This window comes from Gavia stellata, unplaced genomic scaffold (genome assembly GCF_030936135.1).
Source record: "Gavia stellata isolate bGavSte3 unplaced genomic scaffold, bGavSte3.hap2 HAP2_SCAFFOLD_64, whole genome shotgun sequence".
NCBI classification, from domain to species: Eukaryota; Metazoa; Chordata; class Aves; order Gaviiformes; family Gaviidae; genus Gavia; species Gavia stellata.
Window position 1 is genome coordinate 196,959 of NW_026776712.1, and position 288,358 is coordinate 485,316.

At 44.6% G+C, this 288,358-nt stretch overlaps 2 pseudogenes; one reads left to right on the forward strand and one right to left on the reverse strand.

Moving 5' to 3' along the window:
* Window positions 1–63,644: 63,644 nt before the first annotated feature.
* LOC132321273 (ATPase family AAA domain-containing protein 2-like) lies at window positions 63,645–232,649 on the forward strand (annotated as a pseudogene).
* Window positions 232,650–267,482: 34,833 nt separating this feature from the next.
* The window catches only part of LOC132321274 (ATPase family AAA domain-containing protein 2-like), a 25,899-nt pseudogene continuing 5,023 nt past the window's right edge, over window positions 267,483–288,358 (reverse strand).

Consider the following 288,358-nt stretch of genomic DNA (forward strand, 5'->3'; position numbering starts at 1 on the left):
AAATTGTATAAACCTTAGAAGAAAAGCTAAACGTTCAACCCTCTGAGACATATACCATCTCCCAAATCCCCTCCCGGCTTAAGAGAAACAGATTACCCATTTTCAGTTAGGAATGAGTCCTGTGTCTGCCAACATAAGAGGCAAACAAGAAGAGGAGCATGGGGAAAGAAAGTAAATAAAAATGCTGACTTTCTTCTTAACCCTTTTTTCTTCAAAAAGGAGCAAAATACAGAAGGGAGAAAAATAATAAAAAATAAAGAAGCGCTGGGTGCATGGGGGATTTCTCCTCAAAACTTGCACACCGGGTTAAAATCATGACAGGTATTTAAAACAGTTAACAAAGTTAGTTACGCCTACTGGTGCTACCCCTTAATTAACTATTGGTTAATAGTTTTCTTCATCTTAAAGTTACAGTTCTCTTTTAATTCAGCACGCATGCTCAGAGAGTAGGGGCCTTAACTGGGTTGGGGCTTTTCTAGCTAGGAGGTGTGTTCCTTAGCATTAGAACGAGATTATAATGAGACAGGTTAACTCTAGGGCACTATTTTGGCAGTCCATTCTATTTTTCTAAGATACATCCTTGTGCTAATCGTTATTGCTAGTTAGCAGAGAGTCAGTGAAGACAGTCTTTATCTCTAATAGGTCTAAGTGCCAGGTGGAGTTGTTATGAAGTATCTTCTTTACATTCTTCTAATTCTTCTTACTTGCTTTTAACACTTATTTTTCAAGAAGTCCTGTAACATTCTCCCCTTTTCTGTCCCCTAAGCAAATTCTTTGGCTTTTAAAAGTGGTCTGTTATGTTTCATCATTATTTTTAGTGTCCACATTTGTCCAATAAGTTCCTTGAGTTTACACCAAAGGATAAGATTTACTATTGTTAATGTTGTCGTAGCTATCAGTAACACCAATATCGGGTGGGTCATTATGTTTAAGATTTTGGTAGCTGACGGGGAATAACCCCTAAACACATCCCATCTGCATCATGATGGACAGTAATTAAAGTCTTTCTTCCACTTTCTTCAACTTGTTTTAACAACCTTTTTAAATTTTCATGATGTAATAGTTTTCTCATTAGAGTGAGATTCATTCCAATAGGGGTGGGCTGTATATCCTGAATCAACGTATAATTAAACTGTAGCAACTGATAAGTAGTAACAGGAGCCGTGTAGGTAAAATCACATCCTGTAAGACTAACAAAGTTGCAAATGCAAATATTTGAATGGCTGCTCGTGTCCACCATTTGATCATCTACTTCTACAAAATCACACTGACTTCTCAGACAAACACATCCCATACCCCTGTAAATTATAAAGGTTCTTAGGGTCTCGTTGGGATGCACCTCAAAGTGACAAACATTATGTTCAGTGTCAAGACAAATATCTTGCCCTTTGATGGTGTTTCCTTCACAAATAAATCCTTGCTGGTCTCGTACGACACAGGCCTCGACATCAGTAGTTTGCCACTTATTCCTGGTTTTCATAGCCCATACCCTATATTCTGGGCGATAAAGTACAGTTCCATGGTAATTTAATCCTAGCGCAACAATCGGGTATATGTTATACACTAAAGCTTTATATATTGTTAGTACAAAAGCTGTAGCTGTGTTGTTAGTAGGGTCAAAGGTAAAATTAACCAAATGCCACCACGATGGGAATCTCCTTTCAAATTCCGTTGCGTTATTCCAAATCACCTTTCGGATTTCTTTTGGTGGGATTCCGTCGTCACCTTCCCTAATGATTGCAGCTGCTATTGTCTGTAACCATAACTGAGCTTGGATACAACTGAGTGCTGTAGAAACATTAGTCTGAGCCACGTCTAATGCATTTATAATCAGTTCATTGTCCTTTTCATTAAGCTTTTCCCACTGTGGTAACACATTTGCTGTAAGCCATTGGCCGGTTCCTAAAGATAGGAGGGAAGATCTTAAAGGGTTCTGTATTTTGTTCAGATCACTGGTCACCATTGCGAGTTTGTTCCTTATTATCGCAGTATCTATACTATTTAAAACTCCCAGTCCTGTTCCTACTGCACCAATCGCATGTCTCCTTTTCCTCATTCGGGAAGGAAGGGTCCTCTTATGTAACCATGACGTCCACCCCGTATGTAAGGATCTTATAAATGACGAACAAGCTGGTTGAACAGTGGAAATATCGTTCTGTGTTAATAATTCCACTCGTTTAAGAGACCATATTGGATTAGACATTACCTGTTGCTGACCGACATATTGAATTGCGTATGGTCCTGTCGGATACACTTATGGTCCCATTTGCTCAGGCTCTGTGGGACTTGATTTAGTAGCCTGAGTCAGGGTGGTGTAGGCAGGGGGAGTGGTGGTTTCCTGTGGTGTCTGCAACCAAAATCTAAAAGTTAGAGCTTGGGCCCCCTCTTGATTTGCCCCCAGACATACTATGGTCACCGTTTGAGTTATACTGAAGGGATACCAACAAACCTCCTTGCTTTCACATATCGTGCTGCCTGTTCTATTGGCAGAGTCCCAGACAGCACCGTTCTTGGCAGTAATTTGGGTCTGGAGAGGAGGCGGGTTACTTACATTAAGGAGTCTACAACCTACCTGGACCTCCTTTCCTTTCTCAAACATCCAGGTACAGACCGAATCTATTCTTTCCCATTCAGTTGGTCGCAGTGTCATGTTATTATTATATATTACCACAGTTGCCAAATTCAACCCGTTTAAATCCTTTCCTGAGCTTCCCATATACCCAAAATATGTATCTGTCCGACACCACTCCCAACAGTGGTTACAGTTCAGCAGAGTCATAAGAATCCATATCATCGCTTTAAAATGCGAAGCTTCAATGGTCCCATAGGTGTTGATTCCCATCGTGGCTTAGGGCCTTTCTTCACTCTGGTGTGATGCACCCACGAGGTCTGCTCTTTAGTCTTGATCGCTGTATGGGATGTCAGCAGCACCTGGAAGGGGCCTTCCCATTTCAGTTTCAGAGGTGAATCTGTAAAGGACTTCACATACACATAATCACCAGGCTTAACATTATGCACCAGCCCATCAAGACCTCGGGCTCTGGTTCCTAAGACAAGTTTCTCTATCTCCCACTTACCGTTCTCTATTTCTCAACCTACGTCTACAACTAGTTTCTGATCTTCTTTGGAATACCTGGGTTCACAATCAATTTGTATTTTACCGTCTGGGACCAATGACTGCACCTCTAATTCACCTTTCTCAGCTGCTCTTTTGGCTTCTCGGTCTGCCATAGCATTGCCCAATTCTTGAGAGGTATATCCTTTCTGATGAGCCTTGCAATGCATGATAGCCGCTTTTTCAGGTTGCTGTACTGCTTCCAGGAGCCTAAGAATTTCTTCAGTGTGTTTTATATGTTTCCCCTGGGTGGATAGGAGTCCCCTTTCTTTCCATATGTCTCCATAGGCATGGACTACCCCAAAAGTGTATTTGGAGTCTGTCCAGATATTAATCTTTTCGTCTTTGGTTAGTTCCAATGCTCGGGTTAAAGCGGTTATTTCTGCTTTTTGTGCCGAAGTATTTGGGGCAAGGGCTGCGGATTCTATTACCTGATTCACGGTGGTTATTGCATGCCCTGCTCTGCGGATGCCTTGTCGAAGAAAGCTACTTCCATCTGTGTACCAGGAATCCTCAGCGTCTTCCAGTGGCTCCTCCTTTAGATCTGGTCAGCTGGAATAGACCGCTTCAATCGTTTCCAGGCAGTCATGTGATACCGGTTCTCCCATGGTTCCACCGAGGAAAGTTGCTGGATTGACAATGTTAGTAACAATTATTTCCACATCATCCTGTTCCACCACAACAGAATCTCTGTGGTGAGAGCCAATGCCTCCCTTTTACCTCTAATACTGTGGATACAGTATGAGATGTCAGCACTGTAATCTTTTGGCCTAATGTAAATTTACGTGCTTCCTGAATATTTAGCACCAATGCTGCTACCGCCCTGAAGCAGCTAGGCCAACCTTTCCTTACTTCATCAAGTTGTCTGGAGAAATACGCCACTGCTCTTCTATATGGTCCCAAGTTTTGGGCTAGGATTCCCATGGCTATTCCCTGTTTCTCATGGGAGAACAACCAGAATGTCTTAGTAATATCTGGTAACCCCAAAGCAGGGGCTTCCATTAATTTCCTTTTCAGTTGCTGGAATGCTCTTACTGCTTCCCCATTCCAGGTGAGGTCTTTTGGATTACATTTCAACAGTTTATAGAGTGGCCTTACTAAGAGTCCGTAGTTATAGATCCATGGATGACACCATTCCATCATCCCTAAAAACGTACGGAGTTCTTTAGCCGTCTGTGGTCGAGGAGTTTGGCAGGTGGCCTCCATTCTTGCTGTTCCTAGGGTCCTTCGGCCTTCAGCCACTAACAACTCACATGGTCTTTTTATTTAGGGCTTAGCCGCAATTTTACTCCCTTGAAGCATGACTGACTTCACTGAAGTCAGACGTACCCTGGGGAAAAACAGATTCAAAGCAAGAGAATTATAGAAACCAACTCCACACCAGGAAGACTCACCAACCTTGACAGAGGGGTTTGTACCTGCATCCCGATTCACTGGGTTGTCCACAATCCCAGTGGATCATGGAGCAGCAGAGAGGCAGATGTTGTTCAAAGGGAACACTCATAAGCCTTCCACAGCTAAACCACAGATATTCTGCATGCAAGCAACTGCAAGCCCAATGCAGGTGACTTTACAGAACCATTTCCCAGAGCCTGCCTCTTCGCTAAGGGGTTTTCAAGGTGCTATGCACCTCCTGACCGCGCTACTCATGCATTTCTAGCTGAGCTACAGCGCTCGGGTACTTCGCTGACTCACGCTCCACCAAGGACGAGACAAAACGTTCCATTTGTACAAAATTCTGATTCGGCTGTATAAACCCCCACGTGCTCCTCACCGAGCCGCATGCACCCCTCTCCCAATGCCCTGCACAACCCCTGCAAGGGGCACAAAACCCAGTTCAGCAGAAACCTGCCAGAGTGTTGCTGAAGCTGTGCGGAGGACCTCTCGCTGGCAGAGCTCCCTACTCCAGATGCTCGCCAGTTCAAGGGCAAGACAAGGGACAAAGTATTGGACATCAGTGCTCTTGGGGGTTATCTCACCCTACTTCTACTTGTGGTGATGTTCATGTGTTGCTCTGCTGCCTCTTGAAACTTGAAGAGCAGCACTTTGCCGCCCTTCATGGGTGCCCGTTTACCTCTTCCACCCCAAAAATGAACACTAATTTATACTAATAAATCACATTTTAAGGCACCAGTGTACTTTGCAAAGCCTACCTCAGTGACATTAAGCTCTTGTGTCACTTGGGTAGCATAGAAATCTGCCCTAGGCCAACCTAATTTTTACCCTAAATAAGGTTCATGTGAAGTAATTTCTCAGTCCCTCCAAAGGAACAGATTATTTCACAAGCATGGGGAGCCAGGCACCACAGGGCATTTCCTCTTTAGTTTTCTATATCCATACTGTTTGAGGACAGGACAAAGTGTTAAACTAAATCTAAGCTGCAAACGGAACATGAGAAAACAGCTATGCCCAAAGAGATCTTGCACCTCTGGCCTGGTGCAGAAACACCAGCTGGCTCAGAGCTATGCCCTAACCTGGCCTTTCCAACCAAGTAATGCGAAAAACAGTGCTCAGAGGTGGCAGAATGCTGATGGAAGGAGTCAGCCTGCCTGCCTTTGTCTGCCTGCTATGCTTCCTCCCTTCCGTGCCATGGACTAAATCCTCTGTATTAACAAGCCTCCCAGTAACAGCACTGACCCTTCACATCACTGCACTGAGAATCAGACTTGCCAGGGCCACGGCACTGATGTTCAAACCGCCAAGCAAATGCATGTGTGGCACGGAATAGGTGCCAGTGGACAGAGCAACCACAGTAACATGCATGAAGACACAGCCACACCAGTATTACTGCCCAGTACCACTGCCAGTACTACAGGCTCTGGAGTAAGGTGTCTGCCTGCAGACTGTATCTGCCCCTTTATTCCTAGACATGCTCTGTCAGGCAGATGTCTCACTGTCATCTGCAGCACACCACCCTCCCGCTCAGTTAAGGACATCTAGAGGTCAGTGGCTCTGCACCAGCCTGGCTCTCTGCCATGGGCACAGCACTCCCTCTCCCCTAGACTCGCAGCTGGATCGCAGGCAGGCAAGTATCCTCAGGGACAGCACGGCTGCAAGGCTTGGAAACACAGGGGATGAAAAAGCATCATCTTTGCTCCAGTCCAGAGCCAGGCAGGGAAGTGGCTGCCAGGTGGGAAAGAGAAAAGCTCTCTGGATCTACTCATGCCTCTAGGATTTTCCATAAGAATTAAACTCCTACCACTGAGATGGCTAAACATCTTATCAACACCCCTCCCTGACGCTCTCCTACTCTTCCACCTGCACCTTCCCTCAGGAACACTCAAGAAAGCGCAGGGAGGGAAAGCACAGCCTGTGAGTCCCTGCTGCAGTGCCTAGCAGCACCATGCAATGCCAAGATGTGACCAGCTGCAGACTGCCTGACCATAGCCTGGAGCAGACCTCACAGCAGGGGGTGGACTAGAACCAACGTGCAAAAATAGTGATTACTTTAGACACAACGTTCAGCTGTGTCACTACTGTGTCCAACATGATATACATTAAGGTGACAGCAGTTTTCAAAGGTGGTGGTCCTCACTCTGATCAGGCTCACTTCGGGTCCTCCAAATAACAGGTCACTTTTAAACAGACCTTTGTATCTATAATTAGTGGAGCAAACCCATAATTATGCAGCAACGGACAGATACTAGAAACCGACACCTTGAGAGGCTGCCCCACCACAGACAGTAGACTCTCTTATCCCTGAAGCCAATAGACATTACGTCAAATATGCCAGCGCTGAAGGATAAAAACAGCCTGAAACACACAAGAGCCTCCAGCCTATGAGAGCATAATCTTCACCATGGGGAAAGAGTTTCCCCCAGTTCCAGATCCAGTGCAACCCCACCAAAACCAGGATGGGTCCTCAAAACCCACACCACATGCCCTGGTCTGAATCCAGCCCTGCAGGTGCAGCTTCCCCTGAAGGCACCAACCTCTTGGCACCTCCAGTCTCACCTTGTTCTCCTCAGGGGGTGAAAAGGATGCGGAAAGTGCTACCTTATGGCACAAATCCTTGGGGCTGATCAACTTGAAATAAGGTGAGCTCTCCAAGACGACCTTCACCAGCTGAGGAACCTGCAGGAAAGACATGAAACTATGACTTTGCCAGTTGTGGAAACACGAGGAGAAGAGACCTAGCCATGCCCTGGTGACATCCTTCCTCAACCACCTTTCCAAAGCACTTTTACCTCTCGAGGTACATACACATAATACACAAGGGTGGACCTGAATCCCTTCGGCCGGGGAAATTAGCTCCAGGCCAGAGGCAGTAGGGCAATGCCCTGCTGTGAAGGAAGTGCCAAGCAGATAAGACACCAGCAGCATGGCGATATGATACCCGAATCAAGTCATCCGCATATTCAACAAGCCCATAGAACCTGCTTGCTTCTGCCTGTGCACATCCATGCTGTCACGCCTCTAGAGGGGGAATGTATTATCTGAAGGCAAAACAGGATGTGTTATACTGGGGCAAGGAAGAAATTCACTTCTAACATACCGGGTTTGAGCGGAGCAGTCAAGCTGCAGTGCTACAGAGTTGTGCAGGCAGACCAACAAGAGAAGGAGACCACAGACATTGTGGCCTTACTGGGAATAAAAGCAAGCTGAGGAGCAAAAGGAGGAACATAGGAAAACAAAGGGACAACCCCACAAACAAGGAGATGGCTAAGAGAATTTAAAGGGGGCTGTAGAGAAGCAAGGAACAAGCACAATACTCTACAAGGAAAGGTTGATGCAGAAGATCAGAGCAGTCAACTTACCCAATTAATGGCAAGCCAGACGACCCCCCAGCCTATGCCTATCAATTATGGGCTTCAAAGGCATTTTCTGCCCTGAGATACATGACCAGCACTGACTCACACTGTGGTTTCATTACTAAAAGCCAATCTCAGCTCTCCGGAGGCTCTCACTGCCTGCTGATTGTAGCCAGGCAGCTCCCAGTGCAGGCAAGGCAGATCTCTGGGCATTCCTCCCCACACCCGGGAGTCCCTGCAGGCACCCTGCTGCAAGTTTCTGCCCTCTGGGATGCCACAAGCACAGAGACAGCACACAGGCATTTTCTAGCACACGGGTATCAACCCCTGAGCACCAAATGTCATCTCAGAAAGTCTAAAACAGGTGATTTTGACTGACAGGCAGCTTCACTGAGAAACAACGAACCCACACGAGGCTTGGCAAAAGTGGATATTCATTCTGCACCACCCACCCGAGCCTGATAACCCACGGCCGAGGCAGTCCTGAACTCTCCAAACGCCCTTTGCTCCCAGCAATCCCCTGGGGCAGTGAGTTCCCAGAGATAATTTCACACTGCAGACAAACATTTTGGTCACCAAGTCCCTTGGGAGAGGAGTGCACATGGCCAAGACCTTCAGCAAAAGCCACCCAGAAGATGTGAGGGTGGCGAGGAGCAGCCTGAAGACAGAAAAGCAATTTTACAAAACACAAGTAAGAGCAGTAAGTGTATGGCGAAGCGCTTCTGTATTTGAATGATTACAGAGCCTCTCTTTGGAATATACTTTGCTGTCAGCTGGATTTTGATGGAGCAGACAACCTCAGGCTACCATGCAGTATAAGTCAGTGTGATTCAGAGGAATCTGGGAAACTGGTGAGACACAGCACAATGTTGCTTTTCTCTAGGACATTCCCAAAAGCCAACAACATATGGATATGATTTAACCTCTCTTGGCGTTATCATCTCTCTCTGTGTGTACTTGAAGTCTTACTAGTAAGCATTTGACGGAGGCTACACCAAAGCGAGATGTGGCTATTTCAGCAGGAGGATGGAAAATGGCAAGCTCGCACCCTGGTGTCCTGCCCCAGCCTTCCCCCAGTATCGGGCTTTAGCACTGGTAGCTAAATTCCAGCAAAACCCACCAAGTTCACCAGAGGTTATTTGTGTTGGCTACTAAGCATATCAGGACTTCAATGTCTCACCGGGGAAAAATGTTTTACCTTTCCCCCAGCAGAAGGCAGAAGGAACTCCACCACCACCAGCAGTTTGAAAGGACAACAGGACCTAGTCACTGAGGCATTCAGATAAGCTGGAGGCGAGCCTGTCACAAGCACGCACCCTCTTCAAATGCCACATCAAACAGCAAGGAAAAGGCTACCTTTCGATGGGAGCTTTCACTCCTCTCTAGAAGCTGGATAATCCAGGCCAGCCTCTGCTCCGTGGTGAGAGACATCTCCTTCAGGAAGGCCGAGGGAGTCAGCTGAAATGCAAAACACCAGCAAGAGCTACACAAATGCCTTTCTTCTGAAAGGCTTTTCTTGGTCAAGTGCCACGGATGAATAATTTGTGATCACAGCCACCTGGATAGTCCTGGAAGTCCCCAAGTTTCTGCTGAAATATTTAACACCAGGAAATTAATGATATAGAGCGGAATACACACGCTCTAACCAAGTGGCTCTGCCCCATTAGCTTCTCCTTCATGATTCGATGTGACATGTTTTGGGGATTACTTCTCTTTGGGCATTTGTTTTCTCTTTAGTTTTGCTGGATTGAGCCAGATTGAGCCTTTGAAGAGAGTGGGGAGGAGTTATCAGAAATCCCCGAACTCCATCCTTGCACAACGCTCACAACCAACACGTGTGTGGAGATGTCACACAGTCATGCCAGGACCTGGAAAATTCAGAAGGCTCAGCAGCACAAATACAGGCACAGCGGGGCCCTTCAGGGCCCGTGAGCTTGGCAAAAGCTGCGCTCAGGAAAAAGTTAAGGTGAGCACTTTGCTATGGCCCTTAAGCATCCAGATCCTTTTGTGCATGTGTCCAACAGCTTCCCTCATCACAATAAAACTAAACTGCTCTCTGATGACGCTGTGCTGAAAAAGACAGGAAATTAAGAATAAACAGCCAATTTCTTGATGGATGTTAAGAAAAAAACCAGGAAGTTTCACCTAAAGGCACAGCTTCATGTCTATACAGATCCTGTGGCTGGCACTATGCCACGTGCCAGTGCTCTTACTTCAAGGGACCCCACATCACTTGTGCTGACGCAGCAGCACCAACCTCTGAGCTGGTCCGACACCAACCCATCGCCCTCCAAACTTAAAGGCTGGGGATACTCTGCAGATACTCTGCACTACAACACGCCATACCCAGCTTTTCTTGTAGCAGCAGAGACTAGTGGCTCAGTCTTGCTTCCGTATACACAATAAATCCTCTTTCTTCTTCCTTCTGCAAAGATAAACCAACTCTCTCTGGACTAATTGGTTAGTTTGCCTTCCTATTACACTTTGCTGGAAGAGTCAGACAGGAGATCTGTTCAAAGTGAGAATCAGGATGCTATTGAACAATTTTGTTCAGCTAAATCTTCTTGCCCTGTTCAGGCTTAAGTAGCAAGATCACATTTCGGGACTAGAAATCACCTGCTTAGCTATCATTACCATAGAAACAGCATCTCAAGGAAGCCAGGAAAGGAGAAGCACAATTTCCAGGACTAAGCTCTTGTCCCTCCAGCCCACTGCTAAGTGGCTGAGTGCTTTCTAAATCCAGTCTTGCTACCCAGGAAGCCTCACCCATCACCTTTATAGTCCACTCCCTGTGTATTTTATCACTTCGGTACTGTCATCCTGCAATTTATTACAAAAGTTCTACCACAGCTGAGATAGTTAATAGGAGCCTAGTGTTATACCTTCCTGTTCTTTCTTTTAATAAACTTTCAACCCTCAGCTGTCAGTGAGGTGGACCAAGCTCCCTTCCAAGGGTCTGCTGGAGATTCCACAGCTCCACATGCTATAATTCACAACTGTGGCTCCTGCCTTAAGTATTTACAGTACTGTTTTCCCTTTCCCAACTGCCTCTCCCAGCACCTGATCTCTGCTATCCTGGCTTTGCTACTTGCATCAGCTCTCCCTTTTTATTTACTCTTTTCCTGGCAGCTCGACCACATTTCATTCTGGTTCGCAATGCATCGCAGCTTCCATGCAGGCAGCAACTTTGGAGTGGAAAAGCAGAAACCAAAGGACTACGAATCGGTCTGCAGGTCAGGAGCAAGCGGCCATAGGCAGGGTCAGAGCTGATGATGTTCACATCCTGACCAGCTGCCTTCACCAGCCAGGACCCTGAGAGGTCAGGCATCAGCCGAGTTCTCTGACAAGCTCCTGTGAACCTCAAGCCAAGCCAAGCTCTTTTAATCTCAATTTTCAAAACCTTCCGAGTGAAATATTTATGCGTATTCATGCCCAGATCTCAAAGGAGTTTCAAGCTCTGGAAAAACATCAACATTAATTGAATTCAAAGGTGCTAAACAGCAGACAGGTAAGCAGAGGCAGGACTACCGCCCCACGGCCTCACTTTGGCAGGCTCCAGCCTCGTACCCAATGGTCCAGCACACATACATTACTGGCCACCAGAATAGCAAATATCCCAAATATTGACTGGATTACTCCTGTAACACTACAGCACTGGCTGTAACCCCGAGGTGCTACAGAGCAGACTTTGGCTTCACCGAGTTATTTCCCACCCTTCGGTCAGGGGGCAAGGCTGGACAACCTGTCAGGAGCAAGCTGCACCCTCCTGGAGTAGTCTAGCTTTTCGGTATTCTCTTGACGTAGGCAGGAATTGCTTCTCAGGAAATCACCTATGGATTTAGAAGGCAAGGAAAGGATAGTTAGGGTGAGTTGCCTGTGCAGTCGCGACAAGCTAGGACATTTGTTGCATTTTGCATCACAAGCCTTCACGGCATTTTATAGACAGAGCGAGAATAAATCGTCTCGTCCCTCATTTACAGACTGGGCCACACAAAGATTTAAGGCCAAAACATCCGAAAGCCCACGTGCGAGACGAGGGGGGCAAGACCAGCAGCGGCGAGGCAGGCAGCCTCCATCCCCCTCCACATTTAACCCACAGCCCTGGTGCAGTCACATCTGCATCCCACGGGGAAGAAAGGAAGACGTTTGGGAAGTTTCTCCTTCAGGAAGCAAAGCTCGCTCCCCGTCCAGCTCTGGGGGGAAGAAGGGGCCCCAACTCCCCGTCCCCACACAGAGAAAGTGCTGCAGCCTCCGGGGGCACCTCACCCAGCACCAGAGCCCCACTCTGCTCCACAGGCAACCTCACCCCTAAAAGCCTCCCCAAAAAAGCACCCTGGGCGCGCCGGCACCGCCCTCCCGCTTTCCTCCGGGGAGGGGACACAGCCACCACCACCCCAGCACGGGGGGGTCACCAGCGTCCCCCCACCTCTCCCACCCCGCGGGGGACACGGGGGCACACTCACACCCCCGATCCCCGCTGCCAGACGGGCTGTTGCCCTCCTGCCGAAGGCAACCGGGACTCCGCCCGGCCCCAACACCGCCATGGCAACGGCCAAGGGCCGGGCGCCGGCAGGGGAGGGAGGCGCCGCCTTCGGGACAGGAGGGCGGACACGGAGGCGGAGGCGGAGGGGCCCGGGGCGCTCAGCGCCCGGACGGCCCCGCTGAGGAGCCGTGGCCGCCTGCGGTCCCCCTGCGTCTGCCGGCTGGCTGGAGGGGACAGCCAGAGAGCACGGAGAGAGCCCAGGCCTGCCAAAGGCTTCACGAGCTCACACGGCTTCGGCAGGGAGCCTCTGCCCCAGCACCACAGAGACCAGCTGCGCTTCCCTCATCTCTGGGGGCACGGACACTGCAGAGGCCCGGCTAGCAGGGCCTTATCCCAGAGCAGGAACAGCCGCGCAGGGACAGCCTGCAATGGCCACGGCAAGCACGCGCGGGAATTGCCTCCAACGCACCCTCCTCCCAGCTCCAGCACGGCCACATCCCTGCGGGGGTCACCCTGAAACAGAGCAGCCATTGGAGACACTCATGGCAGAGTCCAAAGGGTTTCTCCCAGGGCTATCCCCTCTGCCAGCTCTAACATCAAGCAAGCGAGCACGCAGCACTGATCACGAAAAGAGCCACACGCCACCTGGACACAGCCCGTGTGCCAACAGAGCCTAAAAATCAACTCACACACGCCCCACGGAGGTACCAGCTCTGCCCTCAAAAGGGACTATCTGCTCTTCTCCTGCTCTCTGGGTGATAACTCGCACCCCAGTCCAACCGGCTCACCTGCTCGGCTGCCACCTCGCACCTCCCAGTCTGCCTGTGGCGGGGCGCTCGGCACAGCCTGACACCGATGCACAAACCGGCACAGCCAACCTTGTCATTTCTCAGGGAAGCGCTGTAATAGGTACACCCCGACAAGCACAGCCCAACAGACACAGCTCTACACTCTTCCCTGCAGCCAGGCTCCCCCTCACTCCCTCACTGAGGAGCTCCAGATGGGCTCTGAGCTCCATCACGGGGCACACTGCTGGTCCACTCAAACGGATGCATTTCACCCCAGTGCCTCTGCCCAGCACTCTTGTGCAGGGTCTGACACAGGGCTAAAGGGAGCTCAGGGCTTGCAGAGTTCTCCTCAAATCCCTCATGCCCATTTCAAGGCCAGAGATGCTTCTGCGACTAGGAAAACAGAACCGGCTGTTTCCATCATGGTGGAAAACTCAAGTTGCCTACGATGCCAAACAAGAGCACTTCCAAAGCAGATATCTGGAGGTTAATTCCTGCTTCACAGTCAGCATCACTGGTATTTCATTAAGAAGCCATCCAGGATACTTCAAACTCTGAGCCTTGGGCAAATGCCACAGGACTGCAAAGTGTGAAATCATTATCTAAAAGAACAGGTCCCCTGTTCCTCTTCCCCACACTGCCTCTCCAACAAAAAGGCTCCTGCCTAAGTAACTAGACCTGAGAAGACCCACAGCCATTAACGCACTTCACCTGGGGGCACGTGCATCATGCTCCTGGGGAACAGCAAGCCTTCAGGCAGGGCTCACCCAGTGCCACAGGACAGGCACGTAGCAGAACGTCTGCTTCTCAGCGTACAGTCTCTTCCAAGGACTGAGCGACAAAATACAAATGCACGCAATAAAGTGTCACCCCTGGTATGCAGCACATCACCCTCCGGTGCCTTCAGCATGAGCACAACCTGGGCTCATCCTCCTCCCACCATGCGTCAACTCATTTTTGCCTTATGTTCCCTACACTGCCACAGAGACGAGCCGGTCATTAACTGACAGAGGGAAACGCAGGGCTCCGAGGTCAGGTAACCGGGGCAAGATGTGACCTGCAGTTCTTCCCAGCCACTGCTTTCCTTCCATCCGCCTCAGGGCAGCAGAGGCCAGCTCATTCACCCCCACTCTACCAGGTGGACATTGGGATATGGATCCCATAGCCTGGCTATTTCATTGTACTTTCTCATCTAGATGAAGACCATCGAGATCTTACAGATGTTGCACAAAGTTTAGGCGGGTTTTTTTTCTAGACAGGTTCAATCCAAAGTAAAGCAGAACTCACAGTACAAGAGAAGCCTGGGACAGGGGAGCTCAAACATGCCGGACAGGGAGAAACATATGCTGACATTTTTTTATGCGCATGCCTTGACTCCAAAGCCTTTTTCTCCTTGGCTCCTCTTCCCACATCCCAACTCTCATACATTAACTCCCTTATTTCAACTCCCAGCAAATCTCCATCCGCTCTTGCCAGACCCTGGGCTGGACAGACCCAAGCCCATCACCTGGAGGGCAACTACACCAGCACGCACAGCAACACGGTTTATCACTGTGGAAATTCCAAATGACAGCCCTGAAGAGGTCACCACTTGGGAAGACCACACCAAGACACTCTGCAGGAGCTAATTTCAGCCACCCAGGCTACAGAAGCGCAGCACCCAGAGGGCCCCAGCTCTATCCCTGCGCTCAGCCAGGCTCTTCAGCCTCCCTGCAGCACCCATCACTAGAGGGAGAGCCTGGGTAACCCTTGCAAAACCTGCTCCCAGCCCCGAGGGAGGTCAACTCCCTTTGCCGGGGCCTTAAACACCCAGACAAAATCCTGGCAGGCAGCACAGAATAGCTGATGCAGCCCCATGAAAGGGGAGCCACGGAGACCCTGGTGAGCAAGCTGAAGGGGACCGCTGCTCTCTGCAAAAAGCAGCTTTCTTGGATTCTCTCGACTTTTGCACACAAAGCCCTCAGTGGACTCCGGCGTTTTGCAAAACACACATGGTCTGCCAAAGCTGCTTCATTTCTGATGGCATAGAAGGTGAACACTGCAGATTATTACTTTTTTGAGCTAACGGGGACTTTGAGGGGTAGGAATACACTGCATTCCCAGAGAGCACAGTGGGGAGGTGTCGCTGCAGGTGTACGCTACCAGCCAGAGTGCTGGCAGCTGAGCAGGGGGAGGCCACAGCCAGCTTGTCCAGTAGCTTCTTCACCATAACCATGGCTCTTGATGGATACAGACACCAGGCAGCCCTGCCCAGCTGCCATTTTTGAACAGCAACAGACCTGAAATTAAAATCAACATGGGTGTACGTACTTTGCAAACCTACACACATGGTTCAGGATGCCCTGCAGGATGTAGAAGACTGCAGCCACCGCTTTCTGACCCAGTCCTGGGCTTCACCATGCTTGCAGGTGGAAAGTCATAAGACAGACCATCCCTCTCACAGAGCTTGCTGCCAGATGCACAGGTGTAGCTGAGACAGGGAAGACCACGTCTCTTCCAGGCTTCTTCCTCAGGACAGGGCTTATCAGTTCCAAGAACACTTGCAAGCTAGCCACAAAATGAAGCATCAGCCATCTTCCCCAGGGGAGACCCACACTTTCAAAAAGAGAGCCCAGAAGCTGAAATTCACACCACCACGGTAGCTCAGGACCATGAACTCAGAGGAGCTACAGGGTTTACATCGCTGCTCCTTCTCCATTCCTGGGGCTGTACATACAACCCCACAGGGACCAACAAGGCCCTCTTCCCTTGCCAACACCCTCTCTGCCCCATGAGCTCGCCTCTGTTTTCCTTCACAATATCCAACTCTCACCATTAGGTTCACCTTGGAGCCACCATTCCCGATTCACACGTGGCTCTCAGTTGGCTGCCTGTGTTTCTGGCTCAAAGGACACGTTTCAAGCAGCACAGACTGCAGCTAGTCCCAAGGAAACAGAGAGGGGAGGATCACACTTGCACACAGCCCAGCGCAGAAGCAAGCCACCCACCTCAGCACTTCAGACAAGCCACCCTTCTCCACCCTAGCAGGGTCTGACCAAAGCAGGCTCTTGGCCCTGGTCTCCTTAGAGGCACAGGTAACAGTTAATCCATGCAGGGAGCTGCTCTACAGGGCTCCAAATCCTTCCCCCCATCCCCTGAGAAGTGGTGTTTACATAGCTCTTACCCTCCTGCAGAAACAAATGAGCATACAGCCAAGGGCAACAGGCAGCCATGTTGCATTAGTAACCTCTCCTTTGCTGCAGTGCTAGAGGGACACAGAGCACTATCAGCCAGCATCCCCAAAAGCCCTGCTGCAGGCTCTGAGATGAGACCTGACAGCACAGGCACTGTCTAGCTTCCGAACACCAACAACAGAGCCCCTGGGCGGGGGGTTGAAACAGGCACATCAGAAACATAGCTTTCCTGTCACCAGTGCTGCGCTCACCAGACCAAACCCACAGAATAACTGGACACGTCTGGCGTCTTGCAGAGGACAGAGCCACAGCAAAGGCAACGACCAGAGCTGCAATGAGGATCCAGGGAGAGCAGGAAAGTGCTGGTGCAGACAGCTTACACCATCACAGGGATGCAGATGGGAGCATCCACTACCCCCACTTCAACCCATAAAGGAAAAACTCCAGTACTCCGTTAAAGAAAGGAATATGACTGCAACACTCATTCATTTTAGATGCTATCAAAACTTTTCCTCCTGAATAACTGCAGTGAGATCACTTACCTAACTGCAACCTCATGAAGTGCCAATCATGAAGTCCCAAACAGGCAGCCCATAATCCTCTTTGTCCAAGCAGCGTTCATACTTGTCTTCTTCTGAAAAAAGAAGGACAATAAAGTTGGCCCCTTTCAGCCATGTTTCCCCCTGACTTCCTCTGAGCAATGCAATCCCCCATTGCAGGGGAGAACATTGATCCTTCTGCTAGCACAGACCTCAAGGCACAGCCCTGGGTTTCCTTTCTCCCTTTTTATTCCCATGCTGGGAATCTGTTTTGTTTCCTCACTTTTTGCTTAGTTTACATCTCACTTCCAAACCCTGAACTGTTTCTCTACTCCTGCTCTGAATCAAGACAAGATTTCAAATGCCTACATTTTGGAGACCCTGACATTAGCTGTACAGCCATGATACCTGAAAAGAGTAAATGGTTTTTTCCCCACTGCTTTTTAAAACAAAGTCCTTGGCCCCAACAAGTGTAATGCTTCCTAGGTTTTCCTTTTCCTTAATACTATGAAACCATTTAATCCAGGCAGCTCTCTTTCTGTAAATGCAGAAGAAAATTTACAAGCCTCAAGAAGGTAATCCCATTTCAAGGGGAATGTCTGACATAGAGGTTAGCAGGGCAGTAACTGAGGCTGGGATTGCCTGGAGACAATGCACAAGAAGATGGGCAGGCTCTGGATGAAGTTCAGGCAGCAAGGTACTGCCACAGTGTTACAGAACATCTCAAAACACAAGGTCACAAACAAGTGAAAAAGAATGGAAAGAATGGAAAGAATGGAAAGAAGATACTTCATAACAAATGCACCTGGCACTTAGACATATTAAAGATAAAAACTGTCTCCACTAACTCTCCACTAACTAGCAATAACGATTAATGCAAGGACGAATCTTAGAAAAATAGAATGGACTGCCAAAATAGTGCCCTACAGTTAACCTGCCTCATTATAATCTCATTGTAATGTGAAAACCACACCTCCTAGCTAGAAAACACCCCCAACCCAAATAAGCCCCCTACTCTCAGCATGCATATTGAATTAAAAGAGAACTGTATCTTTAAGATGAAGTAAGAAAGGTACTAACCAATAGTTAATTTAGGGGTAGCACCAGTAGGCGTAACTAACTTTGTTAACTGTTTTAAATACCTGCCATGGTTTTAAGTCGGTGTGCATGTTAGGCACTGCAATAAACCAAGGTCGGCTTTCTAAACTATCATTTGGTTTGGAGAGTTTTCTTCGCTACGATTTTCCAGCACGCACCGGAGTATTTTCGGGGAGGTCCTCCGATTCCCTGGTCGGGTGAGTTTCTGCGACAGCTCTCTGGGAGACTAACGACATCATTGGTATTGGCATTAGTATTGGGATTGGTATTGATATTGGATTGGTATTGATATTGGCGCCTGCAAGGAAGTCATATCTGAATTAAGTACGCGTTGTTGAGCTATTGGTATTGGCAGTGCATGACTGTGTAATCCATACACTACTACGGGGACGCCTGGAGTCTGGATTTTGGTTTGGCTTGGGCACACGTACGTGGTAATTTTATACAGTGGGAGATGGACAGTCTACTGAAGGGGGAATTCTTAAGCGCTCTCCTCTAGGGTGTATACTAAACCACTGGAGCAAGTTGGGGGGTGATCCCTTGCTCGGAAAAAGCTGGTAGAATATTGCAGTCATTGGTGGCCCTTGTATACTCTGGATGATCAGGAGAAATGGCCTAAGAATGGAAGTATAAGCTACAATACTGTGTTGCCATTAATGCTGTTCTGTAGATGCGAAGGAAAATGGCATGAGATACCATATGTGAATTTGTTCTTTGCGTTGCGGGATAATTATGATATACGTAGGGAGCGTGGCTTGATGGAAGGTGAAAGTGCTGTATTGGCGCTAGAGGCAGAAAATAAGAAAACACCTAAGCGTTGTTGTTCAGCATGTAGTATCGGCAGGCGATGCAAGAAGTATAAAGAGAAATGGGAAGAAGAGCAACAGGAGGAGGAATTTGAGATAAGGATAGTAATTGGGAGAGGTAATGGGCAAAGCATGGACTGGACAATGTTAGAGAGTGGGATGAATGCGGATTTCTGTTGTTGTAATTGTGGGTTTGATTTTGGTGTGGGGAATTGCTTTTTGTTGCTGTGAGTGAAGTTTGTAAAGATTGTGTGATGAATGTGGATTTCAATAATAATTCTTAAATACGTGATAACAGATTTAAGAAGGGGAGAAGATTTCCCTGTAAAGCACAAAGGGCCGGAATATCCTTGGAGAAAGATCAGTGTGCTTTCTGTAAGCAGAAAGGACACTGGAAAAGGGAGCGTCCACAGTTAAGAGGACAAGGCCTGGAGGAAATGCCAAGTCAGGCTGTTAACATGATGACATTAGAGTCAGACTGAGGGAGACCGGGGGAAGATTCAGAAACCCTCCCCAACAGAACCCCTGGTTATAGTAAAGTTGAGGAATGAAGAAGTACAATTTTTAGTAGATATGGGGGCCACTTACTCAGTATTGAATACAGGCAAGGCTAATTTGAGTAATCAAAGCACATCAATTATTGGTGCCACAGGGCGGAAAGAAAATAGGCCGTTTTTCCAGCCTTTGAAGTTTGGAATTGGCAAAAGGGTGTTAACCCATCAATTTCTTTATATTCCTAATTGCCCTGTGCCGCTATTAGGACGAGACATATGAAGTAAATTGAATGCACAAATTACTTTTTCAAAAGGAAAAATCCAAATCCGTATTCCTGAAAATAAAGCTTTGGACCCTCAACTTTTTATGTTACAGAACGAAGCCGAGTTACACGAAATACCAGAAGAAGTTGAAAATGCTGTAACCCCTCTAGTATGGCCTTCAGGAACACCAGGACGATCCCGAGCGGCAGAACCAGTAATCGTTCAGTTGAAACCAGGCGCCAGACCGGTAAGACAAAAACAGTATCCAGTTAAATTAGAAGCAAGAAAAGGCTTAGAACCATTAATAGAACAATTTGTAAATTTTGGATTACTAACAGAATGTCAGTCAGAATACAACACCCCTTCCGTTAGCATCTGAGAGTCAGGAACCGTTCGCTTTTGAGTAGGAAAGCCCTAAGACTGGTAGAAAAACTCACTTGTGCTGGACAGTATTACCACAAGGATTTAAGAATAGTCCTATGATCCTTGGAAATCAATTAGCCAAAGAATTAGAAGACTGGCAAAAGATGCATAAAAAGATCACCTTACTGCAATATGGAGATGACACACTGCTAGCAGCAAGTAACAAGGAAGATTCCATACAAATTACCATAGGTCTCCTAAACTTTTTACGGTTGGCAGGGTACAAAGTATCCCGGAAAAAGGCACAGAACGCCCAACAGCAGGTAATATATTTGGGGTACACAATTTCCCAGGGCCAGCGTAGTCTTGGAATTGAAAGAAAAGAGGCCGTTTGCCAGATTCCCGAACCCACATCGAAACAAGAGCTCAGAGCATTTCCCGGAATGGACGCATGGTGTCGCCTGTGGATAATAAATTTTGGACTCACTCCCAAACCCCTATAGGAAGCTGTACTAGGGGAGGAAATCTCCTTGTCTGGACTCAGGAGTGCAGAGAAGCATTCACAAAATTGAAACAGGCCTTAATGAATGCTCCAGCCCTAGGCCCTCCGAATTTGGAAAAACCATTTGAATTATCTGTGCATGAAAGACTGCATATTGCCTCAGGGGTATTGGCCCAGAAGCTGGGATCCTGGAAAAGACCCGTGGGAGATTTTTCAAAACAACTAGACAATGTTAGCAAAGGATGGCCAGCATGTCTCCGAGCAGTGGCGGCTACAGTATTACTGATCCAAGAGGCCTGAAAATTGACGCTCGGGCAAAAATTAACTGTATTTGTACCCCACGCAGTTACAGCAGTGCTGGAACAAAAAGGAGGACACTGGTTGTCACCAAGCTGGATGCTGAAATATCAAGCCGTTCTTCTGGAACAAGACGATGTGGAGCTGAAAGTAACCACGATCCTGAATCCAGCGACCTTCCTAACTACTGATCCTGCTGGAGAAGAATTAGCACACGACTGTCTGCAAACAGTAGAACAGACGTACTCCAGCAGACCAGACCTGAAAGACCTACCAAATAGAAAATGCGGACTGGGACCCGTTCGTAGATGGTAGCAGCTTTATGCGGAATGGAACACGAAAATCAGGTTATGCAGTAATAAGTGGTAAGGAAGTCATTGAGGCCAAAGCTCTGCCATCTAACACTTCAGCCCAGAAAGCAGAACTCATAGCCTTACTGAGAGCATTAGAACTGTCAAAAGGTAAAACTGTTAATATATGGACAGATTCAAAATTTGCCTTCGGAGCGGTCCACGCTCACGGAGCCATTTGGAAAGAAAGGGGACTTCTAACATCGCAGGGATCCCCAGTCAAATACAGGCCAAGGATCCAACAACTATTACAAGCAATTCATCTACCCCGATTAGTGGCAATTATGCATTGCAAGGCACATCAAACTGGAAATAGCCCAACGCATGTAGGGGACCGCAAGGCAGACAGAGCTGCGAGAGAAGCAGCTGAAGGTCAAATATTGCTAGTTTGGCCAGAAAAGGTTCAGAGGTTGGGACCTAAGAGTCCGCAATATACACCAGAAGACAATCAATTGGCTAACCTACTGAAAGCAAACAAAAATCAAGAAGGATGGTGGGTGAACCCTTCGCACCAAGTAATAGTTACACAAGAAATCGTGCGTGAAATAGCCAATAGACAACACCAAGAAACTCACTGGGGAATAGAAACCATGGTGGAAGCACTAAAACCACAAGTGCTAAGTGTTCGAATGACTGCAATAATTAAGAGCATAGTGAAGAAATGTGAGTTATGCCTGAAGAATAATCCTCACCTACCCTGAAGACCTTTACCAAGGGTGACAAAGCAAGGAAACAGTCCAGGAGACTATTGGCAAACAGATTTTTCCGAATTACCGCGGCAAAATGGGCACCAGTATCTTTTAGTAATGTTAGACACTTTCTCAGGTTGGCCAGAAGCTTTCCCTTGTTGCACCAACAAGGCAAAAGAAGTAGCAAAAGTGCTACTGAAGGAAATAATACCAAGATTTCGGGTACCCATTGGACTATCTTCAGATAGGGGCCCACACTTCATAGCAGAAGCTGTTCAAAGTTTGACTAAAGCATTAGTGGTAAAATGGGCTCTCCATACCCCATGGAGACCTGAAGCAAGTGGAAAAGTAGAAAGAATGAATCAAAGCCTAAAAAGACAGAGAAGTAATATTTGCCAGGAGGCGCAGATGAAATGGCTGGATGCTTTCCCCTTAGCTTTGCTACGGATACACATCCAGCCTAGAACCAAAGAAAAGGTTAGTCCTTTTGAGATCACATACGGTAAACCTTATCAGATGACTGAAACAGGAGTTAATCCTGAAATTGCAGGAAGACATTACCTAAAAGAATATGTTATCTCTCTGGGAAAGGTTCTGTCCTCTCTCCACAGGTGCATCACTGTGAGCGCGCCACTATCTTTGGACGTGCCTGTGCATCACTACCAACCAGGGGACGGGGTGCATCTGAGGACATGGTCAGACGAGCCGTTGAAAGAGAAGTGGAAAGGACCTCTTCAAGTTTTACTCACCACCCATACTGCTGTCAAGCTTGAGGGAGTTGCTCCGTGGACACAGCACAGCAGGATTAAGCCAGTCGTGTCACCATAGTAGTCTGTCAAACAAGAGAGACCTTTACGTTTACAATTAATGCAGGAATCATGAAGTTCTGGATTATAGCTCTTGCAGCCATGTCAGGAAGTGCGGAAGTCAATACAGATGGAGAGGTCAATACAGATTTGGATGAAAACCTAATTCTAACTTTGATACAAGGGTTTGGCAAAATGCATAATCTTACCAGTGTTACAGCATGCATCCCAATCCCTCACTTGGCCAGTCAGCCCATCCCATGGGGCACTATACAGGTAAATTTATCTTTACTAGAGGAACACGACAACATCACAGGAGCCTTTAAGCAGGCCAGTGTCTCTTATTATTTAGACAAAGACAAGAAATGTAGACAGAGAGGAAGCGATGTATTACAAGATGCTACTTTTTGGAGATGAGGGGACAACAGAACAGTATTTGGGAGAGGCTCGGAAAAACAACGTCCCAAGGGATCACACCCCTTAGATGGCCATTTTCTGCAAATAGCATTGGCAGCCTCCGGCGGACAGGCCGCAGGATTACTGAAACTCTGTGTCACTAATAATACAGTACCTAACGTAACCACCGCTCCAGAATGTACTAACCTTAGAACAGAACTCAAGATTTGGACTAGACCTGTGGAAGGACATTGGAAACATAAAGGGAATGTGGACTGGGGCTTTAATTGGGGAACGAAGGCTACTTATGTTAGCCCAACCAATTGGATGTGCCCCGATGTTCTAAATTATAGTGAAATATCAATCCTAAATTCTACCTTGACAATGATAGAACGTTGTAAAAAACAAAATTTTTCAACTAATGATTGTAAACAAGACGTTCCAACCCCAGGCTACACGACCTGGGTCACATCAGATGGATATTGGACTACCTGACTACGACTTAGTACAATAACTAGACAAGTAATTTTAGGATTACTGACCTTATGTCCTATACTGAAAAAGAATCCAATCAAAGCTCAATATTGGGGACGAATTAAAAGAGATACCGAGACAGAAAAGGACCCTGATACTTGGACGGAGCCTTCTGCAGCAGTACAATTTGAGTGGGCACTCCAAAGTTTCCCATTACCAGGGCTTTAGAAAATCGAATGTTAATAGAAAATCTGACTTGGCAGGTGGAAGCCTTAGCAAGAACCACTCAGAAAGGATTCCAAATGATCAACAAACAAATCCAAGCTAACACTAAAATGACATTACAAAATAGGCTGGCCTTAGACTCGCTATTAGTCAAAGAACAAGGAGTGTGTGGCTATCCTAAGTTAGACAAAGAGCACTGCTGTATCCACATCCCAAATATCACTGAAAACCTGCAAGAACAATTAGACAAAATGAGAAAAGTAGGAAAAGACAATAGAGTGATAAAAGAGGCAGCGGAAAATAATTGGTTTATCAAAAATCTCCAAGAATTAGGTGGGCGGTCTCTAAAAGGATGGTTAGCTACATTGTTGGAGGCAGTAATTCATGTGGTTGTGATTGTGATTATTCTAGGAATCTGCATAGGCTGTACTAAAAGAACCACTGAAAGAAACATATGGAAGTAGTAAAAATCTAAATACTTCAAAAGGGGGAACTGATACCAAAGAATTAAGAAAAAAACCAAAGTTGCCAAGCCTAAACCGTGATCACATACGAGCAATTAATGACCCTAACTGCATCGCTGAACTGATATAATGATAATACCAGAACTTCAGACTGAACTACTATCTAAACCACTGAGAAGATTTGGTATCGACTATGCATAAGATAACTGATTTTTCCACACAATTGCTTCAGTAAGGCTCTTAGAAATTATTATTAATAATATTGATAGTATTATGATATTAATAGTATTATTGCGTGCATAATCAGGTTAGAGTTGAAATATTTTATATTCTATTTCTTTTTCCAGGTTGTAAGAGGACGGGATAGATTTGAGAATGTGTGACAAGGTTAATCACCTTCTGTTTAGTTGCTGAAATCCAAGTAAGAAGGATTCAGACTTCTGGACATTATAAAGTATATCCGTACGTTTCAAAGGGGGGAAATGTTACAGAACATCTTGAAAAACAAGGTCAAAAACAAGTGTTAAGAACAAGTAAGAAGAGTTAGAAGAACGTAAAGAAGATACTTCATAACAAATGCACCTGGCTCTTAGACATATTAAAGAATGTCTTCACTAACTCTCTACTAACTAGCAATAATGATTAACGCAAGGACGAATCTTAGAAAAATAGAATGGAATGCCAAAATAGTGCCCTAGAGTTAACCTGTCTCGCTATAACCTCATGATAATGCTAAAGAACACACCTCCTGGCTAGAAAAGCCCCCAACCCAGTTAAGACCCCTACTCTCTGAGCATGCGTGGTGAATTAAAAGAGAACTATAAGATGAAGTAAGAAAGGTATTAACCAAGAGTTAATTAAGGGGTAGAGCCAGTAAGCATAACTAACTTTGTCAACTGTTTTAAATACCTGTCATGATTTTAATCCGGTGTGGGAGAAATCCCCCATGCACCCGGCGCTGCAATAAACCAGTGTCGGCTTTCTAAACTATCATTTGGTTTGGAGAGTTTTCTTGGTTACGAATTTCAGTAACAGCCAGGGTGCAATTTCTCCTTAAAAATGTCATAATCCCGATTGTTTGCAGTAAAACACATTATCATTAAATTGCCATGACGGCTCTGCTCCGCTCTCAATTGTTTATTGCATTGGGATTTCAAGCGGAAAAAGTCTCCAACTCCAATCATCAAGAAAAAGCACCAAAAAAGGCAAAGTGTCCATTGGAAATGCTGAGAAACACTTCAGTAACTCCTGAATATATTCCCTGTTTTCACCGTGAGACTCCAGCTCTGAAGGGGGGGAAGCAGAATACAGAGATCCGGTAATACCACACTATACCATCTTTAATTCGCGAGAGCGCAGCGTAATACGCAGCAAGCTGCAAATACAGTGCTCTTCACTTACAGTAGCTGAAAGCATTTCATTCCCTTTTTTTTCGATCCATTGCTGGGTTGGGGTTGGTTTCCCCTCCCCCTCCCCCCCCCGAGCTGTGTTAAACAACTTGGCTTACCTGGAGGTGCACGGCGCTTGTGTTCTAGCTTGTGCTGCGGGTTCTTCCTGCAAAGAAGAAAACACTAAAAGCTCAGCTCGCCACCGTGCTCCACACTTCACAAGCTCTGAACTCCTCGGTGTTCTATGGATGATTTCCGTTTCTTTTTAAAATAAATTTCTCTGACCGGTGCCTGACCACAGCCTCTCAGATCAGGGTGGAATGGAGGGTGGGAAAAAAACACCAGATTAAAGAAGAGTTCCTAAAGAAGAGAATAAGAGTTCCTGCACACGAGTGCCTGGATAACAAGGGATCTAGTCGCTGGGATCAACCTCTGGTAAAGCTCCGGCGGAGCTGGGTACGGGGAAGGGAGCTAAAGCTGTGCATTAAAGACAGCGGAGGAGGGGTGACCCAGCGCGCCCCTTCACGCCCCACTCCCCTCCCGGCCAAGGGACCGGATTCGCCCCTCGCCAAGCTCTGCCGCCGCGGCAGGGCTGGGTCTGGCCCCAGGGACGGTGCTTTCCCTCCCGCTGTACGGGCGGCTGCTCCTTCGCCTCTCGAGCCGCCGGTCGTCCCCGGGGAAACCCCGGCAGGGCCCCGCGGGAGGCGGCAGCGCGGGCGCCCGCTCGCCCCGTCTGCGCTCCGCGCTCGGCCCCCGGCGCTGCAGACCCGGGGGGGCGGCGGGGGGGAGCTGCCGGCTGCCGGCTGCCCTCCCGGCGCTTCCCCCCGGGCCGCGGAACCCCTCGCGGGGGGGTCCGCAGACTGCCCTCCCGCAGGCCGGGCGCTCCCGAGCGACTCCCGCCGGCCCCGACGAGGCGGCGGCGGGGGCCGGCGCCCTGCCCCGCCGGCCCGCTCCCGGGGCGGGCTCGCCGCGGGAGAGCCGCCCCCGAGGAGGGGCCCCGCCGCGGAGGGCCGGTCCCGCCGGGCCCCCCGGCCCGCGCTGAGGGCGGCGGGGCGCTGCCGGAGCCCTCCCTGGCGCGGGAGGGGCGGGCGCGGCTCGGCGCCGCGGAGGTGAGGGGGGGGCCGGCGCCTTCCCGCCGGGGTTCGGCTCCACTTCTTCCCCGGGTGGACGGCGTCTGGGGAGCGGAGCGGCGGGGAACGCGGCCTCGTTCGCTTCGCTCCCCGGCGCGGCCGCGGCGTGGGCTGTGCCGCCGCCCGCGCGGGGCCCCACGGGCCTGGCCCGGGCCCGGGCCTGGGTCGGAAGGGACCCCTCAGGGCCGTCCGGGCCGCCCCTGCCGCGGGCAGGGACATCTGCCGCTCGGCCGGGCCGCGTCCCCTCGCCCCCCGCGGGGAGCTGAGCCGAGGGCTGCGCTGCCCTCCGCCCTGCCCGGGGCGAGCGGGCCTGAGGGGCTGCGGGGCTGCGGGCAGCGCTCGCCCGGAACGCCTTCCCGCGGGGGTTCGGCTCCGCTTCTTCCCCGGGTGGACGGCGCCTGGGAAAGGTCTTCTCCGGCACGGAGCGGGGCGGGCGGGCGGGCGGAGCAGACGCGGGGCTGGGGAGCGGCTGCGGAAGAAGCCCCGGCTGGAGGTGCTGGAGAGAAGGGGGGCCCTGCCTCCTTCCCTCGGGCCACCCCTCGGGTTTGCTCGCGGGGTGGGTGCGGCGAGGAGCCCCAGTTCACGTCCCAGGTATGAAATTCATGTCTGATTTACTTCATTTAGTTGCTGACGGCTGTGGATCCTTCACCGACGTGTGTTTGCAATGCTTGTTTAGTGCTGAAAACGGCTTCAAAAACGTTTGAAACAGATCTCCACAGCTTGTGTTCTGCTGTCCATGGACATGTACGTCTTTGTGTAACACCACCACCCCCCAAAAAACCCCACTCCCCCCTGAAACTGAAGTCCAGTTCTGGACCTCCTGTGTGTCTTTTAGCGGCGAGTCATTTTCTTTCAGGCGACGTGGATCCAGACATATATCCTGTGTCACTTCACTGTTGAGCGCACAGACTTCTTGTAAACCTCAGCTGCTCAGGTCACATCCTCTGTCGGTGTCGGAATAAGAATTTCAGGTAAGACAGATTGACATCTGTGTGCTGCTGGGATTGTATTTGGGAGATCACAGACGGCCTTCAGCTTTGAGGATCAAATTTAACCATGATTCTAAACGAGAAGTAGAAATACCTTGCCCCCCCCCCCCCCCCGCCTTGACCAGCTTCAAGGTTTTTCAGTGAATTGGCCTCTGTATTTCTCATCCCTCTCATGCTGTCGCTGGGTCAAGAGGACTACCCACGGCTGTAAGTTCAGGCGTGTGTCGGAGACTTTGCAGGATTGAGGGCAGGTTGATGAATAGCAAGGAGATGTTTCCTTTGTAAACTTGTGGCTTTTATTCTGAGCTGAATTAAAGTGAGTCATGTTCATGTCTGTCTTTCAAGCCTGGCAGGTGTCCCACAGCTCCAATTCTGGACCAAGTGCTTTCTGGGGAGGATGGCATGGTGGGCTGGTCCTCCGTCCCTGGGAATGACTCTCGGGGGTGGTCCGGTTTTCTAGAGCTGCTGCATTCTTGTGCAGAATTCAGCCCCTGCACGATTCAATCTTGGTTCTGCAGAGCTGGTAATGAGAGGGGTGCCTGGGTCTCTGCTGGTGGGGTGGGTGGGTGCGTGGGTGCTGAGAGCTTGGCTGTGCCTGTGATGTCTCCTTTGCTCTGCCCCTTGCTCACTCGCTGTGCCCTGTTGTACCTCTTCTAGTCTTTGTAAGAATGGTTCTCCTCGGGATAAAGAGAGACTCTTTCTCTCCCCAGGTATTTATAAGGACTGTGCAGTCAAGGCTGTGATCTGTAGTTTTGTTAATTCTGCTCTTTTTACTGCCTGTGACTGTTCTTCCCCCGTGCAGGCGATGGGAAGAGCCGTTGGCATAGCGCTCATGAAGCGGTTTGGGTGGCGGGCTGATCTGCGGGACCCCGATGCAGAGGTCGCAGTGTTTGTCTGCCAGACGGCTGTCGCTGCTCCCAGGATTGCCCCCGATAGCTTTTGGTTTGTTCTCTGCTCCCTTTGCACTCAGGACCGTGGCCTCTCCCCTGTTTGTCTTTCTGCTGCTGAGTTTAACCAGAAACCATCTGGTAACTCTGAGCAAAGCTTTTCGGTAGCTACCGTGTGCGTAGTGCCTTCCAGAGCACTGAAATAAATAGCAGAAGGGCCAGCATGGAAAAGCTGTAGTGGTCATATTGGCCGTTGAAAACATGTGACAATGCCTAGTGAATCGTTTTCTGTAGGTATTCCTAATTACGTGTCAGTTATGTCTGTTAATTTTTGCCACCTGAGGATGTGAAGGTACTTTGTTAAATTAAATGAGGTCTTCTGCCATGACAGTGAGGCAGACTTTACGAACAAGGAGTGCTCTGTGCGGAGGTGACAATGAGTCTGCAGGTCTCGTGCCTTCAGGATACAAGATAGCTGACATTTTGTGACTTCTTTTGTGGTTAGAATTGTTCTCTTCAAAGTCAGTTGATCACTTTCCGGGGCAGTGTGTGAATTTGGATATTATTTGGGTTTTACTGTAGCTGAATAATTACCCCTTAGGCTCTTTGGTTGTGGAGGGGTAGTTTGTTGTGTGCCTGCAGAACAGCCTGAGGCAGATTGGTTTCATCCACTTCCTGCTAAATAGCTGTTTTGGAAGCTGCCTGTTAGTTACTAGAAGGTGATTGAGGAGAACTTCATGTGTACATTACGTAACTTTTTACACGTGCGCGCACACGTGCACGCATGTGTATATATCCACCTGTGTAAGTGTATATGCTGTGAGCTTACAGGTTGAGAGGTTTAGGAAAAAGAGTAGTAAACTGCTGCGTACAGAAGAATGTTTGATTTGTGGCGAGAATTTTATCTAAAAATGTCTTTCACCCTTTAGGATGGCGCCAGAAGTTACTGCAGTAGGAAGAAAAGGTGGCTATAAGCACCTCTGTGATCTGTGGGCAGCTGGAATAACTGCTATAGAGCTTCCTGAGCTTCAGCCTCCATCCAATGTTTGACCTACATCCAGTGAGGATAGCAAGGGGTTAAAGCGCGGTGTGTAAGTACAGCTCCCCAAATCATCCATCTGGAGTAGTGGCTACATGTGTGCTTGTGGTGTTTGGGGGTACTGCAAGGGTATTGGGTTGTAAGTGTTCTGGATGTCCGTGATAGAAATTGTGACAACTCCTTTTGGTGCATAAATGCACCATGTTGTCCTGGTAGCATCTCTTAAACGGATGGACTTCTTCCTGCCAACTAAACAATGTATTCAAAATTCATGTCAGGTATGTACTGCCATGTAAACCACAGAAATACTGTTGGTTTTTTTAGAGCGCTTTTGCTAATGATGAAAAGGAACTGCCAGCCTCCTGAATTAAAGGACAAAATGAAATGGCAAGTACTTTTCTGTTTCAGTAGATAATGATCATGTATTTTACTGGGCAATTGATTCTCATGTTTACCACTTCCTTTTGCAGGTCCAATAGTTTCCATCATTCTGTGAAAACGGTACTTAGGAAAAAATGCTAAAAAAAGACCGACAGCTGAAAAGTTACTACAGGTATAAATTTATGCATGGGATTTTTTTAAAGTTCTAAAATTAAAATGTGCTTAATATGAGTGGTTGGAATTTTAATCTGTGTTTTTCCTTCTGTCTTTCAGCATCCTTTTTGTTACCCAGCCATTAAATCCAAGTCTTGCTATTGAACTTTTGGATAAAATGAATAATCCTGAGCATTCCACTTACCGTGATTTTGATGACGATGATCCTGAGGTAGGAATGAATCAGATTAAGTTTTCATTTGCCGACAAAACTAAATGCTTATGATTTCTTGAGCCACAGAACGTTTTGTGGCCTGGGAACAGGCTCAAGGGTTGCTTTTACTTTTGGTTGTGCTGCTCTGTCACACGTACAGGCCCTTAGCAAAACTCATTATATTTGGGAGAGAGACGCTCAAAGAGAGAGAGAGATGACAACACTTTAAAATTTTGTTTGTGGTTGTCCTTCAACAATTTTGCAGCAGTATGTGTGGACTGCTTCTCCAGTCCCGAGTTCAGTCGTGCATTCTGCTTTCGGTTTCTTTGTGGAATTATGTTTCCATTCATCTGCAAAACAAGCATTCATAAAAATCGTGTTCTACCTCTGTAGAACTTGTTCTTTTGTTCCTCATTTGCTTTCTTATGAGAAGGAGAGAACGAACCTGTAGTTGTTTTTGTCAAGCGGTTTGGTATGTGTTTCTTGCAGATTCTATTTTCTCTCTTGGAAGAGTCTGAAACTCCATTTCACCTACGGTTTTGTCAAAGACAAAGTTTCTGACTTTCTGCTTTAACAGCTGGGAAGAAACAGCACGCTTATGTAAGATGATAAGCGGTGCAGGACTGAAGTGTTTCATAAACAAGAGAAAACAGATATTCTGTTACTGCATCCTGTCTTCATACTTAACTGTATGTTAGTGAAGACTTTCCAACTATCAATACCGTTAAATGGAAAGGGCAAAAAGGAAATGTTATCTTGATACCAAAGACTTAAACAAATTAGTTAGCATACAAAAAACCCAGATCCCTTTGTGCAAACTTTGTACAGATGAGTTAAGATGATACTGCGTTGCACAAACTGAAATATGCATTAGTTTTCCCGGAAACAGGCTGGCTGTGGCGATTAGCTCTATTGGGTTATGTTAATGTTGTCTACCTGGAGACAAAAGTAGACCTAGCACCTGATATAGCCTCTGGGTCTCCTGATAATGGCCGATATGCAAACTTGAGACTTGGCCAAACAACCAAGTCAGTGAAATGCCCCAAATGGGTGCCCTAAGGCTGACCTACCTCATTATACTGTTAAAAACCACACCTTCTAGCTAGAAAAGCCCCCAACCCAAATAAGCCCCCTACTCTCTGGGCATGCGTAGTGAATTAAAAGAGAACTGTATCTTTAAGATGCAGTAAGAAAGATCCTAACCAATAGTTAGCTACGGGGTGGGACCAGAAGGCGTAACTAACTTTGTTAACTGTTTAAATACCTTTCATGATTTCAAGCCGGTGTGCATGCTAGGAGGAAGGATCCCCCATGCACCCAGCGCTGCAATAAACCAATGTCGGCTTTCTAAACTATCATTTGGTTTGGAGAGTTTTCTTGGTTACGATTTTCGGTAACAATCTTAGCAAAGATAAATGCTGGCCAGCATTGTCTTTACTTGCTCAAATCCAGTGTTTTAAAAACCCTTGTCTTGAAGTTAAAGACACTCTACAGATAAAACGTCTCCAAATAATTCTAACTTTCATGTACAAAAACGTACATGCAGTCTTTATTTTTAGCTTCCGCTTGATTTCTGTCTGTCTTTGTTGCTATTATGCTAAAGAAACCTGCTAAAAACCAGGTACACAATACTGGCTTTAAAGTGAATATATTTTGGTATTGAAGTATTTTATTGTTCACTTCTAGCCTCTGGTAGTGCCTCATAGGATTCATTTGAGAAGTAGAAATGGGAGAGAAGAAAAGACATGCTCTGAAATAAACTGTAAGCATATGACAACATTAAATATTCTTAAAATAATCATTGATATTCACTTATTTCAACTCGTATTCTGCATAGCTGACGTATATAGAAACAGTTTTAGTGATATTCAGGAAAAGAAAAACTACGCTGTTTCACTTACGGATATAGTTTCTAGATGACTATGCAAAAGAAACATTAGTGTAAAACATTTGAATACCCCTTTTGTCAGCACTTCAGCAAATCTCACTATTGCTTCACCTTAACTGAACAGGACACAACCTGAGCTCTTCTGAGAGCTGGTTGGTATCGCTTCATACGCCACTGCAGCAGGGATATTCGGAGTGATGCCAGATTGTGCTAGGTAGCAGAATGGCAGAGGAAGATTTTTCTGCCTTAATTTAGTCTCTTGTTGTGGTTTTTGCTTTTGAACTGAAACAGTCCTGTAGAAATCAGGAAAGGAGGTGGCTGATCCCTGGCCATTAAAAGCAGACTCCATCCCCCAAACTGAGGTCATTCTTTTGCTTGAATTAAATCAGAGCAATCCTTGGAGCTTTAGTTGTCTTTTCTGAAGCTAAAATTGTGGGAAGGAGTGTTAAAGAGCGTCTGCCAAAGAGCTTTCCTAGAAGATGCGATAAGCTCTCTCCAAACTTCATTCACGGCTCTTTAGTGCTATTGAATCACCCCAAAGAACGTGTTTTCTCTAAATTACATCTGTATTGTTGCTCTAAAGAGGGCACTTCACGGCCTTGTTTGCTGAATGGTTTTCCTCATCCTTCTAATGAGTAAGTAGGTGGGGCAAGTGGCGATTGTGCTGCCTTTGTGACAGAAGAGTACTTTCTGTGCCCCATAGTTTCCAGCAGGCACAAGTTGGGGGTGTGCCTGTGTCAGAAGTTTCCATCAGTGGGGCTGTGATGCACTCATTAAACTGGATTTGCCTTTTTGGTTAGCCTTTGAAGCTGAATTTGGTCTAATTACAGTCCAACTTAGATTCTTGTTTTCATTTCTCCTCTGTAGTTGGTCAAGTAAAATTTGGTCTACCGTTGAGGGAAGAGACGGAGCCACATCGTGAGTTTGTGAGTTACAAGCAGCGTGGACTATGCTCTGCACATTATTCCCTGAAAATGTCTGTGGAGGAGGAGAAATCCAAGATGTGTAGCATACCTCCTTAGCGCTACTGAAGTTGGTAGTGAATTTTTCTGACAAGTAGCATACTGGTCCTGGATCTTTTGGTGCCATTGCACTATATGCAGCAAGACCCCTTCTTTGTGGGCTGTGCCAGGTGTGATGTACGTGCTAAGCAACAGCCCTTGGTCTTGTGGGTTTCCCCTATGCTTTATACCTCATTGCCAAGTATATAATTCCCTTTATTTATAGAGTTATTTTTTTAATTGTAGAATTACAGTGCATATTCAAATGTTTCTCTCCCTTGTGCTTGTATTGACACTTGAGCCACGCCGAGTCTGGCAGTTGATGTATTCTGTGAAGGTGTGTTGCCAATGTTTTCATCCTACGGACCTGTCAGTGCAAGGGGTGTGAGAACTCAAGCAGTGAGGGAAAAGGTGTCTGTGCTGCCTCACGCACACGATTGCAGCAGCTTCCTCTCTTCTGTGGAGACTGTTGCTTTCCACACTTGTGCACTTGGGCAGTTTCTTCACATTCCTGGATAAAAAAGACACTCCTTTGCTTCCTTACTGCAGACTTCTGTGTTCTCTTTGTTTTTCTAAGGCAGGTGTTGAGGTGAAAAAGTTGGCTTAGTGCATAGGTGGGAGGGACATTGGCTTTGCTCTGAGTTGGTTTTGGGAAGGGTGTGTAGCTGGGAATGTAATTCCTCTTCTGAAGGCTACAAACTACACGTGAGTGGGATTTCTGGCGTAGGTTTCCTTGTACTGCTCTGTCGTTGTACTAGAATCTCCTTCCCGGTGCCTTGTCCTTTGGTAGTGGGTCAGCTGGCTCTGGGTGTATGAGTTTGTACGTGATCTTGCTCTTCCTCAGCAATGGCTGGACAGGTAGTCTGCAGGTTCTAGTGCCCGTTGGAGACAGAGGAGAATAGCTTACCACATCTCACGTAGGACTTAGGCAGTTGTTTCAGATATGTTATTTAGACCTTGACATGACTGCATGACAACATCATTTCGGAGCCCTGGTTATACAAGTGTTTGTTAAACATGGTAATAAAGTCAGTGTTTCACTGTAAACTCATCACCGTAAACTCCAAAAGATTTTTGAACTGATTCCAAGTTATCCTGGCTTTGCTCCCCTGTTGCATTGTCTGGATTATAAAGAAAATACAATTGGTAGCATCGTATAGTTCAAATTATAATGCTTGGCTCCTTAAGAATTTCATTTATTTCTACAGACACAGAATCATAATTGCAAAGAGATGTTAAGGGAGAAGCTGAAGTTTTAAAAATACTTTTTCCATTTCTTTCTTACTTTATCAGTTACTGACCAAACCAAACCAGTTAGCGGACAACTTCATGGGGCAGAGACGTGTTTTCCTTGCACCTGAGGAACCTGAGTTGCTAAACCGGGGAGAGGGATTTTCTGCAGGGACTAAAGCACAACTTTGGAGAGCACTTCTTTGGCAGGTGTTGTTGGGAGGGAGGAACAGAGCCTTTTCCTACCTTGTGGGTTAGCAATCAGGGCCTTTGCACTTTGGAATGGCAGAAGCCCTTGCTGCTTCAAGAAGGGACTTGAATGATGCAGATTAATTCTGCTGATAAGGAAATCTCTTAGTATTGTCTGCTCCTGTTGGAGTTTGGGTATTTGAAACCTGTCCAAAGAACTTGCCTCATCTCCCTGCCTGTAGGGAAGATCCCTGATTGCTTGTTTGGATCTTTCTGAAGAGGGCAATTAACTGGTCCACTGCTCCTATCAGAATGAAGCATGCAGTCCTGATCTGTCCTTTCCAGATAAAACAGAGCTATGATTTTGAAAATGATGATGTTGGGTCTGGAGACCAAAGAAAATCTGTATTTTGTCGTTAGATATAGAACCGATGGACAATTTAAAGTGGCATGTCAAATGCAAACTAGAGCTCTGTTCACAGAATGGCTGTTCCAGCAAAGAGCCTTAGCACAAAGCAGGCTGAGGGAGAAGTTTGTAACAACCTACATGCTCTTTTAAATGCAAGCGGGAGCAAGAGGTGCCTGTCTGTTCCTCCAGCACTAACAGTGTGGATCCCTTTTCCTTACAGCAGTTCTTCTGACCCTTTTGCTTCTGTCTCACTAAAGCATGCTTAAATTTGATGTTTATAAGGCAAAGGACTGGACCGCTGCAGCATGAGGAGTTACTGGTGGTGGTGCACGGAGATGTGGAACTGGCACATACTTGCCTCTAACTGAGGCAGTTTGTCGCTCATTGTCACAGCTCAGGTGGTGAACAATAATCCATTCTTTTGGTGTGACTCGGTAGTGTCTGGTAATGTGACCGTACCCTTCGCTGTGTTTTACCTCCATCCCCAGAACTGGCTTAACATGGTTTGAGTTTCAACTAACAACTTTTTTTTTAGCAAGAAACTTTCCCTTTGTGTATACCTGGCTTTCAGTCACAATGTAAATAATTTGAGTGTCTTGATCTCTGTCTAACAAACAGCCTGGCAGTAGTGATTTTTGGACGATTCAGAAGAAAAATACTACACTGCAAGATCTAACCTGGTATTTTTCATCTTATACCTTTCTTTGTCAGTGTTGGTTTTGTCTTTGTTTTCCTTTTTCAAAGCTCATGTTGTGCCCTGTTGTTGTACTGGTGTTTTCATCTGTGTAAAAGCCATTCAGTCAGTATAAGGATGAGTCTAGATGTGTGTTTCTGTAATGTGGGAAGGAATTCTTAGTATGTGCAGTACTGAAAGTATTTCACCCGTATTCATGTTTAGTTGAAACATTTGTATAGAAGGGGCTCAGTATTAGGCACTCATTCTAATTTCTTTATTTAACTGCCTTGCAAAGCATAACTTGTTAGTTTTTTGGAGGGTGGTTAAAAATAGAAGAGATAGTCTCTTTGTATTTTTGTCTGGTAGTTCCTTTAAATAGTCCCATGAAAGACTATAAAATTACATAAATGTAAGTGTCTGAATTCTCCAGATGGTAATTATGTGACAGAATGAATATACACTGAATAACAATAACAGAAAGTGGGGTCATAAGTGTTTTCAATGGCATTTGGCATCGTTTACAGTCTCATACGTTTTTGGTATTTTCTTTTACTGCAGTGCAGTACTAGTTACTAGCATTGCAGTGTAGAAATTACTCATTGCAGTGTAGAAATTACTCTAGAAAGAGAGTTTTCTTATTTCTGTGCTCTTTAGGCACTGTGTAGTTCAAAAAGTAATGCTTTGAAATCTTGGACATCTTCATATACTGTTAAAAAAGTTAAAGAAACGTTCTGTACTAGATGAAGAGCATTATTCTGCTAACTTTCTTTGATTCGTGAGATGTTTCATAGAAGTGCAGTGAGGGGAACATGGAAGACTGGGCTGCTTGGGAATGTCTTGGTTTGTTTTTCATGTGGTGTTTTTCATGTGGTGTTTTTTGTTTTGGATTTGTTACAAATCTGTAATATAAAAACTCATCTACACGATGTACATAGGTGAGCAGGCACTTCTTTATTGCAGCGCTGGGCGCACAGGGGATCACTCCACCTAGTGTGCATGCCTAGTTTCTCTGCTACAAAAGTTATATTCAACTAAAGTATACATATACATCATATTTCATTTCATGAGGTTCAGAGAGGACCCCCTTGCTTTCTAAACTTCTTCTGAGAGAGGAGGCTAGGTGCGGCTGGATCCAGACCTGGGCAACATCCTGCGGCTCTCCAGAGCTAAACAGAGGGTAGGAGCATGGGGCACACAGGGCAGGAATGCCTGGGTGTCCCAGCTTCATCCCCTTGGGGCTGGGGTGCACCGAGGTGGACGGTCTCTTTCTAAAGACCTCCCAAGGAAGGGTTTGTCCTCAACGTCCAGATTCAGCCCCCCATGGGTTTCCCCTGCCCATGCTCCTCTTCCACCTCTCAGCCCTTCAAAGAGTTGAAGGGGTGCTTTTCTCTCTTTGGCCTCAGGACATGCAGCTCAAGCTCGCCCTGGTGCAGAGCATCACCGAGGTCAGCTGCGCCATCCAGGCTGTGGGCGACTGTGGCAGCTTTGAGCTCTCCTTAAAGCGGAAGGCGATGTGGACCTTGCTGGTGAGTACCCGTAGGTGGGGCAGTCGCACGGGGGAGTTTTGGGCTGCACCATCAGACTGGTTTCCCCAGAGGCACGATGGTCTCTGGGCTTCGTGCGAGCTCTGGAGCTGTGTCCGGAGCTGGTGGGGCCCTTGAGTGCTGGTGCTGGGTGGCTGTGGCTGGGGAGCAGGGTCCCTCCTGCGGTGCCTTTGGGGATGCGTGGGGGTGATGGGGCAGTGTCTGCCCAGACCTGGCAGCAGAGCCTGTCCCCAGGGGAGGCGGGAGGGCTGTCCCATGCCCCGGCCAACTCTGTGCTTCTCTCTCTGGGACTTGCAGGACTGGATCAAGGGGGAGCCCTGGGACTCCCTGGTGTATGGAGTGTTCCAGGCCCTGGAGGAGTTGAGGTGAGGTCTGTTCCCCAGGCTCTGGGGACTTCTAGTGTGCCCCATCCCAGCTGTCTGGGGCAGCCCCAGTGGCCTTGAGCATGGAGCCGGGAGCTGCTGGGGCTGTGGAGTGGGAGGGTGTCCCCCATGTCGGGTGTCTCCCCCAGGAAGGGAGCCCCCAGGGTTCCTTAACCTGGGGGCGGGGGTTTGCCTGCTGCCTGGGAGGAGGCAGGAATTGCTGGTGCTGAAGGCAGTGCTCGCTGGCATGGGCTGGGGGTGTTGGATTTGGGGCCCTCGATTAGGAGGAACCCAGCTGTGGTCTAAGCCACTCTGGAGAGGGCTAGTAAATCCTCTTTCTGTTTTCTTTTTTCCTCTGGCCAGCAAGCTGAGGCCACTTCTGAGCAGGGAGGAAAATCGCAAGCTGCTGTCAGTGTGCTGCCAGACTGTCTTGTCCTGTCCTTCCGAGGACTGGATGAACAAGGTCAGGAAGACAGTGAGGGCAGCTGTGAACACGCAGGTACCCACCAGCCAGTGCCTGCCCACCCCTGGGTCAGGGTCCCACCTCAGTGCGCCCCGGCAGCCCCCCAGCTCTGCTTTCCTGCTTTCAGCTTCTGCACATGAGATGCATGGAAGATCTGGGCCATCTCCTAGAAACTCTTCTGGAGGCAGAGGAGACCTCTGCCTGCTTTGATGACGTGGTCCATGTGAGTGGCCATGGTGCAACAGGGAAAGTGTCGTGGGGACAGAGAGTGGAGGCATTAGAGGGTGTTAGGAGGTGGATACCTTTCCTACGGGAAAGTGGGGCTTTGGCTCCTCGCTCTGAGGCTGTGCGTCTGGCTGGAGCAAGGGGCTGAGCTGGGGGACGGGAGCGCAGGCCAGGCAGGGAAGTGGGCCCTGATTTAGGCAAAGCCAAGAGCCAGCCCTGAGCTGGGTGAGAGCAGCCTGGGGGAAGGCTGGAGTGGGGAGGTGCCGGCAGGGAAGCAACAGTGGGCTCAGGGCAGAGGTGGCTGGAGAGAGCGAGGTGGTGGAGGCTGCAGTGCCAGTGCTTAGTGGGGCTGGGGGCCGTGCTGGGAAGGGGCCAGAGAAGGAGGGAGTTGGAGAGGGACCTCAGGGAGAGAAAGATGCCTGTTGCGAGAGAGATGCACCCTGCCTCAGGTCCTGAAGGGCTGGCTCACCTCAGCCAAAGAATGGGAGCGGGAGAGAGCCCTGCAGGTTTGCGTCCATGTGCTGGGAGCTTGCAAGGAGCAACGTGAGCTTATGGTGAGTAAAGCCCCCCTGCATGCCCTGGTGCCCCCTTCCCACCATCTGTGTCCCCCAGAAGGGAGCCCTGCCCAACTGGGTGCTGGGTTTGGGGGCTCCTGGGGGATGGAGCTGCTAGGAGCAGAGGCTGCTGAAACCCTGAAGCCCCAGCAAATGGTTCCAGGAGGAGGAGGGCTCTTTCCAGCCCAGGATTTCTCAGCAGGGAATTCCTGCTGCACCGAGTTCAGGAGGGCCCTGGGTTTCCCTGTGGCCTTCACTGCCATCCCTTGGGTTCTCCTTTGCAGTATCTGGGGTCAGCGGTTGGGTTTCTGTAGACGTGACTCGTCTTTTTTCCTGGTGTTTGCTCCAGCCAGGACCATGGAGGTGGTGCCTCAGGCAGATGAGATCAGGTGCTTTGGTGAGGAGCTGAACAGCCCAGACACGGAGACTGTGGTGGAGACCTGTACCAAAATAGCAAAGGTAACTGGCCCCAAAAGACTGGGGTGGGGGCCCAGCTCCTGGGCTCCTGCACGTCTCCCTGCTCCCCTCCAGAGTCTCTCGCTGTCTCCAGAGCAAGCTGTCCAGGATGACTGTTGTTAGCAAGTAGCAGGAGGCTTTGAGACAAGACTGTCCTTTAGACACACTGGAGCAGATACCGTGATGTGTGTATGTGCGTTCGCACATGTGTGAGTGCTCTTGTCAGAATACAAATTTGGTATATGAGCCAACGACGTTGGGGGAGACACTTCCAAATCGGTTAGCTGTGTCAGATGTAAACAGCACTGTATGCACAGCAGGAGGAAAAAGTGATTGCCCCCTCTACGACTGCCTGACTAACAGTCCCGTCAAGTTTCCTTTCCTTGCCGAATTGCTGGAGCAGAGCTGTGACGCGGTCTCTCCTGTTCCTGACTTCTCTCCAGGCTGTTTGCAAATGCATCCTTCCAGCACAGGCTACAGACTTTCTGAGTGCTGTCCTGGACAGCTTGCTGCATGTCAGATCTGCGTGTGTGAAGGCAGTATGGAAGTGGGTGTTCCATCTTCCTGGTGGAATGCAGGAAGGAAATAGTCCAGGAGGCAAAGGAGACCTTTTTCCCATTTGACTTTGTCTTTTCTCCTGTTGGCTGTTGCACGACACCCTGTGCAGTTGGCATGGGCTCAAGAAACACTGCCTGTGTGCCGAGCCAAGGGGCTGCCGATGCTCTGAGTCGTGCATTGGCAACTGCTGCTGGGGTCTGCTCCAGCTGGTGACAGGGATGTGGGCCCGTCTTGTCCAAAGTCTTCCATTGTCCAGGTCCTTCCCACGAGTGACGCACTGGGAGGCACCGACCTTGCCGTTCCTCCCCTTCCTCCGGGGTCACTGTCAGTCCTCCCTGCCCTGGGACCTGCTTCACTTTGCTCTTTCCTCACTTCTCCCCAATTCCCCCTATCCTGAGCTTTGCTGGGCACACCAGGTTTTCCATAGGTTGCATACTTGTTCATTGCTCTCATTGCTTTCCCCGACTGTGGTGTTTCCCAGCCTGCGAGGTGCCCTTCCTTTAGCCACCAGTTGCTGCCTGTTTGTAGCCTGGGAGCCTCTGGCCTCGTGCTGTGCCTGCCCTTTCAAGGCTCCTGTTCTCCTCCTCCGTTCCTGCTCTCCTGCGCTCCATTTGGGCTCCAGGGCCAGCAGCAGCTCGCTCAGCCCAGACTAACTCCGTGGCTGTCCACCGCTGACAAAGGCCGGTCGCAGTGACAGCAGCCACGGGTAGCAGCCCACAGGATCGCGCCCAGCTGAGCTAAAGCTCACCCAGCCGTTAAGCCACTGCCATTACAGCCAGGGCAGGGTGTCCCTGTGCCGTCCCTGCGCCGTCCCTGCAGAGCCCGCGGCCGCTCTGGGCAGCGGGAGTGCCGCATCCGTGGGCTGTGGGGTCACCCCTTGCTGCTTCCCCAGGCGCAGAGCAGGTTCTGTCTGCACCACGGGCCAGAGGTAGGCAGCTGTGGGAGAAGCTGGGATCTTCCACGGATGAGGGACCTGGCTGCCTATTTGTCCTTATCATGGCCACGGCTTCTAGCTGTGAAAGGCTCAAGCAAACACTCCTTCCTTCAGGGGAAGGTCCTCTGTGTGGGGAAGGGGTTGGCGCTTTGGGAAAGGAGGGTAGAGGCAAGGAGAAGTGTCCCCGGAGAACTGGGTTCCTCTGGAAGGAGTCACGAGCCCTTGCAGAGGCCCTGCAAGGCATCTTCAGGGTCTCAAAGAGCGTGTTTGGTTTTGCTCTTGCATCGCTACAGACACGTGGGGAGAGTTAGTCAAGCGTTGGGTGTGAAATGTGTCCGTGTTCTCTGTGTGCACAATGGCACGCAGCTGCTCATACGGTGCCCAGGGACATGCCATGACTGAGTCTGCCCGTGTGAGTGCACGCATGTCTGTGTGTGCGTGTGCGCGCACAATTGCTAAGAGCACGCTCGGCTCCAGACGTGAGCCAGGATCAGGCAGGGTGGAAGGGGTGAGGTTTCGAGCTAGGTCTGGACTCTGTGTCACGGGAGCAGGCACTGCTCATATGCTGAATGACTGTGTCTGGGCCCCGCAGGAGGGGGTAAAGGATGCACCGAGCCCTTCTTTCTCCTCTTCTTCCATTCAGGTGCCAAAAATCCTGAACACCCTTTACACCTGCATGCAGCAGAGCACCCACAGGCCCTTACCCAATAATGACCAAAAATGGCTCTTCACATCAGTTTTCTGTATGTTCAGGTTAGTTCTTTCAGTCAGACACAGAAATCAGAAGTGATTTCTTCTTCTTTCCCTGAAGTAATCAGTCTTTTAAGTAGTTACTGCTAAACAATGCGGAAGCTACCAAAAGAAGTTGAAGCAGGTACTTTCCTCCTCACAAGCAGCATATCATTGAAGTGCTTCCCCTGTTAAATTCTCTTCTCTACTCTAAAGGGTCCCTGTTTTCTCTGCCCCCAAGGTAAACTCCAGAGCTATTCATGGGGTTTCAAAGAAAGGCACAGGTAGTTTACCTGCCTTTAAAAAAAAAAAAGGGCACTCAGAGCTGTGAATGGAGACTGTTTACTAAACACTGCACAGACAAATTCACCAAAGAGCAAACGTTAATGGGAAAAGCTGGGAGCAGAATGAGAAGCATCACACAACTAAAGCTATCCCAAGCACTTAGGCCTCCATCAAGGACCACAAGCCCTGAGGCTGATGATGGCTGTTGGATGAGCTTCCCTCCCCCAGGTGGAAACACCTCTCACTGCGCTGTGCTCAGACCAAAGAAGGAAAAAGCGATACACCCCCCCACATCTAAAGGCATGCCACTCCTTTCAAAGGTAAATTTTGATTTATTTAGATAAACTGCCTGGCCAGTTTTAGCACCTGCCTCTAGAGTATATTGATTTCATCCACCCCTACCCACAAAAACTTCTGACTGAGTGCTGAGTAATGTGGAGTCAGGTGGACTTAGACAAGCACGTTGCTACCAGGGAACTGTATTTTTAACCTATTTACAAGTATTTGTTGCTTTGAAGCTGCCCGAGGGTCAGCATGCCCTCGCTACTGGAGGTTCTTGCTCTGTGCAGGCACTAAGGAAGACATTTCTGGCCACAGGTTATTTTAAAGCACAGCAGAACATACCGTTTATGACCTCCTGAGAATTATCTCCCAGACAGATCCGGAACAAGGGCAAAACTTGTATATTTAACATGCATTTGGGTTACCTGACTGTTAAACATGTTACAAATCTGTACTATAAAAACTCACCTACACAATGTACGTAGGTGAGCAGACACTTCTTTATTGCAGCGCTGGACGCACAGGGGATCGCTCCACCTGTGTGGGTGCTTAGTTTCACCGCTAGAAGTTATATACAATCAAAGTATACATATTCATCATATTTCCAAGAAACAATTAACATATTCATACAATTTCTGAGAACTCATTAATATATGTAAATGCTCGTGACGCATGCGCCTTCAGGTACAGAGGTGGTCGTCTGACGTCCTCTGGTGGTCGTCCATAGTCTTCCTCATGGTGTCCTTTAGTTGAACCCCATCTTTGCGCATGCTCAGGTTGGTTGCAAAATTCCATTCTTGGAATCATCTTAAGTTTTCCTCGGTTTACTGACCAGGCCTATAACTTACCATTCTCTTGACAAGCAAACCCTATCGATTCACAATGCTACATTGTTCAACAGTTAGTTTATGACTAAATCACAGATAAATCATGCCTAGTTACCTTCATACAGAATATATATAATTTATTTTTTATTAATCGCTCTCTGGATTATACTATTCTATCAATATCCATCCTTAAAATAATCAATGGTTATTTCTATTAATATCTATTGATTGGCATTCTTGATATTCAAATCAAGATGGGAAAGGTAAGGAATTTTCCAAGCAGCATCACTGGTGCCTATCAGGTCACATTGTCACAGGACTCAAACGAAACTTTTCTATTCAATTCTTCATCGTTCCATCTCGTTACTGTTAGTTCCTCAGTATGGAACGGCAACTCCCTGGTGAGGTTCCTATGGTTAATGCTTCTAACTGAAAAATCCTAACATGCATTTGTATTTTATTATTTTATTTATTAATCATATTTAACCTTTCTGTATGATTATATTGGATTATTTTAAAAAATCAGAGTATTTACAACAGATTTGTTTGTTTGTTTTGGCATGAGTTGGCTTGGTGTGACGTGAATCTGCCAATACCATAGTTACTGAGAGCTTAGACTGTCTTACCCGTTCGTGGAAGGATTTTCCTGTATTGCTTGATTATGAAAATGTTTCATAAATTGCGTTGAGATCAGTAGCTTAGATTTCTCTGTACGCGGTTGGAGCACCTCCATCGTGTGCAATTGCTCTGGTTTGGGGAGTGTGGTTTTGGTTTTTCGGTTTGGTTTTCTTTTGTTTTCATCTTTTCAGTTTAATGCTTTTTAAAATCTGCCTTTTTCAGGTTACTTTCAGTGTTTGTCGCATGTCTTGCTAGCCTCGTATCTGGGGGTCTGAGAGACAGCTGAGAACATGTCTCCTAACTGGACTGTCCTTTCCCATCCTTCTTTTGCCCCATGCCGTTCAGTACCCTCTTCAAAAATTATTACTATGATAAAGCTTGTAAAGTACTGTTGTTGTCCCATTCGTGGGAGGGTTTTTAAAGTCAATCGACAGCACTTTCTGTGTTTCACTGCTTTCTTCACAACCTCCTGTGCTCATTGTGAATCAAAGAGGAGAATTCTGGTTTGGTGGCAATGCTTCACCCATTTGTGAGGTTTTTTCCAGTAAGACCTAATCCTTCTGGAAATTAGGAGATCTATTTAGTAGTTGGTTCCTTCTTCTGTTGTGGACCAGCACACACTGATCAGACTTTCTGTCTCTGTCCTTCCCCCACTCCCCGCTCCTGCACTGACAGTATTGGCTTCAGCTATGTTCAGTGAGAAAAGTGATATGTGGATTTTTCAAACGTCATCAAGAGGAAAAGAAGCATAATATATCACCTACTATTGTTGGGGTCTTTCCCATGCTGTTTTACTGGCTTTATAAAATGCCTTATGAGCAACAACTCTTTTGCAGAGCTCCATGTCTCTAAGATCCTGCGCCAAAAAAATCATCAGAAATTGAGACATATTTGGGGCATCATGAGTCATAAAAGGTATACAGTCGAGGCTGGGAGCAAATCTGGGGAGTGAGTGAGGGTATTTTTTCCTATCACCTTGCATTTGGCACAGCTTATGCAGTCACCATGCACATTACCTTTTAAAAACTTGACAGCTACGATGTGGTTACCCTTAAAAAGCATTCTTCTCCTTTTCCTCTTCCCCCTCCCTCTGCAGCTGTGTTCCTGAAACAGCTACCTGGATCTGCCAGAAGGATGGAGAAATTCAGTAAAGGTCTTGTTTGCAGGGAAAATTCCGTGTCCAAACCCCAGTAGCCGTTCATGCAAATGGCAAACAGACAAGAACAAGATAGTACTCCTCTTTGATCTTCTACAAATATACCCCTTTGATTCGTATCTAAAGACAGAATAACAGAATATTGTGCTGTACGTACAGGGCTCTTCTCTTTTTCAGGATAGATCTTTTTTACTTTTTCTGCACCTAGACAACGAGTTTCTGAGGAACTTACTAACTTGAGTACCTTCCGCCGTTTGAGATTGTCTTGCACATTCTGCTTCCTGTCATTTCGAGTTCCTCCTGTTCCCATTCCGGTCATTGCGCTGTGTTTTGGCAGCTGTTTTCTGACAATCATCTCCTTTGCCTCAGGAGCAGCAGAGGTATGCTGGTCTTTAAAAAAAAAAAAAAAAAAGTCTTACCTTCTGTGTATGTAGGTGAGCAGGCACTTCTTTATTGCAGTGCTGGACGCACAGGGGATCGCTCCACCTAGTGTGCGTGCTTAGTTTCTCTGCTACAAAAGTTATATACAATCAAAGTATACATATTCATCATATTTCCAAGAAACAATTAACATATTCATACGATTTCCGAGAAATCGTTAATATAAGTAAATGCTCGTGAGGCATGCACCTTCAGGTACAGAGGTGGTCATCTGACGTCCTCTGGTGGTCGTCCATAGTCTTCCTCATGGTGTCCTTTAGTTGAACCCCATCTTTGCGCATGCTCAGGTTGGTTGCACAATTCCATTCTTGGAATCTTCTTAAGTTTTCCTCGGTTTACTGACCAGGCCTACAACTTATCATTCTCTTGACAAGCAAATCCTACCTATTCACAGTGCTACATTGTTCATAGCTAGTTTATGATTAAATCGGGGTAGCTCATACCTAGTTACCCTTATACAGAATATATATATATATATATATAACTTTAGATCTTTTAATAATCACTTTCTAGCTTATAATTTTCTGTCAATTTCCATGCCTATGAATAATCAATGTTTATTTCTATTAATATCTATCGATTGGCATTCTTGATATTCATATAAAGATGGGAGGGTAAGGGGATTTTCAAGCAGCATCACTGGTGCCTATCAGGTCACACTGTCACAGGACTCAAACAACACTTTTCTGTTCAATGCTTCATCGTTCCATCTCGTTACTGTTAGTTCCTTAGTATGGAACGGCAACTCCCTGGTGAGGTTCCTATGGTTATTGTTTCTAACATAACAATCCTAACTTATTTATTTATTAATTAAATTTAACCTTTTCTATATATCATATTTTGATTAAAACCCAGAATATTTACAACAACTCTGTCCTGGGAGGGGGCCAGGGAATCCAGTTTGGACTGGGAATGATCCCAATCTGTCCTGGGAGGGGGCCAGGGGATCCAGTTTGGACTGGGAATGATTCCAGCGTGTCCAGGGAGGGGGCCAGGGGATCCAGTTTGGACTGGGAATGATTCCAGCGTGTCCAGGGAGGGGGCCAGGGGATCCAGTTTTGGACTGGGAATGATCCCAGACTGTCCTGTGAGGGGGCCAGGGCATCCAGTTTGGACTGGGAATGATCCCACTCTGTTGTGGGAAGTGGCCAGCAGATCCAGTTTGACTGGGAATGATCCCAGTCTGTCCTGGGAGGGGGCCATGGGATCCAGTTTGGACTGGGAATGATCCCAGCCTGTCCTGGGAGGGGGCCAGGGGATCCAGTTTGGAGTGGGACAGGGCCCAGTCTGTCCTGGGAGGGGGGCAGGGGATCCAGTTTGGACTGGGAATGATCCTGGCCTGTCCTGGGAGGAGGCCAGGGGATCCAGTTTAGACTGGGAATGATCCCAGTCTGTCCTGGGAGGGGGCCAGGGAATCCAGTTTGGACTGGGATTGATCCCAGTCTGTCCTGGGAGGGGGCCAGGGGATCCATTTTGGACTGGGAATGATCCCAGTCTGTTCTGGGAGGGGGCCAGTGTATCCAGTTCGGACTGGGAGTGATTCCAGTCTGTACGGGGGGGGGGGCAGTGTAACCAGTTTGGACTGGGAATGATCCCAGTCTGTCCTGGGAGGGGGCCATGGGATCCAGTTTGGACTGGGAATGATCCCAGTCTGTCCTGGGAGAGGGCCAGCGGATCCAGTTTGGACTGGGACAGAGCCCACTCTGTACTGGGAGGGGCCAGGGCATCCATTTTGGACTGGGAATGATCCCAGTCTATCCTGGGAGGGGGCCAGGGGATACAACTTGGTCTGGGAATGATCCCAGTCTGTCCTGGGAGGGGGCCAGGGGATCCAATTTCGACTGGGACAGGGCCCACTCTGTCCAGGGAGAGGCCCAGGGCATCCAGTTTGGACTGGGAATGATCCCAGTCTGTCCTGGGAGGGGGCCAGGGGATTAAGTTTGGACTGGGACAGGGCCCAGTCTGTACTGGGAGGGGGCCAGGGGATCCATTTTGCACTGGGAATGATTCTAGTCCATACTGGGAGGAAGCCAGGGTATGCACTTTGGACTGGGAATGATCCCGGTCTGGATTGGGAGGGGGCTATTGGATCCAGTCTGGACTGGGAATGATCCCAGTCTGTACTGGCAGGGTGCCTTGGTATCCAGTTTGGACTGGGACAGGGCCCAGTCTGTCCTGGGAGGGGGCGAGGGGATTCAGTTTGAAGTGGGAATGATCCCAGTCGGTCTTTGGAGGCGGCCATGGGATACAGTTTGGAGTGGGATAGAGCCCAGTGTGTCCTAAGAGGGGGCCAGGGCATCCAGTTTGGACTGGGAATGATCCCTGTCTGTCCTGGGATGGGGCCAGGTGATCTAGTTTGGACTGGGACAGGGCCCACTCTGTACTGGCAGGGGCCAGGGGATCCAGTTTGGACTGGGACAGGGCCCAGTCTGTCCTGGGAGGGGGCCAAGGGATCCAGTTTGCACTGGGACAGGGCCCAGTCTGTCCTGGGAGGGGGCCAGGGGATCCAGTTTGGACTGGGACAGGGCCCACTCTGTCCAGGGAGGGGGCCAGTGTATCCAGTTGGGACTGGGAATGATCCCAGTCTGTCCTAGGAGAGGGCCAGGACATCCAGTTTGGACTGGGACAGGTCCCAGTCTGTCCTGGGACTGTGCCAGGGGATCCAGTTTGGACTGGGACAGGGCCAAGACTGTACGGGGAGGGGGCCAGGGGATCCAGTTTGGACTGGGAATGATCCCAGTCTGGAATGGGAGAGGGGCCAGGGGATCCAGTTTAGACTGGGAATAATCCCACTCTGTCCTGGGAGTGGGCCAGGAGATCCAGTTTGGACTGGGAATGATCCCAGTCTGTCCTGGGAGGGGGGCAGGGGATCCAGTTTGGACTGGGAATGATCCCACTCTGTCCTGGGAGGGGGCCAGGGGATCCAGCTTGGACTGGGACAGGGCCCATTCTGTACTGGGAGTGGCCAGGGGCTCCAGTTGGAACTGGGAATGATTGCAGTCTGTAATGGGAAGTGGCCAGGGGATCCAGTTTGGACTGGGAATGATCCCAGCCTGTACTGGGAGGGGTCCAGGGGATCCAATTTGGACTGGGACAGTGCCCAGTGTGTCCTGGGAGGGCGCCAGGGAATCATGTTTGGACTGGGAATGGTCGCAGTGTGTCCTGGGAGGGGGCCAGGGGATCCAGTTTGGACTGGGAATTATCCCAGTCTGTCCTGGGAGGGGGCCAGGGGATCCAGTTTGTACTGGGACAGGGCCCAGTCTGTCCTGGGAGTGGGCCAGGGGATCCAGTTGGAACTGGGAATGATTGCAGTCTGTACTGGGAGGGGACCAGGGGCACCAGTTTGGACTGGGACAGGGCCCAGTCTGTCCTGGGAGTGGGCCAGGGGCTCCAGTTGGAAGTGGGGATGATTGCAGTCTGTACTGGGAGGGGACCAGGGGCACCAGTTTGGACTGGGAGAGGGCCCAGTCTGTCGTGGGAGGCGGCAAGGGGGTCCAGTTTGGACAGCGAAGGATCCCGGTCTGTCCTGGGAGGGGGCTAGAGGATCTAGTTTGGACTGGGAATGATTCCAGTCCATACTGGGAGGAGGCCACCGGATCCAGTTTGGAATGGGAATGATCCCAGTCTGGACTGAGAGGTGGCCATTGGATCGAGTTTGGATTGGGAATGATCCCAGTCTGTCCTGGGAGGTTGCCAGGGGATCCAGTTTGGACTGGGTCAGGGCCCAGTCTGTCCTGGGAGGGGGCCAGGGGTTTAAGTTTGGACTGGGACAGGGCCCAGTCTGTCCTGTGAGGGGGCCAGGGGATCCATTTTGGACTGGGAATGATTCTAGTCCATACTGGGAGGAAGCCAGGGTATGCACTTTGGACTGGGAATGATCCCGGTCTGGATTGTGAGGGGGCTATTGGATCCAGTTTGGACTGGGAATGATCCCAGTCTGTCCTGGGAGGGTGCCACGGGATCCAATTTGGACTGGGACAGGGCCCAGTCTGTCCTGGGAGTGGGCCAGGAGATCCAGTTTGGACCGGGAATTATCCCAGTCTGTTCTGGGAGGGGGCCAGGGGATCCAGTTTGGACTGGGACAGGGCCCAGTCTGTCCTGGGAGGGGGCGAGGGGATTCAGTTTGAAGTGGGAATGATCCCAGTCGGTCTTTGGAGGCGGCCATGGGATACAGTTTGGAGTGGGATAGAGCCCAGTCTGTCCTAGGAGGGGGCCAGGGCATCCAGTTTGGACTGGGAATGATCCCTGTCTGTCCTGGGATGGGGCCAGGGGATCCAATTTGGACTGGGACAGGGCCCACTCTGTACTGGCAGGGGCCAAGGGATCCAGTTTGGACTGGGACAGGGCCCAGTCTGTCCTGGGAGAGGGCCAGGGGATCCAGTTTGGACTGGGACCGGGACCAGTCTGTCCTGGGAGGGGGCCAGGGGATCCAGTTTGGAACGGGAAATGATCCCGTTCTAGACTGGGAAGGGGCCAGGTGATCCATTTTGGACTGGGAATGATCCCAGTCTGCAATGGGAGAGGGGCCAGGGGATCCAGTTTAGACTGGGAATAATCCCACTCTGTACTGGGAGGGGGCCAGGGGATCCAGCTTGGACTGGGACAGGGCCCATTCTGTACTGGGAGCGGCCAGGGGCTCCAGTTGGAACTGGGAATGATTGCAGTCTGTAATGGGAAGTGTCCAGGGGATCCAGTTTGGACTGGGAATGATCCCAGCCTGTACTGGGAGGGGTCCAGGGGATCCAATTTGGACTGGGAATGATCCCAGTCTGTCCTGGAAGGGGCCATAGGATCCAGTTTGGTCTGGGACAGGGTGCATTCTGTACTGGGAGGGGCCAGGGGATCCAGTTTGGACTGGGACAGGGCCCACTCTGTACTGGGAGGGGCCAGGGGATCCAGTTTGGATTATGACACGGCCCAGTCTGTCGTGGGAGGGGGCCACGGGGTCCAGTTGGAAATGGGAATGATTGCAGTCTGTACTGGGAGATTGCCAGGGGCTCCAGTTTGGACTGGGACAGGTCCCAGTCTGTACTGGGAGGGGGCCAGAGGATCCAGTTTGGACTGGGACAGGGCCAAGTCTGTACGGGGAGGGGGCCAGGGGATGCAGTTTGGACTGGGAATGATCCCGGTCTGGACTGGGAGGGGGCCAGGGGATCCAATTTGGACTGGGACAGGGCCCAGTCTGTCCTGGGAGGTGGCCAGGGGATCCAATTTGGACTGGGAGAGGGCCCAGTCTGTCCTTGGAGCGGGTCAGGGGATCCAATTTGGACTGGGAATAATCCCAGTCTGTCCTGGGAGGGGGCCAGGGGATCCAGTTTGGACTGGGAACGATCCCAGTGTGTACTGGGATGGGGCCAGGGCATCCAGTTTGGACTGGGAATGATCTCAGTCTGTCCTGGGAGTGGGCAGGGGATCCAGTTCGGACTGGGAATGATTGCAGTCTGTCCTGGGAGGGGGCCAGCGGATCCTGTTTGGACTGGGACAGGGCCCAGTCTGTTCTGGGAGGGGCCAGGGTATCCAGTTTGGACTGGGAATGATCGCAGTCTGTCCTGGGAGGGGGCCAGGGGATCCAGTTTTGACTTGGACAGGTCCCAGTCTGTCCTGGGAGGGGGCCAGGGGATCCATTTTGGACTGGGACAGGGCCCAGTCTGGAATGGGTGAGGGGCCAGGGGATCCAGTTTGGACTGGCAATTATCCCAGTCTGGACTGGGATGGGGCCAGTGGATCCAGTTTGGACTGGGAATGATCTCAGACTGTCCTGGGAGGGGGCCAGGGGATCCAGTTCGGACTGGGAATGATCCCACTCTGTCCTGGGAGGGGCCATAGGATCCAGTTTGGTCTGGGACAGGGTGCATTCTGTACTGGGAGGGGCCAGGGGATCCAGTTTGGATTGGGACAGGGCCCAGTCTGTCCTGGGACGAAGCCAGGCTATGCACTTTGTTCTGGGAATGATCCCGGTCTGGTCTGGGAGGGGGCCATTGGATCCAGTTTGGACTGGGAATAATCCCACTCTGTACTGGGAGGGGGCCAGGGGATTCAGTTTGGACTGGGAGAGGGCCCACTCTGTACTGGGAGGGGCCAGGGGATCCAGTTTGGACTGGGTATTATCGCAGTCTGTGCTGGGAGGGGGCCAGGGGCTCCAGTTTCGACTGGGAATGATCCCAGTCTGTCCCGGGGGAGTGGCCAGGGCATCCCGTTCTGACTGGGACAGGGCCCAGTCTGTCCTGGTAGGTGACACGCGGAAACAAACTTCACAACTCACACAGAGTTATAAAGCTGACATTGGTTTATTGCGGCGCCGGGTGCAAGGGGATTTCTCCTCCTAACATGCACACCGGGTTAAAACCATGACAGGTATTTAAAACAGTTAACGAAGTTAGTTACGCCTCCTGGTAATTAACTATTGGTTAATAATACAACTCCTTAATTAACTATTGGTTAATCCTTTTCTTACTTCATCTGAAAGTTGCAGTTCTCTTTTATTTCACCACGCACGCTCAGGGAGTAGGGGGCTAAATTGGGTTGGGGCTTCTCTAGCTGGGAGGTGTGTTTTTTACTATGAAAATGAGATTATAATGAGACAAGTTAACTGTAGGGCACTATTTTGGCAGTCTTTTCTATATTTCTACGATTCGTCCTTGCGCTAATCATTATTGCTAGTTAGCAGAGAGTCAGTGAAGACACTCTTTATCAGCAGAGAGTCAGTGCAGACAGTCTTTATCTCTAATATGTCTAAGTACGGGGTGCAGTTGTTACAAAGTATCTTCTCTGCACTTTTCTTTCTTACTTTTAGCCCTTGTTTCTCACGATGCCCTGTAACATTGTAAAGTTCCCCCAGGATCTAGTAAAAATCCTCCAGGATACTATCTTTTTGAATGTGAGGTATTGTGGTTGGAGTTCTTATTTTTAATTAGCTTAAGCAGGAATGTGTTCATTACTTGTAAAACATGCTCTGGAAGCTAGGCAGTATGCAGAGCTGAAAAGTAAACCCTCATCAGAGAATGTTCTGAGGGCCCCACAAGCTGTACCACGCACTTTTCAGAGTACTAGAAGTTGGGAAACTATTTGTCAAAATCGATGAAATACTGCCCTCTTTGGATTAAATTTGGTCTAGAGGTAGCTGCACTTGCAAGGAAAGAAAAGAGATCTGAAGAAAGAATAAAGGGACAAAAGATGCGGCTTGGCAACTGGGTGAACCTTCTACAGCGGTTGTTCATTGGGGAACCTTCATAATTTCTGAGTGGCAAATACAGTGACCCCCATCAAAGCGAGAGATATGGGTAGCCTGAATAAGAGCAACACGCCATGTACCGGTGTATTTTAGGATAATAGCGTAATGAAAAGAAAGGTGCCATGAAATGCAAGCAGCAGATGGATGCCTGACAGTAAGCAGGCGGTGGTTCTTGGTGTAATTAAGCAATGGAACTTCTTGCTGCTCAGTTTTGTGCATACTAACCTTTTGAAACGTTCAAAACCAAGGAATCCAAGCCCCCAAAAGAAAAGCCCATTGGAGAGCTTTCACACACAAAGACACATTCAGGAAGTATGACACAGGTGCAGTTTCTGCTACTAAGGAAATGGACTGAAATCTAGGACTGCTAGGAAAGACCCGTAACCATATTACGCGCTAGGATAAATGTTTTCTCTCTCTTCTGCCGATCCTGTTGTTTTTATTTCAGCTGAGACTGTTCAGTCTTCTTGACCTCACTTTGTGCATACTTCCCAGTGTTGTCCTCGCCTTCAAGGACAGAAAAACCCACCTTTAAAATACATTCTTCACAAGGGAACAGCAACAGCAAAATCACACATCTCTACTTCCGTTATTAGAAATAAACCAAACCGTTCCTCTGCCTGACCCTCCCTCCTAGCCATTAGCTTCCTGTTTTTCTTGCTCTCTGACAGGCCATTCATGGTTTCAGACAACCTACTCCATAGTCATGTGGTCTCCTTTACAGCTTCTTTAATCTTTTCCTCCAGTCAGGGTGAGAGTCCAGTCCTTCCATTATGTGCCAATGTACCATACGACCGGCCCAGAATTATGTCCTCCAAACACAGCAAATGAAATGAAATATTTAGTATGTGAACGGAACAAAGTCTCTAAGCTTAATTAATATATTCTAATCAGGTGACATAATGTAATCTGTTAATTATTCAGTAAAATGAATTGTAGGGAAAAAAGTAATGGCCTACAGATTTTCTAAAATCCAAACACCATCATTATGCCTCAGAGAACATTCATACAGTGATAGAAGATACTTCTTATGAAAAATTAAATAGTACACAAACAGGAATGCAGCACAGCCATGTGTATTTAGCAACCTTTTTCAAAAGCTGTTCAGCTTGTGATTTTGACTTTTAGAAATGAAAGGCTTAGTCCGTGTGATTTAAGTTGTTAGCCAACAGTGTATATGCCTTCCTGTATTCATGTAGTATTGCCTACTTCTTCAACCCATTAGGCAGCCAGTGGCATATAGTATAGTGTCCTTTTTCAGCATTGACAGTCTGTAACAAGACTGTCCTCCGAGGTTTGTATGACTAAGCTTAAAAAATGTGTTTGTCAGAAAATACTCTTCCACCTAATGAGGCCTTTGTACCTACTGCAGAGAACATACGACAATGTGAGAGAAATGCTATGGAAACATTTGCTGTATACTGAATGTATTGTAGTTAGGAGTACACAGCAACATCACTACACTTCTTCCATTACACTGAAACAGTCGTTTCAACAGAGTAGTCCTTTCCTTTGGTACAACGCCCTGCCTTGCTGCTTATGGTCCTCTTAAGCATATAAACTAACAGAGCGTAATTGACTGCTTTCGCTTTTAACAATTCACTCTCCATACAGCCAGCAAACACACTGCGTTCTAAGGTGCAACGTCCGATTCCCTTTCAGTCAGATGCTTGAAGATAGCTGCAAAGCTGAGGAACTACAGAACAGGAGACCTGGGACATCCAGGAGACAGAAAGGAGGCTTCAGCTGTATGTGTGGGCATGCAGTCACCAGTGAAACACTACGGGTGTGGAGCTTCAGGAGAGCATCTGCTTGGATAAAATGAGTATGTTCAGAGTACCCACGCAACCTTCCTATGAGTGATGCACAGGGGCAGAAAGGATCTAACCGAATACAGGACACTAATCAAAATACAAAATCAAAAAGTTGGTAAGAAAATATCTGTTTACTTATCATTCAGATGCTGGAAAAAGCACTGGTTATACACTTAGCTAAATTATAATGTTCTCATGTCTTTTATAGGTAATTTCTCAGTACTTACACAGAACAACGTCCACTGTATGTAGCTGAAGTCAGATTAGATTCATTCCTTTCTTTGCTTGCCTTACACTTCTCTGAAGCTGTCTTCTGTGCCTCTCTGCCTCAATCAGATAAACTTCTTAACCTATTCCTATTAACGAAACAGTAGGGTGAGCTCCAAAATGGAACTTTTGCTGCCTGCTGATTAGATTGCTTTTAGCAAGGGTAGCATGTTGTGTAACTGAAAAAGCTGGCAGATGACTTGGAAAACAGAATCTTCACTTGAATTCTTAGTGAATGTTTGGACTCACTGTGTTTGGAAAGCCTTCCTGTTTGTCATTAGTCCTGTGGTTGCCTAAATACTGGAAGATAGTTAATTGTGCATTTCGATGCCGCTGACTACTGTCTTAGCCTTTTGTGTTTTACTTCAAACTCAGGCTCTGAACACCCAGAGATGCTTAAGAATCTCAGTTTTCATTACGAGGAAATGTTTTTGATCCTTGTGACTGCAGAGGAAAAGCTGAAAAGAAACAAAGAGGAGCAAAGCAGAGAGAGTAAGTAAACAAAACTCCGGGTTTCCCCACTTTCTGACTGTATAGCACCAAGAAACCCCGACAAACCAAAGCCAGGGAGTTTGGTGACCAATTTTCTTGAATTCAATTGCAATTTTGCAAATTTTGCAACTTGCAATTTGCAAATTTTCCAAATTTCAGAGCAGAGGTTATGTAGCACCTGTTCAAAACACTAAGGCTATTAAAAGGCTATTAAAAGGCTAGCTCTGCCCTGAAAATATTTTTTTCCCACAGTGGACATTTGGGCAGCCTGATGGATCACTATTCAAAGTCTGCATGAGAGATCCTTGGTCTTGTACGCACTTCTAGGCTCGTTGTAATACTAACTACATGGGCAATTACCTAAAGGCTATGTACCTCAGGTATCTCAGGGACATCTCAGGTACCTCAGAGAAGTAGGACATGAACTTGACGTCGGGGCCAACACACACAGGGCTGTTTACATTTCCCTGGGACTGCAGAACATTTCTGGAGAGTCTTACCTGCTCTTTAACTGACTGAATGCTTCATGTGTTCTTTCTCTCTCCAGGACTTCCCCTGCCTCCCTGCCTTCAGGGAAAGTACACCAGAGTCTACCGACTCATTGGAACAAGTAAGTTTATTTCTGACCACGCAGAGATACAAATCTGGATACACGTGCAGCAAAATGCCCCTTTGTGAAACCTGGTGAAAAGAACGCAAAGGAGAAGTAACACAGTCACATTGCAAGCAGTTACCTCTTACTTTGACAGAGGGCCTTGGCAAAAAAAACCCAAACCAAACCATGCCAAAACTGGACCGTTAGTCGATACTGTAAGAAGAATACAAAGGCTTTGCTGAGACTGCCAATTAAGCATGCACTGGGTAAGATGGGGAACAACTGAGTTGTATGCATTTACAGCTAAATCCCAAGTTATTCATCAGTATATGAATAATTATTTTCTCCAGCGTGCCTTGAGTTTGTCTAGATTTAAGAAAATGCTTCGCTGTCCTGAGCAGCTCCTTCTTATGGAGTGTGTTATAAATTCCTGGGCACGTAGCCTTTGTGAATGTTTTGGAGAATCCTGAAGTCCAGTAATCAGAAGCAAGCGAGGTGGTACCGCCAGGATACTGCAGCCAAAAGCAGGTATCAAGCTTGTCATTCCAGGCATAGGGGAGGTCATGGCAGTATGGCTTCTGGACTGCAGCTGACTGTATGCCTGTAGTCTCACTCAGAGAGACGCATACTCTTTCTTAGGAGTCACTCTTTCCTAATATTCCCTCCTTTTCTTCTCCATCTATATATTCTACGTTTTTCCTTTCATCTCCTCTCTTTGGCTTGTATTTAATGTTTCTGCCCCATAGACAGTACCTCGCTCAAACAATTCTGAAACAAGGAATTGGTGGGCCTTCCTGTGCACATTCAAGTGTGAAAAGGGCCAACCTAAATTAATCCTGAAACAACTCTGAAGACCAAAACTCTTTCATGTAGCCTGCTTTAGTCTTTTGTCTGTTTTAGAACAGGGAGTTTTACTTACTACAATTAAATCCACAAGATAAATAGAGGGAGATTAAACCATGATTTTTTTTTCCCACTGTCGAATAGATGGGTTAGTTCTGCTGTACGCAGGTTCACTGTACGCAGCAGTAGTGTCTATCATTCCAATGCAGCTTATCGGGTCTGTAGTTGTTCTTATTTTAATAATAAGCATATAAATTCTTTAACTTGGCAGATTGTTTGGGATCAACAGAGAAAGACTTTCTTTTTCATCTCTTGGAAAATAATGTTGCTGTCTGGCTGATGAGCACTAGCTCTCCTTTCCAGCATCTTCACACTACGCCAGACAAATTAGGCAAGGTGCCACATCACCCCGTTCCATCTCACCGTAAAGTTTTCAGTAACACAAGAAACACTGCTTCGTGTATCTTCACATCGGGAAGTACAGGTGCGGATGTGTGCTAACAAAGTACAACTGCAGCTCTCTGAAAATTTAGCTGGTATAAATTTAGCAACAAAACAGGCGCACAAAAAGACAGAACTTGAATTTTTAAGCCAAGATAGGGAGAAATTCATTTAGTTAAAAGCATAGTACACTTTAAACCATTTTTGTCTTGGCATAACAAGGGCGTAATTCCAGTTAGTGACCTTTCACATAGCTATTCCATGGCTGAACTTTATTTCTTAAACATAAGGCCAATAAAGTCAGTCTCTAACAGCTGCTCAGATTCCATAGTGACAGAATTTCACAGGTCTATACTAAAAAGAAATATGGGCAGTACAAGTGCTTGGGCCTTGGGAGAAAAGTGTTCCCCTGAGACTGACCTGAATAATGAAGCTTCACCTTACTTCCCTGGGAAGCAAAGGGGAATCCTTCCTCTTGTCAAGCCAATCAACTTTGTAAAAGTTTTTCCTATTGCAAATAGCAGCCGAGCAGCACAGCGGCTCTTCAGAAGCTTTCCCATTCTCGCTTTGTGGCGAGGGAACACTGTGTGCGCGGTCGGTCTGCACTCGCCTGTGAAGGGTATGGACTTTCTCCCACAGACACAGCAGATGAGAGGATTTAATAGCCTTACAGGCAGAAAGACTAAAGAAGCTGAGAGACTAAGGAGATGTACTCATGAGGTAAAGACTAAAGGAGGGGACAGACAAAGACTCAGAAGAAAAGACAATTCTCCCTCTACCTTCCAAACATAATTCTGTTTGCAGCAAAATTATTAATGCAAGCAGTACATTTATAATTATTTGCTTTTCTCCCATTGACAGGTTTCCCAAAAGCCGCTATCATCACTAATCTAAGAGCTCTATCTGCCTGCTTAGCATTTACTCAGTGTGGTGCAGTTTCTCAGCATATTCTGAAGCTCACTCTTCCCTTGTACCACATGAGTGCTTCTCGGCATCAGTGGATGCACTGAATTAGGCAATCTTTGCCTTCTAGTGAATTTTCATTAACTTGAGAATGCTGTAACATTCTGTTGTTTGGCAAGTATCTCCGTTTGGTGAGTAACTCAAATATTATGTCTACCAATAGACTTGTGTCATTTTCTCATTTTTATCACCTTCTACGGTCTGCAAACAATATCTAAGATACATGCCTAGTTTTTGAAGCTTAGAACAGATGCCAATCGTTACACAGATCCACCATAACATGACTTGAGGTCTGCGTATTGCTCATACCACTGCGTATGTTCTGCAGGTTTAACTTAGAATCATATTTGTATCCTGTACCAAAAGTCTAAAAGGGCATTCACATAGGCATCTCGGCAGTCAGGCTTGATTTTTAGTGTCAGAAGGTACAAATGCATTGCGGAAGCTTTAACTAACCTTCAGAAGAAGGTCAACTAAATCTGTGTTGGAGCTTTTTGAGTCACATATTTGAGTAACACCTACAGAATTGGATTCTTTATATTAAAGGGAAGGAAAGGAAGAACTACGGAGCCTCCCCTTTTGATTCTGATAAGGGGGGTTATTTGTAGAGAGCTAGCAACCAGGTGTTTTTTCAGGTATGTCCTCCTGTCCTGTCCTTAGAGTCTTGCCCAGATGCTGGTTTTTGGTATGCTAAGTATACACCTGGACTGTTTTAAAAGCCATTTCAGTGCTTTGTTTCTTAGGGAACAGCATGGGCAGGCATGCTGGGCTACAGCAACTGATCCCAAGACTGCTGCTGCCGAACCAAAACACAAAAGGGATGGGAAAAGGCACCTTAAAAGTGCAAGGAATACACCCCTCGTGTACTCCCCACAGGACGACCTTCTGCAACAGGACAGGAGAGCATCATCTGCAAAGAGCAGGAAAGGGCCCCACATTACATCTTCTGAAAGTTTGAGCAGACCGTTTTGTGCTGTTAGGGGATGCCGAGAGGCATTCGGCAGTTTTGCCTCTCCCTAAATACTGACAAATTGCCTGAAAGGCACAAATTTGACTGCGAACAAGATGGGAACCTAACGGAGAAAGCACACAGAGAGAGTATACATTTAGAGAGAAGTGTAATTTTTAGATAGTTTAAAGAATTGAGGAAAGCTATTTTTTCACTAATAGGTTACTGTACTAAGTAAATGTATCTTCAAATGCAGTTAGCATAGGTTATCTACGGTGCCTCAGGACAGCAGTGCCCTCTTCTCGGAAAAACCTTTGGAACAGACTTGTCTTTATGGTTCCATTAGATGGAGAAAATCTATATGGAGCTCTAGGGTCTATATATCTGGAACTGATTAAACCTGTTTGCATTTATGTGTTCTCTGACTAAAGCTTTTTTTAGCTAGCTTACTACCAAAGATACTATCAGTACTAACTGATGAACATCTACACATGTGTAAATTCTTATTAAAGCAGATAAAAACAATCTTAGAAAAAACCCTCAAAATTACAAAAAACATATCGTTACTTTAAAAAACATCTTAGGGGAGGATAATAGGATGAATGCTGAACTCACAATTTTCTGAGTGGACAGATAATTCAGTCCCTTCTGAAAAAAACAGATGTGTCTTGAGAAAGAGTTCATCCTAATCAAGAGTGACAAACAAAAATATGAAATTCTCCTGCAAAATTGGATTTAAGATCAAATCAATCTTGAAAATTTTTCAGCAGTCCATATGTAGGCTCTTTCCAATATAACTTGCAACCATGGTTGACTGATTTTGTGAAAACCAGACAGGCTGAGAGTTGTTCTTCTCAACCTCCCTGACTTGACTCTAGAAGAAGAGCAGGGGCCCAGGGACAATGATGCATAGAACCAGTGTACTCCGAGGCTCTGAGATAGTAGGTTTTCACTTGACTTTTGCTAGCTTTATTTCTTGTTTGCAGAAGGATATTAGGAAGAGGTTTCTAAGAGCATGCAGGGAGTGATTTCAGTTTTGCATTATTTGTGCTCTGGTTTGGTTTGAGGTTTTTAGGGTTTTTTTGGTTTTGGGTTTTTTTTTTTTCCAAAACTCGTCTTTCCATGTAGAAAAATCTGACTTTATTAAAATACCATCAAGGGATCATTTAAACAGAAAATCTCAGCAATCTGTATTCATAATACACATTTAAAATATTTAGTACCTGTGTTTATTGAACTTTTAATCTTATCATTACAACTTTTTAAATAATTACCAAGACAAATTCATGCTAGCTATTCAGTTTGGAGCAATCCCACCTGGTAATGACTGAACATTATTACCATCTGGCAGCTATTCGGTGCCTGTGTGAAATGACTTGGTGGTCTAAGCGTGGATCCTGTCCTAAGTGTTGCCAAAAGAGAGAAGGAGCTGGCAAACTTATTAGCAGTCTCAGCTCAGAAGCCAAAGACTAAATGATCTGGGAGCTGTGGAAATGGAGTAGCAGTGTGAAGAGGAAATCAGGCATGTTACAGATCATGTTACAGATCAAGACGGAAAAACAAGAACTGAAAAGTGGCCTGTTTCAGCAAGAGAAGTGAAAGAAAATGTTGGCTACATTGAAAACACCGTACAAGTAATAACAGTGCTTGAAAACAGTGTGTTTTGAGCTTTTCCCTTAATGTAAGCCACCTTTTTAATGAGATTATTTTATATACCACTTCTGCTCTCGTACACTGACTATCGTGTGTAGACCAACTTGTTCATGAATTGGCATTTGAGTCACTGCTGTACAGCAAATGCTTACACAGAAAAATAACACAGGAAGGCGTTTAGCGTATTTGTATTTAATGTCTTAAATGAAGTTTAACAGCTGGTAATGAGAGGAGAGCCAGTACCATAAAATCAGCCAGCTCTCTGCAGAGCATTGCCAAGTGTCCCATGAACTAGAGATTTTGTGATCAGCTGCACCAATGAAAGTTAAAGAAAATTCCTATTTTGAAACAGAAACTTCCAAGCTCGCATGTGGCTTTGATAGAGAAATGAGTAAGAAATAAATGCTGCATTTAGACTGAGATTTCACTGTACCTGTGAATCAGATCATTCTGTCTAACTGAAGACATTCCATAGTAAAATGGTATGATTCATTTTAGTCAGTAATTGCATCCAATTTTCACTGACACAGGCTGAAATGGAACATTGCATTTTACTTGAATTACTTCTTTGTTAGGATGTTATGCAAATCACTGCAACTTCCAAGCATCAGAAAATGCATCTGGTGAATGAAGGATTTAATCCAGAAATTATAGCTGAACCTCTGTACTTCATGCATCAGCCTGCACATTCCGATATTCCTTGGACAAGAGAGCTATACAAGAATGGGGTTTCCGGTGAAATACGTTTATAAAGCATACAAATAAAACTACAATACAGAAAGTAAATGTCAAGTATACTCCTGCAATCATTTCAACAAAAGCCAGGATGTACTATTTGTTCTAAAAACACAAGATAATTTGTTCTAAAAACACAAGATAATCAAATTAGTCTTAATGTGATAGAATTTACCTCTTCATAAGACAGAGCCACAATAGTTACGTGCATTGTGTAAGCTGCGCTGCATCTGCTCATATTACTTCCAGTGCTCACACATGCAAATTTTTATTTTACACTTCTCACCGATTCAAATTATTTTTGCCTAAGCCACCAGTATCTTACCTTAGCTGAATATTTCACTCCTTTAGATCATCATACTGATTCTGCTTTTAGAACGCATAAATGAGTAGATGAATAATGTCATAGGCAATAATAAAATATAAAATGGGCAGTCAGAAACAGAAGCAAAATACTGCGCAAGCACTGCATGTAGACTTCAGTTCAATGTCTGTTAATTATATTATGTAATATTTAATTGCAATATTTTATATGATGCTCAATTTCAGATTTTTATGGAAAATAAACATTCTATGTCAAAATACAGTTGTAGTATTTAGTGGTCGTGATTTTTCACAACTTACACCACAACTAACACAGATTAAAGTCTCCGCAAAAATTCATCCCCACTGACACATGACCTCTTCCTTTACTTGTCAATTGTCATATTCCTGAAATAGAGTTCTCATGAAAACAGGGCAGAAATGACTATAACTTCCAGCTTTTGCTGGAAGTGAACACCCAGAACCTGTTACAAGGTGAGGTGACCCCTGAGGCCTCTCCTGCCCACGCCCCTGGGGGGTCCCTCACCCTGGAGCCAGGCCTTGGGCTGACCGATGGCCTTGTGAGGAGTGGGGCCCGGCTGTTCCCCCCGCGCTGAGTTACCGGGGTGCCTCTGCCCGCCAGTGCTTCGCTGCTTTTTGTTTGTGCAGATTAGCCTTTAATCACGTCACCTAACATTCTAGGTAGTTCCCAGGCGTGCCTATAGATTTTATAGGATGATAGAAAAGCCATAGTCATACCAGCTGTAGGAATACTATTGAGTGTGTTTGCAGGTAAGAGAACATCATTATTTCTTGGTCTAGGTTTTTTTTTCTAGTTGTGTCAGTGATGAACGCTGAACGTATTGGTTTAAGTCTTTATATGCTCCTGTGTGTGAGTGTGCACAAAGCCCTGCCTTCTTCAAATAAACCTAGGGCTCTGACAAATTGAAAAATAGTTGAAAGGCTTTCTGTTATGATTTCTTTCTTAAACCTTTGAGAGGAAAAATGTTAAGGGTGACTCTGACATATCCGACTGCCTCTTGTTAAGCTTTAGGTCTTGTTACATCCATCTGTGCTGGATCTGAGAAGCAGAAAATGTCTTCAGGGGTTTCATCTCAGATGCCCCAATTCAAAAGCCAGTTACGGGAGGCGTCTCATGAGGCCTTGCTCCACCAGCCCAGAGGACTGCTGGAAGGGAGGTGCTCCTTAAAACGAGCCATGAAGGAAAGGTGGTGGAAATCCTCCTCGTGCAAAAGGTCTGTCTTATCATGAGAAGTTGTCAGGTGAACGGTGGGGATGACTTGTTCAAGGTTGACTGAGGAGAAGACCGTCAGACAGTTACAGGATTGCCCAGCTCTGTGGCTCAGGGCTGACCCCTCAGCAGCAGGTGGCCACAGCTCTCATTGCATGGCCCTGCATGGGCCTTACGCATGCATCACTGCCCTCCTGTAGTGACATTCTTCACGCCTCTGTCACCGTCTCCATCAACTACTAATGGAAGTACCTCTTGGTAAAGTTAGTGTCAAGAAGTAGAAGAATCTGGTCGTTTTTCTGCCTTTTTCAGCGTGAGATGTAGTTTGGGGTATTCCTAATGAAACCTTGGGTTGTAAATTGAACAAGCCACCTCTCATGGTCATCACAGCTTTCCTCACATAGTAGAAGCGATCCTCCTTGCAGAAATACCAATGTGAACAAGATCAACGGTAATAAAAGAAGTGTATCTTGAGTTCCCTTTGGCTTCCTGTGGATAAATGCCATCCTCCTGAAGGAAATCTTTTAATATCCCTCCAAATGCAGTCACAAATGGAACGGAGAGAGGAGAAAAACTCTCCTAACTAGATTTTAATCCCAGGACATGCAAGGTCAAGCTTGGCTGCTTCTCTGAACCAATGTTGAAATAAAAGGTGGGGTTTTTTTCATGAAACACTAAGTTTATCTGAAAGGTTTTGCCGCAATAATTTTTTCAAAGGCTATTAAGCTCAAGTTGTCCATAAGAAAAGTGTGGCGGAGAGGAGCTTTAGCTTTGAAAGCTGGTTGGTTGGGTTTTTTTTCTGAGGGCTACTTCTTGGTGCCGAAGTGGTTCAAGGCTTACCTGCCATGAGTTGCACCACTATCAAGTCATAAGACTTACAGAATAAACTTGCCTAAAGGAGGGAGAATTCCCTTCTTAGCTCAACATACATGGTTCAGATTAATATGTTCTTATTTCCTTCTTCCCCTAGGAATTTTCCTCTGGCAAAATTGAATGCTTCAGTGGACACTGTTTGAAATCAATGAGAAAAAACATGCCGCCCTGTTCAGACTCTAGCTTTGACAAAAGCAAGGAAATATTAAGTGAAAATGTCAATCGAAGACGCTTTACGAGGTATTGTATTTCTAGATGTCCAATCTCTGTTCAATTCATAGAATTAAAAGGAAAAGTGAAAGCATGCACAATGAGTCACATCATGATAAATCTACAGCTAAAAATCTGCGGGGGAGTATGATTATGTTAATGTCAGTGTCAGTGTCTTAGAACCAGAATCACTCTTCTTAGTAAAAGTCTTCTGCTTGTATAAAAAACGTGCATCTTTTCCCAACTCCTTTGAGATCTCTCCTCCGCTTTGGTTACTGAGATGTTATTTGCACTATTGAGACTTCAAGATTAGCCGGTTAGGAAAGTTGCGTCCTTACCGAACTGTCTGCATATGGTACGCAGCAGACTTGGGATCTGAATCCTCAGTGTGGTCCACAGGCTTTTCTTTGCATGATGTGGAGCACTGGATTACAAACTTGGTCAGGTTCCCTAGTCTTGATGGGGAACAGTACAATACAAGACTTCTATACAATATTCTAATACAATCATTCTTTTCTTCTTTCTCTCCTCTGTTCTCTTTCTTAATGTAGGCGGTTGGCAAAGCCAAAGTCAGACCAAAAAAAAGGAAGAATATAAAGAAGGTAAGTAGTGGTAACTCCCTAGGATTCCTTTTTACTCTGGTTTCTGAGAAGGATTGCGTTTGGTCACACCATCTATTTAACTTGGCCACAAAAACTGCTGAACGCATCAACCCAAAGCAGCTGAAGTTGTGAAAATAGATAGTGAAAAGATAGTGAATTTCCTATGAGTTTTACGAAAAGAGGTAGGTGAGAATAGGAGGATATGCTATTAATTCCTGTCAGGCTTGGGGAGAACACAGCGTGAATTCCAGCCTGCTCTTAGGCACTAGTGCCTGAGAATCTGTTCCTTAGCTCAGGTTTCTTTGTGACACGGATTTTCTGGAGTCTGCAGGACACAAATTAATTGAAAATCGTTCTTGCAAATAGGAGGTAATATTTGAGTTAAAAAGTAATTCAGTCATGAGGCGCACAAACCCGCTGATGTGGGGAAGGTGTCACTGAAGTTCAGTGATTCACCTTGGAACTGAATCACTGTGCTGAGTACACAAGCAGGCTTGGTGCTGTGAGGCTGCTTGCTGGCAGCTGGGAAAATGCGTTATTTCCAGGCAGCGTCCTGCCAGCCATGGATGGGCTGAACGCAGGAAGGGGCCTGAAATGCGCTTTGTGTGTAGTAATTCAAGTTCTAATTGTGCACTACTTCCTCACTGACCTCTCTTAACTGTTTTAATGATAGTGCAAGTAACAGACCCGTGGCAAAGGATGCTGTGTGGTAAATACTGGGCAGATAGTTTTTAAAGCAGGCAAGCCTTTGAGTTCTTTGCTATTTGGGAGTTTATCTTGAGACGTTTCTTATCTTCTAGAGCTTTTGTGTCAGGATGCAGAAAATGAGTGATGCATGCTTAAACAATGGACTAAAACCACGCATCTTAAGAAGAGACTTCCCACATAAATAATTTTTTAAAAAAACTATTCGATACAATTTGACATGGATGGAGTAAAAACACCTTAGAGAGAGGTATTTGTTGTTTTCACTTTTCCAGAAAGAAGTAACTGGAATGAACTTGCTTCCTGCATGGAACAAAAGTTGCGTGTTTGTTTTCATCAGATTGGCTTCCCAGTCTATTAAAAAATTGCTATACAAGTCATGCTTTAGGTAGGTAAACATAATTAATTTAAGTTGAATGCTGTGGTGATGACAATAACTTCCAATTCAGTATTTAAAGAAAAAATCAAGCCACTGCAGATTTTTTTACATTTTACTAGAGCAACGGTGAAATAAAGGGACTAACGTATTTTCTGTCTCAAAATATTTTATACATTAATGCATTGTAGTCACCAGAACACTGAAGACCAGAGCTGATGCAAAAGCTGCACAACAAGTCCATGAAGAAAACGGGGATTTGGAGGTCCGCTGAAGCTGCAGACGTCAACAAAGTCGTTACACCATTACAAATCAATCTGTTTTGTTCGACAAACTTATAACAAAGTAAGTGGGTTTTTTTCATGATCTTACAAAGCTACTAAAATGAGCCTTACTAGCAAGCCTTTCTGCTATGGCATCATATTGGCTAGGGACTTTCTCCTTCTTTTGACAACAGAAAAAGGTATTGTTATTCCTGGCAGCAAGAGCTAAATGTATTCAGTGCTCAGGCTGAGACTTCCCTACGTGCCCTTACGTATACGGTACATCCGTGTGACAACTGCTGGGCTGCAGGTGCCTTCCATAGTAGAGTTCCACCAGGGTGGTGCAGCTTGGAACTTCTGGGTTGTTACTGGCAACCTCCGCTAACATTCCGTGGTCGTTGATCAGGTAGGGTCTCGTCCTCTTCCTCTGCCTGCACTGGTATGTCCTGTAATTATTGTTAATACATTGATTTGTGCAAGGTGTGGGCCTTTGTACTTGGCAGCAAAACTGCTTAACCTGTTTTTTGGAAATAGGTGCTTGTGGCTGCTTAAGACTTCCAGGTCTGAGAGCATGTGCGGGAGGATGTATTTGGAAGGTGTTTCATGTGTAAAGAATTTGGGCACAGCCAATGTTGAAATTTGCCACTGGTGTCTCTGTTTTGGGATTGCCAGTTGCAGAGAGGTCTTCATACGAGAGCATCTTTTATGTATGGGCTCGGTGGGTTTATGTGTTGTCTTGTGAACCAAGAAGATCACTTTACGTTGTGACTTTCAGTAGATTTAACTTGCCCTCTAAATGAATTTTCTTAGCATCAGAACTGCCTTCATTTTTAATTAACTTTTCTTCCATGCTTATGAATGTTCTTATAATGCTTGGTTGAGTTAAGATACTGAGGAAAGTTGGATAAAGCCAAAGTGAAGTAGTCCCAGTGTTTCTGCCTGTCTGTCCATGGCTTAATTCTCTTTGTGAAGCCCAAATGGACATTGTTTTCGGAAAGGTTTGCCAAGTGTAACAGCAGTGGGATGTTTTTTCCAGCATGTCTAGTCATGGAAAACCAGCACAAAACTTAGATTACAGTTAAGAGAAGAACAAGCAGCCTGTTGTCTGAGGAAGGCTGTGAGCTGAAAATTACTTAATGCTATCATGCAGAACAACTTAAGTGCTATTAAAAACTGCCATAATTTCTTTCTGTTGTCTTACTATGATCTTTAGAATTCTTATTTTTCTCTTGCTTAAATGGATTTTTTTTACTGTGCTCACCGAGAGGGAAAACAAACCTGAAAACAGTGTATTTTTGCAAATCTCAAACACTTGTTCTTAAATCTATAAAAACCTTGAACATTTGATCTAATTTTTAAGTAGTGTTTAAAAACTTGTCTGTCAATGATTCTTGCTTTATGAATACTGTATTAAAATATCATATTGATTATGTGTACTGTTTTAAATGGGTGTTTTTGTTCTTGCCTGTCTTTGCTCTTACATGTTAACTTTTTATCTTAGTACTGCAGAAGCAGTCTTGCAAAAAATGGATGACATGGAGAAAATGCGTAGGCGGCGAATGATGGAAGACCTTGGGGTGTTCCACGATGCAGAAGAAGTAGATACAAATTTATTTTACTATTTTTGTATAAGTAGTGTATTTCACGTAGGGGAATTACGTAGTTGTAATTTTAATTGAGCTGAAATAAGTTCTTCCAAAGAATAGCGTAGTCTAAAATAACATTTGTTTTTGCTCTCTAATCATAATTTAACATCTTACTGGTATGATCATGCTACAGATACGCTCTAAGGGTGAAGAAAATACCTTCTTCAGAAGACATGAAAGAGCAGTGATATGCTGAAATACATGTCTTATACTATGCTTTCTGAATTGCCGTATGATTTTTGAATGGACACTGTTTACAAACAGCTGTTTCAGGGCTTGGGTTTTCACTTCAGATCTTACTGAAAGCTGAATTCATTGATGCCTGCTTTATCTATGTTTGTTCTTGTGCCAGCCTTGCCTGTGAGCTTAAATAGTCCTCTGTCCTTAGAGGAACTTACGTTAAAATTATATACAGCAATCATATTTCCTCTGTCTTAGTTTTGCTCTATTAAATTAAGTTCTTCTCCTGTCTTGTTGAATGACAAGCACTTCATTTTTTAAACATCTTCATAGCCGGCTTTCAGAGGTTTTTTTGTTTAGATCTGAAATCCTTTTTTTTAATGAAACCGGAATTGTCCATAGTACTTTGTATATCATCTCTCAAATGCCCGCACAAATTTTATTTTGTCTGCTAGGGATTGCTTTTTCCTGGGCTCTGCCACACTCTTGGATTATTAACCCGTAATTAACAGATACCCTCAGTTTTGTATCTGGATAAGTATTTAACTATCACATGTACTAAACTATTTTAGAGCAGAAATTCTTGTTACTAATTCTGGATGCCAGAATGATGTTCCAGTTCTCTCTTCCAGTACCTTGATTTAATCTTTTCTGTCTCTGGAGTGCCTTGATAATATTACTCTGTAGGCAGGCAATATGCCTATGTCAGGTTTTCTGCATATTTGTTACTGATCTTTCTCGTTTCTTTTAATTAGGAAAACCTCGATATGTACTCCCAAGGAGAGAAAGAAATCCAAAGAGCTGCTGAAGAAATAGCTGATAATCAAGGTGGCACTGTAGATTAGTTCTGTTTTAAATTTTCTTTACTACGCTGTAGCCAAAAGCCTTGTCTTAAACAACTGAAATGAGCTGAACTACTCGGTATTTTTCATCTATTAAAAAAATCTATATTGCTGTTGACACTACAAGTCACGGACTTCAGGGCAGTACTGCAGAGAGCTCAGAACAGATATTCAGAGAAAAAAACAGGTGGGAATACAAGAAATGGACGTTATTACTCAGAATGAGAAAGAGTGATCATGCAACAGCAGCAGCATGACAGTTTTCACGGTTTTGAGCAGCACGGCAAGAGTTTTCAGGAAGTAAGGGACGCTGCCCGGTGTGTATGGAAAGCTCCTCCGGAGGATGAAGATCAGCAGGGGAGAAGATAGTGTTGTTCATTTTTGTGTTCAGCAGGTAGTCAGTGAAAGCTGCTGTCTGGTCCTGTAATTAGGAGCTGTCATCCCGGTACTCAGCGGGAAATAACACGAGGAATCAGGTTAAATGGTAAAAGGCCATATTAACTTTATGTTTGAAGTGAGGGGGAAAAACGTTAAGGTTTTAAGGAGAATGATAGTTGTGATTAAGGCAGTCAGTCCAACGATCCTTGTAGGAGCTTTCTGGATGGAACAGAATGGGTCGAGACTGTACGCAAGGACAGAAAAGGATGTGGCGGTAGTTGAGCCGATGGGTGTTAGGTTTTGCGGTAGACCTCCTCTGCACACCCACAAAGGAGCTCAGAGAGACAGTGGCAGGAGGGGGAGCCCAAATAATACCCCGCCGGGCTACTCCCAGGGCCATCAGCCCATCAAAGTCCTATCTGCACAAGCCCAGAGGAGCACAGGGGTGCACAATGGCAGGCAGGGACCCAAACCAAGGACTCCAGTCAAGGAGGAAGAGCCACCTTGTCTGGGCCCCTCCCAGGGCTGTCTCAGCGGAGCCATCCGCCCCATCCGCCCCAGCGTCCAGGGGTGAAACCCATCTGGATGAGTCATCGGGGGCAGCTCTCCAGATCACCTTTCCGACTAAGGGGTTACTGCCTAGGGGTGGGACATACTGTGGGATGCAGGGGAAAAGCAGTTCACCCAGGACTTATGGGATCTTTAGGGCAGGAACCAAAGGCGGGACAAGGGTGGGGTTTAGGTGATTCTGGGAGGAACAAGAGTGGGCAAGTAGAGGGGCAAGGGAATAAAAAGGGCCAGTCACGTGTAAATAGTTGGCTGGTCAGTACGCTTGTCTGACTGTGCCCTGCGCCTGATCACCTGTCTGACCATCAGACCATCAGAGCTTGAATAAGAGATGATTTATGCAATACGCAGTGAGGGCAGTATCTTGGACATGTTACACAGCCTGTGTAAGACTTGACCACTGGCAATGGAGACCTACAAAAAGGTTCAAGCTAGATGTCCAGGTGTTAATGAGCACTGGGGTGATCTTGTTCAGAGAACAGTCCGTGGCCTGTTCATGATTGAACCCGTGGCTCCCAGGTGTGCACCTTGGTGATCAGACCTCCTCTATATGGCTTGGTTCAAGTGTGTGGATGTAGGGGTGCTGGGCAGGAGAGACTTGTAGAAAGTAATTACAAATCGTATGTTGAATGAGAAAGAAAGAGTATGGGGCAATTCATTTGTGATCAAAGTGAAAACTCTGGAATTTCAAATTAGGAAAAAACTAAAATATACTTCTATAATTAAAATCATGCCAGGAAGGAGTGGGGAAAGGAAAGCGTGTCAGTGGTGGTGTAAAGAAGATGAGTGGAGCAAGGGGAAGGACTAGAGGAGCAGAAAAGCAGAGAAATTCATGCCTTTGTGACAGGAGCGTTGGAGTACCAAGGACTTGGGATGGTAGTGGTGCCAAAATAATTTTTCAGTTTTCCATGTGCTGTCTATATATCTTGTGTAATTTATCTTGCATTCAGAAAGCAGTGAGACCTTTTGGGGGGAAGAAAAAAATGGGTAGTGCTTTCCAAGGAATAAAATTTTACTTAATTTTAGTGAGCAGGTAGGTGAACAGAGCATGTACATTCCTCACCTGGTGTCCAGCTATTAATGTGAGAGGGTATTATTAAGAACCTGCTAGACAATTATACGCTGTCTTTTGCATTCATATTGTCTTTCATGAAGAAACTTCAAGTTACTTTACAGAAGCTAGTGGCATAAACTGTATGCATTTGACATTGTTTTCTGACTGGGGAGGTTCACACCTGTGGCTTGCCCATTATTGCTCATGTGGCTGAGCTAGGGTTTGGGAGCTAGATTACCATGCTTAGTCTTAGCACTGTAGAGTATTAAAAACATTTCTGTGAAACACTTTCTCAAAATAACAAGGAATTACTTTCTGAAATAGTGGTTTTCACAGGAGCTGCATCTTAGCTAAGCAAGATGACAGTATTGTTGTTACTAAGACTGATGAGACGTCACCCAGCAGTTTCAGTGAGGACAGAACAATATCTATATGTATGTTCCTCTGTGTATTGTAATTTCTGGAATGTGTCTTGCATAAATTGGTCTTAAGGTTTTGCAGGTTTTCAGATCTATTGTGTCATTAACATGAAGGTAATAGTAAAACCTATAGGCATCTGTGCAGTGCATTTTGAATTTAGTATCATTTACAACAGTACTTAAACAGTTTAACGTTATGTCGATTTACAGTAGTTTCATCAGAAGAAAGCGAAGACACTCGAAAGCGTTATGACTTTCGACAGAGGAAAACTGTTGAGCGCTATCAAGCTCCACTGGAAAGTAGGTTATATGCACAGTTTCTCTTAAGAGCTAATTTCTTGCATATAAGCGAGCTACTCTTTTAATGAAAATGTATACACACACTCAACTCCTATTTAAATTTATTACCTTCATTCTGCAGTTAGATTTTATTAAATGTATGTATCCTGTGCACATTGTATTTCTTTGCCATTTGGCATGCTTCCTGTTGTTTTTCAGTAAAAAATGACCTATGTATCCTTGAGAGAATGGTAATTAAACAGAATTGATAACCTTACTCTTGTGGTTTTCAGTTCTCCTTAAAAAGTAGGTGCGTGTTTTTTCACTTCTACTGTGCGCTGATTTAAAAAAAATAAATACACACACCCCGCCCCCAATCACTTGAAACTTCCCCTGAAATGAGAGATCAGTGAAACACATCACATTTTCTGCCTCTTTCACTATCCTGCTTTCTCTTAAACTTGTTTGTAACATTATTCTAAATTCTTTGCTTTCAACAGAACCAAGGCAACGTAAGAACTATCTTTCGGGCCGGTCTTCACCTGTCAGACAGAGATACTCATTTAGAAGTGCTCAGTCACAAGGCTCTTGCTGCAAAAGAACTAACAGGTTGGTGTATGGTTAGTGATAGTTCTTATTTATCAAGAATGCTGTCAGGCCCCTTACTGAATAATGCTTTCAAGGGGCAAGGGTTTTGAATTGGTGGTAGTTACAGATTAGTAGTATGATTATTGCTGTGGTAGTCTGAGGGTATAAAGAAAACAAATCTTGGGGGGGAGACTATACGTTTTATTAGCCGTTAGATTTTTTTTTTAAATGCAGTATTTGTGGTCACTGATGAGGTGATTATGGAGGTCATGGCTGAGATTGTATAACTGAAATTCTTTTGTTCTGGAATTGAAGCCAGAATCTCACTCTGAAAATTTTAGACTCTTCAGTCTTGAAGGAGACCAATTATTTTCTTAAAACTGAAGATAATTTAGTTAGAGGGAGAGCCTGTATGGAAGTTCTAGTGGAATTTTTTTTAATCACTCAAATACTGATTCTGGTTTCTCTTTGCAATCAGTTAATGTTTCTGTATGAAACTATCATTAAACAAGAAAAATACTAAATGAAATTATAGATGATAAATGGCAAGAGTAATGACAAAGGGGGTTTGGGTCCTGTAAGCAGCTGAAGCATGGAGAACGCTGTCTCTTGCTAGATATGAGAACTTTGTTTAGCATCCCTGAAAGCAGACAGTTATGGAAGGAAGGGTTTCTGAAGCCAGATTTTTAAATCAGTTAAAAAGGTTTATGTTTCACGGAGTGGGTACATAATGCTAAGTGAAACTCTATTTGTGTGTGAGAGAGAGAGATTGGACAAAATGCGTCATTTGTTCATGAAATTTATTTGCAAATTAGTTAAACATTTTCCCTTCCTAAAAAAAATTGAATTTTGCTGTCATAAGGAAAATCATGTAGTGTACTTTGAAATCAGATTCATAAGGAGTACACTGATCTGGAAACTTAATAGATCTCAAAGTAAATTCTGAGATACAATTCATTTAAATTTTGATATCACTTAGTCTGTACTTCAATTCTTTTCGCTTGTTTGTTTAAATGTTTGCAGACGGAGACACACAGTCCACAACAGGGATTCCACATCCTCTTCCTCATCTGATGACGAAGAGCATTTGGAGAGGCGTAGGAAGCGCAGCTGTAACAGAGATTCAAAAAGGTTAATGAAATTGGAGCGTAGGGGAGGGAGAAATCTACTTGGGAGGAGTCTGCACCTGTCTAACCGTGAACTGTTATCCTCTTCATCTTGTATAGTTTCTAAATTGTGGCAATATTTAATCGTATCTCTTGGTACTGACGACTGTAACTGGACTCTCTAAAATTGGATTTTTAGAATTGATTTTTAATAAGCAATTTGATTTCTAGGTGGGAATGGGGGGAGGAACACTTTTATGTAATTTTTAAATGTAAAACTCTACTGCTCCTGTGCTTTACAGTAGTTTATTCCGAAAGAAAACCATCGTAACAGAAAATGTTATAAATAGAGGAAATGACGGCGCTCTTATTACTTAACAATTGGTCTAGAAAAACTATTTTGATAACAATCTAAGAAACAGGTTTTCAGCCCAGTGTCTTTCAGACATGTGTGTCTTCTGGCACACGCATCCCAAAGTCCTTGGGAAGGACCAGCAGTGGTGGGCAGCCTTTATAATGTTAATCCGCACTGAAATAAGTATCCCCTTGGGCTGTAACTTTTTGAATGTAGAAGCAAAAAATCTTTGAAAGATGTCACTGTGTTTTGGGGGGTTCTTTCATCACACAAATCGAGGTCAGTTCACAGTCTCCACATAGGGAATAACTTGTTTGAAGCTTGCATTCATGTATGTGCTGTGTTGACTGGTGTGGCTATTCGTAACTGCTAAGAGTTGTTAAAGTAAACCCAGTTTAATGCCTGCAGTGTCCTTTTTCCTTTATTTACTCACAGACATTAAATAGAAAACAATTTGAACACGTATTTAACTATTTAGGAAGTTTAAGCTCATTTGTAAGGTTTTCTGCATTCACTTGCCATTGTTATAAAAGCAAAAACTTTCTAGCTGCATCCTAAGTTAGAAAGCGCTTTTCTCTTTCTTCTTAATTCAAATCAGGTGTCTTCCACTAAACTTTCGGAAAGATGATTTGAAGGGAATTCACAAGGATCGAATGAAAATTGGAGCAAGTCTGGCTGACGTTGATCCAATGCAAACAGATTGTTCAGTAAGTATTTTTAGTTCATTGTGTCAGTGAGATGTTTCCAGTGCTTATGAAAGCTTTCAATAACGTGCTGTCTACAGCTACCTTGGTTTACAGTTTTCTCTCAAGCAGTTTGAAAATTGCCCAGAGCATTTCCTTTGTGCTGACATACAATTTCTGATGGAACTTTATCAAGGTTGCAGCTTTCTTTAACATATAAAATGTGTTCTTTTGAATTTATCTTTAGGTACGGTTTAATGGTGTGGGTGGTCTTTCTGACCACATTTCAGCTTTAAAAGAGATGGTCGTTTTTCCTTTGCTTTACCCAGAAGTCTTTGAGAGATTCAAAATTCAACCTCCAAGGTAACAGACATTGTTTCATAGAATCATAGAATGGTTTGGGTTGGAAGGGACCTTAAAGATCATCCAGTTCCAACCCTCTTCCATGGGCAGGGACACCTTCCACTAGAGCAGGTTGCTCAAAGCCCCATACAACCTGGCCTTGAACACTTCCAGGGTTGGGGCGTCCACAGCTTCTCTGGGCAACCTGTTCCAGTGCCTCACCAGCCACATGGTGAAGAATTTCTTCCTTATAGCTGATCTCAATCCACCCTCTTTCAGTTTTAAAGCCATTACCCCTTGTCCTGTCACTACATGCCCTTGCAAAAAGTCCCTCTCCAGCTTTCCTGTAGGCCCCTTTTGGGTACTGGAAGGCTGCTCTAAGGTCTCCCCGGAGCCTTCACTTCTCCAGGCTGAACAATGCCAACTCTCTCAGCCTGTCTTCATAGGAGAGGTGCTCCAGCCCTCTGATCATCTTTGTGGCCCTCCTCTGGACTTGCGCCAACAGGTCCCTGTCCTTACGTGGGGGGCCCCAGAGCTGAACGCAGTACTCCAGGTGGGGTCTCATGAGAGTGAAGTAGAGGGGAAGAATCACCTCCCTCGACCTGCTGGTCACCCATTTTCATGAGAATATTCAACTGAGGTATCAATATGTTTCCATGCTTCAAAATTTTCAGGAGTGTTGATGGGGTTTTTTAGCAGTAGTAAAAAGTAATTTCTTAAAAATGGATAGAACCCAGAATATATGTAGGTTCAAAGATGTACTGTGTGGGGAGAATATACTTTGAAAGTGTCTTGCTTTTAAAAGGCAGGGTTGGAGTGTTTTTGTTTTGAGTTCTACGTACAAGTCAACTTCATTAGTTTATAAGCAGGAAGAAGGAATTACCTACTGGTAGTCAACTGTAATTTGTTTCTTGGAAGTCCTGTTGTCTCTCCCACCGACTCTCTTTTTTTCAAGTGCTCAAGTATCAATTTTACAATTGATAGGACTTGCAACTAGAACCTTGCAGCGTTTGTTGTACTTAGTTATGAAATGAAATTATTAGAGATTTAATTGTTAGCTTTACATATTCTTGGTCAGCAAAACTCAATCATGGTATATTGAAATAGGACTTTTAATCCTTTGCTTTCAGTAACTTTAAAAGTATTACAAAGAACGACAGCAAAATCTGTGTTTTGCTTCTTTATTCATTTAAATTCTTTTTGAAACAGCAGTGTATTGGCTTTTCTAGCTGATGGCTATATTTATCTGGAAATGCAGAATACCATCCCAGCTTTAGACTTCCTCCTCGTTTATCATTAGCAATGGGAGACCAAGTCCACTAACTTAAAGCTTTTTACGGGAGAATTAAATGCTTTACTATCAAATCTTGCCTTTTGTGAAAACAAGAATGAATGTGCCGTGTATCATTGAAGAATGAACTGGTGATTCATAAGTTAGCCCAGTCTTAGATTCTGTGCTGAAGTTTGTTCTTGTTTGGCTCCACTGTGCTGTAACCACCCCTGTTAGTTTGTCAGCAGTTTTGGAAGTGTTGTTCTGGGACACTACGATCATTTCTCAAGGTTCTGTACATCTGCATGATCCTCTTTATTCATGTTGTTTACTGCCTTGTTGAGTTGTGTAGGAACACAAAACTTCCATCTGGTTTGACTTTTCTCACGCTTCAGCTGTTACCGCTCTCTTACACGTGAAGTGTAAGCTAGAGAGAAGAGTTGTGTGTTGTAGGGATGAGGGTTGTAATAGGTACTTTGCCATGATGTTTTTTTCTTATGTGAATCTTTGGTATTTTTAATTGCAGAGGCTGTCTCTTCTATGGCCCTCCAGGGACTGGGAAGACACTGGTTGCTCGTGCACTTGCTAATGAATGTAGCCAAGGTGACAGGAGAATAGCCTTTTTTATGAGAAAAGGTGCCGACTGCCTGAGTAAATGGGCAGGGGAATCTGAACGACAGCTTCGTTTATTGTTTGATCAGGTAAGGTGGAAACGTGCCACGTGTTCTGTCCGAGTTGTAACTGTAGTTTTCTGTGGTCAATATTTTTAAGAACTCACTCTTTTTTGGGTTTTGTCAGTTCCTTCCACTGAAACGGGATTGTCAGTGTTTCTTTTTTCAGTGGGTTTTTTAGGGGCTTGAAATCTTGAGGTGTATTGGGAAAGATTAATAAAGCAAATGAGAGAACCTCACAAAGTAACACACCCCCCCTCAAAAAAACATCAAACAGCCACAAAGAAGGTTTCAAGAGGCAAGAGACGGTGGCTTTAGATCAGAGGGAAACAGATGCAGGCTGCAAGCATGGTCATTTAAATTCATAACAGAAGCTTGCTTCCAGAACCTCTAATTGAATTAAGTCCTGGCTCTGTTCTCGGTGGTTGCCAAATAGCTGTAAAAACTACTGGTATGATTTGTTTCCTGTCACCCAGTCTCAGCGGGTTGACATAGCTGCTGTCTTCTGTTACTCGTGCCACTTACTCCGTTAGCTCCATTAGTAGAGATCCCTGATGCTAGTTGGAAAAATCTAGCTCCAGTGACTTTCCAACCATGACATTTCTCTCTTTAAAATTGTGCTGGTTTACTTATGTCAGTATTCCTGTGTTTTCATTCTAGGCCTACCAGATGCGACCTTCAATTATTTTCTTTGATGAGATAGATGGTCTTGCTCCTGTGCGGTCCTGTGAACAAGACGAAATCCATAGGTAGTACATTTTTTGTACCTACATAGAAGCTGCTAGATCTTTGTGAAAAGAAGACCACAACCTATTTAACTTCATGTGACACATTCATTTGTCCTGAAAACTAGTAATTCAATGCTACTAAACTTCAGATGGTTTTTAAACAATAATTGAAAACAATTCACTAAGCTTGATAGCAGCACAAGACCTGTGTTACCTTGTCTGTTTCTTTATGTCTTAAAACGAGTCTTTCAGTAAGGAGCATCTCATCAATAAAAGCTTGTCCTTTTTGAGTGGTCATTGGAGAAGGTCATGTAAAACGTAACAAAATTTACTAAACCAGTGAATGAAAATTATATTTTTCTGTTAGCTCTATTGTATCAACACTTCTGGCACTTATGGATGGGTTAGACAGCAGAGGAGAGATTGTGGTAATTGGAGCCACCAACAGGCTGGATTCTATAGATCCTGCTTTACGAAGACCCGGACGGTTTGATCGAGAGTTCCTCTTCAGCCTGCCAAATAAAGAGGTCAGAACTTAAACTCAACCCTAATGCTAATGTGGCAAAGTCCCTCTTTGTAACAAAATCACATAACAGTGCAGTATCACGGAGCAGTTAAAGTCGAAATCAGTGTTGTACAACTTGGACAAAAGAGGGATGTCTGCAGAGAGCTGCGTTGTGCTGTGGAGGGCAGATCTGGTACTGAATATATATGACTAAGATGATTTCAACAAGAAGGTAGTTCTAGAATTAATTTTGGTTTCACTGTGACCAGCCAAGAAAAGGGGATGCTGCTAGTCACTGAAATGTTTAAGTAAGGATCAATGTCTGAATTAGCTATAAATTACTGCTATCTCATCTAGAAAATGACAGAAATGGTGTGCACGCAAGAATTCCTTTTTGCTAACAACAACTTTTACCAAGGCTGGTGCTGGAGCAACTTAAGATTTTTCATTCCCAAAGTGGTTCATGTTTGCTTACTTATTTAATCCAGTTAGGCACTTTCACCCTGAAGCACTCTTGCTCTCAGTTCTTGGTTTATGAATGGATAGTGGACGTACCTGTGTTGGACTGTTCCCAGGCTGGGTATCCTGGGAGTTACCTATAAGTATTTGGGGATCTGACATTCTTACTGGTACTCGTTAACAGCGACTTGGACAAAGATGTGAAGTACACTGCACAGGTGCAGGGCTTGGGAAGCTTCTAGTTCAATGGCAATAGCTAAGCAATGAAAAAATAGGTATATAGCAACAAAAACATATTGGGGGACGATAGTGTGCAAAACTGGAACCCTGTTTTTGTGGTTTTTCTCTGGCTACCGCTGATATTGCTTTTTCTTTTAGTAGCACTTTTTGGAAAAAGGATAAAATGCTTATTGGAGTGAAGGCTAATAAAAGTGCACTGAGCAGTGTAGTTAACACACACATTTGCCTCCAGTTTCTATCTGCTTTCAGGAACAGGAGAGGAGGTGCCATGAAACAGATATAATACACGGTTCCCTACTGTGGAAGAATTCTAGAAATCTGCCATAATTAATCTGTGTACCAGGAAATACTTAAATGAAAGTCTTGCTAAGATCAGACACGAAGACAGGCAACATTTGACATTTTCTGGATCAATGACAGGCGTTTGAGTCATAATTATTGTTCTTCGTAGTAACTGTAGCAATTTGAAAGGTAGTGCTAGGACTGTCTTCCTTGAATGAACTGGCAGAAAACCAAATTTGATGAACTAATGAGCCTGTCATCATGAGATTTTGCTGAATTGGAGAGAAAAAGTATTTTTATTAATGTGAGGTGGTTTTGTGTTTTGTTTTTTATTTTTAAGAGAAAACTTAGGACAAACCAAAATGCAACCATTTTGTTTCCAGGCTAGAAAAGATATTTTCAAGATTCACACACGAGACTGGACCCCTAAGCCACTGGACATGTTTCTTGAAGAGCTAGCTGAAAAATGTGTTGGTAAGTTTGAAAACAAAGTCAGTCACTGCACGTGACTGAGTCCTAAGGAATCTGAGCTTGTACCAGGCAGCACCCGAGCTCTTGTGCCTTGCTGCAGCGTGAGGCAGCTGACACGCCTTGGGAGCAAACAAAGTTAGATGCTTCTTTTCTTGTCATTTTCTTCTTGTCTCTCAGAACATTGAAGAGCTTTGGGGCATCTTCCTCAGGACTAAAGTTCTGATTAGGAGGCCGCTTCATAAGCGCAGGGTATCAGGCTGCGAGCCACGTAACAAAACTTCTCTGCAGCTCGGTAACGCTTTGGATTATCTCTTAGCCTGTTAATTTTTAGCTGCATACAAAGTCTTTCAGTGTTGCACTTTGGAAACCTTGGCCTTGACTTCTGTGTTGCCTGAGACTGACATAACATTTGATTCTTGTTTTGTTTATTAGGATACTGTGGTGCTGATATTAAATGCTTATGTGCTGAAGCTGCCCTCTGTGCTCTGCGCCGCCGCTATCCTCAAATATACAAAAGCAGTGAGAAACTGCAGTTAGATATTGCTTCTATTAAAATAACAGCGAAGGATTTTGTCATGGCTATGCAGAAGACTGTTCCAGCTTCACGGAGGGCTGTGGCTTCACCTGGGCGAGCACTATCACCTATTTCAAAACCACTGCTTGAAAACACACTAGCAAGAATTTTACAAGCCTTGCAGAGAGTATTTCCCCACGCAGAGCTTGCTCTAAAGAAGGACCAACAGCAAGGTATAACAATAGTAGCCGCTTCTTTAAACTTCTGCCAAAGCAAAAACTTCTGATTTGTGCAATCAACATACAGAAACCTCTCAGCCATAATGACAGTAGGATTTTATAATATGCACATGCACGCCTTTATTTCAGGAATATCGTGCATAGTTTTTATTCTGGATTCTAAACTGAAGTGCTGGATGGGAGCTGTGAATGACTCGCAATACATGGGAGAGAACTACGCGTTCTCTCCTAGAGCACCCTGTTTCTCACAGTAGCTAATATCGTGTTTATCATTCGTAGAGATGGATTTAAGGTTTAATGTGTGAGGCACCTCTTTCAAAATAAATGTTTAAATGGGGGGAGAGGGCATTTTTACATGAATGCTTCTAATTCCTGTGAAGAATGTCGGAACCACAATACAAGTATAAGTGGTTTAAGCTAAATAGTGTTACAGCTATCGTGATTTTTAACCATAGTCTCTTAATTTGAATGTTTGTGGATCACACTGTACGCCTGCACATGAGATCAGAATGTTTCAGTAACGTATACTCTGGGGCTTGGCTTGCATAGCGTATGTGAGCTCACACTCCTGACTGCATCAACCCTGACCAAGTTGTCTGTCGGTTGGTGACAGCAAATAAATCGATAAACTCACTGCACTCCTGATTAACGGAGATCCATGAATAGTTAGTTACTATCCTAATCCCTGGAGAATATCCTACCAGTATTACTCCCAGTAGAGCTGGTAGATTGTTTGCATTGGTGAAAGAGGCAGAAACCCACCAACAATATAAAAGCAGAGAGGCTAAGGGATTGGTAATTGCATCCCGTCTCCGTTGTCGGCCTTTCATGATCTCTTCCTTCGGGGATCTTTGAGGAGCCTTATTTAGAAGATGTGTTGGTCTGTATATTCTGACTCACTAGTCCTAGACAAAGGGAAGTCTGTGGCCACCACGTTCACTTAATTTCCCCACATCCAGTGGGGGAACCTGCTCCAGAAGGAAGTGGCCTTGTTGGGTTTTTCAGGTGTCTAGGAACTACAGAAGTTCCTAATCATCTTTGTTCTAAGGAAGAAACCTCCTGTTGTTTTCACCAACAGAGAGAGAATACCTTATGCAAATCATGCGATGTAGGACAGCTTTGTAGAGACTTGTGCAATCTCCTTAGATCTGTGGTAGGATAAACTCTTCAGAAAATAACATTCTGCATGTGCCCTCAAATGAAGAAATACAATATAAGGGGTCTCCAGCACTGATTTAGAAGCTGTATTAATGTGAGAGCGAGATATGGACTATTCAGGAAAGTTAACAAACCTCTCTTGTCTTTCAGACAGTTTAAATCATATTTTAAGAAATTATGCGATTGACAGTGATGAGGAATCACCATCAATCTTTGAAGATAAGCCAACTCCTAAAATGCCTGGTAGACAAAAGGAAAAATTCCTCAATTTTAGCAGGTACATATTTGTCCCTTGATGTTTGCATTATTCAGATGGCCGTGTCTGTAAACAGTTTTGGTGTGAGGGGTGGTAGATGAAGAAGTAGAGGGGAGGGGTGTGGGGGGGTGATCAATATTTGCAAGAAGTAAGCGTGAAGATCCAGCTGGGTACTGAGGTTCTAATGGAGTACACTGCCATAACCCATCAAACTGAATGGCCCAGCCCTCTTTTCCTAAGTCAAAGTGGTCCACAGACTATTAGAATGTGTTGATTTAATCCATGGCATTCCTTGAAAGACTCAAGACCAAAGAAACGTGCTGCCTGTCCTTTTAGCTAAAAAAACCCTACAGATTCGTGTAGACATCTTTTGCCCTTCTAATTTCCAAGATTGTTAAACCAGCAGCGAATTATGTAGCAGAAACAGAACTGAGAAATGGTTTGTTAAAACACTGTGAGAAAAACTTAAACAATGTCTGCATTTTGTACCTTTAACCGACTAAGTTTATGTTAACTTTTTAACATTTTAATGTGGAAGTCATATAAGCTGACAGTTAAAAAAACAGATTATTGTCGTCACTGGTGGGTCAGTTATTTTTCTCACTTTCTATTGCTGCGCTGTCCAGAAAATCTTCTGACCTGCTGAGCTTGGTTAGGTCTCTAGATCTTTGTCTTCAGCCAGCAAAGGTACAATAGTATTGTGGTGGAAAAAAACGAATGCTCTTCACAAATGTGTTTCATGCTAGTAAAGCAGGATTACTAGGAAATTAATAGACAATTCAAAGATGAAACATTAGAATGACTGAATAAAATAAATATACATCTTAATACATATTGAGTGTACTGCTGTAATTTAACCAGTCCATTTGTGTACTTCTTCAGATACAGCTAATGTGTTTCAGTGCCCACGTTAATTTTTTTCTAGAAATGTTGTTCTACTCCTTCCTTCCCACTATGTCCAGTAACTATGGCCAAATTTCAGCTAAACTAGACAGATGTAGAGATCTCACAGCTACTTAAACTCAAGACCTACTGAAAATCAGTGTCTACGGGCAGTGAGGAGATCCAGATTGGCATGTGCTGAGAGATAGAGTTGTTATTCTCCCCCATATCGGGTTACTGATGAGTTGTCACACGTGTATTTGGCTGGACAGTCCCCCTGTATGATTTAAGAGCCGTTACTTAACCCAGCCAAAGGAACAGCAGACATGCTGGGGATTGGCAGGATTTCTTAAGGGAGGTATGGTACAAGGTTTTTAAAAAGAAAATGGGCTTTGACAGTGTTCCTGATCACAGACCAGCTTATTATTTGCTGGAACATGGAGAGTATTTACCGAAAGGGAAAAAAAAAAGAAAGAAAGGTGTATAGGAAAAAACCTTATCATCTGTGTGCCTATTCATCACCTCATTTTTAAACTTGTTTTCTTCTTCCTGTTCTAGAAATGCTTATTACCAGCCAACATCTTGCAGGCCACGGTTCTTACTAGTTGGAGAGCCAGGATACGGGCAAGCTTCTCATTTGGCACCTGCAGTAATACATGCCCTGGAAAAGTTTCCAGTCTATACACTAGACCTATCTGTTTTGTTTGTTAGCATCACATCATCGGAAGAAACATGTGCACAGGTACCTTTTTTTCTCTTTAATCTCATAGGATTCATGAACTGTATATAAACTAGTAAAGTAAGCAAAATTCATTGTTAATGGAGGTGGCCTGGTTTGAATGTGCTGTTATGTTTACTTCTGTCTGAAAAGCCACTTTTCTGCTAGATCAAATGATACCAAATGAGGATGTTACATGTGGCCCTATCTTTCATTCCAAAGGAATGGAAAGTGAGGATGTTGCTAGCAGCTTGGGAAGCTGGGAGGTGCTGCTAATAAACCCCTCTTTATAGCAAGAAGTCCTCCCCATCTCGGTGGGATCCAGAAAGTTGTTTTCATTGCTGCTTAAGAATCTGTGCTCCCAGTAGATGGCTCTGCAGCAGCCTGACTGCCTGTCATGCACTTTTTGTAACCTTCATTTTCATTATATTTGTAAGGCAATCAAGCTTTTGGGGAAAAGAAGTGTTTCTTTTCTTATATATACATATACAGCTTGTACTGCTGCAGTATATGCAGTAAAAGCGTTAAAATTCATGGAACACTTATGTTTGTTTTTCTTATACTATAAATTAAATATAAGCAGATTTAGTGCTGTTTTCCTTTTTACTTTTAGGCAGGAAATCTGTTTCGTTGTTTGACATCACTGTATTAAAATATTTTCACCTTTAGTAGCAGCATTTGAGAGCTCTACAAGTAAGGATGGACATGTTACATGACTGGATACTCATTTGTCACATAAGAGGAACAATTCCTTTTGTGTTATGTGATGGTTGCACCTGCGGTCATATAACTAGCATGTCTAGTCACTGCCCGGATATACCACGTGCACTTCCCATCTTGTGACAGGAACTCCCTGAATATTGATAATCTGAAAGGGTGCACGGAGAAATTTGTCATGTGAAAGGACTGTTGCCGCTTCCCTCATGTGGTAGATGCACGTCCTCTTCTGTGATCGAGGTACCATCTGTAGGCAATGGCTTGTGGTCTTCCAAAGCACGTAATCTGGTCTGATTGATAATGAGAGGCTGTGAGTGATTTAGCTATTCAGGCAGCTATTCAGACTGGTCACCTCTTATAAAATGTACGTGAAGTTATGAATTGTAACCAGGCTTCTTTCACAGTGTCAGCCCTCATCTTTTCACATAGGTCTTTGCTTGTTCAAACTGTGCTTCAGAGTGACTTGGATATGTGCGCACTCTGAATTGAAAATGGTGCAGTCAGAGTCGTGTAGTGATTTACCCAGGCTAATACATCTTGCTCAAGGGTTAGTCTTGTTTTTTCAGGCACACCACCACAGCAGCTGAGTTGTAAGGCTCTTTAGGCATTACCTTACACCTAAGTAGTTTTGAAATCAGGCAGAGATTCAGGTCAGTTTCTGTCTGTGTAGCAATGTCCATATTTGAGTAAAGTGAAAATTTTACCTTATTGTTAAGGAGTTGTTCTTTTGTTGGATTGTTTTGATGTTTTGGCTGCATGTGCTCCTATTTCATAAGACAGTTTGACTGACGCGTAGTTATTTATTAGCCTGTTGTACATGGTTTAGTTTTCTTATCCAAGCTTTCATTTTACCAGTTGATGCGAGAAGCACAAAGAACAGCACCAAGTATCATTTATATTCCACATATCCATTTGTGGTGGGAGGCTGCTGGAGCTACATTGAGAGCTACTTTTACAACACTACTGCAGAACATTCCAGCATTTGCTCCAGTTTTGCTGCTTGCAACATCTGATGTGTGTCATGCAGATCTCCCAGAAGAGGTATTTCTGTTGATACTTTTCTTACTTTTTTTAGTCAGTTTTTTGTTAATTTATAAATCCTTTAAACATTGGAGTACTGTGCACTCTTAAGCAAATTCATACTGTTATTACTCAGGCACTCTAACCAGGTCTCTTAAAATTTGCTTAGACAAAACAATGCTTGAAAGCATTTGCCTAAAGTGTTTTCTGAGTAAAGAGCTTGACTTTGACCCAACTTTTTCCCCCTTCTCACACACTCATGCTCATTAGACAGACATAAACATTTACTTCAGACAATAATTCCAGTGACTTCAAGATTGTTAGGTACGTACTTAGTCAAGAATATACGGTGCTTGAAATGTACATGGGAAAAAGATACTTTTACTGAAAAGTGAAAGATAGTTTTACAGAGAAAGTACGATGGTCACACTCTTAATGATGGAATGTAATTTCAAATTTAAATTCTTTATTAAAAATTTCAATTTCTTTCTTCATATCGGTGAAAGCTTTACAAATCAGAAAGCTAAGTTCCAACTTCTGTTTAAGTAACTTGGAAATCTATTTTTAGTTGTATTTCTTAACAAATTCAGTAAGAGTATATGCTTAGCTTTCTAGGTATCTGAGAGTGTGCATTAAAGGAAGGTGATCAAAATGTGAATATGCTGCTCTGATTACTTTGTCTCATTTACTGGGGGGGAGAGAGGGGGTTGCCTAGATGTGTTTATCATCAAATGCTTTGAAAGGGCTTAACTTTCTACAGAAATTCTTCTACGGTTAATAAATTCTTTCTAAAATAAGTATTGAAATTCCTTCCATACTTTCTGGTAGTAGAGATTGAAAAATGGAGTAAAACTTGGAAGTGTGCAGCTTTAGACACCTCATTTAAATTAATTTTAAAAAAAACCACAACACCTTACCAAAAAAGCCCACACTTGTCTCCTGAATCCTGCCTGTTCCTTCTATAGCTGCCATAAAGATTCAAACTAAAGGACAGCAAGGCAGGTAAATACAAAATAAGCAGTCTAGGAGGTGCTGAATGTCAGCACTTTATCAGTGTATCATAGGGTCCCTTCATTGAGCTTTAACTCTAGAGGTGTTCCTTAGAGAAGATACTTTAATTTGCCATGCTAACCTATGAAAATCCAGCCTTTTAAGGCCAAGAAGACACCTTTTCACAGTTTGTCTTATCAAGGTGATTATTCAGTTTAATTTGGAAAGGCACTCATCTTTTTGGAACAGAACATGAATTTGTGTGACCTTACATCTGAAATATCTTTTCTCCTCGTGCTTTAGATAAAAGAATTGTTTATCAATGATGATGAAGTGTTCAAAATCCAGTTGCCTAATGAGGAAGAAAGAAGAACATTTTTTGAGGACTTAATTGTAAATCAAACTGCTAAACCTCCTGCATCAAAAACTAAGACAGGTGAGGATATCCTACATAGAAAACTTTGCTAACTGTAAGTTAACAGCTCTACAGCATTTGCTTTGGTGGTAATTTTCTATCAATAATTTTTCATAGGCTTGTATTTGAGTACCGTAAATTGACTAAAAGTTTCTGATTCTTTTAAGCTTGGCAGTACTTGGAAGTACTGCCTGTAGCACCACCGCCTAAGCCTCCACAGCTGACAGAGGAAGAAATAAGACAGCTGGAGGAGCAGGAGGAGGATATATTGCGTGAACTTAGGATTTTCTTAAGGGATGTGACTCGTAGACTTGCCGGTGACAGACGTTTCAGAGCATTTACAAAGCGTGCCGACCCAGAGGAGGTAAATTAGTGTTGATCTGTAATACCATTTTATCTGTGTGTGTGTTCATAATTTCTGCATGTTTATATTTCTCAGAGTTTGTGTGCTCTTTATAGGAAGGTTTGTCTTTGTTTTTAGGACCGTACTATTCTGATTTTTCAAGAAGCAGGAAGTTTGCTTTTACTTTTGCTGACTCCTTGAGGCCCTCAAATGTCTGTTATTTGAGTTTCACTGAAAGCCCCGGGTTCCTTCTGCAATGCCTTCAGAACTTTAGAATATTTCAGTTGGAAGGGACCTATAACGATCATCTAGACCGACTGCCAGTTAGACCAACTGCCAGTTAGACCAACTGCCAACACAGTTCACTCATGAAAAGGCTTTGACATGTAGGCATGTTACAGCACTGAAAAGCAGAGAGATCTCTTTCTTTATAATTATAAACAGTATCTATAGGACTGTTTTAATAAAGCCTAAAGCTCTTTAATTGACTTTCAGTAGTTTCTGTGAGAACAGGAGTAAGAACAGCAGTTTTTAAAATAAATTCTAAGATTCTATTCTCTCTTTCGTCTGGGGCTCCTCCGTATAAGATCAACCATAAGGGCTGTGTGGTTTCTTCTTCCTCCCATACGCTTCTGTCTTTTTTTTTTCTCATGTAATGTATTGAATAAGTCTAAGCCAGGGGCATATACTTGGAAGTCAGCTGTCGTTTTAATAGAGCTTTGCATTTCAGCAAAGTCCTGTTCCCCTAAACATCCACTGACTTGTCTTTCCCTTTACTTCTAGTTTCTGAGATGTAAATAACCTAAACAAACCTAGATGTCCTCATCTCTACTAGTCATTAGGCTCCTTTTATGGTCTGAGTAAAGAAATTGGCACCTCTCGGTCCAGTTATCTCATGCAAAAGTAGATGCCTAGGACAGATACTTCAAAGGTGCATTCCTGCACCTTTTTCTTCCCGCCAACAACAAAGAGAATCTCGGGTGACTCTACTGAGAAAGCTTTCTTTGCTGTGATTTTCTGAAGTGAAGTGAAATGAATCCCACTCTGGGTGTCTGCTCCCTTCTCTGCCCCACACGTGCTTCTGACCTCCCTGCTTCTTGTTTTTCCCTCTTCTGGTCTGTCTCTTCAAAGCCAGTTGAAATAGCCCTTCTATTTTCAAGCAACTAACTGGTTAATTTCCATATCTTTGGATGTGTCATAAATATTTGGGGCTTTGAAGAAGTCCTTTATTTTACGTTATTAAAATAATTAATGTTGGTAGATACCGTGTTAAATCTCTGAACACGCATATTTCATTTGTAGGTACCTGATTATGACGCAGTCATTAAACAGCCCATGGACCTTTCGGCAGTTCTCTCGAAGATTGACTTGCACCAGTACCTAACTGCAGGAGATTTTCTAAAAGACATCGATCTAATCTGCAGCAATGCTTTACAGTACAACCCAGATAAAGACCCTGGAGGTAAGAATGTGTTTTGATCCCTAATTTAGAAAAATTAAAAATGTATAAATTGATAAACGTCGTCTGTGGACAGTAGACTTGGGATTCGATCATTTTAAATATCCACAGAGAGCATTTCTTGCCAGGTTGTAAATGTTGTAGCATTAAACTACTTGGACAAGAAATTGTGATAGAAGTGTTGATCAGTAACTAGTGCTTTTGCTTTAATGATTAACTTTTATGTTGTTATGCTGAAAATATTCACTGAGATAACCCTTCAGAACCTATCTATGAAAAGAGCAAAATCTTTCGATAAGTAATCAAAATAAAGGATTTCATCGGCTGGTAGAAAAGACTCAGTTCTGACTGTAAAATTTCAGATCGTCTCATTAGGCACAGAGCTTGTGCTTTGAGAGATACTGCATATGCCATCGTGAGAGAGGAAATGGATGAAGATTTTGAACAACGCTGTGAAGAAATTCAAGAATCTCGCAAGAAAAGAGGTATGGTTTTTGACGCTAATGATTTTAAGACTTGTCTCGGTATTTGTAACCAACAATGCAAGACACAATTCTTTGCTATCTGTTCTTTGTTGCAAGGTTGTAGCTCTTCAAAGTATGCTCCGCCTTACTACCGTGTAATGCCAAAGCAGAACTATGTTCCTGGCTGTGAGAAAACAGACCCAAAGTGTAACGAAAAGATGAAGATGCCAGCAGCGCCTGTAGATTCCAGTACACCGTGCTCTGAAGGCAAGTTGCATTTTATTCAGACTTTCTTGGAGAAGGTGCTAAAGTCACTGATACCTTCTCTGGTTTTGTGACATAACAGGTTTCTGTGATGCCTGGTTCTTTGTGCCAGAGGCGTTCAGTGTTTTTAATTTGCTCCAAAACGTGAGATAAATCCAGAGGTCATTCATTCGATATAGTTATGAAGTTCAAGTACAGTGGATGGTTTACATTGTAAGACACTGGACTTGATGACCCAACTGATGTTTAACGGCTCCTAAATTGCTCTCTCTTGAAGTCAAAAATGTTGTACATGGCAGTTTCTGAATACTCAACTAGCTTTTAGTTATGAGAAACAGTATTTTTCCCTTCCCTGCCCTCAAATGCTAAAATCTATGCCACCTCTTAGTGTGATTTCCAACTGAAGGGGGAAAGGGCAGAAAAATAGGGGAGCAATAATAATAGATATGTAAAGGAAAGACAATTATTTCCCCACTTTTCCTGTGAAAAGGACATGAAAGAACAAAGGGACTTGGGTCTCTCGGCTAAAACGCATGACATGGTGTGAACTTTCCTGGTCTCCATAACAGGACTAGGAATTTTGCCATTGACTTCACCCATGCGCTTTGTGCAGTACTCCGTCAATACAAAGAACGGTGGGTTTTTCTGAAAGGCAAAAATGCTAAGTTTGTTTTAAACAAGGTTAACAGAAAGCGTGTGAGGTGTAAGTCTTCACAGGCAAATTTTTCTCCAGCAAATATTCCCTTAAAATTGTCTCTTTAACTCTGCCCAACATGTGTTTAGCTTCTGAAGTTTACAGCTTTATAACCGATTTGAAGAAGGGCTCGTCTCCAAATGCTTTTCTGTTCATCTATATTAGTTCACGTAGTAAGACAGTAAGCAACTTCACCTAATAACCTTGCTTTCTGGTAATACTTCCTATCTAAAGTAAGAATTTTCTGCTCATAAAATCTTGAAGCTGATGGTTTTGTGAGTGAAATTCTGTAGCTGGCTTTTTAAAATCTAATAGCAAATTGACCTCATTAACTTGCAACTCTTTCTCTAGACATATGTAGGGAGACAGACAATGTTACCTGAGCTCCTTTGATAATTTTCCTTGTAAGTCAAGTAAGATGAGGATGCTGGATTTTGAAGGAAGAACTGTTCTGGTAATGTTTTGGCTTACTTTTTCTGATATCTCTTTGTAGAGATGTCAAAAAGGAAACGCAGAAAGAACAAAGCGTCTTCAAGTATCGCAGCAAAGAGGAGGAAATTTTAGTTCAATAAAGAGAATAAAGTTCCAGAAGACCAAAATGAAGTAGAGAGTGCGGAAGAGTCTCCAGAAGAACATGTTTCTAACATGGATTGCACGGAAGTTGAGTCCACACAGGATTCTTCTATGGAAGAAAATGGAAGCGTACTTCAAGAACGACAGAAAAATGGGCATGAAAATAAATGTGGGTCAGAAAACGAAAGAGAGAGGGTTCTCCTTGTGGCTAAATCTGCTTCTGAAAAGAAGAGTGTCATGCTTTCTGAACATTCAGACCTAAGAGGGGACAGTGAAATGCCAGATTGCCAAATAGCAGAAAGTTCTGAAGACGGAGATTCAAATGGTAAGTGAAAGGTCAAACAGGTCCTTTAGCTCCTTTTTCTTCCTGAGGAGGATTACACTGTTTATTAGGTTTTAGCCTTCTTTAATTCCATTCTGCTGTTTCTGTTGCATCTCTCTAAAATCAGCACACAGTGTTTCTTGCGTAATGGTGCTGCCCCTCTAGTTACAGTAGCCAAACTCATGTTTTTCTGCAGCTGCTGTTCTTTTGATTCTGAAGTTTGTTTCTCCAAATGGTACCTAATTGAAAAACAGTCATTGACTTTCTTTTATTGTATGAGTATTGCTCCACTAAGGAGCAGCGTAAGTTAAAAAGCTGTACTTCAAGCAATGTGGACCCAGAGTCACATGTGGAAAAGAAGACTTCTGTCCTAATGTTTGCAATGCAGGATGTGTTTCCTAACCTAAATTACTTTGGAGTTTTACCGTGCAGTGCTGTAATGGCAACGTGACTCTACTTTTTTTTCCTGTTTTTACCCTGCCTTTTTCTCTAGTGCTTTTCTGTGTGCCTGAATTTCTAATTTTTATGGAGCACTGGCTTTTGCCAGAAAGAAAGTAAAAGTCAAGCATTTCTCAGTGAAAAAATGGTAATGGGTCTGTCTCTGTCATTGCAGAGAGAGACTGTATTCCAGGCACAGGACACTTCACTGATACTGTATTCCCGATAAACAGAAATCCTGACTTAAGAAATTTTTGTCATGCCAGATTCGTGGGCACACCATATGACTCGTGAGAGATGTTCTCGGGTAGAAGAACAAGAAGTGATAGGAGTTGAGAAATCAAAGGAAATTCTCACACAGCCAGTGATTGTGGATGACTGTGAGCTCAAAGTAAGTCTAACTTTACTTATGTTCATACTGAAGTAGGACGTTTTCTTGCTACATGTACAGTTGTAAATTAAGTCATTTGTTAACCAATGCCAATTAAAACAATTTATGGGAAGGATACATGTGGAGGAATGGCTTAGTAACAAGGGACATGATCTGATTCCCATGAGCAACCCAGTCTTTGATGAGGGGGAAGGCTCAGAGGAAACCGTTCACTGTCCTTGAAAGCCTGTTGTGATAAGAGACAGTGGAATGGTAAACAAGAAGAAGGAGCTACATCCGCGAAGAGGAGAAGTGCTCTTGTGCGTGCACAAGAGCACTGTACCAATCTCACTCGCCGCCTTGACGCGTGAACAGAGGCTGTAAGCCAATCATACAACTGTTGCGGACGCGTGTTCTTGGCATCTGTCTATATATACTCTAAGCTTGAATAAAGGGGAGAACGACTATACTCATATTGAGATTCCATCGTTACTCCCACTCCGACAGCTGAGGATTCCTGGTACACAGATGGAAGTAGCTTTGTTCGACAAGGTGTCCGCAGAGCAGGGTATGCAATAACCACCGTGAATCAGGTAATAGAATCCGCAGCCCTTGCCCCAAATACTTTGGCACAAAAAGCAGAAATAATCGCTTTAACCCGAGTGTTGGAGCTAGCCAAAGACAAAAAGATTAATATCTGGACGGACTCCAAATACACTCTTGGGGTAGTCCATGCCCATGGAGCCATGTGGAAAGAAAGAGGACTCCTATCCACCCAAGGGAAACATATAAAACATGCTGAAGAAATTCTTAGGCTCCTGGAAGCAGTACAGCAACCTGAAAAAGTGGCTATCATACAATGCAAGGCTCATCAGAAAGGAGATACCGCTCAAGAGTTGGGCAATGCTATGGCAGACCGAGAAGCCAAAAGAGCAGCTGAGAAAGGTGAATTAGAGGTGCAGTCATTGGTTCCAGACAGTAAAATACAAATTGATTGTGAACCCAGGTATTCCAAAGAAGATCAGAAATTAGTTGAAGACATAGGGGGAGAAGTAGAGAAAGGTAAGTGGGCAAAGACTACGCAGGGCAAAATAATAATCCCATTTGTGTTATTGTGGGCCATATTTATAGCAGAACACAGGAAATCCCACTGGGGAGCTGAGGCATTGTATAAACATTTGAGTCAGCGTATAGTTGCCCGAAACCTCTACACCACTGTTAAACAAGTGACACAGCAGTGTGAAATATGTTTGAAAAATAATCCTAAGGTAAGCCCTAAAGTCCAACTTGGACAGATAGGGAAAGGAAAACTATCCAGGGCAGTGGTGGCAAATTGATTTCTCAGAACTTCCAAGAAAAGGGGGGTCTCGATATCTGCTGGTTCTAACAGACACCTTTTCAGGCTGGCCAGAAGCATTCCCTTGCTGAACTAATAAGGCTAGAGAAGTAACTAAAGCACTATTACAAGAAATAATACCGAGATTTGGAATTCCTGCAACAATCTCCTCGGATAGAGGACCACATTTCATTGCAAAAATTGTTCAGCAAGTTAGTAAACTCTTGGGAATAGATTGGCAGTTACATACCCCATATAGGCCACAAGCAAGTGGTCAAGTGGAGAAGATGAACCACTTAATTAAGTTACAGATTGTAAAATTGGGCAGGAGGAGGCTGGATTGCCACAATCTCTGGCACTCCTGAGAATTAGAACTAAGCCCAGAACTAAAGAGGAGTTGAGCCCTTTTGAAATACTGTACGGGAGGCCCTATATTGTACAGGCAGGAATATCAACTCAGACTGGAGATGAGATGTTATCTGATTATATTGTAAACCTGCAAAAACAACCTCGGGAGACAGAGAAACTTGTCTTAGGAACCAGAGCCCGAGGTCTTGATGGGCCGGTGCATAATATTAAGCCTGGTGATTATGTGTATGTGAAGTCCTTTACAGATTCACCTCTGAAACCGAAATGGGAAGGCCCCTTCCAGGTGCTGCTGACATCCCATACAGCGATCAAGATTAAAGAGCAGACCTTGTGGGTGCATCACACCAGAGTGAAGAAAGGCCCTAAGCCATGATGGGAATCGACACCTATGGGAGCATTGAAGCTTCGCATTCAAAAGCGATGATATGGATTCTTATGACTCTGCTGAACTGTAACCACTGTTGGGAGTGGCCTTGGACAAACGCTTATTTTGGGTATACGGGAAGCTCAGGAAAGGATTTAAACGGATTGAATTTGGGAACTGTGGTAATATATAATAATAACATGACACTGTGACCAACTGAATGGGAAAGGATAGATTCGGTCTGTACCTGGATGTTTGAGAAAGGAAAGGAGGTCCAGGTAGGTTGTAGACTCCTTAATGTAAGTAACCCGCCTCCTCTCCAGACTCAAATTACTGCCAAGAACGGTGCTGTCTGGGACTCTGCCAATAGAACAGGCAGCACGATATGTGAAAGCAAGGAGGTTTGTTGGTATCCCTTCAATATAACTCAAACGGTGACCATAGTATGTCTGGGGGCAACTCAAGAGGGGGCCCAAGCTCTAACTTTTAGATTTCGGTTGCAGACACCAGAGGAAACCACCACTCCCCCTGCCTACACTACCTCGACTCAGGCTACTAAATCAAGTCCACAGAGCCTGAGCAAATGGGACCATAAGTGTATCCGACAGGACCATACGTAATTCAATATGTCGGTCAGCAACAGGTAATGTCTAATCCAATATGGTCCCTTAAGCGAATGGAATTATTGATACAGAACGATATTTCCACCGTTCAACCAGCTTGTTCGTCATTTATAAGACCCTTACATACGGGGTGGACATCATGGTTACATAAAAGGACCCTTCCTTCCCGAATGAGGAAAAGGAGACATGCGATTGGTGCAGTAGGAACAGGACTGGGAGTTTTAAATAGTATAGATACTGCGATAATAAGGAACAAACTCGCAACGGTGACCAGTGATCTGAACAAAATACAGAACCCTTTAAGATCTTCCCTCCTAACTTTAGGAACCGGTCAATGGCTTACAGCAAATGTGTTACCACAGTGGGAAAAGCTTAATGAAAAGGACAATGAACTGATTATAAATGCATTAGACGTGGCTCAGACTAATGTTTCTACAGCACTCAGTTGTATCCAAGCTCAATTATGGTTACAGAAAATAGCAGCTGCAATCATCAGGGAAAGGTGAAGACGGAATCCTACCAAAAGAAATCCGAAAGGTGATTTGGAATAACGCAGCGGAATTTGAAAGGAGATTCCAATCGTGGTGGCATTTAGTTAATTTTACCTTTGACCCTACTAACAACACAGCTACAGCTTTTGTACTAACAATATCTAAAGCTTTAGTATATAACATATACCCGATTGTTGTGCTAGGATTAAATTACCATGGAACTGTACTTTATCCCCCAAAACATAGGGTATGGGCTATGAAAAACAGGAATAAGTGGCAAACTATTGATGTCGAGGCCTGTGTTGTACGAGACCAGCAAGGATTTATTTGTGAAGGAAACACCATCAAAGGGCAAGATATTCGTCTTGACACTGAACAAAAAGTTTGTCACTTTGAGGTGCATCCCAACGAGACCCCAAGAACCATCATAATTTACAGGGGTATGGGATGTGTTTGTCGGAGAAGTCAATGGGATTTTGTACAAGTAGATGATCAAATGGTGGACACGAGCAACCATTCAAATATTTGCATTTGCAACTTTGTTAGTCTTACAGGATGTGATTTTACCTACACGGCTCCTGTTACTACTTATCAATTGCTACAGTTTAATTATACATTGATTCAGGATATACAGCCCACCTCTATTGGAATGAATCTCACTCTAATAAGAAAACTATTGCATCATGAAAATTTGAAAAGGTTGTTAAAACAAGTTGAAGAAAGTGGAAGAAAGACTTTAATTACTGTCCATCATGATGCAGATGGGATGTGTTTAGGGGTTATTCCCCGTCAGCTACCAAAATCTTAAACATAATGACCCACCCGATATTGGTGTTACTAAGAGCCACCTCAACATTAACAACGGTGAATCTTATCCTTTGGTGTAAACTAAAGGAAATTATTGGGCAAGTATGGACACTAAAAGTAATGATGAAACATAACGAACCACTTTTAAGAGCAAAAGAATTTGCTTAATGGAAAGAAAAGAGGGGAATGTTACAGGGCATCGTGAGAGACAAGGGTTAAAAGTAAGAAAGAAAAGTGTAGAGAAGATACTTTGTAACAATTGCACCCCGTACTTAGACATATTACAGATAAAGACTGTCTGCACTGACTCTCTGCTGATAAGTTCGTCTTCACTGACTCTCTGCTAACTAGCAATAATGATTAGCACAAGGACGAATCGTAGAAATATAGAAAAGACTGCCAAAATAGTGCCCTAGAGTTAACCTGTCTCATTATAATCTCATTCTACTGCTAAGGAACACACCTCCCAGCTAGAAAAGCCCCAACCCAATTTAGCCCTCTACTCTCTGAGCATGCGTGGCGAATTAAAAGAGAACTGCAACTTTAAGATGAAGTAAGAAAATTATTAACCAATAGTTATTAAGGAGTAGCACCAGTAGGCGTAATTAACTTCGTTAACTGTTTTAAATACCTGTCATGGTTTTAACCCGGTGTGCATGTTAGGAGGAGAAATCCCCCTTGCACCCGGCGCCGCCATAAACCAATGTCAGCTTTATAACTCTGTGTGAGTTGTGAAGCTCGTTTCCGCGTGTCACCCAGTACAGACTGGGCCCTGACCCAGACCAAACTGGATCCCCTGGCCCCCTCCCAGGACAGACTGGGATCATTCCCAGTCCAAAATGGATTCCCTGGCCCCCTCCCAGGACAGACTGGGATCATTCCCAGTCCAAACTGGACCCCTTGGCCCGCTCCCAGGACAGAGTGAGATCATTCCCAGTCCGAACTGGATTCCCTGGCCCCCTCGCAGGACAGACTGCAATCATTCCCAGTTCCAACTGGAGCCCCTGGCCCCCTCCCAGTACAGAATGGGCCCTGTCCCACTCCAAACTGGATCCACTGGCCCGCACCCAGGACAGACTGGGCCCTGTCCCAGTCGAAACTGGAGCCCCTGGCACCCTCCAAGTACAGAGTGGGATCATTCCCAGTCCAAACTGGATCCAATGGCCACCTCCCAGTCCAGACTGGGATCATTCCCATTCCAAACTGGATCCGGTGGCCTCCTCCCAGGGCAGACTGGGATTGTTCCCAGTCCAAACTGGATACCCTGGCCCCCACCCAGGACAGACTGGGATCATTCCCAGTCCAAACTGGATCCCCTGGCCCCCTCCCAGGACAGACTTGGCCCTGTCCCAGTCCAAAATGGATCCCTGGCCCCCTCCCAGGACAGACTGGGCCCTGTCCCAGTGCAAACAGGATCCCCTGGCACCCTCCCAGTACAGACTGCAATGATTCCCAGTTCCATCTGGAGCCCCTGGCCCCATCCCAGGATAGAATGGGGCCTTTCCCAGTCCAAACTGGATCCCCTGGCCCCCTCCCAGGACAGAGTGGGATCATTCCCAGTCCAAACTGGATACCCTGGCACCCTCTCAGTACCGAGTGGGATCATTCCCATTCCAAACTGGATCCGCTGGCCACTTCCCATTACAGACTGGGATCATTCCCAGTCCAAACTGGATCCTGTGGCCTCCTCCCAGTATGGACTGGAATCATTCCCAGTCCAAACTGGTCCCCTGGCCCCCTCCCAGGGCAGACTGGGATCGTTCCCAGTCCAAACTGGATCCCCTGGCCCCCACCCAGGACAGACTGGGATCATTCCCAGTCCAAACTGGATCCCCTGGCCCCCTCCCCGTACAGATTTCGCCCTATCCCAGTCCCAAATGGATCCCTGGCCCCCTCCCAGGACAGTCTGGGCCCTGTCCCAGTGCAAATTGGAGCCCCTGGCACCCTCCCAGTACAGACTGCAATGATTCCCAGTTCCATCTGGAGGCCCTGGCCCCATCCCAGGACAGAATGGGTCCTTTCCCAGTCCAAACGGAATCCCCTGGCCCCCTCCCAGGGCAGATTGGGATCTTTCCCAGTCCAAACTGGATCCCCTGGACCCCTCCCAGGACAGACTGGGATCATTCCCAGTCCAAACTGGATCCCCTGGCCCCCTCCCAGGACAGACTGGGATCATTCCCAGTCCAAACTGGATCCCCTGGCCCACTCCTAGGACAGACTGGGCCCTGTCCCAGTCCAAACTGGATCCCCAGGCCCCCTCCCAGGACAGACTGGGATCACTCCCAGTCAAAACTGGAGCCCCTGGCCCCCTCCCAGTACAGTCCGGGATCATTCCCAGTCCAAACTGGGTCCCCTGCCCCCTCCCCGTAGAGACTTGGCCCTGTCCCAGTCCAAACTGGATCCCCTGGCCCCCTCCCAGGACAGACTGGGACCAGTCCCAGTCCAAACTGGAGCCTCTGGTCCCGTCCCAGTACAGAGTACAATTATTCCCAGTTCCAACTGGAGACCCAGGCCCCCTCCCAGGACAGAATAGACCCTGTCCCAGTCCAAACTGGATCCCCTGACCCCCGCCCAGGACAGACTGGGATCATTCCAAGTCCAAACTGGATCCCCTGGCACCTTCCCAGTCCAGACCGGGATCATTTCCAGTCCAAAGTGCATACCCTGGCTTCCTCGCAGTATGGACTAGAATCATTCCCAGTCCAAAATGGATCCCCTGGCCCCCTCACAGGACAGACTGGGCCCTGTCCCAGTCCAAACTTAATCCCCTGGCCCCCTCCCAGGACAGATTGGGCCCTGCCCCAGTCCAGATTGGAAGCCCTGGCCCCCTCCTAGGACAGACTGGGATCATTCCCAGTCCAAACTGGATGCCCTGGCCCTCTCGCAGGACAGACTGGGATCATTCCCAGTCCCAACTGGATCACCTGGCCCCCTCCCTGAACAGAGTGGGCCCTGTCCCACTCCAAACTGGATCCCCTGGCCCCCACCGAGGACAGACACGGATCATTCCCAGTCCAAAATGGATCCCCTGGCCCCCTTCCAAGACAGACTGGGCCCTGTCCCAGTCCAAACTGGATCCCTTGACCCCCTCCCAGTATGGACTGGAATCATTCCCAGTCCAAACTGGATCCTCTAGCCCCCTCCCAGTCCAGACCGGGATCATTCGCAGTCCAAACTGGACCCCCTGGCCCCCTCCCAGGACAGACTGGGATCATTCCCAGTCGAAAAAGGATCCCCTAGCCCACACCCAGGACAGACTGGGCCCTGTCCCAGTCCAAACTGGATCCCCTGGCCCCCTCCCAGGACAGACTGGGATCATTCCCAGTCCAAACTTGATCCCCTGCCCCCTCTCCCATTCCAGACTGGGATCATGCCCAGTCCTAACTAGATCCCCTGGCCCCCGTCCCAGGAGAGACTGCAATCATTCCCCGTCCTAACTAGATCCCCTGGCCCGCTCCCTGGACAGACTGGGCCCTGTCCCAGTCCAAAATGGATGCCCTGGCCACCTCCCAGGACAGACTGGGCCCTTTCCCAGTGCAAACTGGAGCCCCTGGCACCCTCCCAGTACAGACTGCAATCATTCCCAGTTCCAACTGGAGACCCTTGCCCCATCCCACGACAGAATGGGCCCTGACACAGTCCAAACTGGATCCCCTGGCCCCTTCCCAGGACAGACTGGGATCATTCCCAATCCAAACTGGATCCAGTGTCCCCCTCCCAGTCCTGACCGGGATAATTCCCAGTCAAAACTGGATCCGGTGGCCCCCTCCCAGTCCAGAATGGGATCATTCCCAGACCAAACTGGATCCAGTGTCGTCCTCCCAGTATGGACTGCAATCATTCCCAGTCAAAACTGGACCCCCTTCCCCCCTCCCAGGACAGACTGGGATCATTCCCAGTCCAAACTGGATCTCCTGGCCCCCTCCCAGGGCAGACTGGGATCATTTCCAGTCCAAACTGGATCCACTGGCCCCCACCCAGGACAGACTGGGATCATTCCCAGTCCAGACTGGATCCCCTGGCCCCCTCCCAGGACAGAGTGGGCCCTGTCCCAGTCCAAACTGGAGCCCCTGCCCCCTTCCCAGGACAGACTGCAATCATTCCCAGTTCCAACTGGAGCCCTTGGCCGCTGCCAGTACAGAATGGGCCCTGTCCCAGTCCAAACTGGATCCCCTGGCCCCCTCCCAGGACAGACTGGGATCATTCCCAGTCCAAACTGGATCCCCTGGCCCCACTCCCATTCCAGACTGGGATCATTCCAAGTCCAAAATGGATCCCCTGGCCCCCTCCCAGTCCAGAACGGGATAATTCCCAGTCCAAACTGGATCCCCTGCCGCCTCCCCGTACAATCTTGGCCCTGTCCCAATCCAAACTGGAACCCCTGGCCCCTCCCCGTACAGACTTGGCAGTGTCCCAGTGCAAACTGGATCCACTGGCCCACTTCCAGGACAGACTGGGATCATTCCCAGTTCAAACTGGATCCCCTGGCACCCTCCCAGGACACACTGCGCTGTATCCCACACCAAACTGGATCCCATGGCCGCCTCCCAGGACAGACTAGGACCAGTCCCAGTCCAAACTGAATCCCATTGCCCCCTCCCAGGACAGACTGGGCCCTGTCCCAGTCCAAACTGGATCCCGTGGCACCCTCCCAGTACAGAGTGGGATCATTCCCAGTCCAAACTGGATCCAATAGCCCCCTCCCAGTCCAGACCTGGATCATTCCCAGTCCAAAGTGCATACCCTGGCTTCCTCCCAGTATGGACTAGAATCATTCCCAGTCCAAAATGGATCCCCTGGCCCCCTCACAGGACAGACTGGGCCCTTTCCCAGTCCAAACTTAATCCCCTGGCCCCCTCCCAGTACAGATTGGGCCCTTCCCCAGTACAGATTGCATCCCCTGGCCCCCTCCCAGGACAGACTGGGATCATTCCCAGTCCCAGCTGGATCACCTGGCCCCTTCCCAGGACAGATTGGGCCCTGCCCCAGTACAGAATGGATCCCCTGGCCCCCACCGAGGACAGACACGGATCATTCCCAGTCCAAACTGGATCCCCTGGCCCCCTCCCAGGACAGGCTCGGATCATTCACAGTCCAAATTGGATCCCCTGGCCCCCTCCCTGGACACGCTGGAATCATTCCCAGTCCAAACTGGATCCCCTGGCCCCCTCCCAGGCCAGACTGGGATCATTCCCAGTCCAAACTGGATTCCCTGGCCCCCTCCCAGGACAGAGTTTTTGTAAATATTCTGATTTTTAATCAAAATATGATATATAGAAAAGGTTAAATTTAATTAATAAATAAATAAGTTAGGATTGTTATGTTAGAAACAATAACCATAGGAACCTCACCAGGGAGTTGCCGTTCCATACTAAGGAACTAACAGTAACGAGATGGAACGATGAAGCATTGAACAGAAAAGTGTTGTTTGAGTCCTGTGACAGTGTGACCTGATAGGCACCAGTGATGCTGCTTGAAAATCCCCTTACCCTCCCATCTTTATATGAATATCAAGAATGCCAATCGATAGATATTAATAGAAATAAACATTGATTATTCATAGGCATGGAAATTGACAGAAAATTATAAGCTAGAAAGTGATTATTAAAAGATCTAAAGTTATATATATATATATATATATTCTGTATAAGGGTAACTAGGTATGAGCTATCCCTGATTTAATCATAAACTAGCTATGAACAATGTAGCATTGTGAATAGGTAGGATTTGCTTGTCAAGAGAATGATAAGTTGTAGGCCTGGTCAGTAAACCGGCGAAAACTTAAGAAGATTCCACGAATAGGATTTTGCAACCAACCGGAGCATGCGCAAAGATGGAGTTCAACTAAAGGACACCATGAGGAAGACTATGGACGACCACCAGAGGATGTCAGACGACCACCTCTGTACCTGAAGGCCCATGCCTCACGAGCATTTACTTATATTAACGATTTCTCGGAAATCGTATGAATATGTTAATTGTTTCCTGGAAATATGATGAATATGTATACTTTGATTGTATATAACTTTGGTAGTGGAGAAGCTAGGCACGCACACTAGGTGGAGTGATCCCCTGTGCATCCAGCACTGCAATAAAGAAGTGTCTGCTCACCTACGTACATTGTGTAGGTGAGTTTTTATAGTACAGATTTGTAACATGTTTAACAGTCAGGTAACCCAAATGCATGTTAAATATACAAGTTTTGCCCTTGTTCCGGATCTGTCTGGGAGATAATTCTCAGGAGGTCATAAACGGTATGTTCTGCTGTGCTTTAAAATAACCTGTGGCCAGAAATGTCTTCCTTAGTGCCTGCACAGAGCAAGAACCTCCAGTAGCGAGGGCATGCTGACTCTCGGGCAGCTTCAAAGCAACAAATACTTGTAAATAGGTTAAAAATCCAGTTCCCTGGTAGCAGCGTGCTTGTCTAAGTCCACCTCACTCAGCACTCAGTCAGAAGTTTTTGTGGGTAGGGGTGGATGAAATCAATATACTCTAGAGGCAGGTGCTAAAACTGGCCAGGCAGTTTATCTAAATAAATCAAAATTTACCTTTGAAAGGAGTGGCATGCCTTTAGATGTGGGGGGGTGTATCGCTTTTTCCTTCTTTGGTCTGAGCACAGCGCAGTGAGAGGTGTTTCCACCTGGGGGAGGGAAGCTCATCCAACAGCCATCATCAGCCTCAGGGCTTGTGGTCCTTGATGGAGGCCTAAGTGCTTGGGATAGCTTTAGTTGTGTGATGCTTCTCATTCTGCTCCCAGCTTTTCCCATTAACGTTTGCTCTTTGGTGAATTTGTCTGTGCAGTGTTTAGTAAACAGTCTCCATTCACAGCTCTGAGTGCCCTTTTTTTTTTTTAAAGGCAGGTAAACTACCTGTGCCTTTCTTTGAAACCCCATGAATAGCTCTGGAGTTTACCTTGGGGGCAGAGAAAACAGGGACCCTTTAGAGTAGAGAAGAGAATTTAACAGGGGAAGCACTTCAATGATATGCTGCTTGTGAGGAGGAAAGTACCTGCTTCAACTTCTTTTGGTAGCTTCCGCATTGTTTAGCAGTAACTACTTAAAAGACTGATTACTTCAGGGAAAGAAGAAGAAATCACTTCTGATTTCTGTGTCTGACTGAAAGAACTAACCTGAACATACAGAAAACTGATGTGAAGAGCCATTTTTGGTCATTATTGGGTAAGGGCCTGTGGGTGCTCTGCTGCATGCAGGTGTAAAGGGTGTTCAGGATTTTTGGCACCTGAATGGAAGAAGAGGAGAAAGAAGGGCTCGGTGCATCCTTTACCCCCTCCTGCGGGGCCCAGACACAGTCATTCAGCATATGAGCAGTGCCTGCTCCCGTGACACAGAGTCCAGACCTAGCTCGAAACCTCACCCCTTCCACCCTGCCTGATCCTGGCTCACGTCTGGAGCCGAGCGTGCTCTTAGCAATTGTGCGCGCACACGCACACACAGACATGCGTGCACTCACACGGGCAGACTCAGTCATGGCATGTCCCTGGGCACCGTATGAGCAGCTGCGTGCCATTGTGCACACAGAGAACACGGACACATTTCACACCCAACGCTTGACTAACTCTCCCCACGTGTCTGTAGCGATGCAAGAGCAAAACCAAACACGCTCTTTGAGACCCTGAAGATGCCTTGCAGGGCCTCTGCAAGGGCTCGTGACTCCTTCCAGAGGAACCCAGTTCTCCGGGGACACTTCTCCTTGCCTCTACCCTCCTTTCCCAAAGCGCCAACCCCTTCCCCACACAGAGGACCTTCCCCTGAAGGAAGGAGTGTTTGCTTGAGCCTTTCACAGCTAGAAGCCGTGGCCATGATAAGGACAAATAGGCAGCCAGGTCCCTCATCCGTGGAAGATCCCAGCTTCTCCCACAGCTGCCTACCTCTGGCCCGTGGTGCAGACAGAACCTGCTCTGCGCCTGGGGAAGCAGCAAGGGGTGACCCCACAGCCCACGGATGCGGCACTCCCGCTGCCCAGAGCGGCCGCGGGCTCTGCAGGGACGGCACAGGGACACCCTGCCCTGGCTGTAATGGCAGTGGCTTAACGGCTGGGTGAGCTTTAGCTCAGCTGGGCGCGATCCTGTGGGCTGCTACCCGTGGCTGCTGTCACTGCGACCGGCCTTTGTCAGCGGTGGACAGCCACGGAGTTAGTCTGGGCTGAGCGAGCTGCTGCTGGCCCTGGAGCCCAAATGGAGCGCAGGAGAGCAGGAACGGAGGAGGAGAACAGGAGCCTTGAAAGGGCAGGCACAGCACGAGGCCAGAGGCTCCCAGGCTACAAACAGGCAGCAACTGGTGGCTAAAGGAAGGGCACCTCGCAGGCTGGGAAACACCACAGTCGGGGAAAGCAATGAGAGCAATGAACAAGTATGCAACCTATGGAAAACCTGGTGTGCCCAGCAAAGCTCAGGATAGGGGGAATTGGGGAGAAGTGAGGAAAGAGCAAAGTGAAGCAGGTCCCAGGGCAGGGAGGACTGACAGTGACCCCGGAGGAAGGGGAGGAACGGCAAGGTCGGTGCCTCCCAGTGCGTCACTCGTGGGAAGGACCTGGACAACGGAAGACTTTGGACAAGACGGGCCCACATCCCTGTCACCAGCTGGAGCAGACCCCAGCAGCAGTTGCCAATGCACGACTCAGAGCATCGGCAGTCCCTCGGCTCGGCACACAGGCAGTGTTTCTTGAGCCCATGCCAACTGCACAGGGTGTCGTGCAACAGCCAACAGGAGAAAAGACAAAGTCAAATGGGAAAAAGGTCTCCTTTGCCTCCTGGACTATTTCCTTCCTGCATTCCACCAGGAAGATGGAACACCCACTTCCATACTGCCTTCACACACGCAGGTCTGACATGCAGCAAGCTGTCCAGGACAGCACTCAGAAAGTCTGTAGCCTGTGCTGGAAGGATGCATTTGCAAACAGCCTGGAGAGAAGTCAGGAACAGGAGAGACCACGTCACAGCTCTGCTCCAGCAATTCGGCAAGGAAAGGAAACTTGACGGGACTGTTAGTCAGGCAATCGTAGAGGGGGCAATCACTTTTTCCTCCTGCTGTGCATACAGTGCTGTTTACATCTGACACAGCTAACCGATTTGGAAGTGTCTCCCCCCACGTCGTTGGCTCATATACCAAATTTGTATTCTGACAAGAGCACTCACACATGTGCGAACGCACATACACACATCACGGTATCTGCTCCAGTGTGTCTAAAGGACAGTCTTGTCTCAAAGCCTCCTGCTACTTGCTAACAACAGCCATCCTGGACAGCTTGCTCTGGAGACAGTGAGAGACTCTGGAGGGGAGCAGGGAGACGTGCAGGAGCCCAGGAGCTGGGCCCCCACCCCAGTCTTTTGGGGCCAGTTACCTTTGCTATTTTGGTACAGGTCTCCACCACAGTCTCCGTGTCTGGGCTGTTCAGCTCCTCACCAAAGCACCTGATCTCATCTGCCTGAGGCACCACCTCCATGGTCCTGGCTGGAGCAAACACCAGGAAAAAAGACGAGTCACGTCTACAGAAACCCAACCGCTGACCCCAGATACTGCAAAGGAGAACCCAAGGGATGGCAGTGAAGGCCACAGGGAAACCCAGGGCCCTCCTGAACTCGGTGCAGCAGGAATTCCCTGCTGAGAAATCCTGGGCTGGAAAGAGCCCTCCTCCTCCTGGAACCATTTGCTGGGGCTTCAGGGTTTCAGCAGCCTCTGCTCCTAGCAGCTCCATCCCCCAGGAGCCCCCAAACCCAGCACCCAGTTGGGCAGGGCTCCCTTCTGGGGGACACAGATGGTGGGAAGGGGGCACCAGGGCATGCAGGGGGGCTTTACTCACCATAAGCTCACGTTGCTCCTTGCAAGCTCCCAGCACATGGACGCAAACCTGCAGGGCTCTCTCCCGCTCCCATTCTTTGGCTGAGGTGAGCCAGCCCTTCAGGACCTGAGGCAGGGTGCATCTCTCTCGCAACAGGCATCTTTCTCTCCCTGAGGTCCCCCTCCAACTCCCTCCTTCTCTGGCCCCTTCCCAGCACGGCCCCCAGCCCCACTAAGCACTGGCACTGCAGCCTCCACCACCTCGCTCTCTCCAGCCGCCTCTGCCCTGAGCCCACTGTTGCTTCCCTGCCGGCACCTCCCCACTCCAGCCTTCCCCCAGGCTGCTCTCACCCAGCTCAGGGCTGGCTCTTGGCTTTGCCTAAATCAGGGCCCACTTCCCTGCCTGGCCTGCGCTCCCGTCCCCCAGCTCAGCCCCTTGCTCCAGCCAGACGCACAGCCTCAGAGCGAGGAGCCAAAGCCCCACTTTCCCGTAGGAAAGGTATCCACCTCCTAACACCCTCTAATGCCTCCACTCTCTGTCCCCACGACACTTTCCCTGTTGCACCATGGCCACTCACATGGACCACGTCATCAAAGCAGGCAGAGGTCTCCTCTGCCTCCAGAAGAGTTTCTAGGAGATGGCCCAGATCTTCCATGCATCTCATGTGCAGAAGCTGAAAGCAGGAAAGCAGAGCTGGGGGGCTGCCGGGGCGCACTGAGGTGGGACCCTGACCCAGGGGTGGGCAGGCACTGGCTGGTGGGTACCTGCGTGTTCACAGCTGCCCTCACTGTCTTCCTGACCTTGTTCATCCAGTCCTCGGAAGGACAGGACAAGACAGTCTGGCAGCACACTGACAGCAGCTTGCGATTTTCCTCCCTGCTCAGAAGTGGCCTCAGCTTGCTGGCCAGAGGAAAAAAGAAAACAGAAAGAGGATTTACTAGCCCTCTCCAGAGTGGCTTAGACCACAGCTGGGTTCCTCCTAATCGAGGGCCCCAAATCCAACACCCCCAGCCCATGCCAGCGAGCACTGCCTTCAGCACCAGCAATTCCTGCCTCCTCCCAGGCAGCAGGCAAACCCCCGCCCCCAGGTTAAGGAACCCTGGGGGCTCCCTTCCTGGGGGAGACACCCGACATGGGGGACACCCTCCCACTCCACAGCCCCAGCAGCTCCCAGCTCCATGCTCAAGGCCACTGGGGCTGCCCCAGACAGCTGGGATGGGGCACACTAGAAGTCCCCAGAGCCTGGGGAACAGACCTCACCTCAACTCCTCCAGGGCCTGGAACACTCCATACACCAGGGAGTCCCAGGGCTCCCCCTTGATCCAGTCCTGCAAGTCCCAGAGAGAGAAGCACAGAGTTGGCCGGGGCATGGGACAGCCCTCCCGCCTCCCCTGGGGACAGGCTCTGCTGCCAGGTCTAGGCAGACACTGCCCCATCACCCCCACGCATCCCCAAAGGCACCGCAGGAGGGACCCTGCTCCCCAGCCACAGCCACCCAGCACCAGCACTCAAGGGCCCCACCAGCTCCGGACACAGCTCCAGAGCTCGCACGAAGCCCAGAGACCATCGTGCCTCTGGGGAAACCAGTCTGATGGTGCAGCCCAAAACTCCCCCGTGCGACTGCCCCACCTACGGGTACTCACCAGCAAGGTCCACATCGCCTTCCGCTTTAAGGAGAGCTCAAAGCTGCCACAGTCGCCCACAGCCTGGATGGCGCAGCTGACCTCGGTGATGCTCTGCACCAGGGCGAGCTTGAGCTGCATGTCCTGAGGCCAAAGAGAGAAAAGCACCCCTTCAACTCTTTGAAGGGCTGAGAGGTGGAAGAGGAGCATGGGCAGGGGAAACCCATGGGGGGCTGAATCTGGACGTTGAGGACAAACCCTTCCTTGGGAGGTCTTTAGAAAGAGACCGTCCACCTCGGTGCACCCCAGCCCCAAGGGGATGAAGCTGGGACACCCAGGCATTCCTGCCCTGTGTGCCCTATGCTCCTACCCTCTGTTTAGCTCTGGAGAGCCGCAGGATGTTGCCCAGGTCTGGATCCAGCCGCACCTAGCCTCCTCTCTCAGAAGTTTAGAAAGCAAGGGGGTCCTCTCTGAACCTCATGAAATGAAATATGATGAATATGTATACTTTAGTTGAATATAACTTTTGTAGCAGAGAAACTAGGCACGCACACTAGGTGGAGTGATCCCCTGGGCGTCCAGCACTGCAATAAAGAAGTGCCTGCTCACCTATGTACATCGTGTAGATGAGTTTTTATATTACAGATTTGTAACAAATCCAAAACAAAAAACACCACATGAAAAACAAACCAAGACATTCCCAAGCAGCCCAGTCTTCCATGTTCCCCTCACTGCACTTCTATGAAACATCTCACGAATCAAAGAAAGTTAGCAGAATAATGCTCTTCATCTAGTACAGAACGTTTCTTTAACTTTTTTAACAGTATATGAAGATGTCCAAGATTTCAAAGCATTACTTTTCGAACTACACAGTGCCTAAAGAGCACAGAAATAAGAAAACTCTCTTTCTAGAGTAATTTCTACACTGCAATGCTAGGAACCAAATTTTTTAGCAGTGCAGTAAAAGAAAATGTCAAAAACGTATCAGTCTGTAAGCGATGCCAAATGCCATTGAAAACACTTATGACCCCACTTTCTGTTACTGCTGTTCAGTGTATATTCATTCTGTCACATAATTACCATCTGGAGAATTCAGAGACTTACATTTATGTAATTTTATAGTCTTTCATGGGACTATTTAAAGGAACTACAAAGAGACTGTCTCTTCTATTTTTAATCACTTTCAAAAAAATTAACAAGTTATGCTTTGCAAGGCAGTTAAATAAACAAATTAGAATGAATGCCTAATATTGAGCCCCTTCTATACAAATGATTCAACTAAACATGAATATGGGTTAAATACTTTCAATACTGCACATACTAAGAATTCCTTCCCACATTACAGAAACCCACATCTAGACTCATCCTTATACTGACTGAATGGTTTTTACACAGATGAAAACACCAGTACAACAACAGGGCACAACATGAGCTTTGAAAAGGGAAAACAAAGACAGAACTAACATTGACAAAGAAAGGTATAAGATGAAAAATACCAGGTTAGATCTTGCAGTGTAGTATTTTTCTTCTGAATCGTCCAAAAATCACTCCTGCCAGGCTGTTTGTTAGACAGAGATCAAGACACTCAAATTATTTACATTGTGACTGAAAGCCAGGTATACACAAAGGGAAAGTTTCTTGCTAAAAAAAAAGTTGTTAGTTGAAACTCAAACCATGTTAAGCCAGTTCTGGGGATGGAGGTAAAACACAGCGAAGGGTACGGTCACATTACCAGACACTACCGAGTCACACCAAAAGAATGGATTATTGTTCACCACCTGAGCTGTGGCAATGAGCGACAAACTGCCTCAGTTAGAGGCAAGTATGTGCCAGTTCCACATCTCCGTGCACCACCACCAGTAACTCCTCATGCTGCAGCGGTCCAGTCCTTTGCCTTATAAACATCAAATTTAAGCATGCTTTAGTGAGACAGAAGCAAAAGGGTCAGAAGAACTGCTGTAAGGAAAAGGGATCCACACTGTTAGTGCTGGAGGAACAGACAGGCACCTCTTGCTCCCGCTTGCATTTAAAAGAGCGTGTAGGTTGTTACAAACTTCTCCCTCAGCCTGCTTTGTGCTAAGGCTCTTTGCTGGAACAGCCATTCTGTGAACAGAGCTCTAGTTCGCATTTGACATGCCACTTTAAATTGTCCATCGGTTCTATATCTAACGACAAAATACAGATTTTCTTTGGTCTCTAGACCCCAACATCATCATTTTCAAAATCATAGCTCTGTTTTATCTGGAAAGGACAGATCAGGACTGCATGCTTCATTCTGATAGGAGCAGTGGACCAGTTAATTGCCCTCTTCAGAAAGATCCAAACAAGCAATCAGGGATCTTCCCTACAGGCAGGGAGATGAGGCAAGTTCTTTGGACAGGTTTCAAATACCCAAACTCCAACAGGAGCAGACAATACTAAGAGATTTCCTTATCAGCAGAATTAATCTGCATCATTCAAGTCCCTTCTTGAAGCAGCAAGGGCTTCTGCCATTCCAAAGTGCAAAGGCCCTGATTGCTAACCCACAAGGTAGGAAAAGGCTCTGCTCCTCCCTCCCAACAACACCGGACGAAGAAGTGCTCTCCAAAGTGGTGCTTTAGTCCCTGCAGAAAATCCCTCTCCCCGGTTTAGCAACTCAGGTTCCTAAGGTGCAAGGAAAACACGTCTCTGCCCCATGAAGCTGTCCGCTAACTGGTTTGGTTTGGTCAGTAACTGATAAAGTAAGAAAGAAATGGAAAAAGTATTTTTAAAACTTCAGCTTCTCCCTTAACATCTCTTTGCAATTATGATTCTGTGTCTGTAGAAATAAATGAAATTCTTAAGGAGCCAAGCATTATAATTTGAACTATACGATGCTACCAATTGTATTTTCTTTATAATCCAGACAATGCAACAGGGGAGCAAAGCCAGGATAACTTGGAATCAGTTCAAAAATCTTTTGGAGTTTACGGTGATGAGTTTACAGTGAAACACTGACTTTATTACAATGTTTAACAAACACTTGTATAACCAGGGCTCCGAAATGATGTTGTCATGCAGTCATGTCAAGGTCTAAATAACATAGCTGAAACAACTGCCTAAGTCCTACATGAGATGTGGTAAGCTATTCTCCTCTGTCTCCAACGGGCACTAGAACCTGCAGACTACCTGTCCAGCCGTTGCTGAGGAAGAGCAAGATCACATACAAACTCATACACCCAGAGCCAGCTGACCCACTACCAAAGGACAAGGCACCGGGAAGGAGATTCTAGTACAACGACAGAGCAGTACAAGGAAACCTACGCCAGAAATCCCACTCACGTGTAGTTTGTAGCCTTCAGAAGAGGAATTACATTCCCAGCTACACACCCTTCCCAAAACCAACTCAGAGCAAAGCCAATGTCCCTCCCACCTATGCACTAAGCCAACTTTTTCACCTCAACACCTGCCTTAGAAAAACAAAGAGAACACAGAAGTCTGCAGTAAGGAAGCAAAGGAGTGTCTTTTTTATCCAGGAATGTGAAGAAACTGCCCAAGTGCACAAGTGTGGAAAGCAACAGTCTCCACAGAAGAGAGGAAGCTGCTGCAATCGTGTGCGTGAGGCAGCACAGACACCTTTTCCCTCACTGCTTGAGTTCTCACACCCCTTGCACTGACAGGTCCGTAGGATGAAAACATTGGCAACACACCTTCACAGAATACATCATCTGCCAGACTCGGCGTGGCTCAAGTGTCAATACAAGCACAAGGGAGAGAAACATTTGAATATGCACTGTAATTCTACAATTAAAAAAATAACTCTATAAATAAAGGGAATTATATACTTGGCAATGAGGTATAAAGCATAGGGGAAACCCACAAGACCAAGGGCTGTTGCTTAGCACGTACATCACACCTGGCACAGCCCACAAAGAAGGGGTCTTGCTGCATATAGTGCAATGGCACCAAAAGATCCAGGACCAATATGCTACTTGTCAGAAAAATTCACTACCAACTTCAGTAGCGCTAAGGAGGTATGCTACACATCTTGGATTTCTCCTCCTCCACAGACATTTTCAGGGAATAATGTGCAGAGCATAGCCCACGCTGCTTGTAACTCACAAACTCACGATGTGGCTCCGTCTCTTCCCTCAACGGTGGACCAAATTTTACTTGACCAACTACAGAGGAGAAATGAAAACAAGAATCTAAGCTGGACTGTAATTAGACCAAATTCAGCTCCAAAGGCTAACCAAAAAGGCAAATCCAGTTTAATGAGTGCATCACAGCCCCACTGATGGAAACTTCTGACACAGGCACACCCCCAACTTGTGCCTGCTGGAAACTAAGGGGCACAGAAAGTACTCTTCTGTCACAAAGGCAGCACAATCGCCACTTGCCCCACCTACTTACTCATTAGAAGGATGAGGAAAACCATTCAGCAAACAAGGCCGTGAAGTGCCCTCTTTAGAGCAACAATACAGATGTAATTTAGAGAAAACACGTTCTTTGGGGTGATTCAATAGCACTAAAGAGCCGTGAATGAAGTTTGGAGACAGCTTATCGCATCTTCTAGGAAAGCTCTTTGGCAGACACTCTTCAACACTCCTTCCCACAATTTTAGCTTCAGAAAAGACAACTAAAGCTCCAAGGATTGCTCTGATTTAATTCAAGCAAAAGAATGACCTCAGTTTGGGGGATGGAGTCTGCTTTTAATGGCCAGGGATCAGCCACCTCCTTTCCTGATTTCTACAGGACTGTTTCAGTTCAAAAGCAAAAACCACAACAAGAGACTAAATTAAGGCAGAAAAATCTTCCTCTGCCATTCTGCTACCTAGCACAATCTGGCATCACTCCGAATATCCCTGCTGCAGTGGCGTATGAAGCGATACCAACCAGCTCTCAGAAGAGCTCAGGTTGTGTCCTGTTCAGTTAAGGTGAAGCAATAGTGACATTTGCTGAAGTGCTGACAAAAGGGGTATTCAAATGTTTTACACTAATGTTTCTTTTGCATAGTCATCTAGAAACTATATCCGTAAGTGAAACAGCGTAGTTTTTCTTTTCCTGAATATCACTAAAACTGTTTCTATATACGTCAGCTATGCAGAATACGAGTTGAAATAAGTGAATATCAATGATTATTTTAAGAATATTTAATGTTGTCATATGCTTACAGTTTATTTCAGAGCATGTCTTTTCTTCTCTCCCATTTCTACTTCTCAAATGAATCCTATGAGGCACTACCAGAGGCTAGAAGTGAACAATAAAATACTTCAATACCAAAATATATTCACTTGCAACCCAGTATTGTGTACCTGGTTTTTAGCAGGTTTCTTTAGCATAATAGCAACAAAGACAGACAGAAATCAAGCGGAAGCTAAAAATAAAGACTGCATGTACGTTTTTGTACATGAAAGTTAGAATTATTTGGAGACGTTTTATCTGTAGAGTGTCTTTAACTTCAAGACAAGGGTTTTTAAAACACTGGATTTGAGCAAGTAAAGACAATGCTGGCCAGCATTTATCTTTGCTAAGATTGTTACCGAAAATCGTAACCAAGAAAACTCTCCAAACCAAATGATAGTTTAGAAAGCCGACATTGGTTTATTGCAGCGCCGGGTGCATGGGGGATCCTTCCTCCTAGCATGCACACCGGCTTGAAATCATGAAAGGTATTTAAACAGTTAACAAAGTTAGTTACGCCTTCTGGTCCCACCCCGTAGCTAACTATTGGTTAGGATCTTTCTTACTGCATCTTAAAGATACAGTTCTCTTTTAATTCACTACGCATGCCCAGAGAGTAGGGGGCTTATTTGGGTTGGGGGCTTTTCTAGCTAGGAGGTGTGGTTTTTAACATTATAATGAGGTAGGTCAGCCTTAGGGCACCCATTTGGGGCATTTCACTGACTTGGCTGTTTGGCCAAGTCTCAAGTTTGCATATCGGCCATTATCAGGAGACCCAGAGGCTATATCAGGTGCTAGGTCTACTTTTGTCTCCAGGTAGACAACATTAACATAACCCAATAGAGCTAATCGCCACAGCCAGCCTGTTTCCGGGAAAACTAATGCATATTTCAGTTTGTGCAACGCAGTAGCAGTATCATCTTAACTCATCTGTACAAAGTTTGCACAAAGGGATCTGGGTTTTTTGTATGCTAACTAATTTGTTTGAGTCTTTGGTATCAAGATAACATTTCCTTTTTGCCCTTTCCGTTTAACGGTATTGATAGTTGGAAAGTCTTCACTAACATACAGTTAAGTATGAAGACAGGATGCAGTAACAGAATATCTGTTTTCTCTTGTTTATGAAACACTTCAGTCCTGCACCGCTTATCATCTTACATAAGCGTGCTGTTTCTTCCCAGCTGTTAAAGCAGAAAGTCAGAAACTTTGTCTTTGACAAAACCGTAGGTGAAATGGAGTTTCAGACTCTTCCAAGAGAGAAAATAGAATCTGCAAGAAACACATACCAAACCGCTTGACAAAAACAACTACAGGATCGTTCTCTCCTTCTCATAAGAAAGCAAATGAGGAACAAAAGAACAAGTTCTGCAGCGGTAGAACACGATTTTTATGAATGCTTGTTTTGCAGATGAATGGAAACATAATTCCACAAAGAAACAGAAAGCAGAATGCACGACTGAACTCGGGACTGGAGAAGCAGTCCACACATACTGCTGCAAAATTGTTGAAGGACAACCGCAAACAAAATTTTAAAGTGTTTTCATCTCTCTCTCTCTTTGAGCGTCTCTCCCCCAAATATAATGAGTTTTGCTAAGGGCCTGTACGTGTGACAGAGCAGCACAACCAAAAGTAAAAGCAACCCTTGAGCCTGTTCCCAGGCCACAAAACATTCTGTGGCTCAAGAAATCATAAGCATTTAGTTTTGTCGGCAAATGAAAACTTAATCTGATTCATTCCTACCTCAGGATCATCGTCATCAAAATCACGGTAAGTGGAATGCTCAGGATTATTCATTTTATCCAAAAGTTCAATAGCAAGACTTGGATTTAATGGCTGGGTAACAAAAAGGATGCTGAAAGACAGAAGGAAAAACACAGATTAAAATTCCAACCACTCATATTAAGCACATTTTAATTTTAGAACTTTAAAAAAATCCCATACATAAATTTATACCTGTAGTAACTTTTCAGCTGTCGGTCTTTTTTTAGCATTTTTTCCTAAGTACCGTTTTCACAGAATGATGGAAACTATTGGACCTGTAAAAGGAAGTGGTAAACATGAGAATCAATTGCCCAGTAAAATACATGATCATTATCTACTGAAACAGAAAAGTACTTGCCATTTCATTTTGTCCTTTAATTCAGGAGGCTGGCAGTTCCTTGTCATCATTAGCAAAAGCGCTCTAAAAAAACCAACAGTATTTCTGTGGTTTACATGGCAGTACATACCTGACATGAATTTTGAATACATTGTTTAGTTGGCAGGAAGAAGTCCATCCGTTTAAGAGATGCTACCAGGACAACATGGTGCATTTATGCACCAAAAGGAGTTGTCACAATTTCTATCACGGACATCCAGAACACTTACAACCCAATACCCTTGCAGTACCCCCAAACACCACAAGCACCCATGTAGCCACTACTCCAGATGGATGATTTGGGGAGCTGTACTTACACACCGCGCTTTAACCTCTTGCTAACCTCACTGGATGTAGGTCAAACATTGGAGAATGAAGCTTAGCAAGCTCTATAGCAGTTATTCCAGCTGCCCACAGATCACAGAGGTGGTTATAGACACCTTTTCTTCCTACTGCAGCAACTCCTGGCGCCATCCTAAAGGGTAAAAGACATTTGTAGATAAAATTCTCGCCACAAATCAAACATTCTTCTGTACACAGCAGTTTACTACTCTTTTTCCTAAACCTCTCAACCTGTAAGCTCACAGCATACACACTTACACAGGTGGATATATACACATGCCTGCACGTGTGCGCGCGCATGTGTGTAAAAAGTTACGTAATGTATACATGAAGTTCTCCTCAATCACTTTGTAGTAACTAACAGGCAGTTTCCAAAACAGCTATTTAGCAGGAAGTGGATGAAACCAATCTGCCTCAGGCTGTTCTGCAGGCACACAACAAACTACCCCTCCACAACCAAAGAGCCTAAGGGGTAATTATTCAGCTACAGTAAAACCCAAATAATATCCAAATTCACACACTGCCCCAGAAAGTGATCAACTGACTTTGAAGAGAACAATTCTAACCAAAAAGAAGTCACAAAATGTCAGCTATCTTGTATCCTGAAGGCACGAGACCGAAGACTCATTGTCACCTCCGCACAGAGCACTCCTTGTTCGTAAAGTCTGCCTCGCTGTCATGGCAGAAGACCTCATTTAATTTAACAAAGTACCTTCACATCCTCAGGTGGCAAAAATTAACAGACATAACTGACACATAATTAGGAATACCTGCAGGAAACGATTCACTAGGCATTGTCACATGTTTTCAACGGCCAATATGACCACTACAGCTTTTCCATGCTGGCCCTTCTGCTATTTATTTCAGTGCTCTGGAAGGCACTACGCACACGGTAGCTACCGAAAAGCTTTGCTCAGAGTTACCATACGGTTTCTAGTTAAACTCAGCAGCAGAAAGACAAACAGGGGAGAGGCCACGGTCCTGAGTGCAAAGGGAGCAGAGAACAAACCAAAAGCTATCGGGGGCAATCCTGGAAGCAGCGACAGGCCGTCTGGCAGACAAACACCGCGACCTCTGCATCGGGGTCCCGCAGATCAGCCCGCCACCCAAACCGCTTCATGAGCGCTATGCCAACGGCTCTTCCCATCGCCTGCACGGGGGAAGAACAGTCACAGGCAGTAAAAAGAGCAGAATTAACAAAACTACAGATCACAGCCTTGACTGCACAGTCCTTATAAATACCTGGGGAGAGAAAGAGTCTCTCTTTATCCCGAGGAGAACCACTCGTACAAAGACTAGAAGAGGTACAACAGGGCACAGCGAGTGAGCAAGGGGCAGAGCAAAGGAGACATCACAGGCACAGCCAAGCTCTCAGCACCCACGCACCCACCCACCCCACCAGCAGAGACCCAGGCACCCCTCTCATTACCAGCTCTGCAGAACCAAGATTGAATCGTGCAGGGGCTGAATTCTGCACAAGAATGCAGCAGCTCTAGAAAACCGGACCACCCCCGAGAGTCATTCCCAGGGACGGAGGACCAGCCCACCATGCCATCCTCCCCAGAAAGCACTTGGTCCAGAATTGGAGCTGTGGGACACCTGCCAGGCTTGAAAGACAGACATGAACATGACTCACTTTAATTCAGCTCAGAATAAAAGCCACAAGTTTACAAAGGAAACATCTCCTTGCTGGTCATCAACCTGCCCTCAATCCTGCAAAGTCTCCGACACACGCCTGAACTTACACCCGTGGGTAGTCCTCTTGACCCAGCGACAGCATGAGAGGGATGAGAAATACAGAGGCCAATTCACTTAAAAACTTTGAAGCTGGTCAAGCGGGGAGAGGGGGGGCAAGGTATTTCTACTTCTCGTTTAGAATCATGGTTAAATTTGATCCTCAAAGCTGAAGGCCGTCTGTGATCTCCCAAATACAATCCCAGCAGCACACAGATGTCAATCTGTCTTACCTGAAATTCTTATTCTGACACCGACAGAGGATGTGACCTGAGCAGCTGAGGTTTACAAGAAGTCTGTGCGCTCAACAGTGAAGTGACACAGGATATACGTCTGGATCCACGTCGCCTGAAAGAAAATGACTCGCCGCTAAAAGGCACACAAGGGGTCCAGAACTGGACTTCAGTTTCAGGGGGGAGTGGGGTTTTTTTTGGGGGTGGTGGTGTTACACAAAGACGTACCTGTCCAGTGCCAGTGCCAGCAGAACACAAGCTGGCGAGATCTCCGTTTCAAACGTTTTTGAAGCCGTTTTCAGCACTAAACAAGCATCGAAAACACACGTGGGTGAAGGATCCTTCAGAACTGATGACTGCCAACTAGAACCGCAGCTGTCAGCAACTAAATGAAGTAAATCAGACATGAATTTCATACCTGGGACGTGAACTGGGGCTCCTCGCCGCACCCACCCCGCGAGCAAACCCGAGGGGTGGCCCGAGGGAAGGAGGCAGGGCCCCCCTTCTCTCCAGCACCTCCAGCCGGGGCTTCTTCCGCAGCCGCTCCCCAGCCCCGCGTCTGCTCCGCGCGCCCGCCCGCCCCGCTCCGTGCCGGAGAAGACCTTTCCCAGGCGCCGTCCACCCGGGGAAGAAGCGGAGCCGAACCCCCGCGGGAAGGCGTTCCGGGCGAGCGCTGCCCGCAGCCCCGCAGCCCCTCAGGCCCGCTCGCCCCGGGCAGGGCGGAGGGCAGCGCAGCCCTCGGCTCAGCTCCCCGCGGGGGGCGAGGGGACGCGGCCCGGCCGAGCGGCAGATGTCCCTGCCCGCGGCAGGGGCGGCCCGGACGGCCCTGAGGGGTCCCTTCCGACCCAGGCCCGGGCCCGGGCCAGGCCCGTGGGGCCCCGCGCGGGCGGCGGCACAGCCCACGCCGCGGCCGCGCCGGGGAGCGAAGCGAACGAGGCCGCGTTCCCCGCCGCTCCGCTCCGCTCCGGGCCGGGCCGGGCCGGAGAAGACCTTTCCCAGACGCCGTCCACCCGGGGAAGAAGTGGAGCCGAACCCCGGCGGGAAGGCGCCGGCCCCCCCCTCACCTCCGCGGCGCCGAGCCGCGCCCGCCCCTCCCGCGCCAGGGAGGGCTCCGGCAGCGCCCCGCCGCCCTCAGCGCGGGCCGGGGGGCCCGGCGGGACCGGCCCTCCGCGGCGGGGCCCCTCCTCGGGGGCGGCTCTCCCGCGGCGAGCCCGCCCCGGGAGCGGGCCGGCGGGGCAGGGCGCCGGCCCCCGCCGCCGCCTCGTCGGGGCCGGCGGGAGTCGCTCGGGAGCGCCCGGCCTGCGGGAGGGCAGTCTGCGGACCCCCCCGCGAGGGGTTCCGCGGCCCGGGGGGAAGCGCCGGGAGGGCAGCCGGCAGCCGGCAGCTCCCCCCCGCCGCCCCCCCGGGTCTGCAGCGCCGGGGGCCGAGCGCGGAGCGCAGACGGGGCGAGCGGGCGCCCGCGCTGCCGCCTCCCGCGGGGCCCTGCCGGGGTTTCCCCGGGGACGACCGGCGGCTCGAGAGGCGAAGGAGCAGCCGCCCGTACAGCGGGAGGGAAAGCACCGTCCCTGGGGCCAGACCCAGCCCTGCCGCGGCGGCAGAGCTTGGCGAGGGGCGAATCCGGTCCCTTGGCCGGGAGGGGAGTGGGGCGTGAAGGGGCGCGCTGGGTCACCCCTCCTCCGCTGTCTTTAATGCACAGCTTTAGCTCCCTTCCCCGTACCCAGCTCCGCCGGAGCTTTACCAGAGGTTGATCCCAGCGACTAGATCCCTTGTTATCCAGGCACTCGTGTGCAGGAACTCTTATTCTCTTCTTTAGGAACTCTTCTTTAATCTGGTGTTTTTTTCCCACCCTCCATTCCACCCTGATCTGAGAGGCTGTGGTCAGGCACCGGTCAGAGAAATTTATTTTAAAAAGAAACGGAAATCATCCATAGAACACCGAGGAGTTCAGAGCTTGTGAAGTGTGGAGCACGGTGGCGAGCTGAGCTTTTAGTGTTTTCTTCTTTGCAGGAAGAACCCGCAGCACAAGCTAGAACACAAGCGCCGTGCACCTCCAGGTAAGCCAAGTTGTTTAACACAGCTCGGGGGGGGGGAGGAGGAGGGGAAACCAACCCCAACCCAGCAATGGATCGAAAAAAAAGGGAATGAAATGCTTTCAGCTACTGTAAGTGAAGAGCACTGTATTTGCAGCTTGCTGCGTATTACGCTGCGCTCTCGCGAATTAAAGATGGTATAGTGTGGTATTACCGGATCTCTGTATTCTGCTTCCCCCCCTTCAGAGCTGGAGTCTCACGGTGAAAACAGGGAATATATTCAGGAGTTACTGAAGTGTTTCTCAGCATTTCCAATGGACACTTTGCCTTTTTTGGTGCTTTTTCTTGATGATTGGAGTTGGAGACTTTTTCCGCTTGAAATCCCAATGCAATAAACAATTGAGAGCGGAGCAGAGCCGTCATGGCAATTTAATGTGTTTAATGTGTTTTACTGCAAACAATCGGGATTATGACATTTTTAAGGAGAAATTGCACCCCGGCTGTTACTGAAATTCGTAACCAAGAAAACTCTCCAAACCAAATGATAGTTTAGAAAGCCGACACTGGTTTATTGCAGCGCCGGGTGCATGGGGGATTTCTCCCACACCGGGTTAAAATCATGACAGGTATTTAAAACAGTTGACAAAGTTAGTTATGCTTACTGGCTCTACCCCTTAATTAACTCTTGGTTAATACCTTTCTTACTTCATCTTATAGTTCTCTTTTAATTCACCGCGCATGCTCAGAGAGTAGGGGTCTTAACTGGGTTGGGGGCTTTTCTAGCTAGGAGGTGTGTTCTTTAGCATTATCATGAGGTTATAGCGAGACAGGTTAACTCTAGGGCACTATTTTGGCATTCCATTCTATTTTTCTAAGATTCGTCCTTGCGTTAATCATTATTGCTAGTTAGTAGAGAGTTAGTGAAGACATTCTTTCTCTCTAATATGTCTAAGAGCCAGGTGCATTTGTTATGAAGTATCTTCTTTACGTTCTTCTAACTCTTCTTACTTGTTCTTAACACTTGTTTTTGACCTTGTTTTTCAAGATGTTCTGTAACATTTCCCCCCTTTGAAACGTACGGATATACTTTATAATGTCCAGAAGTCTGAATCCTTCTTACTTGGATTTCAGCAACTAAACAGAAGGTGATTAACCTTGTCACACATTCTCAAATCTATCCCATCCTCTTACAACCTGGAAAAAGAAATAGAATATAAAATATTTCAACTCTAACCTGATTATGCACGCAATAATACTATTAATATCATAATACTATCAATATTATTAATAATAATTTCTAAGAGCCTTACTGAAGCAATTGTGTGGAAAAATCAGTTATCTTATGCATAGTCGATACCAAATCTTCTCAGTGGTTTAGATAGTAGTTCAGTCTGAAGTTCTGGTATTATCATTATATCAGTTCAGCGATGCAGTTAGGCTCATTAATTGCTCGTATGTGATCACGGTTTAGGCTTGGCAACTTTGGTTTTTTTCTTAATTCTTTGGTATCAGTCCCCCCTTTTGAAGTATTTAGATTTTTACTACTTCCATATGTTTCTTTCAGTGGTTCTTTTAGTACAGCCTATGCAGATTCCTAGAATAATCACAATCACAACCACATGAATTACTGCCTCCAACAATGTAGCTAACCATCCTTTTAGAGACCACCCACCTAATTCTTGGAGAATTTTGATAAACCAATTATTTTCCGCTGCCTCTTTTATCACTTTATTGTCTTTTCCTACTTTTCTCATTTTGTCTAATTGTTCTTGCAGGTTTTCAGTGATATTTGGGATGTGGATACAGCAGTGTTCTTTGTCTAACGTAAGATAGCCACACACTCCTTGTTCTTTGACTAATAGCGAGTCTAAGGCCAGCCTATTTTGTAATGTCATTTTAGTGTTAGCTTGGATTTGTTTGTTGATCATTTGGAATCCTTTCTGAGTGGTTCTTGCTAAGGCTTCCACCTGCCAAGTCAGATTTTCTATTAACATTCGATTTTCTAAAGCCCTGGTAATGGGAAACTTTGGAGTGCCCACTCAAATTGTACTGCTGCAGAAGGCTCCGTCCAAGTATCGGGGTCCTTTTCTGTCTCGGTATCTCTTTTAATTCGTCCCCAATATTGAGCTTTGATTGGATTCTTTTTCCATATAGGACATAAGGTCAGTAATCCTAAAATTACTTGTCTAGTTATTGTACTAAGTCGTAGTCAGGTAGTCCAATATCCATCTGATGTGACCCAGGTCGTGTAGCCTGGGGTTGGAACGTCTTGTTTACAATCATTAGTTGAAAAATTTTGTTTTTTACAACGTTCTATCATTGTCAAGGTAGAATTTAGGATTGATATTTCACTATCATTTAGAACATCGGGGCACATCCAATTGGTTCGGCTAACATAAGTAGCCTTCGTTCCCCAATTAAAGCACCAGTCCACATTCCCTTTATGTTTCCAATGTCCTTCCAAAGGTCTAGTCCAAATTTTGAGTTCTGTTCTAAGGTTAGTACATTCTGGAGCGGTGGTTACGATAGGTACTGTATTATTAGTGGCACAGAGTTTCAGTAATCCTGCAGCCTGTCCGCCAGAGGCTGCCAATGCTATTTGCAGAAAATGGCCATCTAAGGGGTGTGATCCCTTGGGACGTTGTTTTTCTGAGCCTCTCCCAAATACTGTTCTGTTGTCCCCTCATCTCTAAAAAGTAGCATCTTGTAACACATCGCTTCCTCTCTGTCTACATTTCTTGTCTTTGTCTAAATAATAAGAGACACTGGCCTGCTTAAAGGCTCCTGTGATGTTGTCATATTCCTCTAGTAAAGATAAATTTAACGGTATAGTGCCCCATGGGATGGGCTGACTGGCCAAGTGAGGGATTGGGATGCATGCTGTAACACTGGTAAGATTATGCATTTTACCAAACCCTTGTATCAAAGTTAGCATTAGGTTTTCATCCAAATCTGTATTGACCTCTCCATCTGTATCAACTCCCGCACTTCCTGACATGGCTGCAAGAGCTATAATCCAGAACTTCATGATTCCTGTGTTAATTGTAAACGTAAAGGTCTCTCTTGTTTGACAGACTACTGTGGTGACGCGACTGGCTTGATCCTGCTGTGCTGTGTCCACGGAGCAACTCCCTCAAGCTTGACAGCAGTATGGGTGGTGAGTAAAACTTGAAGAGGTCCTTTCCACTTCTCTTTCAACGGCTCATCTAACCATGTCCTCAGATACACCCCGTCCCCTGGTTGGTAGTGATGCACAGGCACGTCCAAAGATAGTGGCACGCTCACAGTGATGCACCCGTGGAGAGAGGACAGAACCTTTCCCAGAGAGATAACATATTCTTTTAGGTAATGTCTTCCTGCAATTTCAGGATTAACTCCTGTTTCAGTCATCTGATAAGGTTTACCGTATGTGGTCTCAAAAGGACTAACCTTTTCTTTGGTTCTAGGCTGGATGCGTATCCGTAGCAAAGCTAAGGGGAAAGCATCCAGCCACTTCATCTGAGCCTCCTGGCAAATATTACTTCTCTGTCTTTTTAGGTTTTGATTCATTCTTTCTACTTTTCCACTTGCTTCAGGTCTCCATGGGGTATGGAGAGCCCATTTTACCCCTAATGCTTTAGTCAAACTTTGAACAGCTTCTGCTATGAAGTGTGGGCCCCTATCTGAAGATAGTCCTATGGGTACCCGAAATCTTGGTATTATTTCCTTCAGTAGCACTTTTGCTACTTCTTTTGCTTTGTTGGTGCAACAAGGGAAAGCTTCTGGCCAACCTGAGAAAGTGTCTAACATTACTAAAAGATACCGGTACCCATTTTGCCGCGGTAATTCGGAAAAATCTGTTTGCCAATAGTCTCCTGGACTGTTTCCTCGCTTTGTCACCCTTGGTAAAGGTCTTCAGGGTAGGTGAGGATTATTCTTCAGGCATAACTCACATTTCTTCACTATGCTCTTAATTATTCCAGTCATTCAAACACTTAGCACTTGTGGTTTTAGTGCTTCCACCATGGTTTCTATTCCCCAGTGAGTTTCTTGGTGTTGTCTATTGGCTATTTCACGCACGATTTCTTGTGTAACTATTACTTGGTGCGAAGGGTTCACCCACCATCCTTCTTGATTTTTGTTTGCTTTCAGTAGGTTAGCCAATTGATTGTCTTCTGGTGTATATTGCAGACTCTTAGGTCCCAACCTCTGAACCTTTTCTGGCCAAACTAGCAATATTTGACCTTCAGCTGCTTCTCTCGCAGCTCTGTCTGCCTTGCGGTCCCCTACATGCGTTGGGCTATTTCCAGTTTGATGTGCCTTGCAATGCATAATTGCCACTAATCGGGGTAGATGAATTGCTTGTAATAGTTGTTGGATCCTTGGCCTGTATTTGACTGGGGAACCCTGCGATGTTAGAAGTCCCCTTTCTTTCCAAATGGCTCCGTGAGCGTGGACCGCTCCGAAGGCAAATTTTGAATCTGTCCATATATTAACAGTTTTACCTTTTGACAGTTCTAATGCTCTCAGTAAGGCTATGAGTTCTGCTTTCTGGGCTGAAGTGTTAGATGGCAGAGCTTTGGCCTCAATGACTTCCTTACCACTTATTACTGCATAACCTGATTTTCGTGTTCCATTCCGCATAAAGCTGCTACCATCTACGAACGGGTCCCAGTCCGCATTTTCTATTGGTAGGTCTTTCAGGTCTGGTCTGCTGGAGTACGTCTGTTCTACTGTTTGCAGACAGTCGTGTGCTAATTCTTCTCCACCAGCATCGGTAGTTACGAAGGTCGCTGGATTCAGGATCGTGGTTACTTTCAGCTCCACATCGTCTTGTTCCAGAAGAACGGCTTGATATTTCAGCATCCGGCTTGGTGACAACCAGTGTCCTCCTTTTTGTTCCAGCACTGCTGTAACTGCGTGGGGTACAAATACAGTTAATTTTTGCCCGAGCGTCAATTTTCAGGCCTCTTGGATCAGTAATACTGTAGCCGCCGCTGCTCGGAGACATGCTGGCCATCCTTTGCTAACATTGTCTAGTTGTTTTGAAAAATCTCCCACGGGTCTTCTCCATGATCCCAGCTTCTGGGCCAATACCCCTGAGGCAATATGCAGTCTTTCATGCACAGATAATTCAAATGGTTTTTCCAAATTCGGAAGGCCTAGGGCTGGAGCATTCATTAAGGCCTGTTTCAATTTTGTGAATGCTTCTCTGCACTCCTGAGTCCAGACAAGGAGATTTCCTCCCCTAGTACAGCTTCCTATAGGGGTTTGGCAGCGAGTCCAAAATTTATTATCCACAGGCGACACCATGCGTCCATTCCGGGAAATGCTCTGAGCTCTTGTTTCGATGTAGGTTCGGGAATCTGGCAAACGGCCTCTTTTCTTTCAATTCCAAGACTACGCTGGCCCTGGGAAATTGTGTACCCCAAATATATTACCTGCTGTTGGGCGTTCTGTGCCTTTTTCCGGGATACTTTGTACCCTGCCAACCCTAAAAAGTTTAGGAGACCTATGGTAATTTGTATGGAATCTTCCTTGTTACTTGCTGCTAGCAGTGTGTCATCTCCATATTGCAGTAAGGTGATCTTTTTATGCATCTTTTGCCAGTCTTCTAATTCTTTGGCTAATTGATTTCCAAGGATCATAGGACTATTCTTAAATCCTTGTGGTAATACTGTCCAGCACAAGTGAGTTTTTCTACCAGTCTTAGGGCTTTCCTACTCAAAAGCGAACGGTTCCTGACTCTCAGATGCTAACGGAAGGGGTGTTGTATTCTGACTGACATTCTGTTAGTAATCCAAAATTTACAAATTGTTCTATTAATGGTTCTAAGCCTTTTCTTGCTTCTAATTTAACTGGATACTGTTTTTGTCTTACCGGTCTGGCGCCTGGTTTCAACTGAACGATTACTGGTTCTGCCGCTCGGGATCGTCCTGGTGTTCCTGAAGGCCATACTAGAGGGGTTACAGCATTTTCAACTTCTTCTGGTATTTCGTGTAACTCGGCTTCGTTCTGTAACATAAAAAGTTGAGGGTCCAAAGCTTTATTTTCAGGAATATGGATTTGGATTTTTCCTTTTGAAAAAGTAATTTGTGCATTCAATTTACTTCATATGTCTCGTCCTAATAGCGGCACAGGGCAATTAGGAATATAAAGAAATTGATGGGTTAACACCCTTTTGCCAATTCCAAACTTCAAAGGCTGGAAAAACGGCCTATTTTCTTTCCGCCCTGTGGCACCAATAATTGATGTGCTTTGATTACTCAAATTAGCCTTGCCTGTATTCAATACTGAGTAAGTGGCCCCCATATCTACTAAAAATTGTACTTCTTCATTCCTCAACTTTACTATAACCAGGGGTTCTGTTGGGGAGGGTTTCTGAATCTTCCCCCGGTCTCCCTCAGTCTGACTCTAATGTCATCATGTTAACAGCCTGACTTGGCATTTCCTCCAGGCCTTGTCCTCTTAACTGTGGACGCTCCCTTTTCCAGTGTCCTTTCTGCTTACAGAAAGCACACGGATCTTTCTCCAAGGATATTCCGGCCCTTTGTGCTTTACAGGGAAATCTTCTCCCCTTCTTAAATCTGTTATCACGTATTTAAGAATTATTATTGAAATCCACATTCATCACACAATCTTTACAAACTTCACTCACAGCAACAAAAAGCAATTCCCCACACCAAAATCAAACCCACAATTACAACAACAGAAATCCGCATTCATCCCACTCTCTAACATTGTCCAGTCCATGCTTTGCCCATTACCTCTCCCAATTACTATCCTTATCTCAAATTCCTCCTCCTGTTGCTCTTCTTCCCATTTCTCTTTATACTTCTTGCATCGCCTGCCGATACTACATGCTGAACAACAACGCTTAGGTGTTTTCTTATTTTCTGCCTCTAGCGCCAATACAGCACTTTCACCTTCCATCAAGCCACGCTCCCTACGTATATCATAATTATCCCGCAACGCAAAGAACAAATTCACATATGGTATCTCATGCCATTTTCCTTCGCATCTACAGAACAGCATTAATGGCAACACAGTATTGTAGCTTATACTTCCATTCTTAGGCCATTTCTCCTGATCATCCAGAGTATACAAGGGCCACCAATGACTGCAATATTCTACCAGCTTTTTCCGAGCAAGGGATCACCCCCCAACTTGCTCCAGTGGTTTAGTATACACCCTAGAGGAGAGCGCTTAAGAATTCCCCCTTCAGTAGACTGTCCATCTCCCACTGTATAAAATTACCACGTACGTGTGCCCAAGCCAAACCAAAATCCAGACTCCAGGCGTCCCCGTAGTAGTGTATGGATTACACAGTCATGCACTGCCAATACCAATAGCTCAACAACGCGTACTTAATTCAGATATGACTTCCTTGCAGGCGCCAATATCAATACCAATCCAATATCAATACCAATCCCAATACTAATGCCAATACCAATGATGTCGTTAGTCTCCCAGAGAGCTGTCGCAGAAACTCACCCGACCAGGGAATCGGAGGGCCTCCCCGAAAATACTCCGGTGCGTGCTGGAAAATCGTAGCGAAGAAAACTCTCCAAACCAAATGATAGTTTAGAAAGCCGACCTTGGTTTATTGCAGTGCCTAACATGCACACCGACTTAAAACCATGGCAGGTATTTAAAACAGTTAACAAAGTTAGTTACGCCTACTGGTGCTACCCCTAAATTAACTATTGGTTAGTACCTTTCTTACTTCATCTTAAAGATACAGTTCTCTTTTAATTCAATATGCATGCTGAGAGTAGGGGGCTTATTTGGGTTGGGGGTGTTTTCTAGCTAGGAGGTGTGGTTTTCACATTACAATGAGATTATAATGAGGCAGGTTAACTGTAGGGCACTATTTTGGCAGTCCATTCTATTTTTCTAAGATTCGTCCTTGCATTAATCGTTATTGCTAGTTAGTGGAGAGTTAGTGGAGACAGTTTTTATCTTTAATATGTCTAAGTGCCAGGTGCATTTGTTATGAAGTATCTTCTTTCCATTCTTTCCATTCTTTCCATTCTTTTTCACTTGTTTGTGACCTTGTGTTTTGAGATGTTCTGTAACACTGTGGCAGTACCTTGCTGCCTGAACTTCATCCAGAGCCTGCCCATCTTCTTGTGCATTGTCTCCAGGCAATCCCAGCCTCAGTTACTGCCCTGCTAACCTCTATGTCAGACATTCCCCTTGAAATGGGATTACCTTCTTGAGGCTTGTAAATTTTCTTCTGCATTTACAGAAAGAGAGCTGCCTGGATTAAATGGTTTCATAGTATTAAGGAAAAGGAAAACCTAGGAAGCATTACACTTGTTGGGGCCAAGGACTTTGTTTTAAAAAGCAGTGGGGAAAAAACCATTTACTCTTTTTGGGTTTCATGGCTGTACGGCTAATGTCAGGGTCTCCAAAATGTAGGCATTTGAAATCTTGTCTTGATTCAGAGCAGGAGTAGAGAAACAGTTCAGGGTTTGGAAGTGAGATGTAAACTAAGCAAAAAGTGAGGAAACAAAACAGATTCCCAGCATGGGAATAAAAAGGGAGAAAGGAAACCCAGGGCTGTGCCTTGAGGTCTGTGCTAGCAGAAGGATCAATGTTCTCCCCTGCAATGGGGGATTGCATTGCTCAGAGGAAGTCAGGGGGAAACATGGCTGAAAGGGGCCAACTTTATTGTCCTTCTTTTTTCAGAAGAAAACAAGTATGAACGCTGCTTGGACAAAGAGGATTATGGGCTGCCTGTTTGGGACTTCATGATTGGCACTTCATGAGGTTGCAGTTAGGTAAGTGATCTCACTGCAGTTATTCAGGAGGAAAAGTTTTGATAGCATCTAAAATGAATGAGTGTTGCAGTCATATTCCTTTCTTTAACGGAGTACTGGAGTTTTTCCTTTATGGGTTGAAGTGGGGGTAGTGGATGCTCCCATCTGCATCCCTGTGATGGTGTAAGCTGTCTGCACCAGCACTTTCCTGCTCTCCCTGGATCCTCATTGCAGCTCTGGTCGTTGCCTTTGCTGTGGCTCTGTCCTCTGCAAGACGCCAGACGTGTCCAGTTATTCTGTGGGTTTGGTCTGGTGAGTGCAGCACTGGTGACAGGAAAGCTATGTTTCTGATGTGCCTGTTTCAACCCCCCGCCCAGGGGCTCTGTTGTTGGTGTTCGGAAGCTAGACAGTGCCTGTGCTGTCAGGTCTCATCTCAGAGCCTGCAGCAGGGCTTTTGGGGATGCTGGCTGATAGTGCTCTGTGTCCCTCTAGCACTGCAGCAAAGGAGAGGTTACTAATGCAACATGGCTGCCTGTTGCCCTTGGCTGTATGCTCATTTGTTTCTGCAGGAGGGTAAGAGCTATGTAAACACCACTTCTCAGGGGATGGGGGGAAGGATTTGGAGCCCTGTAGAGCAGCTCCCTGCATGGATTAACTGTTACCTGTGCCTCTAAGGAGACCAGGGCCAAGAGCCTGCTTTGGTCAGACCCTGCTAGGGTGGAGAAGGGTGGCTTGTCTGAAGTGCTGAGGTGGGTGGCTTGCTTCTGCGCTGGGCTGTGTGCAAGTGTGATCCTCCCCTCTCTGTTTCCTTGGGACTAGCTGCAGTCTGTGCTGCTTGAAACGTGTCCTTTGAGCCAGAAACACAGGCAGCCAACTGAGAGCCACGTGTGAATCGGGAATGGTGGCTCCAAGGTGAACCTAATGGTGAGAGTTGGATATTGTGAAGGAAAACAGAGGCGAGCTCATGGGGCAGAGAGGGTGTTGGCAAGGGAAGAGGGCCTTGTTGGTCCCTGTGGGGTTGTATGTACAGCCCCAGGAATGGAGAAGGAGCAGCGATGTAAACCCTGTAGCTCCTCTGAGTTCATGGTCCTGAGCTACCGTGGTGGTGTGAATTTCAGCTTCTGGGCTCTCTTTTTGAAAGTGTGGGTCTCCCCTGGGGAAGATGGCTGATGCTTCATTTTGTGGCTAGCTTGCAAGTGTTCTGGAACTGATAAGCCCTGTCCTGAGGAAGAAGCCTGGAAGAGACGTGGTCTTCCCTATCTCAGCTACACCTGTGCATCTGGCAGCAAGCTCTGTGAGAGGGATGGTCTGTCTTATGACTTTTCCACCTGCAAGCATGGTGAAGCCCAGGACTGGGTCAGAAAGCGGTGGCTGCAGTCTTCTACATCCTGCAGGGCATCCTGAACCATGTGTGTAGGTTTGCAAAGTACGTACACCCATGTTGATTTTAATTTCAGGTCTGTTGCTGTTCAAAAATGGCAGCTGGGCAGGGCTGCCTGGTGTCTGTATCCATCAAGAGCCATGGTTATGGTGAAGAAGCTACTGGACAAGCTGGCTGTGTCCTCCCCCTGCTCAGCTGCCAGCACTCTGGCTGGTAGCGTACACCTGCAGCGACACCTCCCCACTGTGCTCTCTGGGAATGCAGTGTATTCCTACCCCTCAAAGTCCCCGTTAGCTCAAAAAAGTAATAATCTGCAGTGTTCACCTTCTCTGCCATCAGAAATGAAGCAGCTTTGGCAGAACGCGTGTGTTTTGCAAAACGCCGGAGTCCACTGAGTGCTTTGTGCACAAAAGCCGAGAGAATCCAAGAAAGCTGCTTTTTGCAGAGAGCAGCGGTCCCCTTCAGCTTGCTCACCAGGGTCTCCGTGGCTCCCCTTTCATGGGGCTGCATCAGCTATTCTGTGCTGCCTGCCAGGATTTTGTCTGGGTGTTTAAGGCCCTGGCAAAGGGAGTTGACCTCCCTCGGGGCTGGGAGCAGGTTTTGCAAGGGTTACCCAGGCTCTCCTTGTAGTGATGGGTGCTGCAGGGAGGCTGAAGAGCCTGGCTGAGCGCAGGGATAGAGCTGGGGCCCTCTGGGTGCTGCGCTTCTGTAGCCTGGGTGGCTGAAATTAGCTCCTGCAGAGTGTCTTGGTGTGGTCTTCCCAAGTGGTGACCTCTTCAGGGCTGTCATTTGGAATTTCCACAGTGATAAACCGTGTTGCTGTGCGTGCTGGTGTAGTTGCCCTCCAGGTGATGGGCTTGGGTATGTCCAGCCCAGGGTCTGGCAAGAGCGGATGGAGATTTGCTGGGAGTTGAAATAAGGGAGTTAATGTATGAGAGTTGGGATGTGGGAAGAGGAGCCAAGGAGAAAAAGGCTTTGGAGTCAAGGCATGCGCATAAAAAAATGTCAGCGTATGTTTCTCTCTGTCCGGCATGTTTGAGCTCCCCCGTCCCAGGCTTCTCTTGTACTGTGAGTTCTGCTTTACTTTGGATTGAACCTGTCTAGGAAAAAAAACCCGCCTAAACTTTGTGCAACATCTGTAAGATCTCGCTGGGTCTTCATCTAGATGAGAAAGTAGAGTGAAATAGCCAGGCTATGGGATCCATATCCCAATGTCCACCTGGTAGAGTGGGGGTGAATAAGCTGGCCTCTGCTGCTGTGAGGCGGATGGAAGGAAAGCAGTGGCTGGGAAGAACTGCAGGTCACATCTTGCCCCGGTTACCTGACCTCGGAGCCCTGCGTTTCCCTCTGTCAGTTAATGACCGGCTCGTCTCTGTGGCAGTGTAGGGAACATAAGGCAAAAATGAGTTGACGCATGGTGGGAGGAGGATGAGCCCAGGTTGTGCTCATGCTGAAGGCACCGGAGGGTGATGTGCTGCATACCAGGGGTGACACTTTATTGCGTGCATTTGTATTTTGTCGCTCAGTCCTTGGAAGAGACTGTACGCTGAGAAGCAGACGTTCTGCTACGTGCCTGTCCTGTGGCACTGGGTGAGCCCTGCCTGAAGGCTTGCTGTTCCCCAGGAGCAGAATGCACGTGCCCCCAGGTGAAGTGCGTTAACGGCTGTGGGTCTTCTCAGGTCTAGTTACTTAGGCAGGAGCCTTTTTGTTGGAGAGGAAGTGTGGGGAAGAGGAACAGGGGACCTGTTCTTTTAGATAATGATTTCACGCTTTGCAGTCCTGTGGCATTTGCCCAAGGCTCAGAGTTTGAAGTGTCCTGCATGGCTTCTTAATGAAATACCAGTGATGCTGACTGTGAAGCAGGAATTAACCTCCAGATATCTGCTTTGGAAGTGCTGTTGTTTGCCATCTTAGGCAACTTGAGTTTTCCACCATGATGGAAACAGCCGGTTCTGTTTTCCTAGTCGCAGAAGCATCTCTGGCCTTGAAATGGGCATGAGGGATTTGAGGAGAACTCTGCAAGCCCTGAGCTCCCTTTAGCCCTGTGTCAGACCCTGCACAAGAGTGCTGGGCAGAGGCACTGGGGTGAAATGCATCCGTTTGAGTGGACCAGCAGTGTGCCCCGTGATGGAGCTCAGAGCCCATCTGGAGCTCCTCAGTGAGGGAGTGAGGGGGAGCCTGGCTTCAGCGAAGAGTGTAGAGCTGTGTCTGTTGGGCTGTGCTTGTCGGGGTGTACCTATTACAGCGCTTCCCTGAGAAATGACAAGGTTGGCTGTGCCGGTTTGTGCATCGGTGTCAGGCTGTGCCGAGCGCCCCGCCACAGGCAGACTGGGAGGTGCGAGGTGGCAGCCGAGCAGGTGAGCCGGTTGGACTGGGGTGCGAGTTATCACCCAGAGAGCAGGAGAAGAGCAGATAGTCCCTTTTGAGGGCAGAGCTGGCACCTCTATGGGGCGTGTGTGAGTTGATTTTTAGGCTCTATTGGCACACGGGCTGTTTCCAGGTGACATGTGGCTCTTTTCATGATCAGTGCTGCGTGCTCGCTTGCTTGCTTTTCCCCATGGGATGCCGATGTGACTGCACCGGGGCTGCGGGTTAAATGTGGAGGGGGATGGAGGCTGCCTGCCTCGCCGCTGCTGGTCTTGCCCCCCTCGTCTCGCACGTGGGCTTTCGGATGTTTTGGCCTTAAATCTTTTTGTGGCCCAGTCTGTAAATGAGGGACGAGACGATTTATTCTTGCTCTGTCTATAAAATACCGTGAAGGCTTGTGATGCAAAACGCAACAAATGGCCTAGCTCGAAGCGACTGCACAGCCAACTCACCCTAACTATCCTTTCCTTGCCTTCTAAATCCATAGGTGATTTCCTGAGAAGCAATTCCTGCCTACATCGAGGGAAAATCCAAAGGCTAGACTACTCCAGGAGGGTGCAGCTTGCTCCTAACAGGTTGTCCAGCCTTGCCCCCTGACTGAAGGGTGGGAAATAACTCGGTGAAGCCAAAGTCTGCTCTGTAGCACCTCGGGGTTACAGCCAGTGCTGTAGTGTTACAGGAGTAATCCAGTCAATAGGGAATATTTGCTATTCTGGCAGCCAGTAACGTATGTGTGCTGGACCATTGGGTACGAGGCTGGAGCCTGCCAAAGTGAGGCCGTGGGGTGGTAGTCCTGCCTCTGCTTACCTGTCTGCTGTTTAGCACCTTTGAATTCAATTAATGTTGATGTTTTTCCAGAGCTTGAAACTCCTTTGAGATCTGGGCATGAATACGCATAAATATTTCACTCGGAAGGTTTTGAAAATTGAGATTAAAAGAGCTTGGCTTGGCTTGAGGTTCACAGGAGCTTGTCAGAGAACTCGGCTGATGCCTGACCTCTCAGGGTCCTGGCTGGTGAAGGCAGCTGGTCAGGATGTGAACATCATCAGCTCTGACCCTGCCTATGGCCGCTTGCTCCTGACCTGCAGACCGATTCGTAGTCCTTTGGTTTCTGCTTTTCCACTCCAAAGTTGCTGCCTGCATGGAAGCTGCGATGCATTGCGAACCAGAATGAAATGTGGTCGAGCTGCCAGGAAAAGAGTAAATAAAAAGGGAGAGCTGATGCAAGTAGCAAAGCCAGGATAGCAGAGATCAGGTGCTGGGAGAGGCAGTTGGGAAAGGGAAAACAGTACTGTAAATACTTAAGGCAGGAGCCACAGTTGTGAATTATAGCATGTGGAGCTGTGGAATCTCCAGCAGACCCTTGGAAGGGAGCTTGGTCCACCTCACTGACAGCTGAGGGTTGAAAGTTTATTAAAAGAAAGAACAGGAAGGTATAACACTAGGCTCCTATTAACTATCTCGGCTGTGGTAGAGCTTTTGTAATAAATTGCAGGATGACAGTACCGAAGTGATAAAATACACAGGGAGTGGACTATAAAGGTGATGGGTGAGGCTTCCTGGGTAGCAAGACTGGATTTAGAAAGCACTCAGCCACTTAGCAGTGGGCTGGAGGGACAAGAGCTTAGTCCTGGAAATTGTGCTTCTCCTTTCCTGGCTTCCTTGAGATGCTGTTTCTATGGTAATGATAGCTAAGCAGGTGATTTCTAGTCCCAAAATATGATCTTGCTACTTAAGCCTGAACAGGGCAAGAAGATTTAGCTGAACAAAATTGTTCAATAGCATCCTGATTCTCACTTTGAACAGATCTCCTGTCTGACTGTTCCAGCAAAGTGTAATAGGAAGGCAAACTAACCAATTAGTCCAGAGAGAGATGGTTTATCTTTGCAGAAGGAAGAAGAAAGAGGATTTATTGTGTATACGGAAGCAAGACTGAGCCACTAGTCTCTGCTGCTACAAGAAAAGCTGGGTATGGCGTGTTGTAGTGCAGAGTATCTGCAGAGTATCCCCAGCCTTTAAGTTTGGAGGGCGATGGGTTGGTATCGGACCAGCTGAGAGGTTGGTGCTGCTGCTTCAGCACAAGTGATGTGGGGTCCCTTGAAATAAGAGCACTGGCACGTGGCATAGTGCCAGCCACAGGATCTGCATAGACATGAAGCTGTGCCTTTAGGTGAAACTTCCTGGTTTTTTTCTTAACATCCATCAAGAAATTGGCTGTTTATTCTTAATTTCCTGTCTTTTTCAGCACAGCGTCATCAGAGAGCAGTTTAGTTTTATTGTGATGAGGGAAGCTGTTGGACACATGCACAAAGGGATCTGGATGCTTAAGGGCCATAGCAAAGTGCTCACCTTAACTTTTTCTTGAGTGCAGCTTTTGCCAAGCTCACGGGCCCTGAAGGGCCCCGCTGTGCCTGTATTTGTGCTGCTGAGCCTTCTGAATTTTCCAGGTCCTGGCATGACTGTGTGACATCTCCACACACGTGTTGGTTGTAAGCGTTGTGCAAGGATGGAGTTCAGGGATTTCTGATAACTCCTCCCCACTCTCTTCAAAGGCTCAATCTGGCTCAATCCAGCAAAACTAAAGAGAAAACAAATGCCCAAAGAGAAGTAATCCCCAAAACATGTCACATCGAATCATGAAGGAGAAGCTAATGGGGCAGAGCCACTTGGTTAGAGCGTGTGTATTCCGCTCTATATCATTGATTTCCTGGTGTTAAATATTTCAGCAGAAACTTGGGGACTTCCAGGACTATCCAAGTGGCTGTGATCACAAATTATTCATCAGTGGCACTTGACCAAGAAAAGCCTTTCTGAAGAAAGGCATTTGTGTAGCTCTTGCTGGTGTTTTGCATTTCAGCTGACTCCCTCGGCCTTCCTGAAGGAGATGTCTCTCACCACGGAGCAGAGGCTGGCCAGCACTGGGGAGATGAGGCGGCCCCGGATTATCCAGCTTCTAGAGAGGAGTGAAAGCTCCCATCGAAAGGTAGCCTTTTCCTTGCTGTTTGATGTGGCATTTGAAGAGGGTGAATGCTTGTGACAGGCTCGCCTCCAGCTTATCTGAATGCCTCAGTGACTAGGTCCTGTTGTCCTTTCAAACTGCTGGTGGTGGTGGAGTTCCTTCTGCCTTCTGCTGGGGGAAAGGTAAAACATTTTTCCCCGGTGAGACATTGAAGTCCTGATATGCTTAGTAGCCAACACAAATAACCTCTGGTGAACTTGGTGGGTTTTGCTGGAATTTAGCTACCAGTGCTAAAGCCCGATACTGGGGGAAGGCTGGGGCAGGACACCAGGGTGCGATCATGCCATTTTCCACCCTCCTGCTGAAATAGCCACATCTCGCTTTGGTGTAGCCTCCGTTAAATGCTTACTAGTAAGACTTCAAGTACACGCAGAGAGAGATGATAATGCCAAGAGAGGTTAAATCATATCCATATGTTGTTGGCTTTTGGGAATGTCCTAGAGAAAAGCAACATTGTGCTGTGTCTCAAAGTTTTCTCACCAGTTTCCCAGATTCCTCTGAATCACACTGACTTATACTGCATGGTAGCCTGGTGCTGTCTGCTCCATCAAAATCCAGCTGACAGCAAAGTATATTCCAAAGAGAGGCTCTGTAATCATTCAAATACAGAAGCGCTTCGCCATACACTTACTGCTCTTACTTGTGTGTTGTAAAATTACTTTTCTGTCTTCAGGCTGCTCCTCGCCACCCTCACATCTTCTGGGTGGCTTTTGGTGAAGGTCTTGGCCATGTGCACTCCTCTCCCAAGGGACTTGGTGACCAAAATGTTTGTCTGCAGTGTGAAATTATCTCTGGGAACTCACTGCCCCAGGGGATTGCTGGGAGCAAAGGGCGTTTGGAGAGTTCAGGACTGCCTCGGCCGTGGGTTATCAGGCTCGGGTGGGTGGTGCAGAATGAATCTCCACTTTTGCCAAGCCTCGTGTGGGTTTGTTGTTTCTCAGTGAAGCTGCCTGTCAGTCAAAATCACCTGTTTTAGACTTTCTGAGATGAGATTTGGTGCTCAGGGGTTGATATCCGTATGCTAGAAAACACCTGTGTGCTGTCTCTGTGTTTGTGGCATCCCAGAGGGCAGAAACTTGCAGCAGGGTGCCTGCAGGGACTCCCGGGTGTGGGGAGGAATGCCCAGAAATCTGCCTTGCCTGCACTGGGAGCTGCCTGGCTACAATCAGCAGGCAGTGAGAGCCTCCGGAGAGGTGAGATTGGCTTTTAGTAATGAAACCACAGTGTGAGTCAGTGCTGGTCATGTATCTCAGGGCAGAAAATGCCTTTGAAGCCCATAATTGATAGGCATAGGCTGGGGGGTCGTCTGGCTTGCCATTAATTGGGTAAGTTGACTGCTCTGATCTTCTGCATCAGCCTTTCCTTGTAGAGTATTGTGCTTCTTCCTTGCTTCTCTACAGCCCCCTTTAAATTCTCTTAGCCATCTCCTTGTTTGTGGGGTTGTCCCTTTGTTTTCCTATGTTCCTCCTTTTGCTCCTCAGCTTGCTTTTATTCCCAGTAAGGCCACAATGTCTGTGGTCTCCTTCTCTTGCTGGTCTGCCTGCACAACTCTGTAGCATCGCAGCTTGACTGCCCCGCTCAAACCCGGTAGGTTAGAAGTGAATTTCTTCCTTGTCCCAGTATAACACATCCTGTTTTGCCTTCAGATAATACATTCCCCCTCTAGAGGCGTGACGGCATGGATGTGCACAGGCAGAAGCAAGCAGGTTCTATGGGCTTGTTGACTATGCGGATGACTTGATTCGGGTATCATATCGCCATGCTGCTGGTGTCTTATCTGCTTGGCACTTCCTTCACAGCAGGGCATTGCCCTACTGCCTCTGGCCTGGAGCTAATTTCCCCGGCTGAAGGGATTCAGGTCCACCCTTGTGTATTACGTGTATGTACCTCGAGAGGTAAAAGTGCTTTGGAAAGGTGGTTGAGGAAGGATGTCACCAGGGCATGGCTAGGTCTCTTCTCCTCGTGTTTCCACAACTGGCAAAGTCATAGTTTCATGTCTTTCCTGCAGGTTCCTCAGCTGGTGAAGGTCGTCTTGGAGAGCTCACCTTATTTCAAGTTGATCAGCCCCAAGGTTGTGTACCGTAAGGTAGCACCTGGCATGTGTTCCACTTTCCGCATCCTTTTCACCCCTGAGGAGAACAAGGTGAGACTGGAGGTGCCAAGAGGTTGGTGCCTTCAGGGGAAGCTGCACCTGCCAGGCTGGATTCAGACCAGGGCATCTGGTGTGGGTTTTGAGAACCCATCCTGGTTTTGGTGGGGTTGCACTGGATCTGGAACTGGGGGAAACTCTTTCCCCATGGTGAAGATTATGCTCTCATAGGCTGGAGGCTCTTGTGTGTTTCAGGCTGTTTTTATCCTTCAGCGCTGGCATATTTGACGTAATGTCTATTGGCTTCAGGGCTAACAGAGTCTACTGTCTGTGCTGGGGCAGCCTCTCAAGGTGTCGGTTTCTAGTATCTGTCCGTTGCTGCATAATTATGGGTTTGCTCCACTAATTATAGATACAAAGGTCTGTTTAAAAGTGACCTGTTATTTGGAGGACCCGAAGTGAGCCTGATCAGAGTGAGGACCACCACCTTTGAAAACTGCTGTCACCTTAATGTATATCATGTTGGACGCAGTAGTGACACAGCTGAACGTGGTGTCTAAAGTAATCACTTTTTTTGCACTTTGGTTCTAGTCCACCCCCTGCTGTGAGGTCTGCTCCAGGCTATGGTCAGGCAGTCTGCAGCTGGTCACATCTTGGCATTGCATGGTGCTGCTAGGCACTGCAGCAGGGACTCGCAGGCTGTGCTTTCCCTCCCTGCGCTTTCTTGAGTGTTGTGAGGGAAGATGCAGGTGGAAGAGTAGGAAAGCGTCAGGGAGGGGTGTTGATAAGATGTTTAGCCATCTCAGTGGTAGGAGTTTAATTCTTATGGAAAATCCTAGAGGCATGAGTAGATCCAGAGAGCTTTTCTCTTTCCCACCTGGCAGCCACTTCCCTGCCTGGCTCTGGACTGGAGCAAAGATGATGCTTTTTCATCCCCTGTGTTTCCAAGCCTTGCAGCCGTGCTGTCCCTGAGGATACTTGCCTGCCTGCGATCCAGCTGCGAGTCTAGGGGAGAGGGAGCGCTGTGCCCATGGCAGAGAGCCAGGCTGGTGCAGAGCCACTGACCTCTAGATGTCCTTAACTGAGCGGGAGGGTGGTGTGCTGCAGATGACAGTGAGACATCTGCCTGACAGAGCACATCTAGGAATAAAGGGGCAGATACAGTCTGCAGGCAGACACCTTACTCCAGAGCCTGTAGTACTGGCAGTGGTACTGGGCAGTAGTACTGGTGTGGCTGTGTCTTCATGCTTGTTATTGTGGTTGCTCTGTCACCTGGCACCTATTCCGTGCCACACATGCATTTGCTTGGAGGTTTGAACATCAGTGCCGTGGCCCTGGCAAGTCTGATTCTCAGTGCAGTGATGTGAAGGGTCAGTGCTGTTACCGGGAGGCTTGTTAATACAGAGGATTTAGTCCATGGCACGGAAGGGAGGAAGCATTGCAGGCAGACAAAGACAGGCAGGCTGACTCCTTCCATCAGCATCCTGCCACCTCTGAGCACTGTTTTTCGCATGACTTGGTTGGAGAGGCCAGGTTAGGGGATAGCTCTGAGCCAGCTGGTGTTTCTGCACCAGGCCAGAGGTGCAAGATCTCTTTGGGCAGAGCTGTTTTCTCAGCTTCCATTTGCAGCTTAGATTCAGTTTAACACTTTGTCCTCTCCTCAAACAGTATGGATATAGAAAACTAAAGAGGAAATGCCCTGTGGTGCCTGGCTCCCCATGCTTGTGAAATAATCTGTTCCTTTGGAGGGACTGAGAAATTACTTCACATGAACCATATTTAGGGTAAAAATTAGGTTGGCCTAGGGCAGATTTCCATGCTACCCAAGTGACACAAGAGCTTAATCTCACTGAGGCAGGCTTTGCAACGTACACTGGTGCCTTTAAAATGTGATTTATTAGTACAAATTAGTGTTCATTTTTGGGGTGGCAGAGGTAAACGGGCGCCCATGAAGGGCAGCAAAGTGCTGCTCTTCAAGTTTCAAGAGGCAGCAGAGCAACACGTGAACATCACCACAAGTAGAAGTAGGGTGACATAACCCCCAAGAGCACTGATGTCCAACACTTTGTCCCTTGTCTTGCCCTTGAACAGGCGAGTGTCTGGAGTAGGGAGCTCTGCCAGCGAGAGGTCCTCCGCACAGCTTCGGCGACACTCTGGTGCGTTTCTGCTGAACTGAGTTTTGTGCCCCTTGCAGGGGTTGTGCAGGGCATTGGGAGAGGGGTGCATGCGGCTCGGTGAGGAGCACATGGGGATTTATACAGCAGAATCAGCATTTTGTACAAATGGAACGTTTTGTCTCGTCCTTGGTGGAGCGTGAGTCAGAGAAGTACCTGAGTGCTGTAGCTCAGCTAGAAATGCATGAGTAGCGCGGTCAGGAGGTGCACAGCACCTTGAAAACCCCTTAGCGAAGAGGCAGGCCCTGGGAAATGGTTCTGTAAAGCCAGCTGCATTGGGCTTGCAGTTGCTTGCATGCAGAATATCTGTGGTTTAGCTGTGGAAGGCTTATGAGTGCTGCCTTGGCACAACCTCTGCCTCTCTGCTGCTCCATGATCCACTGGGATTGTGGACAACCCAGTGAATCGGGATGCAGGTACAAACCCCTCTGTCAAGGTTGGCGAGTCTTCCTGGTGTGGAGTTGGTTTCTATAATTCTCTTGCTTTGAATCTGTTTTTCCCCAGGGTACGTCTGACTTCAGTGAAGTCAGTCATGCTTCAAGGGAGTAAAATTGCAGCTAAGCCCTAAATAAAAAGACCATGTGAGTTGTTAGTGGCTGAAGGCCAAAGGACCCTAGGAACAGCAAGAATGGAGGCCACCTGCCAAACTCCTCGACCACAGACGGCTAAAGAACTCCGTATGTATTTAGGGATGATGGAATGGTGTCATCCATGGATCTATAACTACGGACTCTTGGTAAGACCACTCTATAAACTGTTGAAATGTAATCCAAAAGACCTCACCTGGAATGGGGAAGCAGTAAGAGCATTCCAGCAACTGAAAAGGAAATTAATGGAAGCCCCTGCTTTGGGGTTACCAGATATTACTAAGACATTCTGCTTGTTCTCCCATGAGAAACAGGGAATAGCCATGGGAATCCTAGCCCAAAACTTGGGACCATATAGAAGAACAGTGGCGTATTTCTCCAGACAACTTGATGAAGTAAGGAAAGGTTGGCCTAGCTGCTTCAGGGCGGTAGCAGCATTGGTGCTAAATATTCAGGAAGCATGTAAATTTACATTGGGCCAAAAGATTACAGTGCTGACATCTCATACTGTGTCCACAGTATTAGAGGTAAAAGGGAGGCATTGGCTCTCACCACAGAGATTCCTTAAATATCAGGCTGTTGTGGTGGAACAGGATGATGTGGAAGTAATTGTTACTAACGTTGTCAATCCAGCAACTTTCCTCGGTGGAACCACGGGAGAACCGGTATCACATGACTACCTGGAAACGATTGAAGCAGTCTATTCCAGCTGACCAGATCTAAAGGAGGAGCCACTGAAAGACGCTGAGGATTCCTGGTACACAGATGGAAGTAGCTTTCTTCGACAAGGCGTCCGCAGAGCAGGGTATGCAATAACCACCGTGAATCAGGTAATAGAATCCGCAGCCCTTGCCCCAAATACTTCGGCACGAAAAGCAGAAATAATCGCTTTAACCCGAGCGTTGGAACTAACCAAAGACAAAAAGATTAATATCTGGACGGACTCCAAATACGCTTTTGGGGTAGTCCATGCCCATGGAGCTATATGGAAAGAAAGGGGACTCCTATCCACCCAAGGGAAACATATAAAACACGCTGAAGAAATTCTTAGGCTCCTGGAAGCAGTGCAGCAACCTGAAAAAGTGGCTATCATGCATTGCAAGGCTCATCAGAAAGGAGATACCGCTCAAGAGTTGGGCAATGCTATGGCAGACCGAGAAGCCAAAAGAGCAGCTGAGAAAGGTGAATTAGAGGTGCAGTCATTGGTCCCAGATGGTAAAATACAAATTGATTGTGGACCCAGGTATTCCAAAGAAGATCAGAAATTAGTTGAAGACGTAGGTTGAGAAATAGAGAAAGGTAAGTGGGAGATAGAGAAACTTGTCTTAGGAACCAGAGCCCGAGGTCTTGATGGGCTGGTGCATAATGTTAAGCGTGGTATTTATGTGTATGTGAAGTCCTTTACAGATTCACCTCTGAAACCGAAATGGGAAGGCCCCTTCCAGGTGCTGCTGACATCCCATACAGCGATCAAGATTAAAGAGCAGACCTCGTGGGTGCATCACACCAGAGTGAAGAAAGCCCCTAAGCCACGATGGGAATCAACACCTATGGGAGCATTGAAGCTTCGCATTCAAAAGCGATGATATGGATTCTTATGACTCTGCTGAACTGTAACCACTGTTGGGAGTGGCCTTGGACAGACGCTTATTTTGGGTGTATGGGAAGCTCAGGAAAGGATTTAAAGGGGTTGAATTTGGGAACTGTGGTAATATATAATAATAACATGACACTGTGACCAACTGAATGGGAAAGGATAGATTCGGTCTGTACCTGGATGTTTGAGAAAGGAAAGGAGGTCCAGATAGGTTGTAGACTCCTTAATGTAAGTAACCCGCCTCCTCTCCAGACCCAAATTACTGCCAAGAACGGTGCTGTCTGGGACTCTGCCAATAGAACAGGCAGCACGATATGTGAAAGCAAGGAGGTTTGTTGGTATCCCTTCAATATAACTCAAACGGTGACCATAGTATGTCTGGGGGCAACTCAAGAGGGGGCCCAAGCTCTAACTTTTAGATTTCGGTTGCAGACACCAGAGGAAACCACCACTCCCCCTGCCTACACCACCCCGACTCAGGCTACTAAATCAAGTCCCACAGAGCCTGAGCAAATGGGACCATAAGTGTATCCGACAGGACCATACGTAATTCAATATGTCGGTCAGCAACAGGTAATGTCTAATCCAATATGGTCCCTTAAGCGAATGGAATTATTGATACAGAATGATATTTCCACCGTTCAACCAGCTTGTTCGTCATTTATAAGACCCTTACATACGGGGTGGACATCATGGTTACATAAAAGGACCCTTCCTTCCCGAATGAGGAAAAGGAGACATGCGATTGGTGCAGTAGGAACAGGACTGGGAGTTTTAAATAGTATAGATACTGCGATAATAAGGAACAAACTCGCAACGGTGACCAGTGATCTGAACAAAATACAGAACCCTTTAAGATCTTCCCTCCTAACTTTAGGAACCGGTCAATGGCTTACAGCAAATGTGTTACCACAGTGGGAAAAGCTTAATGAAAAGGACAATGAACTGATTATAAATGCATTAGACGTGGCTCAGACTAATGTTTCTACAGCACCTAGTTGTATCCAAGCTCAGTTATGGTTACAGACAATAGCAGCTGCAATTATTAGGGAAGGTGAAGACGGAATCCTACCAAAAGAAATCCGAAAGGTGATTTGGAATAACGCAACGGAATTTGAAAGGAGATTCCCATCGTGGTGGCATTTGGTTAATTTTACCTTTGACCCTACTAACAACACAGCTACAGCTTTTGTACTAACAATATCTAAAGCTTTAGTATATAACATATACCCGATTGTTGTGCTAGGATTAAATTACCACGGAACTGTACTTCATCCCCTAGAACATAGGGTATGGGCTATGAAAACCAGGAATAAGTGGCAAACTATTGATGTCGAGGCCTGTGTTGTACGAGACCAGCAAGGATTTATTTGTGAAGGAAACACCATCAAAGGGCAAGATATTTGTCTTGACACTGAACAAAATGTTTGTCACTTTGAGGTGCATCCCAACGAGACCCCAAGAACCATCATAATTTACAGGTGTATAGGATGTGTTTGTCGGAGAAGTCAATGGGATTTTGTACAGGTAGATGATCAAATGGTGGACACGAGCAACCATTCAAATATTTGCATTTGCAACTTTGTTAGTCTTACAGGATGTGATTTTACCTACACGGCTCCTGTTACTACTTATCAATTGCTACAGTTTAATTATACATTGGTTCAGGATATACAGCCCACCCCTATTGGAATGAATCTCACTCTAATAAGAACTATTGCATCATGAAAATTTGAATAGGTTGTTAAAACAAGTTGAAGAAAGTGGAATAAAGACTTTAATTACTGTCCATCATGATGCAGATGGGATGTGTTTAGGGGTTATTCCCCGTCAGCTACCAAAATCTTAAACATAATGACCCACCCGATATTGGTGTTACTAATAGCTGTGACAACATTAACAATAGTAAATCTTACCCTTTGGTGTAAACTCAAGGAACTTACTGGACAAGTGTGGACACTAAAAATAATGATGAAACATAACAAACCACTTTTAAAAGCCAAAGAATTTGCTTAGGGGACAGAAAAGGGGAGAATGTTACAGGACTTCTTGAAAAATAAGTATTAAAAGCAAGTAAGAAGAATTAGAAGAATGTAAAGAAGATACTTCATAACAACTCCACCTGGCACTTAGACGTATTAGAGATAAAGACTGTCTTCACTGACTCTCTGCTAACTAGCAATAACGATTAGCACAAGGACATATCTTAGAAAAATAAAATGGACTGCCAAAATAGTGCCCTAGAGTTAACCTGTCTCATTATAATCTCATTCTAATGCTAAGGAACACACCTCCTAGCTAGAAAAGCCCCAACCCAATTAAGCCCCCTACTCTCTGAGCATATGTGGTGAATTAAAAGAGAACTGTAACTTTAAGATGAAGAAAACTATTAACCAATAGTTAATTAAGGGGTAGCACCAGTAGGCGTAACTAACTTTGTTAACTGTTTTGAATACCTGTCATGATTTTGACCCGGTGTGCAAGTTTTGAGGAGAAATCCCCCATGCACCCAGCGCTTCTTTATTTTTTATTATTTTTCTCCCTTCTGTATTTTGCTCCTTTTTGAAGAAAAAAAGGGTTAAGAAGAAAGTCAGCATTTTTATTTACTTTCTTTCCCCATGCTCCTCTTCTTGTTCGTCCCTTATGTTGGCAGACACAGGACTCATTCCTAACTGAAAATGGGTAATCTGTTTCTCTTAAGCCGGGCGGGGATTTGGGAGATGGTATATGTCTCAGAGGGTTGAACGTTTAGCTTTTCTTCTAAGGTTTATACAATTTGCCACTTGTTTGTGAACTACTTTGCCCTGTACCTTCCTCCTCATTGGTTTTGAGCCATGTGGCCAATTTCAGACCAATTTGATGCAGCGGGCAGCAGAGATCGGAAAAAAATGAATGCTCAGGAAAACAAACTTCATTAGTTTTCGCAGCTCATGGAATCAGCTTGTTTAAACTCCTCATCTAATGACGATAGGAGAAGCAGAGGGAAATACCGCCTTTATCCTGAATTTTGCAAGCACCTTAAGTCTGCAGACGTAAGCTTTCAACGTAAGCGGAATTCGCCTGGAAAGTGGAACACTCTGGGAATGAGTTTCTAAACATGGTAAAGCCAGAATAACTACCCCGTGCTCAGCCGTACTCTCTCTTAATTTTTGTTCTATCCTTACGAAGTCTAACAATATTTTTTCTTATTTTAGTGAGAAATTTTGACTATAAATATCTCTCCCCAGGTAATGGACTTGCTGTCTAAAACCAGGAACCTGGTGGGCGCAGGATTAGAGAAGACCAGCAGCAAGGTTGTTATGTGGACAGTTTGAAGGTGGTGCCTTGTCGTAATTACGCGCAGATCGAGAGGAACAAGGGAGTAAGGTGAGAACAACGGCTACGACTGCCATGAATGCCACCAGCAGTCGGTCTCACGTGGTCGTCACCATGCGATTCAAACAGGTGTAGTGTGCGGGCACTGTTTCCTCTGTTCAGTGTAGCTGTTTAGCCCTCTTAATGAATTTAGTCCTGTTAGATGCACCATAAAATGAACTCGTGGAAGTTTTTGCAGACACGAAAGCCAGGGTGGCTCTGTTTTACCTAGACCCACCATTGTTTATTGCCACCTCCAGGACAGCAAGCAGATGAGAGCATGTTGGGTTTCCTCACCCTGGGCTGCAGGGTCAGCCTCGCCAGCCCACCTTTTTGGCGCTCGCACCCTGTCCACCCCTGCTGCTCTCGGAGTGAGGATCACCAAAGGCAGAGACGTCCTAAACCACTGCCTGTTTGCAGATGGACTCCGTCTTTAAGATCCTCTATGTCCCAAACATGACAAGTGGTCTTGGAAAATCTCTCACTGGTGTCCCGAAATAACCTACGGTCACTGTTTATCTGTGGTAGCTGCTGCTTGCCCGTTAGCGAAACGCAGAACTCCTGGCCTCAGTACAACAAGCGGCCCTATAGCGAGCAAGGTCATACAGCGCGGCACAAGTGTGGGGCAGTCTGTGGCACCTCCCCGAGCCCGCCTAAGGGAACGCCGCAGTGGGGCAGCTGCAAAGACATGACCCCAGAGGGTCACAAGGCCCGAATCGTGCTGTCCTCGCTGTGTGTGCCCGGGGCCAGGCGGAGGGCTGCTGGGTGACCGTGGTGCTGCTGCTGACGCATGGCCGAACCATCTCAGAGCAGCCGTGTCGGGGGAGACGACTGCTCGCGGCTCCGCTCTGGAAAAGGGGCCTTGCTCCTGCCATCGCTCCCCCAGTTTTTCCCCTTGGTAGACAGATACCAGAACTACAGGCTTTGTTGAAGTCCCCTGTCGACAGAGGCAGAGAGGTGTCTGCAGGGCAGCTTACACAGGACAACCCTGGGCTGGGGCCGGCTGAGGAGGAGGGGGGTCCGGCTGGCCCGGACGTGCACGACCCATCTCGGCAGCACAAGCGAGCTCAGCACCCCACGGCTGCTCGCGCAGGCAGCTCCAAAAGCTGCTCAGCCCTGGCAGGCAGGGCCAGTCCTGGGCTCATCTGGAAGGGGAAGAGGAGGGAGACGTCTTCTTTGCAGCCAGGGGAGGTTGGGAGCCAGGGGTGTTTCCATACTCCCTTTCTGCGGGTGCAGGGGATGAGCGGTATTGCCTGTTGCTTAATCCCGAGAGACGGGAGGTCATTTCTTTTCAGGCACACCTTTGCAGTTCTCATATTTAAAGCAATTCTGCACATAGAAGGTGTTCCAATACCGGTAACTATCCCAAGATATTTCCTCTGAGTTTCTGCAGAGTATCGTTTTCTGTATCTTACTTAATAATGTCTGAGCAATTGATTTGGTAATTGTTCCTGCTGTGTTGATACCATATTTTAACAGATTTTTCTCGACTGAAGCAATCACCAAACGGTCAGTTATAAATCTGGTGGGCTTGGCAGGAAGCAAAAGGCAAAAATCCTCAGGACTGGGAAGAGACAGATTGAAGGCAGGAACACGTGTAAATCTAAGTCTAACCACATTAAGAACTGTCATCAGGTTTTTTGGGTTTTTTTTTTTTTAATCCTTTCCTGTGAAGTAAAGAAGAAATTTCTAGATATGAAAAAAATCTTCCCTCCATTCAGGATTCTTTGCTGCATGGTTAATCAATGAATAAAGCCTGAGATGTACATAAGCACAAATATAGTGAAGCATGTACGTAAGCACAAATATAGTGAAGCATGTACATAAGCATGAATATACTGAAGTTTCTAATCTGGTAGCTTTCCCCCTCCGTGCCCCCCTCCCACACCACCCCCCCCCGCCCCCCAATTTGATTTTGATAGTTAACGCTTATATCGTTCACATCTTTTCACTTTATTTTCCCTTAGCGCTCTGGCCGAGGTTGCTACGGAAAAGAAGGTGCTGCATATCCCATGCAGGGACTCGGTCCTGAGGAAACAGCAGGGCCCATCATGGTAAACTGATTCTTGAATTTATAACCTAGTTTACCTGTTGAAATAGAATTGCATGGCTCGAACGTTGGTGAAAGTGGGTGTAGCTTCAAACTTAACTGTTTGCTTTCTATGCAACATAAAGGTGAGAACCCTTCTGCTGGTCAAAAGTTTCTTGCCACTGTTAAACGCACTACTCAAATGGAGAGCACTTCTGTTTTCAGAGCAGAAATGTGGCTGGCACAAAATCTCGCTCGCTCGCTCGCTCGCTCTCTCCATTAGAGATACAAACCCCATTTCTGCTGAAAGAGTTTTTGGCATATTTGTAAAAATGTATCTAAATGCAGATAAATCTAGCTAGATAACTCATAAGCACGTGTTTTATAGAAAAGCCATGTTCTTTACATAAAACTAGGCAGTATTACGAAACAGCTACTTTGTTTCCTGAATGCTGAGATTATTGTTTGTGCTGCGCACCAGATATTGCATTCCTAAATAAGATGCAGCTCCCATAGGTTCTTCTTTGTCTCAGGTGAATTAACTGTATCCTCCAGCATCTTTGAAGAGGTATTTTTGTTAAAGAAAGTACTATCAAGTGAAAGATGGAAGGATACAAATAGAAAATGTGCCCATGTGAAAACGTTGCCTGTAAATGCTGGTAGTCCTAAAACAGTTTACTTGAGCTTCTTCAAATGCTAACTCCCGTAATTCACCGAAGATGTTTTGAACAAATTTAAGGACAGATTCTTCAACTGTTACTTGTACAAATACCATCAAAGTGGTTTTGCGAGGTTGGTTTTTTGCGTTGATGCTAGCGTAAGCCAGAGTTACCAGGATTCAAGTGCCTCCAGTATTAATTTTTGCAAAAGCCACCTGTATCCTCTCATCTTTCGGTCTGTCGGTCTGTCGGTCTGTCTGTCTCATTTCTTGTGAAAGTGTTAAAAAGAGTTAAGTTATAGCCAGATTGCGAAGATGCTAGGGTTCTCCTTTTATGTTTAAGGACCTTAATGGTTGATTTTTCCATGTTAATGCTTATCTGATTTTTGGTAGTGTTGACAGCTCTTTCAAAACGCCTCCTTCAAAATGTAATGTCAGTTCATACTTTTCATATGCTTACAGATTGCGGACGTGAGTCCAGCAGACGTCTGTTATGAAGAAACTCTGTCAACTTTACGATATGCTGAAAGGTACACTTCCGTAATTTTTCCCTCTCTGGTCTTGGTGCAAATTGCAGCCAGGTGCTGGGCAAAACGACAAAAGATACCAGTTCAAAGTGATTGACAGCTCAGGATGAAGAAAGAGTGAATCTGTCAGTAAGCAAGGGCAGCATATGAAGAGCTTATTCTGTATTCTTATTAACGAACGGCATATATTTTCACAACTACGTTGTATGACAGCGGTAACTCTTTTTCCTGAGAATTCTGGGTCTCTCTCACAGGTGTGACTTAATTCAGCATCTTTCCTTCCCTTTCTCTCCCAGCACCTCTAAAACTAAGCTGTAGTTTGGGGTCCCACAGACCAAACATGGCTGAAACATAGAACATACAGATGATCCCTGCTGCCAGGCGTTTGTCGTCTCTGTTTCCCAATCCCAGATCCCAGTGATAGTGCCACGCAGAGCTATTCCTTCCTGCCCAGGAGCCGCTCGCTCCCCGGCCACTTTCCCAGTCCGTCGGCTCCTTCTGGAGGAGAGGGTTCCCTCTCTCCTCCCCTTTGCTCTGCTCCTGCCCTTTCTGGGGCTCAGCACTGAAAACCGCTCTCTTTGCAGTCCTTTCAGTCAGGCTTTCTCTGGGACTCCAGCACTAATTCCTTCTTATTCCAGCTCCCATAAAAAGAGGTCAGGCACTTACATGTCTCTTATCCCAAAGCGGATGGATCGTGGCTCTGCAAGCTCGTAGCCGCAGCAGCCTGGCTGTTAGGAGATATCAGGAGCAGAAGTTTTAATGTTTCCAGCACCAGTTCAGTCCTGCAAAGAGCTGAATTGCTTTCACGTGCCGATGAACGCAGACCAACAAACTCCCCACGCCTGAGCCAGCTCCATGCCGGGGCAGGTGGACTTGTCTCTGCAGGGGATTTGTCTGCCTACCTGGCGTACCCACAGTTACAGTGGATGAGGGCTGGTTTTCAGGTATCCCATTCCACATTGCCCCGCATACTGGAGGCACAGCAGCTATGGCTACGTTGCTGCCGGTTAGGGTTAGCTGGAGAAGAGAAGGTTTTTCCTGGGCTGGCAGGGGCAAAACCAAACCAGGCTGTGATTGCTGGTAACAGTACAGGAGAGGGCATCAGATGCTTCCACCCGAGGAGCAAAGTGGCCGTGAGACCTTTTCGCTACATGGGATATTTCTGAACACGGAAAAGAACAAAAGAAGGGGGTGGGGGGGGGGGAGAGAAAAAAAAAGAAGAGTAATTTTTGACAGGAAATCTTGCTGTTTGCTGGGATTATCTGGGTACCGGCTTCTGTTTTGTCTTTTATGTATTTTCATATTACCACAAAGCAGTGGTAAATGCAAGTCCCGGTGAGAAGCTTATAAGAGACCTGAAGGCTGAAAATAAGAAAGTGTTGTCCAGTCTGGCTGGGCTCGGGAGCACAGGGCCACCAACAGCCGACGAAACACGTACGTATTTCAGCATAAATAGCAAGTAGATTTTGACTTCCCCAAACGTTATCAGGAGGCATCTTTGGTAATCTGTAACATCGAGGAAGTGTGGTGGGAATGCAGCTGAGGTAGGTCCACCGGTGGATTTCTTACAAAGTGGGTGGCAGAGAACATTTGGAACAACTGTGAACACGCTGCGTGGCTGCCACGGTGCTGGTCCTCGTTCCTCACGGGGTTTGCTATCTTACACGTAGATACCCTGGTTAAAGCTGTTCAGAAGAGGTGCGGTTTTTGCTGGCTGAGCATGAGCGGCGGATCCGGAGCACACGGGCAACGAGGGAGTCCCGGCTGGAGGAAGCCCGGAAGGAGTGGGAGCACCAGTATGCCGCCGTGGCTCAGGCGAGTTTCCCAGTAACAGGCACTGTAGCCAGATACCTTAACCTGTGGTCTGATGTTTTCCCCTTCTTGTCATCTTTAAGATTTGTTACTCACACACCTCTCTGCCAGCAAGGCCCCGACAAGACCTTCCAGGGGCTTTTAAGCCTGGGTAAACTGGCAATAACGTAGCCCTTGGTTAGGGGTCCACAATGTAATATCAAATCTCTCATGAGTTCAGCTGACAGAATATGCTGTCTACTTCTAACTACATTGTAGTTTGTGGTCTTCATTTTGTCGTTACAAGAAATTATTACGGAAATAAGAGATGCCAGTGAATGCACCGAGCCATGTCGAAGCAGCTCAGGCTTGTGTCGTTTCAAAGTCCTTGACAGGGAGAACCAAAGATATTCCCTGTAAAACCAGCCATGAGATAAACACCCTAGAACATGGGGCAGACGCGTTCTTTGTTCTTTTTCTTAAAAAAGGGTAATACTGCTTTTAATTTGGGGCATGTTTCTGAAAGCAACCGATCTCAACGTGACTTATTTAGCCAGACAGAAGCATTTCAGTAGGAGGCTGTGGTGTGTAAGAGCCAAGGAGTGCGTGACAGGCTGCTCTGGGAAAGACGGGGTCTGATGGTGACTTGCTTAATAAATTGTTCAAGGCACACCTTCATTGAAAGGCCGTATGCTGCTCCCCTCCCAGTTGCTCTTCGCGAAACGTTTCTTTGCTTCAACATGGGTAACTGCCAAAGGGAGGCGTCAGGAAATTCGCTATCTGCGTAGAGCGGCGATCGCGGCAAGAGGGCTGGGTTTAATGGGGAGAGCACAGCTTTACAGGAATCCAGCGCGTTTTGTGGGGGTCTCTTGATTTTTGCACGAAGCACGCATCATACCTTAAACAAAAGTGCTTGACTTCTTCCTTAATGAAGGAAGGTGACTCCGGGTCTGGAGCTGTCTGCTGCTCGTAAAAGTACGTTTCAGAATGAGCTATTCAAAAGCTGTGTGGTCACAGTGCTGGGCAGCCTGCTCTAGGTGACCCTGCTTGAGCGGGGGGGTTGGGCCACGTGGGTTCCAGGGATTGGAATCCTCTTTGTTGTGATTCTGTGATTCCGGAACTTGTGCTGAGAGGGGCAAGTGGTGTGGTACGCTGGAAATGCCTTGTTAACTCCTGTCTCCCTGTGCTGGAAGGCTGCGTGTGTTCTGTACTGAGACACTCGGCACCTCCATCCGTCTGTCCAGGTAGAACAAGCAATGTAAAAAAGAGCGCAATTTCAGAACTGGCTTTAGGAACTTTTGCTAGCTTAGCCACGTTAGGCAGGGACTGCAACTCTTGAATGGCAGTATAGTTGTGTTAGAGAATAACCATAGGAGGTAGCTGGGTAAACTGGCTGAAGTGTCAAATTCCGATCTGTGTTGGTTTTGTTTGTTTTCTCATTTAAAGGGAAATCAAGGCTACGGTCTGCATCAGATACAGGATCTTAGCTGTTGGGGGCTGTTGGGCTAGAGAGCTAAAATTCTTTCTTCTTCTCACCTTCTGCTGTAGATCTGTGCTTCTCGGAGAGCTTGTGGAGCATCCGCACAACCTCTGCAAGACAATGTGTAGGGTGCACTTGTGTGAAGTAAGCCTGACTCCAGAATTCTGATACAGACAGTCTCTGTTGTGCTAGTGGCTTTTGAGACTAAAACTTTGGTTTTGGATTAAATGTAGGGGTTTTGCCTAAAACATTTGGGGGAGGTTTTCTGCCTAAGTGGGAAAGAAATGACCCAGTGGTACTCACTAAATCACCGGCTAACTCGCTCACAAAATCCTCTTTCTGCAGGAGTAAAATATGGCAAACTTCTGTCAAGCTCAAAACTATTTATGGCTGACATGAGTCTATTTTTGCATTGTTTTCTTTATTTAGAGTGAAGAATGGGAGAGCTAACGGCTCGGGCAACGAGCAGTCTGCTGCAGTTTCCAGAGGTGACTCTTCAGGCACTTGGGGAAGATGGCATACCCCTAGATTCTGTGCTGTGCGGGAAGCTTTCTAGAGGTGAGCATTTTCCCTTAAATTTGGTGGTGGTATAAAGCTGTTACGGCCTGGAGGTTACCTGAAGCATAGGGTCATAGTATCAACTGTGTCAGGTTGGCGCTGTTAAGATGCATCAAGTTTGGAGAGAACAAAAAGGATGTTGTAACGATTGAAAATGCTAATATTAAAACACTAGTATAGTTAAACTTTGAAATTACAACCACGTGCACTGATCTTGTGCATTAGATTAATGTAATTAAGTAAATTAGATTAATGTAATTAAGTAAATTAGAATAATTTACTTAAACCTGCTGAGTCAGTGAGCCCTCCTCAATTTCTGCTTAAATACAAGGCAGTTTCCCAAAAAGTAATAGTGTGGTTCGGGCCGTATTTATTTGCACCAGCTCAAGCTCTATGACCGTCATAACATCACACGCAGAAATAGTTCTCCCACAATGTTACAGCGGCAAAAGCCCCTGCTTTTTCTTTTCTAGTCTGAATAAAAACAGAAGGAAGAGGGCAGCACTGTTAAGCGCTGCAGCCGTATTTCCAAAGTATTTAATAGGATGCAGATGAGTAGGCAGCGAGAGCTGCTGGAAGTGGCTAAGCAGATTAGGTAGTTGACTTTCCAGGTGATCTGAAAGCAGAGCTGGGTGCCGAGCTGGATGTCGAGGCTTCTGTCAAGACCAGGTAGAATCTATCTGCCTAACTGTCAATGCAGTAACGGAGTTAATACTTCCTTCGAGTTTGAAGCAGTTCAGTGGAGCAAATGTCTTAAATTCTTTCTGTGATCGGCACGTGTAAAAGTTTAAATTTACTAACGCAGTGCCCGTTTTAAGACAATTTCTTGCTGAAGTCCAAATCCCTGCCCAAAGTAGGCACGCGTCAAGTGAAATTTATAAACTAAAAATGAATTGGCTTAGATTTGTTATGTTTGAAGTATGCTTTAAGACTTGTATTCCCGTCTGTATGTAGGTGATTTCTAGCAAAACCAAGCCGACTATGGTATAAAGACTATAGATCAATATATTGTAATCTTTATCCCAAACGATCAAAATTCTTCAGTGCAGGAATGACAAGTACAAATGCAAAATAAAAAGGTGGTTGATGTTAAGATGTGTTGCTTGAGGATTTCTATGGGTGATTTTAGAGAACCGACCAGAATTAGGGAAGTCGGTCTTCCTCCGTTAGGGCCTTTTATTGAAGGAAAGGGGCAGTGACTGTGACTTTTTTCAGATGTTTTGAGTCTTGTGTTGGAAATTTGCTTTAGTCGGCTTTCTTTTCTCTTACAGGGAGAAATGGCCTAGCATGGTTGGCGTGTGGTCCTCAACTGGAGGTGGTGAACTCTGTGACAGGAGAGCGGCGCTCTGCATATCGTTTCAGTGGAGTAAATAAATGGCATCCCACTGTTCGTGTGGTAAAGGAGTTTTCCTGGCAGAGAAGAACTGGACTACTGGTTGGGTTGGAAGAAGCAGCGGGAAGTGTTCTCTGTCTGTACGACCTTGGAATATCGAGAGTGGTTAAAGCTGTTGTTCTTCCAGGAAGGGTACGTACTTTTTAAGCGGCGAAAGGAAGCTTTTATGTTGTTAGGTGCTGCATAATCCTGCTTCAGGAAAAGCTTTGGAGCGCCTCTTTGTAGGAGGTGTTTTGTTCTGTATTGCATTAACGTACTGTCACTTCAGAGAATGCAGTCGAGAGAGCCTTGATGTAAAATCTTTGGCATAACGGTACCATTATCTTCTGAGTCTACTGAGAGTAAACCAAATTTCCTGGTTTTATTGTAGAGCACATAGTTACCTAATTCTCCGCTTCCATAAAAAGGCATTGAAAAATACCTTTTCCTGGCCAGAGTGAGAAAGGAAAAAACCCCACTCTTTCAAGCGTCCGTAGCATGCGTTTCCTAAACGGTTAATTTCTGTTAGAAATAATGTCTTTAAAATACCTCAAACTTCCACAGTTGTGCTGTAAATGACTGAGACACATTCCCTTGAATCTCAGGCTAGCAAGCAGGTCTGACTTCAGAGCAGAACACATTTTTGTGTTGACTTAAGTAGGAAAAACGAGCCTTGAGTGAGGTATCTGACAGACTGTTGAAAGATTGACTTTCAGTCTGAAGTCCTTGAATCTCTGCTCATTGAATATTGTGTTTGTGTAGGTGGGATGCACTGGTGTGATGTTACTCATTTTTTTCTGTCTTCTGTAACCCATAAACTCAAGTGTCGTAATGTCCCCTAGTCTCATTGTCTTAATGTAAACAAGAATCAGCATCAGTTAATAGAAAACCCAGATTCCCTGTATTTTTCTCACCTTAGAATCTGCCACAAATAAATACTTTTCTGATACTCAGCTTTCCATAACATGATTTGGTTTAACCTCCTAGAATACAGCTGGAGGGAGTTTTGTTTGTTTGTAGTGCTACAGCGTGATTACTAGCAGTAAGCATTTGTATTGTGGTAATTTCTGAAGATATGAGTTGGGTTGGTGCTCCGCTGTGTTAGTTTGCCTATCATCTTGATAAATCTTAGAGTTTGAGGTGGAAGGACAAGCTGTGTGCTGACATCAGCGTATAATCAGCAAGTAAACTATGTTTGTGAAAAAGGTCATAGCTTTCTTAAGTTTTATTTCTTTGATCTACGTAAGCAGGGAATAGGAAAAGGAAAGGTTAAGAAGGATCACGTCACATACCGAATCTGTGTCTAGCAAAGTGATTTGAAATAGAATGTAGTTAGACCTGCCAGTTGTATTGGGGAGTTCTTCTATACCGCAAGACAATGGTTCAGGAGAAAATACGAAGAAGCCTCGGGGGGAAAAGTTGGCTGTTGTGTGATAAAGGTTATGGATTTTGGAATAAAGCCAAAGCTTACCTGAAGTTCTGCTCTTATGCCCTCAACGCTCTTGATGACAAGCATGTTTGGCCTGTTGCTTTCATTTTGCTTCCTATCTTTTTGCTATTAGCTTAGTTAGATCAGCATAGCCAGGCCACAGGTATTGCTAGTCGGACTGTTAACTTCTAAGTTGTGAGTGGGAGTAAGGGTTAGCAAAAACAAGTAGATAAAACTTGCCCTTGGCCACTGTGCCTATGCTTTGAATTTATTCTGTAACTCATACTTCCAAATTATACATTACGTAACATGCGTTTTTAATCTGCCTGAACGTTTCTCTGATTTCCGTAATGATTATTTTTAAAACTAAACTGCAGACCTAGTCTTAACATCACGTTCTGCAGTTTTTGTTGTTACTGTTTTAAGGCTTTGATGAGCACCTTAATTTCTGGACTGTTTTCCGTGTGGGTATATCTTCAGTGGACAACTAAGTTCTACAGGTTAACCCTAACTTTGAGCAACTCTGGTCCAAGGTGTCAAGCCATTAGTGTATTAATACAGGGTATTTATAGTGACTGTATGACTGCCTTTTAGTGTAAGAGTAGATGTGTAGTCATTCAGAGAGCAAAGGAATGAGTTAAAAAACCCAAACTCACAAGCTGAGAAAGAATTTAGGCATAATTTTTTTTTTTCTTTTTTTTTCCTTTGTTTTTCCCTTGGTCTCTTCTCCCATGTATCTAGCAATAGAACGAGAGGAAACGGCCTCAAGTTGCGCCAGGGGAGGTTTAGACTGGATATTAGGAAAAATTTTGTTACTGAGAGAGTGGTCAAACATTGGAAGAGGCTATGCAGGGAGGTGGTGGAGTGACCATCACTGGAGGTGTTCAAAAAACGTGTAGACGTGGCACTTTGGGACATGGTTTAGTGGGCATGGTGGTGTTGGGTTGATGGTTGGACTTGATGATCTCACAGGTCTTTTCCAGCCTTAATGGTTCTGTGATTCTGTGCTCTCTAACTGCCCTCTGGATATACAGGTGAAATGCCGCAGACAACTGAAAGAGTTAATGGAGTATTATTTGAACTGGATTCTAGTAAAAGCAAATCTGAATTTAAAACATTCATTATATTGAATTGGTTTCTAATGGTTGTATGTTTCAGAACTATGGGAGGGTTCAAATTTTGCTGGTTTGTATGAGGCAGAAGGGTAGCATTCAGATTCAGTGAGGTGAGAAAAGCGTCCTTTCTTCATTCCCAGAATGAGTTGGCAGTAGTCTGGGAGAATATGAAAAGCCAGTGCATAGCGCGGTGGAAAAATATGCAGTTTCAGGAGCTTCTACGTGGAAAACTGAAGTGTTAAAACCAGGCAACATTTTTGGAAGACCGTATGCAAAAATGGAAGAGATTCCTTTGGGGCCAGTTGTACAACGAAAGAAATCTTAAAAGAAAAAGAAGTTAGAAGGAACACTTGACCTTTGGCTAATTCTGCAGCAAGATATGTACAGTATTTTGAAGATTGGAAATTTCATTAGCTTTCCTATAAATCTGACAGAAACGCAAGTTGTCCAAATTACTGTAGGTACTTCTAAGATTAGAATTCTCGTGACCAAGATGAAAGGTAAATTCTGTGGTAGATTTCCAGGCAGTGTAGTCCCTGCAAGTGCTTGATATGGGAGAGGAGAAAACTTTGGGGCTTAGGGGTTTGGTTATTTTTCCCCACCTCTTGGGGGGTGGGGTGGGGGGGCGGGGGAAATGTATTAAAAAATGGACTGCCTTGTGATGCTCACTTCTCTGTTTTACTTTCCTGTCAAACTGTGCTGTTGATGTAAAGGTTCCTGGTTTTGTTGTGCTGCTTTTTGTAAGAAGGCTAAACCATAGCCTCTGTTCTTTTGTTGTATAGCTTTAGTGCCGGAGTCTTTGTGCGCTTGTATCTCTGCTCTAGCAGTCCGTATAGTCCTGGGACGTGTTGCAGGTGCTGAAAGGTCTGTCTTCCCCTTGTAATAAAGCTGCGTGCAGACTGCTCCACATGTTCAAGAGCAGCGTGCGCTTCTTCCTTAGCTGGAGTTAGCTCTTTCTCTAACAAGCTGCTGTTCTTTTTGCCGTTGTTTTAGGCTGGCTTTTAAAATTTCTGTTAACATTCCTAAAAGTGCTGGTGTGCATTTACACCTTTTCTGACTTTATCTGGTGGATATTTTTATTCTAAATGAGGACTCGTGTAAATTTTGCTAAGCTACTATCTCCCTTCAACACTTTCCACAAATGTTTCATTCCCATGGAAAATGGTGTGTCTACCATGCAGCTTGACCGCTGCCTCATCTGACTTACAGCCATGATCTCTCCGAATACCTGTTTGGCAAAGAAGGCGTAGACTGTATCGCAGTGCTGATGGGCTGTGGGAGAACTAGGTGTAGCTTTGTCTTTCTAACTTAAGTCCCTTAAATAGGATGAAGTTTCTTGCATATACCTGGTTTTCTGTGTTTAATTCTTAGAGTTAATTATTTCTAAGTAGGGAGTGGCAATTGGTAAGCTGTAATAATAGAATGGACCTTTTCAGCTGAAGTTAATTCAGTTCAATATTAACTTGTCGCTTTCCTGCAGGTAACTGCCATAGAACCTGTAACTAATCACGGAGGACCCAGTACGAGCACTCGGCACCTACATCAGAGTCTGCGATGGTTCTTCGGAGTGGCAGCCGTGGCTACAGATGTTGGTCATCTACTTCTCGTTGACCTTTGTTTGGATGATTGTTCTTGCACTCAGAATGAAAGAGAAGCATCGGGTAAGCTTGCCGTTTTTAAGCTTGAATTTAAAAGTCAGAAATCTTGTGTCTTTTAAAGAAACTATATGCATCCCGCTTTGAAGATACTCGTGTGCAGACATTCATGGCTACTGGTTACAGGCAGCGGTTTGACATCATGTAGTCCTGAAGTGATTAAAAATGGGAGTGGCTTAATACGCCTTCTAATGTTATAAATGCCCCCCTCCCACCAAGATCCCCATGTCACTATGATTCTTGCCAGTGAGGTGTAGGAATTTTCCCATCTGAGTCAGTGCAGCTGCCTGATAGGAAGTTGTGTCAGAGGTGCCCTGTTTCTTGGGAATGTTCTTCTGCTTCTGTTAATTGACTTGGGGCAAATTTTAGGCTTGTTTTTTAAAATCAACCCGACTTATCAAAAGTCATGCGTTTGGATGAACGAAATCTCTGATTTCTGTATTCAGATTGCATGGACTGTTTTGGCTATTACAACAGTGGCTTCAGGAGCTGATGTCACTTCAAATAGCTTCGTCATGAGGCCCAAACTCCTGATTTACAGAGTCCAAGAAGAATTTGTCTATGAAGGCTACACTTTTACCTGGTTTTGAACGACGAGTGAGAACAACTTTCCGATCAGAGAGTTGTTGCGTTCTTTGAAAACGTACAAAATGGAAATGGCAAAACCAGTGTTGCATAAAGGGGTATTTTGCCTGGGACGGTAGAATTAGGTTATACATCTTGTCACGTCAGTGTTTAAAATGCAACCTCAGTGGCATAACGCATTCATTATTGCGTGGTGTTGGGTGTCTAGGTCTGGAAGCTGTCACTGGAATTCCTGCTGAAGTTGCACAAAGAAGAGAAACTGTGGCCGGAGAAGGGAGACATCTCTGTTTGGAATTACAAAATCCTTCAGGAACAGCAGTATCAACCCTGTGCTACATAAGCAGAAGCAATCAGCTCGCTGTGGGTTTTTCAGACGGCTACCTGTCACTATGGAATATGAAAACTTTGCAGAGGGAGTAAGTAGGCCTTTACACTTGGCCATGCCTGGAGGTGCAGGGCTCTCAATTTTTTGCTTAAGGAAGTATGTTAATTCAAAGAGAACTTTTTCGGGGACTGAAATTCTGAGTATAGTCTTGGAAGGTTTAGAAATCCTCTTCTGAAATAACTGTTAAGTCATACATGGACTAAATGGGACCGCCTTCTCCCCAATGGACTAGGATCGTTTTCCATATTGTGCCTGTGGATTGAGGAATTGTGGAAAGCACGCTTCTTTGGGTTATGCCAAGCAGTTAGGATGTGATAGAGCTGGTTTCCATACGACGGTTTGTTCTATCAGTAGTATTCAGTGAAAGCAGGAAATGTGTGTATTTTGACGAAACAGATTTTAAAAATTATTTTTCAGAAGAAGTTCCTGAAATTAGGGCATATGTTGAAAGGCTTAAGTATGTTAATAATGTGATTTAACCTGTAGGCACCACTCTCAGCTTGAAGGAAGAAGGATTCCTGTCTATGCTGTTACTTTTCAAGAGCCTGAGAATGATCCTCGCAATTGTTGCTACTTGTGGGCTGTTCAGTCTACACAAGAAAGGTGAAGAAAAACTTACTATTAGCTACTGAATTAATTTTTTTTTTATATACATATATTTGTTCACATACAGTTAATACCTGTATATTTGTTTTGTTTGTTTAGCTGTGCGGGAGATTCTCTCAGGTAGGGAAGCTGTTAAGCTTACAATGCAATTTTGACAGGATTCAACGGACGTGAAGGAGGGACCTAGGAGTTCCTCTCTTCTGGAAGAAGGCAAAGCAACAGTGGCTGTATTTTAGTGCTTGCATTCTTAAGTGATTTCCTTTGTTGCTTGATGACTGCTTCATGCTTTGTCTGATATTCACACCATGGTATTAACACAGTAGTTGAGGCTGCACACCTAGAACACTAACCGTGCCGCCATAACAGCCTGCTGCCCCGAAAGGAGGGAGGTGACGGTACTGCCCATTACCTTGTGCCAACTTTAGCAGTCTCTGGAGCCTTCATGAGCCAGTTCAGCTCACCTGGCAGAGAACGATCACTGTTCAGCAGAAAAGTCAATGGCTTCCTGCTGGGCTAATGGATGAAATCGATATGTGGAAGGGTGCAGCATATGCAAGAGAGGGACTGGAACTCTGGTGGTGAGGGAAGGAGAGAAAGGTATCTCTCTCTCTCTCTCTCTCAGCATCAGCAAGCTATTTAATCAGCTCAGCTGTTCATAGGGTGGTAATCTTTTTAAGTTTGACTTTAAAGCAGTTTTGATTGAGAACTCTTCCCTGTGAAGAACTATTTCCGACAATTTTTAGCCCATACAACACAGTAAAGCTTTCAAAGGGTATGGTTAGCATTTGCCCCTGAAGCGGTTAGTGTCAAAATTTCCTCCTTTCTGTTTCAGCGGCCAAATGTGACCAATTATCATGTCTTGGGAAGTGCTGTTTGTCTCTTCAGCAAGAGAGCGCTATTAAGAAAACTTCAGTCTAGATCTAATAAAATGGTAATGAGGACTATAAAGCAGCTTTGTAATCAAATTTCATAATGTACACCTCTTTCAGTGAAGGTGATGTTGTGAGTTTACGTCTGTTGCAGTTAGCATTTGGTGACCGAAAACGCTTGGCATCAGGACAGGTCATGTATGAGGTAAGACGTGCACGTATGTGAAAGGATGAAAATCGTAGTTTTCTCTAAGCGAGTATCATATCAATTAAGTTGGCAGGGGTAATATTTACCATCAAAATTCAGAGGTGACTAAAAAACCGTAATCTTTGGCTGCGTCTTCTTGGGCATGGCCTTTGTCCATACTTTTTGACAACAGCTCACGCCATTTCATACTGCGGCGTCGTGTGTTCCAACTAGATTCATCTGCAGAGAGCCCGTATAAATTCAGTTGCTGAGGAGGAAGCAGCTTTTACAAATAAAATTATTCTTCATTTAAACACCAGATTAATGGCATGTCAGAAGAGAAGATAGGGCTTTGAATAGCTTTGTTTAACCAAACTGCAAGCTTCTGTCTGTCTCCCTTTCTTAAAGTAAGGTCATGCAGCTTTATTCTTTTCTGATCTTTGGGTTTATATATTCTTGTTTCTCTTTTGAGCTCTGTCAGCAGGACTTCAAATGAAATGTGTCTACAGTGTCTCTCTTAAGTGTTGGTCCTGAAATGTAGGAGCTCTAAAGATATCTCCTTCTACTTTTTGGCTGGGTTACCTATGAAATCTACTCTTAAAGCCAGCAAAATACGTCAATACAGGAACCGGTGGTATGATTTGGTCAAAAGAGTAGACGTAAATTGTTAGAACTGGCTCCAATGATGATGATGTGTTTAAAATAGAGGTGAGGTATCATTATATCTCAGAGATGTAACAGATAGCAGACGCATCTGTATAATGTATAATTCTCTTCGGTAGTATATTTGAAACTCTTCCAAAATCTTTTTGAGGGGGAAGCGATCTTAATTCCGAGCAATTCTTTCCTCCACTTTTGATACTTTCTCTTCATGTTCTCAATAGGTATGCAATGAAATAGGGGTGATTCTTGCATCGTGGTACTCCGTTTCAATAGGGACGGGGCGTTTTGATTTTTTTGAATAAGTTTAAATGTTGACCTTTTTCCTTATATATGGGAAAGCTCCTTCCTCATCTGTAAATGTTGCTGTTGAATAGATGAAGGTTAGGCGTTTGGAAAAGGTGGTGTTTCTTTAAAATGCATTACCTATCCTGGTGACAAGGTATAAATATCTTCAAGTCATTCAGCGTGGTCTAAATATGGATGTCATCTCCTTATCTTTATGTGCATTTTTTATGACACAAATGTACGATGCTCTAGAGGAACAGAGCACCCTGATTGTTTTTTTTCCTAATTTTAAATTAAAATTTAATTTGGTGGGGTTTTGTTGTTGTTGTTGTTGGTTTTTTGTTTGGTGGTTTGTTTGGGTTTTTTCTTAATTGTAGAGCGGCTATTTGTCCACAATACACACATTCATGTGTTGCATTGTAGACAGTTTGAAGGAATGCTGTATTTGGAGAGGCAGTATTTCAGTTAATGCTTGCTTAGAAAATGGTGGTATCAGAGGTTCAACACAATCCTGCTGGAGTTTCTGTATATCCCAACGTAGTTTGCTGACTCCGTAGGAATTCGTGATCCTAAACGCATTGCCCATGTGCATCCCACGTCCTCTCTGTTTTTCCCTTTTGCTGTTGGGTGTGCTCGGTGAAGGAACTGAGGGATATTTCACCCATTAGTCTCTGACCAGGTTAGAGGAGGAGCTGGTAAGAGCTTACGTGGTTTGAAAGGAGATTGCTAAGCAGTAAGAAGTTCTTATAGCTACTAGAGAGAGAGATGCGCTTTCACTCTAGTGGTGAGCTTATAGAGAACACCTCTCAAAAGAGCTTTAGCTGCTGTAATGCCATGACTTCTCTACCTACCTCAGTTCTGTTCTCAAGACATGGAGCAAAGAGCTTTGCATGCATATGACGTGTTGCATTATTTCGGATATCTCTTTGTAGATATATATTTAGGTTTGTAAAGAAACCTTGATGTTGCAAGGCATTCTGCAGAACATGTTTAGAAATGAATAATGTTAGGGAAATGCTAACTTTTGAAAGCGTGCAAAGCCTTTGCAGCCAAGCTTACCCGTTACGATTTGGCACTTAATTCTCTTGCATGTCAGCTGTAGTTTCTATTTGCCATCAGAAATAAGCGCGTGGGAAATATACACTAGAATATGCATATTATATTAGAGATATACGTTCTTTCGTATTTAGGTATAATGTATGTTTTTATCTCCAAATGACCTTTTCTCTCTCCTTTCATTTTTTCCCCAGGGTTTGGAATACTGTGACGAAAGGTACAGTTTAGATCTCACGGATGGAGCCATTCCCCTGAGAGGGGAGGCCAGCAATACCAAATTACTCAGCTGTCAGACTGTAGAAAAATTTCCCAACCATGCTGACGGAGAGGATAGCATTAACAAAGGTTTGTTCTGATGTCCGCGTTTGGCTATTGTAAAATAAATGGGTTTGGAATCTAAGCGATGAATGCTGCTCTGTACCCACAGTCTGCAAGTTTTAAGTATCTGTATAGACTAGCTTGTTGGGCTTATTTAAAAAGAAAAATTGGGTGCTTAAGTTATGTGGGACTCCTTTAAAGGAAAAAACAGCCTTTATTTTATGCTTGCTGACATGCCATAGCGATGTATGGTGGGGTCATGTCAGTGTTCTATTCCTCCAGCTGTTGTCTTGGAACAGTAAGATCATTCTCTCCCTTGCTTAGGAATGTTACCTTTCTGTCTCCTTTTTATGAAGTTTGAGGCATGGAGAAATACCTGTAATTTTTCTGATGGTTTCTAATGAGCTTTTTTCCAGAATCTGTTCAAGTTAAGTTCTAGGCACACATGAGCTTCTGCTGGATGTGGGTTGAGGCTAGCAATGAAGCTGTCTTCTGAATGATGAAAATAATTGTTATCTTCAAAGGCAGTTTCAGGGGCTAACAAAACTGAAACGGCACAGAAGTTCACAATGCAACATAGTAAAGTGTGCGAGGATCCCTAAACGGTAATGATGAATTCAAGAGAGAATCATTTTGCCAAACAAAGTGTCGTCTTGTTCCTTGCCCCATTAGGGTGAACGATATACCACATACTTTGCTTACATCTGGAGAATGCATTCTCCCCAGAGAAGAAAGACCATTCCACTTACTGAGAGAACTGGAGTGCAGCATTGTCAATGTTTTATGTTACAGTCTTTATTCCGCTTTCCTGTTTGTTGGGTTTGGGTTCTTTTTGTATTTATTTTTGTGTGCTAGTTGTGTTCTTTCATTCTGAATATGCTGGAGAGGAGCTATTCTTAAAACTTGTAATTGACTCAGATCTGGAAATTAATAATGCCAGCTGAGCAATACAAGTGTATACAATAAGTATTTGTCTGCTTTCTAAAAGTAGCAATGTATGTGTTGCTAGCACATCTTTTTTTGCTAAACTGTTCATCTAGCTAAATGTCTTGGTCAGCTCTTCATGTATGGAAAACCGAATTAGCTAATAAGTGTGTATTTGATTTGGCTTAGAACTGATACAGTTTGAATGAGAAAAAGGGGCAGTATGACTGAAACCTACCACAGGGATGTTTGCTACTCCGTGCATCATTTTTTTTATTATTCTTAGCAAGTGGTGTGTTTCAGGAGAAAAGAACAGAATTAAGCCAAAGTAGAAAGTGGTGTTTTAAAAATATCAGCTGTATCATATTTTCTACAAATAAGAAACAATGTCTTGTCTTTTCCAGTAATATCCCCTGACACCAGCGTATCAATCTTCAGTTGGCAAGTGACTACATGTGGTCAGAGAAAACCATCTACTTATTTGGGTGTGTTTGACATTAATCGCTGGTATCATGCTCAAATGCCAGATTCACTAAGGTAGATTTTCCTTAAGTTGTTCTCAACGTCCCTGCAAATAATGCATTTGAAAGTCGGCGTTCAGCTTATGCACTTGTTTTCTTTAAGGCCAGAAGAGTTCCTTCATGATTGCCCCTATTTTGCACTGTGGTCACTGGATACTGCAATAAGTATGACTTCGCCAAACCTCATTTTGGATATTCTGGTCCATGAGCGGAGTCTAAGTCGGGGACTTCCTCCTTCTTATCCACCACCGGAGCAGTTTTTTCATCCAATCAACTATAATTTTGGTACGTATTTCACCGCTTTTAACAGTGAGAAGCGTAAATTGAGGTCCAACGCCATTTACTGGTTCTCTTGTTCGTTGTTTTTCACTCAACAACCAAACCAAACCAAAAAAACCCAACCCCCCACAAACCCAGCTCTGATTACATTGTACCAGCAAGGTATGTAATGTTGTGAAATGCATCTGACATTCTGCTGAGTTTTAGGGTTTGGTGCTTTTGTCACGTAGCCGGTGAAGTGGTGATGGTTGCAAAATGAAATGACTTTGAACTGAAGCTCAAAGCACAGCACCTCGATAGCACTAGAGATGAAATTTCTACACGCAGTAATAATTTTTTAAAAAAGGTTTGCCTGCGATCTGACAAAGAAGATGGGTTATATCAGTTATAGCTTTCCAGATATTGCTGTTTAAAAAAAGTAAAGTGGTCCTAACATAACTGTGAGAGCATGGAATGTTGTCAAACGTTCTTTGTTTCTGCAGATGGTTCGTGCTTGCTGAACTCCGGAGTCGTTCATATGACTTGCACCGGCTTGCAGAAGGAGGTGATCTTTTACTGTATCTTTATTGAGACTGTCAAGAGATGTAACTTTTCAGAGTTTTCTATTGCACTGCTTTCAGCGTCAGAGACCATTCTATGCTCATCCTGCCCATCCACACGCAGAATCGCAATTGTACCCTGCCACTTTTATGCCAATGGTAACGTTTTCGGTCCACTCTTGGGACTGTAAAACTACCATTGTCTCCTGTTGAAGCACGATCAGGGGTTGAGTGTCTAGAACGGAATACAACGTTGCTGTAGGAGCAAGTACAAAAATGTCGTGGAAGGCGGCGAAAGCTCTTACTTCTATATTACCCATCAGTCGAACTGCCTGCTTAGGCTTGAGTTAGGGTCTGGATCCCTGATTAACCTGAAAAAGGAGGACGGAATGGAGAAAATGAAAAATTATTTGACTGCTTAAGAAGCAATGAATTCTTTGTTCTCCCAAACTTGGCCAAATCATAACTTCTGAGCCACGGCACAGATTGTAACAAAAAATTTTGAATTAAGTTTGAGCTCACTAAACATTTCCAACGTCAACCAGCTTCTGCGCAAACAAGCATAGCAAGGGTCTTCCACAGTGTGATTTAAAGTTGTGTGTCAGTTTTGGCTTCGATAGAAAGCATTTTGCGTCAGTGTTCGGGGAAAAAGAAAGGCCTGTGTATTGACAGAGAAGCTAGAAAATACTTAATTAAGCATTGCAAGGGCTGATATTTTGTTTTACAGGACTTTTTTTATAAACTGTAACTGTTAGTTTGGCTGCCGTCTTTAAGACTCTACATAGTAATGCTTACTGAGATGGCTAACCTAAAGGGTATTACTGACGCAAGCTTTCTGACAGTTTCAGTGAACATTTACGTTATTTCTCGTAGTGCTTATCCAGAACCTTAGTGACTGAATAATAATGCTGTCTTAATCTGTAGTTTTTGATTGATGTTTCAGACCTTGAAATTTTTGAAGAAATCTGGTCCTTTGACAAGTGAAGCCATTCACGATAGCTACAATAGGCGTCTTGCAGCTGGCTTGCTGTCTCCAAGAGTAGTCGATGTCCAGCCATCCAGTTTGAGTCAGGTGAGCGCATATCAGGGAATCAAGGGGGAAACACACCCATCTTGTCTGACGGGGCTCCAGAGGCTACAAGACACGATAATCTGATTTTCCTGTTATTTGCAAGTTGCACTGAAATGCAGGTGGTGACTTTAGTGAGCAGAAGTAATAGCAGTCCTAGATCCAAGCTACTGAGTTTGACTGGGCACAGCCCTAACAGATCTGTCTTTAGAGACCCATCTATTAATTCTGTGCCACAGCTATGCACAAGGAAGCATCTTTCCCTCAGAACAACCTTTATCCCTGTCAGTTTCTCAAAGCATTAGGTTCAGTGCAGTAGCTGACGATGGGGGTGTCTCGCTAGGATGTGAGCTGTTGCAAACATCAGCTTGCTGCACTATACCCGATCATTTGCGTCCAAGGAGGTGGGCCGTGGTAAAGGATTACTGTTGTCAGCTCTACCTGACAATTTCCTCACCGCTTCCCTTCATTTTCCCATCATCACTCGGCTTTCCTGCGGCCTCTCAAAGCAGATCTTCACCTCTGTAGCCTTTGCCTTGCGCTCCAGTAGCCCCATTTCCCCCTCTTAGACAGCCCTCTTGTTGCTGCAACACCTTGGCCGCCTATATCTCATGACGCCCTCTCCCTTCGATCCTCTTTATCCCACCATGGTGACTTCAGGCCCCTCTTTCCCAGGTTTTCCATTTGCAGCGCACCACCCCTGCTCTCTCATCTGAAGAGTTTCATGAGAGATGGAGCCTTTGTGATGAACAGCCCATCCTCAGCCAGGCAGCATCTAAGCGAAATGATCAGCTGGCTAGTCATCATACAGTAGAGCAATTAGTAGGAAGGGGAGAGCGGTCTTCCCACTGCCCTCATCTTCCTGTCTACCGGATTCTTTGCCAGATTTGTGGAAGTGTTTTAGGGCAAATAACACTTCTGCGCAGTGTGGTAGCTAAAATAAATTTCTTGGCCAGCTGACCTAGCCCAGAGACTGCTTATTTTGCAAGCCTGATGTAGACTCTTACATTCAAATTAGATGTTCTGCTGTCAGCTCCAGTTTGGGAATAACTTGGGAAATCAAGGCATTTTTTAATAACCTTTGCTGCATTGTGACTGTATCGTTCAGAGACTTGTTAGGCATTTGAGCAGGGATTTCTTTTGAATGTTAGTAAGGCAAATTTCAGAATTAGGGTCAGGGAGCCTGGTTTGGAGTTTTGTTTGCCACCCTACGTAGTATTTGGTGTGTTTCCTTGTCTGAAAGCAGCTTTCAGAAACAGAAGGAAGTATCACATGTGTATTCTAATGTGTAGAAATCGCTTTGAATGCAATGATTTTACCCAGAAGGGAAAGAGACTTTTGAATTACGTTTCAAACAAAGAAACAAACAAAACCCAACCAAACAAAACAGTGAAATTTTATGAAGGATCATTTCAGCCGAAAGAAGTATCAGAACACCAGCTGAAATAAACTACTCCTTAATATCGCATGCCTGTGCGTACCTGTGCATTATCCTTCTGAAGGATTACCAGCACGTTAGAATACAGTATTTGAACAGCCTAAAATTTAAACCTATTAGAATTTAAATGGTTCATTTCTTTTCTGTCATTTGAGAAAAGTATTACTTCATGTTCTGGGTGTCAGAACTGCTTCATGTCTTCACAGTCTAGAAAGCTGCTTGACCTGAGCTTCACTGTTCCCACGCAAAGAGGGTATTTGTTCTGTCCCCTTCACGCATTCCTGATGGCGAGCTCATGTGCACAAAATGCGTAATGGGTATTAGCAGAGGATGTTACTGAAAGTAGTTAACTGGAACTCAGGAAATTGAGACTATAATGCGGAGGCGTGCAAATAAAGATTAGAATTAGCCTTCGGTAAGTTGAAATGTCAGAGGAAAAGTTTAATGTGTTCCTCAGACCAAGCAGCAGTCCAGCCTGTGGCTAGAATTCAGAAGAAGAATGTGGAATTAGTTGCAGGTGTACTACTTGACTTTGTGCTGTCTGCATGAGTATACCAGTAGAAGCAACCATTTGCTGTTGATGGTTCAGCTATTGAAAGTATGTAAGATTCTCATTTTACTTTGTCTGTTACGTTTAGAAGGAGCAGTTAGAAGCGGTATTGTCAGCTGCTGTCCAGACAGGTTCTTTAGAACTTCTTACTGGGTGCATTAAACAGTGGGCATCTGAAGGTAATACTTCTTTACATTGTTTTGATGTTATATATTGGTTAGTTTGAAGTTGTTGATTTGTTTCTTTTTTGTTGTCTCTTTTTAAAGAGCAGCCAAGTTCTGCTGCTAATTTACGGCTTGTTCTTGAGTGGACATGGAACAAAGTGATCTCTACAAAAGAAGAATTGGACCAAATATGTGAGTACTAGTGTAGTCATTCCACAAACATAAAATCATTCCTTCTAATTGAGCTTATCCAGTAATCTGCTGGTATATGGTATTGCACACGGTTCTTTAAGTGTGCTTTGAAACTCTGAAATTGCTCTGTAGGCTAATGCTTTAATGTTTATTCTTGAAAAGGTGTTCCGCTCTTTGATGGCTCTTGCAACTTCATTGACCCACAGACGTTACAGTCTCTTCAGCACTGCCAGTTGCTTTTGAGCAACCTTAGCACAGTCTTAAACTGTTTTCTAACAGAAGCACAAGAGCTGACTGAAAAAGGTTTGTCATAGTATTATTAAATCTTTGGTATGCTTTCTTAAGGTTTGGAATTATGCTTGGGTTGTAATTGTGGGAACATGAGCTTTTGTTGGGTTTGGTGATTGGAAGACGTGCCAAAATACTTAGAATTTTAGCAGATCGTACGGCAAGGCCAAACAGAACAGCCTAGGCCAAACAGAAAATACTACGAAAAAAATAGAATTTCAAGTAATAAGCTAGCATTTGTTTCTTATTTGGTTTGTACTTTTGTCTTCTGTGCAAAACTTCCGGTTTTCCATTCCAGAAATGCTTTTTTCACCAAAGTAGTCAAGGTACTGAGTCTCTTTGATAGGCTTGGCGAGAACTGTACCATGGTTCCTTTTGAATTAAAGCTTTTCCTAAAAGAAAACACATTTTCCAGTGCACTGTGCTATGCGGCTGACCGGTATGTGAGGTAGAGGGAAGAAGGCATGTGATGGTTAATGATGCGTCCCTTCGTTCAGGTCACTTCCTCCTTGGCTCTGTTATCACCTGGCATGGTTCAAGAGCAGGCTTATCCCACAGCAGTCATGGATGCCCTGGCCCCCTCCCAGGACAGACTGGGATCATTCCCAGTCCAAACTGGATCCCCTTGCCCCCTGCCAGTGCAGACTGGGATCATTCCCAGTCCAAACTGGATCCCCTGGCCCCCTCCCAGGACAGACTGGGATCATTCCCAGTCCAAACTGGAGCCCCTGGCCCCCTCCCAGAACAGACTTGGAGCATTCCCAGTCCAAACTGGATCTGGTGGCCTCCTCCCAGTATGGATTGGGATCATTCCCAGTCCAAACCGGATCCCCTAGCCCACTCCAAGGAAAGACTGGGATCATTCCCAGTCCAAACTGGATCCCCTGGCCCCCTCCCAGGACAGACTGGGATCAATCCCAGTCCAAACTGGATCCGGTGGCCTCCTCCCAGTACAGAGTGGGATCATTCTAGTCCAAATTGGATCCCCTGGCCCCCTCCCAGGACAGACTGGGCCCTGTCCCAGTCCAAACTGGAGCCCCTGGGCCCCTCCCAGGACAGACTGGGATCATTCCCAGTCCAAACTGCATCCCCTGGCCCCCTCCCAGGACAGAGTGGGATCATTCCCAGTCCAAACTGGATCCCCTGGCCCCCTCCCAGGACAGACTGGGATCATCCCCAGTCCAAACTGGATCCCCTGGCCCCCTCCCAGGACAGACTGGGATCATTCCCAGTCCAAACCGGACCCCCTGGCCCCCTCCCAGGACACAATGGGCCATGTCCCAGTCCAAATTGGAACCCCTGGCCCCTTCCCAGGACAGACTGGGATCATTCTCAGTCCAAACTGGATCTCCTGGCCCCGACTGAGGACAGACACGGATCATTCCCAGTCCAAACTGGATCCCCTGGCCCCCTCCCAGGACAGACTGGGATCATTCCCCATCCAATCTGGATCCCCTGGCCCTCTCCCAGTACAGACTGGGATCATTCCCTGTCAAAACTGCATGCCCTGGCCCCTTCCCAGGACAGACTGGGATCATTCTCAGTCCAAACTGGATCTCCTGGCCCCGACTGAGGACAGACCCGGATCATTCCCAGTCCAAACTGGATCCCCTGGCTCCCTCCCAGGACAGACTGGGATCATTCCCCGTCCAATCTGGATCCCCTGGCCCCCTCCCAGGACAGACTGGGATCATTCCCAGTCCAAACTTGATCCCCCGGTCCTTTCCCAGGACAGACTGGGATCATTCCCAGTCCAGCCTGAGCAAGCAGGTCTGACCTCAGAGCTGACTGTGCTGTGAGTAGCACGTTGGACTGGAGACCTCCTGAGCTCCTGCCCAAGCTGAGCCATTCTATGTTTGTACAGGCAGTACATAAAGAAATGATAGCTAGTTGGTATTAAAGCGTTATTGTTGTTGCTTTAGTAAATAACTTAAATGCTAGTTTTTGGGGGGGGTGGTTTCTGTGTCTTCAAGTTAATGATTTTAATAGCGCTTTTTTGATAGCATATCCTTATACCCAATGGTCTCTCTTTTATACAGCTCAGGGAGGACAGTCTTCATCCCTGTTTGGGTGTATTCAGAGCAATCTTTTCATCCTTTTAGTCGAAGTTCATAGAGCTAACATAGCTCTGAGTTTGTTATACACAAATGTAAAGTTAATTTGGCGATTTTTACCTTTGCTTTACCTCCTGCAGTGGAGGAGAAACGTTTTTTGGTAGTAAGACAGGGCAATCACTTTTTTTATTTACCTATCACTCACCTAACAACGACCTGCAATATTTTACAGGAAGGAAACTTCATTTACTGGGGAAGGCAAGGTCCCTTTAGGTCGGCGAGACTTTCTTAAGGACTACAGGGATGCTGCTGGTCAGCTGCTAGGTGAATCCAGAGCCATATTCCAAGTGTGACAAAGAAATAACGTCTTCCGAGGAAATACAAATCTATTCGTGTTCAGGCCCTGGTTTTTTATGTGATGCATCTTTCACTCTCTACCTGTTCTCCTCCCCAGCGGGGGCCGGGGGGAGGAGGGAGGGGGGGGGCGGGGTCGCCGGGCGCACGCAGGACGGGCGCACGCGCGGCGGTGGCGGCGGCGGCACAGCCGGGCCCGGGCTGCGGCAGAGAGATGTTCACCCCCTCCCCGCTCCCCACTTCGCGCCACGTGCTGGCGCGGGTTTTTCCTTCCCGAATAAAGCCTAATACAGCCTTTCGCGCTAGCTGTGGGACGCACAACAGGAGCAGAGCCATCAACATGTGCGAAGTCTTTGTGAGGGACCGCGCGACATTTGCGTGTCCCCATCGATGAGCTCAGCAGGTGCGCGGGGCCCTCCTCCGGTAGAGGGTGAGGAGGAGGCACTTCCGCGTAGTATTTCTCCGGTTTGGCTTAGAACCGCTCACTGCCGCTTTTTCCGCGTCCTGCAAGGGGTTCCGCGGCAGACTCTTTTTTTTCCTCTCTTTTTTTTTTCTTTTTTTCTCTTCTTTTTTTTTTTTCGCTCTTTTATTTTTTTTTTCTCTCTCGAGATCGATGTGCTGCGGGTTTGATTGTGCATCCCTGGGCGGCGGGGCCGCGCACCAGCGGGGAGGGCCGGGCCCATGGCGGCCTCCCGCCTCCGCCGCGCTGCGCGCCCGGCACGGCGGCCCCGCACCCTCACCCGCACCGGCACCGCCGCGCTGCCGGAGGCCACGTCTGTCCAGCTGGGTTTGGCTGGCGGGTGCCGCGGGCGGCGCACCACAAGACAGTCCTGTAGGGTTGGTAGTCATGAACGCCGCAGCAGCAGCACGTCGCTCTGCTGCATTTCCCTCAAAGTCTCTGAGGTGAACCTCCGCGCAGTGGAGAATTTGACCGCCTCCCTGGATCCCTTCCAGCGCCTTCGAGGTGGACAGGTCATAACTCAGTCCTCTCGTAGAGAGCAGATGTCGGAGAAACGTGGGCACTGCCGCCTCTTAACCTCCAAAGTCCCGCCATTCCGAGACAGAAAACAGCGTGTGCGTGTCAGAAAAATGACCCCATCGCTGTCCCAACCTAATTAACTTGACCAGCCGCTTTACAGGTGCTTCAGTCCCTCTCTCAGAGAGGATTCCTGCAAGCAACGTGGCCGCAGCTTCTGTTTCCATAGCCGCGCCTGAGGGGTGAGGAGCGACCTCACACACCGGTGTCTGCCCCACTTCTTGTGCCCGAGCAGCACCTCCCTCAGCCGTGGTTTCCCACTCCCCTCCTCTAGCTGCTTACCGCAGTCTCGGAGACCTCAGTCGAGCTGAACCATCCTCTGCTACCAGATGTTGGAGAGGGAGACGGACCCGGAGTAACGATGGAATCTCAATATGAGTATAGTCGTTCTCCCCTTTATTCAAGCTTAGAGTATATATAGACAGATGCCAAGAACACGCGTCCGCAACAGTTGTATGATTGGCTTACAGCCTCTGTTCACGCGCCAAGGCGGCGAGTGAGATTGGCACTTCTCCTCTTCCCGAATGTAGCTCCTTCTTCTTGTTTACCATTCCACTGTCTCTTATCACAACAGGCTTTCAAGGACAGTTAACGGTTTCCTCTGAGCCTTCCCCCTCATCAGAGACTGGGTTGCTCATGGGAATCAGATCGTGTCCCTTGTTACTAAGCCATTCCTCCACATCAAACACCTCACGGGGCAGGAGCCCAAAGGGGAAGAGGGCAAGGGGTTGTCTTAGAGGGCCACTCTGAAACAGGGTAGAGTCCTTCTGCCATGAAGGAAGATGTTAGGGAAATATCTACGTGAAAGGAAATGGACAGTTTCATATGGTGTCAACACAGGTGAAGGAAGCCACATCCAGGGCTATGTTTCATCTTGTGAGGGGTGCCACTGGCAGGTTGTGGTTCTCTGTTCAACCTCCCTGGGTTAGACGAGGAAGCATTTATAGGTCCTACTGAAAACAAGCCAAGTAACAGCAGCAAGAAAGATTAGCAGTAGGTAATTAACTAATTGTACCTCTTTGCCCACCATGATAAGGGGCTATGTATAGTTACTGTGAAAAAATAGTGCCTTCATAAAAGTAAAAGTGCTGTGGTGGTTGTTAAGATTACTTCACCAAAACTTTTCTTCTTCTTGACAGCGACACTTATGAAATGTTTGGGTGCTCTGTTAATTTATGAGTAACTGTCATTAAATCAGTGTAGTTGCAGAGTTTCCTTTTGTATTGCCAAAGCCTCTATGAAAATAATTTTTTTTTTTTATATATAAGCACTGAGAAGTCTCAACTTCCACAGTGAAACTGGACAACTTGCTAATGAGCAAAACTTTTCAGAATGATAATGATGGTTATTTTTCTTCTACAAAATGTTATGGTCTGAGGGGGACAAGTTTTCCCTCCCAATACGTTCCTCCATAAAAATTTCCCACAACCAAGCTGTTCAGCTAACTCAAAAGTAGGAGGCAAATAGTGGTAAAACTAGCCTTCGAGTTTTAAAAAAAATATTTTTCTAGTATAGCTTTATGCTGCTATTTAAAAACTTGCTTCTATATTTATCGCCTTTGCCTTCAGAGTTGAGGTCTTTAACATGCTGCAGTGTGATACGATGTTTCCTTCAATTTTTTTTAAAAAGTTTCAACGTTAAAACTTAGTCCAAGTGTATCAGGGGATCTGTCTGTCTGTCAGTTTTTCAAAGCAGTTCCATTTTGAAGTCAGTGGGGATATCTGTTCAACGAGGAGTGGCATAATATGGCCTAGGGCTACTAAGGTGCTTACTTGGTAAATGTTACAGGAAATGTGTTCTGATTATCGCACTCTTTCTCTTTTTGCCGAGTGCCTTACTACCAGGGATACTATCCATTAACTTCTAGTTAATGGTTTCCCCATGAATGTCTTTTTTCTGCCATAGTGGTATCAGTTGAGAAGAGGGAGGGGAATGTAGTCTGACAGCTGTCCCTCTTGTAGAGCAGCTGGTGCTTCTTCAGCAATTGCAGAACACCACAGAGAAGGGACAAGAGTCCATAAAGAGGCAGCTCGTCACCCTTGGCATTTTAGGTCAGATACTCAAGGCGGTATATTAGTGCTGCTTGACTGACTTTGAAAGAAGTCAGCTGGTTTACTGTGTCTAAGGTCTTTGATCTTTTTAGATACTTCTAATGTGGACAGAGTTTGTGATGTTTTGTTCATTAAGGTTGATAGTAAAGCAACAAGGATTCTTTTAGTCCTGGAGCCTTCCAGGGAAGACCTGGAAAACTGAAGCTGTTTATAGAATATAACACAATTTCTTTTAGCCCATGTGAGCATCTACACATTGGTAGTGTTGCCAAGCAGTTTTAGCAAACACACTACTGAGTTTTGAATTACAGCTTGAGCAGTACAAAAATGAAGATAATCCTTAATATTTTGGCCAGCTTATCCTGTATGAAAACTAGATTGGCAGGCTTCATAACTTCTACCTAGCACCTGAATGAGTGCTCTGATTTTTTCCACATAGTGATCAACACAGCAAGACAGCAGCTTTGATGTGTGTGTTTATTCCTGTGTTCACCAGTGCAGCCTCCTCTTTCTGTTTCTTCATTTACCTGTTAAGTGTAAGTTCATATTCAGTTGTTTCAGCTCCTTTCCACAAGAATATCTTTTTTCTCAGTCACCTTTTCAGTGCCAATAACAATGGGATTTTCATCTTTCATTGGGTTGCTGCGTGCTACTGCATTCAAGTAGTAAAGAGAATCTGTTCTCTTTGCCCTTAACACTTGTTTTACAAAGGGATACACAAGAAGTAACCAGAGCCAGCTGTTCTTCTGACGTAAATAGGCAGAGCTTTATTGCCACTGGTAGAGTTATGCCCAGTTTTACAATCTCATGGCATGCCATAAATGTTTTTGCTCTCTGAACTAATGTATTTGAAAGCATTTTCCTGCATTCTACACCTTGCTGTAGAAAGGTAATGTTTCCAAGTGTTACCCTCTAAGCAGCTGATCACTTGCTCAGCTTCCCACACTTTTGCTTTTAACCTCCTCTTCATGACTGACGAAGGCAGTTTTAGTCTGGAAGATAAGGTTTTTCTACTATGATGTATATGGGGAAAACAGCTTTTTAAAATCCAAGCAGACTGGGACCTGCAAATGTTTCCCTATATAAAAGTAGCAGATGAGGAAGGATAATTATGTGAGTGCAAACTTGAGTAACTCATTAAATGCACTAAAAATATGAAAGTAGTCTCTTGACTTGACATTGAGATTAGTTAAAAAATAAAAGCAGCTGCTTTACCATCGTAAACAAAGAATTCAACGCTTTCCCTTATTGTCTTGCCAAGCTGCTGTTTAGTCTTATCTTTTAATTAAACCTGAACTTTAAAATACATGTGTCTAGCATGCCAGTTTATTAAATGAAATATCAATAGGCACACAGTATTCTCAGCAATTAGCATTCTGTACAGAGGTTTCTGGGTTTTTTTTCCTCCTCACGGAATGGACACATTAAAGTCCCCAGTTTCATTGCAACTCAGTTTAAAGTCTTTGATTAGAAAGAAACAGAAGTTAAAGCCTTGTGCTGAATTTTTTTTTAGCTTCAACTAGCTTTATTTTCTACTGCAAAACCACACCCAACCCCTTTAATTTTGTGTTAAACAGAGACATTACTCGCAAGAAATGAAAATCAGAATAACAATCTCTACTTCTGATCAATTCTTGATAGGGAATTAATAACATCTTCATTCTCTCAGAAGGAAAACTTGATCTGATACATTTGCTCTAATTCCTAAATAATTTTTCTTTTTTTTTTCTTTTTTAAACTTTTTAAAAAATTGAGTCTCACTGGGGAGTTGGAGGTGAAACCCTAACTACAGTGAAGCCAGCGGGAGCTTTGCCATTTACTGAAGGCCAGTTTTCACAGGGTTCCTCAGATGGGACTGAATGAAATCACAAATCACCCCCGTAATAACTATGCAAGCACATCGTTTTGATCCAGATGTAGTTATTAATTCAGGGAATGGAAGTAAAACCCCATGACTTAGATGACGTAGCCCACTGCACTAGAACCCAATTCAAAGTACGGAATGTCAAAGAATGCAATTTCTGCCTACAGTGACTAAAATCCACATCATTGCGGGACATGGTTCAGTGGGCATGGTGGTGTGGGGTTGATGGTTGGACTTGATGATCTTACGGGTCTTTTCCAACCTTAATGATTCTGTGATTCCGTGATTCCGGCATGTCCCAGCCCGGCAAAGGGCTTAATTCTGTCCTAAAATAAGAAATGGTGATGGGACCACTGATATTCTTGTAGTTAAATGTATACTTTGCTAGGCTGAGCCTCAAGTATTTATAAATAATAGAGAAATTAAAAGATTAGTCCCCAAATGACTGGATGGCCAAAGAAAGAGTTGAGTATATAAAAAAATTTGCATTGGTGTCCAAACACCTATATTACCAATAGAAAAAAGCATGTATTCTGAACTCCAGTGACATAAAAATGCTTTCACTACCTTGAAAATATTAACATTAAAGGCCACTCTTTTGCTCAAATATACATGATGACTGCTCTTTCATTTCTGTTCAATACAGAATTACTGTGCAATTTTGTGCACGTTAATAATACAGCGTGGCTGTAATGCTATAATGCCTTATAACCTAGAGTAAACACAGTATATTTATCTAATACAGAATGATGTCGTAAGCAATGAGGCTAAAACAAGCATCTAAGAAGGTATTCATGATGGAAGCAAACAGGACTGTTTCCAGTAACTTTGTGCAAGTGTTAGGAAGGCATTTAATCGGCAAAATTAATTGGAATTAATTATACATGAATCTTGTGGCACATACAGCAGCACTCATTGAGAATTCATAGTCTGGAACAGAGGATGCCATCCTAACCATTATACCCTGAATGTGCTTATGGACACTTTTTGGAGGATTGCAAGGTTCACAGTTAGCTTTATAGAGTACACTGTTGTTAGGAGAAATATCTGGGATTTCTGAATCACTGATGATGCTTTTCAAGAACCCTTGGGAACTTGTGAATTCCCTGACAGATGAGTGAGGATAATACACTATCCTTATCAAGAGGAAAGGGGTAAGACTCAAAAAATGAGATCACTGGGAAAATTTAGAAACAAATAACTAATAAATCTGCATTTTAAAAAATCAGGAGATAATACAATGATAAAAAGAGCCATTATAAGTTTTTAAAAAAACAATTCTGTCAAGCCCGTTTTATTTCCTTCTTTGACAAGGTAACCAGCATAATATTTAGAAGAACAGGAAACAGTAAAAGTAAGAAATCTGAATTTTGGTATCACTTTTTGACACTGTTCAACGTGACATTCTCATAAGCAAGTTAAAGAAATATGGTCTAGCTTTAATCCCTGTGAAGAGGATGCCCAACATGGATCAAAAAACTCCCGCTTTAATTAGTTTAAGTACTGGGCTTCACCTGGGATACCACTTTTTAAGGAAGGGGCAGATAAACAGCATAACAGGCCAAAAAGAATGATAAAAAGTTTAGAAAGAAAAGTTAAAGAAAAATCTGTAAGTTTCACTATACAGGAGGATGTTACACTAAGGAAGGTAAACAGGTTTTTGCGTCACTAATTGATGACAGAAAATCAAAAAGTATATTACAGAATCACAGAATGATAGGGGTTGGAAGGGACCTCTGGAGCTCATCTAGTCCAACCCCCCGCCAGAGCAGGTTCACCTAGAGCAGATTGCACAGGAATGCATCTAGGCGAGCTTTGAATATTTCCAGAGAAGATGACTCCACAGCCCCTCTGGGCAGCTTGTTCCAGTGCTCTACTACCCTCAAAGTAAAGAAATTCCTCCTCATGTTTAGATGGAACTTCCTATGACCAAGTTTGTGCCCGTTACCTCTCGTCCTGTCACTGGGCACCACGGAAAAAAGACTGGCCCCATCCTCCTGGCACCCACCCCTGAAGTATTTATAAGCATTGATAAGATCCCCCCTCATTCTTCTCTTCTCCAGACTAAAAAGACCCAAGTCCCTCAGCCTTTCCTCATAAGAAAGATGTTCCAGTCCCCCAATCATCTTCGTAGCCTTTTGCTGTACCCTCTCCAGCATTTCCCTGTCCTTCTTGAACTGGGGAGCCCAGAACCGGACGCAGTACTCCAGATGCAGCCTCACCAGGGCAGAGTAGAGGGGGAGGATAACCTCCCTCGACCTGCTTGCCACACTCTTCTTGATGCACCCCAGGATGCCATTGGCCGCCTTGGCCACAAGGGCACATTGCTGGCTCCTGGTCATCCTGTTGCCCACCAGTTCTCCCAGGTCCCTTTCCACAGAGCTGCTCTCCAGCAGGTCAGCCCCTAACCTGTACTGGTGCATGGGTTTATTCCACCCCAGGTGCGCTACCCTACACTTGCCTTTGTTGAGTTTCATAAGGTTCCTCTCTGCCCAGCTCTCCAGCCTGTCCAGGTCACCCTGAATGGCAGCGCAGCCTTCCAGTGTGTCCCAGTTTTGTGTCCTCAGCAAACTTGCTGAGGGCACACTTTATCCCTTCATCCAGGTCATTGATGAATATATTGAACAGGACTGGAGAACAAAAAAAATTTAAAATGATATATTAATATCAATATTAAGTAAATTAAATAATTTAATAAATGATCAAGTAAATAATTAAATCAATCATCAATATTAAATATAACTATTAAATCAATATTTAATACCAATATTAAAATGAATATTATGTAAATATTCATTCACATAAAATCAGATTGGATATTAAAATCTTCCAAAATGTTATGGAGGATAAAGTATTGAGATGAGATACACGGTAATGTTCAGAGATTCATGGAGTCACAGAAAATTCAGGTGGGAAAGGCCCTTCGGAGGTCATTTGTTCCACCTCCCCACTCAAATCAGATCCAACAAAAGCAGATTGCCCAAGATTATGTCCAGTGAAGTTCTGATTATTTCCAGTGACGGAGATACCACAGTCTCTCTGCGAACCTGTTCAGGTGTTTCATCATCCACATGGTGGAATTCTTTTTCCTTGTATCTTACTGGAATTTCCCATGTTGCAACTTGTGTCCATTGCCTCTTATCCTATTATTTTGCATCTCCAAAAGGAGTCTGGCTCTGTCTTCTCTATGCCATACCACTAGGCAACTGAACTGTGAAATTTCCCCTGTTACAAGTATTATAAACAGGGGGTCTTTGTAATGAATCACTTTTACTCTGAGTGGAAACATGTCCCTAATTTTATTTCCAGGAAACAGATTGAAAAATTTTTGGCTCCAGAGGCAAGAGGTAATTTATACTGAGGCTTACAAGGTGTAGACAGATTGAGTCCCTTTATTTTTCACCAACCTCAACCAAATAAATTTCCGCTTTAATTTTGGAATATGAATGTTGTGAACTACAAAGCCCTGGTTGGTATTATGTGAAGGGTTAATGAAAGGACGAATATTTTAGAAAGACCTACATTATTTTTCAAGCAGTATTTCTCAAGCATGAACCATGTGAGAAAGCTTGGGAGATATAGAAGGAAATGTTGCAAATTAAAATTACCAGGACAATGTTTAAAAACCAGACATTTTAAAGAAGTTAAATAGAAGAAGTTGAATCTTCTGCAGTTGTGGGCTTAGAAAAGATCTGAGATGAAAATTTAAATTACCAAGCATTTAAGACAGAGGAAAAAAGAAAAGTAAAAGGTGATATGTACTCTGTATAGATGCTTGTAGAAAAAATGAAACTTAAAGCAAAAATCTGGGCACTCCGAAATGAGAAATAAAAGTGATACAGAGAAAGACACGGGAATAAACTTCCCAGGGAAGTGGTGGAGTCACCATCCCTGGAGGTGTTCAAGGAACGTGTGGATGAGGCATTGTGGGACATGGTTTAATGGGCCTGGTGGTGTTTGTTGGCTGATGGTTGGACTTGATGATCTTACAGGTCTTTTCCAACCTTAGGGATTCTGTGATTCTGTGATTTTGTGAAATGAAGATTCCAAATGGTGGGTAAAGTTCTAATCAGCTGTATATGTTCATTTTCAATAAAAATGTCTAATGAGGGCATAGAAATGAAATCATAAGAGTTCTGCTGGAAGCAAGAAAACAACTATCAACAAGAATCAGACGAGAAAGAGCAAAGGGTAAACAAAGTGATGTTTGATAAGAATGTAACAAAACAATGGTAAACAAGCAGATTCGTAAAATATATATGGAGAATATGAAAATAATGAGGAGAAAAGGTCTGAAATTTCAGAAATAATGTTTTTAAAATTCATGGAAACCAAGAGAGTCGCTTAACACTCTTGGAAAAGTAGATTTGATAGCTATATAAAAGAAGAGCTGGAAAATTATTGCATAACTGCCTTAATGGTGAATTATTCTAGAAAATATTTAAACAGAAAAAAGAGACAGTTAAAATATTGTGTACTTTTCAACTAACATATATATATATAAAAAGCTCACATGAAAAGTTTGTGAGCATTTGTTTCTAAAAGTGACACCAATCAAATGGAACTCCATTCTTCAGCAGTGTTTGTGCATATCTTCAATGTTTTCAATAGGTTAGACAGAAGAGCATGGACATTGGAGGAAAATGGACATGGTTGGGTTTGAGTCTTTACTCAGTTCCTACCTAAGTATGGAACTCATTAAAGCCAAAGGGAGCTTGCCTGATTCAAAAATGGATTCTTTATTATCCATTAGATAGGTGAATAAGCACGCCATGATTTCGGTCTCTATTGAAAAAAATGGTTTTTCGGAATTGTTTCTCTGAAGTCAGCACTTAAAAAAGTCTTTTTTCATTTCAAAGAAGAAGAAAAATAAGCCATTTCTAGGTTGTTTTTAACATCCCACATACCACTGAAATTCTGCCATCTCAATCTTACAGCTGGAGAGTCAGCAGTGTTGTCATTTTTGGTCACGGGAACTTAGTTAAGGAATTATTGTCCTCTTCAGACAGTCCTGCTGACATACATCTTGCCAAGTTACTCACCCATTTTGTTCTCCAAGGATGTCCATCCTATTCTTGAAGCATCTTTCCATGTTATGGGTAGCTGAAGTATGATAATGTTATTTTTCTGTGACATTGAAGGCAACGTGTAAAGCAAATGCTGCTTTTCAATTTTGGTTGACCAGCTATCATGATGGGCCTTTAAAGTACTTTGGCTTCAGGCTACAGCATGAAGGTTTGGTGAAACATTGAGGAAAGAAGGAAAAGTCTTGTAGATACAATCAGGATATTATGCAGTGTTTACAATATAATTTTCTATCTGACCTTTTCTACTCAGACTGTCCTGCTTAATTTTTTGTGAAGAAATGTGCTTAGTCCTATTTTCAAGATACCATTTTGGAATACATCAATTATCATGATTATGCTGAAATGAATTTGTAGTTCAAGGAAATGTATTATCTCTCTTCTCCAGGTTTGGATTACCTTTCCTGGGAAAAGAACAAATAGCTGCAAACGTCTGTTAGTCATGATAATACATAAATTGAACAGCTTTCCAGGATTACATTCATTATTTTGCTCTGCAGCCATAGTAGATTTCTCCTTTAACTTTCCTTCACAGATGTGTATCTTCAGCTAGCTTCAAAATAAAAATTATAACCTGTTCCTGTAAACAGTGACACATGTCTGCAGTCTTGACAAGATATTCATGATTTGTTGTGTGAGAAATGAGGAAATAGAAAATCTTTAACTATGTCTTACACAATAGTGCCACCGTATCCCTGGAAGCATTTTGGTCCTCTGCTCAGGAGGACAGGCACACCACATAAAAGATAGACCAAATTTTTTAATGTTGCTGACCCTATGGCCATCTTCATATTGAGCTTCACCAATAATTCTTGGAGAAGACTTGATCTAAAATGCACAGTGTTTTAAATCCTTCTCCTTGCAGTGCTTGTCTTTCAAAACATGCCTGTAGGAGAAGGTGGTAATAGCAGCAGACAGTCGCTCTCTAACTGTAATGCTCAAGCCTGCAGCAAATCTGATTTTGGTTGCACCCTCTGCCAGATGATATCTTTTTTTGAGAGGAGAAAATTCACCCTCCCTCTTGCTGAAATAATTCTAATTAAATATTAATTGAGCCAGAGAGTGTGCTCACAGGCAATCAAAATTAATGGTTAAAGCACCCACGAGCAAAAATTTCAGTTTGGGTCATGCTGAATATTTGGAAGTATTCAGTGGAGTCAAAACTGGAGCTAAATTCACTAAGATAATTCACGCTTCCTTGTGCTTATTTTTCTGCCTATATCCTCTCTCTATCTCTGTATGGTTATTAATGCAGGGCATAAAAACGAGAATGGCTTCAGCATGGGCTGCAGGGGAGCTTGTTGCCTTACAGCTTGCTAGCTAGGAAATTCTCATGGTCATTGTTAGTTCACTGGATTTTCTCCTCATTAATTTATTCACCTTTGGAGTCCATGTACGATCTTCATACCCACAACAAGCCAGTTATACTGGAAGCATGCAAAAAGCATGCAAAAAGCATGACTGAGAATAATCTATGAACAGTGTGAAAAAAAATAGGGGCATAAACCAAGACACAATGAATTAGTTCCTTGTGAAAAATTAATACAAGGCATTAGACCTGGCACTCAGTACTGCCGTCCAAGAAAGGGAGAAGAAAATAGAATTAAAAGAAGAAAAAAAGTTCTGCTTGTAAAAGTGACTTTTCCAACCTTCTCCCTTGCCTGGAGGCAACATTGAGAAAAAAACCAGGTGTTAAGTCTGCTTTACAGTGGCCATGTGGCAGATATAACTTCTTCACCAAAACAAGATCCCTATCCTAGGCCAAGGAAAAAACCCCGGTCTGTAGAAAGCTCTTAGAGCTGGGTGAGCCAAGGTAAAGCTGAACGCATGCAAAGCAATCTTGTTGGAGGGGTTTTTTTTTGGTTAATAGTAGTTTGAGTTTGCTAGGCTTGAAAACCTGAAGTAATAGATCAGCTTTAAAGTGGATTTACTGGGTCTCACAAATTTTAAATAAGTTCCAATATGAAAGAGAGTGAAGAATTATTCCCCAAATAACAGGATAAAAGCAGTATAATCTTGGCGAGATGTGAGAAATCATCTCTTATCATAAAAGGAAAATCACTTTTAACTGACGTCAACAATCCATGAGATTTAATTATTTATGAGATCTGTTTGGTGACTACTTTGTTTCTAAACTGTTTCCGTATCACTTGCTGTTCTTCACAGTTTCTCAGCTACTTCTCTACTCTCTAAAATTCTCTCTACAATCCTGTTAATGTTTCACTTTTGGGGCTGCTTGATTTCTTCCTTTTGCTGTCACTATAACCTACTCTCCAGCTTCTGGCTAACGGGCCTGAGACTAAATGGGAGAGGTCTGAGTGCTGGTTTAAGGATCTGCATTTGACTGGGGATGCAAACTGCCTGTGATTATACTAGAGATCACTGTCAAGGAAAGAAGCACTGGTCCAATCTTGAACTAATGTGGTATGCCCAAGAGTGTTAGCAGCAGTGGGCTGATACGAATACTCCTGTAGTAGGATGATCCTGGTTTTGTTGGGAGAAATGAATGTAATGATTGAACAGACCTGTAGTCTCATCACTGATCTTTTTCTTTTTGCATTCAGAAAAAAACAACCACCCTTTTATCACCACACTCATTTTTGTGGAGGTTTACTGCACTCTTTTCCATGAAGAAAACAAAGAAGTATCCTAGCATCACAGGGACAAATATAATTAACGTACTATGCCATGTGTAAGTGGCTTCCCCGGCCGACCAGATCTCTCCTTCTGTGCCATTACAAGTGTCATCTGTCTGAGGTCATGTAGAGCATTCATGTAAAAGGGAATTACAGCGATTCTGTGCTGTATCTCTCACTCTGCCGCAAAGTCCATTGAATCTAATGGAAGACTTTCTGAAGACTTCAGTAGTATTTTGAACACATTTTTTCCTCAGACTTTTGAGCGTAATGGGTGTATGTAGGTGCTCATGAATATCTATCCCCTAAAGACATTCTGGCAGAAACTTCTTTCAGGCTCTGATACCAGAGAATCTTGGATGTGAGTTTAGGTTCTTTATTCAGCCAAATGCAGAAAATTCATGAGGTCTCAGGGGTTTGTTCCTCCAATTTTCACAAGTGTTAGTAGTTCCATCATGGGCTGCATACTGCAATTTACTGATTATATCAAAGGAACTGAAATGCTAATCGCAGGTGAGCTGCTGACTGTGTCATGAGAGGCTTCTAAAGTCTTTCAAAGTTACTGAAACAGGTGTTGTGAGGGATAAGAACATCAGACTAAAGCAGGAAAAAATCATATCACAGAAGCTTTGCTTCCGCAGTCATTTGTGCTGAGCAGATTTTCTTGTGCCATCCAAGTTAGCATGTGGCTTTACATCACTTTCTTGTTTTTAAAATCAGTCTCTTGCTCCCACAAACTTCCAGACTAAGTGGACAAAGCCAGAAAGTGAAACTACACAGACCAAAAAAATTACAATAGCAGTGGCAGAGCAGTTATCAGCCTCTCTTTTGAAACTTCTAAGCAGGGCACTAACCTTTGTGTTTGCTTTTACAAGACAGACAAATATCTGCTAGGAACTAGATGGAGGTCATCCACACATTCCATATGGGTCACTGAATAATGATCGCAGCGTAGCAACTTTCATTTTGAATCAGTAACGCAGAGGTGAAAAGCACCGTTATTAATGCCGCATGCACTCTAGGTCTCTGCTTTCATTTCTTCATCCTACTAGTTCTAGGAACCCTTAAGAACCTGGTTACTTTTAGGGCTGAGCAGGCTGCTTTTTCTGACCTTCAAAATGTATTTTGAACCTTAAAAATTGTCTGGTCACAGTTGCAAAAGGGATGCATCTGGCAGGCAAATTTATTATGTATGAAAAATACTTTTCAGGGAGCAAAGGAAATGAGTGTATAAGAAGAAAGAGAATAAGCTATATTCTTCATTATATGATAAGAAACCATAGAGTAATGAAAACAAGTAAATACACTGTGAAAATCAGACAAGTAATAATAAAGCTTCTTTCCAAACAGATGGTTTGTTTTTATTCCAAGAGATACATAAAATATTTTATTATCTAAATTCAACTTTCTCCTTCATCTCGTGACATGAGAGGAAGGAAGAAAGAAAGGAAAAAGGAAAACACAGTGATGGAATACGCCATTTCAAAGAGTCAACAAAATGCCCAGGATTGGATGCTGTTGTGTGATATGCACTCCAGAGTATTTGGTATCTGGCAGGCTTAATTCTCAAGTAACAGTCTGGTGGACCAAGAAATCTGAATTCTCAGAATTCTCATGGAACTGAATTCTCATGTAATTCTCATATGGGCTTATAAAGATCGATGCTGAGACTAAACTATAAATATCAAACTATAACTGTACAACAATTAGAGCGTATTTTTGCTATTTTATTATTAGGCTGGATTAGTTTTCAGTTCAGGAAACCCCACCTATCCTTATGTTGCCTTCAAATAATGACAGCGTATGCTTACAGAACTCACTGGTGATGCTATAAAGTGAGCCAATGTACTTATTGTAATTCATGGGCTTTTTTCCAAGAGAATGTCTATCTAAATTTTAAGTTTCCCAGTAGGAAAACTGGAATAAAGAAAGCAACTCCTGGGACATTATTTCTTGAACCTGAAACCGTCTCCCTGTTGGCTGAAACCACTTACTGAACTTCACACATCTTTAAGTGTTTCTTTTGAGGCAACCAGAAGATCGTTCATGTTTGGAATCATACCTTTCTGTCTGGTATTTAAATGGACAGTGAGACTAAATCTGTCTTCATTAAACCTAATTTTTTAATATCTTCCTGCCATAACAGTTAGCCAGATGTGCTGCTTCCTCATATTTACTAATTTTATAAAAGTAGCTGAATAGAATTTATTTTTCTGACAAGAATCTAGTCATGCTGTGAAAGGTACTTTTGGTCTTGCTTTATTAAGCCCGTGTTGTTATTGCATTTCATCTTGCGAGGTGCTCCAGGTGCTCAGAAGCCTTGAGAGCCAAGCCTCTAATGAGTTTCAAGGCACCCTTAGAATTCACCTAAGTGAAGTTTTCTATGTACATCAAGTCATCAAACAAAATTACTCTCACTGCTTCCCAGGGGTAATAGAGCTCTGCAGCTCCAAAGCTGAGTCTCACAGGATGAATTGAGCCCATGGTCATTTGGGTAACGGTGAGGCAAAGGTCACTCTGCATACAGTGGACTGGGCTTGCTTCGGAGTTTTGTGCTGACCTCAGTGAGCTGCCCGAGTTCATTGCAGGCTTTTCAATGCTAGTCAATGCACATTTTGAGCTGGCTGCCCTGTCAGTGTGCACACGGCAGTTCCTGGAGCATCGTAACATGTTAACCTACTGCAAAAACTACTGCTCTAACACGCTCTTGGGGCCAATGGAGCTGCACTGTCCTTGTTATTGACTCTGAATCCTCATCGAAAATCTGGTATTTTGTCAAAAAGTTTTCCTAGAGACTTTGTGCCATAAGATAACCAGAAACAAAAAGCCCTTTTCTGAGGTGTCTCCTCAGAAAAGTGAATATATCCCTTTATATTTTATTAAATAAGTATATACCATATTTGACTTGAGCAAATGAATGAATTTCATAGAATCTAATAACTGAGCCAATGACTCAAATATAAAGTTCTTTTGACCCATGGAGAAAAGAAGTTCCAGTACAGCAATAACAGTAAAAACAAAACAGCAGTAACACCACCTCCACCAATACCAACAGAAAATAAACTGGTAATAACGTTTTCCTAAAACATATTAAAGATTATAAATGTATTTTAAAAATTTTGTGCTCAATTTAACATTTAGTCTTACACAAAACCATAAATTTAAATTGCTGGAATACACACCTTAGCAATATACTTTACCAAGGGCATATGTTTGTTTTTCCACTCCTTGACATTTTTATTTGAAGGGTGGGTTTCTACTATTAGTCTGTAAACAGGGGCAAGCAATTTGTCTACCTCATACACCTCAGTAATCGGTCAGTGTGGGACCAGCACAGGATTTTCTGGCTTGCAGAATCACCTTGAGATATTATCAATCAAGCACAATCAATCAATCAATCATCAGGCAATACTTTCAAATTTTTAGGCAACCTCACTTTGTTCCTGTCTTCCACCAGTGCTCACAGCAAAGCTCTATCAACAAGGGCCTTTTTGCAGAATAAACTGAAAGCTGAAAACTTTGTTTCTTCTGATCTTTCTAATCAGGGCAGTACAGTATATTTATTAATAGCTGTTGACTTTCAAAGATAAAAGTAGAAAACATCTTTTTTGTTGTCAATCTCTTATTATCATTAAAGCTTCAATAACTTCTGAAAAACAACCTAGCTTACAAGTGTTCTCTTTTAAAATTTAAAAAAGATTATTTAACTTGGAAAAACACTCAGTAAATCCTGACTGGCTTCCCCAGCGTGTCTTGGCTGTATTTCTCCTGCTCTTTTCGGTTTTACAGCAGAATGACTAAAATTCTGCTCTTCCCAGGACTCTCATTAATTTTATATACAACCAGGGTCCATTCTCCAGTTCCCTGCCTTTTGCAGAGAGGTAACTTATGGGCCAGCACATGCCCTGTACTTGACAGCATGTGTTCATGACCACTCATGAGCACAAAGGTTTGTCTCCTTGCCCTCTCCAGGAGCCTGACACAAGCCTGAGTCTGGCCACGACAGTGGCTGTCACGTGTAGGACGGAGTAAGTGCTTCCAGCTCAAAATAGGGGTGGTTTTTTTTACATGTAAAGTAAATGACACTTATGGCACAAGGCCTTTCCTGGAATCTCACTGCCTCTGTTGGCTACTCTGATATTTTTCCACAGAACTTCATTCTCCTTAGATTTCAGAGCTTATCTTTTTACTGTGTACACAACTTAAAAATTGTATGACATTTGTCAGGTCATGTCCACTGGTTTCGTCAAAACTGGAACAAAATGTTCACTAGGAACCAAAAGGTGCTTCTTACAGGTTTCTTACCAGACAATTGCTGGGTGTGCTGGATGTCTGCAAAAGAGCAACAGGTGGAAGAGAATGTGCCAGCCCCTCCGCCTGTTTCCTCTGCTGTGGACCGGTGCCGCTGCATCGGAGAGGAGGGGGAGACCAAAGCCTGCCTGGAAGCCTGCCCTGTGCCAGGGAGCCTCACCGGGTCCCTCAGGCAAATGCAGGCTCCGGACACAGAGACAGCAGTGTTCTGGGTCTGTGCTGGTGCCTGGGGTAGCACTGCAAAATGCAGGCATGGGGGGAGGATGAAGTGAGGCAAACTGAATATAGCTTAACAGTTAGGGTGTTTTCCGGGGAGGAAAGTGACCCAAGGTTCTCATTTCTGTGTTTATTTTTAACCCAGTAATGGTCTCCTGTCAAATGCATGCACATCTCAGGGAACGGGGTCTGAAACCCCAGCTCCATCCCCTATAATTGCTGTCCCTCTCACTCCATGATTTCTGCACTCCTTGGCTGCACAATGACCTCTCAACAAGAAGGGCTGAGACCAACCATCCTCTTCCCTCTTCCCTTTTTCCCCTTTGTCCTTTCCCTTATACCTGCCGAGGTGCTGGCTAGAGTCCTTTCTAGAGGCACGGTAAAGGAGACGAGATAGGGATATGGTCAGACACCTCAGAGATGTGTCTCTTATCACCTTGCCAGGAGTTATGATAGGTATGTATATTGTAACGCAGAAGTCCACCTATGTGTGCATGAGGAGAGGATGGAGGAAAAAGATATGCTGCTGCTGTCATTCTCCCTTTTTTTTTTTTTTTTTTTAAGGAAGGCCAGCACTCCTCTATTTAATGCCTGTACACAGAAGAGCTTTGAGCAGAATGGGTACCAAGTCCATTATTTTAGGGCACTGTCCCTCACATCTTTGATTTGTAAGCCATCATTTATTTTAAGGGTTTTCCTTTATTTCATTCACATGAATAAGTGGAAAGCTCAATCAAGACCTTTGCAGAGTAACACAAAGCCATGTTACGTCTAATTAAACTTGCTTCAGAATTCAAGCTGGAGAAGCTTAACGACAAAGGCTAACTGCAAAGCTGAGGAAAGAAAAGTTAACCTACTGCACTACACATCACACATGAAACGGCAAGTTGTGGCTGTGCCTGCAAGCTTATGTCTACACTTACTAAAACATGATGTTATACCACATTTCTACTTTTTGCACTTTTAACACAGGTAAGGAAATGGCACTCAAGGAAGCTTTTGGAAAGTCCAATGATGGGGCATACACAACTTGGATACAACCTGTTCCAGTGTCCTGGACACTTGGATACAACTTGGATACAACCTGTTCTGGTTTTGTTGTAAAAAAATTCTTCTTTGTGTTCAGTCTAAACCTACTCTCTTTCAGTGTAAAAATGCTTCCGGTATACAGGCACTGCTTTGTTTTATTGCAAAGGCTGAGTACTGTGTTCATGGTATGGCTTAAAACATGGTAGGAAGCCAGCCTCTTCTGGTTGGACTGCGAAATTTGTTCTGAGATGACTTGCACACTCTCTGGAAATTTCATCGAGGCTCAGCAATCTATAAATAGTGGGGCATGTTGCTGTTGAGGAAGCTTTGGTGTACTGTGAGCTCTGAACTGCTGAGCAAATTGAATGAGGGAAGCTTAGAGGTGTGTGATAGACCTAGACGGAATAAGACAGATTTCCAGTCAGGTTATGACAAGGTGTGGTGGGTGACCCCTGCTAGATACCAGGTGCCCACCAAAGCCACTCTATCCCTCCCCTCCTCAGCTTGACAGGGGAGAGAAAATATAACGAAAGGCTCGTGGGTCGAGATAAGGACAGGGAGAGATCATTCACCAATTACCCTCACGGGCAAAACAGACTCGACCTGGGGAAATTAGTTTCATGCATTACCAATGAAATCAGAGTAGGGTAACAAAAGAGAAATAAAACCTAAATCTTAAAACACCTTCCCCCCACCCCTCCCTTCTTCCCGGGCTTCACTTCACTCCCAAGTTCTCTACCTCCTCCCCTCCGGCGGCACAGGGGGACGGGGAACGGGGGTTGAGGTCAGCTCATCACACCTTGTCTCTGCCGCTCCTTCCTCCTCAGGGGGAGGCCTCCTCACACCCTTCCCCTGCTCCAGCGTGGGGTCCCCCCACGGGAGGCAGCTCTCCACGAACTTCTCCAACGCGAGTCCTTCCCACGGGCTACAGTTCTTCACAAACTGCTCCAGCGTGGCTGCCTTCCACGGGGTGCAGTCCTTCAGGAGCAGACGGCTCCAGCGTGGGTCCCCTGCGGGGCCACAGCTCCTGCCAGGAGCCTGCTCCAGTGCGGCCTGCCCACGGGGTCACAGACTCCTTCGGGCATCCCCCTGCTCCGCCGTGGGGTCCTCCACAGGCTGCAGGTAGATATCTGCTCCACCGTGGACCTCCGTGGGCTGCAGGGGGACAGCCTGCCTCACCGTGGTCTTCATCACGGGCTGCCGGGGAACCTCTGCTCAGCACCTGCAGCACCTCCTCCCCTCCTTCTTCACTGACCTTGGTGTCTGCAGAGCTGTTTCTCTCACATACTCTCGCTCCTCTCTTCTCCGGCTGCCGTTGTGCAGTTGTTTTCCCCCTTCTTCAATCTGTTATCCCAGAGGCGCTACCACCGTCGCTGACTGGCTCGGCCTTGGCCTTGGCCGGCGGCGGGTCTGTCCTGGAGCCGGCTGCGTTGGCTCTGTCGGACACAGGGGAAGCTTCTAGCAGCTTCTCACAGAAGCCACCCCTGTAGCCCCCTCCCCGCCTCCAAAACCTTGCCACGCCAACCCAATGCACTAGCAGACCTCAGGGTGGGCTAGCCAGCGAGTAGGAGGAAAACCCATCTCTGGAAAGACTCGGTGTCTCAGGCAGAGGTGAGGGGGGGAGCCCAGGGTCTGGGCACAGACGACAGCTGGGCTTGAGGCTGTGCTGATCTTCTGGGGCTCTGCAAACGTGGCTGTGCGTGCGAACCTACGGAGTGACAGCACGCCTCTGGTGTCACTCGTGAGCTTAACCTGCAACAAGCCGGAGAGGAGGCTTTTGGTGAGCTGCCATAGTGCTAGATGGGGGGTGTTAAAGGCACGGCCCCGTCTCTGGCAGCCTGCGTAGCCAGCCATGGTGTTGTCACGCACGGGCGTGGTGCAGGCTCAGCCTCGCTAACGGGAAAGCAGTAGCCACGTCCGCTGGTCTGGGACAGAGACACCCCGGGTCTGGGGTGCACCAGGCCGGGCTCCTGCGGCCAGGAAGGAGGAAGCCCTGGCTTAGCAGATTTGTCACATCCCTTCGCTCCTTGACAGGCACTGCCATCAAACGTTAAGCTCCGCAATAACAAATCCACTAACTTCCAAAAGAAACCTCTTCTGTCATGGTAAGACTACGGTTAAGAATTAAAAGTAAAGAAAAAGACCCAGGACATGATTTTTTCCTCTGTGCAAGCAGCAAGAACTGTCTATAATAGGAGTAAGCTGACCTCAAATAGGGTTTTGCATTTCCACGTTGATACGGCGAGCGAGATGGGCAGGAATGAGTTTTCACTGTTGTGTTTATCACAGGGGCGCATAGTGGGTGATGTCAAAGGAAAACAGAAGCATGTTCACAAATGGCATCCCCGCATCTTTTCTGCTGGCACAGAGCTGGGGAGGCTGCTTGGGGAAAACAAAGCATTCTTTTTAAGGGAAGTAACTGTGGTGGTGCATTCCTTCCCCCTCTCCCCTGCACCGCTCTGCCATCTCAGAAATTCCCTGGCCTTTGTGTAACGAGCTGGGCGCTTAAATACTTGACTAAGGCCAATCATCTTGCAAACCTACAAACAGCGGTCCCAAGGGAGGCCCTTTGAGCTCTCCTGGACCGCAGCGGGCTACGACCAGCATCTCCCTCTGAGTGGGACGCCTCTCAGAATTTCACAAACTCTCCGGTTTGTGAAATTTTAGAGGACCGCGCTGAGCTGGCGGCAAGTGCTGGGCTAAAACCCTCTCCTCCTCGAGGCTCAACCCTGGCCCTTTGAGAAATGCGGAGGCATTTGAACTGAGTACTTCCACGGAACTCAAGGGGAATTTTTAACAGGTATACCTTTCTACATACATATATATGTGTGTGTATATATATATATACACGCATATGTCTTTGTGCCTGTGTGCGTGCATGTGTGAATCCATTTGAGTCCCCGATCACAAGCATAGTGTAAATATTACCATTTTGTATCTGTAATGAAGTCTCTGTTGTGATTGTAGTAAATTCTATTAACGCACTCTGCAAATGTTAAACTAATCAATGGTTAAGTGCTGCTAAAATCTTGTGATCCACCTTAAATTGTGAAGGAACCTTAGATTGCTGCTAAATACCTATAATCCTTTAGATATAAAGCGTTGACCAAGTCGGGGACTAGGAGTGGACCTAGCCGGTCTTCCCTGAACCTCGTGACTCAACAGGAGGATTTCTTTATTCCTTACACCCTTTCCTTTAGACATGGACCGTTGGCCACGTCTGAGACTAAGTCTGGATTCAGCCGCACCTAGACTCCTCCCTGAGAAGGAGTTTAGAAAGCGAGAGGGGTCCATTCTGGACCTCGTGACTCAATGGCAGAGTCCTCTTTACCCTTTTGTTTCTCCAGTCTCTCTGCCTAAATCGTTCCGATTCAATTTTTATTTGGTTTTCCTTTGTATGTTTTAGTAAGTAGCAGAGTGGACCTTGCCATCGAATTCTGTTAAGTCGCATTCTATAAACTTCTGGTAAAATCGCTTTTGCCAATACCCTTGACGGTGATTCTTTAAGCGGCCTAAACCACTCATTTGCGACAGTACCACAGGAGTAAGTCACAAGCAGCCTTCAGTAATCAGGGTGGTGTTTTTGTAGGCAGAAGGCACTAGTGCACGGGGGGAGTGAAGCTTTCTGCTTACAGCAGTGCTAGAATCCACCCGACTACAAGCGCAGAAGGGTGCTGATGGAGTGGGAGCATCCAGCAGCTCCAACAGCTGTCCTGCAAGGCTAAAAAGGTCGCTCCTACTGTATAGGAGAGGTATGGCACTATAAAGCTTCTGTACTCTATAAAGGCGAACAGAAGAAAGCATTACTTTTCTTTACCGAGGTGCTGGAAAGACTTTCTCATGAATACCCTGTGCAAGGGTGAAGTTAGGAAGCATAACGGAGATTAAAGTTCAGCTCACTTTATGGCAGGTAAAGGAAGATCAGTGTTTGAACAGTTGTTAAAAAAAAGGAAGGTTTACTAGAAACTAACATTTTTGGTTCTCATGTTAGGGATCAGTTAATTGCACCGGTGACAAATCATCGTTTTAGGTTTTATCTGGAAATCTACCTGTACTACATCAACTTTTTATTCAACACTATTTCATAGGCTCCACTATGGCTTTTACTGTAAGTTGCTCCATACAGTCACAGTTTCTATTTTTGCTAATTTGAAATGACCCGAGTCTTTTAAAGTGCAACCTGGAAAGATCTTGGAAATAAATGACACTTTGTGCTAATCCCACCTGGTACTGCTTGTTCTTTTCCCAACTCCGGGTGGCTTTGGAGAGTTCTTTGCACACAACGGGCACCAGGCCTCTGTTTGCACCGTATCTGATCATCGAATAGCTCTTCCCTGAGCCGGTCTGACCATATGCCAGCAGAGTAGTGTTATAACCCCGCCAGGCTTTCCCCAGCACTCCTTGACCAAGATCGCAAAAGACCTCTCTCTAAAAAAAAGATCAAGTGCATCCTCTTCATAGATGAGCGAGCAAATGCATACACGAGCACTGCTCTCCGCTAGGGGTGCTCCCACTAATAGTTTAAATCAGGAATCAGGATTTGCAAACACACTTGAAAGTGGTACTGAGTTCCAGGATGACAGAAATGTAGACAAAACCTACATAATGCTGCAAACCAGTAAACTGACAAGTGCCAGTCGTTTGTATTACGCTTACATGCGTGTTAGTAATGGGAGATAAACGAACCGACCGGTCTACAAGTGTGTGTTAGCTAAAACTGCTTTTAGTTGGTTCTTGGAATAAACTCTTACCTGGCCAGCGTAAACTCTTGGGTCCTGCTGAGATGAGCATACCATTCTTGCCCTTTAGGAAGCCGCTATGAGACCAATAGGCTAGTTCAAAAGTAAAGGTTTTCCTGGGCCCTCGATTCCTAGGGTCACATATGCTTGTGCTGGTGGTGTTCCTAGAAATCACGCACCTACTCCCTGCATTCTTCTCTCTCTGTGTGTCAAAATTACAATTGTACTATCGCAAGACAAGCGATCAGTCATTCACTAATAATTCATGGTTTAGTCTGGATTTAAACCAAGTTCAGCGGCAACGCACACCACACCAATGACTGCTGTGGGAGAAGCCTGCTCTTGAACCATGCCAGGTGATAACAGAGCCAAGGAGGAAGTGACCTGAACGAAGGGACGCATCAGTAACCATCACACGCCTTCTTCCCTCTACCTCACATACCGGTCAGCCGCATAGCACAGTGCACTGGAAAATGCGTTTTCTTTTAGGAACAGCTTTAATTCAAAAGGAACCATGGTACAGTTCTCGCCAAGCCTATCAAAGAGACTCAGTACCTTGACTACTTTGGTGAAAAAAGCATTTCTGGAATGGAAAACCGGAAGTTTTGCACAGAAGACAAAAGTACAAACCAAATAAGAAACAAATGCTAGCTTATTACTTGAAATTCTATTTTTTTCGTAGTATTTTCTGTTTGGCCTAGGCTAACAGGTTACAAGCATTGCCTAACAATGGAACAATTCCTAACAAAAGGAACTTCTGACGGGGGAATTAAACTGCTTAGCTATCTGCGGCCTTGTTTGCACACTGGGCATATTCTTGCCGTACGATCTGCTATAATTCTAAGTATTTCGGCACGTCCTGGTGGATTTAGGCAGCAAAGGATTGCCACCAGGTCCTTGGGGGAAGGCCTCCTCCCCTGTGCTCTCCTCCAGTACTGAGCGTCTCTTTCTGCCGCACCGCCCTGTCCCTCCTGTACTCCTGGGTGTGCTTGATTCCCCAGCCGTCCGGGCGGGTGTTTGCTCATGAGTAGCCGTTTTTTCTGGTTTAGCATGTGGAACACTTATTGTTCTTCTCTTAGGAGTATCACAGATTTCCGCTCTCCCTCCTGAATGTATGTCTTCCTGAGCAGAGACAGATTCTGTGCCTGCCAAGAGATTGTGTGCCCCCTTCCGAGCACTTCTTCTAGGAGTGACAGGAAGTTGAAATTTTCTTTGAGGCAGCGATGGTTTAGACAGATCAAGGACAGAATATCCTGAAGCTTCCAATGAACCCCTCTTTCTTTTTATGCCTCTATTAGTAGGCACAGGAAAAAGGAGATGGTCACTAGGCTGCATCTCTTGATCCTTGACAATATTTTCAGTAAACTGTAAAAGAATGATTTCCCGTTTTCTTGCACTTCTGCTGGGACGGACTGCCATTTTTTGTCTCATGATCAGTGTCATTCTGGCCAGTTCCCATATCTCCTGCTGAACGTTTTCCTCCTCTAGTCATTTTGGAAGCAGCAGAAGCAATAATGCTACCTCCAGCAAGAGAAGTTTCCTCATTAGCCACTTCCATGAGCTCAGATGCGGCTTCCTTTGCTCTCTTTAATCCACTTCTTGGAGTAACAGCTATGGACTGCGTACTGACAGGCGATGTTTGCCCATCAGAATGGCTGCTTTCTACTTTTTCTGAATTGGCCCGTTTAGGCTTCCTACCTCTCCTAGGAGTAACAGGGATCACAGGTATGTGCTCATCATCTTGAGCATTTTCTTCTGTTTGAAGGCTAGAAGTCTCAGATGCTTCTTTTGTTTGCCTGGTACTTCTCCTAGGAGACAGCCCTAACAAAACAGGTTTGGCTGTCTTCAGTAGTTGCTGATGGCCTGCCGATGGAATACTTTGACTGCTAGTCAGTTGTTCCCTTGCGCGTCTTCTAGGAGTGACGGCATGCTCTACTTGACGTGTGCTGGTTTCATCTTCCACTTCTTCTGGCACAGTTGGTAAGGGAGCTTTTGCCTTCTGGGATCTAGTTTCCTTTCTGCCTGTGGTTTCATGAATAGATTGTTCTACAACTCCAGATGTCAATTCTTTAATTCTTGTGCTTTTGATTACATACAATAAGTTCTCAAAAGCTACCTTAAGGGGTTCAGGCACATATGGGAGTGACTCTGCAATATTTTGAGATTCCTGATCACTAGTTACAGGGGACACTGAATTTGTAACATGTTCTTGGTTTTCAGTATTTCCTAAACTGTTCACAGGTTTTTCCCCTGTTGTTGTGCCAGACGGTTTAGAAGCATTTAACAGTGTAGGGTCTCCCATCTCTGCTTCACCACCTTCTCCTTCCAAGACTAAAGGAAAATTACTCTGCTCTCCATCTCCCTCAGCTGCATCACATTCACCATCTTGGTTAGCAGGCAAATCCCATGGAAACTGTTGCTCTGTGGTATTATAGCTGTATTGAAGATTGCCTGACGAATGTAGTTCACTAGATGGTGATGCTTCAGGTGCTGCTTCTGAGGTTTGTACCTTACCCGCACTATCTTCAATGACCTAGAGTTAAAAAAAGTCTGTTAATGCATTATTAATTACCAAACAGACTAACTTCCAACTGAGTGAGACAAAACTGAGGACAGCGAAATACTGCGTTTCCTTTCACATCACCACTGAATGTAAAGTTAGAAACATACAATGTACTCTCTCCTACAGAGGAAAGTTTATGCGGTTAAGGGACAGAGACCAGAGTATTCAGTGTATGCAATCACATGCTCCATTTCTGAGATTTCTGTTCCCAAAGCCGAGATGAGCTAACTAACTGACAGCCTATTTAACTTCATCTGAAGTCTGGGACACCGAAAACCTTTTTCCATTCCTCGAGACCAATCAGTGTTTGTTTCTAAAGACTCTTCTGGTGGTTTCATTTTAAACAAAGTTTACAGGCTTTTTGTTTGGTTGGTTGTTACCGTTTTTTTACAGTACGAACCTTAACCACAAGAGGAGTCTCTAGTAAATTCAGCTCTGATGCTCCTGAAAACTTCTTTTGTGAGACGGAACCATGCGTATTTGGTTTCAGTGGGCTGGATGGCATGAATGAAGTAGAAGCTCTGCATGGCGAATGTGAGCTACCACCCCATGCTGCAGAGCGTGAAGGAACAGGACGAGCCAGCAAACCCAGCAATCTGTTATGGTACACAATTTAAAATACGAAAAGAAATAAATCAGTGGAAAGAATCATGCTGCATTCAAGAAATCTGAGATGGTACGTAACAAAAACATTCCATGAACAAGAAATACAGGTGAACCCTCCCTGTTGGGGTGATGTCTCAGGCCCACCAACAAGTCAGAGGCATTTTCTTCTTTTCAATTATTCCGTCACATTTTGTACTTAATTTCCTAAATCACTGCCTCTGAGGCAAGAGTAATCCAATGTTAAGTTGCACAAGTGATGTCATTCTCGTGTCAGAAGAAAATGCATCCACATTTCAATGCTGGGACCACTTCAAATTCTCCATTTAGTTGTGTCCCTAAGTTGGCCTTTTCTTTAACAGACACAAAACTAAATGCAAACAGAACGCTTTGCAAGCACGGGAAGTGTACACACCCACACACATACACAAATATATATATATGAGAAGCAACACCTTTTTGAAATATTCATTGTGTAGATCTACTATACCTGGAACATTTTCCTAAAAATTCTCTAACTCGTGCCCCAACAGATGCATTGCGCGACTCTGCATCAGGGAGAGGATGTGTTATGACTGGTGGTTCTGTCACTCCAGGACTAGAATTAAAAGGAAAATGTAAATGACTTTCATTCCCCTGAAGTCCAAACATACCAGAATCCAAGTTTATTTGACCATACCACCTGCAGGAAAATCATCTGACAACTACTAGCCTCTTTTCCGCTCTATTATCATAGCAGAAAAACTCACTCTCCAAATATTACTTACGATGTTTTGATTCTTAAATGCTACATATTGTATGTGCAAAAAAGCCAGACAAAGCTCTATTCAGGCGCACCTTCCCTCCAAAACGCTAACGCAATTCAAATGGATTTTTCTCTCTCTCTCCAAACATGTAGCTCAAGACTAAACTTTGTTAAAAGGCTGCTTACCTATCATGCTGTGAGAAACTGGTTTTCTGCTTGTTTGCTCCCCATCCTTCTCCAATTTTGGACAATACATTACTGATGAAAGTTGCTCTTGGGTGCACATTTCCTGCATTAGCTTGTTTTGTTACTGTTGATAATGGCTTTGGTCTTGCAACTGTAAAGCGAGAGGGAAAAACCCTCAGCCTCGTGTAATCAAAGCGATGGTTAGCTGTCCATTGTATTTCCCCCCCGAAAAATTACCTTCTCTTAAGACAGATGAAGGCAAATGGTAAGGCTTGGCTCTCTCTACATCCAGCTTCCTTTCTCTAGGAAGGATCTTGCCATATTGGTCTAATACAGAATTTCTGGCAAGCGCTCTCTCTCTCAAGCGAGGATCACGATCATTCTGATGAATGAAAAGCGTAAAGCAGAACGCTGACGAATTACAAGAAGTTCGTTGCACGGAACTGCCTGTGCTATTTCTAATGAGTGAATAAACATTCTCTGCAGATACAGTAAAATGCATCCACCGCACAGAACAGCAGCAAGTGCTACCCATCAGCACACGCTTTGGAGTAGTGGAATATTTTGTTCAACTTTTAGGTTCGGCTGTAACTTAAGGTGTAGAAGCTTATTCCTAGTATTTCAAAGAACGGTATAAAACCCCAAGCATTGTTGAGTACTATCAAAAACGGTTAGTAACACCCAAGAGAACCTTGCACACTTGACGCTTACCATGCGATTAACCTTCATTGTCTGATTCAACTGTAGTGCTGGGATATAGTTGGTACGCTGCAGATGCTGGACTAAAAGAAGTTTGCGATTCTGAACACCAGGAGTGGTCTGTAAAAACTTCTCCAAACACTCCTATGAGAAATAACACATTTCAAAAATCGATTATGAATCTGCCTCTTCTCTGTTCAAAGAGACGATTAAGATTTTTATTTTCTTGTCCACACTTACTCATTCAGGGCCTGTGAAAGGTAGCTTCAGTAAGTCTTCCATTAGTCCCACCTCCTGACAGACTTCAAACATGTGTTTTAACAGCTCTTCTAGGTTTAAATTAGTGGTATGTTGCTTCAACAGACCCCAAGCCTCCACCATGCACCTGCAATTAATTTTTTTGAGACGTAAAGGAATATTAATAGTATAACCAAAAAGATGCCCCAAAGTTGTGGTATTCAAAGTTTAAAGGAGATTTAGGGCGTCGTGATTTGTATTATTTGTTCTCCACCTGTCACAATATTTGAGCGCCAAAACGGGGGGATATATTTCTTTACCTATTGGACAATAACACAGTGAGGAAAAGCCGCGCTTCACTGCTGCTTGACATTGAGGGCTTCATCATCTGTACGTATCTGAGGGCTCGCCTGTGCTCTCCTTGGCACATGAGGAACTGAAGAACTCTCATATGTTGCCATGACACAGTTTTGATTGTAGCTGGATGAAAGAGCAGGGCCAGCGAATTCTGTAGAAGTCAGAGATCACGTTTACTAAGATACATACATACACGCAGGCAACAAAAATATTCAAAAGTTTCTTAAGGAAGGGTGAACGGGTGTTAAATAAACTTAGGTGACTAACCAATGAAATACCTGATACGGGACATGTAGATAACAAGTATTTGCAGGAAAAAGCATTAGAGCATTCAGTTAGCCATACAGAACAAAGTGAGTGTTTTAAAAGGAGTAGGTCACACTTTTCTAGGTTCATCATATCTCTGTATACAAACATGGCTTTTTTATAAATACACTACTAAATAATAGGTTCTTCTCCCAGACAAACCGCTGTGACAGGCAAAGAACAACCTTCAGCATCAGAAAGAACATGGCTAGGTCGAAAAGTCACTTTTGCAGTCTTCTGTCTCAACTCTGGCTGCTATGATCTTAGCTTTAATATTTAAAGTACCTAAACCACTGTTTTGGAGAAAGTGCTCAACTGGTCTGCTGAAAACAGCCTAAACGGATGGCTTTGAAAAGTCAAGTATCAAGCATTATTAAAGTGGACTTTGCCTTCCTTTTCACCAACTGCCTGTCAAAGTCATTGAAACAAACATTTCAAAGCATAATTTATTGCTGAAGATGTCGTGGCAGTATTACAAAAAAGCTTCTGATGTTTTATCACTTGTTACTAGCTAAGCACCAATTTATTAAAATTGCTTTCTAGATTATCGCTTTGTACTGCAATGTATGTCTCGCTAAACTGTTACATACTTACTTCATAATCATTGTGATCTAGAAGCCAGAAACCTTGAACAAGCTTAACAAGACCCCAAGGGACAGCAAAGGCAGTTGCGAAGGAGTCGATTAAAGTTTCTGTTTTGTTCGGAAAGGAATGCATGACATCTAGCAGCAAGTAAATTGTCTGGTATCACGTACCTAATTAAGGCTAATAAATTTGTAAGACCAAAATTTATCACATAACATTTAGAAAAACATCAGGAAGTAAGGATATGCAAGTGGTAGGAAGCAGAAAATACTAATGGCTTAGTCTTGCTGTTTTAAGCTATTCTAACCTGACGACATTTGGGTCCTAACCGCAAAACTGCATTCCGAATAAATAACCAGAAAGAAAGGCTCTTTGGTTTCTGTAAGGCATTCAAAAAGGTTAACTTCGGGTATTTAACTACTTCAGTTAGAAACTCAGCCTCCCTCTTTAGTCAGTGGAGCTACCAGTTGGACATTCAAAACATTGGAACATCCCACGCTTAGTTATTAAAGCAAACAAATTCTACAGTTGTTTTTTTTCCTCATTTCCAGAGTATATGAACCAATGTAAATTATGGTGTCCTTACAATACAACTCAGCTCGGAATGATTAAAATGGGATTTACACCAGTATGTGGATCACTCACTGGCAGTGTCATCTTCGCTTTCTGACATCCGTTTTTAGGGACGTACTCTAATAAGACAGCTCTGGGGTACAACAGTTTTTAAACCCCTTGCTCTCTAGGCTCTCCTCTCGGCTTAGGCAACAAACAACAAAAACAATTCTGGATATTTCCGCAGCTTAGAAATTAAGTTTCTGCCCAATGATTTTTCCCTCTGTTTACTATTCTGTGGGCGTGCACTTTTAACAGAACAAAAGCTTTGCAACAAAACATTAAAAAAAAAAGAAAAAAGAAATGCACAGTACAAAGAAATAAAACAATGCTTCTGTCTAGGACTTAATTCTAAACGAAATGTTTTCACTTGCATTGTGTTTGAAGGATAAATTAAAAAATGTTATGAAACACGTAGGTGACAAGCATTTAAGAACATTTACGTGCATATACTGAAGGTGTAATAAAAATAACTAGAAAGGATACAATTGCATGCTTGTAGCTTTCTTCAATGCTTTCTAGCAAATAGAGATCCAGCAGTGCCTGAAATGAAAAATTGAAAGTTTTTTAAAAACTCCTGTCTTTCATAAATCACTGCCTTTTGGGTGGGGTTTTTTTTGGGGGGGGTGAGGGTTTGTTGTTGTTGCTGTTGTCATTCTTGTTTTCTGTGAACATAACACTCACATGTAAACTAGCAGGTGGATATTTCCCAGTTCCTCCTTCATCTCTCCGCCACAACTTCTCAACTTGGTCTCCTAACTGGGAAACCATTCCATCAATCACCAAGCAGTCAGAATCCCATTTTCCTCTGGAACAGAAGGTAGCAAGGATTCGGACAGAGTAAACCACGAGTTCCACCCTCGCAGTGTAACAGATTTCCTCCAGTCAAAAGCAAACAAAAAAGCTCCCAGGAGTCAAAGAAAGTAACAGACATACAAAGGCACGATTAGAACTTGAAATGCACGTGAAAGACATTTCTGAGTCAGGTGAAAGATGTTCGTTAGATCATGTTCAGTTATTAACAGAGGTCAAAATAGAATTACAATTACGGATGGCTGAACTTTTAACAATTACATTCCTCACAAGTCCATCACAGCCTTCTGCTGACTGCAACGCTACCCTTTAATTTCCCGACGACAGCAAGCGCCAAAAGCACACCAGAGCTTGTGTGCTTCTAAGGATCACATGAGCCTGTGTGCAAGTTACTTGAGAATTAAGCTCAGAAAGATGAACTTTACAGTCAATACCTAATACGCTGCAGCTTCCACCTTAACTCATCTTGCAGCCTCTTCTTCACAGTGCCATAGCCTAAGCTTGTTTAGGTCTTTCCTTAGTTTCCAGTACCATTTCCAAAGAAAAATCTATTATCGTCTAATCCAAGGCCTATCACCTATATGCTAGTAAGCTAGTCCAGGAAAGAGAGTTTACGTTAGGAAGGGACTTCTATGCACTAGCCAATAGAGTGCTAGGTGTGCCAGCTACACGTAACTCTGACTGTCTTACGAAATTACACAAAGGTACTTGCGAGTAGGAGCTTTAGGCCAATACAATTATTACCATCTATTAGCCCATAAAAGAGATGATTTGTTTTCTTTTTAAACATGCTTTCTTCTGTGTCCAAAACAATTGTTCTGTGAATGCTGTGCTTTCCTGAACCAGACACGACTGATCCTAGCCTGGTCACGTGATCTTTTCCAGTAGTGACAAATTATACAGATGAGCCAATGAATTAAGTACCCTACAAAAAACGATGATACCAACAAGTGGTACTAAGCCGAGGGATATATCAGCATTTTACCATGGGCAAGTAACCCCTGGGCTCAAGAGAACACATGCATCACTGACGTCACGAGTATGGCCGGCAAATGCATTAAGCACAGCAAATACAACGGCTGAGATAAAAGCCGTTCCCTTCCACTTCTAAATTTGCAGTGGAAGTGTTCCAGAGTTTTCCAGTAAGTCTTACCTTGACAAACGCTCGAGTTTCTGTCGCTGACCAGCATAGTAGCTCTGAATCAGAGGATAGTTGTAGAAAGGTCGAGACAAATGCATATCATCATCTACAGGCAATAACGTAAAAGCAAGTTAAAGAAACAATAGCACATTTTTCGACTAAAATTTTTGACTAAAAAGACAGACACAAGGTAAGCATCACCAACTCTGAAAGAAGCCAAGCCCATTTCTGCCTTTGCCAGAAGAGATGTAAGAGACAAAACTCAATTCCTTCTTGTCTCAAGTGCCATTTCAAGCTTGTAGTTGATGTAGCATTCAGAACATGTAGCGTTAGCTGAAGTTCACTATAAAAAACACCAGTTCTCAAAGGGAATGGCTTTTTAAACATGTCATGTGAGCATTTGTAAAGACAATTAGGGCTTATAATCCATCCAAATAAAGAAGCATTTCCAAGGCCTATTGTTTCCTCAAGCAAGACATAAAAAGTTCAAAACATGCAGATAGTGCTTTTACTGTACAAACAAGCATTCCAACAGGCGTTTGTTGCTTAATAGTAATTTGTCTAAAATCCCAAGTATTTCAGGCTGTGGACACAAGCAGCTCCTTGAATCAGAGCCTTATTGCTATTTCTAAAAAACATCCAGGAAAGAAACTGCTTGCATTATTCTACGCTATGTATTTGAAAAACCTGTAGAATCTCAATTTCACCACCAGAGCTTCTCGGCATACGTTGTCACTGAACCAACAGGACTTGCTGCTGACAAAACATTTACAAAAGCGTGTCTAAGCACGTGTTCCTAGGAATCACTTACTGGACAGTCTCCTTGGTACAAATGTCTTATGGTTTATGCTTACCTAAACCCTCTGGAAAGGAGACTCGCTCGACAGAACCAGATGACCACTTGTGCATACAAAGAAATGAGGCTAGTTACCACCTTCTTGTTTGTCAAGTCTGCAAAACCTGAAAAAAGGCATAGGATGATTTTTGTTACGCAATTCCTTTCCTTTTTACAAAACTCCCTTCATCGTACTACATAGAAAATACAAAAATGACATGGTAGAAATCTCTCGTCTTTGCATTTTCTACTCTGTATCGCTTTCTTATTTGAAGAAAAAACCCACAATCACCACCAAAAGAGAAAGCAACCCCTCCAAAGAACCAGATTCACTAAAGGTTAACATAAAACAAAATTAAGCCTGAACTATTAAATACACGCAGGAAGACGACACCTGGTTTTCAAGTAGCAGAGATTTTTACTAGAGCAAAGGGACAGTCTTTCTTTTTCTCAATATGCCAAGAACAACTTATGATCTAAAAAGCTATAGAAACTCAAGTAACTTACTTTACAAGTCACTCATTTGCACTTCCTTTATCTTTTTTAGTAATTTGCAATACAATATTTGCATGCAATTATAAATTGCTGGCTAAGAATTAAAAAGAAACATGTTGAGCATTACCACATTCAGGTGCTGCAATTTCAACCCAGGTGCTTACATAGCTTCTTGCTGAGCGTAGTCTCCCCTAGCCGCTTGCATGAACTCCACAAGAAACTGTTTCCCTGAACTCAACGCATATTGAGTGGTCGTCCCAGCTTCTCAGATTTAAGCCCCTTCACCCAGCTAAATTTAACTGTCTTCCAATCACCAAACCCAACAAAAGCTCACGTTCCCACAATTACAACCCAAGCATAATTCCAAACCTTAAGAAAGCATACCAAAGATTTAATAATACTATGACAAACCTTTTTCAGTCAGCTCTTGTGCTTCTGTTAGAAAACAGTTTAAGACTGTCCTAAGGTTGCTCAAAAGCAACTGGCAGGGCTGAAGAGACTGTAACGTCTGTGGGTCAATGAAGTTGCAAGAGCCATCAAAGAGCGGAACACCTTTTCAAGAACAAACATTAAAGCATTAGCCTACAGAGCAATTTCAGAGTTTCAAAGCACACTTAAAGAACTGTGTGCAATGCCATATACCAGCAGATTACTGGATAAGCTCAATTAGAAGGAATGATTTTGTTTGTGGAATGACTACACTAGTACTCACATATTTGGTCCAATTCTTCTTTTGTATAGATCACTTTGTTCCATGTCCACTCAAGAACAAGCCGTAAATTAGCAGCAGAACTTGGCTGCTCTTTAAAAAGAGACAGCAAAAAAGAAACAAATCAACAACTTCAAACTAACCAATATATAACATAAAAACAATGTAAAGAAGTATTACCTTCAGATGCCCACTGTTTAATGCACCCAGTCAGAAGTTCTAAAGAACCTGTCTGGACAGCAGCTGACAATACCGCTTCTAACTGCTCCTTCTAAACGTAACAGACAAAGTAAAATGAGAATCTTACATACTTTCAATAGCTGAACCATCAACAGCAAATGGTTGCTTCTACCGGTATACTCATGCAGACAGCACAAAGTCAAGTAGTACACCTGCAACTAATTCCACATTCTTCTTCTGAATTCTAGCCACAGGCTGGACTGCTGCTTGGTCTGAGGAACACATTAAACTTTTCCTCTGACATTTCAACTTACCGAAGGCTAATTCTAATCTTTATTTGCACGCCTCTGCATTATAGTCTCAATTTCCTGAGTTCCAGTTAACTACTTTCGGTAACATCCTCTGCTAATACCCATTACGCATTTTGTGCACATGAGCTCGCCATCAGGAATGGGTGAAGGGGACAGAACAAATACCTTCTCTGCGTGGGAACAGTGAAGCTCAGGTCAAGCAGCTTTCTAAACTACGAAGACATGAAGCAGTTCTGACACCAAAACATGAACTTATACTTTTCTCAAATGACAGAAAAGAAGTGAACCATTTAAATTCTAATAGGTTTAAATTTTAGGCTGTTCAAATACTGTATTCTAACATCCTGGTAATCCTTCAGAAGGATAATGCACAGGTACGCACAGGCATGCGATATTAAGGAGTAGTTTATTTCAGCTGGTGTTCTGATACTTCTTTCGGCTGAAATGATCCTTCATAAAATTTCACTGTTTTGTTTGGTTGGGTTTTGTTTGTTTCTTTGTTTGAAACGTAATTCAAAAGTCTCTTTCCCTTCTGGGTAAAATCATTGCATTCAAAGCGATTTCTACACATTAGAATACACATGGGATACTTCATTCTGTTTCTGAAAGCTGCTTTCAGACAAGGAAACACACCAAATACTACGTAGGGTGGCAAACAAAACTCCAAACCAAGCTTCCTGACCCTAATTCTGAAATTTGCCTTACTAACATTCAAAAGAAATCCCTGCTCAAATACCTAACAAGTCTCTGAACGATACAGTCACAATGCAGCAAAGGTTATTAAAAAATGCCTTGATTTCCCAAGTTATTCCCAAACTGGAGCTGACAGCAGAACATCTAATTTGAATGTAAGAGTCTACATCAGGCTTGCAAAATAAGCAGTCTCTGGGCTAGGTCAGCTGGCCAAGAAATTTATTTTAGCTACCACATTGCACAGAAGTGTTATTTGCCCTAAGACACTTCCACAAATCTGGCAAAGAATCCGGTAGACAGGAAGATGAGGGCAGTGGGAAGACCGCTCTCCCCTTCCTACTAATTGCTCCACTGTATGATGACTAGCCAGCTGATCATTTCGCTTAGATGCTGCCTGGGTGAGGACGGGCTGTTCATCACAAAGGCTCCATCTCTCATGAAACTCTTCAGATGAGAGAGCAGGGGTAGTGCACTGCAAATGGAAAACCTGGGAAAGAGGGGGCTGAAGTCACCATGGTGGGATAAAGAGGATCGAAGGGAGAGGGCGTCATGAGATATAGGCGGCCAAGGTGTTGCAGCAACAAGAGGGCCGTCTAAGAGGGGGAAATGGGGCTACTGGAGCGCAAGGCAAAGGCTACAGAGGTGAAGATCTGCTTTGAGAGGCCGCAGAAAAGCTGAGTGATGATGGGAAAATGAAGGGAAGCAGTGAGGAAATTGTCAGGTAGAGCTGACAACAGTAATCGTTTACCACGGCCCACTTCCTTGGAAGCAAATGATCGGGTATAGTGCAGCAAGCTGATGTTTGCAACAGCTCACATCCTAGCGAGACACCCCCATCGTCAGCTACTGCACTGAACCTAATGCTTTGAGAAACTGACAGGGATAAAGGTTGTTCTGAGGGAAAGATGCTTCCTGGTGCGTAGCTGTGGCACAGAATTAATAGATGGGTCTCTAAAGACAGATCTGTTAGGGCTGTTCCCAGTCAAACTCAGTAGCTTGGATCTAGGACTGCTATTACTTCTGCTCACTAAAGTCACCACCTGCATTTCAGTGCAACTTGCAAATAATAGGAAAATCAGATTATCGTGTCTTGTAGCCTCTGGAGCCCCGTCAGACAAGATGGGTGTGTTTCCCCCTTGATTCCCTGATATGCGCTCACCTGACTCAAACTGGATGGCTGGGCATCAACTAGTCTTGGAGACAGCAAGCCAGCTGCAAGACACCTATTGTAGCTATCGTGAATGGCTTCACTTGTCAAAGGACCAGATTTCTTCAAAAAATTCAAGGTCTGAAACATCAATCAAAAACTACAGATTAAGACAGCATTATTATTCAGTCACTAAGGTTCTGGATAAGCACTACGAGAAATAACGTAAATATTCACTGAAACTGTCAGAAAGCTTGCGTCAGTAATACCCTTTAGGTTAGCCATCTCAGTAAGCATTACTATGTAGAGTCTTAAAGACGGCAGCCAAACTAACAGTTACAGTTTATAAAAAAAGTCCTGTAAAACAAAATATCAGCCCTTGCAATGCTTAATTAAGTATTTTCTAGCTTCTCTGTCAATACACAGGCCTTTCTTTTTCCCTGAACGCTGACGCAAAATGCATTCTGTCGAAGCCAAAACTGACACACAACTTTAAATCACACTGTGGAAGACCCTTGCTATGCTTGTTTGCGCAGAAGCTGGTTGACGTTGGAAATGTTTAGTGAGCTCAAACTTAATTCAAAATTATTTGTTACAATCTGTGCCGTGGCTCAGAAGTTATGATTTGGCCAAGTTTGGGAGAACAAAGAATTCATTGCTTCTTAAGCAGTCAAATAATTTTTCATTTTCTCCATTCTGTCCTCCTTTTTCAGGTTAATCAGGGATCCAGACCCTAACTCAAGCCTAAGCAGGCAGTTCGACTGATGGGTAATATAGAAGTAAGAGCTTTCGCCGCCTTCCACGACATTTTTGTTCTTGCTCCTACAGCAACGTTGTATTCCGTTCTAGACACTCAACCCCTGATCGTGCTTCAACAGGAGACAATGGTAGTTTTACAGTCCCAAGAGTGGACCGAAAACGTTACCATTGGCATAAAAGTGGCAGGGTACAATTGCGATTCTGCGTGTGGATGGGCAGGATGAGCATAGAATGGTCTCTGACACTGAAAGCAGTGCAAGAGAAAACTTAGAAAAGGTACATCTCTTGACAGTCTCAATAAAGATACAGTAAAAGATCACCTCCTTCTGCAAGCCGGTGCAAGTCATGTGAACGACTCCGGAGTTCGGCAAGCACGAACCATCTGCAGAAACAAGGAACGTTTGACAACATTCCATGCTCTCACAGTTATGTTAGGACCACTTTACTTTTTTTAAACAGCAATATCTGGAAAGCTATAACTGATATAACCCATCTTCTTTGTCAGATCGCAGGCAAACCTTTTTTAAAAAATTATTACTGCGTGTAGAAATTTCATCTCTAGTGCTATCGAGGTGCTGTGCTTTGAGCTTCAGTTCAAAGTCATTTCATTTTGCAACCATCACCACTTCACCGGCTACGTGACAAAAGCACCAAACCCTAAAACTCAGCAGAATGTCAGATGCATTTCACAACATTACATACCTTGCTGGTACAATGTAATCAGAGCTGGGTTTGTGAGGGGTTGGGGTTTTTTGGTTTGGTTTGGTTGTTGAGTGAAAAACAACGAACAAGAGAACCAGTAAATGGCGTTGGACCTCAATTTATGCTTCTCACTGTTAAAAGCGGTGAAATACGTACCAAAATTATAGTTGATTGGATGAAAAAACTGCTCCGGTGGTGGATAAGAAGGAGGAAGTCCCCGACTTAGACTCCGCTCACGGACCAGAATATCCAAAATGAGGTTTGGCGAAGTCATACTTATTGCAGTATCCAGTGACCACAGTGCAAAATAGGGGCAACCATGAAGGAACTCTTCTGGCCTTAAAGAAAACAAGTGCATAAGCTGAACGCTGACTTTCAAATGAATTATTTGCAGGGACGTTGAGAACAACTTAATGAAAATCTACCTTAGCGAATCTGGCATTTGAGCATGATACCAGCGATTAATGTCAAATACACCCAAATAAGTAGATGGTTTTCTCTGACTACATGTAGTCACTTGCCAGCTGAAGATTGATACGCTGATGTCAGGGGATATTACTGGAAAAGACAAGACATTGTTTCTTATTTGTAGAAAATATGATACAGCTGATATTTTTAAAACACCACTTTCTACTTTGGCTTAATTCTGTTCTATCACTCCTGAAAGACACCACTTGCTAAGAATAATAAAAAAAATGATGCACGGAGTAGCAAACATCCCTGTGGTAGGTTTCAGTCATACTGCCCCTTTTTCTCATTCAAACTGTATCAGTTCTAAGCCAAATCAAATACACACTTATTAGCTAATTCGGTTTTCCATACATGAAGAGCTGACCAAGACATTTAGCTAGATGAACAGTTTAGCAAAAAAAGATGTGCTAGCAACACATACATTGCTACTTTTAGAAAGCAGACAAATACTTATTGTATACCCTTGTATTGCTCAGCTGGCATTATTAATTTCCAGATCTGAGTCAATTACAAATTTTAAGAATAGCTCCTCTCCACCATATTCAGAATGAAAGAACACAACTAGCACACAAAAATAAATACAAAAAGAACCCAAACCAAACAAACAGGAAAGCGGAATAAAGACTGTAACATAAAACATTCACAATGCTGCACTCCAGTTCTCTCAGTAAGTGGAATGGTCTTTCTTCTCTGGGGAGAACGCATTCTCCAGCTGTAAGCAAAGTATGTGGTATATCGTTCACCCTAATGAGGCAAGGAACAAGACGACACTTTGTTTGGCAAAATGATTCTCTCTTGAATTCATCATGACCGTTTAGGGATCCTCACACACTTTACTATGTTGCATTGTGAACTTCTGTGCCGTTTCAGTTTTGTTAGCCCCTGAAACTGCCTTTGAAGATAGCAATTATTTTCATCATTCAGAAGACAGCTTCATTGCTAGCCTCAACCCACATCCAGCAGAAGCTCATGTGTGCCTAGAACTTAACTTGAACAGATTCTGGAAAAAAGCTCATTAGAAACCATCAGAAAAATTACAGGTATTTCTCCATGCCTCAAACTTCATAAAAAGGAGACAGAAAGGTAACATTCCTAAGCAAGGGAGAGAATGATCTTACTGTTCCAAGACAACAGCTGGAGGAATAGAACACTGACATGACCCCACCATACATCGCTATGGCATGTCAGCAAGCATAAAATAAAGGCTATTTTTTCCTTTAAAGGAGTCCCACATAACTTAAGCACCCAATTTTTCTTTTTAAATAAGCCCAACAAGCTAGTCTATACAGATATTTAAGACTTGCAGACTGTGGGTACAGAGCAGCATTCATCGCTTAGATTCCAAACCCATTTATTTTACAATAGCCAAACGCGGACATCAGAACAAACCTTTGTTAATGCTATCCTCTCCGTCAGCATGGTTGGGAAATTTTTCTACAATCTGACAGCTGAGTAATTTGGTATTGCTGGCCTCCCCTCTCAGGGGAATGGCTCCATCCGTGAGATCTAAACTGTACCTTTCGTCACAGTATTCCAAACCCTGGGGAAAAAATGAAAGGAGAGAGAAAAGGTCATTTGGAGATAAAAACATACATTATACCTAAATACGAAAGAACGTATATCTCTAATATAATATGCATATTCTAGTGTAGATTTCCCACGTGCTTATTTCTGATGGCAAATAGAAACTACAGCTGACATGCAAGAGAATTAAGTGCCAAATCGTAACGGGTAAGTTTGGCTGCAAAGGCTTTGCACACTTTCAAAAGTTAGCATTTCCCTAACATTATTCATTTCTAAACATGTTCTGCAGAATGCCTTGCAACATCAAGGTTTCTTTACAAACCTAAATATATATCTACAAAGAGATATCCGAAATAATGCAACACGTCATATGCATGCAAAGCTCTTTGCTCCATGTCTTGAGAACAGAACTGAGGTAGGTAGAGAAGTCATGGCATTACAGCAGCTAAAGCTCTTTTGAGAGGTGTTCTCTATAAGCTCACCACTAGAGTGAAAGCGCATCTCTCTCTCTAGTAGCTATAAGAACTTCTTACTGCTTAGCAATCTCCTTTCAAACCACGTAAGCTCTTACCAGCTCCTCCTCTAATCTGGTCAGAGACTAATGGGTGAAATATCCCTCAGTTCCTTCACCGAGCACACCCAACAGCAAAAGGGGAAAACAGAGAGGACGTGGGATGCACATGGGCAATGCGTTTAGGATCACGAATTCCTACGGAGTCAGCAAACTACGTTGGGATATACAGAAACTCCAGCAGGATTGTGTTGAACCTCTGATACCACCATTTTCTAAGCAAGCATTAACTGAAATACTGCCTCTCCAAATACAGCATTCCTTCAAACTGTCTACAATGCAACGCATGAATGTGTGTATTGTGGACAAATAGCCGCTCTACAATTAAGAAAAAACCCAAACAAACCACCAAACAAAAAACCAACAACAACAACAAAACCCCACCAAATTAAATTTTAATTTAAAATTAGGAAAAAATCCAATCAGGGTGCTCTGTTCCTCTAGAGCATCGTACGTTTGTGTCATAAAAAAAATGCACATAAAGTTAAGGAGATGACATCCATATTTAGACCACGCTGAATGACTTGAAGATATTTATACCTTGTCACCAGGATAGGTAATGCATTTTAAAGAAACACCACCTTTTCCAAATGCCTAACCTTCATCTATTCAACAGCAACATTTACAGATGAGGAAGGAGCTTTCCCATATATAAGGAAAAAGGTCAACATTTAAACTTATTCAAAAAAATCAAAACGCCCCGTCCCTATTGAAACGGAGTACCACGATGCAAGAATCACCCCTATTTCATTGCATACCTATTGAGAACATGCAAGAGAAAGTATCAAAAGAGGAGGAAAGAATTGCTCGGAATTAAGATCGCTTCCCCCTCAAAAAGATTTTGGAAGAGTTTCAAGCATACTACCGAAGAGAATTATACATTATACAGATGCGTCTGCTATCTGTTACATCTCTGAGATATAATGATACCTCACCTCTATTTTAAACACAACATCATCATTGGAGCCAGTTCTAACAATTTACGTCTACTCTTTTGACCAAATCATACCACCGGTTCCTGTATTGACGTATTTTGCTGGTTTTAAGAGTAGATTTCATAGGTAACCCAGCCAAAAAGTAGAAGGAGATATCTTTAGAGCTCCTACATTTCAGGACCAACACTTAAGAGAGACACTGTAGACACATTTCATTTGAAGTCCTGCTGACAGAGCTCAAAAGAGAAACAAGAATATATAAACCCAAAGATCAGAAAAGAATAAAGCTGCATGACCTTACTTTAAGAAAGGGAGACAGACAGAAGCTTGCAGTTTGGTTAAACAAAGCTATTCAAAGCCCTATCTTCTCTTCTGACATGCCATTAATCTGGTGTTTAAATGAAGAATAATTTTATTTGTAAAAGCTGCTTCCTCCTCAGCAACTGAATTTATACGGGCTCTCTGCAGATGAATCTAGTTGGAACACACGACGCCGCAGTATGAAATGGCGTGAGTTGTTGTCAAAAAGTATGGACAAAGGCCATGCCCAAGAAGACGCAGCCAAAGATTACGGTTTTTTAGTCACCTCTGAATTTTGATGGTAAATATTACCCCTGCCAACTTAACTGATCCTCACTTAGAGAAAACTACGATTTTCATCCTTTCACATACGTGCACATCTTACCTCATACATGACCTGTCCTGATGCCAAGCGTTTTCGGTCACCAAATGCTAACTGCAACAGACGTAAACTCACAACGTCACCTTCACTGAAAGAGGTGTAAATTATGAAATTTGATTACAAAGCTGCTTTATAGTCCTCATTACCATTTTATTAGATCTAGACTGAAGTTTTCTTAATAGCGCTCTCTTGCTGAAGAGACAAACAGCACTTCCCAAGACATGATAATTGGTCACATTCGGCCGCTGAAACAGAAAGGAGGAAATTTTGACACTAACCGCTTCAGGGGCAAATGCTAACCATACCCTTTGAAAGCTTTACTGTGTTGTATGGGCTAAAAATTGTCGGAAATAGTTCTTCACAGGGAAGAGTTCTCAATCAAAACTGCTTTAAAGTCAAACTTAAAGAGATTGCCACCCTATGAACAGCTGAGCTGATCAAACAGCTTGCTGATGCTGAGAGAGAGAGAGAGAGAGAGAGATACCTTTCTCTCCTTCCCTCACCACCAGAGTTCCAGTCCCTCTCTTGCATATGCTGCACCCTTCCACATATCGATTTCATCCATTAGCCCAGCAGGAAGCCATTGACTTTTCTGCTGAACAGTGATCGTTCTCTGCCAGGTGAGCTGAACTGGCTCATGAAGGCTCCAGAGACTGCTAAAGTTGGCACAAGGTAATGGGCAGTACCGTCACCTCCCTCCTTTAGGGGCAGCAGGCTGTTATGTCGGCACGGTTAGTGTTCTAGGTCTGCAGCCTCAACTACTGTGTTAATACCATGGTGTGAATATCAGACAAAGCATGAAGCAGTCATCAAGCAACAAAGGAAATCACTTAAGAATGCAAGCACTAAAATACAGCCACTGTTGCTTTGCCTTCTTCCAGAAGAGAGGAACTCCTAGGTCCCTCCTTCACGTCCGTTGAATCCTGTCAAAATTGCATTGTAAGCTTAACAGCTTCCCTACCTGAGAGAATCTCCCGCACAGCTAAACAAACAAAACAAATATACAGGTATTAACTGTATGTGAACAAATATATGTATATAAAAAAAAATTAATTCAGTAGCTAATAGTAAGTTTTTCTTCACCTTTCTTGTGTAGACTGAACAGCCCACAAGTAGCAACAATTGCGAGGATCATTCTCAGGCTCTTGAAAAGTAACAGCATAGACAGGAATCCTTCCTCTTTCAAGCTGAGAGTGGTGCCTACAGGTTAAATCACATTATTAACTTACTTAAGACTTTCAACATATGCCCTAGTTGCAGGAACTTCTTCTGAAAAATAATTTTTAAAATCTGTTTCGTTGAAATACACACATTTCCTGCTTTCACTGAATACTACTGATAGAACAAACCGTCTTATGGAAACCAGCTCTATCACATCCTAACTGCTTGGCATAACCCAAAGAAGCGTGCTTTCCACAATTCCTCAATCCACAGGCACAATATGGAAAACGATCCTAGTCCACTGGGGAGAAGGCGGTCCCATTTAGTCCATGTATGACTTAACAGTTATTTCAGAAGAGGATTTCTAAACCTTCCAAGACTATACTCAGAATTTCAGTCCCCGAAAAAGTTCTCTTTAAATTAACATACTTCCTTAAGCAAAAAATTGAGAGCCCTGCACCTCCAGGCATGGCCAAGTGTAAAGGCCTACTTACTCCCTCTGCAAAGTTTTCATATTCCATAGTGACAGGTAGCCGTCTGAAAAACCCACAGCGAGCTGATTGCTTCTGCTTATGTAGCACAGGGTTGATACTGCTGTTCCTGAAGGATTTTGTAATTGCAAACAGAGATGTCTCCCTTCTCCGGCCACAGTTTCTCTTCTTTGTGCAACTTCAGCAGGAATTCCAGTGACAGCTTCCAGACCTAGACACCCAACACCACGCAATAATGAATGCGTTATGCCACTGAGGTTGCATTTTAAACACTGACGTGACAAGATGTATAACCTAATTCTACCGTCCCAGGCAAAATACCCCTTTATGCAACACTGGTTTTGCCATTTCCATTTTGTATGTTTTCAAAGAACGCCACAACTCTCTGATGGGAAAGTTGTTCTCACTCGTCGTTCAAAACCAGGTAAAAGTGTAGCCTTCATAGACAAATTCTTCTTGGACTCTGTAAATCAGGAGTTTGGGCCTCATGACGAAGCTATTTGAAGTGACATCAGCTCCTGAAGCCACTGTTGTAATAGCCAAAACAGTCCATGCAATCTGAATACAGAAATCAGAGATTTCGTTCATCCAAACGCATGACTTTTGATAAGTCGGGTTGATTTTAAAAAACAAGCCTAAAATTTGCCCCAAGTCAATTAACAGAAGCAGAAGAACATTCCCAAGAAACAGGGCACCTCTGACACAACTTCCTATCAGGCAGCTGCACTGACTCAGATGGGAAAATTCCTACACCTCACTGGCAAGAATCATAGTGACATGGGGATCTTGGTGGGAGGGGGGCATTTATAACATTAGAAGGCGTATTAAGCCACTCCCATTTTTAATCACTTCAGGACTACATGATGTCAAACCGCCGCCTGTAACCAGTAGCCATGAATGTCTGCACACGAGTATCTTCAAAGCGGGATGCATATAGTTTCTTTAAAAGACACAAGATTTCTGACTTTTAAATTCAAGCTTAAAAACGGCAAGCTTACCCGATGCTTCTCTTTCATTCTGAGTGCAAGAACAATCATCCAAACAAAGGTCAATGAGAAGTAGATGACCAACATCTGTAGCCACGGCTGCCACTCCGAAGAACCATCGCAGACTCTGATGTAGGTGCCGAGTGCTCGTACTGGGTCCTCCGTGATTAGTTACGGGTTCTATGGCAGTTACCTGCAGGAAAGCGACAAGTTAATATTTAACTGAATTAACTTCAGCTGAAAAGGTCCATTCTATTATTACAGCTTACCAATTGCCACTCCCTACTTAGAAATAATTAACTCTAAGAATTAAACACAGAAAACCAGGTATATGCAAGAAACTTCATCCTATTTAAGGGACTTAAGTTAGAAAGACAAAGCTACACCTAGTTCTCCCACAGCCCATCAGCACTGCGATACAGTCTACGCCTTCTTTGCCAAACAGGTATTCGGAGAGATCATGGCTGTAAGTCAGATGAGGCAGCGGTCAAGCTGCATGGTAGACACACCATTTTCCATGGGAATGAAACATTTGTGGAAAGTGTTGAAGGGAGATAGTAGCTTAGCAAAATTTACACGAGTCCTCATTTAGAATAAAAATAACCACCAGATAAAGTCAGAAAAGGTGTAAATGCACACCGGCACTTTTAGGAATGTTAACAGAAATTTTAAAAGCCAGCCTAAAACAACGGCAAAAAGAACAGCAGCTTGTTAGAGAAAGAGCTAACGCCAGCTAAGGAAGAAGCGCACGCTGCTCTTGAACATGTGGAGCAGTCTGCACGCAGCTTTATTACAAGGGGAAGACAGACCTTTCAGCACCTGCAACACGTCCCAGGACTATACGGACTGCTAGAGCAGAGATACAAGCGCACAAAGACTCCGGCACTAAAGCTATACAACAAAAGAACAGAGGCTATGGTTTAGCCTTCTTACAAAAAGCAGCACAACAAAACCAGGAACTTTTACATCAACAGCACAGTTTGACAGGAAAGTAAAACAGAGAAGTGAGCATCACAAGGCAGTCCATTTTTTAATACATTTCCCCCGCCCCCCCACCCCACCCCCCAAGAGGTGGGGAAAAATAACCAAACCCCTAAGCCCCAAAGTTTTCTCCTCTCCCATATCAAGCACTTGCAGGGACTACACTGCCTGGAAATCTACCACAGAATTTACCTTTCATCTTGGTCACGAGAATTCTAATCTTAGAAGTACCTACAGTAATTTGGACAACTTGCGTTTCTGTCAGATTTATAGGAAAGCTAATGAAATTTCCAATCTTCAAAATACTGTACATATCTTGCTGCAGAATTAGCCAAAGGTCAAGTGTTCCTTCTAACTTCTTTTTCTTTTAAGATTTCTTTCATTGTACAACTGGCCCCAAAGGAATCTCTTCCATTTTTGCATACGGTCTTCCAAAAATGTTGCCTGGTTTTAACACTTCAGTTTTCCACGTAGAAGCTCCTGAAACTGCATATTTTTCCACCGCGCTATGCACTGGCTTTTCATATTCTCCCAGACTACTGCCAGCTCATTCTGGGAATGAAGAAAGGATGCTTTTCTCACCTCACTGAATCTGAATGCTACCCTTCTGCCTCATACAAACCAGCAAAATTTGAACCCTTCCATAGTTCCGAAACATACAACCATTAGAAACCAATTCAATATAATGAATGTTTTAAATTCAGATTTGCTTTTACTAGAATCCAGTTCAAATAATACTCCATTAACTCTTTCAGTTGTCTGCGGCATTTCACCTGTATATCCAGAGGGCAGTTAGAGAGCACAGAATCACAGAACCATTAAGGCTGGAAAAGACCCGTGAGATCATCAAGTCCAACCATCAACCCAACACCACCATGCCCAGTAAACCATGTCCCAAAGTGCCACGTCTACACGTTTTTTGAACACCTCCAGTGATGGTCACTCCACCACCTCCCTGCATAGCCTCTTCCAATGTTTGACCACTCTCTCAGTAACAAAATTTTTCCTAATATCCAGTCTAAACCTCCCCTGGCGCAACTTGAGGCCGTTTCCTCTCGTTCTATTGCTAGATACATGGGAGAAGAGACCAAGGGAAAAACAAAGGAAAAAAAAAGAAAAAAAAAAATTATGCCTAAATTCTCTCTCAGCTTGTGAGTTTGGGTTTTTTAACTCATTCCTTTGCTCTCTGAATGACTACACATCTACTCTTACACTAAAAGGCAGTCATACAGTCACTATAAATACCCTGTATTAATACACTAATGGCTTGACACCTTGGACCAGAGTTGCTCAAAGTTAGGGTTAACCTGTAGAACTTAGTTGTCCACTGAAGATATACCCACACGGAAAACAGTCCAGAAATTAAGGTGCTCATCAAAGCCTTAAAACAGTAACAACAAAAACTGCAGAACGTGATGTTAAGACTAGGTCTGCAGTTTAGTTTTAAAAATAATCATTACAGAAATCAGAGAAACGTTCAGGCAGATTAAAAACGCATGCTACGTAATGTATAATTTGGAAGTATGAGTTACAGAATAAATTCAAAGCATAGGCACAGTGGCCAAGGGCAAGTTTTATCTACTTGTTTTTGCTAACCCTTACTCCCACTCACAACTTAGAAGTTAACAGTCCGACTAGCAATACCTGTGGCCTGGCTATGCTGATCTAACTAAGCTAATAGCAAAAAGATAGGAAGCAAAATGAAAGCAACAGGCCAAACATGCTTGTCATCAAGAGCGTTGAGGGCATAAGAGCAGAACTTCAGGTAAGCTTTGGCTTTATTCCAAAATCCATAACCTTTATCACACAACAGCCAACTTTTCCCCCCGAGGCTTCTTCGTATTTTCTCCTGAACCATTGTCTTGCGGTATAGAAGAACTCCCCAATACAACTGGCAGGTCTAACTACATTCTATTTCAAATCACTTTGCTAGACACAGATTCGGTATGTGACGTGATCCTTCTTAACCTTTCCTTTTCCTATTCCCTGCTTATGTAGATCAAAGAAATAAAACTTAACAAAGCTATGACCTTTTTCACAAACATAGTTTACTTGCTGATTATACACTGATGTCAGCACACAGCTTGTCCTTCCACCTCAAACTCTAAGATTTATCAAGATGATAGGCAAACTAACACAGCGGAGCACCAACCCAACTCATATCTTTAGAAATTACCACAATACAAATGCTTACTGCTAGTAATCACGCTGTAGCACTACAAACAAACAAAACTCCCTCCAGCTGTATTCTAGCAAGTTAAACCAAATCATGTTATGGAAAGCTGAGTATCAGAAAAGTATTTATTTGTGGCAGATTCTAAGGTGAGAAAAATACAGGGAATCTGGGTTTTCTATTAACTGATGCTGATTCTTGTTTACATTAAGACAATGAGACTAGGGGACATTACGACACTTGAGTTTATGGGTTACAGAAGACAGAAAAAAATGAGTAACATCACACCAGTGCATCCCACCTACACAAACACAATATTCAATGAGCAGAGATTCAAGGACTTCAGACTGAAAGTCAATCTTTCAACAGTCTGTCAGATACCTCACTCAAGGCTCGTTTTTCCTACTTAAGTCAACACAAAAATGTGTTCTGCTCTGAAGTCAGACCTGCTTGCTAGCCTGAGATTCAAGGGAATGTGTCTCAGTCATTTACAGCACAACTGTGGAAGTTTGAGGTATTTTAAAGACATTATTTCTAACAGAAATTAACCGTTTAGGAAACGCATGCTACGGACGCTTGAAAGAGTGGGGTTTTTTCCTTTCTCACTCTGGCCAGGAAAAGGTATTTTGCAATGCCTTTTTATGGAAGCGGAGAATTAGGTAACTATGTGCTCTACAATAAAACCAGGAAATTTGGTTTACTCTCAGTAGACTCAGAAGATAATGGTACCGTTATGCCAAAGATTTTACATCAAGGCTCTCTCGACTGCATTCTCTGAAGTGACAGTACGTTAATGCAATACAGAACAAAACACCTCCTACAAAGAGGCGCTGCTTCAAACTCGAAGGAAGTATTAACTCCGTTACTGCATTGACAGTTAGGCAGATAGATTCTACCTGGTCTTGACAGAAGCCTCGACATCCAGCTCGGCACCCAGCTCTGCTTTCAGATCACCTGGAAAGTCAACTACCTAATCTGCTTAGCCACTTCCAGCAGCTCTCGCTGCCTACTCATCTGCATCCTATTAAATACTTTGGAAATACGGCTGCAGCGCTTAACAGTGCTGCCCTCTTCCTTCTGTTTTTATTCAGACTAGAAAAGAAAAAGCAGGGGCTTTTGCCGCTGTAACATTGTGGGAGAACTATTTCTGCATGTGATGTTATGACGGTCATAGAGCTTGAGCTGGTGCAAATAAATACGGCCCAAACCACACTATTGCTTTTTGGGAAACTGCCTTGTATTTAAGCAGAAATTGAGGAGGGCTCACTGACTCAGCAGGTTTAAGTAAATTATTCTAATAGCACAAGATCAGTGCACGTGGTTGTAATTTCAAAGTTTAACTATACTAATGTTTTAATATTAGCATTTTCAATCGTTACAACATCCTTTTTGTTCTCTCCAAACTTGATGCATCTTAACAGCGCCAACCTGACACAGTTGATACTATGACCCTATGCTTCAGGTAACCTCCAGGCCGCAACAGCTTTATACCACCACCAAATTTAAGGGAAAATGCTCACCTCTAGAAAGCTTCCTGCACAGCACAGAATCTAGGGGTATGCCATCTTCCCCAAGTGCCTGAAGAGTCACCTCTGGAAACTGCAGCAGACTGCTCGTTGCCCGAGCCGTTAGCTCTCCCATTCTTCACTCTAAATAAAGAAAACAATGCAAAAATAGACTCATGTCAGCCATAAATAGTTTTGAGCTTGACAGAAGTTTGCCATATTTTACTCCTGCAGAAAGAGGATTTTGTGAGCGAGTTAGCCGGTGATTTAGTGAGTACCACTGGGTCATTTCTTTCCCACTTAGGCAGAAAACCTCCCTCAAATGTTTTAGGCAAAACCCCTACATTTAATCCAGAACCAAAGTTTTAGTCTCAAAAGCCACTAGCACAACAGAGACTGTCTGTATCAGAATTCTGGAGTCAGGCTTACTTCACACAAGTGCACCCTACACGTTGTCTTGCAGAGGTTGTGCGGATGCTCCACAAGCTCTCCGAGAAGCACAGATCTACAGCAGAAGGTGAGAAGAAGAAAGAATTTTAGCTCTCTAGCCCAACAGCCCCCAACAGCTAAGATCCTGTATCTGATGCAGACCGTAGCCTTGATTTCCCTTTAAATGAGAAAACAAACAAAACCAACACAGATCGGAATTTGACACTAGAGCCAGTTTACCCAGCTACCTCCTATGGTTATTCTCTAACAAAACTATACTGCCATTCAAGAGTTGCAGTCTCTGCCTAACGTGGCTAAGCTAGCAAAAGTTCCTAAAGCCAGTTCTGAAATTGCGCTCTTTTTTACATTGCTTGTTCTACCTGGGCAGACGGATAAAGGTGCCGAGTGTCTCAGTACAGAACACACGCAGCCTTCCAGCACAGGGAGACAGTAGTTAACAAGGCATTTCCAGCGTACCACACCGCTTGCCCCTCTCAGCACAAGTTCCGGAATCACAGAATCACAACACAGAGGATTCCAATCCCTGGAACCCACGTGGCCCAACCCCCCCGCTCAAGCAGGGTCACCTAGAGCAGGCTGCCCAGCACCGTGCCCACACGGCTTTTGAATAGCTCATTCTGAAACGTACTTTTACGAGCAGCAACCTGACAAGCTGAACTGCAAAAGCATTTGCAACACGTGCAACAGGCCCCGGTTTTTGGTGACTCTCTCCTACCAATTTAAGCATTCTCTCCACCACATAAGGAAAACACTACCACACCAGCAAAGCCTTGTCACCGTTATTTCTCTAAAACCGTACCTGACAGCTTACTAGGTAGAAGAAACAAAATTAATAGATGCCTGATTAAGTTCATTTCACTGTCCTAAAAAATCAAACCCCAGGCAAATCAATGCAGGAAAACGAGTTGATGCAGTCAGTGAATGAGGAGCTGTCCTCAGCAGAACAGGATACAGTCCTGTGTGCTCAAACGCCTGTGGCAGCTGCCAGCCAAGACTGATACAACCGTCCAGACTAAGAAGGCACTTGAACTACCACGTTTAGCCATACACACCATGTGGGGTTCAGCATTCCCCACAGAATTAAGTCCCTAAATTTCCCATAAGTTTACCAAGCACGATCAGGAAGCAATCATTAAACCTGAAAGACTGACACCATGCTTCTTTCCATTGGCAGAAGCTCCAGACCCGGAGTCACCTTCCTTCATTAAGGAAGAAGTCAAGCACTTTTGTTTAAGGTATGATGCGTGCTTCGTGCAAAAATCAAGAGACCCCCACAAAACGCACTGGATTCCTGTAAAGCTGTGCTCTCCCCATTAAACCCAGCCCTCTTGCCGTGATCGCCGCTCTACGCAGATAGCGAATTTCCTGACGCCTCCCTTTGGCAGTTACCCATGTTGAAGCAAAGAAACGTTTCGCGAAGAGCAACTGGGAGGGGAGCAGCATACGGCCTTTCAGTGAAGGTGTGCCTTGAACGATTTATTAAGCAAGTCACCATCAGACCCCGTCTTTCCCAGAGCAGCCTGTCACGCACTCCTTGGCTCTTACACGCCACAGCCTCCTACTGAAATGCTTCTGTCTGGCTAAATAAGTCACGTTGAGATCGGTTGCTTTCAGAAACATGCCCCAAATTAAAAGCAGTATTAACCTTTTTTAAGAAAAAGAACAAAGAACGCGTCTGCCCCATGTTCTAGGGTGTTTATCTCATGGCTGGTTTTACAGGGAATATCTTTGGTTCTCCCTGTCAAGGACTTTGAAACGACACAAGCCTGAGCTGCTTCGACATGGCTCGGTGCATTCACTGGCATCTCTTATTTCCTTAATAATTTCTTGTAACGACAAAATGAAGACCACAAACTATAATGTAGTTAGAAGTAGACAGCATATTCTGTCAGCTGAACTCATGAGAGATTTGATATTACATTGTGGACCCCTAACCAAGGGCTACGTTATTGCCAGTTTACCCAGGCTTAAAAGCCCCTGGAAGGTCTTGTCGGGGCCTTGCTGGCAGAGAGGTGTGTGAGTAACAAATCTTAAAGATGACAAGAAGGGGAAAACATCAGACCACAGGTTAAGGTATCTGGCTACAGTGCCTGTTACTGGGAAACTCGCCTGAGCCATGGCAGCATACTGGTGCTCCAACTCCTTCCGGGCTTCCTCCAGCCGGGACTCCCTCGTTGCCCGTGTGCTCCGGATCCGCCGCTCATGCTCAGCCAGCAAAAACCACACCTCTTCTGAACAGCTTTAACCAGGGTATCTACGTGTAAGATAGCAAACCCCATGAGGAACGAGGACCAGCACCGTGGCAGCCACGCAGCGTGTTCACAGTTGTTCCAAATGTTCTCTGCCACCCACTTTGTAAGAAATCCACCGGTGGACCTACCTCAGCTGCATTCCCACCACACTTCCTCGATGTTACAGATTACCAAAGATGCCTCCTGATAACGTTTGGGGAAGTCAAAATCTACTTGCTATTTATGCTGAAATACGTACGTGTTTCGTCGGCTGTTGGTGGCCCTGTGCTCCCGAGCCCAGCCAGACTGGACAACACTTTGTTATTTTCAGCCTTCAGGTCTCTTATAAGCTTCTCACCGGGACTTGCATTTACCACTGCTTTGTGGTAATATGAAAATACATAAAAGACAAAACAGAAGCCGGTACCCAGATAATCCCAGCAAACAGCAAGATTTCCTGTCAAAAATTACTCTTCTTTTTTTTTTCTCTCCCCCCCCCCCCGCCCCCTTCTTTTGTTCTTTTCCCTGTTCAGAAATATCCCATGTAGCGAAAAGGTCTCACGGCCACTTTGCTCCTCGGCTGGAAGCATCTGATGCCCTCTCCTGTACTGTTACCAGCAATCACAGCCTGGTTTGGTTTTGCCCCTGCCAGCCCAGGAAAAACCTTCTCTTCTCCAGCTAACCCTAACTGGCAGCAACGTAGCCATAGCTGCTGTGCCTCCAGTATGCGGGGCAATGTGGGATGGGATACCTGAAAACCAGCCCTCATCCACTGTAACTGTGGGTACGCCAGGTAGGCAGACAAATCCCCTGCAGAGACAAGTCCACTTGCCCCGGCATGGAGCTGGCTCAGGCATGGGGAGTTTGTTGGTCTGCGTTCATCGGCACGTGAAAGCAATTCAGCTCTTTGCAGGACTGAACTGGTGCTGGAAACATTAAAACTTCTGCTCCTGATATCTCCTAACAGCCAGGCTGCTGCGGCTACGAGCTTGCAGAGCCACGATCCATCCGCTTTGGGATAAGAGACATGTAAGTGCCTGACCTCTTTTTATGGGAGCTGGAATAAGAAGGAATTAGTGCTGGAGTCCCAGAGAAAGCCTGACTGAAAGGACTGCAAAGAGAGCGGTTTTCAGTGCTGAGCCCCAGAAAGGGCAGGAGCAGAGCAAAGGGGAGGAGAGAGGGAACCCTCTCCTCCAGAAGGAGCCGACGGACTGGGAAAGTGGCCGGGGAGCAAGCGGCTCCTGGGCAGGAAGGAATAGCTCTGCGTGGCACTATCGCTGGGATCTGGGATTGGGAAACAGAGACGACAAACGCCTGGCAGCAGGGATCATCTGTATGTTCTATGTTTCAGCCATGTTTGGTCTGTGGGACCCCAAACTACAGCTTAGTTTTAGAGGTGCTGGGAGAGAAAGGGAAGGAAAGATGTTGAATTAAGTCACACCTGTGAGAGAGACCCAGAATTCTCAGGAAAAAGAGTTACCGCTGTCATACAACGTAGTTGTGAAAATATATGCCGTTCGTTAATAAGAATACAGAATAAGCTCTTCATATGCTGCCCTTGCTTACTGACAGATTCACTCTTTCTTCATCCTGAGCTGTCAATCACTTTGAACTGGTATCTTTTGTCGTTTTGCCCAGCACCTGGCTGCAATTTGCACCAAGACCAGAGAGGGAAAAATTACGGAAGTGTACCTTTCAGCATATCGTAAAGTTGACAGAGTTTCTTCATAACAGACGTCTGCTGGACTCACGTCCGCAATCTGTAAGCATATGAAAAGTATGAACTGACATTACATTTTGAAGGAGGCGTTTTGAAAGAGTTGTCAACACTACCAAAAATCAGATAAGCATTAACATGGAAAAATCAACCATTAACGTCCTTAAACATAAAAGGAGAACCCTAGCATCTTCGCAATCTGGCTATAACTTAACTCTTTTTAACACTTTCACAAGAAATGAGACAGACAGACAGACCGACCGACAGACAGAAAGATGAGAGGATACAGGTGGCTTTTGCAAAAATTAATACTGGAGGCACTTGAATCCTGGTAACTCTGGCTTACGCTAGCATCAACGCAAAAAACCAACCTCGCAAAACCACTTTGATGGTATTTGTACAAGTAACAGTTGAAGAATCTGTCCTTAAATTTGTTCAAAACATCTTCGGTGAATTACGGGAGTTAGCATTTGAAGAAGCTCAAGTAAACTGTTTTAGGACTACCAGCATTTACAGGCAACGTTTTCACATGGGCACATTTTCTATTTGTATCCTTCCATCTTTCACTTGATAGTACTTTCTTTAACAAAAATACCTCTTCAAAGATGCTGGAGGATACAGTTAATTCACCTGAGACAAAGAAGAACCTATGGGAGCTGCATCTTATTTAGGAATGCAATATCTGGTGCGCAGCACAAACAATAATCTCAGCATTCAGGAAACAAAGTAGCTGTTCCGTAATACTGCCTAGTTTTATGTAAAGAACATGGCTTTTCTATAAAACACGTGCTTATGAGTTATCTAGCTAGATTTATCTGCATTTAGATACATTTTTACAAATATGCCAAAAACTCTTTCAGCAGAAATGGGGTTTGTATCTCTAACGGAGAGAGCGAGCGAGCGAGCGAGAGAGATTTTGTGCCAGCCACATTTCTGCTCTGAAAACAGAAGTGCTCTCCATTTGAGTAGTGCGTTTAATAGTGGCAAGAAACTTTTGACCAGCAGAAGGGTTCTCACCTTTATGTTGCATAGAAAGCAAACAGTTAAGTTTGAAGCTACACCCACTTTCACCAACGTTCGAGCCATGCAATTCTATTTCAACAGGTAAACTAGGTTATAAATTCAAGAATCAGTTTACCATGATGGGCCCTGCTGTTTCCTCAGGACCGAGTCCCTGCATGGGATATGCAGCACCTTCTTTTCCGTAGCAACCTCGGCCAGAGCGCTAAGGGAAAATAAAGTGAAAAGATGTGAACGATATAAGCGTAACTATCAAAATCAAATTGGGGGGCGGGGGGGGGTGTGGGAGGGGGGCACGGAGGGGGAAAGCTACCAGATTAGAAACTTCAGTATATTCATGCTTATGTACATGCTTCACTATATTTGTGCTTACGTACATGCTTCACTATATTTGTGCTTATGTACATCTCAGGCTTTATTCATTGATTAACCATGCAGCAAAGAATCCTGAATGGAGGGAAGATTTTTTTCATATCTAGAAATTTATTTTTTACTTCACAGGAAAGGATTAAAAAAAAAAAAACCCAAAAAACCTGATGACAGTTCTTAATGTGGTTAGACTTAGATTTACACGTGTTCCTGCCTTCAATCTGTCTCTTCCCAGTCCTGAGGATTTTTGCCTTTTGCTTCCTGCCAAGCCCACCAGATTTATAACTGACCATTTGGTGATTGCTTCAGTCGAGAAAAATCTGTTAAAATATGGTATCAACACAGCAGGAACAATTACCAAATCAATTGCTCAGACATTATTAAGATACAGAAAACGATACTCTGCAGAAACTCAGAGGAAATATCTTGGGATAGTTACCGGTATTGGAACACCTTCTACGTGCAGAATTGCTTTAAATATGAGAACTGCAAAGGTGTGCCTGAAAAGAAATGACCTCCCGTCTCTCGGGATTAAGCAACAGGCAATACCGCTCATCCCCTGCACCCGCAGAAAGGGAGTATGGAAACACCCCTGGCTCCCAACCTCCCCTGGCTGCAAAGAAGACGTCTCCCTCCTCTTCCCCTTCCAGATGAGCCCAGGACTGGCCCTGCCTGCCAGGGCTGAGCAGCTTTTGGAGCTGCCTGCGCGAGCAGCCGTGGGGTGCTGAGCTCGCTCGTGCTGCCGAGATGGGTCGTGCACGTCCGGGCCAGCCGGACCCCCCTCCTCCTCAGCCGGCCCCAGCCCAGGGTTGTCCTGTGTAAGCTGCCCTGCAGACACCTCTCTGCCTCTGTCGACAGGGGACTTCAACAAAGCCTGTAGTTCTGGTATCTGTCTACCAAGGGGAAAAACTGGGGGAGCGATGGCAGGAGCAAGGCCCCTTTTCCAGAGCGGAGCCGCGAGCAGTTGTCTCCCCCGACACGGCTGCTCTGAGATGGTTCGGCCATGCGTCAGCAGCAGCACCACGGTCACCCAGCAGCCCTCCGCCTGGCCCCGGGCACACACAGCGAGGACAGCACGATTCGGGCCTTGTGACCCTCTGGGGTCATGTCTTTGCAGCTGCCCCACTGCGGCGTTCCCTTAGGCGGGCTCGGGGAGGTGCCACAGACTGCCCCACACTTGTGCCGCGCTGTATGACCTTGCTCGCTATAGGGCCGCTTGTTGTACTGAGGCCAGGAGTTCTGCGTTTCGCTAACGGGCAAGCAGCAGCTACCACAGATAAACAGTGACCGTAGGTTATTTCGGGACACCAGTGAGAGATTTTCCAAGACCACTTGTCATGTTTGGGACATAGAGGATCTTAAAGACGGAGTCCATCTGCAAACAGGCAGTGGTTTAGGACGTCTCTGCCTTTGGTGATCCTCACTCCAAGAGCAGCAGGGGTGGACAGGGTGCGAGCGCCAAAAAGGTGGGCTGGCGAGGCTGACCCTGCAGCCCAGGGTGAGGAAACCCAACATGCTCTCATCTGCTCGCTGTCCTGGAGGTGGCAATAAACTATGGTGGGTCTAGGTAAAACAGAGCTACCCTGGCTTTCGTGTCTGCAAAAACTTCCACGAGTTCATTTTATGGTGCATCTAACAGGACTAAATTCATTAAGAGTGCTAAACAGCTACACTGAACAGAGGAAACAGTGCCCGCACACTACACCTGTTTGAATCGCATGGTGACGACCACGTGAGACCGACTGCTGGTGGCATTCATGGCAGTCGTAGCCGTTGTTCTCACCTTACTCCCTTGTTCCTCTCGATCTGCGCGTAATTACGACAAGGCACCACCTTCAAACTGTCCACATAACAACCTTGCTGCTGGTCTTCTCTAATCTTGCGCCCACCAGGTTCCTGGTTTTAGACAGCAAGTCCATTACCTGGGGAGAGATATTTATAGTCAAAATTTCTCACTAAAATAAGAAAAAATATTGTTAGACTTCGTAAGGATAGAACAAAAATTAAGAGAGAGTACGGCTGAGCACGGGGTAGTTATTCTGGCTTTACCATGTTTAGAAACTCATTCCCAGAGTGTTCCACTTTCCAGGCGAATTCCGCTTACGTTGAAAGCTTACATCTGCAGACTTAAGGTGCTTGCAAAATTCAGGATAAAGGCGGTATTTCCCTCTGCTTCTCCTATCGTCATTAGATGAGGAGTTTAAACAAGCTGATTCCATGAGCTGCGAAAACTAATGAAGTTTGTTTTCCTGAGCATTCATTTTTTTCCGATCTCTGCTGCCCGCTGCATCAAATTGGTCTGAAATTGGCCACATGGCTCAAAACCAATGAGGAGGAAGGTACAGGGCAAAGTAGTTCACAAACAAGTGGCAAATTGTATAAACCTTAGAAGAAAAGCTAAACGTTCAACCCTCTGAGACATATACCATCTCCCAAATCCCCGCCCGGCTTAAGAGAAACAGATTACCCATTTTCAGTTAGGAATGAGTCCTGTGTCTGCCAACATAAGAGGCGAACAAGAAGAGGAGCATGGGGAAAGAAAGTAAATAAAAATGCTGACTTTCTTCTTAACCCTTTTTTTCTTCAAAAAGGAGCAAAATACAGAAGGGAGAAAAATAATAAAAAATAAAGAAGCGCTGGGTGCATGGGGGATTTCTCCTCAAAACTTGCACACCGGGTCAAAATCATGACAGGTATTCAAAACAGTTAACAAAGTTAGTTACGCCTACTGGTGCTACCCCTTAATTAACTATTGGTTAATAGTTTTCTTCATCTTAAAGTTACAGTTCTCTTTTAATTCACCACATATGCTCAGAGAGTAGGGGGCTTAATTGGGTTGGGGCTTTTCTAGCTAGGAGGTGTGTTCCTTAGCATTAGAATGAGATTATAATGAGACGAGTTAACTCTAGGGCACTATTTTGGCAGTCCATTCTATTTTTCTAAGATACATCCTTGTGCTAATCGTTATTGCTAGTTAGCAGAGAGTCAGTGAAGACAGTCTTTATCTCTAATGTGTCTAAGTGCCAGGCGCAGTTGTTACGAAGCATCTTCTTTACATTGTTCTAATTCTTCTTACTTGCTTTTAATACTTATTTTTCAAGAAGTCCTGTAACATTCTCCCCTTTTCTGTCCCCTAAGCAAATTCTTTGGCTTTTAAAAGTGGTTTGTTATGTTTCATCATTATTTTTAGTGTCCACACTTGTCCAGTAAGTTCCTTGAGTTTACACCAAAGGGTAAGATTTACTATTGTTAATGTTGTCACAGCTATTAGTAACACCAATATCGGGTGGGTCATTATGTTTAAGATTTTGGTAGCTGACGGGGAATAACCCCTAAACACATCCCATCTGCATCATGATGGACAGTAATTAAAGTCTTTATTCCACTTTCTTCAACTTGTTTTAACAAACTTTTAAAATTTTCATGATGCAATAGTTTTCTTATTAGAGTGAGATTCATTCCAATAGGGGTGGGCTTTTAAAATCAAAAGAATTTGCTTAGGGGAAAGAAAAGAGGGGAATGTTACAGGACGTCTTGAAAAACAAGGTTTAAAAGCAAGTACGAAGAATGTAAAGAAGATGCTTCATAACAACTGCACCTGGCACTTAGACATATTAGAGATAAAGACTGTCTTCTCTAACTCTCTGCTAACTAGCTGTAACGATTAGCACAAGGACGAATCGTAGAAAAATAGAATGGACTGCCAAAATAGTGCCCTAGAGTTAACCTGTCTCATTATAATCTCATTCTAATGCTAAGGAACACACCTCCTAGCTAGAAAAGCCCCAACCCATTTAAGGCCCCTACTCTCTGAGCATGCGTGGCGAATTAAAAGAGAACTGTAACTTTAAGATGAAGTAAGAAAAGTATTAACCAAGAGTTAATTAAGGGGTAGAACCAGGAGGCGTAACTAACTTTGTTAATTGTTTTAAATACCTGTCATGATTTTAACCCGGTGTGCATGTTAGGAGGAGAAATCCCCCTTGCACCCGGCGCCACCATAAACATGCCTGTTTATAACTCTGCGTGAGTTGTGAAGTTTGTTTCCGCGTGTCACTGCCCACTCGAAGGCCCTCGCACAGCACCGTTGTCTTCGCCAGGATGCGTATCCCAGCGACCAGGGTGAGTCTCCGTCCTCAGGGATACCTGAATTCCGTTGCTATAACCTGGTTCCAGTCACAGCGATTTCCCCCCTTTTGAGACTTATGGATATGTCCTCTAGCACCGGACAAGGTTTTCAGTGCGATTTCTGTATTTGATACCCAAGGGAATTTTTTCCCTCTGCGAGGGTTTCTGTGCAGGCACGTGCATGAAACACGGGTGTTTCTCTGTGCCCTAACTGGGACTGGTGACAGCCGGGTGGGTGGGAACGTGTGCAGTCAGGGAAGGAACTTCACTCTGTTCACAAAATTGTAAACGCAGATTCAAGTTCTACGGTCAAAACAGAGCAATAGTTAACCTCTACTGTAGCCTGAAAGTCTGCGCTGTATCCTCTGAGTGTCCCTGACAGAGGCATTTCCAACCTAGTGTAATTTGTACTTGTTCAAAACAAAGTCCAAACCTATTGCAGCTTAAGAGTGCCTATGTGGTTAGTGAGAAGAAACTAAAATAACCAAACCCGCTTGAGATCAACTTATTGTTCCGGAGTATCTCAGAGAGGGACCCTTGTCAAATGCTCACAAGTCCTTAAAAGTCGAAGGGGTAAGGAAGCTGTCAATTTGCTGCTAAAAAAGCATTTAAAAAAAATATTTCAGTTTATTTGAGAAGGAAGCATCACTACAGGAAACTGTTTTTCAGTGTAGTTTGTAAATTAATCAGTTAATATCTCATCATTTATAAATGCACAGGGCTATACTTTATGAACACAGTATAGTTGCCTGTCAAAATAAAGCACGGGTATATCAGCCCTGAAACATGAACTCTGCCCCTCCTGTCAGTAAGTTTAAAAATGCCAAACTCACTGTACCCCACAAAACCCAAATAAAAACACCAATCCAAAACATCAGCCATTAAAGTAACCCACCACTTTGCCTAGAAAAAAATAAACTGCTGAAGTTATTGAAATGAAGGTGTTTACCACGACAGAGTAGCCCATAAAGACTGAGAAAACGGGTTTCTTGTATTTTATTAGACCACAGGCCATACTATCCCAGTTTGTTTGGGAATTGTGAAAACTTAATATTATTCTCCATGCTATCAGACCAAAACCCATTTCTAATGATAATGTAAACATGGATTCAGGGCACAATCCTGTAATAGTTTTCTCCACTGCAACCACACTCCTCCCTCCCAGCTACCTACTGGAACAGCTTGCAGGAATGAAGTCCTCAGGCCACTGGTTAGTAATGGACTGCAGTGTTTAGTGAGAACTAACGCTGAAGGGCAGTTTTTCCACAAGTAAAAAGGGTAACTCTTATCTTGCTCCTTTTCCAGTATATTGAATTACATTACGCCACAAGCAGCAGCAGTTAAGCTTACACTAGTAAAACATTATCAGAAAGACACATCGCTGCTCATTATGTCTGAAGTTGTTCAAAAACGTAGAAGAACATTTCACCGTGTAAACTGAACAGCTCTCCTCAAGAGGCCACTAAATCGATCAGCAGACAGATTAAAACCCCTCCTGGGAAAAAGCTCCTGTCCTTTATTCCCTCCTGTGGTGGAAGAATTCAAGGGAGCAGTTTTAGCAGTCTCGGGGGGGAAAAAATACCTACATGCAGAAGAGGATTCCTCACTCCAGTTAATCCTTCCTTCTCCATATATTTAGGAAAGCACATACAACATTTCTGTATTACCAGCTCAACAGTTCTTGAAGATGTGCCTTTGGAGAGGAGCACCCAGATCTGGAAACAGACACCTTCTTTCCATTGCAAGTCTTACCATAAGACCCACCCTTCCGTCTTTTCAGAACATTTTGCACCCAGTTCTGTTAAAAAGGAAGCCTGATCAAGTACTTTGAAGCTTCATGCACCGTATGCCACTCTTTTTTACATGTGGGAAAGACAGGCCTATGTTTTTACCACTATCATTTTGTGTTTTTTCAGAAGCCAACAAGAAATTAGGAAAACTCTCGATTGGAGTCTTGCAGTAAACAGTCCAGTATTGACCAGTAACTGAAACATAACAGTTAATAAACTATTAGTGAGTTCTTGTATTTTTTCAGGAAGCAGTTATTCTCTGGCCTGCAGGCAACAGTCTCGTTTCTTCGAGGAGGTGATAGCACTCCTTTCTACTGAACAGTTACCAAAAGCAGCAAATAGATAATTAATGTGCTATTTAGAATGTTTGCGCAACAACCATCTTCCAGTGATCCAACATTCGTGGGTCTTTTGTTTTTTCCTTTAAATTTCCATGGAATTATATCCTGCCAGTCCCTCCAGTCAGTCACGTTGAAACAACATCTCCATGAAACTTGTATACAACCCCAAGATAATACTGCAGAAGAATTGGGAAAAAAAACCCCAACCAACAAACAAATGTGAAACCCCAGACTCGACAGGCAATGTATTAACTCCCATTTCAAACAGAAGACTAAACAGCAACGAACACAAAGCAAGTGGGAAAGGGGAGGCAAAATAGGAGGAAAAGGCTAATCTCACTGCTGGAGTGCCACATTTAAATTACAGTGGTTTTCTAAAACCTGATAGCTTGGCTAAACTAAAAATTCAGCCAGGAAGGATCCCAGCTGTGCTTGACAGTGCTAAATCAATGGGCACAACTCTCTGCATTTCTGCAGCCTCTAAGGACAAACACCAACTAGAGCTCCTTGCAGTTGCTGAACTCGTAATCCTAAACCAAAAAGGATCCCCTTTCTTGCTTTGGCTGTAGTTAACGGTAGGACAGCAGCACAAATGTGGAAGTCTAAGTTGCCAGCTGACATAAGAGCAAGAGAATGAAGAGTCAAAGTATAAGCTATTGTGCATCCTTTTTAAAAAAATGTTAACTCATTTTCACTTTGCTGCTTTACTGTTCAACAACAATTGCCAAGCTTTCCAGTGATTTATTCCCACCACACTAAGATCCAGGTTCTGCTTTGAAATACATACAGAAATACGTGTATTAACAAACCAAACCAAACAATAGAAACCCCCCACCCTTTAGACCAAGACCTGAGCTAGCTTTAAGAATAAAGCTCAGTGTGTCTCCAGCACTAGAAGCACCTGAGGCTGCTGTGCTTTGACAGGGAGAGAGAGAGAGGGCTTGTAAGGAGAGATGCAAGGCTTCCACCCACTCTGTGGCTACCCACAACCCAAACCAGGAACAGTCAGAGTAAAGAAGAAGGGAATGATTTTGCCTCGAATTTCATTTGCTTTAATTAGTTCTAACTAGTCTTCCCTCCCACCTCAGGGTTTTTACTTTTCTTTTTTTGTTTTTTGAGACATCTATGTTAGCTTATGGTAAGATGCTACTTAGAAATGTATTGCAGACATGCCAGGGAACACACGAGGCTAAAAGAATGGTTTTTTCTGAACACGTGAGTTGTGTTTATACACATGCAAGGATACAAAGAGAAAAATAACTGTTTTCAGGAAAGAAAAACCCGTCAGAGTTAGATCAAATACTATAAACGTGGTTTATATAAATGCATTACATTGACTACTAGGGTCACTAGGCCAGTTAAACTAACTCAAACTCACAAGGAGAGGCATTAAAAACACCACATGGACATTTTTACAGTATATGGAATATTTTGAAATGCAGAGTTACACATCGTATTCGAGCCAAGTGGCAAATCAAGATCTAGACCACTACCAGTCAAGTATTTCCTTCTATTACTTATTTATATTTTAGCAGCAGAATGACAGTGTTTTCAAACCTGAAGAAAAATGCTGCCCCTTTTCCAAATGTAAATTCAGAATGGTGCTATACTAAAGAAGGGCTTAACCTTTGGGAAATTAAAGCAGCATCCAGCCCTGAAGTCAACCAGATCCAAAAATGGGCTGCAGGCAGAAGTTAAGAGAAATGACAGGGATTACACCCACTAATGCACCAGGCTCTAACCTTGTGCCATAATTTGTACACTGGGTTTTAGATCCTTTCATTTGCAGGCAAACTATTAAGCTAAACTGATTAGTCAGATGAAGTGATCAAATGCAGAACTTGACAATACCACTTTGTGTAGCAATGCTATTTAAATTCACCGCCATCTATTAAAGGCATTTACGTACTCAGAGGGGCCCTAACAATATCATTTCAATTATACAGTTTTTGGAACAAATACCCAAGTATTTACGGACCTGAAAAGGAATCATTTAGCTGCACAGAACTGTCCTCACAACGTACGGGATATGTTGGTTTTGGTATTTGTTTGAAGCCCCAAGTCAAAATTAAGAAAGAGTACCAAGTTTAACAAGAATGGTTTCTCAGCTGTTTTTGATAACACTTTCAAGAACCATTAGGCAAAAAAGGTATTTAAAAACAACAGCTAAGTGATAGGCTGTGAAAATGGCAAAAAATACACTCCAAACAATTTGTATTGCGAGAAAGAAAAAGCACACAACAACCGATACAAACATCCAGAGTACTAGCAGTAGACAGACAGCTGCAGAACATGGCGCCATGTTCTAACACGTTCTAAAAACCATCATACATTATCTGTACAACACGCAGTCACACAGGAAATATTCTGGCATAGTCAGTATGAAATACAATGCATTACTAGGCACAAATACCAAGATTCCCATGAGAACTGTGCAAATGATGGCATGACTCAGTTTTTACTATGTTGAATCAAGGACATGCTATTTACAACATATTTACTGGAAAATATATTAAGCTAATGTTTGGAAAATTAATACAAGGCTACATTGTTTAGAATGAAGTGCAGTGTGTAGGAAAAAGCCTGAGATTGTGTTTTTACATACTGCTTTTGGTGTTCCGCTCACTGGCGCAGTTCGACTTCTAGAAGAAGAAATAAAGGTGATCAGAACTTCAAATAAAGCATTTGTACCCAACATCGAGCAGTGAAAGCATGTTGTAAAACCACAACATCAGAAACATTATCTTCTCAGAGTCTAGTGAATATGGAAATTTATTCATATACATAAACTCTTCTCTCTTTTGATAACACTCAGTGCCACTAATAAAACCACCCAAAATCCCATTTCTACTTTGTCACAAATTCCTCTAAGACTTACAGATCTAGAACACAACAGTGCAAGAGGAAGTCCTCGGATATTTTGTCTCTGCTGCATTAAGTATCTAAAATATGAAGTCTGTAGTACAGCTTTGTGTTCTTAAATAATCGAGCATCAACATCTGAAGGTAACTTTAGCCAAGCTGTATGCCCCTAGTCTTACAAATAGGCACCAGAGAGAGCACTTCAGTTTCTAAGAAAGAACAGGGATAGTCGAGACCCTTTGAAGTGCAAGTTTACTTAAGAGTAAAAAATCAGTCCTCTGACAAAGAAATAACAACAATGTCAGCAGCATAGTCTTTAGAGCAGTGTTTCTTTGTGGAAGCCCAAGCACTGTGTTCAGACATTGACCATACTTAGCCATGAAAATGCCAAAATACTACATGTGTTACATATGCTATGTTAACTAAGAATAGTAGTAGAAATGTCACCTGAAAGCAGTTCCTAGGATTTTGTGCGATTTAGGAGCCCTGTGGGGGAAAAAAAAAAAAAGGTCTTAATTGCCAGAATTTGCTTTAAGATAATCTTGAACATGCTACAATATCTTAGGAAATATTTATTGCGTTTGAAAACCTGCTGAGATTCCACATACTCATTGATCTGTATCTGCAGGCTGCTCATCATGAATCAGACATTCAACCACTGATGTAGTTAACAAACAATTCAGACATCATCCAAAGTGTCCCATGAGCAGAGGCAATTCCGAGGCTGCTGTGGAACTGAGGCACAAATAGAAAGGCTCATGCTTCCTGCCACTACTACAACAGCACCAGGCTCGCAGCTACGGCCACGTACGTCCTGAAGACGAGGAAGCATGAGGAAATACTTTAGATGGCCACACATGGGTTTCTTCATCCACTGAACCTGAGGAACATACTACAAGGGGAGTAGCGCACTTTGAAGGCCTCTCCACCATTTCAGCACACATTCAGCATTCCCAAACACTAACCACTCTACCAGCTGTTTCTGCAATGCTTCCAGCTGAAGGAATAGAAAGTTGATCTGCCTGGTTAATTTTCAACGTTAGAACGGTGGTGCCATTCTTTCCTTATCCCCACATCCAGCTATTTATTTGACCTTTGATGCTTGCAGCACCTATCCTCTCATTTTAGGGCAGCATTACAATACCAAGAGAGGGCACCATCCAACCAGAAACAGAGGATGCACTGACGAGGCAGCACTAAGCATACGTATTTCAATTAATCCCCCAAACAAGGCCATGTTTATAAGCACCACGCTGTGGCGTCCAGAATTACTAGCGAGTGCCTGAAAGCAGTGCAACAACCATGGCACTAATATGCCCAGAGTTTACGTGCAGAGCCACATAACTTCAGGGGTTTTTGCTTGCAAATGCTTCATGAACACCAGGATGCTGCTGTACTGTTTCTTCCAGACACACTGTAACTCATCAGTCTACTTTATTTCTTGAGAACCCACGTTACAAAGACGTGGCAAAACCACAAGCTAGTAACAGCTACTCATTGTGGTGGAGACGCATATCTTTAAGGCGGCTGCAAAACATGACCATTCAAACAATGCTAATGTAGCTGATACAGAACTGGACTGTATGAATACAGAAATGACAGCCATAATCCTGCAGTCACGATTGCATTTGCATAGCTGTAATTGTAATCAATATACCCCATTCTCTGTCCTCCGTAAATCTTAGGAACACAGAATTAAACCCTGGAGCAGAGATATCAGCTTAGGGGAAAAGCAGGCTTAGACAGACAGCTAGTAACATTTGGGAAGGTCCTAAACTGCTTACGCAGTTTCAGGTTTGGAAAGGATTCACTGTTCCTTCATCGTACTCGCACAAAAGGCAGTACACTTTAGGATATTGTTCTTTTTCTCTGCCTGAAACGGGCATTGTCTTTAGGAAACTAAGAGGAATCACTTATGAATGCCACTTCTTGTTTGCGTGATTCATCAGCAGGCAACCTTGGTCTTTCCTCTCTAGCTAGTATGCAAAAACCCCAGATTTGGGGCAAAAGAAAACCTGCCATATCCTACCCCCTGCTCCTCCAAATGCCAGAAATAGTCAAACACTCAGAATCAGACTCTTCTGAGATGGCAACAAATTCGAAGTTTACACTACAATGCGTATCTCCCTCTACTATAAAAGCAATAAAAGCAAACACACAGAATGAGGAATCTCTCCACCGAGAGGAAACGGGGTCTACAACTTGGCCCTCAGAACAACCAACCCCAAGAACAAACACAAAAGAATCATTGCACAAGTTACCAATGTTGGAGTTCGAACCCCATGTCCCAGCAGGCCCAAAAATGTAAGTCTACTTTGGGACAGATGCATTAAAATCTACCCCACGACAACAAAACTTGTCAGCAGCTTTAACAAGAAAGAGCCCATCTGAATGTGCTTTATGGATACTTACAGAACACAGGTTTTGCTGGTAGCTTTAACTCCTCCCGCAGGGATTCTTCTAACGATTACTGAGGAGTTCTTAGGAATCAGGGCCCGATCATCGGTGTATTCTGAAAACAACATAAAACCAGAAAAAAACAGGAGTCAATTCCTAAGAATGTGTATTAATCTGCAATTATATAGCACTTCAGAGAATCCCTTTAGGGATACAGAAGCAAAACTTTATACGTAACATCACGCTGTTACCGTCCCAACACACTAACGGTACATTTCAAGAAATCTTCAGGTTTGATAATCAAACACAAGCAGCAAAATCTTTTCCAGTTTTTTACAATAGTTTGAACGCCAACAGCGAAAGAGTCTCAAAGGTCACGAAAGGAGAGCCTGCTAATGCACAAGGTTCTTTCCTGACCTAGCTTAAGTTGCTTTTGCTTCCATTAGGCTACAATACCAATAGATCTTTGGAGAAAACCAAAGCACAGCAAAGTCTCACCTGCATAAACAAGACTCTAAAGTCTAACTAGCTTGCCCCGCAACAAAACAGGCACTTAGCTAAAGCATGAAAACTCTGCGCCAGCGCTTTTGTGGCTGTTGACTAAAACCGATACACCTACACTGCTAGTGCTCCAGACTGACAGAACAGAGAAGAGAGCCTGCCATTGCTGCCTATTTCTTGGAGCTTAATCCATCAACAACCACACTTCTCAGCTGCTCAGTGCTTTCCATTGAAATGGAAACGAAACTGGCAGGGCTAGAGGATTCTTTCTGGTCCAGATCACAAACCACTGGATGAAGACCAGTTCAGAGCCCCATTTTTGGGTTTCTAGCATTTTTTTTGTATTTTCCCTGATAAGCAGAATAGCACATTCTCCAAGTGCTTGGAGTCAGAATGTTACAGGGCAGGAAAGAGTACTCAAGAGACCTGAGTTCTGGAGTCTGCAGTCCTTCCACTATATTGTGAGAACATCTAGTATAAAAAACAGGTCAAGAAATTCAGATCAAATTCAAAGGAGGCAAGTTTAAATGCCTCATTCCTGAGTACAGGCTTTTTGAAGGGAATTCTGCCTTTCTAGAATGTGTCTCTAGAGTAAGCGTGGAAGAGGACACACACCCCCCGACCTTTTAAAATGGGTCCTAACCATCCATTTTGCTTTCCCAGCATCTTAGAAAGAGTCCATCAGAAATTTTTTTTCCACTGATACTTAAAATCCTGTTTACTTTTAGCTTGTATTAGCATTGCTTCTATGACTAGATTTCCATTATGAAAAGTAACAGTTACTGAACTGTAAAAGCTTAGAGGAGTACTCGGAAAAATCTGAACAAGTAGGCCATCTTCACTCAAGGTCCACTTGGTTCTTTCCAAGATCACGTCAGCGTTTAGTCAGTCACAGACTATGTTATAAAAACCCAATACTTCATGACCACATGTAAGAATTCCAAACATCCCATTTCGGCAGAATATCCGGGCCTAGTTTGTTCCTTTATCTTCCGAAGGTGAGTTTAAGCATCTACATCTGATTAATAACAACTGAAATTCATGGTTACCCATCTAAACCAAAAATTTGACATAGACATAGATGACACTGAAATGTATTCTCCAGCTTTAGCTCTGAAAACCCCTGGGGGATTGTTGCGTTTTCACAAGGAAAACACCCTTACCCCTTCCTTCAGTAAGCACCTGTGTCTCTAATATAGCAAGCGTAAGATTTTATGCTCATTTTACAAAGGTCAAAGTGCAACACAACCTGCCTAGAGGAGGATCTTGTCGCTGTTAAACAAGAGTGATGCTCTTTAAAGCAGGAAAGATACTCCTGCTTGAACTTCGCCTTCAGGCAACGCCACATTTAGCAGAACCTAGTGAAGCAGATACTTTGTCTTCACTGTCTTCGGATTACATATGAAAACAAAGCAACACATTTTGTAAAATGGCTATTATGGATAGTAGAGTAACGCTTTGTGGGGGAACATATTTACGAGCATAAATTTTTCTTCTGAAATGTTGCGTTCTGTTCCTCACCTGCTATAACAGAACCCACGTGCTTGGCCTATTTCAAAACATTTTTTCTTCTAGTGATAATAATTGGGCTCCTTCAAAGTTTATTACCATCCAGCATTCTGGTTTTAAGGCTCTGTTTGACACAGACCCAACTACTACAGGACTGACTGACGTCAGCCAGTCGGCCATTCAGCCTGCTAGCATTTGTGAAGCTGGAGGTACGTTAGCAACTGATGACAAAATTCAGAGACCCTTCTGCAGCAAAGCCCTTAAAGCAAATTAAACACTCTTCAAAAGGTCTTGACCATTTTGTTCAATACTACTAGAAAAATTCAAGCCTTGTGAAATGTCTCTCTACCTACACATGTCATGCAATGCAATGGCATCCCTAAGACCCCTAACATTGTGCCCTTAAGTCTCTTCGCAGACATTCTCCTGAAATAGTTTCAATACCTGTAGATACACAGCGAGCTTTAAGTCCAATCACTTGAAAGGCCAGGGCTGAAGTTACAGTTACCGCAGCGTACATATTTTTCTGTTTAAGTTTTAATACATCAAAGAGGAAGAGGAAAAAAACCACTAGTCCACATTTCAAAGAAAGGCTGTTGTAAGAGTGTCAGAGAACCACAGGAAAAAAAAAAAAAAGAACTTTAAGGACTGAAAACACTTTATAAGTCTTTTTATTTCTGAAAAGTCACAACCCAGAGTCTTTAATCACATTTAAACTTACCAAGATGGCAGATTACCAAACTGAAATGTCATACCAAAACCATTATCACCTCTGAGAAAGAAGCACCATTTATTAGATTTAAAAGAATTTATGACTGCTCTAAGAACATTTCTTACGTATATTCACCATAAATGTTCTGCCGTAAAACCTCAGTATTGCCCTGATGTGGTTAGCATGTAGTACCAGGAAAAAAAAATCACAGTTAGAAATGGATGATACAATGATGTTCAATAGCATCACTTTCAGCTTACTCTGTTTTTATAAGATATCCTCCCACATTTCCTTATCATTTTACCTAGAGGAATTCCAGGAAACCAAAACTTTGGTAAGCACTACATGTCGCACGTCAACCACGTCTCCTTCTACGCCTAGCTCCGTGTCTAAAACACAGATCTGAAGGTAGCTGTCGGAAGAGCAACTACAAAAGAACAGCTCTGTGAGGCCCCCAACACAAGTCACAGCTACCGATCGTGGCCGAATCGCATTACCGCTTCCCATCCCGCTTCAGCCCTAGCGCCGCTTGCCCTCCTGGTCCCCCGCACGCCGGCGGGATGGGCCCCAGGCTGACTCCCCCCCCGGCTGCCCCCACGCACCTTCTTTGCTCTGGACGTTGGTGATCTGCAGGTTGCAGTTGGCCGCCTTCAGCTTCTCGCGGCCCATGATCTGGCGCTTGAGGTCGCACAGGGAGATGTGGAGGCCGTTGAAGGTGACCGTGGCATAGTTCAGCTGGGAGGAGAACTTATAGTGGACGCACGACATGGTCGGGGCCAGACGGTGCCTGCTTTGCGATGGTGTCTACCACGGCAGACCGCGTCACGACCTCTGTGCTGGCGGCTTGAGGAAGGGCCCACTGAGGGGGTCGGGGAAAGCAGCACCCCCTGAGGTCGAGCTCCTCCTCGCAGCCCAGGCGGGCGTCAGGCAACGGGGAGAGGCCTCTGCAGCCCCGGCTCAGACCCACTCCCTCTCTCGCACACAGCACTTCCAGGCCCAACCGCTCGCTGTGGCGACTCAGGCGCCCCTGCCTCAACATTCCGCAGAGGGGTTTCCCCTGCCTCAACATTCCGCAGAGGGGTTTCCCCTGCCTCAACATTCCGCAGAGGGTTTTCTGGGCCGACAACCATTGCGCACGCACAACAGCCCCCCGCACCCAGTGCATTTTGACAACAGGCCCGTGTCACGTGAGCGCGGCGGCCCCGCCATCTTCTTCCGAAGTCTGAGCGCCCCATAGGGGAGGGCCGTTACCAGTCCATGTCACCGCCCGTCAGCCCCGGGCCTGTCACTGCCCCCGGCTGCTCGTGTCCCTGCTGCCCCCCGGCCCATCACCGCCCGGTGTCCTGTCACCCCCCAGGCCTCTCACTGCCCGCTGTCCCTCCTGTCACCCCAGGCTGGCACCACCCGCTGTCCCCTCCTCTCAGCAGCCAGGCAGGGCAAGGCAGCCTGGGGAGATGCAGCGGCCTTTTCCTGGGGCCCTCGGCTAACGAGGACGAGCTTCCACGACAGCTTAGTTTAGATCTTTCAATGCCTTTTGGGTTTCCTAAGTCAGGAAAGCCTTTTGATTTCAGTGCTGTCCTCTATATCCAAGGGAGAGTTGGTTTTGCTCTTTGTGTCTGTTTGTTTTTCCTGTTCGTAGTGGTTTGGAAGCCCAGGTTTTAATAGGGTAGCATTGCTTAAAAGCCAGTGGTGGAATATGGATTATACATATTCGTTCCATAATCCGGCCATAGCCACAGTCCAGCTACAGCAGGAGAGGCAAATAAGCCCAACTGTTGCATATGCCCTAAAAGCCCATCCTCTTCCAGAAATCAACTCCCCTGGGTATCTGTCCCATTGAATTCTCAGTGGTACAAGGACGGGCATCTACGTTAGGAATTTTCACTGAAGAAAGGAAGGATACCACCCTGCTGCCAAGAAGGGTTTGTCGCTAGTCTGAAAGGAGACCCCTGGGTCTATCTACTGCTATCTACAAGAAAAAGTGTTACAGCCCTCTGATAGCATGTGGCACTAAGTTCCACCTGTCTGTAACAGCTTTTATCCCACAGTTAGGGGTTGCAGAACTAGAAAGAGCTATTGCAAATGTGTCAAGGGAATTAGAAAAAGCCATTACTGAAAGCGCAGCTAGTATTACAGCCCTACGGGAAGAAATCAAGTTATTATCACAAATGGTAATATAGAATCCATTAGCCCTAGAGCACTTTTTAGAAGTACAGGACAGAGTATGTGCATCATTGAATAACAGCTGCTGGGGTCTTATGTAAATCACGCCCAGAAAAGTGAAACTGATAGAAGCAAGTGTCTCTAGTGATCTCCTTGCCCATCCACCTGTGGTCACATCTACCTGGCTGGCTGTGCCTCCTCATCCCATGCCCACTTCTAGCAAATGAAGGTGGGGTGTTGCATGGGAACATTTTGCAGTCAATGTTCAAAGCATTCCTGAGTTAGGACTGAGAAAGAAATGAACCTCTGTGGCATCAGGTGCTTGTTAACGTCATCACACTTAGCAAAAGCCTTCCTAGAAGATGGTCTCTCCTGGAAGTCCCTCTGCAACCACGCTGAAATTGAGATGCAAGAATAAACTTATTACCGTTGCTGCACACTTACCATCTCCCAGGGGAAAGTCACTGAGCGTGGAAGGCCATAGCAGGAATCAAGTGTCCTGGACGTTTAGTAGGGCCTGCTGAGGGCTTCTCATAAATGAGTGGTTTAGGCCGCTTAAAGAATCACCATCAAGGGTATTGGGAAAAGCGATTTTAATAGAAGTTTATAAAAATGCGACTCAACAGAATTCGATGGCAAGGTTCACTCTACTACTTACTAAAACATACAAAGGGAAATCAAATGAGAATCAACTCAGAATGATTTATACAGAGGGAGAGAGCGGAGAAACAAAGGGGTAAAGAATAAGGAAGACCCTCCCATTGAGTCACAAGGTTCAGAATGGACTCCCTTGCTTTCTAAACTTCTCAAAGAGGAGATTAGCTGCCGCTGAACCCAGACTCACTCCAAGGCTTGGTCAACGCTTTACCTCTAAAGGAAAAGAGAAGGTACAAGGGATGAAGAGTTCCTCCCGTTGAGTCACGAGGGTCGGAATTGACCCCCTTGCTTTCTAAGCTCCTTCTCAGAGAGCAGTCTAGGTGCGGCTAGGTGTAATCCTAGTCCCAGACTCGGTCAATGCGTTTCATCTAAGGACTATGTGTATTTAGCAGCAATTTGAGGTTCGTTCACCGTTTGAGGTAAATTATAAGTTATAGGCAGCACTTAATCATGGATTAATTTTAGGATTTACAAAGCGAGCTAATCACAATCGCCTGAAGCAAGCTAATCACAACAATAGCCTGATTACAGATTGATCCACACACGCACGCACACAGACATAAAGCTATAGATACATATACAAAGGTATACCTGTTAAAAATTCCCCTCGAGTTCCGTGAAATATTCACTTCAAATGTATCAGTATTTCTCAGGGGGCCAGGGTTGAGCCTCCAGGAGGGGAGGTTTTCAGCCCAGGTTTCGTCACCAGCTTTCGGTGGCAGTCCTCCAAATTTCACAAACTGGAGAGTTTGCGAGCTCTGAGAGGCGTCCCACTTGGAGGGAGATGCTGGTCGCAGCCCGCTGCGGTCCAGGAGAGCTCAAAGGGCCTCCCTTGGGACCGCTGTTTGTAGGTTTGCAAGATGATTGGCTTTAGTCATTAGTAAAATGAAGGAATTTCTGGAACCATGGTGGTGTTCTGTGGAGGAATGGCTTAGTAACAAGGGACACGATCTGATTCCCATGAGCAACCCAGTCTCTGATGAGAGGGAAGGCTCAGAGGAAACTGTTAACTGTCCTTGAAAGCCTGTTGTGATAAGAGACAGTGGAATGGTAAACAAGAAGAAGGAGCTACATCCACGAAGAGGAGAAGTGCTCCTGTGCGTGCACAAGAGCACTGTACCAATCTCACTCGCCGCCTTGGCGCGTGAACAGAGGCTGTAAGCCAATCATACAACTGTTGCGGACGCGTGTTCTTGGCATCTGTCTATATATACTCTAAGCTTGAATAAAGGGGAGAACGACTATACTCATATTGAGATTCCATCGTTACTCCGGGTCCGTCTCCCTCTCCAACATCTGGTAGCAGAGGATGGTTCAGCTCGACTGAGGTCTCTGAGACTGCGGTAAGCAGCTAGAGGAGGGGAGTGGGAAACCACGGCTGAGGGAGGTGCTGCTCGGGCACAAGAAGTGGGGCAGACACCGGTGTGTGAGGTCGCTCCTCACCCCTCAGGCGCGGCTATGGAAACAGAAGCTGCGGCCACGTTGCTTGCCGGAATCCTCTCTGAGAGAGGGACTGAAGCACCTGTAAAGCGGCTGGTCAAGTTAATTAGGTTGGGACAGCGATGGGGTCATTTTTCTGACACGCACACGCTGTTTTCTGTCTCGGAATGGCGGGACTTTGGGGGTTAAGAGGCGGCAGTGCCCACGTTTCTCCGACATCTGCTCTCTACGAGAGGACTGAGTTATGACCTGTCTACCTCGAAGGCGCTGGAAGGGATCCAGGGAGGCAGTCAAATTCTCCACTGCGCGGAGGTTCACCTCAGAGACTTTGAGGGAAATGCAGCAGAGCGACGTGCTGCTGCTGCGGCGTTCATGACTACCAACCCTACAGGACTGTCTTGTGGTGCGCCGCCCGCGGCACCCGCCAGCCAAACCCAGCTGGACAGACGTGGCCTCCGGCAGCGCGGCGGTGCCGGTGCGGGTGAGGGTGCGGGGCCGCCGTGCCGGGCGCGCAGCGCGGCGGAGGCGGGAGGCCGCCATGGGCCCGGCCCTCCCCGCTGGTGCGCGGCCCCGCCGCCCAGGGATGCACAATCAAACCCGCAGCACATCGATCTCGAGAGAGAAAAAAAAAATAAAAGAGCGAAAAAAAAAAAAGAAGAGAAAAAAAGAAAAAAAAAAGAGAGGAAAAAAAAGAGTCTGCCGCGGAACCCCTTGCAGGACGCGGAAAAAGCGGCAGTGAGCGGTTCTAAGCCAAACCGGAGAAATACTACGCGGAAGTGCCTCCTCCTCACCCTCTACCGGAGGAGGGCCCCGCGCACCTGCTGAGCTCATCGACTGGGGACACGCAAATGTCGCGCGGTCCCTCACAAAGACTTCGCACACGTTGATGGCTCTGCTCCTGTTGTGCGTCCCACAGCTAGCGCGAAAGGCTCTCCCTCCGGCCCCCGCCGGGGGAGGAGAACAGGTAGAGAGTGAAAGATGCATCACATAAAAAACCAGGGCCTGAACACGAATAGATTTGTATTTCCTCGGAAGACGTTATTTCTTTGTCACACTTGGAATATGGCTCTGGATTCACCTAGCAGCTGACCAGCAGCATCCCTGTAGTCCTTAAGAAAGTCTCGCCGACCTAAAGGGACCTTGCCTTCCCCAGTAAATGAAGTTTCCTTCCTGTAAAATATTGCAGGTCGTTGTTAGGTGAGTGATAGGTAAATAAAAAAAGTGATTGCCCTGTCTTACTACCAAAAAACGTTTCTCCTCCACTGCAGGAGGTAAAGCAAAGGTAAAAATCGCCAAATTAACTTTACATTTGTGTATAACAAACTCAGAGCTATGTTAGCTCTATGAACTTCGACTAAAAGGATGAAAAGATTGCTCTGAATACACCCAAACAGGGATGAAGTCTGTCCTCCCTGAACTGTATAAAAGAGAGACCATTGGGTATAAGGATATGCTATCAAAAAAGCGCTATTAAAATCATTAACTTGAAGACACAGAAACCACCCCCCCCAAAACCTAGCATTTAAGTTATTTACTAAAGCAACAACAATAACGCTTTAATACCAACTAGCTATCATTTCTTTATGTACTGCCTGTACAAACATAGAATGGCTCAGCTTGGGCAGGAGCTCAGGAGGTCTCCAGTCCAACGTGCTACTCACAGCACAGTCAGCTCTGAGGTCAGACCTGCTTGCTCAGGTTGGACTGGGAATGATCCCAGTCTGTCCTGGGAAAGGGCCGGGGGATCAAGTTTGGACTGGGAATGACCCCAGTCTGTCCTGGGAGGGGGCCAAGGGATCCAGTTTGGACTGGGAATGATCCAAGTCTGTCCTGGGAAGGGGCCAGGGCGTCCAGTTTTGACTGGGAATGATCCCAGTCTGTCCTGGGAGGGGGCCAGGGGATCCAGTTTGGACTGGGAATGATCCCAGTCTGTCCTGGGAGGGGGCCAGGGGATCCAGTTTGGACTGGGACAGGGCCCATTCTGTACTGGGAAGGGGCCAGGTGATCCAGTTAGGACTGGGAATGATCCCAGTCTGACCTGGGAGGGGGCCAGGGGATCCAGTTTGGACTGGGAATGATCCCAGTCTGTCCTGGGAGGGGGCCAGGGGATCCAGTTTGGACTGGGAATGGTCCCAGTCTGTCCTGGGAGGGGACCAGGGGTTCCGGTTTGGACTGGGGATGATCCCAGTCTGTCCTGGGAGTGGGCCAGGGGATGCAGTTTGGACTGGAAATGATCCCAGTCTGTCCTGGGAGGGGGCCAGGGGATCTAGTTTGGACTGGGACAGGGCCCAGTCTGTCCTGGGAGGGGGCAAGGGGATCCAGTTTGGACTGGGAATGATCCCAGTCCATACTGGGAGGAGGCCACTAGATCCAGTTTGAACTGGGAATGATCCCAGTCTGTCCTGGGAGGGGGCCAGGGGATCCAGTTTGGACTGGGAATGATCGCAGTTTGTCCTGGGAGGAGGCCACCAGATCCAGTTTGGACTGGGAATGATCTCAGTCTGTCCTGGGAGGGGGCCAGGGGATCCAATTTGGACTGGGACATGGCCCATTTTGTCCTGGGAGGAGGCCACCAGATCCAGTTTGGACTGGGAATGATCCCAGTCTGTCCTGGGAGGGGGCCAGGGGATCCAGTTTGGACTGGGAATGATCCCAGTCTGTACTGGCAGGGGTCAAGGGGATCCAGTTTGGACTGGGAATGATCCCAGTCCATACTGGGAGCAGGCCATCGGATCCAGTTAGGACTGGGAATGATCCCAGTCTGTCCTGGGAGGGGGCCAGGGCATCCATGACTGCTGTGGGAGAAGCCTGCTCTTGACCCATGCCAGGTGATAACAGAGCCAAGGAGTAAGTCACCTGAACGAAGGGACGCATCAGTAACCATCACATGCCTTCTTCCCTCTACCTCACATACCGGTCAGCCGCATAGCACAGTGCACTGGAAAATGCGTTTTCTTTTAGGAACAGCTTTAATTCAAAAGGAACCATGGTACAGTTCTCGCCAAGCCTATCAAAGAGACTCAGTACCTTGACTACTTTGGTGAAAAAAGCATTTCTGGAATGGAAACCTGGAAGATTTGCACAGAAGACAAAAGTACAAACCAAATAAGAAACAAATGCTAGCTTATTACTTGAAATTCTATTTTTTTGGTAGTATTTTCTGTTTGGCCTAGGCTAATAGGTTACAAGCATTGCCTAACAATGGAACAATTCCCAACAAAAGGAACTTCTGACGGGGGAATTAAACTGCTTATCTATCTGTGGCCTTGTTTGCACACTGGGCATATTCTTGCCATACGATCTGCTAAAATTCTAAGTATTTTGGCACGTCCTGGTGGATTTATGCCTTCAGGCAGCAAAGGATTGCCACCAGGTCCTTGGGGGAAGGCCTCCTCCCCCGTGCTCTCCTCCAATACTGCGCGTCTCTTCCTGCCGCACCGCCCTGTCCCTCCTGTACTCCTGGGTGTGCTTGATTCCCCAGCCGTCCGGGCGGGTGTTTGCTCATGAGTAGCCGTTTTTTCTGGTTTAGCATGTGGAACACTTATTGTTCTTCTCTTAGGAGCTTCTGAGGTTTGTGCCTTACCCGCACTATCTTCAATGACCTAGAGTTAAAAAACATCTGTTAATGCATTATTAATTACCAAACAGACTAACTTCCAACTGAGCAAGACAAAACTGAGGACAGCGAAATACTGCGTTTCCTTTCACATCACCACGGAATGTAAAGTTAGAAACATACAATGTACTCTCTCCTACAGAGAAAAGTTTATGCGGTTAAGGGACAGAGACCAGAGTATTCAGTGTACGCAATCACATGCTCCATTTCTGAGATTTCTGTTCCCAAAGCCGAGACGAGCTAACTAACTGACAGCCTATTTAACTTCATCTGAAGTCTGGGACACCGAAAACCTTTTTCCATTCCTCGAGACCAATCAGTGTTTGTTTCTAAAGACTTTTCTGGTGGTTTCATTTTAAACAAAGTTTACAGGCTTTTTGTTTGGTTGGTTGTTACCGGTTTCTTACAGTACGAACCTTAACCACAAGAGGAGTCTCTAGTAAATTCAGCTCTGATGCTCCTGAAAACTTCTTTTGTGAGACGGAACCATGCGTATTTGGTTTCAGTGGGCTGGATGGCATTAATGAAGTAGAAGCTCTGCATGGTGAATGTGAGCTACCACCCCGTGCTGCAGAGCGTGGAGGAACAGGACGAGCCACCGAATCCAGCAATCTGTTAAGGTACACAATTTAAAATACGAAAAGAAATAAATCAATGGAAAGAATCATGCTGCGTTCAAGAAATCTGAGATGGTACGTAACAAAAACATTCCATGAACAAGAAATACAGGTGAACCCTCCCTGTTGGGGTGATGTCTCAGGCCCACCAACAAGTCAGAGGCATTTTCTTCTTTTCAATTATTTCGTTGCATTTCATACTTAATTTCCTAAATCACTGCCTCTGAGGCAAGAGTAATCCAATGTTAAGTTGCACAAGTGATGTCATTCTCGTGTCAGAAGAAAATGCATCCACATTGCAATGCTGGGACCACTTCAAATTCTCCACTTAGTTGTGTCCCTAAGTTGGCCTTTTCTTTAACAGACACAAAACTAAATGCAAACAGAACACTTTGCAAGCACGGGAAGTGTACACACCCACACACGTACACAAATATATATATATGAGAAGCAACACCTTTTTGAAATATTCATTGTGTAGATCTACTATACCTGGAACATTTTCCTAAAAATTTTCTAACTCGTGCCCCAACAGATGCATTGCGCGACTCTGCATCAGGGAGAGGATGTGTTATGACTGGTGGTTCTGTCACTCCAGGACTAGAATTAAAAGGAAAATGTAAATGACTTTCATTCCCCTGAAGTCCAAACATACCAGAATCCAAGTTTATTTGACCATACCACCTGCAGGAAAATCATCTGACAACTACTAGCCTCTTTTCCGCTCTATTATCATAGCAGAAAAACTCACTCTCCAAATATTACTTACGATGTTTTGATTCTTAAATGCTACATATTGTATGTGCAAAAAAGCCAGACAAAGCTCTATTCAGGCGCACCTTCCCTCCAAAACGCTAACGCAATTCAAATGGATTTTTCTCTCTCTCTCCAAACATGTAGCTCAAGACTAAACTTTGTTAGAAGGCTGCTTACCTATCATGCTGTGAGAAACTGGTTTTCTGCTCGTTTGCTGCCCATACTTCTCCAATTTTGGACAATACATTACTGATGAAAGTTGCTCTTGGGTGCACGTTTCCTGCATTAGCTTGTTTTGTTACTGTTGATAATGGCTTTGGTCTTGCGACTGTAAAGCGAGAGGGAAAAACCCTCAGCCTCGTGTAATCAAAGCGATGGTTAGCTGTCCATTGTATTTCCCCCCCGAAAAATTACCTTCTCTTAAGACAGATGAAGGCAAATGGTAAGGCTTGGCTCTCTCTACATCCAGCTTCCTTTCTCTAGGAAGGATCTTGCCATATTGGTCTAATACAGAATTTCTGGCAAGCGCTCTCTCTCTCAAGCGAGGATCACGATCATTCTGATGAATGAAAAGCGTAAAGCAGAACGCTGACGAATTACAAGAAGTTCGTTGCACGGAACTGCCTGTGCTATTTCTAATGAGTGAATAAACATCCTCTGCAGATACAGTAAAATGCATCCACCGCACAGAACAGCAGCAAGTGCTACCCATCAGCACACGCTTTGGAGTAGTGGAATATTTTGTTCAACTTTTAGGTTCGGCTGTAACTTAAGGTGTAGAAGCTTATTCCTAGTATTTCAAAGAACGGTATAAAACCCCAAGCATTGTTGAGTACTATCAAAAATGGTTAGTAACACCTAAGAGAACCTTGCACACTTAACGCTTACCATGCGATTAACCTTCATTGTCTGATTCAACTGTAGTGCTGGGATATAGTTGGTACGCTGCAGATGCTGGACTAAAAGAAGTTCGCGATTCTGAACACCAGCAGTGGTCTGTAAAAACTTCTCCAAACACTCCTATGACAAATAACACATTTCAAAAATCGATTATGAATCTGCCTCTTCTCTGTTCAAAGAGACGATTAAGATTTTTATTTTCTTGTCCACACTTACTCGTTCAGGGCCTGTGAAAGGTAGCTTCAGTAAGTCTTCCATTAGTCCCACCTCCTGACAGACTTCAAACATGTGTTTTAACAGCTCTTCTGGGTTTAAATTAGTGGTATGTTGCTGCAACAGACCCCAAGCCTCCACCATGCACCTGCAATTAATTTTTGTGAGACGTAAAGGAATATTAATAGTATAACCAAAAAGATGCCCCAAAGTTGTGGTATTCAAAGTTTAAAGGAAATTTAGGGCACCGTGATTTGTATTATTTGTTCTCCACCTGTCACAATATTTGAGCGCCAAAACGGGGGGATATATTTCTTTACCTATTGGACAACAACACAGTGAGGAAAAGCCGCGCTTCACTACTGCTTGACATTGAGGGCTTCATCATCTGTACGTATCTGAGGGCTCGCCTATGCTCTCCTTGGCACATGAGGGACTGAAGAATTCTCATATGTTGCCATGACACAGTTTTGATTGTAGCTGGATGAAAGAGCAGGGCCAGCGAATTCTGTAGAAGTCAGAGATCACGTTTACTAAGATACATACATACACGCAGGCAACAAAAATATTCAAAAGTTTCTTAAGGAAGGGTGAACGGGTGTTAAATAAACTTAGGTGACTAACCAATGAAATACCTGATATGGGACATGTAGATAACAAGTATTTGCAGGAAAAAGCATTAGAGCATTCAGTTAGCCATACAGAACAAAGTGAGTGTTTTAAAAGGAGTAGGTCACACTTTTCTAGGTCCATCAAATCTCTGCATACAAACACCGCTTGTTATAAATACACTACTAAATAATAAGTTCTTCTCCCAGACTAACCGATTTCATCAACGCTGTGACAGGCAAAGAACAACCTTCAGCATCAGAAAGAACATGGATTAGGTTGAAAAGTCACTTTTGTAGTCTTCTGTCTCAACTCTGGCTGCTATGATCTTAGCTTTAATATTTAAAGTACCTAAACCACTGTTTTGGAGAAAGTGCTCAACTGGTCTGCTGAAAACAGCCTAAACGGATGGCTTTGAAAAGTCAAATATCAAGCATTATTAAAGTGGACTTTGTCTTCCTTTTCACCAACTGCCTGTCAAAGTCATTGAAACAAACATTTCAAAGCATAATTTATTGCTGAAGATGTCGTGGCAGTATTACAAAAAAGCTTCTGATGTTTTATCACCTGTTACTAGCTAAGCACCAATTTATTAAAATTGCTTTCTAGATTATCGCTTTGTACTGCAATGTATGTCTTGCTAAACTGTTACATACTTACTTCATAATCATTGTGATCTAGAAGCCAGAAACCTTGAACAAGCTTAACAAGACCCCAAGGGATAGCAAAGGCAGTTGGGAAGGAGTCGATTAAAGTTTCTGTTTTGTTCGGAAAGGAATGCATGACATCTAGCAGCAAGTAAATTGTCTGGTATCACGTATCTAATTAAGGCTAATAAATTTGTAAGACCAAAATTTATCACATAACATTTAGAAAAACATCAGGAAGTAAGGATATGCAAGTGGTAGGAAGCAGAAAATACTAATGGCTTAGTCTTGCTGTTTTAAGCTATTCTAACCTGACGACATTTGGGTCCTAACCACAAAACTGCATTCTGAATAAATAACCAGAAAGAAAGGCTCTTTGGTTTCTGTAAGGCATTCAAAAAGGTTAACTTCGGGTATTTAACTACTTCAGTTAGAAACTCAGCCTCCCTCTTTAGTCAGTGGAGCTACCAGTTGGACATTCAAAACATTGGAACATCCCACGCTTAGTTATTAAAGCAAACAAATTCTACAGTTGGTTTTTTTCCTCATTTCCAGAGTATATGAACCAATGTAAATTATGGTGTCCTTACAACACAACTCAGCTCGGAATGATTAAAATGGGATTTACACCAGTATGTGGATCACTCACTGGCAGTGTCATCTTCGCTTTCTGACATCCGTTTTTAGGGACGTACTCTAATAAGACAGCTCTGGGGTACAACAGTTTTTAAACCCCTTGCTCTCTAGGCTCTCCTCTCGGCTTAGGCAACAAACAACAAAAGCAATTCTGGATATTTCCGCAGCTTAGAAATTAAGTTTCTGCCCAATGACTTTTCCCTCTGTTTACTATTCTGTGGGCGTGCACTTTTAACAGAACAAAAGCTTTGCAACAAAACATTAAAAAAAAAAAGAAAAAAGAAATGCACAGTACAAAGAAATAAAACAATGCTTCTGTCTAGGACTTAATTCTAAACGAAATGTTTTCACTTGCATTGTGTTTGAAGGATAAATTAAAAAATGTTATGAAACACGTAGGTGACAAGCATTTAAGAACATTTACGTGCATATACTGAAGGTGTAATAAAAATAACTAGAAAGGATACAGTTGCATGCTTGTAGCTTTCTTCAATGCTTTCTAGCAAATAGAGATCCAGCAGTGCCTGAAATGAAAAATTGAAAGTTTTTTAAAAACTCCTGTCTTTCATAAATCACTGCCTTTTGGGTGGGGTTTTTTTTTGGGGGGGTGAGGGTTTGTTGTTGTTGCTGTTGTCATTCTTGTTTTCTGTGAACATAACACTCACATGTAAACTAGCAGGTGGATATTTCCCAGTTCCTCCTTCATCTCTCCGCCACAACTTCTCAACTTGGTCTCCTAACTGGGAAACCATTCCATCAATCATCAAGCAGTCAGAATCCCATTTTCCTCTGGAACAGAAGGTAGCAAGGATTCAGGCAGAGTAAACCACAAGTTCCACCCTCGCAGTGTAACAGATTTCCTCCAGTCAAAAGCAAACAAAAAAGCTCCCAGGAGTCAAAGAAAGTAACAGACATACAAAGGCACGATTAGAACTTGAAATGCACGTGAAAGAAATTTCTGAGTCAGGTGAAAGATGTTCATTAGATCATGTTCAGTTATTAACAGAGGTCAAAATAGAATTACAATTACGGATGGCTGAACTTTTAACAATTACATTCCTCACAAGTCCATCACAGCCTTCTGCTGACTGCAACGCTACCCTTTAATTTCCCGACGACAGCAAGCGCCAAAAGCACACCAGAGCTTGTGTGCTTCTAAGGATCACATGAGCCTGTGTGCAAGTTACTTGAGAATTAAGCTCAGAAAGATGAACTTTACAGTCAATACCTAATACGCTGCAGCTTCCACCTTAACTCATCTTGCAGCCTCTTCTTCACAGTGCCATAGCCTAAGCTTGTTTAGGTCTTTCCTTAGTTTCCAGTACCATTTCCAAAGAAAAATCTATTATCGTCTAATCCAAGGCCTATCACTTATATGCTAGTAAGCTAGTCCAGGAAAGAGAGTTTACGTTAGGAAGGGACTTCTATGCACTAGCCAATAGAGTGCTAGGTGTGCCAACTACACGTAACTCTGACTGTCTTACGAAATTACACAAAGGTACTTGCGAGTAGGAGCTTTAGGCCAATACAATTATTACCATCTATTACTAGCCCATAAAAGAGATGATTTGTTTTCTTTTTAAACATGCTTTCTTCTGTGTCCAAAACAATTGTTCTGTGAACGCTGTGCTTTCCTGAACCAGACACGACTGATCCTAGCCTGGTCACGTGATCTTTTCCAGTAGTGACAAATTATACAGATGAGCCAATGAATTAAGTACCCTACAAAAAACGATGATACCAACAAGTGGTACTAAGCCGAGGGATATATAAGGATTTTACCATGGGCAAGTAACCCCTGGGCTCAAGAGAACACATGCATCACTGAAGTCACGAGTATGGCCGGCAAATGCATTAAGCACAGCAAATACAATGGCTGAGATAAAAGCTGTTCCCTTCCACTTCTAAATTTGCAGTGGAAGTGTTCCAGAGTTTTCCAGTAAGGCTTACCTTGACAAACGCTCGAGTTTCTGTCGCTGACCAGCATAGTAGCTCTGAATCAGAGGATAGTTGTAGAAAGGTCGAGACAAATGCATATCATCATCTACAGGCAATAACGTAAAAGCAAGTTAAAGAAACAATAGCACGTTTTTCGACTAAAATTTTTGACTAAAAAGGCAGACACAAGGTAAGCATCACCAACTCTGAAAGAAGCCAAGCCCATTTCTGCCTTTGCCAGAAGAGATGTAAGAGACAAAACTCAATTCCTTCTTGTCTCAAGTGCCATTTCAAGCTTGCACTTGATGTAGCATTCAGAACATGTAGCGTTAGCTGAAATTCACTATAAAAAACACCAGTTCTCAAAGGGAATGGCTTTTTAAACATGTCATGTGAGCATTTGTAAAGACAATTAGGGCTGACAATAGAACTTATAATCCATCCAAATAAAGAAGCATTTCCAAGGCCTATTGTTTCCTCAAGCAATACATAAAAAGTTCAAAACATGCAGGTAGTGTTTTTACTGTACAAACAAGCATTCCAACAGGCTTTTGTTGCCTAATAGTAATTTGTCTAAAATCCCAAGTATTTCAAGCTGTGGACACCAGCAGCTCCTTGAATCAGAGCCTTATTGCTATTTCTAAAAAACATCCAGGAAAGAAACTGCTTGCATTATTCTACGCTATGTATTTGAAAAACCTGTAAAATCTCAATTTCACCACCAGAGCTTCTCGGCATACATTGTCACTGAACCAACAGGATTTGCTGCTGACAAAACATTTACAAAAGCGTGTCTAAGCACGTGTTCCTAGGAATCACTTACTGGACAGTCTCCTTGGTACAAATGTCTTATGGTTTATGCTTACCTAAACCCTCTGGAAGGAGACTGGCTCGACAGAACCAGATGACCACTCGTGCATACAAAGAAATGAGGCTAGTTACCACCTTCTTGTTTGTCAAGTCTGCAAAACCTGAAAAAAGGCATAGGATGATTTTTGTTACGCAATTCCTTTCCTTTTTACAAAACTCCCTTCATCATACTACATAGAAAATACAAAAATAACCCGGTAGAAATCTCTCGTCTTTGCATTTTCTACTCTGTATCGCTTTCTTATTTGAAGAAAAAACCCACAATCACCACCAAAAGAGAAAGCAACCCCTCCAAAGAACCAGATTCACTAAAGGTTAACATAAAACAAAATTAAGCCTGAACTATTAAATACACGCAGGAAGACGACACCTGGTTTTCAAGTAGCAGAGATTTTTACTAGAGCAAAGGGACAGTCTTTCTTTTTCTCAATATTCCAAGAACAACTTATGATCTAAAAAGCTACAGAAACTCAAGTAACTTACTTTACAAGTCACTCATTTGCGCTTCCTTTATCTTTTTTAGTAATTTGCAATTCAATATTTGCATGCAATTATAAATTGCTGGCTAAGAATTAAAAAGAAACATGTTGAGCATTACCACATTCAGGTGCTGCAATTTCAACCCAGGTGCTTACATAGCTTCTTGCTGAGCGTAGTCTCCCCTAGCTGCTTGCATGAACTCCACAAGAAACTGTTTCCCTGAACTCAACGCATATTGAGTGGTCGTCCCAGCTTCTCAGATTTAAGCCCCTTCGCCCAGCTAAATTTAACTGTCTTCCAATCACCAAACCCAACAAAAGCTCACGTTCCCACAATTACAACCCAAGCATAATTCCAAACCTTAAGAAAGCATACCAAAGATTTAATAATACTATGACAAACCTTTTTCAGTCAGCTCTTGTGCTTCTGTTAGAAAACAGTTTAAGACTGTCCTAAGGTTGCTCAAAAGCAACTGGCAGTGCTGAAGAGACTGTAACGTCTGTGGGTCAATGAAGTTGCAAGAGCCATCAAAGAGCGGAACACCTTTTCAAGAACAAACATTAAAGCATTAGCCTACAGAGCAATTTCAGAGTTTCAAAGCACACTTAAAGAACTGTGTGCAATACCATATACCAGCAGATTACTGGATAAGCTCAATTAGAAGGAATGATTTTATGTTTGTGGAATGACTACACTAGTACTCACTTATTTGGTCCAATTCTTCTTTTGTAGAGATCACTTTGTTCCATGTCCACTCAAGAACAAGCCGTAAATTAGCAGCAGAACTTGGCTGCTCTTTAAAAAGAGACAACAAAAAAGAAACAAATCAACAACTTCAAACTAACCAATATATAACATCAAAACAATGTAAAGAAGTATTACCTTCAGATGCCCACTGTTTAATGCACCCAGTCAGAAGTTCTAAAGAACCTGTCTGGACAGCAGCTGACAATACCGCTTCTAACTGCTCCTTCTAAACGTAACAGACAAAGTAAAATGAGAATCTTACATACTTTCAATAGCTGAACCATCAACAGCAAATGGTTGCTTCTACCGGTATACTCATGCAGACAGCACAAAGTCAAGTAGTACACCTGCAACTAATTCCACATTCTTCTTCTGAATTCTAGCCACAGGCTGGACTGCTGCTTGGTCTGAGGAACACATTAAACTTTTGCTCTGACATTTCAACTTACCGAAGGCTAATTCTAATCTTTATTTGCACGCCTCTGCATTATAGTCTCAATTTCCTGAGTTCCAGTTAACTACTTTCAGTAACATCCTCTGCTAATACCCATTACGCATTTTGTGCGCATGAGCTCGCCATCAGGAATGGGTGAAGGGGACAGAACAAATACCTTCTCTGCGTGGGAACAGTGAAGCTCAGGTCAAGCAGCTTTCTAGACTGTGAAGACATGAAGCAGTTCTGACACCCAGAACATGAAGTAATACTTTTCTCAAATGACAGAAAAGAAGTGAACCATTTAAATTCTAATAGGTTTAAATTTTAGGCTGTTCAAATACTGTATTCTAACGTGCTGGTAATCCTTCAGAAGGATAATACACAGGTACGCACAGGCATGCGATATTAAGGAGTAGTTTATTTCAGCTGGTGTTCTGATACTTCTTTCGGCTGAAATGATCCTTCATAAAATTTCACTGTTTTGTTTGGTTGGGTTTTGTTTGTTTCTTTGTTTGAAACGTAATTCAAAAGTCTCTTTCCCTTCTGGGTAAAATCATTGCATTCAAAGCGATTTCTACACATTAGAATACACATGTGATACTTCCTTCTGTTTCTGAAAGCTGCTTTCAGACAAGGAAACACACCAAATACTACGTAGGGTGGCAAACAAAACTCCAAACCAGGCTTCCTGACCCTAATTCTGAAATTTGCCTTACTAACATTCAAAAGAAATCCCTGCTCAAATGCCTAACAAGTCTCTGAACGATACAGTCACAATGCAGCAAAGGTTATTAAAAAATGCCTTGATTTCCCAAGTTATTCCCAAACTGGAGCTGACAGCAGAACATCTAATTTGAATGTAAGAGTCTACATCAGGCTTGCAAAATAAGCAGTCTCTGGGCTAGGTCAGCTGGCCAAGAAATTTATTTTAGCTACCACATTGCACAGAAGTGTTATTTGCCCTAAGACACTTCCACAAATCTGGCAAAGAATCCGGTAGACAGGAAGATGAGGGCAGTGGGAAGACCGCTCTCCCCTTCCTACTAATTGCTCCACTGTATGATGACTAGCCAGCTGATCATTTCGCTTAGATGCTGCCTGGGTGAGGATGGGCTGTTCATCACAAAGGCTCCATCTCTCATGAAACTCTTCAGATGAGAGAGCAGGGGTAGTGCACTGCAAATGGAAAACCTGGGAAAGAGGGGGCTGAAGTCACCATGGTGGGATAAAGAGGATCGAAGGGAGAGGGCGTCATGAGATATAGGCGGCCAAGGTGTTGCAGCAACAAGAGGGCTGTCTAAGAGGGGGAAATGGGGCTACTGGAGCGCAAGGCAAAGGCTACAGAGGTGAAGATCTGCTTTGAGAGGCCGCAGAAAAGCCGAGTGATGATGGGAAAATGAAGGGAAGCGGTGAGGAAATTGTCAGGTAGAGCTGACAACAGTAATCGTTTACCACGGCCCACCTCCTTGGAAGCAAATGATCGGGTATAGTGCAGCAAGCTGATGTTTGCAACAGCTCACATCCTAGCGAGACACCCCCATCGTCAGCTACTGCACTGAACCTAATGCTTTGAGAAACTGACAGGGATAAAGGTTGTCCTGAGGGAAAGATGCTTCCTGGTGCGTAGCTGTGGCACAGAATTAATAGATGGGTCTCTAAAGACAGATCTGTTAGGGCTGTGCCCAGTTAAACTCACTAGCTTGGATCTAGGACTGCTATTACTTCTGCTCACTAAAGTCACCACCTGCATTTCAGTGCAACTTGCACATAACAGGAAAATCAGATTATCGTGTCTTGTAGCCTCTGGAGCCCCGTCAGACAAGATGGGTGTGTTTCCCCCTTGATTCCCTGATATGCGCTCACCTGACTCAAACTGGATGGCTGGACATCGACTACTCTTGGAGACAGCAAGCCAGCTGCAAGACACCTATTGTAGCTATCGTGAATGGCTTCACTTGTCAAAGGACCAGATTTCTTCAAAAATTTCAAGGTCTGAAACATCAATCAAAAACTACAGATTAAGACAGCGTTATTATTCAGTCACTAAGGTTCTGGATAACCACTACGAGAAATAACATAAATGTTCACTGAAACTGTCAGAAAGCTTGCATCAGTAATACCCTTTAGGTTAGCCATCTCAGTAAGCATTACTATGTAGAGTCTTAAAGACGGCAGCCAAACTAACAGTTACAGTTTATAAAAAAAGTCCTGTAAAACAAAATGTCAGCCCTTGCAATGCTTAATTAAGTATTTTCTAGCTTCTCTGTCAATACACAGGCCTTTCTTTTTCCCCGAACACTGACGCAAAATGCATTCTATCGAAGCCAAAACTGACACACAACTTTAAATCACACTGTGGAAGACCCTTGCTATGCTTGTTTGCGCAGAAGCTGGTTGACGTTGGAAATGTTTAGTGAGCTCAAACTTAATTCAAAATTATTTGTTACAATCTGTGCCGTGGCTCAGAAGTTATGATTTGGCCAAGTCTGGGAGAACAAAGAATTCATTGCTTCTTAAGCAGTCAAATAATTTTTCATTTTCTCCATTCTGTCCTCCTTTTTCAGGTTAATCAGGGATCCAAACCCTAACTGAAGCCTAAGCAGGCAGTTCGACTGATGGGTAATATAGAAGTAACAGCTTTCGCCGCCTTCCACGACATTTTTGTTCTTGCTCCTACAGCAACGTTGTATTCCGTTCTAGACACTCAATCCCTGATCGTGCTTCAACAGGAGACAATGGTAGTTTTACAGTCCCAAGAGTGGACCGAAAACGTTACCATTGGCATAAAAGTGGCAGGGTACAATTGCGATTCTGCGTGTGGATGGGCAGGATGAGCATAGAATGGTCTCTGACACTGAAAGCAGTGCAAGAGAAAACTTAGAAAAGGTACATCTCTTGACAGTCTCAATAAAGATACAGTAAAAGATCACCTCCTTCTGCAAGCCGGTGCAAGTCATGTGAACGACTCCGGAGTTCGGCAAGCACGAACCATCTGCAGAAACAAAGAACGTTTGACAACATTCCATGCTCTCACAGTTATGTTAGGACCACTTTACTTTTTTTAAACAGCAATATCTGGAAAGCTATAACTGAGTACCCAGAAGAAGAAGAAAGAGAAGAAGAAAGAATTTTAGCTCTCTAGCCCAACAGCCCCCAACAGCTAAGATCCTGTATCTGATGCAGACCGTAGCCTTGATTTCCCTTTAAATGAGAAAACAAACAAAACCAACACAGATCGGAATTTGACACTTCAGCCAGTTTACCCAGCTACCTCCTATGGTTATTCTCTAACACAACTATACTGCCATTCAAGAGTTGCAGTCCCTGCCTAATGTGGCTAAGCTAGCAAAAGTTCCTAAAGCCAGTTCTGAAATTACGCTCTTTTTTCCATTGCTTGTTCTACCTGGACAGATGGATGGAGGTGCCAAGTGTCTCAGTACAGACCACACACACAGCCTTCCAGCACAGGGAGACAGGAGTTAACAAGGCATTTCCAGCGTACCACACCACTTGCCCCTCTCAGCACAAGTTCCGGAATCACAGAATCACAACAAAGAGGATTCCAATCCCTGGAACCCACGTGGCCCAACCCCCCCGCTCAAGCAGGGTCACCTAGAGCAGGCTGCCCAGCACCGTGCCCAGCACCGTGCCCCTTTTTGACATTGCTTGGTCTACCTGGGCAGACGGATAAAGGTGCCAAGTGTCTCAGTACAGAACACACACGCAGCCTTCCAGCACAGGGAGACAGGAGTTAACAAGGCATTTCCAGCGTACCACACCGCTTGCCCCTCTCAGCACAAGTTCCGGAATCACAGAATCACAACAAAGAGGATTCCTATCCCTGGAACCCACGTGGCCCAACCCCCCCGCTCAAGCAGGGTCACCTAGAGCAGGCTGCCCAGCACTGTGACCACACAGCTTTTGAATAGCTCATTCTGAAACGTACTTTTACGAGCAGCAGACAGCTCCAGACCCGGAGTCACCTTCCTTCATTAAGGAAGAAGTCAAGCACTTTTATTTAAGGTATGATGCGTGCTTCGTGCAAAAATCAAGAGACCCCCACAAAACGCGCTGGATTCCTGTAAAGCTGTGCTCTCCCCATTAAACCCAGCCCTCTTGCCGTGATCGCCGCTCTACGCAGATAGCGAATTTCCTGACGCCTCCCTTTGGCAGTTACCCATGTTGAAGCAAAGAAACGGTTCACGAAGAGCAACTGGGAGGGGAGCAGCATACGGCCTTTCAGTGAAGGTTTGCCTTGAACGATTTATTAAGCAAGTCACCATCAGACCCCGTCTTTCCCAGAGCAGCCTGTCACGCACTCCTTGGCTCTTACACGCCACAGCCTCCTACTGAAATGCTTCTGTCTGGCTAAATAAGTCACGTTGAGATCGGTTGCTTTCAGAAACATGCCCCAAATTAAAAGCAGTATTACCCTTTTTTAAGAAAAAGAACAAAGAACGCGTCTGCCCCATGTTCTAGGGTGTTTATCTCATGGCTGGTTTTACAGGGAATATCTTTGGTTCTCCCTGTCAAGGACTTTGAAACGACACAAGCCTGAGCTGCTTCGACATGGCTCGGTGCATTCACTGGCATCTCTTATTTCCGTAATAATTTCTTGTAACGACAAAATGAAGACCACAAACTACAATGTAGTTAGAAGTAGACAGCATATTCTGTCAGCTGAACTCATGAGAGATTTGATATTACATTGTGGACCCCTAACCAAGGGCTACGTTATTGCCAGTTTACCCAGGCTTAAAAGCCCCTGGAAGGTCTTGTCGGGGCCTTGCTGGCAGAGAGGTGTGTGAGTAACAAATCTTAAAGATGACAAGAAGGGGAAAACATCAGACCACATGTTAAGGTATCTGGCTACAGTGCCTGTTACTGGGAAACTCGCCTGAGCCATGGCAGCATACTGGTGCTCCCACTCCTTCCGGGCTTCCTCCAGCCGGGACTCCCTCGTTGCCCGTGTGCTCCGGATCCGCCGCTCATGCTCAGCCAGCAAAAACCACACCTCTTCTGAACAGCTTTAACCAGGGTATCTACGTGTAAGATAGCAAACCCCGTGAGGAACGAGGACCAGCACCGTGGCAGCCACGCAGCGTGTTCACAGTTGTTCCAAATGTTCTCTGCCACCCACTTTGTAAGAAATCCACCGGTGGACCTACCTCAGCTGCATTCCCACCACACTTCCTCGATGTTACAGATTACCAAAGATGCCTCCTGATAACGTTTGGGGAAGTCAAAATCTACTTGCTATTTATGCTGAAATACGTACGTGTTTCGTCGGCTGTTGGTGGCCCTGTGCTCCCGAGCCCAGCCAGACTGGACAACACTTTGTTATTTTCAGCCTTCAGGTCTCTTATAAGCTTCTCCCCGGGACTTGCATTTACACTGCTTTCTTCCTCATCTGTTTTGTCCTTTTAAATATGAAAATACATAAAAGACAAAACAGAAGCTGGTACCCAAATAATCCCAGCAAACAGCAAGATTTCCTGTCAAAAATTACTCTTCTTTTTTTTTTCTTTTTTTCCCCCCCTCTTTTCTTCTTGTCCCTGTTCAGAAATATCCCATGTAGCTCTGGAACTTCACAAGTGAAAAGGTCTCATGGCCACTTTGCTCCTCGGGTGGAAGCATCTGATGCCCTCTCCTGTACTGTTACCAGCAATCACAGCCTGGTTTGGTTTCATTTGGTTTTGATCCCAGTCTGTCCTGGGAGGGGGCCAAGGGCTCCAGTTTGGACTGGGACAGGGCCCAGTCTGTCCTTGGAGAGGGCTAGGGAATCCAGTTTGCACTGGGAATGATCGCAGTCTCTCCTCGGAGGGGGCCAGGGGATCCAATTTGGAATGTCAATGATGCCAGTCTGTCCTGGGAGGGGGCCAGGGGATCCAGTTTAGACTGGGACAGGGCCCAGTCTGTCCTGTGAGGGGCCCAGGGGCTCCAGTTTGGACTGGGACAGGGCCCAGTCTGTCCTGGAAGGGGGCCAGGGAATCGAGTTCGGACTGCGAATGATCTCACTCTGTCCTGGGAGCGGGCCAGGGGCTCCATTTTGGACTGGGACAGGGCCCAGTCTGTCCTGGGAGGGGGCCAGGGAATCCAGTTTGGAATGGGAATGATCCCAGTCTATCCTGGAAGGGGGCCAGGGGCTCCAGTTTGGACTGGGACAGGGCCCAGTCTGTCCTGGGAGGGGGCCAGGGGATGCAGTTTGGACTGGGAATGATGCCAGTCTGTCCTGGGAGGGGGCCAGGGGATCCAGTTTGAACTGGGAATGATCGCAGTCTGTCCTGGGAGGGGGCCAGGGGATCCAATTTGGAATGTCAATGATCCCAGTCTGTACTGGTAGGGAGCCAGCGTATCCAGTTCGGACTAGGAATGATCCCAGTCTGTACTGGGAGGGTGCCAGGGGATCCAGTTTGGACAGGGACAAGGCCCAGTCTGCCCTGGGAGGGGGCCAGGGAATCCAGTTTGGACTGGGAGAGGGCCCAGTCTGTCCTGGGAGGGGGCCAGGGGATGCAGTTTGGACTGGGAGAGGGCCCAGTCTGCCCTGGAAGGGGGCCAGGGCATCCAGTTTGGACTGGGACAGGGACAAGTTTGTCCAGGGTGGGGGCCAAGGGATCCAGATTGGAATGGGAATGATCCCAGTCTGTCCTGGGAGGGGGCCAGGGGATCCAGTTTGGACTGGGACAGGGCCCACTCTGTCCTGGGAGGGGGCCAGGGGATCCAGTTTGGACTGGGAATGATCCCAGTCTGTCCTGGGAGGGGGCCAGGGGACCCAGTTTGGACTGGGTCAGGGCCCAGTCTGTCCTGGGAGTGGGCCAGGCGATCCAATTTGGACTGGGAATGATCCGTGTTTGTCCTGGGAGGGGGGCAGGGGATGCAATTTGGACTGGGAATGATCCCAGTCTGTCCTGGGAGGAGGCCAGGGGACCCAGTTTGGACTGGGACAGGGACGAGTCTGTCCTGGGAGGGGTCCAGGGGATCCAGTGGGAACTGGGAATCATTGCAGTCTGTCCTGTGAGGGGGCCAGGGGATCCAGCTTGGACTGGGAATGACCCCAGTCTGTCTTGGAAGGGGGCCAGGGGATGCAGTTTGGACTGGGACAGGGACCAGTCTGTTCTGGGAGGGGGCCAGTGTATCCAGTTCGGACTTGGAATGATCCCAGTCTGTCCTGGGAGGGTACCAGGGGATCCAGTTTGGACTGGAACAAGGCCCAGTCTGTCCTGGGAGGGGGCCAGGGAATCCAGTTTGGACTGGGAGAGGGCCCAGTCTGCCCTGGGAGGGGGCCAGGGCATCCAGTTTGGACTGGGACAGGGACAAGATTGTCCAGGGTGGGGGCAAAGGGATTCAGATTGGAATGGGAACGATCCCAGTCTGTCCTGGGAGGGGGCCAGGGGATCCAGTTTGGACTGGGACAGGGCCCAGTCTGTCCTGGGAGGGGGCCAGGGGATCCAGTTTGGACTGGGAATGGTCCCAGTCTGTCCTGGGAGGGGGCCAAGGGATCCAGTTTGGACTGGGACAGGGCCCACTCTGTCCTGGGAGGTGGCCAGGGGATCCAGTTCAGACTGGGAACGATCTCACTCTGTCCTGGGAGCGGGCCAGGGAATCCAGTTTGGACTGGGACAGGGCCCAGTCTGTCCTGGGAGGGGGCCAGGGGATCCAGTGTGGACTGGGAATGATCCCAGTCTGTCCTGGGAGGGGGCCAGGGGCTCCAGTTTGGACTGGGACAGGGCCCAGTCTGTCCTGGGAGGGGACCAGGGAATCCAGTTTGGACTGGGTCAGGGCCCAGTCTGTCCTGGGAGGGGGCCAGGGGATCCAGTTTGGACTGGGAATGATCCCAGTCTGCCCTAGGAGGAGGCCACCGGATCCAGTTTGGAATGGGAATGATTGCAGTCTGTACTGGGAGTGGGCCAGAGGATCCTGCTTGGGCTGGGAATGATTGCAGTCTGTCCTGGGAGGGGGCAAGGGGATGCAGTTTGGACTGGGACAGGGCCCAGTCTGTCCTCGGAGGGGGCAAGGGGATTCAGTTTGGACTGGGACAGGGCCCAGTCTGTCCTGGGAGAGGGGTAGGGAATCCAGTTTGGACTGGGTCAGGGCCCAGTCTGTCCTGGGAGGGGGCCAGGAGATCCTGCTTGGACTGGGAATGATCCCATCTGTCCTGGGAGGGGGGCCAGGGGATCCAGTTTTGACTGGGATTGATCCCAGTCTGTCCTGGGAGGGGGCCAGGGGATCCAGTTGGAACTGGGAATGATTGCAGTCTGTCCTGCGAGGGGGCCAGGGAATCCAGTTCGGACTGGGAATGATCTCACTCTGTCCTGGGAGCGGGCCGGGGGCTCCAGTTTGGACTCGTACAGGGCCCAGTCTGTCCTGGGAGGGGGCCAGGGAATCCAGTTTGGACTGGGAATGATCCCAGTCTGTCCTGGGAGGGGGCCAGGGGATCCAGTTCGGACTGGGACAGGGCCCAGTCTGTCCTGGGAGGGGGCCAGGGAATCCAGTTCGCACTGGGAATGCTCCCAGTCTGTCCTGGGAGGGGGCCAGGGGATCCAATTTGGAATGTCAATGATCCCAGTCTGTACTGGTAAGGGGCCAGTGTATCCAATTCGGACTGGGAATGATCCCAGTCTGTCCTGGGAGGGTGCCAGGGGGTCCAGTTTGGACTGGAACAAGGCCCAGTCTGTCCTGGGAGGGGGCCAGGGAATCCAGTTTGGACTGGGAGAGGGCCCAGTCTGCCCTGGGAGGGGTCAGGGCATCCAGTTTGGACTGGGACAGGGACAAGTTTGTCCAGGGTGGGGGCAAAGGGATTCAGATTGGAATGGGAACGATCCCAGTCTGTCCTGGGAGGGGGGCAAGGGATCCAGTTCCTGAAAAATGCGCCCTTCTCTCATCTAGGATAAGGATGTGTTTTAGCATGAGAAGGGATTTATTTGTTATCTCAGGGCTTGTGAGCTTTTGTGACTTAACTTTTAATGCTTAAATTAAAAGGGACTTGATTTCTTTGTTTTCTACTTCTACCTTTAGCTTTAACAAAAAAAAAAATCTCCTATTCCGAGTGACTGTGTAGGTCAGTCAGGAGCAAGCTCTACTGTATGAAGAGAGAGACTTCGACAAGTCATTATTCAGAGTGCAGAAAACAACATTTCCAGCTTTTAGTTGTGGCTTTTCAGGAACTGTCTCCTCTTTCTAATTGTTGAAACCACTGTTGATACAGATCCATAGTCTCTTGATACAGAGCCATACAGTCTCGCTAGCCTACTCTCTGTTTTGGATGCATAAGGATGCGTTTGAAGCTAGTGGGTATAGAAAGACGTTGTGGTGGTGGTAGCACATGTATTTGCTAAATATTACTGACAATTGTATGTATGTACAGATTCTTCATTCTTTTTATGAAGAAATAAACAGGGCTCTTAAACTTATATTTATGCTGACTGCTAGTTTGTCTTTTTTTCTTATTAGGAAATGAAGAAAGAAATTACAGCCTTCAGTTATGCTCAGTGATACTTGATTTCAGCGTACTCGACTTCTACTCTCATGTTTTCTTTTCATTGCATGCTGTTACCTGTGCATAATTCAATAGAGATTACTTCTACTTATATATTTATACATACATGAAACAAATATACCTTAAAATTTAAGAAAGCTGAAATAAAGTCCTTCAACTGCTTTTATTTCATATTTGTCTCCTATATACATATTTTTATGTGACATACTGCTGTGATTGCCTTTGGAATGCTGCAGATACGAACATCTCCCAGATAATTTCAGTACCTCTCTTTAAAAGGAAACAATTGAAAACTTGATACACTTTTACCATCGTTTTCCAGCTTGTGGGAATACATTTTTCTGAAGTAGCTTGTGGTGCTGTATAGTCAATTGCATATTACATAAAGGTTTTAAACCAAATCTCATTTTGGTATATGAAAAGTAAATCCTTTAGAAACCTCTTAATGCAGTTCAGAGGTAATTTTTTTTAATTACCTGATGGCACCTCAAGTGGCTTTCATAGAATTAACAACCTAAAGAAAGTATGTGGGAGAAACGCTCTTTCCACAAACATAAGAACTTTTGCTATGGCATATGTTTGCCTGTCAAAAAAACCTAACTTGAAACAAAGCAAGATGTACTACTGTAACTTTCTAAGGTAAAGTTGAGTCTTGCTTCTAATAATGACAATCTTCTTGATACCAGAGAATTGCATTTTAATATAAATTGTTAGTTACAGGTCAGGTGGCTTGTAGTTGAATTAAACTGTAAATAGTGTTCTAGTTACCTGGGGAGAATTACATCTGTTTATTACATAAAAGTGAATATATTGTTAGTGATAAGTATGTTTAAGTAAAAGCAAAGCAGTACCCCATTTTGAAGATGTATGCCTCTTCAAACCAGCAGAGAAAATGTCTCTGTTAATTTGACAGCTATTTTTTAAAAAATTGAGGATAGGCAAAGTGTAAGTTTATGAGAATAAAAGTTTGTATCAGGTGTGATAAAGTATGTGGCATGATACATTGCTGTTATGTCACCTCACACACACAACGTCTGGTGACACTGAATGCCTAACTGTGCAATCCCTCCGTGCTTAGTTTCTTACGCATGTTTTAGTTTCCTTTGTTTGGTTCTTTCTAGTGTGTTTGTGCCAACATCTGTGTACTATGCAGAATTTTTTCTTTTATCTGTATTGTTTGGATGGGTGTTAATAAAAAATGAATCACCTTTTTGGGGGGTTTTGTCTGCTCTATTTTAAGCACAGAATAATTTTGATCATTAACAATCTTACACTTGAAAAACAGCATGAGCCTTAAGACTTTAAAATAAGAACTGTACATGAGCTAGGTGTAGCTAGCTACACCCCACTCTAGGTGTATTGGTTATGTGGCCAAGGCAAGCACAGGAGGATGAAAAATTATATTGAAAATTTACATTTTAATGTAATGTATTACATTGGAAAGGTAATAAAGGAATGTGGAGGAATGGTTAGCTGAACGAGGCCATAGTGCTTTGGAGCTGAGCAACTCATGCTACACGCTGCTGAGCAAGCAGGAAGAAAGGCAACTACAAGCAGCTGAGCAAGCAGCTGTGCAAGCAGAAAAAGCGAAACTAAGTTGAAGTTTTGCGGAACTAAGCCAAGAAGCGTGAGCCAATCAGCAAAGCATAATCAGCGCGTGGACAATGCTAGTTAACCAATCACTAAACACTGTGATTCGCGTGAACACATTGTAAACTATATAAGCTTGATGCTTGTCGCAAATAAAGGAGAATGATCATATTCACATTGAAAAGTGTCATTACTCCGGGACGCACTTTCCAATCTGCGCTTAGAAGATCCGATCACCTTCCGACATCTGGTAGCAGAGGATGGTTAGGATGGTTACGGCGCAACTCTTCAAGAATGCGGTAAGCGCATTATAAGAAGGGATTGGGAAAACAGCGACTGGGAGACGCGCTGCCCCATAAGTGCCCGGGGCAAGACAGCGGAGCAGACTGGCCACCTGCCTCCCAAGGAAGAGCTGCTATCATGGAAAGTGAGGCAGCTGCTACGTTGCTCGCGAGTATACTCTCTAAGAGAGGAGTTGAGACAACGGTGAAACAGCTTTGTAAATTGATTAAGCTGGGACAGTGTTTAGGGCACTTTAAGGACACTCATACTATATTTTCGGTATCTGAGTGGCGTGAAGTGGGGAATTCGATGTGGGACAAGCTTATCGATAGAGATGAAAAGACTGAAAAAGAAATCAAATCCGTGAGGGAGCTGTGGCGGATTGTACTAGACACATTAAAGGCTATGAAGGCAGAACGAGAGATCGCGTGCGCTGCGGCGCAGATGCTTGCCCCAGAGTCTGCCCCCGATCTGCCCAAGCGCGCTGAGAATAAAGTGGGACCTGTTGCCCGATTTTTTGGCTTACCGGCGGTCAAGGGAATGTCGGGGCCCATATGTAAGACTGTAGAGGAGGTAAAAAATCTGGCAGAACAGCATGCGGCTGACTCGCGCACGGGGAGTATCTCCTCTGTCGCTTATGGTAAAGATCCGGAAGTTCCCGATTCGAGGATACAGCTGCAGTCTGACTCCAATGCGGAAGGAACACAGTTAAGAAAGGAGGCAGGGCTCCAACCGCCCAACCCACAGGGTGGGGAATCCTGTTGTGTTCCGTCGGCTCCACCTTCTTATCCGCCATCGGTCCCACCACCACCCACAGAGACAGACCCATTACCATTTTTTCACTGAGAAATGCTTGACTTTTACTTTCTTTCTGGCAAAAGCCAGTGCTCCATAAGAATTAGAAATTCAGGCACACAGAAAAGCACTAGAGAAAAAGGCAGGGTAAAAACAGGAAAAAAAATAGAGTCACGTTGCCATTACAGCACTGCAGGGTAAAACTCCAAAGTAATTTAGGTTAGGAAACACATCCTGCATTGCAAACATTAGGACAGAAGTCTTCTTTTCCACATGTGACTCTGGGTCCACATTGCTTGAAGTACAGCTTTTTAACTTACGCTGCTCCTTAGTGGAACAATACTCATACAATAAAAGAAAGTCAATGACTGTTTTTCAATTAGGTACCATTTGGAAAAACAAACTTCAGAATCAAAAGAACAGCAGCTGCAGACAAACATGAGTTTGGCTACTATAACTAGAGGGGCAGCACGATTATGCAAGAAACACTGTGTGCTGATTTTAGAGAGATGCAACAGAAACAGCAGAATGGAATTAAAGAAGGCTAAAACCTAATAAACAGTGTAATCCTCCTCAGGAAGAAAAAGGAGCTAAAGGACCTGTTTGACCTTTCACTTACCATTTGAATCTCCATCTTCAGAACTTTCTGCTATTTGGCAATCTGGCATTTCACTGTCCCCTCTTAGGTCTGAATGTTCAGAAAGCATGACAATCTTCTTTTCAGAAGCAGATTTAGCCACAAGGAGAACCCTCTCTCTTTCATTTTCTGACCCAGATTTATTTTCATTCCCATTTTTCTGTCGTTCTTGAAGTACGCTTCCATTTTCTTCCATAGAAGAATCCTGTGTGGACTCAACTTCCGTGCAATCCATGTTAGAAACATGTTCTTCTGGAGACTCTTCCGCACTCTCTACTTCATTTTGGTTTTCTGGAACTTTATTCTCTTTATTGAACTAAAATTTCCTCCTCTTTGCTGCGATACTTGAAGACGCTTTGTTCTTTCTGCGTTTCCTTTTTGACATCTCTACAAAGAGATATCAGAAAAAGTAAGCCAAAACATTACCAGAACAGTTCCTTCAAAATCCAGCATCCTCATTGTCATGGTTTAAGCCCAGCTGGCAACTAAGCACCACACAGCTGCTCACTCACTCCCCCCAGGTGCGGTGGGGGAGAGAACCAGAAGAGTAAAAGTGAGAAAACTCGTGGGCTGAGATAAAAACAGTTTAATAGGTAGAGCAAAAGAACACTGCGCGGAGAAGCAAGCGAAAGAAGGAATTAATTCACCACTTCCCGTCGGCAGGCAGGTGTTCAGCTATCTGCAGGGAAGCAGGGCTCTATCACGCGTAGCGGTTGCTCGGGAAGACAAACGCCATTACTCCGAATGTCCCCACCTTCCTTCTTCCTCCCCCGGCTTTATATACTGAGCATGATGTCATATGGTATGGAATATCCCTTTGGTCAGTTGTGGTCAGCTGTCCCGGCTGTGTTCCCTCCCAACTTCCCGTGCACCCCCAGCCCACTCGCTGGTGGGGTGGGGTGAGGAGCAGAAAAGGCCTTGGTGCTGTGTGAGCCCTGCTCAGCAGTAACTAAAACATTCCTGCTTTATCAACATTGTTTCCAGCCCAAATCCAAAACACAGCCCCATACAATCCAAAACACAGCCCCATACTAGCTGCTATGAAGAAAGTTAACCCCATCCCAGCCAAAACCAGCACACTCATCTTACTTGACTTACAAGGAAAATTATCAAAGGAGCTCAGGTAACATTGTCTGTCTCCCTACATATGTCTAGAGAAAGAGTTGCAAGTTAATGAGGTCAATTTGCTATTAGATTTTAAAAAGCCAGCTACAGAATTTCACTCACAAAACCATCAGCTTCAAGATTTTATGAGCAGAAAATTCTTACTTTAGATAGGAAGTATTACCAGAAAGCAAGGTTATTAGGTGAAGTTGCTTACTGTCTTACTACGTGAACTAATATAGATGAACAGAAAAGCATTTGGAGACGAGCCCTTCTTCAAATCGGTTATAAAGCTGTAAACTTCAGAAGCTAAACACATGTTGGGCAGAGTTAAAGAGACAATTTTAAGGGAATATTTGCTGGAGAAAAATTTGCCTGTGAAGACTTACACCTCACACGCTTTCTGTTAACCTTGTTTAAAACAAACTTAGCATTTTTGCCTTTCAGAAAAACCCACCGTTCTTTGTATCGACGGAGTACTGCACAAAGCGCATGGGTGAAGTCAATGGCAAAATTCCTAGTCCTGTTATGGAGACCAGGAAAGTTCACACCATGTCATGCGTTTTAGCCGAAAGAGACCCAAGTCCCTTTGTTCTTTCATGTCCTTTTCACAGGAAAAGTGGGGAAATAATTGTCTTTCCTTTACATATCTATTATTATTGCTCCCCTATTTTTCTGCCCTTTCCCCCTTCAGTTGGAAATCACACTAAGAGGTGGCATAGATTTTAGCATTTGAGGGCAGGGAAGGGAAAAATACTGTTTCTCATAACTAAAAGCTAGTTGAGTATTCAGAAACTGCCATGTACAACATTTTTGACTTCAAGAGAGAGCAATTTAGGAGCCGTTAAATGTCAGTTGGGTCATCAAGTCCAGTGTCTTACAGTGTAAACCATCCACTGTACTTGAACTTCATAACTATATCGAATGAATGACCTCTGGATTTATCTCACGTTTTGAAGCAAATTAAAAACACTGAACGCCTCTGGCACGAAGAACCAGGCATCACCGAAACCTGTTATGTCACAAAACCAGAGAAGGTATCAGTGACTTTAGCACCTTCTCCAAGAAAGTCTGAATAAAATGCAACTTGCCTTCAGAGCACGATGTACTGGAATCTACAGGCGCTGCTGGCATCTTCATCTTTTCGTTACACTTTGGGTCTGTTTTCTCACAGCCAGGAACATAGTTCTGCTTTGGCATTACACGGTAGTAAGGCGGAGCATACTTCGAAGAGCTACAACCTTGCAACAAAGAACAGATAGCAAAGAATTGTGTCTTGCATTGTTGGTTACAAATACCGAGACAAGTCTTAAAATCATTAGCGTCAAAAACCATACCTCTTTTCTTGCGAGGTTCTTGAATTTCTTCACAGCGTTGTTCAAAATCTTCATTCATTTCCTCTCTCACGATGGCATATGCAGTATCTCTCAAAGCACAAGCTCTGTGCCTAATGAGACGATCTGAAATTTTACAGTCAGAACTGAGTCTTTTCTACCAGCCGATGAAATCCTTTATTTTGATTACTTATCGAAAGATTTTGCGCTTTTCATAGATAGGTTCTGAAGGGTTATCTCAGTGAATATTTTCAGCATAACAACATAAAAGTTAATCATTAAAGCAAAAGCACTAGTTACTGATCAACACTTCTATCACAATTTCTTGTCCAAGTAGTTTAATGCTACAACATTTACAACCTGGCAAGAAATGCTCTCTGTGGATGTTTAAAATGATCTAATCCCAAGTCTACTGTCCACAGACGACGTTTATCAATTTATACATTTTTAATTTTTCCAAATTAGGGATCAAAACACATTCTTACCTCCAGGGTCTTTATCTGAGTTGTACTGTAAAGCATTGCTGCAGATTAGATCGATGTCTTTTAGGAAATCTCCTGCAGTTAGGTACTGGTGCAAGTCAATCTTCGAGAGAACTGCCGAAAGGTCCATGGGCTGTTTAATGACTGCGTCATAATCAGGTACCTACAAATGAAATATGCGTGTTCAGAGATTTAACACGGTATCTACCAACATTAATTATTTTAATAACGTAAAATAAAGGACTTCTTCAAAGCCCCAAATATTTATGACACATCCAAAGATATGGAAATTAACCAGTTAGTTGCTTGAAAATAGAAGGGCTATTTCAACTGGCTTTGAAGAGACAGACCAGAAGAGGGAAAAACAAGAAGCAGGGAGGTCAGAAGCACATGTGGGGCAGAGAAGGGAGCAGACACCCAGAGTGGGATTCATTTCACTTCGCTTCAGAAAATCACAGCAAAGAAAGCTTTCTCAGTAGAGTCACCCGAGATTCTCTTTGTTGTTGGCGGGAAGAAAAAGGTGCAGGAATGCACCTTTGAAGTATCTGTCCTAGGCATCTACTTTTGCATGAGATAACTGGACCGAGAGGTGCCGATTTCTTTACTCAGACCATAAAAGGAGCCTAATGACTAGTAGAGATGAGGACATCTAGGTTTGTTTAGGTTATTTACATCTCAGAAACTAGAAGTAAAGGGAAAGACAAGTCAGTGGATGTTTAGGGGAACAGGACTTTGCTGAAATGCAAAGCTCTATTAAAACGACAGCTGACTTCCAAGTATATGCCCCTGGCTTAGACTTATTCAATACATTACATGAGAAAAAAAAAAGACAGAAGCGTATGGGAGGAAGAAGAAACCACACAGCCCTTATGGTTGATCTTATACGGAGGAGCCCCAGACGAAAGAGAGAATAGAATCTTGGAATTTATTTTAAAAACTGCTGTTCTTACTCCTGTTCTCACAGAAACTACTGAAAGTCAATTAAAGAGCTTTAGGCTTTATTAAAACAGTCCTATAGATACTGTTTATAATTATAAAGAAAGAGATCTCTCTGCTTTTCAGTGCTGTAACATGCCTACATGTCAAAGCCTTTTCATGAGTGAACTGTGTTGGCAGTCGGTCTAACTGGCAGTTGGTCTAACTGGCAGTCGGTCTAGATGATCGTTATAGGTCCCTTCCAACTGAAATACTCTAAAGTTCTGAAGGCATTGCAGAAGGAACCCGGGGCTTTCAGTGAAACTCAAATAACAGACACTTGAGGGCCTCAAGGAGTCAGCAAAAGTAAAAGCAAACTTTCTGCTTCTTGAAAAATCAGAATAGTACGGTCCTAAAAACAAAGACAAACCTTCCTATAAAGAGCACACAAACTCTGAGAAATATAAACACGCAGAAATTATGAATACACGCAGATAAAATGGTATTACAGATCAACACTAATTTACCTCCTCTGGGTCGACAGGCTTTGTAAATGCTCTGAAACGTCTGTCACCGGCAAGTCTACGAGTCACATCCCTTAAGAAAATCCTAAGTTCACGCAATATATCCTCCTCCTGCTCCTCCAGCTGTCTTATTTCTTCCTCTGTCAGCTGTGGAGGCTTAGGCGGTGGTGCTACAGGCAGTACTTCCAATGTCTGCCAAGCTTAAAAGAATCAGAAACTTTTAGTCAATTTACGGTACTCAAATACAAGCCTATGAAAAATTATTGATAGAAAATTACCACCAAAGCAAATGCTGTAGAGCTGTTAACTTACAGTTAGCAAAGTTTTCTATGTAGAATATCCTCACCTGTCTTAGTTTTTGATGCAGGAGGTTTAGCAGTTTGATTTACAATTAAGTCCTCAAAAAATGTTCTTCTTTCTTCCTCATTAGGCAACTGGATTTTGAACACTTCATCATCATTAATAAACAATTCTTTTATCTAAAGCACGAGGAGAAAAGATATTTCAGATGTAAGGTCACACAAATTCATGTTCTGTTCCAAAAAGATGAGTGCCTTTCCAAATTAAACTGAATAATCACCTTGATAAGACAAACTGTGAAAAGGTGTCTTCTTGGCCTTAAAAGGCTGGATTTTCATAGGTTAGCATGGCAAATTAAAGTATCTTCTCTAAGGAACACCTCTAGAGTTAAAGCTCAATGAAGGGACCCTATGATACACTGATAAAGTGCTGACATTCAGCACCTCCTAGACTGCTTATTTTGTATTTACCTGCCTTGCTGTCCTTTAGTTTGAATCTTTATGGCAGCTATAGAAGGAACAGGCAGGATTCAGGAGACAAGTGTGGGCTTTTTTTGGTAAGGTGCTGTGGTTTTTTTTTAAATTAATTTAAATGAGGTGTCTAAAGCTGCACACTTCCAAGTTTTACTCCATTTTTCAATCTCTACTACCAGAAAGTATGGAAGGAATTTCAATACTTATTTTAGAAAGAATTTATTAACCGTAGAAGAATTTCTGTAGAAAGTTAAGCCCTTTCAAAGCATTTGATGATAAACACATCTAGGCAACCCCCTCTCTCCCCCCCAGTAAATGAGACAAAATAATCAGAGCAGCATATTCACATTTTGAACACCTTCCTTTAATGCACACTCTCAGATACCTAGAAAGCTAAGCACATACTCTTACTGAATTTTGTTAAGAAATACAACTAAAAATAGATTTCCAAGTTACTTAAACAGAAGTTGGAACTTAGCTTTCTGATTTGTAAAGCTTTCACCGATATGAAGAAAGAAATTGAAATTTTTAATAAAGAATTTAAATCTGAAATTACATTCTATCATTAAGAGTGTGACCATCGTACTTTCTCTGTAAAACTATCTTTCACTTTTCAGTAAAAGTATCTTTTTCCCATGTACATTTCAAGCACCGTATATTCTTGACTAAGTACATACCTAACAATCTTGAAGTCACTGGAATTATTGTCTGAAGTAAATGTTTATGTCTGTCTAATGAGCATGAGTGTGTGAGAAGGGGGAAAAAGTTGGGTCAAAGTCAATCTCTTTACTCAGAAAACACTTTAGGCAAATGCTTTCAAGCATTGTTTTGTCTAAGCAAATTTTAAGAGACCTGGTTAGGGTGCCTGAGTAATAACAGTATGAATTTGCTTAAGAGTGCACAGTACTCCAACGTTTAAAGGATTTATAAATTAACAAAAAACTGACTAAAAAAAGTAAGAAAAGTATCAACAGAAGTACCTCTTCTGGGAGATCTGCATGACACACATCAGATGTTGCAAGCAGCAAAACTGGAGCAAATGCTGGAATGTTCTGCAGTAGTGTTGTAAAAGTAGCTCTCAATGTAGCTCCAGCAGCCTCCCACCACAAATGGATATGTGGAATATAAATGATACTTGGTGCTGTTCTTTGTGCTTCTCGCATCAACTGGTAAAATGAAAGCTTGGATAAGAAAACTAAACCATGTAGAACAGGCTAATAAATAACTACGTGTCAGTCAAACTGTCTTATGAAATAGGAGCACATGCAGCCAAAACATCAAAACAATCCAACAAAAGAACAACTCCTTAACAATAAGGTAAAATTTTCACTTTACTCAAATATGGACATTGCTACACAGACAGAAACTGACCTGAATCTCTGCCTGATTTCAAAACTACTTAGGTGTAAGGTAATGCCTAAAGAGCCTTACAACTCAGCTGCTGTGGTGGTGTGCCTGAAAAAACAAGACTAACCCTATTAGCCTGGGTAAATCACTACATGACTCTGACTGCACCATTTTCAATTCAGAGTGCGCACATATCCAAGTCACTCTGAAGCACAGTTTGAACAAGCAAAGACCTATGTGAAAAGATGAGGGCTGACACTGTGAAAGAAGCCTGGTTACAATTCATAACTTCACGTACATTTTATAAGAGGTGACCAGTCTGAATAGCTGCCTGAATAGCTAAATCACTCACAGCCTCTCATTATCAATCAGACCAGATTACGTGCTTTGGAAGACCACAAGCCATTGCCTACAGATGGTACCTCGATCACAGAAGAGGACATGCATCTACCACATGAGGGAAGCGGCAACAGTCCTTTCACATGACAAATTTCTCCGTGCACCCTTTCAGATTATCAATATTCAGGGAGTTCCTGTCACAAGATGGGAAGTGCACGTGGTATATCCGGGCAGTGACTAGACATGCTAGTTATATGACCGCAGGTGCAACCATCACATAACACAAAAGGAATTGTTCCTCTTATGTGACAAATGAGTATCCAGTCATGTAACATGTCCATCCTTACTTGTAGAGCTCTCAAATGCTGCTACTAAAGGTGAAAATATTTTAATACAGTGGTGTCAAACAATGAAAGGGATTTCCTGCCTAAAAGTAAAAAGGAAAACAGCACTAAATCTGCTTATATTTAATTTATAGTATAAGAAAAACAAACATAAGCGTTCCATGAATTTTAACGCTTTTACTGCATATACTGCAGCAGTACAAGCTGTATATGTATATATAAGAAAAGAAACACTTCTTTTCCCCAAAAGCTTGATTGCCTTACAAATATAATGAAAATGAAGGTTACAAAAAGTGCATGACAGGCAGTCAGGCTGCTGCAGAGCCATCTACTGGGAGCACAGATTCTTAAGCAGCAATGAAAACAACTTTCTGGATCCCACCGAGATGGGGAGGACTTCTTGCTATAAAGAGGGGTTTATTAGCAGCACCTCCCAGCTTCCCGAGCTGCTAGCAACATCCTCACTTTCCATTCCTTTGGAATGAAAGATACGGCCACATGTAACATCCTCATTTGGTATCATTTGATCTAGCAGAAAAGTGGCTTTTCAGACAGAAGTAAACCTAACAGCACATTCAAACCAGGCCACCTCCATTAACAATGAATTTTGCTTACTTTACTAGTTTATATACAGTTCATGAATCCTATGAGATTAAAGAGAAAAAACGGTACCTGTGCACATGTTTCTTCCGATGATGTGATGCTAACGAACAAAACAGATAGGTCTAGTGTATAGACTGGAAACTTTTCCAGGGCATGTACTACTGCAGGTGCCAAATGAGAAGCTTGCCCGTATCCTGGCTCTCCAACTAGTAAGAATCGTGGCCTGCAAGATGTTGGCTGGTAATAAGCATTTCTAGAACAGGAAGAAGAAAACAAGTTTAAAAATGAGGTGATGAATAGGCACACAGATGATAAGGTTTTTTCCTATACACCTTTCTTTCTTTTTTTTTTCCCTTTCGGTAAATACTCTCCATGTTCCAGCAAATAATAAGCTGGTCTGTGATCAGGAACACTGTCAAAGCCCATTTTCTTTTTAAAAAACTTGTACCATACCTCCCTTAAGAAATCCTGCCAATCCCCAGCATGTCTGCTGTTCCTTGGCTGGGTTAAGTAACAGCTCTTAAATCATACAGGGGGACTGTCCAGCTAAATACACATGTGACAACTCATCAGTAACCCAATATGGGGGAGAATAACAACTCTATCTCTCAGCACACGCCAATCTGGATCTCCTCACTGCCCGTAGACACTGATTTTCAGTAGGTCTTGAGTTTAAGTAGCTGTGAGATCTCTACATCTGTCTAGTTTAGCTGAAATTTGGCCATAGTTACTGGAGATAGTGGGAAGGAAGGAGTAGAACAACATTTCTAGAAAAAAATTAACGTGGGCACTGAAACACATTAGCTGTATCTGAAGAAGTACACAAATGGACTGGTTAAATTACAGCAGTACACTCAATATGTATTAAGATGTATATTTATTTTATTCAGTCATTCTAATGTTTCATCTTTGAATTGTCTATTAATTTCCTAGTAATCCTGCTTTACTAGCATGAAACACATTTGTGAAGAGCATTCGTTTTTTTCCACCACAATACTATTGTACCTTTGCTGGCTGAAGACAAAGGTATAGAGACCTAACCAAGCTCAGCAGGTCAGAAGATTTTCTGGACAGCGCAGCAATAGAAAGTGAGAAAAATAACTGACCCACCAGTGACGACAATAATCTGTTTTTTCAACTGTCAGCTTATATGACTTCCACATTAAAATGTTAAAAAGTTAACATAAACTTAGTCGGTTAAAGGTACAAAATGCAGACATTGTTTAAGTTTTTCTCACAGTGTTTTAACAAACCATTTCTCAGTTCTGTTTCTGCTACATAATTCGCTGCTGGTTTAACAATCTTGGAAATTAGAAGGGCAAAAGATGTCTACACGAATCTGTAGGGGTTTTTTAGCTAAAAGGACAGGTAGCACGTTTCTTTGGTCTTGAGTCTTTCAAGGAATGCCATGGATTAAATCAACACATTCTAATAGTCTGTGGACCACTTTGACTTAGGAAAAGAGGGCTGGGCCATTCAGTTTGATGGGTTATGGCAGTGTACTCCATTAGAACCTCAGTACCCAGCTGGATCTTCACGCTTACTTCTTGCAAATATTGATCACCCCCCCACACCCCTCCCCTCTACTTCTTCATCTACCACCCCTCACACCAAAACTGTTTACAGACACGGCCATCTGAATAATGCAAACATCAAGGGACAAATATGTACCTGCTAAAATTGAGGAATTTTTCCTTTTGTCTACCAGGCATTTTAGGAGTTGGCTTATCTTCAAAGATTGATGGTGATTCCTCATCACTGTCAATCGCATAATTTCTTAAAATATGATTTAAACTGTCTGAAAGACAAGAGAGGTTTGTTAACTTTCCTGAATAGTCCATATCTCACTCTCACATTAATACAGCTTCTAAATCAGTGCTGGAGACCCCTTATATTGTATTTCTTCATTTGAGGGCACATGCAGAATGTTATTTTCTGAAGAGTTTATCCTACCACAGATCTAAGGAGATTGCACAAGTCTCTACAAAGCTGTCCTACATCGCATGATTTGCATAAGGTATTCTCTCTCTGTTGGTGAAAACAACAGGAGGTTTCTTCCTTAGAATAAAGATGATTAGGAACTTCTGTAGTTCCTAGACACCTGAAAAACCCAACAAGGCCACTTCCTTCTGGAGCAGGTTCCCCCACTGGATGTGGGGAAATTAAGTGAACGTGGTGGCCACAGACTTCCCTTTGTCTAGGACTAGTGAGTCAGAATATACAGACCAACACATCTTCTAAATAAGGCTCCTCAAAGATCCCCGAAGGAAGAGATCATGAAAGGCCGACAACGGAGACGGGATGCAATTACCAATCCCTTAGCCTCTCTGCTTTTATATTGTTGGTGGGTTTCTGCCTCTTTCACCAATGCAAACAATCTACCAGCTCTACTGGGAGTAATACTGGTAGGATATTCTCCAGGGATTAGGATAATAACTAACTATTCATGGATCTCCGTTAATCAGGAGTGCAGCGAGTTTATCGATTTATTTGCTGTCACCAACCGACAGACAACTTGGTCAGGGTTGATGCAGTCAGGAGTGTGAGCTCACATACGCTATGCAAGCCAAGCCCCAGAGTATACGTTACTGAAACATTCTGATCTCATGTGCAGGCGTACAGTGTGATCCACAAACATTCAAATTAAGAGACTATGGTTAAAAATCACGGTAGCTGTAACACTATTTAGCTTAAACCACTTATACTTGTATTGTGGTTCCGACATTCTTCACAGGAATTAGAAGCATTCATGTAAAAATGCCCTCTCCCCCCATTTAAACATTTATTTTGAAAGAGGTGCCTCACACATTAAACCTTAAATCCATCTCTACGAATGATAAACACGATATTAGCTACTGTCAGAAACAGGGTGCTCTAGGAGAGAATGCGTAGTTCTCTCCCATGTATTGCGAGTCATTCACAGCTCCCATCCAGCACTTCAGTTTAGAATCCAGAATAAAAACTATGCACGATATTCCTGAAATAAAGGCGTGCATGTGCATATTATAAAATCCTACTGTCATTATGGCTGAGAGGTTTCTGTATGTTGATTGCACAAATCAGAAGTTTTTGCTTTGGCAGAAGTTTAAAGAAGCGGCTACTATTGTTATACCTTGCTGTTGGTCCTTCTTTAGAGCAAGCTCTGCGTGGGGAAATACTCTCTGCAAGGCTTGTAAAATTCTTGCTAGTGTGTTTTCAAGCAGTGGTTTTGAAATAGGTGATAGTGCTCGCCCAGGTGAAGCCACAGCCCTCCGTGAAGCTGGAACAGTCTTCTGCATAGCCATGACAAAATCCTTCGCTGTTATTTTAATAGAAGCAATATCTAACTGCAGTTTCTCACTGCTTTTGTATATTTGAGGATAGTGGCGGCGCAGAGCACAGAGGGCAGCTTCAGCACATAAGCATTTAATATCAGCACCACAGTATCCTAATAAACAAAACAAGAATCAAATGTTATGTCAGTCTCAGGCAACACAGAAGTCAAGGCCAAGGTTTCCAAAGTGCAACACTGAAAGACTTTGTATGCAGCTAAAAATTAACAGGCTAAGAGATAATCCAAAGCGTTACCGAACTGCAGAGAAGTTTTGTTATGTGGCTCACAGCTTGATACCCTGCGCTTATGAAGCGGCCTCCTAATCAGAACTTTAGTCCTGAGGAAGATGCCCCAAAGCTATTTAATGTTCTGAGAGACAAGAAGAAAATGACAAGAAAAGAAGCATCTAACTTTGTTTGCTCCCAAGGCGTGTCAGCTGCCTCACGCTGCAGCAAGGCACAAGAGCTCGGGTGCTGCCTGGTACAAGCTCGGATTCCTTAGGACTCAGTCACGTGCAGGGACTGACTTTGTTTTCAAACTTACCAACACATTTTTCAGCTAGCTCTTCAAGAAACATGTCCAGTGGCTTAGGGGTCCAGTCTCGTGTGTGAATCTTGAAAATATCTTTTCTGAGAGCAAGAGTGCTTCAGGGTGAAAGTGCCTAATTGGATTAAATAAGTAAGCAAACATGAACCACTTTGGGAATGAAAAATCTTAAGTTGCTCCAGCACCAGCCTTGGTAAAAGTTGTTGTTAGCAAAAAGGAATTCTTGCGTGCACACCATTTCTGTCATTTTCCAGATGAGATAGCAGTAATTTATAGCTAATTCAGACATTGATCCTTACTTAAACATTTCAGTGACTAGCAGCATCCCCTTTTCTTGGCTGGTCACAGTGAAACCAAAATTAATTCTAGAACTACCTACTTGTTGAAATCATCTTAGTCATATATATTCAGTACCAGATCTGCCCTCCACAGCACAACGCAGCTCTCTCCAGACATCCCTCTTTTGTCCAAGTTGTACAACACTGATTTCGACTTTAACTGCTCCGTGATACTGCACTGTTATGTGATTTTGTTACAAAGAGGGACTTTGCCACATTAGCATTAGGGTTGAGTTTAAGTTCTGACCTCTTTATTTGGCAGGCTGAAGAGGAACTCTCGATCAAACCGTCCGGGTCTTCGTAAAGCAGGATCTATAGAATCCAGCCTGTTGGTGGCTCCAATTACCACAATCTCTCCTCTGCTGTCTAACCCATCCATAAGTGCCAGAAGTGTTGATACAATAGAGCTAACAGAAAAATATAATTTTCATTCACTGGTTTAGTAAATTTTGTTACGTTTTACATGACCTTCTCCAATGACCACTCAAAAAGGACAAGTTTTTATTGATGAGATGCTCCTTACTGAAAGACTCGTTTTAAGACATAAAGAAACAGACAAGGTAACACAGGTCTTGTGCTGCTATCAAGCTTAGTGAATTGTTTTCAATTATTGTTTAAAAACCATCTGAAGTTTAGTAGCATTGAATTACTAGTTTTCAGGACAAATGAATGTGTCACATGAAGTTAAATAGGTTGTGGTCTTCTTTTCACAAAGATCTAGCAGCTTCTATGTAGGTACAAAAAATGTACTACCTATGGATTTCGTCTTGTTCACAGGACCGCACAGGAGCAAGACCATCTATCTCATCAAAGAAAATAATTGAAGGTCGCATCTGGTAGGCCTAGAATGAAAACACAGGAATACTGACATAAGTAAACCAGCACAATTTTAAAGAGAAAAACATCATAGTTGGAAAGTCACTGGAGCTAGATTTTTCCAACTAGCATCAGGGATCTCTACTAATTGAGCTAACGGAGTAAGTGGCACGAGTAACAGAAGACAGCAGCTATGTCAACCCACTGAGACTGGGTGACAGGAAACAAATCATACCAGTAGTTTTTACAGCTATTTGGCAACCACCGAGAACAGAGCCAGGACTTAATTCAATTAGAGGTTCTGGAAGCAAGCTTCTGTTATGAATTTAAATGACCATGCTTGCAGCCTGCATCTGTTTCCCTCTGATCTAAAGCCACCGTCTCTTGCCTCTTGAAACCTTTTTTGTGGCTGTTTGATGTTTTTTTGAGGGGGGGTGTGTTACTTTGTGAGGTTCTCTCATTTGCTTTATTAATCTTTCCCAATACACCTCAAGATTTCAAGCCCCTAAAAAACCCACTGAAAAAAGAAACACTGACAATCCCGTTTCAGTGGAAGGAACTGACAAAACCCAAAAAAGAGTGAGTTCTTAAAAATATTGACCACAGAAAACTACAGTTACAACTCGGACAGAACACGTGGCACGTTTCCACCTTACCTGATCAAACAATAAACGAAGCTGTCGTTCAGATTCCCCTGCCCATTTACTCAGGCAGTCAGCACCTTTTCTCATAAAAAAGGCTATTCTCCTGTCACCTTGGCTACATTCATTAGCAAGTGCACGAGCAACCAGTGTCTTCCCAGTCCCTGGAGGGCCATAGAAGAGACAGCCTCTGCAATTAAAAATACCAAAGATTCACATAAGAAAAAAACATCATGGCAAAGTACCTATTACAACCCTCATCCCTACAACACACAACTCTTCTCTCTAGCTTACACTTCACGTGTAAGAGAGCGGTAACAGCTGAAGCGTGAGAAAAGTCAAACCAGATGGAAGTTTTGTGTTCCTACACAACTCAACAAGGCAGTAAACAACATGAATAAAGAGGATCATGCAGATGTACAGAACCTTGAGAAATGATCGTAGTGTCCCAGAACAACACTTCCAAAACTGCTGACAAACTAACAGGGGTGGTTACAGCACAGTGGAGCCAAACAAGAACAAACTTCAGCACAGAATCTAAGACTGGGCTAACTTATGAATCACCAGTTCATTCTTCAATGATACACGGCACATTCATTCTTGTTTTCACAAAAGGCAAGATTTGATAGTAAAGCATTTAATTCTCCCGTAAAAAGCTTTAAGTTAGTGGACTTGGTCTCCCATTGCTGATGATAAACGAGGAGGAAGTCTAAAGCTGGGATATATAAATATAGCCATCAGATAAATATAGCCATCAGCTAGAAAAGCCAATACACTGCTGTTTCAAAAAGAATTTAAATGAATAAAGAAGCAAAACACAGATTTTGTTGTCGTTCTTTGTAATACTTTTAAAGTTACTGAAAGCAAAGGATTAAAAGTCGTATTTCAATATACCATGATTGAGTTTTGCTGACCAAGAATATGTAAAGCTAACAATTAAATCTCTAATAATTTCATTTCATAACTAAGTACAACAAACGCTGCAAGGTTCTAGTTGCAAGTCCTATCAATTGTAAAATTGATACTTGAGCACTTGAAAAAAAAGAGAGTCGGTGGGAGAGACAACTGGACATCCAAGAAACAAATTACAGTTGACTACCAGTAGGTAATTCCTTCTTCCTGCTTATAAACTAATGAAGTTGACTTGTACGTAGAACTCAAAACAAAAACACTCCAACCCTGCCTTTTAAAGGCAAGACACTTTCAAAGTATATTCTCCCCACACAGTACATCTTTGAACCTACATATATTCTGGATTCTATCCATTTTTAAGAAATTACTTTTTACTACTGCTAAAAAACCCCATCAACACTCCTGAAAATTTTGAAGCATGGAAACATATTGATACCTCAGTTGAATATTCTCATGAAAATGGGTGACCAGCAGGTCGAGGGAGGTGATTCTTCCCCTCTACTTCACTCTCATGAGACCCCACCTGGAGTACTGCGTTCAGCTCTGGGGCCCCCCACGTAAGGACAGGGACCTGTTGGCGCAAGTCCAGAGGAGGGCCACAAAGATGATCAGAGGGCTGGAGCACCTCTCCTATGAAGACAGGCTGAGAGAGTTGGCATTGTTCAGCCTGGAGAAGTGAAGGCTCCGGGGAGACCTTAGAGCAGCCTTCCAGTACCCGAAAGGGGCCTACAGGAAAGCTGGAGAGGGACTTTTTGCAAGGGCATGTAGTGACAGGACAAGGGGTAATGGCTTTAAAACTGAAAGAGGGTGGATTCAGATCAGCTATAAGGAAGAAATTCTTCACCATGTGGGTGGTGAGGCACTGGAACAGGTTGCCCAGAGAAGCTGTGGACGCCCCAACCCTGGAAGTGTTCAAGGCCGGGTTGTATGGGGCTTTGAGCAACCTGCTCTAGTGGAAGGTGTCCCTGCCCATGGAAGAGGGTTGGAACTGGATGATCTTTAAGGTCCCTTCCAACCCAAACCATTCTATGATTCTATGAAACAATGTCTGTTACCTTGGAGGTTGAATTTTGAATCTCTCAAAGACTTCTGGGTAAAGCAAAGGAAAAACGACCATCTCTTTTAAAGCTGAAATGTGGTCAGAAAGACCACCCACACCATCAAACCGTACCTAAAGATAAATTCAAAAGAACACATTTTATATGTTAAAGAAAGCTGCAACCTTGATAAGGTTCCATCAGAAATTGTATGTCAGCACAAAGGAAATGCTCTGGGCAATTTTCAAACTGCTTGAGAGAAAACTGTAAACCAAGGTAGCTGTAGACAGCACGTTATTGAAAGCTTTCATAAACACTGGAAACATCTCACTGACACAATGAACTAAAAATACTTACTGAACAATCTGTTTGCATTGGATCAACGTCAGCCAGACTTGCTCCAATTTTCATTCAATCCTTGTGAATTCCCTTCAAATCATCTTTCCGAAAGTTTAGTGGAAGACACCTGATTTGAATTAAGAAGAAAGAGAAAAGCGCTTTCTAACTTAGGATGCAGCTAGAAGGTTTTTGCTTTTATAACAATGGCAAGTGAATGCAGAAAACCTTACAAATGAGCTTAAACTTCCTAAATAGTTAAATACGTGTTCAAATTGTTTTATATTTAATGTCTGTGAGTAAATAAAGGAAAAAGGTCACTGGAGGCATTAAACTGGGTTTACTTTAACAACTCTTAGCAGTTACGAATAGCCACACCAGTCAACACAGCACATACATGAATGCAAGCTTCAAACAAGTTATTCCCTATGTGGAGACTGTGAACTGACCTCGATTTGTGTGATGAAAGAACCCCCCAAAACACAGTGACATCTTTCAAAGATTTTTTGCTTCTACATTCAAAAAGTTACAGCCCAAGGGGATACTTATTTCAGTGCGGATTAACATTATAAAGGCTGCCCACCACTGCTGGTCCTTCCCAAGGACTTTGGGATGCGTGTGCCAGAAGACACACATGTCTGAAAGACACTGGGCTGAAAACCTGTTTCTTAGATTGTTATCAAAATAGTTTTTCTAGACCAATTGTTAAGTAATAAGAGCACCGTCATTTCCTCTATTTATAACATTTTCTGTTACGATGGTTTTCTTTCGGAATAAACTACTGTAAAGCACAGGAGCAGTAGAGTTTTACATTTAAAAATTACATAAAAGTGTTCCTCCCCCCATTCCCACCTAGAAATCAAATTGCTTATTAAAAATCAATTCTAAAAATCCAATTTTAGAGAGTCCAGTTACAGTCGTCAGTACCAAGAGATACGATTAAATATTGCCACAATTTAGAAACTATACAAGATGAAGAGGATAACAGTTCACGGTTAGACAGGTGCAAACTCCTTCCAAGTAGATTTCTCCCTCCCCTACGCTCCAATTTCATTAACCTTTTTGAATCTCTGTTACAGCTGCGCTTCCTACGCCTCTCCAAATGCTCTTCGTCATCAGATGAGGAAGAGGATGTGGAATCCCTGTTGTGGACTGTGTGTCTCCGTCTGCAAACATTTAAACAAACAAGCGAAAAGAATTGAAGTACAGACTAAGTGATATCAAAATTTAAATGAATTGTATCTCAGAATTTACTCTGAGATCTATTAAGTTTCCAGATCAGTGTACTCCTTATGAATCTGATTTTATGAATCTGATTTTCCTTGTGACAGCAAAATTCAATTTTTTTTTAGGAAGGGAAAATGTTTAACTATTTTGCAAATAAATTTCATGAACAAATGACTCATTTTGTCCAATCTCTCTCTCTCACACACAAATAGAGTTTCACTTAGCATTATGTACCCACTCCGTGAAACATAAACCTTTTTAACTGATTTAAAAATCTGGCTTCAGAAACCCTTCCTTCCATAACTGTCTGCTTTCAGGGATGCTAAACAAAGTTCTCATATCTAGCAAGAGACAGCGTTCTCCATGCTTCAGCTGCTTACAGGACCCAAAACCCCCTTTGTCATTACTCTTGCCATTTATCATCTATAATTTCATTTAGTATTTTTCTTGTTTAATGATAGTTTCATACAGAAATATTAACTGATTGCAAAGAGAAACCGGAATCAGTATTTGAGTGATTAAAAAAAATTCCACTAGAACTTCCATACAGGCTCTCCCTCCAACTAAATTATCTTCAGTTTTAAGAAAATAATTGGTCTCCTTCAAGACTAAAGAGTCTAAAATTTTCAGAGTGAGATTCTGGCTTCAATTCCAGAACAAAAGAATTTCAGTTATACAATCTCAGCCACGACCTCCATAATCACCTCATCAGTGACCACAAATACTGCATTCAAAAAAAAAAAATCTAACGGCTAATAAAACGTATAGTCTCCCCCCCAAGATTTGTTTTCTTTATACCCTCAGACTACCACAGCAATAATCATACTACTAATCTGTAACTACCACCAATTCAAAACCCTTGCCCCTTGAAAGCATTATTCAGTAAGGGGCCTGACAGCATTCTTGATAAATAAGAACTATCACTAACCATACACCAACCTGTTAGTTCTTTTGCAGCAAGAGCCTTGTGACTGAGCACTTCTAAATGAGTATCTCTGTCTGACAGGTGAAGACCGGCCCGAAAGATAGTTCTTATGTTGCCTTGGTTCTGTTGAAAGCAAAGAATTTAGAATAATGTTACAAACAAGTTTAAGAGAAAGCAGGATAGTGAAAGAGGCAGAAAATGTGATGTGTTTCACCGATCTCTCATTTCAGGGGAAGTTTCAAGTGATTTGGGGGGGGGGGTGTATTTATTTTTTTTATTTTTTTTTAAATCAGCGCACAGTAGAAGTGAAAAAACACGCACCTACTTTTTAAGGAGAACTGAAAACCACAAGAGTAAGGTTATCAATTCTGTTTAATTACCATTCTCTCAAGGATACATAGGTCATTTTTTACTGAAAAACAACAGGAAGCATGCCAAATGGCAAAGAAATACAATGTGCACAGGATACATACATTTAATAAAATTTAACTGCAGAATGAAGGTAATAAATTTAAATAGGAGTTGAGTGTGTGTATACATTTTCATTAAAAGAGTAGCTCACTTATATGCAAGAAATTAGCTCTTAAGAGAAACTGTGCATATAACCTACTTTCCAGTGGAGCTTGATAGCGCTCAACAGTTTTCCTCTGTCGAAAGTCATAACGCTTTCGAGTGTCTTCGCTTTCTTCTGATGAAACTACTGTAAATCGACATAACGTTAAACTGTTTAAGTACCGTTGTAAATGATACTAAATTCAAAATGCACTGCACAGATGCCTATAGGTTTTACTATTACCTTCATGTTAATGACACAATAGATCTGAAAACCTGCAAAACCTTAAGACCAATTTATGCAAGACACATTCCAGAAATTACAATACACAGAGGAACATACATATAGCTATTGTTCTGTCCTCACTGAAACTGCTGGGTGATGTCTCATCAGTCTTAGTAACAACAATACTGTCATCTTGCTTAGCTAAGATGCAGCTCTTGTGAAAACCACTATTTCAGAAAGTAATTCCTTGTTATTTTGAGAAAGTGTTTCACAGAAATGTTTTTAATACTCTACAGTGCTAAGACTAAGCATGGTAATCTAGCTGCCAAACCCTAGCTCAGCCACAGATTACATGAGCAATAATGGGCAAGCCACAGGTGTGAACCTCCCCAGTCAGAAAACAATGTCAAATGCATACAGTTTATGCCACTAGCTTCTGTAAAGTAACTTGAAGTTTCTTCATGAAAGACAATATGAATGCAAAAGACAGCGTATAATTGTCTAGCAGGTTCTTAATAATACCCTCTCACATTAATAGCTGGACACCAGGTGAGGAATGTACATGCTCTGTTCACCTACCTGCTCACTAAAATTAAGTAAAATTTTATTCCTTGGAAAGCACTACCCGTTTTTTTCTTCCCCCCAAAAGGTCTCACTGCTTTCTGAATGCAAGATAAATTACACAAGATATATAGACAGCACATGGAAAACTGAAAAATTATTTTGGCACCACTACCATCCCAAGTCCTTGGTACTCCAACGCTCCTGTCACAAAGGCATGAATTTCTCTGCTTTTCTGCTCCTCTAGTCCTTCCCCTTGCTCCACTCATCTTCTTTACACCACCACTGACACGCTTTCCTTTCCCCACTCCTTCCTGGCATGATTTTAATTATAGAAGTATATTTTAGTTTTTTCCTAATTTGAAATTCCAGAGTTTTCACTTTGATCACAAATGAATTGCCCCATACTCTTTCTTTCTCATTCAACATACGATTTGTAATTACTTTCTACAAGTCTCTCCTGCCCAGCACCCCTACATCCACACACTTGAACCAAGCCATATAGAGGAGGTCTGATCACCAAGGTGCACACCTGGGAGCCACGGGTTCAATCATGAACAGGCCACGGACTGTTCTCTGAACAAGATCACCCCAGTGCTCATTAACACCTGGACATCTAGCTTGAACCTTTTTGTAGGTCTCCATTGCCAGTGGTCAAGTCTTACACAGGCTGTGTAACATGTCCAAGATACTGCCCTCACTGCGTATTGCATAAATCATCTCTTATTCAAGCTCTGATGGTCTGATGGTCAGACAGGTGATCAGGCGCAGGGCACAGTCAGACAAGCGTACTGACCAGCCAACTATTTACACGTGACTGGCCCTTTTTATTCCCTTGCCCCTCTACTTGCCCACTCTTGTTCCTCCCAGAATCACCTAAACCCCACCCTTGTCCCGCCTTTGGTTCCTGCCCTAAAGATCCCATAAGTCCTGGGTGAACTGCTTTTCCCCTGCATCCCACAGTATGTCCCACCCCTAGGCAGTAACCCCTTAGTCGGAAAGGTGATCTGGAGAGCTGCCCCCGATGACTCATCCAGATGGGTTTCACCCCTGGACGCTGGGGCGGATGGGGCGGATGGCTCCGCTGAGACAGCCCTGGGAGGGGCCCAGACAAGGTGGCTCTTCCTCCTTGACTGGAGTCCTTGGTTTGGGTCCCTGCCTGCCATTGTGCACCCCTGTGCTCCTCTGGGCTTGTGCAGATAGGACTTTGATGGGCTGATGGCCCTGGGAGTAGCCCGGCGGGGTATTATTTGGGCTCCCCCTCCTGCCACTGTCTCTCTGAGCTCCTTTGTGGGTGTGCAGAGGAGGTCTACCGCAAAACCTAACACCCATCGGCTCAACTACCGCCACATCCTTTTCTGTCCTTGCGTACAGTCTCGACCCATTCTGTTCCATCCAGAAAGCTCCTACAAGGATCGTTGGACTGACTGCCTTAATCACAACTATCATTCTCCTTAAAACCTTAACGTTTTTCCCCCTCACTTCAAACATAAAGTTAATATGGCCTTTTACCATTTAACCTGATTCCTCGTGTTATTTCCCGCTGAGTACCGGGATGACAGCTCCTAATTACAGGACCAGACAGCAGCTTTCACTGACTACCTGCTGAACACAAAAATGAACAACACTATCTTCTCCCCTGCTGATCTTCATCC